The 288,358-nt window shown below is 35.4% G+C and overlaps 5 protein-coding genes across 8 annotated transcripts in view; 1 reads left to right on the forward strand and 4 right to left on the reverse strand.

Moving 5' to 3' along the window:
* Positions 1 to 363: 363 nt before the first annotated feature.
* On the reverse strand, positions 364 to 132,951 carry LOC123673938 (transcriptional activator cubitus interruptus). Of its 4 annotated transcripts, none has more exons than XM_045608708.1 (12): positions 132,884 to 132,951; positions 19,112 to 19,236; positions 7,253 to 7,351; positions 6,584 to 7,041; positions 6,362 to 6,520; positions 5,880 to 6,029; positions 5,641 to 5,805; positions 5,221 to 5,451; positions 4,967 to 5,131; positions 3,146 to 3,529; positions 2,866 to 3,069; positions 364 to 2,788 (listed from the first exon to the last, which is right to left on the reverse strand). In XM_045608708.1, exons 1-12 carry the CDS (start codon positions 132,934 to 132,936, stop codon positions 866 to 868), a joined length of 4,116 nt encoding a protein of 1,371 aa, XP_045464664.1. In that variant the 5' UTR covers positions 132,937 to 132,951; the 3' UTR covers positions 364 to 865. The 4 variants fall into 4 exon arrangements, with proteins under 4 accessions (XP_045464664.1, XP_045464663.1, XP_045464665.1 ...); XM_045608707.1 differs by lacking the exon at positions 132,884 to 132,951 and adding an exon at positions 131,016 to 131,833; XM_045608709.1 differs by lacking the exon at positions 132,884 to 132,951 and adding an exon at positions 51,588 to 52,022.
* Positions 132,952 to 196,044: 63,093 nt separating this feature from the next.
* LOC123672338 (phosphate carrier protein, mitochondrial-like) lies at positions 196,045 to 206,211 on the forward strand. The gene is made up of 5 exons (XM_045606415.1): positions 196,045 to 196,393; positions 198,399 to 198,619; positions 201,051 to 201,270; positions 202,987 to 203,342; positions 206,041 to 206,211. The coding sequence occupies exons 1-5, from the start codon at positions 196,201 to 196,203 to the stop codon at positions 206,116 to 206,118; spliced, it is 1,068 nt and encodes a 355-aa protein (XP_045462371.1). The 5' UTR covers positions 196,045 to 196,200; the 3' UTR covers positions 206,119 to 206,211.
* Positions 206,212 to 211,231: 5,020 nt separating this feature from the next.
* On the reverse strand, positions 211,232 to 215,738 carry LOC123673154 (trypsin-7-like). Its single transcript, XM_045607603.1, has 3 exons — positions 215,586 to 215,738; positions 214,887 to 215,061; positions 211,232 to 211,902 (listed from the first exon to the last, which is right to left on the reverse strand). The coding sequence occupies exons 1-3, from the start codon at positions 215,686 to 215,688 to the stop codon at positions 211,329 to 211,331; spliced, it is 852 nt and encodes a 283-aa protein (XP_045463559.1). The 5' UTR covers positions 215,689 to 215,738; the 3' UTR covers positions 211,232 to 211,328.
* Positions 215,739 to 272,510: 56,772 nt separating this feature from the next.
* On the reverse strand, positions 272,511 to 275,879 carry LOC123673015 (cathepsin B). Its single transcript, XM_045607395.1, has 5 exons — positions 275,719 to 275,879; positions 275,302 to 275,664; positions 274,430 to 274,630; positions 273,039 to 273,300; positions 272,511 to 272,903 (listed from the first exon to the last, which is right to left on the reverse strand). The coding sequence occupies exons 2-5, from the start codon at positions 275,653 to 275,655 to the stop codon at positions 272,698 to 272,700; spliced, it is 1,023 nt and encodes a 340-aa protein (XP_045463351.1). The 5' UTR covers positions 275,656 to 275,664; positions 275,719 to 275,879; the 3' UTR covers positions 272,511 to 272,697.
* Positions 275,880 to 284,262: 8,383 nt separating this feature from the next.
* Positions 284,263 to 288,358, reverse strand: part of LOC123673178 (two pore potassium channel protein sup-9) — a 21,223-nt gene continuing 17,127 nt past the window's right edge. The window contains exons 6-7 of the mRNA XM_045607636.1: positions 286,914 to 287,080; positions 284,263 to 285,251 (exon numbers count right to left, since the gene is read on the reverse strand). Of these exons, the coding sequence (XP_045463592.1) occupies positions 285,119 to 285,251; positions 286,914 to 287,080 (300 nt within the window). The 3' untranslated portion in view covers positions 284,263 to 285,118. The remainder of the gene's footprint in view (positions 285,252 to 286,913; positions 287,081 to 288,358) is intronic.

The raw sequence follows: 288,358 nt of genomic DNA on the forward strand, positions 1-288,358 counted from the left end.
GACTGAAAAAAAAGTTCTCTTGAAGTTTTGCCATAGAAATAAGTTTTCGAGATAACAAATATTACACACAAAAATAAATTATTCAAATTTCACCATAAATAGCCATAGATAATAAGATAAGACTCAATATTGACATTTCCATAATATAGTAATAAATTGAATGTCATCTGAAGGCGTTATAATTAACTACGGCAGTTTTTGTACATTCATTCATCACTAATGGAAAAATTTGAAAAATTTATTTTTGTATTTGCTCCTCCTGAATAAATATACAGGAAGTAGTATATTTATTGTGAAATAGATGAGCTCGTACATCACAGGGAATACTGAGCATGGAGTTTATTAGAGAAAAAAAAAATGAAATTACATATTTAAAGCGTATTTTATTCAGTAATTATCAAAAACGCAATTACAAAATATATTTTTAAATCTTGAAAACAATTCTTCTTAAAATATATGAGTATAAATCATTACATGGCACAGAGTAGCCAATTTTCAATCGATAATTTTTAATCTACATAATTTAACATCAATATTGAACTACTATGGACAAATTTGTGTACATTAGATAAAATAACATAATTATGTACAATTTTAAAGCCATTTCTAACATTAAATATTGCTCAATACCTATATCACAAAATTTTACAAAGAAAGTATTACTATAAGGAAAGTATGTATGGGTAAAAAGATCACAACAGAATTTCTAACAGAAATTTTCGATAAATTCAACATTTATGATATTAATAACGATTTTTTTTACAACTTGATTTTTCCATATATACTTATTTTTGACATTTAAAAATAGAATTCGACAGTAATAAAAATTACCGTCTAGATATTGTACGATACAATTCCAGACTCCTTATTGAATCATTTGTAAATATCTATTTTCCTCCAAAAGAGAACTCAGAGATGATGTCATATCGTTAACCACCATGTTGGAACAAGCTTCTTCCCCTTTGATTTTTGCCAAAGGATGAGTACTGCTAGTAACAACGTCAGAGTTGCCTACCCACGATTGGCAATTTTGAACGTACTCCAAAGTCCTCTGATAAGTATCTTGGCGCATACCAATCGCTTGAACACCATTATTTCCACCCCTATTAGAGTTCATATTAGTGTTGTGCGTTTCTTTCGCATGGTTTTGGTTGAGTATTCCAGGCGACATTTGAGACTGACTTATGTCCTTGCACTGTATTTCACTATTGCTCAACGCACCATCTAAACACTTCTGCGGATAGTTCTGCTGTCTTTGACAGTTACAGTTCGTACACATCTGGCTTTGGGGCATCATGTGTTGAGAATTCGACACACACATGTTATTATACACTGACTGTTGGTAACAATTTTGGGAATGATGGCATTTCGATCTTTCTACGAAATTTTGGTTCTGATACGAATGCTCTGTCGGAACTGGAGTTGCCATGGCGTGCGACGATAGAGGCTTGTTATTATTATTCGGCACACAATTGTGATAATTCGCACCTCTGAATTGATACATGCTGGCATTACTAGGGCAGCTCATATTATTAGAGGCCTCACTCTGGCATTTGTTCTGCATGTAATTCTGGTTGCACATATTGAAATTGTTCGAAGCGTGAATTTGGGGTTGGCACTGATTCATGTATTGGGAACACATGTTGTGGTGAGTATTTTGGTGCGAAATAGAGTTCGGATGACACATTTGAGCCGGTACGGTTTGTCCGGCTTGATTACTCCAAACATTACCCTGCCTATGTTGTATATTGTAACACATATTATGATTCATGTTGTTTGGCACGTTCTGACTGTAACAGTAATTCATATTCATTTGCTGCTCTCCGTTATTCGGCATATTTTGGGGCATCAATTGCTGCGGTCTATTCAACATTGTATTCATCTGGCTTTGATTATTAGGCGACATTATCGTCTGAGGAGGACATCTCATCGGCGAAGGAACCATTCCAGACGGCGACATCATTTGGCTCACGTTCGAAATGGGAGACATCAACGGATTCTGAATATTATTATATCCTGGAGAAGCGGGAACTTGGTTGATATTCTGCGGAGATCCAACCATCTGACTCAAATTGGACATTGGTGATGCCATTTGGTTTAAATTTGACATCGGAGATGGAATCATCTGACTCATATTCGAACCAGGCGAAGGCATCACTTGATTCATACTAGGAGAGTTCATCATGTTATTCACATTAGACGAAGGCGACGGTAACATTTGGTTCAAACTAGGGTTTCCCGGAGAAGAAATCATCTGATTCAGACCTCCTGGTGATGGCATAACTTGGCTCACTCCTTGTGGTGACATCAAATTGGTGTTTTGAGGTGACATCAACTGGTTGAGATTTGAAGATGGTATAACTTGATTCAAACTGGCTGGAGAAGGTAAAATCTGACTAGGACTCGGGAGTGGTTTGGGGACTGTTTCGCTCCAACTCATGTTTGTGTTGAACTCGGATCCGATTTGTGTGTCTGCAACTTGATTCAAGTAATGCACCATTTCATCTGGGATGACAAGTTTATTCTCGACCATTTCACTTTCTCCCACTTCGTCCAAGTTGACTGCTTGGTTGGGATGTAAGTCTGTCAGGCTGGTAGATCCTTTTAGTGGTGATAACGTCACAGATGACGGTCTTGGCGGAGGGCTTCTTCGATCACTAATTGTATGACAGGGTTCGGACATCCTCCTGCCTTCTGTACTAACTGTTGTCTTCGAGCTGGTTAAATTTTCCAAGTTATTCAACCAGGTTTGTTGGGCAGCAGTTTGTTGGAGCGACGCACTTTGGGTCTGAAAACAATATTATTTGAAATTGCATTCATGTATTTAAATGTGCATGTATGTTCTTATTGAATGAGATTACATACCTGAAGCACTAAATTATTCGTGTGTTTATTGCAGGAATTCTGCAATCTTTGTAAGTGGCCAGCTAGTAACTGAGATGGAGGAGCAGGTGGTATACAACTACCACCATTGGTGTTGGTTGAAAGTTGGCTAGATCTTCTTGATGTTCCCGCAGATATTGGGTCGTAAAACGAGCTAGGACCAATTCCTGGTCTCAAACTAGAACCCTGCAAATTTTGTCAATTAGTAGAGTGCACTGCTAGTAGAAAAAATATAAAAGTTTCCATATGAATAGCAACTTACTTGAGAGGCCAAACTACTTTTTCTGCTCATATCCGCGCTTCTCATACTGCCGTAATAAGAACTGACAGTTGAATTGCTGTCCCTTCTTATCTGCACTTGAGTGTTATTCAGCTGCATCCTGTGTTGTAAATCTGTAATTGGAGATTTGGGTTGAATCTGTGTGTTCACTCCATTTTCCATCTTCAAGTCTGTTATTCTCTTATTCAAATCAGTGATACCGATATTTTTTCTTTGGGGAGGTAACATTGGAGATAAAGGAGGTTTTATCTGGATTCTCGGTTTCAACCTTGTCCTTGGCCTTTCACTCACTGCTACTCCTCCACCTCCTCCTCTTTCGGATCCTATTCCTACCATTGCACGTAGAATAACAGGAAGGTCATCAATCTGAAAAATAATGAATTTTCTTGTGAACAAATTTGTAAATTGTGTAGCACAGTATCAGGTGTGTGAATGAGTCTTTCCCGTTTTTTGTAAGAGATGGCGCCACCAATACTGTGCGAGTATTTAATGGTTACATATGTCATAATCAAAGCTTATTCATCTGTCAACAATTCCACACTTACACATTAGTTGAAATTTTTTCGCATCATAAATTTTTGAAATCGTGAAAATGTCGAAATTTGAGCCGAGTCGACGTCATTTGCGGGAAGTTTCACTTTATTGGTTCAATTTGAAGAAATCTACTGCCGAGGCGCATCGGTTGCTTCAGGAAGCTTATGGAGAAGGTTGTGTCGATGATTCAAGTGTTCGCGGATGGTTTCGACGCTTCAAAAGTGGCGATTTCGACGTGGAAGACAAGGAGCGTTCCGGGCGGCCGCAAATCTTTGAAGAACAAGAATTGGCGACTTTGCTTGATGAAGATTCGTGTCAAACACAAGAAGAACTTGCTGAAGCATTGGGAGTTGACCGAACAACCATTTCCAAGCGTTTGAAAGCCATGGGAATGATCCAAAAGCAAGGAAATTGGGTGCCGTACGAACTGAAGCTGAGAGACGTCGAACGGCGTTTTTTCACTTGCGAACAGCTGCTTCAGCGACATAAAAGAAAGGGTTTTCTGCATCGTATCGTGACTGGCGATGAAAAGTGGATCCGTTACGATAATCCGAAGCGAAGAAAATCATGGGGACTACCCGGCCATGCATCATCATCGACGGCCAAGCCAAATATTCATGGCGCCAAGCTCATGCTCTGTATATGGTGGGACCAGCTAGGTGTGGTTTACTATGAGCTTCTGAAACCGAATGAAAGGATCACAGGCGAGGTCTATCGACGACAATTGATGCGTTTGAGCCGCGCACTGCGAGGAAAACGGCCACAATACTCCGACAGGCACGACAAAGTTATTTTGCAACATGACAATGCTCGCCCACATGTTGCACAGCCGGTGAATACATACTTAGAAACGCTCAAATGGGAAGTCCTACCCCACCCGCCGTATAGTCCAGACATTGCTCCGTCTGATTACCATCTCTTCAGATCGATGACGCATGGCCTGGCTGACCAGCACTTCCATTCCTACGAGGAAGCCAAAAAATGGGTGGATGACTGGATAGAGGCCAAACCGGTCGAATTTTTTCGCAACGGGATTCGTATGTTGCCAGAAAGATGGGGAAAAGTTGTAGCTAGCGATGGCCAATACTTTCAATAATTCATTTGTAAGCATTTTTTCACAATAAAGGCTCAAAATTTGAAAAAAAAACGGGAAAGACTTATTCACACACCTGATAATAAACTGTTTTTAAATAATTTCTAAAAACTTTTAATTTGAAATTATAAAATCGAACACCATTCATTTATGAAAATTTGCTCAAAGGAACCTACCTCTAGATCTTCCGCCTCATAAGGCCATGATGGATCATCCATTGCACCTGAGGATCTCTGCATTCCAGGTGATAGATCATTAGAGAAATCATCATTACAGTTTCCAGCTAGTTGGGTTATTCCAAGTGGACTTCCTTGTTGTTGGCCAGGTGAATTGACATCAGACTGTAATATAAAATAATTTATACAGAAATTTGTTACATAATAAAGACCGTGATTCTAATATTATAAGGTGCTGTTTTTTTAGTACTAACCTCAGATTTGATGCTTGGACTACTGAGACTAGCTGTTTTGTGACTTTGCATATCTTCACTTCGAGGGCTAGAGTCCAGCCCAGCAGGACCATCATCTGAACCGCCATCTATTCCCTTATGCTTCTTGTTAGCATAGAACTCAGCTCCATGAACCGTTTTAACATGTTTCCTTAGGGAACTAGGATCTGTATACCGTTTTGTACAACCAGGTGCCTTACAAACATATGGTTTCTGAAAAAAAAATTAATAGTTTTCATTGGGCTTCGTCAATTTACCTTGGATGAAGAATAGAATTACTTACGATGTCCTAGATTTAGGTTAGCTTTCATTGAGAAATTCAAAATGAGTAACTTTTTCAGGAAGCATCTTTAGATTTTTTAGTTGAAAATAAGATGGAATCATAATAAGTGGATATCTTACCTCGTTGCTATGGGTGCGGTTTTGATGTTTTGCACGATCAGATGCATTACTGAACGCCTTTGAACAACCAGGATATTCACAAGTATATGGTTTTTCCCCAGTATGAGATCGGAGATGAGTTTTCAGATTTTCTAACCTAGAGTAAGCTTTTACACAGCCTTCAAACTGTAAAAAAAACATGACATTAATACTCATTAAAAAATGGACAACATGTTATCTTAGGAAATGAATTTACTTACTGTACATTTATGTGGTTTTTCTCCAGTGTGTCTTCGCATATGAACAACTAACATGTATTGAGCCTTGAAAGGTTTTTCTGCCCTGGAACAACCGTCCCATCGGCAAACAAAAGACTTTTTGTTGGCGTGTATATGTCCATTGTTTATGTGCTGAAATGAAAATATATATAATGCTTGCAACTAATTAATTAATTACTTCATTATCTCAAATCCTTGAAAATTTCACATTAGATGAGAAACCTCAAAATTATATGAAAATTTGAACAGTTTGTTCAATTAAAATTGAAACAAAGATCTCTAATTAATATAGGAGACCAAATTTTGGAATGTTTAGATGAGAAAGTTTGATGATTTTTGATATATAAATATCAAATACAATATGGTTAGTGTTTTTTTCTTGAACATTTAAAAAAAGTTGAAAGAATAAAGTTTAAATCGAACTGAGTTAGAAATATTTTAAGTAAATTTATTTCAATTTATACCTTAACTAGCTCATCCTGAGTTGCGAATTCAATACCACAGTCTTTCCAATAGCAGTTAGTTTCAATGAAATCGCCTGGTTCATCTTTAAGATCCATTTGATCATTGTTTGCATCTGCCGACGATCCACATTGCATACCATTGGCAGGTTCTTTCTTAACCTGAAAATTTAAAATTATTATTATTTGAATCGCTGAACTCATTTTTTTAAATATCAAACCAACCTTCACTTTTCTGACGGATAATAGAGATTCCACATCAACATGCGTCAATGTACTTGTGTCGGACTTCTTTCGGTGGTCTGTGAGATCATTTTTCGAGTTGTTATGGGAGGAGGTTATGTGCAAGGGGTGATGTCCCAAAGAATACATTGGGTGTGGTGGTGGAGCTGTAGGAGCAAGAGGTAACAAAGAACCTCCGCTCCTCATCAAGTGTGCTTGTATCTGCTGAAGATGCATGCCATGATGCATGCTGAGCGCTGGACTGAGCGCTCCTGCTGACAGATGGCCATACGAGCCACTAGCGCTGGAAGATCTGGAGCCATTTACGATAGACGCCAAGGAGTTCGGGGAGAATCTTATCATAGAATTTATGTCGAAGGAGTCGGAGTAAGGCGATGAGGATAACGCTCTTTTTCTGGACTGCCTTATACTTCCTGGACGAGGGCTGTTCAGTCTTGATCCTGAAAATTAATAAGTAGGTTCAAATCTTTTCTACTGCGCTCCATTTTTCATGCAAAAACTTGATGAAATCCAAATAAACCTAATTAGATATTTACACTGTTGATAAATGTTACAGCTTTGAGCCATTGCCAGTTCTTGTTTATAATTTCGATAACAAAATATTGAAATTGAAGAATGAAGAATAAGTGGAGCTAGACTTTCAATACTTACCATCTATACTAAAAGGAAATTCTGCACTGGTCAGAGTGGAAGATGGGTGGATTTCGGTAAGGCCCCGTGTACTGAGGTATTCGGATGACAAACCTAAGCCTGCAAAAAAAAAATAAATAAATAAAAGAAGAAAACAATTGATTCGAAAAAAAGTATGTACTACAGGGAATATGATTTTTTTTACATGTATTTTTAAGTTAATTCAATTATATATATTTTCTATATGGGTAATTTCAACTTCATCCTCTGTATTTATGGACGTTAAAATACATAATGAATAACAATTAATGAATAGAGACAGTAGATTGGATGATAGTATAGCCAAGTTAATACGAAAATTCTTCAACATTGAAATAGTGCACTTATTCATCTCATTTCAAATATGGAACATGAAAGTTGAACATGCGTTGAAAATTGGCCTATTTTATGTATTTATATTCAGGCGCCATAGCTATATGAGAGCAGATATTCAACATCAGGTAGATGTATTTATATTTTCGTTTCGACCAATTTGAAGACTGAAACTGAGAAATGAGCAACAAGAAGGAAGGATATTCTTCACTCCGAATGAAGATAAATATTACGTAGTGAAAGTCACAAGACGTTGAAAATGAAATATTACTATTTTTGAAGTTGAATTATTATACACGAGTATCAAGAACTTCACCCAAACATAATGATTTATGGAGGAAATTCTAAGTTGATAATAATTCAGTTTGAACACATGCTGAATCTAAGCACACTTTCAATCGATCATCAAAACTTCCTAACCACCAAAATATCATGGAACATTATAACGGGTGTTTTTTTTCGAGGTATATAACTTTAAGTTGGCATTACTGTTCAAGATGGCGACCGATTTAACAGCTGTCAAGTGATTTATTCTCAATTTGGTTTGGCAATTCATCATGAATAGAATCACGCCTGAACAACGCTTGCAAATAGTGCAATTTTATTTCGAAAATAATGGTTGTGTGTAATGGTTCAAAGTAAATGAAAAACAACAAATTGATAGCATGTAGAAATGTACTTGTAAAATATACCTTTTTGTTCTTAAATAGTTTCGATATTAGCGAGTTTGAACCATTCGAAATATCAAATGAAAAATATTAATATTACGTACGCCTAGAAGAATCAGGATAGAAAATAAATATTGAAAATCATAAACATAACAAAATGGTGAATGCGCCACCACAATTTTATGGAATAACTCTTCAAGGAGGAGCATATTATTAAATAACTAATAGAAGTTTACAAGTAATTAAACAGATGATTTAGAATTTTTCAGTAAAGCGATAAAAATACTCTAAGAAAAGAGAAGTATAGGGGTTTCTAATAAGAGGCTTCATTTTAAAGAGCACGCTATCTGGGAACCTGTCACTTTCGAAGCTGCCTTCTTCAGATATTTCACAAGTAAAACTATGATATGACTGAAAATGGAGGGATACTCGCTTCAACCACGCATTGGAACTGTTAAAATTTACCACAAAAATAGTGAAAAACACACAAAACTGAAGCACTTTTGAGTTGTCGTGAAGCAAATTCTCGACCGTCACTAGTGAAAAAATTTGTGTAGTTGGGACAAGTTAGTGATATAAAAAATCGAAACCGTGTGCGTCGCTCAAGCAAAACTGAAAATATTGCTAGGCCATAGTGTTGGCATTCACCGTTTAGAAGTTAAGCGGAGAATTTTTCTAATTTTATCAACTTTGGAAGGATTTATCTCCTTTAATATGCATTTTAGGCCATAAGTTTATTCATAAAACTATACTTATGTTTCAATGTACTATCACCCCCAGAAAGCTCGGTAGGTACACATTTTTGACTCACCCTGTATACTGTGAGAAATATTGTTTCTGTGGTAAATATTACATCAAATTCGTTTTGTCCAGGTATTTCTTGTCCAGAATTAATTTTGAGAAATTAACACAAAAAAAGACTTCTGAATTAAGGGAACAAATTATTTACAACATCTTACGTAAATGCTGGGACCGATTGTATCAAAAGCAATATCAATTCCAATTGCATATCGATTTTTCCAAGAGGTTTGATTGTGCTCAGATAATACTTAATGCAGAAGGTTTCAATAACTCATTAACATATGTTAATGAAGCCACCTGCAACTTTAACAGATGACAACTTAAAATTTGCTCGGGTAGGTATAAAAAGAAGCTATAAAAAGAATTCCGACGATACCTCAGAAGTGGACTTTTTATAAATGATCAATTCTCGGTATGTACTTTTTTGACAGAATGTATACAGGGGCGGCACGAGTAATTTTGGCGCCTGAAACAAATAATTTTCGGCCCCTTGCTGAAAAGCATAACAACATTACCTCCATCATAACCACCCAAAAAAAAACAGCACCTGCTCCGATGATAATACAGAACTTTCTACTTCCGATGAAAAATCTTGCAATCGTGTGTAAAAAAATTGAATTCTAGTGAATGAAAAATATTGCTTCAAATACTAATTGAGATTACAAACATATGTTTCGCTAAAAACAGTTATTAGTTTAGAATACAACATCGTAGGAATTTTCCATATGTTGAATGTGTAAATATCGGTTTCCAAATAATTCTAAAGCGAAAATAGTGGTGTTTTTGGTCAGTGTGAAATAACGGGTGTTCTATTTCGAGGTATACAACATTAAGTTGGCATTACTGTTCAAGATGGCGACCGATTTAACAGCTGTCAAGTGATTTATTCTCAGTTTGGTTTGGCAATTCACCATGAATAGATTCACGCCTGAACAACGCTTGCAAATAGTGCAATTTTAATTCGAAAATAATGGTTCTGTGCGGAAAACGTATCGCGCACTACGTCCATTTTATTTTGTTTAGCGATGAAGCACACTTCTGGTTGAATGGAAACGTCAACAAACAAAACTGCCGCATTTGGAGTGAAGCTAATCCTCAAGTGTATGTCGAAACACCGTTACATCCAGAAAAACTGACTCTTTGGTGCGCTTTTTGGGCTGGTGGAATCATTGGTCCGTACTTCTTCAAAAACGATGATGGCCAGAACGCTACAGTCAATGATGATCGGCATAGAGCCATGATTACTAACTTTTTTATTCCTGAATTGAACAACCATGATGTCCAGGAGCTGTGGTTCCAACAAGACGGCGCAACATGTCACAGAGCTCGTGCCACAATCGATTTATTGAAAGACACGTTTGGTGACCGCCATTTCACGTTTTGGACCTCTGAATTGGCCTCCAAGATCTTGGATTTAACACCGCTAGACTACTTTCTGTGGGGCTATGTAAAGTCATTGCTCTATGCGGATAAGCCACGAACCCTTGACCATTTGGAAGACAACATTCGCCGTGTTATTGCCGATATACGGCCACAAATGCTGGAAAAAGTCATCGACAATTGGACGTACAGATTGGACTACATCCGAGCCAGCCGTGGTGGTCATATGCCAGAAATCATATTTAAAATGTAATGCCACAAGATTATCTTGCGGATAAATAAAATTCATGTCAATCGAATAATCCATCGTTGTCTTATTGCAATTTAAAGTTCTATAGCTTTGAAAAAACACCGTTTACATAATGATATTATCCCTCTTTAACTTAGGGTAATGGGGAATTTGGTTTATATTGCTTGGGCTGCCATGTGTTATTTATTATGCAGGCGGGTTGGAGATTTTTATTGCAGGAACTGATGACAAACGCAGCAGAGCGGAAAAACCTTATGCTGTTTTGAAATGGGGACCAGCAAACTGAGCCGAATTACCGCCCCTCAAATAGAGACGCCTGAAACGGTTGTTTCAGTGTTTCACCCCTAACGCCGGCCCTGAATGCAAACTACATCCATCTACTGTGCCCATACGCCGACCGTGATCAGTTTTTCAACGAGCTCGTAACTCTCGCTCTGCTTTCGGCGGCCGAGTGTTGAGCAGTGATCTTTCTCCTATATGTGAATCGGTAATGGATTCGATAAATGTTTAAAATTAGATCGGGTTCGAGCAACTCGCCTTCTAACAATGTTGTTCTGTTGGTCATCATAACCATATGCTTGCGACAGTTGAAACGATGAGAGCGCGTGCACATCCGCCGCCGCCTGCTTATAATAAACTTTCAGTTTCATCGTCTTCTAGTTTAACGGCCGATTGTAAAAGTTCTTATTTTAGAGGAGGCAGAGGCAGTGTGGCTGCCTTCATTTTCTGTTTTGGAATTTCGTACCTACCTTTGATTTCAAAAGTTTAGTGTATACATTCTGAATCAGATAACTTTTAAAAATTTAGCTCAGAGAAAGGATATCTAATTTTGAGATAAGGTGACAGATGGCGTTGATAGCACGCCGAAGCTACAGTGACCTATCAAGTCACTGTAGCCGAAGCTATAGTGACTTAATAAAAACATGGTGGCGACGATTCGTTCAAATTGCGCCTAATAATGGCGAATAGGGACATAGAACCATAGAACTTAGGAATTCAATTGTCCGAACTGAACTGATACACGTCGAAATCAAAATTATTGGGCCTGATAGTATTTGATTGTATATAGAACAAATTTATTTAACCGACTTCTACAGTGACTAAATAAAATAGGCCTTACATTTTGAATAAAGCCCAAAAATCAGGTAAATGGAGAATGTAAACAAAAAACCGCCATATTTAGGCTCAGCCAATCAAAAACGAGACCACGCTTGTCGGAACTGTTGTTTATTAAGTCACTGTAGCAGAAACTACAGTGACTTATTATATTGTGTAGAGCGCGATGTGAACTCATCGAAAAATTTGGTGGATGAGCCTGCACAAATCTCAACGTCCTTAGCTGCACTGTTAATGAAATAGAGTGATGCGATTAATGCTGTACGATATGAAAGAAAATGTAGACAACACTGTTATTTATACTACTACCAATAACTAACTGAAAATACTAAAACACTACTGGACTAGATAAAGGCATTGTTCTACGAGTGAAAAATAATTGGGAACAAAAAATCGAAAGAAATTTATTTTGCACTAAAGTGCAATTGTACCCTTAGAATACGGAACAACTTAAACAAACAGAATGGGTTCCTATTCCAACACGAATGCGCATGAGTTGGAATTGCCTTCTGCAACAAGTATTAGACGATATTTTCTCTATTTCAGTCAAGTTTTGAGAAACATTGTCGAAATTCAATGAAAAATTCAGATTATACATCCTAGTGACTTTTGTATTGTATCTTGGCAGTTGGTATGTCTGTTACGAAAATTGACAGATTACGGAATTTGAATTTAAATCGTACGTTTCTAATTTTGAAATAATTTGTAATCTCGCATTAAATTCGTGAATTATATCTTACGAAATCGATTTAACACCACCAGAATTAGGAGAAATTGCGAATAATGTTGCAAATCAATTCACTATATACAAATTATATTATATTGACAATTGACGTGTGTTGAAGTTTGATAGGATCGGAAGTCAGTGTAGACAACCACAAAACGAAAAATATAACTGAAAACAATGCTGTAATGAGTTCATTACAGCACTATTTTTAGTACTGTAATGAACTCATTACGATACTGAAATAGAGAAACCAAATTTATTTTATAGCCATATAATGTTATGTGGTCTCTATGAAAGAGTTGTACAAGCTCATCCACCAAATTTTTCGATAAGTTCACATCGCGTTCCACATAATATCCTTTTTCAGGATTCTGACAGTCCAAAAATGAAAATGTATTGATATGAGTTCGTTTCCTAATAATGATTAACATCACATCACTAAGTTTATATGCTTGATTGTTTGAAATTAATATTTTGTATTTGCTCTTTCTCAAAAGAATATATATATATATATATTGATGATTCTCTAAAGATTCTATAGATCTCAAAATCACGCTGTAAAAAACTATACGATCTTTTCATCCATTATATTCCGTTCCATGCATTTCACATACTTGAGAAATGAAAATATCAATAACCTACATCAGGTATCAAAATCCTCGGTATAAATAAAACGGGCAGTCCAAGTTCAACCAGAATTCAGTCGTCAAACAAAATCAATATTATTTCTATTCCCCCAGCGACAAAGTTATTTCCTTTCTCATAAAAGAGATACATAATAAAGAGGCAAAGCTCGAAAAAACTTGTTCGGAGTTAGATAAAACCGTATCAAAATAAATTATGATAATAATTTTAATAGATCTGTATTCCGGGCTGCTTCATATCGATAAAATATTTATTTAACGACGTCCAACCTTGTACGGGATCAAGCTGCGGGAGAATGTTGTCATTTTATTGGATATTAAAATATCGAACCAAATTGACTATAAAAAAATATAGTCGACGTTTATAACCGAGCTTTTTCCTCGTAAAATCGAACTCAACTATAAGCAAATGCAGGTTTCGAACCAATGGCGGAACAAACTTTGCTTCACGCTTACGTAACAACTTTATTATTATGAAGAGCTACCTCATTATTTTCGGTATTCAATGAACTGACAAAAAAAATTTCATCTTCACGAATAAAATTAAGAAAAAAACCTTCAGGATGCCTTAACAAGTTTAAAAGGTTGGACGAAATATTTGAATTTTTGAGTAGACATAGTCTTTCTTCTCTTTTTGAAATATTGGAGTTTTAAAATAGGCATTTTTAAATTATTAAAATATGTAATAACAACACTGCATGATTCAAAGGTTGAATTATAGAGTGATAAACATAGATAGAGGGAGTATACGCAATTTTCACATGTCCCCCTCATGGTTAGATTACGTTGTCGGATTGTGATATATTTTCAAATCCACAATTTTACTATATCGTTATGGATGTATATTATATTGAATAGAATATATTTATTTGAGTGATTCCCGATTTAATTTTCAAATTTGAATATTTGGAATCCGATATTTTTCCTAATTGTCGAATTTATAATAAGCAGAATATTTATTATTTTCTGTATCTACATGCTGAAATACAAGGTTTGGCAACTATTGCTCTCCTAGTGTCATCCGTTGTTTCACGTCGAATTCATCGAGTTTTTTCTTTTCTTTTTGAGATATTTGAGTTTTAAAATAGGCATTTGGAAATTATTAAAATGGCCTCTACGACTTTGCTGGATAAATATCAAAAGTGTAGGGACTGATGCTTGTCAATAAATTTGGAGATGGAAACTGGAGAGAACAAGAAAACACTCGTACAAAATCATCAATGTTCTGCAAACAGTATGATAGGTGGCGCCGTCCTATAGAAAACACTTGGTGATCCATCAAGTGAGTATAAAGTTTATAACTCATGATTACTGCCTCAAATGACTCGTTGAGAAAAAAAGTACTGAAATTTCCATCATTAGTAGGTGCGTACCCCTTTCCTTACGAACATCGTACCCGCTACTGAGTCAGGAGTGAGACAGTAAATGAATATTCACTGTTCGGAAACACATATAACGGACTGGTCAAGAATTTATTTCGCCAATCATCGAAGAAGAACACAATTCACTTTCCGATAATACGATCGTATTTGGAATGTTAAATGTTTCGATGAACCCTAATTTTTGTTAATTTTTGGCGCTTAATATTCCAATCCGAAAGCCGATGATCAGAAATCTCTTCACCTACCATTTAGAGATCCGGTTAGATAAAGTCGCCATACACGTTAGGATTAATAGAGCAGGAATTCTATAGTGATTCAGAACCTCTACTTTGAAAAATTATACTTATATGATGAATGAAATATATAATGAAGACAATTTTTGTTCCCAATTTGTAAATTGAATCTTGAAATGTATGGGATGTTATGTTTTCTTTGTTTTTTTTTTCAATTTTAATTTGATATTGTACAATAAAATTAAGTTTGTTATAAAATTCTCTCCTGAAATAAATTCAAGATTCCCTTTTTTATCACAAGAAAAAGAATTAGATTCTCGAATAGATTTTTGAACATTTCTGATTCTAAATTTGCTTTTCTCCAAGAAAACGACAGATATGTCTTGAAGTATATGGCATCCTTTAATCGAAATATCCAATTGACTTGGAAATAATATAGGTATGGATGGTTATATGGTATCTGAACCTTGTAAGAGCTTTTATTTATATGACTGCAATCAAGATCTCATTTGAATTTTCAAGCGGTAAAATATATGGTACGAAGAAATCGGGAATTAGATCGAGATATAGATTGCCATCATTACGATTGACAATCATTAATTTTTCATAATTAGTAGAGATTTATTATTGATTGAGTCGATCTTTATTTTGAATTAACGAAGTCCGAGTTTAACATAATGGAAAATATATTTGGCTAAGTGAAAATGAAAAGCTGAAAAATTTGAAAAACGATTTATAGATGGAGTCAAGAATTTGTGCTACTTTTTTCTTATTTTCCCCGACAATGTTATATCTATTGGATTATTCCTGAAAAGCGAGCATCCATCAGAGATTTCTTCACTTCTTTCTACTGGTCTTGTGGTTTACATAAATATTTTATGATGGCGATTTTCTAAGAAAACATTTTTCGGACACCTTAAGATGTTGTGATTTTGAGCCTAGGGTGTTCTTGAATGAATTGGTCTGAATAACTGATGACGACGAAAATCGTCGAATTATCACTCAGAAAAAAAAAATCCCTTATCTGAGGATTCGAACTCGCGATCTCTTGAACACGAATGTAGTGTCCAAACACTGCAGCCTTGTATAACAAGTCTAATTACACCATTTATTCCTCTGATTTCGAAAATATTGAATAGAAAGCTCTGTTAAGAGAGCATTAAGTACTCATTCCACCGAGTCATAAGAAACATCCATTTCAATTGGCGCAAATTAGATTTGTCTAATCCTCCATTGCCTTCGGTGCACGCTCAGAAGCGGTAAACGACAACACTCGAGCATTTATTCAAATAAAGGAGGATATCCGGAATGCATGCCCATTAGGATACGAGTTAGACTCCACGTTTCGCTGATCAATTAGGTACAGTATATATATGCGGGTCCAGAATATAATGAGAAGATTGTTCGATAATGAATAATGACGAGGGGAGTGAGTCTCTGGAATGAAAAACGACACTGAAGAACGGGCGGGGTTGAACACCCTTCCATCCGGTGACAGGGTTATAAACAAATCAGAGAGGAACGCGTGATGCTTTGTGTAACTGGAGAATTTCGATGTCAGGCCTTCAAGACGCTCGGTGGTTTGATAATGAATTGTTTATGCGGATATGATTTTTTATGTCGTCGATGTCTTTTTTTGAAGCTCTTACGGATAGCTATCTGACAGGTTTTTGATAGAGAAGACATCATGGAGGAATCGCAGCTTTTAAACTCAGACCCTAAGAAAGCAACTCCTCTGTGACTTGCTGTTCTCTTGAGGTATCGTCTGCATCATCATTTCAATTTCTTCTAAATTTGCCTTTTTTTATTCCTACCTTCCACATTTCACGATCTAACTACATTATGTATCTTTTTCTTCATTTAAAACTCAAATTTTTTACGATCTACAAACTAAAGGGTGTTTTTTTCTAGAGCTATAGAACTTTAAATTGCAATAAAACAATGATGGATTACTCGATTGACATGAATTTTATTTATCCGCAAGATAATCTTGTGGCATTACATTTTAAATATGATTTCTGGCATATGACCGCCACGGCTGGCTCGGATGTAGTCCAATCTGGACGTAAAATTTTAGATGACTTTTTCCAACATTTGTGGCCGTATATCGGCAATAACACGGCGAATGTTGTCTTCCAAATGGTCAAGGGTTTGTGGCTTATCCGCATAGACCAATGACTTTAGATAGCCCCACAGAAAGTAGTCTAGCGGTGTTAAATCACAAGATCTTGGAGGCCAATTCACAGGTCCAAAACGTGAAATTAGGCGGTCACCAAACGTGTCTTTCAATAAATCGATTGTGGCACGAGCTGTGTGACATGTTGCGCCGTCTTGTTGGAACCACAGCTCCTGGACATCATGGTTGTTCAATTCAGGAATGAAAAAGTTAGTAATCATGGCTCTATACCGATCACCATGTTTTGAAATCTGAATAAAACATCTTATTGGAAAACCCTTTATAGTTTTTATTATTGTATATCTGACAAAACTATCGATCATGGGGTTCACGAAAGTAATCTAAAAGCTTCCAATAATCATGAAATATTCATAACTCGAGCTGATATCAATTCGTTAACGAATCGTATACAACACAATTTGAGAAGTAGACACGTTATTGTAGATTGTAATCAGTAATGTGTCCGCATTACCTTCTACTTACTATCATTTATTGACCGTGGCAACATGCTCGATGAAGTACCAGTCTTCACAACACAATGTTGTCAACATGTTCTCGTACATAGCCAGCTGATTGTACAGACACAATACCTCATACGTTATGAGGCTTGTGCTTAAAAATGCGGAATTCTTGAACCGATAACGAAGTCATGGACATGAAAGATTGATCGCTGTATTGTTGCCGTCGATGATGTTATTAAATTCTGATCGCAGATAGCCACTTGGTTGTTGTTGTTTGATACTTATACGGGAATCGCTGCTCTTGGATTAGATACAGTTTTTCGCCTTATAAGAAGTTTCGATGGAATATTCAGAAGTTTCAAATGGAGGGAAAGAAACTGATGACAAGTTTTGTCGACCTAGTTCATATTATCATGAGAATCTGTTTGAGGAAAAGTACACCGAAGTTTTGATTAGTTCATGTTTGATGGATGAACCTAAGACTTTCTACCATGGACGCTCTATTATGGTTAAGTGTTGGAATTTTCGATTTTTTTTCGGTAAAAAGCCACTAACTAGGCTTTATTAGAATGAATGAACCATAGAGTAATAAACATAGATAGAGGAAGTATACGCAATTTTTACATGTCCCCAACAAGGTTAGATTACGTTGTCGGATTGTGATATATTTTCAAATCCACTATAACTATATCGTTATGAATGTACATTATATTGAATGAAATAATTTTATTTGAGTGATTCTCAATTGAATATGCAAATTTGAACATTTGGAATCCGATATTTTTCCTAATTGTCGAATTTATAATGAGCACAATATATATTTATATCTACCTGCTGAAAACCAAGGTTTGGCAACTTTTGCTCTCCTAGTGTCATTGGTTGTTTCACGTCGTTTGGCGCGCTTGACGTTTGTTTTCTGAATTTCTGATATATTTAGGTATTTATTTCAATAAATTGTGAGTTAATATGAAACGTTGATTCACTATGGGACATAAGAAGTGATTCTTTGTGGAGACAATCGTGAATTGAGTAGAATATCGTATCACTAATATGTTTTCATTTCCACGTTTCATGTCAAATTGGATAGTTCATGTTGGGGACAAAATTTGAGTACTGAAAATGACATATGCTCGCTCTATCTATGTTCATTATTCTGAGGAATGAACTCAAGCTTGTTCGATGTTCATCTGTTTGAAACTTCCCGTATGGAGATATTTCGATTTTGCATCAATTGAAGAGGCTTTGTAAAAACCTAATAACTTCGAAATGAATGAATTTCATTTGAATAATATTTTGAAGGTGATAACTAGAAGCATGGAGGTAGAAACTGACTCTTTGATAAACATTGAGACCTCTTCTGGGTGTTCAAAATGAGACAATTCATTGATAACTCATTCAAACGTATTGGACTCATTCCAAATGGCATACCCTGTATTTTATTTTTGTAAGGTAGCAAATATTATATTACTTTATATATTCAAAGGTGGAATTACACCACAGGCATTCTTGCCTAGGTAACTCTGCTCTTGAACCGGTTGTTATGGGATTTATATAGATACAATTATGTGAAAAAAGTGTACATTATCTTTTCATCCTGAACAAATTGAAATTGAAAAATTTTTACAGATGATCTGTAAGGGGATAATAAGTTTGTTTATAGTTCCACTTACCATGAATAGAATTGGCGGTAGAATGCTGGAGTGAATAAAGATACTCCATATGGGGCGGCAGGCGGTAGGCAGGGTGGAATTCCCGTCCAAGAAGTTGAAATCCACCTCCTGGACCTCCGCTTACTCTGCAAGAAAAAAAAATCATCATAATCATTTCTTCATACTGTCTGCAATTTTCGAATTTTGAGCCAGGGATAGTCACAAAGTATAATCCGACTAACGGTTTCGTAAATTTCGAGTAAAGTCTCCTGCACAATTTCAGGTCGATTGGGCAATAAAATAAATGAAAAATATCTGAAACTGCTCCTTTCGGTAGAATCGTGTCCAGTTGCAAGCAATCCCAGACTCTCTACCTTGGTGTCTCTATATCCCCATTTGGGCGTTAAACTTCCTACGCCGAAGGTGCGAACGATGAACCAAAGCCGTATTTCAGTCTCGAATGGCACCATTTCAAGTTCGAGACACCTGCTGACGACGTTATCTAAAGGACTGCATTTCAATTTATTCAGTCATAAAAACTACCTAAACTTTTATACCGCGATTACTCATTGCTTTTTACACATCTTCTCGCTATTAGCATCCTTAGCACTTCGAGAGGAGACGCTGAAACCAAATTACAGCCGGAATTTGTGACTTGACATTCCGTACTCGATCGAAATTTAATTTTTTTTTTTTTTTAGATGATTCGGTTTCCCATAAATGCGAAACTTACCGCGTTGAGTGTTCTTGAATGTATATTTTGCGAATTGGTTATCCGCGAACATTTTAAGCCTGAATGAAGGAATTGAATCTTGAAACTTTGAAGTTAAAGGTACTATTTCAAGTATGATCATTTGCTTATAGGTTTCAATATATATAACATTATTATTCAATTCAGAAAAAAAACAGAATATATCAAAAACGGTTTTTTTTAAGCATATGAAACTTTGAACTATCAATCTTGTACAGGGTGGGCAAATAAGCGAGGTAAGCGGCTACATTTCAGGATCCACTCATCGTAGAGACTTGCGGTGAAAATTTTTACCACTAAAGTATACAAGAAAACACACTGGAAATTGTTTTGAAATACCTCTAACGCTAGGGGGCATAATAGCTATCGTCGAGTAGAAAAATGAATTTTACTCGAAAATGTTTCATATGAAGTTGAAGAAAAAATATCATCACTGTAATCCTTGTGAAATTCTCTATCTTTTTGAATTGTCACTTTCGATTTTAAGTGCATCAAAAAAGGGTAGAGAAAAGGGAGAAATCTGACTGACTGAAATGCCGGTAACTTCAGTTTGGCTCAACATTTTTGAGCAAATTAGATCTCGTCTAAGAGATAATATCTTGTTGATTGAGGACAAAATATACTCATGATAAATTTGTATTTGCTGCTTTCGATAGGGGACGCTAAGTCAGAAGTTCATTGTCTTGTTCATTTTACTCCGAAATTTCAAATGTAATGATAGGATTTTCTTAACAGAAACAGAAGTTCCTTCAAATTTACATGGAGTTCTGGAGTTATGGCCGAAAGAAGATATTCTTCAACTGATGCACTGCGAAAAACCAAATTGTGTCTTTAGGTTTTGACAAAAACAGAAATCCCATCAAATTTGTTTGAAAAAAACCAGAAGGTCGCAAAGCGATAGCGCCAGGAGTTCTGGAGTTATGGCGAAAGAAGACACAATTTAGTTTTTCAGTGCATCAGTTGAAGAATATCTTTTTTCGGCCATAACTCCAGAACGCCTGAAGCTATCGCTTTGCGACCTGCAGGTCACATCATTACATTTGAAATTTCGTAGTAAAATGAACAAAACAATGAACTTCTGACTTAGCGTCCCCTATCGAAAGCAGCAAAAACAAATTTATCATGAGTATATTTTGTCCTCAATCAACAAGACATTATCTTTCAGACGAGATCTAATTTGCTCAAAAATGTTAAGCCAAACTGAAATTACAGGCACTTCAATCAGTCAGATTTCTCCCTTTCACCTACACTTATTTGATGTCGTAAAATCGAAAGTGACAATTCAAAAAGATAGAGAATTTTCCAAGGATTACAGTGATGATATTTTTTCTTCAACTTCATATGAAACATTTTCGAGTAAAATTCATTTTTCTACTCGACGATATCTATTACGCCCCCTAGCGGTACAGGTATAAACTTCAAAACAATTTCCAGTGTGGTTTCTTGTACACTTCAGTGGTAAAATTTTTTACCGTAAGTCTCTACGATGAGAGGATCCTGAGATATAGCCGCTTACCTCGCTTATTTGCCGACCCTGTACATATCTGGAAAAGATGAGGAAATATTTGCAAAGATCCTTAATTTTATTTACGTTTCTTTCGAAGAAACTCACGCCCAAGGCATTAAATTTAAATGATAATTGAGGAGGATCAATCAAGCAAAAAATTCATTTCTTCATAATGAAATAGATTAATGGACGACAGACAGATTAGTGAAAATATTAGAGCGGATGATTTTTTTCTTGTATGATCTAAAATAGTTTCCATCGAAAATAATAAACTGAAAGCGATACACTATAAATAATAGTGTATCGACTTCGCCTACAAGAATTGAACGACCACATAAATTTCGAATTAACTCTATATCTCAACTAAACAGGTTAATTGCTTATTAAAGCATTCGTGTTCAGAAGACGTTTGAAATTAATTGATTATGACATAAAGCAATCTTTCCTGGTTTCATATACCTCACTAGGATCATTCCACTAATTATTCGAAAACTGGTTTTCTGTTAGCTCACATTGTAAATCTATTAGCTAGTGGGCATCGATCGAAGATATGTATTTTGATTTATTATGCATTTTGAGTAGATGCAATGATATTACTTCATGATGCCTCCGTTTGATTGAGTTGTTGAGAATGCGGTTTTACATATTCATGGAGTTCGATATCAGATGAGATCAGGGAACGAATATCTCTTCCTATAAATATTCATCTACACGTCCTCAGGTTTTTCGAAATAGAGTCGTAGATATGATGAATATATTGCTAGGAAAAATCCACACTTGTTTTATCAGCATGTATGCAAATATCTTTGGAAGTGTCAAATTCCTGTTTACACCAAAGGCTGAACGATTTGCCTAGGACTTTTTCGTGTTGTTTAGAAGAAGCCTTGGATTTGGTCAGAATTTTTGAAAGGTCATCGAAGCACTGTGTAGTATAGAATATGATTTCAGAGAGGTTTATTATTCGATATGCAAATGCATTTCAGTCAATTCTCACCAGATATTGCATATTTTACCAGAAATTGAGGAATGATGCATATTTTTGCTGTATTTACAACGGATTTCCGTTAGGTTGACCTTTAGAAAAGTACCAAAATGCTAAATAATCATTATCTAATTCATCCATATGTTATTCAACTGATTATATTATGATTTTGAAATATTTTTAACTCTCTGGACATATTTGGGAAAGTGCTTCATTATTATATAGGGTGTTTTTTTTCGAGGTATATAACTTTAATTTGGCATTACTGTTCAAGATAACGACCGATTTAATAACTGTCAAGTGATTTATTCTCAATTTGGTTTGGCAATTTATCATGAATAGACTCACGCATTTGGAGTGAAACTCAACTCAAGTGTATGTCGAAACACCGTTACATCCAGAAAAACTGACTGTTTGGTGCGCTTTATGGGCTGGTGGAATCATTGGTCCGTACTTCTTCAAAAACGATGATGGCCAGAACGTTACAGTCAATGGTGATCGGTATAGAGTCATTTCATTCCTTGAACATTGAACAACCATGATGTCCAGGAGCTGTGGTTCCAACAAGACGGCGCAACATGTCAAACAGCTCATGCCACCATCGATTTATTGAAAGACACGTTTGGTGACCGCCTAATTTCACGTTTTGGACCTGTGAATTGGCCTCCAATATCTTGTGAGTTAACACCGCTAGACTTCTTTCTGTGGGGTTATGTAAAGTCATTGGTCTAAGCAGATAAGTTACAAACCCTTGACCATTTGGAAGACAACATTCGCCGTGTTATTGCCGATATACGGCCACAAATGTTGCGAAAACTAATCGAAAATTGGACGTCCAGATTGGACTACCTCCGAGCCAGCCGTGACGGTCATATGCCAGAAATCATATTTAAAATGTAATGCCACAAGATTATCTTGCGGATAAATAAAATGCATGTCAATTGAATAATCCGTCGTTGTTTTATTGCAATTTAAAGTTCTATAGCTCTAAAAAAAACACCCTTTATTATATGTTACTGTTAACTGAAAAAAAAACTATATTTACGGTTTTTTTTAAATGCTTATTTCGACCCTTTTCTTGTAAATTTTAAGCATTTTTCTCATATTATTCGGCCATCTGAAACAATTGAAACTTTTCTAAAAACATTTTCAACGACCTTCTAGTTACTTTTCGTTCCACTGAAATCCAACCAGTGCCGTCCATTCCCTAGTCGCTCAGAATGGCGAATTCACCGCACACCGGCCATTATCTTACCAGACATCTCATTTTAAATATTCATGAATGAACTTTGAACAGAACACCACCAACACTTCAGACTCCGTGCCAGACTTGCTGTTGTTGTTGCTCGACATTTTCGTTTCGCTATCATTTAAATAAACACAAACGTCGCATCGACTTTAATGACTGTAAGACTTGTACTTAGTCTTGGAATAGGCAGAGACCTGAGCTATTCTTCTATCGAAAAAATAACGAACATGACCCAATGTGACAATGGATAATGCATACGGGGTCAATTCAATGGATATAATAGGTATTTTGCTCATGCCAAAAGGCTATAAGAAGTTAGATAGAGGTGTGTCAGATGATGTAGACCATAGATCGATTAGCAACAATATTACCAACATATTAATATTCTTTTTGTATAAGGACTGGACTCCATTCCCTACGCCTCTACTATAATTTCTCTAATTTTCTTCTAGTGTTGACTAATTGGGAAACATTTCTTCCTTCTCCATGTCACTTTTTTATTCTATTTGGTTCTTTGAAAGAGGTAATTCTTCTTATCTGTCTTTTTTATAAGGATTTGTATTATCTTTCTTAATTCCCTATTCTCATGCTCTTTCAGCGTCTTTTTCTTTGTTTGTTAACCATTTTCTCAATTTCAATTCTTTTCTTATTTGTGCTTATATACCATGAGATGCTAACCTCTGTTTTGATTACTGTATTTAGTGTACTTTGCAACTGATGTTTCTTATTGTCTTTCGTATTATACCAGGTTACTCCTGCATACGTAATGTTTTGTATAGGTACTTTTTTTATTATCTTAAGTTTATTTTATAAGGAAAGTTAACATTTTGGGTTGAGAAGCGGGTAGTCTCCCGTGCAATTGACTTGCCCTTTTTCTGTTTTCTTCTATCTGTTTGCAAAAGTTCATTCTTTCATCTTGAATTACTCCCAGATATTTTGCTTCTTTTTTCCATTAGTCTGATTTTCTATTTTGACGTTTCCTGCTTTCTCTTCCTCCGTTGCAACTGTTTCCATTTCTTGAAGTATTTTTTCTAGGTCTATCTGTAACTACCTAGGAATTGTTTTCGGCATTCTACTGTTACAGTGAATAGCTGTGTCATCTGCAAACAGGTCTATCTTGCATCTATTCATTTTTGGTATGTCTGCCTTGTATAAGTTGAACAACAGCGGTCCTATTACCGATCCTTGGGGAACTCCGGCTTCAATTTCTCTTATCTTATCAGTTCTCCAGGTACGATTTTATTAACTTAATTTTTGAGTTTGATTGGAAATTTCATCAACTTCATTTTGTATATCAGATCTTGATGCCACATTTTATCAAATGCCTTTTCTATGTCCAAGAATATTGAACCACTGTCTGGATGGATGTTCATTTTCTCCTTGATATTTTTGGTTGTACCAGTTGGTGGATCGTTGAACAATCCTCACGAAACCCAAACTGGTGATCTGGAATTGTTTTTCTTCTACAAAATCTGATAGTCTTCTGTGAATTAATTCCTCTTTCACTTCACTAAATAATATAGATAAAAGGCTTATGTTCGTTGGGTCTTTTTGTCTTTTCCTTCCAAATTAAAATTGTATCCGCGTTTTTCCATTTGTTGGTATAATATCCTGTTAGTAAGACTCTAAATTAAATTTTTGATTGCTTGATTCCGTCTATTCTGGGTGCTTTCCTATTTTCCAATGTTCTGATGATTTCTTCAATTTCTTCTTTTGGGTTCCATTCGACTATGATTTGTGATTTTATTTATATTTCCATGTATTTCAACATATGAATGAAGGATATTCCGCAATTGGCTTGTTGAATATGCAGATTCTTCCTAAAAGTTGAATATTATTTTTTTCAAACGTTTTTCCTCGTTTTAGGTTCTAAAATTTGCAAATTTACTATAGAGAATGCGAAAATCATGCTAGGGTCGTTCGGTAGATATTTATTTCGAGTTTAAATGTCAATGTTAAGTGGCAATAATGGAACCTTGGTAACTTATTGACAAATCTGATGTCGAAGACGACCAAAATTTAAAAATAATTTTCCCACAAGAAGCTTCGGTGAGGAATCTATATCGCACCACTTTTTCGGTCATCCTTCGTTTTATTGCCGACCGCGACAACCTGTTTTTTTAAATAATAAACTGCTTATCGGCAACCGAACAAGCCGAATGAAGGATTTCGGCCGGATTAAAACCACAACTGTAACTTGAGTCCTGTCCGCAAGATTTGGTTACAAAGTGGAGGCAATGCAACCGTTTTTGCTTCACTTTTTCGCTACATTGACGCGTGTTTTTGGCCGACTATCGCATCCTTTGTCCTTCGCAACGGCTTAGGTAACATTCCGTTTTAGAAAACAAGGTCATTTTTAAGCTTTTGTGCATTCAAACGTTCTTTTAAGTAGGTATATCGAAGTGAAATCTTCTGAGCTCGAGGTGTTTTATGAAGGTATGCCGAAATCTTTAGGGATATGCCCAAAATTCCCTTAGTTTGTTCTCTTTAAACATTTTCGAAAATACTGCCCCAAGAATACGATTCTCATAAATGAGTTTTTGGAGTTCGTTTTTTTTTAATATTCCATATATTCCATTATACAGAGTGTTCCACCATCATTAGATTCAATTAGAGCTACATTCTCAAATTTGTTGGAAATATACAATAAATGAGAGTAAATGACCAAACATAAACATTTTTTTTACATTCTCAGATTGCATAGAATAAATGCTCGAAATATGCTTAAAACTTACCAATTTTAATAAGTTGAGGGGCAGCATTTGCGAAATAAAGCGTAAGATCAAGATTACCAGATGAAAATAACGATGATTCAACGATAAGCAAGATGAAGTGCATTCCATCAGCCAAAACAAATAAACAACTGTTGTCTTCTTCGGACGCTTTCACATGTTTATCTAATTGCAATTCTCGTGACATAAAAAAAGCAACGAGTGCGGTGTTGAATTACTGAATCTCATTGAATTTAAAAAACAAGTAGTGGGTTCATTCTAGCGTAAATTATTTGAATTAATTATTCTACAATGAGCAATCGAGCTTGGTGGACAGGACCGGCTCCATTGGAAGCCCGAACTATATTTTTGATTGGGGAACATCTCAGAGTAATGAACATAGATAGTGGGATAAATATCGGATTCCAAATATTCAAATTTGCATGAAATAATCGGGAATCACTCAAATAAATATACACTGCGCAATAAATTAACGCACATTATGGAAATCTCAAATTTATTCTACAACTGAAGGTGTCCTCAATGATAATTATTTTTATCAGAATTATGCATGCATATGTTATCCACTTTCAATGTTTTTCTTCAATACAGATGTTTTTTCCCAGCAGGAATAAAAATAGATGAGATTATCAGATTTTTAATGTATTGGTTCCATTCTGAAATCAGTTGTTCTCGATCAATTCTAGTGATCAATAGTTTTTCTTTCGTTTGATTTTCTACACTCTATGGCTATGCAACGCGAAACACGCAATTTGACCCAAGAGGAATGTGCCCAAGCGGTAGTTTTGCGAGAAGAAGGGTGAACAAACACAAGAATTGCAGAAAGGTTTGGAGTTTCCCATACAAGTGTGTCCAGAATGTTGCAGCGATTCAGGGAGACAGGTATGAATGTCCGAAGACCAGGACAGGGTAGACCACGGGTAACAACTACCATTCAAGAACGTTACTTGAGAGTTTCTTCGTTGAGACAACGGTTTGCAACCGCTCGCCTCCTTCAAAATCAGCTTGAGCAAACTCATGGGGTGGAAATTAGCACTCAGACAATAAGAAATCGCCTCAGAGAATATGATTTAAGGCCTCGTGTCGCGGCAAGAGGCCCAGCTCTTACCCCAGCCCATCGAAGGGCGCATTTGGATTTTGCGAGAGAGCATATCCATTGGGAAGAGGCTGATTGGGAAAGAGTTCTCTTCACAGATGAGTCTAGATTCTGCCTCTACCATTGTGATCGACCTTTCCTTGTATACAGACGTCCACATGAAAGATATGCTCAGTGCAATTTCCTGAATACTACTGGTTTCGGTGGAGGATCGATTATGCTATGGGGTGGATTATCTTTGACTGCTCGCAAGACCTAGTGGTCTTTGATAATGGAGCTATGAAAGCTGATAGGTATATAAGGAACATTCTTGAAGAGCATGCAGTGCCTCAGCATTCCAGTATTTTGAAAATTGTTTATTTCTCTTCTTTCACATAAGATTCGGTGAAATCCTGAATTTTCTTCCTTTATACGTGTCTTGTTTCGTTCAAAACCTTCAAAAAATTAGTTATAAAGTCAATGTAGAGTTAACTTTCATTAAAATTGAGATTTTCAGAATGTGTGTTAATTTTTTGCGCAGTGTATTTCTTTCAATATAATATACATTCATAATAATATAGTAAAATTGTGGATTTGAAAATATATCACAATCCGACAACGTATAATCTAACCATGTTGGGGACATGTAAGAATTGCGTGTACCCCCTCTATCTATGTTTATTACTCTATGGGGAACATTAATAAAATTTCAAAATTACTCAAGTAGTTTTTGATCGTAAGGTCCTTTCGTTAACTATAGTTTCAAGAATTTAAATGATAATGAACTGATACGCTGAATATCCAAAATAATAAAAAAATTCTATATCCTAACGAAAGTGTACTTTACAGTTTAGATCCTAAACAGCATCCCAAATGTTCTGATCGATGCAATTACTGGTAGATAAGTCGAAAGGTAGCATTACCTCCAATTTGCATATCCATAATTGCAGACAGCGCACATCAGAGCCGGTTTATTGTGTTAATCAATTCGCAACATATATATTCGATACGTCCCTGGCAATCCCCTTTAATTATTCCACAATGGGCAATCGTGCATGCCACTCGCATTATATACATATTCAAACTCACGTTAGATGGCGATTTGCATAAAACAGACGGTTTTTCTGTTCCTTTTGCTAGGTGTGTAGCGAACACGGACATATATCCAAGAGTCATTCATGAAATTAAATCGGAAAAATCGAAATTGAATGGAGGCGGTCTTGTCAATTAAGACCGATATTCATTCCGGCTTGACAGTTGCAAATTGACAGAACCTACGAACTTAGCACGTGAACGTTTTTCGAGACACTTCTATGTGTACTTATTGGGTAATCGTACAATCGTGGTTTAAAGCATTGATTTTCTTTGAAATGTACCCCCTAAATGATTAATATAGGAATTTTCATTTTGATATTAAAAAAGGCCACGGTTGCAGCACTATATCCTTTTCATGATCAATTCACACATTTGCGTCTATATGTTCTTGATAACTTCACGAATTGCATTTTTAAGGTCTTGAATGTGCTAACACTTCACTAAATTGTCCCAACAGCTCGAATTTTTCCATCAATTTCATTATTACATGTCGAGAAGGTGCTTCAAGTTGACCCAAAATGGCTTAAGTTTTGCAAACTGTGACTAGAAAATGTTCACTATTTTTGTAGCGAATTTGAACAATTTCAATCCGTTGTTGAAGCTTGTATAGTTTCATTTTTAGTAATGACGTAATTTTCAATTGTCAAATGTCAAAACATGACAACTCCAAAAAAATGACAGCTGCTCAGATAGCGGCCTATTCAAATATGAAACCTCTTATTGGAAAACCCTTCACTATTGATCAATATTCTGTTTTATTATGTATTAATGAATAGGACACACAGAAACAGAGACTGGAAAAACCACAAGAACTAAGACAAGAGCGGTGACGAAGACCGGACACCAGACAACTTAATCCTTCTGGTATTTTGAATATATACGAAACAAAAGAATATTTTACGCAGATAAGCTGATAACAATCAAAGATTCCTAAGATTATTTGTCTTTGGCTTTGGTTCACGTTGTCGAAGGAATATGTAGCGATTACAATTCCTTTTTTGGGCGATTCTTCCCCGAACAATTCGTGTCAATATATGTAATTTTCAAATTTTGAGCCAAGGATGGCCCCAAATAATAAGGTTGATAGCTCTCCAAGGCAAACCTAGATACTTTAAATTTTCAGGGTAGGTTCGGATCTCAAATGACATAGTTGAGATTGTTAATGGGCAAAATCCGAATAGTGGTTTCGTAAATATATTCCCCTAATAAAAGATCAGACTATGTTGAAATTTCGTTTGTATAATGTGAAATAATCAATCAAATCTCGTGAATTTTAGGAGGATCGTTTGAATCAGAACTTCTCATCTAAATTAACTAACCGACTACAACGATATTAAAATAAATCATATCTCATAGAATATACAATATTTCTATGGTCTCTTATATTCGCATTATAGAACGAACTTTCAAAAGCTGCTGACATCCGCCAGAATTTTTTATTTTAAATATCTGTAAACTTATACAGTCAAACAGTCTTGCAGCTAATATCGGATTCATTCTCAATCAAAATAATTCGTCCATTACGTCCTTCGATTCGACACAAATTGAGATTTAGAAAGAGCTTCCGAATTTTCGAAACCATCCAAATTTAACCGAAAAAACTTTCCACGGTCGCATCTCAAGACCGTATAACCGAAGGAACGACACTAAAATATCAATTACTTTCGCAAATTAAATTTCTCCGAATATGGCCCATATTATTACAGTTCCAGATCCGAAGTTATGTATTGCGACGTGGTAGTTTGCATAACGAGTTTTAATAAATATTATTGCGCGAGTCTTGTTCATTGTTGGCCAATAAACATAACCGAAACGGAATCAGAACACCTACGACATCTAATAAATGACAAAATGTCATGTAACGGTCATGAATTGTTGGCACCTTTAACCTGTCTCTTCGTACACTTTGTACGTGGCTGTGGATGATCTGAAAGTTGGAACCTCACTCTAGTTTTCAATGAAAACCTAAGCATTTTGATTTGAAACGTCTGAATAAAGACTCCTCTAGGATAGTCAGAACAAGATGGATTCTCAGGAAAAACCAAGAAAAGAATAATAGAGAAGAAAGGAGTTCAATTGCTGTATTATCGTGTTTGTGCCTGAATGTCTGTGATTCTCGTATTTTGACCAGAAAAGCGCCAAAATTAAGAGATCAGATGCAGAATTCAGAATCAATTTTTCTCAGATGCATTGAAACATATTGAAGAAATATTAGAGCAGTTTAGCCCCAAGTTTGGTCCAGTTACATGGCTCCGAGGTTGCTAGATCTCAATCCACTTGTGGAAAAAATAATGATGAAGCATCACTATGGACAACCAGGGCACGCTGGGGTTCCTGGAATAACATAGCCAGGGATCTCTGCTGACGTGGGAGTGTCGTAATGCCATAAAGCAACTGACCAGAGGCAATAAGATAACCAATGAAATATCACTTGTTGGCCCTGAGTCTTTCGATGGGCTTGGAGAAGACCAATATAAGACAGCGGTCCAAAATGGGAGTTGGACAATAGAAAACCCATCTGGTCTTGCTCAGTCAAAGAAACTTGTGGAGATTTCACCAACCTATATCAGAAACCTCTTGAAGCTGACACGAGCTGTGCTTGTCATGCTTGACATGACACTGTCGGTTCAAGTACATTTTGTACCGTATGGGTAAGTCAACAGATTAGATTTGTAGGCTATGTAGAACTGAGGTAAAAACAGCTGAAGACATGGTGTGCAAATATCCAGGGTTGACTGGCCTAAGAACTACTCAAATGGGAAAGTCAGTTCTGGATACTGACGAGGTAACAGCCAAGGCTCTTAATATATATATCGACAGCCTCCTATGGTTTGTATGCATGGATAGGGTTAACAAAATATCCATGTGGTCGTAGTTACCGGGGGGCTAACCGACCCGCAAGGACCCCTATTCAAATAATAATAATATGATACAGCATATCCTACTGTAGTAATTTCGATAATTTGAAATGAAATTCAAGGGCAGCATAAATAATCTACCCAAAATTGAATCTTCTTCTTCTCGGTCTTGCTACCCTCTAGAGGGTGTAGTGATACCATTTCAGTTCAGGTCTTTTCTTGAATTTGTTTTCTCCATGCACTTCAATCTTGGGCCAAATGTATTGAGGTCTGGTTGTTTTCTTTACTCTGTTGTCGGTCCATTTCATTGGAGATCTCTTTCTTGGTCTCTCAACTACAAGGTTTTCCATTACCCTTTTTCTTCTGGCTATGTGTCCGAAGCATCCGAGATATGCTTTGTTGATTTGGTCCAACAAGCGCTTTTTGATTTGTTATTCTTGTAGAACAGAACGATCTATTTTTTTAAGCGTCCATGTTTAACAGGAATAAACCGCAATTGGAAAAATCAAGGAGTTGGAGAGCATCACATTCACAGTTTTTGTAATTGTTTGCTCCATTAGTTTAGTTGTTGCAGCCAATCTTCTCTTTATTCCCTCTAAATAGCCTCCGTCATTAGTTATTAACGATCCAAGATACAAACTTATCGTCCACATCATATTTCCCTACATGTCTTGTATAAGATGTGTTATTAAATCAATTGATGATTATTACTTTGGTCTTGGTTTGATTTTCAATCAAATTCTCTATTGGAGTTCTGTAATTACTTATAAATTTGAATCACTCCTTGAAATTAAGACACTTAGGAAGCATCCTGTATAGCGAGAAGGAAGCCAAACGATGTAAATTAAAAATTAAATGCTCCCAATCAGCCACCTCATCTTGAAGTTTCAATTAGAACCGTTGATGGTGCATCGTTAACTTCAAACACGAATTAAATAATGTAGCAAGATCGTTAGCAGATAGCCGACCTAGTGAAAGACTGGAAACCGCAATATTTTCCAAGATGAAAACTGTTGACCCCATCGAGGCGGCCTTATCGTGATCCAGATAGACCATTCGATGAAGTTCGTGTGTTTTTGAGTGGCGTTCACATTCGTGCGATACCGGCCGTTCACATTCGAACGGAGAGATAAGTCCTATTAACACCTACGGTCACATGAAAGCTTGGCCACAATCTAACACGAGGGTGGGTCACTTTGCGTTAATTGGCATAGCCAAGTAGGCTTTTTGATCTGATAGCGTGATTTCTGGCCTGCTGCTGTTGTTGCGAATGCGCTGGCTGCCCGCTGGAACATTTCTAGATCCCGGCTACTGCGAGATGTTCTCACAATTCACTGAATTCAGTTATTAGTATCATGTTTTCTTCGTTCCGTTCAGTTGACTTTGTCATTGGTGCTTTTTGAAGTGTTACGAGTTTTATTTTTTCAGTTTTCGCAGATGAGTTCTTAATTAGAGGCAAACCCTCATTTAGTACCAACAACATAACAAATATACGTACTTGAAAATCCTATTACTTCTGAATTTGATTCGAATTTTTTCAGTGAGGCAGCAACAAATATCAAATATCAATTACACATAAAAATAATGGTGATTTCAAGAGTGGTAAGTAAAATCTACAATCGATTCAAGACCTTTAAGACGAAATTCGTGAAGTTATCGAGGACATACATATAAAGGGTGTTTTTTTTTTAGAGCTATAGAACTTTAAATTGCAATAAAACAACGATGGATTATTCGATTGACATGAATTTTATTTATCCGCAAGATAATCTTGTGGCATTACATTTTAAATATGATTTCTGGCATATGACCGCCACGGCTGGCTCGGATGTAATCCAATCTGGACGTCCAATTTTCGATTAATTTTTCCAACATTTGTGGCCGTATATCGGCAATAACACGACGAATGTTGTCTTCCAAATGGTCAAGGGTTTGTGGCTTATCCGCATAGACCAATGACTTTACATAGCCCCACAGAAAGTAGTCTAGCGGTGTTAAATCACAAGGTCTTGGAGGCCAATTCACAGGTCCAAAACGTGAAATTAGGCGGTCACCAAACGTGTCTTTCAATAAATCGATTGTGGCACGAGCTGTGTGACATATTGCGCCTTCTTGATGGAACCACAGCTCCTGGACATCATGGTTGTTCAATTCAGGAATGAAAAAATGTAGTAATCATGGCTCTATACCGACCACCATTGACTGTAACGTTCTGGCCATCATCGTTTTTGAAGAAGTACGGACCAATGATTCCACCAGCCCATAAAGCGCACCAAACAGTCAGTTTTTCTGAATGTAACGGAGTTTCGACATACACTTGAGGATTAGCTTCACTCCAAATGCCGCAGTTTTGTTTGTTGACGTAGCCATTCAACCAGAAGTGCGCTTCATCGCTAAACAAAATAAAATGGACGTAGTGCGCGATACGTATTCCGCACAGAACCATTATTTTCGAAATAAAATTGCACTATTTGCAAGCGTTGTTCAGGCGTGAGTCTATTCATGATGAATTGCCAAACCAAATTGAGAATAAAACACTTGACAGCTGTTAAATCGGTCGCCATCTTGAACAGTAATGCCAACTTAAAGTTATATACCTCGAAAAAAATACCCGTTATAATTATGTGATTTGGTCATGGAAATTTTCATGAGAAGGATGATATGAAGCTGCAACCGTAACCAAGACGACCATTTGGATGATATCGTTTTTCAAACTTTGGCACACCTTCCTCCTTAAAATGAAATGAACATCCATTGATTTCTCTTAAAATATCCTCTTTTTCTTTGTATCAAAATTCAAAACGAAACATCTCCTCCGAAAACCCTGTATAACAACTATAATCGATTCATTTATAAAAACAAGATGAACCTCCTCTGCTTTCACTGCTCAATAGACTCGAAACGAGACTGGAAGCGGAACCAAATTCGAACTTGACCTTTTCCTTTGTCGACTATTTTCGTCGTAAGAACCGTTCGAGAAAACACAATCGGTCACCACATGGAGCTTGAAATAAAAGAAGCATGTGGGTGTATTGAACTAAGCAATCACAAAAAATATAAAAGGGATGCACGAGATTTATTCTCTACCTTCTAACTATTATGTAAGAAAAATATAATTATAGACGTCGAAACAATACCTTGTGTGCTCTATGTTCAAATGATGAATGTGCTAAGGAATGTAGAATAGGAACAGCCTATAAATTGAGGAGAGAGAACAATCATTTATCTCTTTTCTGTTCTTGCGATTCAATAAGATTACTATAGGACAAAAAAATCTATTCTTTAAAACTGTGTGCGATCAACAACGAAGAGATAGATGGGCCTGAATTTAAAATGATATGAATATAAATAAATTTATATGGAAATTGATATAATATCGTATCGACTATTATCATTTACTTTTTCACCCCAAAAATAATCTTCGAATAGTTTCAGTACACTGAAAAAATTTGTACATTGTAAAGGGTGTTTTTTTAGAGCTATAGAACTTTAAATTGCAATAAAACAACGATGGATTATTCGATTGATATGAATTTTATTTATCCGCAAGATTATCTTGTGGCATTACATTTTGAATATTATGATTTCTGCCATATGACCGCCACGGCTGGCTCGGATGTAGTTCAATCTGGACCATTTTTCGATGACTTTTTCCAACATTTGTGGCCGTATATCGGCAATAACACGGCGAATGTTGTCTTCCAAATGGTCAAGGGTTTGTGGCTTATCCGCATAGACCAATGACTTTACATAGCCCCACAGAAAGTAGTCTAGCGGTGTTAAATCACAAGATCTTGGAGGCCAATTCCCAGGCCCAAAACGTGAAATTAGGCGGACACCAAACGTGTCTTTAAAAGAAGTGGCACGAGCTGTATGACATGTTGTGCTGTCTTGTTGGAACCACAGCTCCTGGACATCATGGTTGTTCAATTCAGGAATGAAAAAGTTAGTCATCATGGCTCTATACCGATCACCATTGGCTGTAACGTTCTGGCCATCACCGTTTTTGAAGAAGTACGGACCAATGATTCCACCAACCCATAAAGCGCACCAAACAGTCAGTTTTTCTGGATGTAACGGTGTTTCGACATACACTTGAGGATTAGCTTCACTCCAAATGCGGCAGTTTTGTTTGTTGACGTAGCCATTCAACCAGAAGTGCGCTTCATCGCTAAACAAAATAAAATGGACGTAGTCCGCACAGAATCATTATTTTCGAAATAAAATTGCACTATTTGCCAGCGTTGTTCAGGCGTGAGTCTATTCATGATGAATTGCTAAACCAAACTGAGAATAAATCACTTGACAGCTGTTGAATCGGTCGCCATCTTGAACAGTAATGGCAACTTAAAGTTATATACCTAGAAAAAAAACACCCGTTATTAAAGAATCATCAATTTGATTTTATTGATACAATGTATTTTTTTTTATCAATATCACGAAATTTTATTCTATCCATTGATATAACGAATCTCTGTTCATCGATATCATGATTCTGAAATTGTTGAATGTTCATTGTTTCGATGAAATATTCATTGAATAAAAGAACTCTGTTCATTAGAAGTAGAACTTTGTTCATTTGAAGTTGTACGAATAATGAACGGAACATAGTAATAATGAACATTTCATTGGTTTAATGGAAGTTGTTCCTTGATTCAATGAAAACAATTCATCAACATGATGAACGTCTTTTCATTGTATTACATTTTTTGCTTATCGGTTGAAAAAAAAAGTAAATGAAGTTCAAGTGAAAATAATAATATAATATAAATAATAATAATACTTAGTTGAGATTTTGTCTGTTGCCATAATTTTTCTGGTGTGCATTTTTTCAATATTGATTTTCATGTTTTCATTGCTGAGTTGAGATATTCTATGATGAAGATTAAATTATAAACCTAAGTGTAAAATTCACATCTAGTGTTTATATCATATGAGATAAAAGAAAATGATAATCCATTATTCCATTGAATTAGATTTGCAGTGTATTGTTCTGGCTTTTCATTATTTATTAGCATGGCCTCATCCTTTCCAATTAGTCTTCGGATAACATTTTTTCTCTTCGTCATTCCAACATAATCGAGGACGTCCAAAAGTGGCATTTCTAGGAAAAAGGGTCCTCCGACCGTCAATTTATTGGGTGACTTGACATTCGTTCCCGAGCCGGTAAGAACACGTGGTACGGCATGGGAAAAAAATACGAGGATCGCCGAAGGCAGACCGCTCAATTGTTGGCCAGTTTGTTTATACCCCCCGATAAAAAAAAAAAATTCGAATCGGCCCGGAGATGTGGAAGTATCAAGATTAGAATAAAATAATTATAAATTTGAGTAAAATTGTACAAGGTAGATGGTTTATCGGAAGGGGCAGGTTCAAGCATGATTAACGACTTTATTATACTCTCGGTAGAGAACCGGCTTCGAGAGGCCCCCTTGGTAACTTCATTTCATTTCGGTTCTCGTGCTCGCTCTCGCACTCAATTTTACACTTTTCTCTCTCCGCTCTTTTTGTGTTGTTTTCGATCGTGAATTTCAGGTAAATGTGCCTCCCCGAGGCGGAGAAAAATCTACGTAATCGATCAATGACTGAAATAATTACTTAATATTCATGAAGGCTCTCGTAGGAGAACGTTCACTTGTATATAGAGAGTACGGTTATTGGCATTTGGTCCTGTTGGATTATGCTCAAATTATACCCTGTAGATACTGTATGAGGCCCATAAATACAAGGAAGATTCTTCCTGGCTCTCGTTCCGTCACACGATCTTCTTCATTTGATCGATGCCGTCGAAGAGAAATTGGTCTGAGAATTTTGTGATCGCTTCAGATTTCACACGGAAGTAATATAAAATTGGTCATATATTTAATGGATTCAGTCTTTACTTGATGAAAATTCATGAAAATAATATATACAGGGCGTTTCATCATAAACTGGACAAACAGATGACACCGGAAGAATCATAATAAAAAAAAACTAAAATAGGACAGGATATGCCATTTGAAAAAAGCCTAATGTTAATTTTTGAATGAGTCATCAATGAATTGTCTCATGTTGAACAGTAGAGTTTTCAATGATAATCAAAAAATCAATATTTATCTTCATTCTTTTTTTCAGTTTCAAAATCTTCAATTAAATAAATTGATTCATTTCGGAGTTATTAGGTTTTTACCTCAAAGTAATTAACATAGATAGAGGGAGAATATGTTATTTTCAGTAAACATATTTTGTCCAAAACTTGAACTATCAAATTTGACATGAAGCGCGCGGAAGTGAAAACATATCAGTGATACGATATTTCACTCAATTCGCGAGTTTCTCCACAAAGAACGCACTTCTAATGCCCCATAGTGAATCAATGTTCATATTAACTCAAGATATATTGAAATGAATACCTAAATATATCAGTAATTCAGTAAACAAACTTCAGGCCGCCAAACGACGTGAAACAACCGATGACACTAGGAGAGCAACTGTTGCCAAACCTTGGATTTCAGCAGGTAGATAGAGAAAATAATAAATATTCTGCTTATTATAAATTCGACAATTAGGAAAAATATCGGATTCCAAATATTCAAATTTGCATATTTAATCGGGAATCACTAAAATAAATATATTTCATTCAATATAATATAAATTCATAATGATATAGTAAAATTGTGGGTTTGAAAATATATCATAATCCGACAACGTAATCTAAACATGTAAAAATTGCGTGTACTCCCTCTATCTATGTTTATTACTCCATGGTTTTTTACAAAGCCTCTTCAATTAAGTAAGCAAAGTAAGGTTTCCCTTTAATTTATGAAAAATCGTTTTGAGAAAAAGGAACTACGAACAAACTCGGGTTCATTTATTCCAAATAACACAAAATGTGGGAGGCTTTCGAATATTTCCATCTCCAATCTTCGGAGGAGACAAAAAATTCTGAAATTTTCCATATGGAATTAGAACTAACTCACTTCATGAATTAACTGTTGATTCAATGTGAAAAAATTGACGAAACTTTTTTCAACTAAGAAGCAATTTTTTCATACACAATTATGACTCAATTTGAATTTTTTAAATACGAATCATTGTACCTTGAATGTTTCATTATGTAGATTTAATTGGAGGGAATTACTATAATCGCTGTTGTGTGAGAAGACTACCGCATTGTACACTTAAAAATTCAGTAGTTAATCTTTCGAAGCAATAGAAAAAATTGGATATAAGAGTATTGCCTCAAGCTATTACTAAGAATCTATTAGTTCACAGATTACGCCAGAAACCAAAACAAAAACTACAGTCAATTTACACCATTTAGAAATCATGTACAAAATAATTTTGGGTCATGTTTAGAAGTGCAGATGTTATTTATTAAGTTGATCTGCAATAACGAATAAAGTATTCACAACGAAATAAAGTCAATGTTCATTGAAGAATTAACTGCATCAGACAAAACTGACATACAGGATGTAAAAAATGTTTTTTTTAATATTCGAATTCACCTAGAACACAACTATTTTCATTTTAAAGAAAGTTACCTTCTCGTCAACAATTCCTTCTGTTTTGAATATTGAAAATATTGAAAAATATCTAAACAGTGATTTTGAGTTTTGGTTAATCTACTGGGACTATATCAGGGGAATTCAGTGGTTTTCAGATTGAATTTGTTGAGTTCTGGGCCTCTGATTATTTATCATAATTGATTTTTTTTTGAGAATGAAACTATGATGGAAAAATTCATTCTATGGATGGCTCAAGGTGAGACAATCAAACTTCCAGTCGATCTCTTTTCATTCAAGCACCGACAACTCATTCAAAACGGATTGAGCTCTCAAAACACCATGCTCTATATAAATTCCTGTCCTCGGCTGGCCACTCGACCGATAATATAAATTAAAATTAATCGTCCTTTTAATGAAACAGTTCATTTGCCTCTTACATTATCCAATTAAATTAGTCCCTGAATACATAGTAAGAATGGGAAAGCCGGCAGATCGGAGGAATGCCGAGCGTTTCGAAGTCCCAATTAATTCGAGAGGAAACGAAGATATTTTCCGATCGAATAACACCTGTCAAACTCGCTTTAGTTATTCTGGCGAAAAAAATTTTTCCGGTCGCTTGAAGAATAACGCCTGTCCGCGTTTGGGTATGAGGAGGCTTGGTTTCCTGTGAAAATATGTTAATATTTACCTAAATTGCTTTCGAAATAGGCTCTTTCTAAAATAATACACTTATACCAAAGAATAGTCAAATAATCAAACCTTTATTTTTTCAAACACACTTCTTTCTGTACATACCATGAATTCCCTATAATGCCTTCTTTACTCTCTATTTGTATTACATCACTCTTCCATTTTTAGTTGTCCTAGGTCATGGTTCAGTATCCAAACAAATAAAATTTCATTCAGTTCAAAAAAGTGACCTTGAAGAAGTTGCCCCTTTTTTGAGAATTTATAGAACGATTGCAATAGTTTGACGAAACGAGATTTTATATCAGTAAGTTTGAAACCTATATCATTCACCAGTTTTTGTGAAAAGCCGTTTTGATTAGTTCGAACATAACCTCAAATATAGTTATATCTTCATTTACGACTTCAAATCGGTTGAAAATACTAGTATAAGGGCCTTAAGTATTTTACCAAATTCAATTCTCTCGCAACTAAATATAATTTCAATCACTCTTGACTAAAAAAAAAATATAATTAACTACTATAGTCAAGCTAACATGAAATCATAAAGGAACAGTATTGCCACATTTCACTGACTAGATGTGTATCAACTTTGTACACTGCGCAAAAGAATTAACGCACATTATGGAAATCTCAAATTTATTCTACAACTGAAGGTGTTCTCAATGATAATTATTTTTATCACAATTATGCATGCATATGTTATCAACTTTCAACGTTTTTCTTCAATACAGATGTTTTTTCCCAGCAGGAATAAAAAAAGATGAGATTATCAGATTTTGAATGTATTGGCTCCATTCTGAAATCATCAGTTGTTCTCGATCAATTCTAGTCTTCAATAGTTTTTCTTTCGTTTGATTTTCTACACTCGATCGCTATGCAACGCGAAACACGCAATTTGACCCAAGAGGAATGTGCCCAAGCGGTAGTTTTGCGAGAAGAAGGGTGGACATACACAAGAATTGCAGGAAGGTTTGAAGTTTCCCATACAAGTGTGTCCAGAATGTTGCAGCGATTCAGGGAGACAGGTATGAATGTCCGAAGACCAGGACAGGGTAGACCACGGGTAACAACTGCCATTCAAGAACGTTACTTGAGAGTTTCTTCGTTGAGAAGAAAGCTTGAGCAAACTCATGGGGTGCAAATTAGGACTCAGACAATAAGAAATCGCCTCAGAGAATATGATTTAAGGCCTCGTGTCGCGGCAATAGGCCCAGCTCTCACCCCAGCCCATCGAAGGGCGCGTTTGGATTTTGCGAGAGAGCATATCCATTGAGAAGAGGCTGATTGGGAGAGAGTGCACTGAGCATATCTTTCATGTGGACGTCTGTATACAAGGGAACGTCGATCACAATGGTAGAAGCAGAATCTAGACTCATCTGTGAAGAGAACTCTTTCCCAATCAGCCTCTTCCCAATTGATATGCTCTCTCGCAAAAACGCCAAACGCGACCTTCGATGTTCCGCTGTGGAGATGGAAGGTGTATAAGGCAGGGATTACCGAGTGCCAAACTGATTATTCTATCTGTGATCCCTCGAGAGAAGGCGCATCTTCGAAATTGGCTGAGAAAGCCTCACCAAAATAAATATGATTTCGGAATAAACTTTTTTGAATTCCATATATCTGAAAAATTGGGTCCAAGGTAAAAGGGACATATAACCCCCAATTGCAAATGATGGACAACTTTTCAGTTCATATGTCTTCGTGGTAATCAAGCAACCGATTAAATTCTGGTTTGTCGAGACTATGACGGTAGACCTTATAAAGGAGAGTTGATTCTAAAACCCAACGAACCTTTATCGCCTTCACCATCGCAACTGTAAAAAAATCCATTATCTGACCAGATTAATACGTTTGGCTAATATGAAGGCATTTGATTCATGACGATAATTACCGCAGCCGACTCCGTCGTAATAAAGATAAGTCCGCAGAGCGCATAAATCAGAATGTACAGAGATGAAAAGAGATTCGACTGATTTATTCGAGCGATTCGTCTGAAAGCATGTTGCAACTAGGAATAATAAGGAGAGGTGTCTTGTCTATATAGCGATAAACGCGCCTTTACTCGGCGCAATTTCAATAATACCAATTCAAAGGATCTATATGGGATGCTGTAAATTCCGTCTTTTCGAGTAGGCGAACGTTGATAATGACGCCAGGGGTGGATCAGGCGATCTGGGAAACAATAGAATATTTTCATTAAATTGTGAAGTGAAATTTTCATTAAATTCATTCGAAAAACTGTCGAACTTATTTATAATCAAACCATTATTAGATTATTAAACATAAATAGAGTAATGAACATAGATAAAGGAAGAATACGCAATTTTTACATGTCCCCAACATGGTTATATTACGTTGTCGGATATATTTTCAAATACACAATTTTACTATATCGTTATGAATGTATATTATATTGAATGAAATAACGGGTGTTTTTTTTCGAGGTATATAACTTTAAGTTGGCATTACTGTTCAAGATGGCGAACGATTTAACAACTGTCAAGTGATTTATTCTCAATTTGGTTTGGCAATTCATCATGAATAGACCCACGCCTGAACAACGCTTGCAAATAGTGCAATTTTATTTCGAAAATAATGGTTCTGTGCGGAATACGTATCGCGCACTACGTCCATTTTATTATGTTTAGCGATGAAGCGCACTTCTGGTTGAATGGCTACGTCAACAAACAAAACTGCCGCATTTGGAGTGAAGCTAATCCTCAATTGTATGTCGAAACACCGTTACATCCAGAAAAACTGACTGTTTGGTGCGCTTTATGGGCTGGTGGAATCATTGGTCCGTACTTCTTCAAAAACGATGATGGCCAGAACGTTACAGTCAATGGTGATCGGTATTGAGCCATGATTACTAACTTTTCATTCCTGAATTGAACAACCATGATGTCCAGGAGCTGTGGTTCCAACAAGACGGCGCAACATATCACACAGCTCGTGCCACAATCGATTTATTGAAAGACACGTTTGGTGACCGCCTAATTTCACGTTTTGGACCTGAGAATTGGCCTCCAAGATCTTGTGATTTAACACCGCTAGACTACTTCCTGTGGGGCTATGTAAAGTCATTGGTCTATGCGGATATGCCACAAACCCTTGACCATTTGGAAGACAACATTCGCCGTGTTATTGCCAATATACGACCACAAATGTTGGAAAAAGTAATCGAAAATTGGACGTCCAGATTCGACTACATCCGAGCCAGCCGTGGCGTGGCGGTCATATGCCAGAAATCATATTTAAAATGTAATGCCACAAGATTATCTTGCAGATAAATCAAATTCATGTCAATCGAATAATCCATCGTTGTTTTATTGCAATTTAAAGTTCTATAGCTCTAAAAAAACACCCTTTACCTATATTTATTTGAGAGATTCCCGATTAAATATGCGAATTTTAATATTTGGAATCCGATATTTTTCCTAATTGTCGAATTTATAATGAGTAGAATATTTATTAATTTCTGTATTTACCTGCTGAAATCCAAGGTTTGGCAACTTTTGCTCTCCTAGTGTCATCGGTTGTTTCACGTCGTTTGGCGCGCTTGAAGTTGGTTTTCTAAATTTCTGATAATTAGGTATTCATCTCAATATATTTTGAGTTGGTATGAAACGTTGATTCACTATGGGACATAAGAAGTGCGTTATTTGTCGAGAAACCCGCGAATTGAGTGAAATATCGTACCACTCATATGTTTTCATTTCCGCGCGCTTCATGTCAAATTTGATGGTTCATGTTGAGGACAAAATTGGCTTACTGAAAATGACATATGCTGTCTCGATCTATGTTTTTTACTTTGAGTTATAGCCCATAAAAGAGATATTTTGTAATGAAATTACGCTCGATTTTTTTTTGTTACGTCTCCAAGCAATGCATTTAAGAGAAATCTTCTGGGTAATCCAAGTCTTCCCACGAACGTTTCGAATTGAATGAAAAATCTCCGGAAAAATTTCAAATTATTTATAATTTTTTCATTCATATTGAGAAAAGTTGTCATCATGTGATATCCTAATTTTAAATGCGAATCTTTTTTCTAGAACAGTGCATGCTGCCTTCCTCCAGAACTGTTTTTGGCGGACCACTGGTAGTTTAGAAAAATGTGAAAAGAAACTTTGGTCCAGTACTACACTTTTTGGTTTCTCGTAGTTTTGTCGTATCTGCTACCGATTTCTAGAAATTTTTTTTAATAATTCTCTAGTAATCCCCAGGACAATCCAAATTATTAAATAGGTCCAGTTAGTAAGATGTGATGAATAAATGAATCAGAATTTTGGGTACTTATTCACCCAATCTGTAGCGAAAAATTAATAAAGATTAAAAGAACTGCTAATATCACAAAAAAAGACTACACGAAACATCTTGTATCTCGAAAACAAAGGGATTATAGATTTTTTTTTCTCTAATTCTGTGGTTATTCCGTTCATTCTTCCACATCTTGTAAAACAAAATCGTGCGAGAATATATAAGAAAAGCAAAGTTTTCATGGTTATATATTATTATTATATGTTGGTACTCCGAACTTTCCGCCACGGCTTTATCTGTCAATTCATCAATTTGCCTTAAAGAAATCAGTTCTGCCAACCAATATTTTTCAATGCAAAAATCACTGAATGATATTTATGGAAATATCTCATTGATTTCAATAAAAATGCAATGAATTAGAGAAAATAATGTATAATACTCGTACAGAAGGCTCATTCTACCACTCGTTCATTCAAAAACTAGCCACTTCGTGGCTCGTTTTTGAATTTTGAACTCGTGGAATGCCTTCTGTACTTGTATTATAAATAACTATTCTTAAAATTATTCAGGAATTCAGTAGAATTTATATTTAGTACGATATAATTTCAATTCAAAGATAGTATCAAAATTTCGGGAAATGCAATCAAACAATACATTAAAATATTGGAATCGAAAGAAATTCATTCTGCTTCTTCTCTACCTCCTTCATTAAGAGATAATTGAGTTACAACAAAAAATCGATAGGCGTATAATGCAAGAACATAAAATGTAGCTTCATTAGACAATACAATAATCGAATTGCTGAGAGGTGACAATTACAGCTATCAAAACAGGAATGACCAAGACGCTATTAAACAAGGGAGTAATCAAATGAGTATGATTGCTTTTATAGTGGGTAATTCAACTCACAATTAAGTTTCTTGTCCTTCTGACTACCTGTTCGTTTTATTGTCGGTTCTTATTATATAATATGAGCTAAATTGTTACTCCATTACACTTATTTTAACAACAAATATGCAAACAGAAAAGTAATGGAATTTGTATATGAATTTATTTATCGGTTCAATTATAATGTGATCAAACCAATTTAATTTTTGTAAATTGAAAAAACAATGAAAGTATAAAAATATAGGGTACCTTATTGTTTTTCGATATTCTTCTCGAATTTTCTATATGTATGATTCTGGTTAGACAAGCGAGTTGAAATTTTAAATCATCATTCTACATCTAGAAAACCGAAAAAAAAATTGAAAGCAATTGTGCTTTCATTGGAGAGTTCGCTGTTGATGAACATTGTATGTGTACGGCCCTGAAGAATTTTCATCCAACAAGAGAAACATGCGGGAAGCTCGCTAAAATTCTCACTTCGATAAAATCTTGGCCTCTCCGTTTCGTTTATTTCATATAAATGGGCAATGTTAATCTTGTGTCAGCTCGAAGTATATATATAAGAGAGATCGGTACCAGATGCATTATTCAAATTTGAAGAGAGAATGCCTGACAAATTCATAATGCCCTTTTCTCATCTAAGCATAAATCAAGATATAAGATGTGAGTTATGTGACATAAGTTCTCAGTTATTATGTTAAGTTGGTTTCGATTTCATCCCTGTTCTATCAAGATAGCTCTATTATATGAATCTGAGTTTTACTACTTCAATATTTATTTAATATCTCTAGATGATTCCGTATTCATAGAAAAAAAATTAACGTGATACATCACAGCAAATAAATTTCACTGGTTTTTCTTATTTACAATAAATGGATGGTTTATGTTTTACTGGTGAAACGTTTGTCATTGTATACAAACTCAATTATAACGGGTGTTTTTTTAGCTGTATGACAAGTTTCGATTGTTGTTGTGTATGGTTTGAAAGTTAAGAATGTCAAACTGTGTGAAATTTCTTTTAAGTAAGGCAATAAATCATGACTCGTTTGAAGCCAGAAAGACGCTTCCAAATTGTGGAAATTCGCTTTGAAAAAAATTAATCTTTTCATCGACCGAAATGTTGATACGCCGCCATTCACAACTTACTTGTTGGCCTTAGTCCTTCGATTACGTGGAAAATTTTACGTAAGGCTGTTTGCTTATGTGCCCATAAAATACAGCTCGTGCAAGAATTAAAGCTTGCCAAAGGTGAGGATTTTTACCGAAGAATTGTGTTTAGTGTTTCTGGTTAAATTTCTTCGTCAATAAGCAACATTGCCCTATATGGAGCAATATAGGGCAATTTTGCATAATTATAGATTGCCCTATATGGAACATATAGGGCAATTTTGCACCTATATGGATCATATGGAGAAAAGACTCCAACGAATCCATAAAAAGCATTAAAATTACAATTATGAAAAATCCATTCCAACAATATTTCTGTCTAGTATTTTATTATTTGTAGTTCTCAAGCTCTTAAAGAATTCTCATTATAACTGAAATGGAAAGCGTAAATTATTAAAACAAGTAGGTATTCGTACAAATTGGAATGAAAAAAAAATGGAGGACTGGCTTTATGTTTTCTTCCGGAAAAATCGAGTAGGGTGATGGCTCGGGTGATGGTGTCAAATAATTGATACCTCCCTAAGTTTGTAGGGGTTAACCTTAAACTCAAAAAGTTGTTAGTTGAAATAATAAAATGAGATACACATAGAAAGTGATAATTCAAACTCTCAAGCTATAATTTCGTAAACCTTGTCTATTTAGACAACGACAACAAACTTCAGTCGTTTCATCACTTAACTCTTTATTGTGTACAACGATCGATTAAACCGAAGATCTATATCATTAATTCTTTTTGTATTCGTTACACTGGTCAAAAGGTCGTAACATCGAAAATCAACAATTCCTGAAACGCTTGTACCGGTTTGATTCATTGGGACCAAACTATTTCGTTACAGCTATAACATCCTATTGAGTCTTCGATGTAATCGATTTATTATAGTCAACTGGATGACTAATGCATCATCCCAAATATTTTTTTAGTTCGTTACCTTCAACATTCGTTATTGATTGATGTGATCTTTATGCTCAACTCCGATCAGAACAAGATGGACACAGACTACGAGGAATCGGTAGAAACAATAGCGTGACGTGTCTTCATTGAAGATTTCTCTTCGAAACGATTAGTTCAAAAGATGATTAAATGATGTATCTATAATATAAATCAATGCGTGAATGTTCACAATATTCCTCGAACTTCACAATATTCCTCGAAATGGGGGAAAATACTCCAGTGTAGTACAGAAGTTACTTCTCGATATTCGACATCGATATTTCCAAGATTTTCATGATGAACTTTATTCTTCTAAGAATTCTTTCTGATGTTTATATTTTTTGCATGAAAAGTTTCTACATGTTAGTGTCCTCATACTCCCGAAAGAATTTTCCAATATAAAAAAAGTGTTCTTTGCAGATTTAAATTTTGGTTATTATATTATACAGGGTGTTTCATTGGGAAACGGAAATACTTCACAGGTGCATAGGTGGCACCAAGGCAGTTCTGGAGATACCCCATTTATTGGGTCTTACTGTCTTCGTAGCCGAGATACAGGGTGTTTTATGATTTTGCCCGTTTCTTTCTGAGGCCATATCACCCGGTATATTTTCTTCATATTTGGCAAATGTGTTCCTAATTGAGAGCCCAAACGTATCATGCAATAACCGCCTTGAAAATCCAGGTCCGGGTTAACAAAAAAATTATGATTCGTTTGAATCCTCGTAACAACACCCTGTACATCGGAAATTTGAAAATCTCTTTTAATATTCGGAAACACCACTAAAAACTAAACTGAAACGTGTACTTCAAATTTTCGCGCAGACAGTTTTACTGCACAAATTTTCAACGTAAAAGTGAAGTTATCAAGAACTTGGATACCTGAAAGTTGTTTGAAGTCACTTTTAACGATGAATTATCAAGAATATTGAATCCATAATTATTTGAACATTACTTTGTAATTCAGTTTTACATTGGTTTTCCTTATTATAGGTGTATACTATTTCAGTTTCTATTTATTGAGAATTGAGTTGCATTAGGTTGATATCGTATATTTTGAAACAATTATGAACAAAAAAATATAATAACAAAATAATTAATTAATCTGAATTATTCTAAACAATAATGGTATTCTGTCAACGTGATGGTTGTCAACCTACTTGATTGAATACGAAATTTTATGATTATTCGCAGTAGTGAAAAGCTCTGCTGAAAGAAACAATAGACTTCACACACAAAAGAGGACTATGATCTCAATAACTCACTAAATCACTAAAAGTTACTTTGAATCACTTCCAGCAAACCAAATTCTTAAAAAATTCACGTTTTCGTTGAAAATTTTTGCAGTAATGAAAAACGAGAGACTGAGAGAGTAACTCAAAAATAAAAACTGAAATGGTATACAGCTATAAAAAGGAAAACCAATGTAAAAATGAATTACAAAGTAATCTTGAAATAATTATGGATTCAATATTTTTGATAATTCATTGTTAAAAGTCACTTCAAACCACTTTCAGGTATTCAAGTTCTCAAAAACTTCACTTTTACGTTGAAAATTTGTGCAGTAAAACTGTCTGCGCGGAAATTTGAAGTACACGTCTCAGTTTAGTTTTTAGTGGTGTTTCCGAATATTAAAGAGATTTACAAAATTCCGATGTACAGGGTGTTGTTACGAGAATTCAAACGATTCATAATTTTTTGTTAACCCGGACCTGGCTTTTCAAGGTGGTTATTGCATGATACGTTTGGGCTCTCAATTAGGAACACATTTGCCAAATATGAAGAAAATATACTGGGTGGTTCGTTTGATATGGCCTCAGGAAGAAACGGGCAAAATTCATAAAACACCCTGTATCTCGGCTACGAAGACAGTAAGACCCAATAAATGGGGTATCTCCAGAACCGCCTTGGTGCCACCACTGCCACCTATGCACCCGTGAAGTATTTCCGTTTCCCGATGAAACACCCTGTGTCCAAATTATATTATATTGACAATTGAAGTGCGTTGAAATTTGATAGGATCGAAGTCATTGTAGACAACCACAAAACGAAAAATATAACTAAAAACAATGCTGTAATGTGTTCACTACAGCACTGTTTTTAGTACTGTAATGAACTCATTACGAAACAGAAATAAGGAAAATATTTCAACTTGGTGCTCTTATTTCAACGCGACTTAGTGAATTTATTTACTACAACGTACAAGTTGGCGAGAATTTACATATCGCTGCCTTCTATTTCACCATTCGTTATCATCTAATCCATTTATCTGTTAACCTAGAAAGTCGTACAGACCGGCTTTTGTGGCACGACACAATTCCACGTATAGGGCGAGTGGGTTTCTCGCCTAGTCGGACGTCTCGGTCTCCGCCTGGGCAATCGGACACCTTTGCCTCGGGCAACGAAGGATTCAACCCGACGCGTCTGACGGGGTGAATTGGAAACGGCTACACAGCCGCCTTTATTGCCCGTAAAGTCGATACGCGCACCGGATGACACAATGAACTATTAAAATTGTAAAATTGCACCGGAACATCGGACGCACGAGCTTCGTTACAGTTTTATAACAATTGTCGGCGGGGGACAGATTGGAACACGATCAAAATATACGTCGGGGCGTATTTGAGGCAATCGTAAACGAGCGTACCATTGTTTCGATATTTTTTTTGCGAAACGGAGTCTGCGAGGCGATTTTATTTTCAATTTGGATGATTGGTCTTTCATTTTATGGTTCGAAACTGATCCGAGTGTGTATTATTTATACAATGGCAAAAAAAACAATATTTTGTTGTTCTTTCAAGAATCATACCAATACCTGTTCAGTATTATTACGTACAAATAATGGGGCAACAAACTTTGATCAAATTCAATTAAATAAGGTTCACCTTCTACAATTGAAATCTGTAAATACCGACGAAAATAGTTATTTATAATACAAGTGTAGAAGGCATTGATATTCTTCCACCAGTTCAAAATTCAAAAATGAGCCACGAAGTGGCGAGTTTTGGAATGAACGAGTGGTAGAATGAGCCTTCTGTACGAGTATTATACATTATTTTCTCTAATTCATTGCATTTTCATTGAAATTAATGAAATATTTCCATAAATATATTTTAGTGATTTTTGCATTGAAAAATGTTGGTTGGCAGAACTGATTTCTTTAAGGCCAATTGATGAATTGACAGATAAAGCCGTGGCGGAAAGTCCGGAGTACCAACATAGAATAATAAAATATAACCATGAAAACTGTGCGTTTCTGATATATTCTCGCAAGATTTTGTTCTACAAGATGTGGAAGAATGAACGGAATTACCACAGAATTAGAGAAAAATTATTTTCTCTTTCAGTATCGTAATGAGTTCATTACAGTACTAAAACAGTGCTGTAATGAACTCATCCCAGTTATATTTTTCGTCTTGTGGTTGTCTACACTGACCGATCCTATCAAATTTCAACACACGTCAATTGTCAATAGGATATAATTTGGATATAGTGAAATGATTTTCAACATTATTCGCAATTTCTCTTAATTCTGGTGTTGTTGAATCGATTTCGCCAGACATAATTCACGAATTCAATGCGTAATTATAAATTATTTCAAGACGTACGATTTAATTTCAAATTCCGTAATCAGTCAATTTTCGTAACACTCACACCAACTGCCAAGATACAATACAAAAGTAACTAGGATGTATAATCTGAATTTTTCATTGAATTTCGACAATATTTCATAAAACTTGACTGAAATATAGAAAATATCGTCTAATACTCGTTGCAGAAGGCGATTCCAACACTCATCCGTTCGAAAACTCGCTCCTTTGACGCTCGTTTTGGAATTTCGCATTCGTGTTGGAATAGGAGCCTATTCTGCAACTTGTTTTAAAATATACTATTAAATGTATCCATATACGTATCAGATGAATCCCGTCATTAACCGCTATTGAAAATACTGTAAAATTAAAAAAAAATTCGGTTTTTTTCTTGAGAAAAAAAATAAAACTGTCAACTTAATAGGACTTAAAAATGTTGGTAAGCACTTAACATAGTCACATTTGGCAATTGGTACCATGGTCTATATTCGAATTGGAATTAAATCAATATTTCATCAATTTCAATAAAGTTAAGTGAATTGAAGAAAACAATGTATAATACTCGTTAAGATGGCTCATTCTAACACTCGTTAATTCGAACTTGTGTTATAAATAACTATTTTGGTATGGAAATGGAAGGAAAGACATAGGTACCTACAATCATAAAAATTAGTACGAATATTGTTCGATCATATTAAACATGTCAACAAAGTCAAGTACTTAATAAATAAATACTTGACTTCATATTGAAAAACTACTACTTGAGTTGTTTTTAAATGAAGCTCAAGTCAAGTAGCTTGAATATCAAGCCCCATTTAAAGACAATGTTATTACCTTGTGTCCCTTTGAGTTAAGAATATTTGGAATTTCAATATCAATTTGGATTTGCGAGAGATTCCTAGATCCGACAGAAAATAATAAACTAGTTTATAGAGTCAAATTGACAGGCCAGGAGTTTTATTTCTGTTAAGTAGCATACATTTATATGTGAGCATGACTTTTGTAAATGTATGCCCTTCAGAAAAGATCGATATAAAATTCCTAACCATAATTCATTTCAATGTAAACAGTCTGAAATCAAAACGAACTGAATTCACCTAATCGTACAACTTTCGAAGTTTTCCTTCGATTTTAATAAATAATTTGAATGAAAAACAACGAATATGGCAACTGTACAGAAACTGTAAAAACAACATGTAAACAATTGGTTTTTTTTGTAAATACGGGCGCGAACTCACCATAATATAGTATAGTTCTGATAGGTCAACAATGCACGTATTCTAAACGGGCAAACAAGGGGTTAGATCCATAGAATCAAGCGATCACTCATTCACTGACAACCCAGATGTCACTCGCACATGATAATAGTCGGCGCTCAACCTCAAAACTAAATGTTAAAAGAGCAATCTACCAATCTGCACTTGTCAACAGAACACAATGAGGCGAAATTATCGGATCACACGAGAAGAAACATAATTTAACACCGCGTTAGGCTCAATTAAAAACGTCCATACCGCGCACAGAACACTAATCACTCGGGAATCAAGCAACGGACCATAGAATCTGCGTAGATTTCACGCGAACGTCGTAAAATGAATTGATCGTTGCGTATACGAGTTAATGGTCGAGGAGAGGCAGCAAGATGCTGAAAGGCCGACGAGATCGGACTGAAGTTGCATCCGCCGAAGAGAGGGCCATCGACAAAGTCCGAGTGAAACAATCAGGAGAGGAGAGAAGAGCGACCACCCATGCCGCTAGACCAATCTCTGGCCAGAATGTCTTATTCCAGGTCCGACAATATAATAAAACACAATCACGACGAAATAAGACCGCGAGGATGATTGAGCCGTGGATTGCGAATAGCCGCAAGGGCCCAAGATGGCAGAGAGAGGATCGTGCTACGTGCGAGTCGGATGACAGAACTAATGATGTTCTTCTTCAATTTAGGGTCTTCGCAGCCAGATACGGCCGGCGTTTTCTGTGGTCTGGGGCCGGTGCAACGCGGCGGTACGTTATTAGCATAAGGTAAGTCCGATTTCGCTGCAGAGGTCGACAGTATTGACCGTGTAATTAGGGCCATTAGCGAGGCTTGGATGCACTGATAACTCAATATAGATGGGAAGATGCAGATACTAATACGAATCCATCACGCGACGAGAAGATGTTTCGATGAGAACTTCGACCACGTGGGGACTGAAAGAATTATTTTCATCTTTGTTTCTTCTTAAGAAATTCGATAGGAGCGTTGTCCTTGAACTCAAAGATATTTTGTGTATAACTTCATCCATACATACAGGGAGTTCCAACATTGTCGCGACGCTGTAATTTTAGATTTTTTTGAAACAGTATCATCTATCAGAGCTGCATTCTGAAAATGTTTGAAAATACAAAAAAAATTCAAGTGACCAAAAATATGTTTTTTCTTATTAAATATATGTCTTCTTTTTGTATAACGACTGAAATTGTATTCCCTAAGCCTCTACTATAATTTCTCCAATTTCATATTGTTGTCTAATCGGGAGTCTTTTCTCCTTTCTGCATGTCACTTTTTCTTCTATTTGGTTCTTTTAAAGAGGTATTTCCTCTCATCTGTCATTCTTCTTTTGATATTTTTCTTAGTTCCTTATTCTCATGCTCTTTCAGCGGTTCAATTGTCTTCTTCATTTGTTTGTTAACTATTTCTTCAATAAGTTCGATATTTAATTCTTCTCTTAATTTTTTATTGTTTATATAACATGCGGCGCCAACCCCTGTTCTGAGTACTGTATTTAGAGTACTTTGCAAATGATCTTTATTATTGTCTTTAGTATTATACCAGGTTACTTCTGCATATGTAATGCTTAGTATTAGCACTATTTTTATTATCTTCAGCCTATTTTCTGAGGAAAGTTTACATTTTGGATTGAGCAGCGGGTACAGTCTCCCGTGCAATTGCCTTGCCTTTTTTCTGTTAGCTAAAGTTCATTGTTCCATCTAGAATTACCCACGGATATTTTGCTTCCTTTTTCCATTCTATCGTCTGATTTTCTATTTTGTAGTTACCTGCTTTCTCTTTCTTAATTGTTGTTCCTCCGAAGAATATTGTAACTGCTTTCGTCGTATTCACTTTGAATCTCAAGTTCTTGACGTATTCCATCAGTTCATCTAGGTCTATCTGTAACTGCCTAGTTACATTCTATTGTGATAGAAAATAGCGGTGTAATCAGCAAACTGTGCTATCTTGCATCTATTCATTTTCGGAATGTCCGCCATATATAAGTTGAACAACAGCGGTCCTATCACCGATCCTTGGGGAACTCCGGCTTCAATTCCTCTAATCGTCGACCTGGTACTCTCGATATGCACTCTAAGTTTTTTATTTTCTAGTTATGATTTTATTAACCTTATTATTTTAATTTTATTAACCTAAAGTTTGATTTGAAATTTCATCAACTTCATCAGACCTTGAAGCCACATTTTATCTCATCTAGTGGTTCACAACGATTATCAAAGTTTCACCTTCTTTCTTCTAGTATTCACTTTCAAAATCTCAGTCAAATAAATTTATCCATTTCGAAGTTGTTAGATTATTGCAAAGATCCTACAATTTATGAAGAATTGAAAAATTTCAAAAACGGGTTTTAAATATACAAAACTTTGGACAAACTTGGGTTCATTTATTTCAGATAATCTGGAAAATCACTGAAAAATTCCACAAGAGAAAACATAAATTTGGTCATTTACTCTTTTTTGGTTCAGCCTGTGTATTTCCAAACAATTTGAGAAAGTAGCTCTGATGGAGCCTAATGACTGTTTACTGCGTCGAAAAAATTCGAAAATTTTTTTAATAGAGCATCGCATCTATAGTGGAACACCCCGTATGTCTAAATTCATGATTGTTGTTTTCGAAAAACAACTTTATCGTTTCTTTGAATGTCAAGACATGAGACTAGATGAAACTTTCAAGTGTTTCATTTTATTTATCTCGTAAGCATGAACAATTGAAAACAATCAAAAACCTAAATTTAAAGAATTACAAATATTTCACCCACCAAATTTCAAGGTGTTAATTAGGTTATATTTTGGGTACACTGTGTCGAATATTTCAAATACGTATTGAAAGAATTCAATTCATTCTGAACACTAAGTATTACGAAAATATGTTTCGTTATAGTATAAAGAATTCTAAGCACAATCCATGCTGAATAAAATATTCATAAATAACTTTATGACCGTTGGGCAAAATCAAAGCCCTCTTCGGCGTAAAATATCTTCATTTACCGGAACTTAACAACAAGAAAAATCCAGTGGATATAGAGAGAAGTCTCATCTACCAATTTTTAACTATGCTTGATTTATTACAATCTCTCTGCATAGAACCAAACTGGTTGGTTAGAGATGTGTTTGCTATCAAATTGCAGATTATACATGATTCCTCCTTGTAGCGTACTACAGGACATCGATTAAAATTCAAATTACCCCTTTCTCACCTGCTTATTGTGCGGTAATAATTTTTAATTGCTTAATTAAAGCGATTTCTCAGAACTGACCGCTGAAATTGATATTTGAAGGCGTCGTAGGAATAATTTATGTGGAGTATAAAAAGATAAAATGGACATTTTAACAGCATATTGTTCGTCCAGATTTTCTGTGGATATTAGGATCCTTCCGATAACGATTTCTTTTTATGGTGAGACACTTGAAACTATTCTCTTTCGATTGATTGAGTAATGTGAAAAACACTACAAATTTGACTCTTTGGTTGATCGGAACTTGTAATTTAGATTACAAACCAAATACGTGGCAACAAAAAAAAATTTTTGTTGGTGCTTGGGATTTTTGAGCTGACGGATTATTCGATTGACATGTATTTTATTTATCCGCAATATGATCTTGTGGCATTACATTTTAAATATGATTTCTAGCATATGACCGCCACGGCTGGCTCGGATATACATAGTCTAATCTGGACGTCCAATTTTCGATGACTTTTTCCAACATTTGTGGCCGTATATCGGCAATAACACGGCGAATGTTGTCTTCCAAATGGTCAAGGGTTTGTGGCTTATCCGCATAGACCAATGACTTAACATAGCCCCACAGAAAGTAGTCTAGCGGTGTTAAATCACAAGATCTTGGAGGACAATTCACAGATCCAAAACGTGGAATTAGGTGGTCACCAAACGTGTCTTTCAATAAATCGATTGTGGCACGAGCTGTGTGACATGTTGCGCCGTCTTGTTGAAACCACAGTTCCTGGACATCATGGTTGTTCAATTCAGGAATGAAAAAGTTAGTAATCATGGCTCTATACCAACACCATTGACTGTAACGTTCTGACCATCATCGTTTTTGAAGAAGTACGGACTAATGATTCCACCAGCCCATAAAGCGCACCAAACAGTCAGTTTTTCTGGATGTAACGGTATTTCGACATACACTTAGGGATTAGCTTCACTCCAAATGCGACAGTTTTGTTTGTTGACGTAGCCATTCAACCAGAAGTGCGCTTCATCGCTAAAGAAAATAAAATGGCCGTAGTGCGCGATACGTATTCCGCAACGAACCATTATTTTCGAAATAAATTTGCATTATTTACAAGCGTTTTTCAGGCTTGAGTCTATTCATGATGAATTGCCAAACCAAACTGAGAATAAATCACTTGACAGCTGCTAAATCGGTCGTCATCTTGAACAGTAATGCCAACTTAAAATTATATACCTCGAAAAAAAAAACATCCGATAGTTATTTGAAATAGTTTCGCTAAACAGAAGTTTAGCGAAAAAATTGTTATTTAAATATAAAAAATAAAAAAAAATAACTGTCATAAACCAGAATAGACCACTGCGTTCTACTCTAGGAATTATTTTGAGATTAAATGAAAACCTCAACGTAATCTGCAGGATCCCAAAAATCTCATAAAAGAATATTAATAAGAAAAGTTCTCCCGAATCATTAAAATACTGACGACGTTAATTAAGTAACGAAAAGCACACTCACTACTCGAGCAATAGAGCCGAGCATTTTAAATAATTAGCGTACATGTCAATATCGAAGATAACGAACGACCAATGATCTGCCTGAAACTGAACCTGAACTGGTCGTGGTACTAAAACGGAAAGTTACCGTGATGCATGGACTTCTAGGATCTCCAGGATCCAGCCAGACTTGTTACTTCAATTTAATAAACGTCATTAACGAGACAGTTAGAGGTGTGCTAGTTCTGGTCGCGGAAATTTTAAGGGACCGCATAGTTGCATCCGAGGGGCATGTAATCGCCGCTTATGGTGATTGCAGATGTTAATCAAGTCGACCGGATCACGAGGACACGGTCATTCACCATATCGATGCAATTTCCACTTCCTCGATGCGACTCCGATACTGTCATTCCGACGAAATTATCGAGAATTCTAATTGGTCTGTTATTGGTCGGATATTTCCTTTACTCACTGCGTGGACGTTGCTGGGAGCTGGTTTTCAGGAATTCTTAACTCACCTGCAAAAAAAAAAGAAAGATTAGTTACATGTCGATGATATAAAAAATTCAAAAGTTTTGTATTTTATTCAACGCAAATTGGAGATCAGGGTTGGGCTTTAACCATAAGCTTTTCGTGATACCTATTATTGGATTGGTCTCATGGAAATGATAATCACTTTATGATCAGTTCATTTTTAAGGGCGGGTAAAATTAGCGCAAAGTGAAAGCACTAATTTTAAAAAACAAGGTCTAGTATTTAGTGCCTAATTAGTGCATATTAGAACATTGTAAAACCTATCAAGCACAGTGTGAAACCTATCGAGCACAATTGCATTTTTTTGACAAAATTTTGAGTGAACTAAAGGGTGTTTTTTTCAGAGCTACAGAACTTTAAATTGCAATAAAACAACGATGGATTATTCGATTGACATGAATTTTATTTATCCGCAAGATAATCTTGTGGCATTACGTTTTAAATATGATTTCTGGCATATGACCGCCACGGCTGGTTAGGATGTAGTCCAATCTGGACGTCCAATTTTCTATGACTTTTTCCAACATTTGTGGCCGTATATCGGCAATAACACGGCGAATGTTGTCTTCCGAATGGTCAAGGGTTTGTGGCTTATCCGCATAGACCAATGACTTTACATAGCCCCACAGAAAGTAGTATCGCGGTGTTAAATCACAAGATCTTGGAGGCCAATTCACAGGTCCAAAACGTGAAATTAGGCGGTCACCAAACGTGTCTTTCAATAAATCGATTGTGGCACGAGCTGTGTGACATGTTGCGCCGTCTTGTTGGAACCACAGCTCCTGGACATCATGGTTGTTCAATTCAGGAATGAAAAAGTAAGTAATCATGGCTCTATACCGATCACCATTGACTGTAACGTTCTGGCCATCATCGTTTTTGAAGAAGTACGGACCAATGATTCCACCAGCCCATAAAGCGCACCAAACAGTCAGTTATTCTGGATGTAACGGTGTTTTGTTCCACATTTGAATTTTCAAAGAAAATTTTCAGGATAATCATCGTTTAGCTTTTTTAGTTCATTATTTGAAAATGTTCCAAACAACTTTTTCTAATTCCTCTGACATTTTTACAATGCACTGGAGTCACTGAAAATATAATGAAAAAAATTTGTCAGAAAACATGAATTATCAATATTTTGGTATTCGAACCACTTGGTATTCCATTTTCGAATATTTTCAATGAGACGTAATATTTCATTAAATAATATAGATACATGAGTAAAATTTTCAGCATTAATCAACTTCATTTTAGGATAAAGGAGCTCCTTTTTTTTTGTGTTTATTCCATGCTAATTTTTCACATCGAGCTCTCCATCCTTGTGCTCCGTCGAAGAAGCAATTTCGATACTCATGTTACCAAATTCACGTCCCCGAGAAATATCGATTTTCATTCCTCTGATTATAGGCCCCCAGAAACTGAACCAAAAATAATAAACCGAATAACTAATTTACGATCACTAATTTGGAAACACGGAGCTGGCCGAGCACCGGAGATATCGGGCGTCATTGTTTGAACACTCACGATCGACAAAACGAGTATATCAAGTCGACCTGGGCATAAGAAAATCAAATTGCCGCAATTATAGGTTTCGGCATCGTGAATCAAACCCGCCCATGTAACCACAACCTCACGAACTTATGAAAAAGGCCGGCATTATTCCATCTCTTCATATCTCAATTACGAGGAAGAGTCACTTGGTATAAGATCCCGCTCTCGTGCGACTTCGGGGGTGATCGGAACTGACGATCTTAAGAGATCGATCGTGAATTTCGGAATTTTATGATTTCCTTTGACTTGAATTACGATAAATCGTACAACTTGAATACTAAATTTAATAACTACAGAAGTATTAGGCAATTAGCGTTATTTTCACTATGAACAAATGTTTTTGTTTTTGATTTCAGAACATCCTGTAAGTTTTCCAATAAGAAATTTTCATATTTCAAATTTCTTGGTTCCAAGTTTTCGAAATTCTTCTTATTCTCAAGTTGAAAAGGTTAATGAATAGCATCCAATTTCTATCAAAATTCTTGCTACTAGAGTACTACTAACTAAAGGATATTTTTTTAAAGCTATAGAACTTTAAATTGCAATAAAACAACGATGGATTGTTCGATTGACATGAATTTTATTTATCCGCAAGATAATCTTGTGGCATTACATTTTAAATATGAGTTCTGGCATATGACCGCCACGGCTGGCTCGGATGTAGTCCAATCTGGACGTCCAATTTTCGCTGACTTTTTCCAACATTTGTGGCCCTTTATCGGCAATAACACGGCGAATGTTGTCTTCCAAATGGTCACGGGTTTGTGGCTTATCTGCATAGACCAATGACTTTACATAGCCCCACAGAAAGTAGTCTAGCGGTGTTAAATCACAAGATCTTGGAGGCCAATTCACAGGTCCCAAACGTGAAATTAGGCGGTCACCAAACGTGTCTTTCAATAAATCGATTGTGGCACGAGCTGTTTGACATGTTGCGCCGTCTTGTTGGAACCACAGCTCCTTGACATCATGGTTGTTCAATTCAGGAATAAAAAAGTTAGTAATCATGGCTCTATACCGATCACTAATGACTGTAACGTTCTGGCCATCATCGTTTTTGAAGAAGTAGACGGACCAATGATTCCACCAGCCCATAAAGCGCACCAAACAGTCAGTTTTTCTGGATGTAACGGTGTTTCAACATACACTTGAGGATTAGCTTCACTCCAAATGCGGCAGTTTTGTTTGTTGACGTAGCCATCCAATCAGAAGTGCGCTCCATCGCTAATGGACGTAGTGCGCGATACGTATTCCGCACAGAACCATTATTTTCGAAATAAAATTGCACTTTTTGCAAGCGTTGTTCAGGCGTGAGTCTATTTATGATGAATTGGCAAACCAAACTGAGAATAAATCACTTGATAGCTGTTAAATCGGTCGCCATCTTGAACAGTAATGCCAACTTAAAGTTATATACTTCGAAAAAAAAACACATGTTTTTACAGTTCAAAAGAAAAATTATGTAAGGTGACGGATGCGTTTAACATTTTTTATGATGCATAGCTCGCACGACCTTCGGGCCGTCTCAAAATTCTGAAGTGTTGAATACATTTCAATTGAAGTAGCTGTAAGTGTTTGTTGTTTAGATTTCAACTCGATACGATTATCATCTTGAAGAGGTTAATTTGAAATTACATTTGATGGAACATCAGCCAGTTCTATACAATAAAAAGTAAAATAAAGGTGGAGTAGAGATTTCAAAACGATTAGTCGAAATTAAAAGACCGAAAATGTAAATATGTAATTCTATGACATGGTAAACATTAAAAAGACTTTCGTCAGTTTATCGCAGGTGAAAGAGCTCACCCTATACCATTTTGGTTATGTTTTCATCATGTTAATGTTGGGAAAATCAGATTATTTATTCGATTCTTTGTTATAATCTTTCAGGTGTATATGTACTGAAGGATTTTCCAATAAGAGGAATAAATAAATGAAGGTTCATTACATTGTGAAGACGCAGTTATACCATTTACATTAGAAGTTATTAAATACAATATTTTGGTGGCAAATTCTGATCAACTCTTATAATGGAATAGAAATAAGGCTGCCAGGGAACTTTTCTTGCAAAATGTTGATTGTTTCGTTGCTTGTGTGGAACATAGTGGCGTCTTGTTAAGAACAAACGTCGTCCTCATCAATATTTTCCAATTCCGGCCATAAGAAATCATTAATCATAACTCGGTAGCGCAAACAATCCACCATAATTCATTTTCCAATAAGTAAAGTTCAATCAAACCACCAACCCAAAAACCTCACAAACAGTGAGACGCTGAGAATGGAAAGGCTTTTCAACAATCATTCTTGGATTTTCTGAGCCTCCAATTTCTATTTATTAACGTAGCCTCCGAGAATAAAACGAGCCTTATCTCTGAAGATGATTTTTCGATGACTATCGAAATCATTGATGCATTTCAAAAACCTAATTATCGAAGATAAGACGCTGCCGGTGATCGAACAGCTCGAGTTCTTGTGTTAACTGAACTTCAGAAGTCTTTAGACCTGAACCTTTATGCAAAATACGGTGTAGATAATGTCGTTTGGGGAATGCCTAAATCCCAAGATCGATTAGGAATCGACAAATCTTAGTTTGTCGACGCACACGATTTCGATTATTCACATCACTAAATTGCCCTAACAACTCACATTTTTCCACCAGTTTCTCTATTACCGAGAAGGTGCTTCACGACGAACCAAAAGTGTATTAGTTTTGCAAACTGTGCAACATTTTCAGTATTTTCACCATGTTTGAAGGAATTTCAACAATTTTAATGCGCTGTTGAAGCGTGTATCGTTCCATTCATGTTAATGGCGTAGTTTTTATTCATCAACTGTCCAAAGATGGCAGCTTCAATAATGACAGCTACCCAGATAGCGAGCTATTCAAGTTCCATCCCAATGAAGAACATTTTCATGATGACACTGAAGTTTTTTTCGAAATAAAGATATTTAACCCATAATTATACTTCCATTTCTACTGAAAAGCCTAGTGTTAGAGACGTTGCGTTGAAAACATAATAATTCGGCCTTAAAACAACATAAGTAGGAGAGCATAAAACGAAATCTGATGAATAAATAGCTGTTGGTCCCAGTCGACTGGATCTAGTTAGTGTTGTTTGATAGGCAGTACACGCAACCACGACACAAGCAAGCGTTGTAGATGGAAATCTTATCACTATGCGTATCAGGTGATCTTTTGTTTCTCGGCCTTTAACCACTACTGACAATTAGACGACTGCCTAGCATGGAGCTGCTTCTGTATGGATGCCACGTTGCTATAGAGGACACAGGAACTGTCAGCTGTCACGCACAAGCTTCTCTATGATTATTATTTATAATTTTCTGGGGAAGCGCGCGACATGGCGTGAATAATGCTCTATGGAGCTTCCGAGACTCTTTTCTATGAAATTCAAATCTTAGGAATATTTGCAACAAAATATTAAGTTGATATATTGTTCAATTTTAACAAATTATCAAGGTTTGAGAATTGTATAGGTTGGTTTAGTTATAGTTTCTGTTGTTGCTTCGTGATAATTGATTCATTTCGATAATTACTTGTTGAAGTTCTTAGTTCGTCAGAAAAATTATTGCAATTATTATTAAATTGTATTCTTCGTTTTTTGCATATAATAATACTCTGGTCCACTGCTTTCTCCTGATTTATGTTGAAAAGTTTCATTGTAAATTATATCTGTTAACTTCGTTCGAGTAGGAATGTAATTCAAAATAAAATACATAAAGTTAAGATAAGCAGCATCTTTTAATAAATTTGGTGAAACAACAGGATCTAGAAACCTGTTGCCAACAATACACATACAAATATTCGCTGAAAGACGTGTCTGAGGTCCAGATTCCATTGGTTAAAAGGTCCAAATATGCATATTTCGCAAATTAATATTTCCATTCTTATGAACCGACCACATCAGTAAAAAAAAGCAAGAAAATATAAGTATTCAGCGGAATGATCTAGAAGCCGATTATAAAACCCAAATATGAGTGTTTATCACAGATTTAAAGCTTCTGCACTTTTACAATGTACTGGCTAGAAGGATCCTTAGATTATGTACTAATCCTGCTAGAATTTCTTATAGTGCTTTAGGTATGGTGCTCCATGAACTCTCATTGAATAATGTTTTGTGAATTCTATACGATGTAGAGCAATTTGGCACTTAGTATTTACACTATGACTATGACATTCGGTCATAACACTTATATCCAACGAAAACTTGCACATTAAAGGACTTTATGTTAAGTTGGAATTGGTGAATTCATTTCTCTCATTTCACTTTCGGAGATATATCCCAAATTTCTATGCCATAAATCTCCTGTTGCTTCATTACATTTTTCTTCCTATAAATACTATTCTCAAATGTACACCATTTCTTTCTCATTTTTTTTTGTGCTAATGTTTACTTGTCTATTGTTTATTATCATTTACTTCAAATCTACCACCTGTTCTTCCCTCTCTGCCTTTACTTGATCTGTCATTTTGATTTGCTCCATAACCATAACGTTTGTACACTTTTAGTTTCTTCTTTGCTGAAAACACCGTGTTTTGATTACCTCCAGAAGATTCCTGCAGTTCATCTGATGTGCATTTCATCTTCAAGAGTCTTTTCATGATAATATACAACTTTGCTACTGGACTGTTTCAATCAAATATGTTTTTCGAAGACTGTAACGTGTCAATAGGTGTTGACGTGCTTGATGTAGTCCAAGTGTTGATCATACATAAATACATTGAACTATTGTGCCTTTGGCCTTTCGAATCTGCTCGATCGGATGTTGCTTTTTCTTTAGAGCTGAGCTGACCATATAATTCTTGGGTCATTTGTGAGCAAGTTTTTTTGTCTGGAAGAATTTCTACGTGAAATCTCCCATTTGAATTTGTGAGTTGAGGAAAGTCCAGCGTAATCGACGACATTTATCTTGCTTCCTTCAGCGTCTAACTGGGTTTTGGACTTTCTTGTTTCGACACAAATCTGAAAGAGATGATCGGGGCCCATAACCTATTGAATTATCTTTGGATTTGGGAATATCATAGAACATTATTGTTGAACATAGTTTCAACAATCAAAACTCTTCAAACTAATAGACAAACCCTGTATATTGCCTTGAAAAGAAATTCCGCCCGCAAGACGAGAAAACAACCTTCCATGTCCGTCGGATCAGAACGCTCAGCGTTGTCCGTCCGCCTGTGATGTTAACAAAACGCCGCGCCGTTTGCTCTTCGAATTGAGACATTTCATTATTTATTTCTCGTGGCCGAGCACGGCTTTGGCCGGATCAAAACACTCATTATATCTTATGATCGGATCTCGGTTCGGCTCGACCGTAAAGATGCATATCATTCGACAACCGCGAGCATCGAAAACAAGTTATACTTAATGGTAATAATAGCGTGGCGAGTCGGACGGCGATTCAGCGCGAGTATCGCTTTACCGTGTATACTTAAACGGTTTGAACTGCTAGGTTGGCCGCGATTGCTTTATATTCCACGTTCGTTTGTTCGCGTAAGGGGCTCGTCCGAGACGCTGAGGAGGTGCGTGTGCGCCGAGCTTGCCGGCAGATGCACAAATAATCGGTGGAGATCTTTGCACATCTCGACGACTTTCGTGGTTTTGAATGTTTTGATAGTTAATTCATTCGGAGTACTTTACCTACACTACAACGAAAAAGGAACGAGAAGATCGGAATTTATATTCGAATGGTGCTTTGCTTTGGAGCTATATATATTCGATATAGACTACAGAAACCTTTAACACCAACGTCATCAGCCATTAACATAAATAGAAGAGCGCCAAAATAAAATATACCAACTGACAAAGAAACTGCAACACCCAGAAGGAGCTGTTCAAATTTTAATTTTTTTTTTGGTAAAACATAGAGTGTATAGCAAGGAGTAAATGATTGACATTTGGAGAAAAAAAATAAGGGTTCGCAATTTTTCAATGAATTTGTTAATAAAGAGTTCGTCCACCGCGATTATCTATACACTCCCCAACACATCTAGGCATTGATGCAATTAGATGGTCTATTTCTTCTTGAGGGATACTATCCCAAGCAACCTGTACTTCATGTCTCAGAGCCGCCAAAGTCCGTGGGGGCTGGGGTAAATTTCCAAGCCTTCTACCCATGATGTTCCAAACAGGCTCTATGAGCTAAAGATTCGGAGATCTGGGCGGCCATGACAAAAGATTCACATGGGACGCTTCGAAAAAGTTTAAACTAACTCTGGCAACATGAGGTCGGGCATTATCTTGCTGAAATATTGGATTCTCGAGCCGGTTGAGGTAAGGGAGAACATATGGCTGCACTATTTCTTGAAGGTAACGCAGCGCTGTCAAGTTACCTCGAATAAAGACTAAAGGTGACCTACTTGCATATGCAATAGCACCTCATACCATAACGCCTACTGTCCGGTGTACATGACGCTTAACATCAAACTGGGGTTTACTTCTTTCTCCCCGACGTCGTCTAAACCTTCTTCGGCATCATGTGCACCCAAAAAGAATCGCGATTCATCAGAAAATACGACCTGATGCCATTCCACATTCCAATGTTGACGTTCTCTGCACCACTAAAATCGTTGTCGGCGATGCTCAATCGCCAGAGGTAACACAAGATGGGGACGATGATGCTGCAGTCCAAAAGACTTTATCCGGCGGTAAACAGTTACAGGATGGCCTTGTTATCCTAACTACTCATCAGCCAAAGATCGAGTTGTCGCAAATCAGTCTCTAATGGCCATAAGTCTTAGTCGTCGATCTTGAACTTCAATTGTGCCCCTTCGACGTCTGCTGTCTAGTCTTCTTTGATTTTGGGCATTATCAAACCATGCTTGACGACATCTCATAACAGTAGTTGGATTTCTGCTGGTACGGTCAGCGATTCCTCGAAATGACAACCCCGCCTCCCGTAGACCAATAATTCGACCTCTTTTAAATTCACTTAGCTGGCGATAAATTCCGCAGACACGTGCTCTAGGCATTTTAACAACTACTAAACATCGACTTTGGATCTTCTCGAACAGCTGGTTTGTTGTAAAATTTAAAAAACTTGCTGAAGACGACTACAATATTTAAGTAACAAAAATTGTTTACATTAAAAAACCTTCACAATTTTTTCTATAAATTCAATCATTTACTCCTTACTTGATAGTTCATGTTGGGGACAAAAATTGCTTACTGAAAACGACATATGATCCCTCTGTCTATGTTTATTACTCTAAGGTCAGAACTATAGAAAAATACAAGCAGATTATCTTCTGAGCGTTTTATAACTAAATCACCTTTGTCTTCGAGTAACGCGATATCGCATCGATTAGGAAAATGTTATTGAAGAGAGGACGTCGACGAAAATATGTAAATGCTTTTCTAGCCTAACGGTCCGGACCAATTACATTCGTTTCCTGTTGGCATGGAATGCGTACTCGAAATTTAAGGTCGAGCCCGAATCGAAATTGCGCCATCGACCGGAGGAATCCATTATTTTCCGTAATAACATCAATTACGACATAATAACTTCATATTATGTACGAAATTATCGGTACGTAGCAAGACATTGCGCGATACTATCCGGGCACTGAGCAAACTAGGCGTAACGAGCATTTAATTCAGGCCGAGAGCGAAAATGAAAATGTGTGTAGAGGGTAACCTTTTTGATACAACGTAAGTTTAATTGGACGTAAACCCAGAGAGAAAGAGCCGGGTTCACGGATTGCGGTGCGTGTTTTTAAACTAGTTTTCTTGACCGGTGTGAATTTGGCAGACCGTTTCCAGCAGACTGTTTGACGGAAACACCCGAAGGCGGTGACCAGTGGCGTGCGGCAAAAAGACGATTTATTATGGAACTATTCACTAGATCGGATAGAAATTCAGGAAGTGGGTTTCGTATAGTATTCAGAGTATCCGTTGGAGGAAATATTGATTTTCTACAGATCTCGGGATATTTTAGCATCGTTTTTATTCAAAATTTCATCAGTCTAACTTGAAAAATTCATATCTACGGAAGTACGCGTCGGAGCACAACCATATTTGGAATGTAGATAACTATTAGCGATGTGAACAAACTGTGAAAAGATGATTGACTTCCCTTGGGATCCAGGGGTAGTTTTTCCAACCCTTATATTTCTAAAATTCGTAACTCTGAAAGTACGCTTCGGAGCATAACCATATTTGGAATGTAGATTACTATTGGCGATGTGAATAAACTGTGAAAAGATGATTGACTTCCCTAGGGATCCAGGGGTAGTTTTTCCAACCCTTATATTTCGAAAATTCGTAACTCCGAAAGTACGCTTTGGAGCATGACCATATTTGGAATGTAGATTACTATTGGCGATGTGAATAAACTGTGAAAAAATGATTGACTTCCCTAGGGATCCAGGGGTAGTTTTTCCAACCCTTATATTCCGAAAATTCGTAACTTCGGAAATACGCGTCGGAGCACAACCATATTTGGAATGTAGATTACTATTAACGATGTAAATAAACTGTGAAAAAATGATTGACTTCCCTAGGGATCCAGGGGTAGTTTTTCCAACCCTTATATTTCGAAAATTCGTAACTTCGTAAATACGCGTCGGAGCATAACCATATTTGGAATGTAGATTACTATTGGCGATGTGAATAAACAGTGAAAAAATGATTGACTTCCCTAGGGATCCAGGGGTAGTTTTTCCAACCCTTATATTCCGAAAATTCGTAACTTCGGAAATACGCGTCGGAGCACAACCATATTTGCAATGTAGATTACTATTAACGATGTAAATAAACTGTGAAAAAATGATTGACTTCCCTAGGGATCCAGGGGTAGTTTTTCCAACCCTTATATTTCGAAAATTCGTAACTTCGTAAATACGCGTCGGAGCATAACCATATTTGGAATGTAGATTACTATTAACGATGTGAATAAACTGTGAAAAAATGATTGACTTCCCTAGGGATCCAGGGGTAGTTTTTCCAACCCTTATATTTCGAAAATTCGTATCTCTGGAAGTACACGTCGGAGCATAACCATATTTTGAATGTAGATTACTATTAACGATGTAAATAAACTGTGAAAAAATGATTGACTTCCCTAGGGATCCAGGGGTAGTTTTTCCAACCCTTATATTTCGAAAATTCGTATCTCTGGAAGTACGCGTCGGAGCATAACCATATTTTGAATGTAGATTACTATTAACGATGTAAATAAACTGTGAAAAAATGATTGACTTCCCTAGGGATCCAGGGGTAGTTTTTCCAACCCTTATATTTCGAAAATTCGTAACTTCGTAAATACGCGTCGGAGCATAACCATATTTGGAATGTAGATTACTATTGGCGATGTGAATAAACTGTGAAAAAATGATTGACTTCCCTAGGGATCCAGGGGTAGTTTTTCCAACCCTTATATTCCGAAAATCCGTAACTTCGGAAATACGCGTCGGAGCACAACCATATTTGGAATGTAGATTACTATTAACGATGTAAATAAACTGTGAAAAAATGATTGACTTCCCTAGGGATCCAGGGGTAGTTTTTCCAACCCTTATATTTCGAAAATTCGTATCTCTGGAAGTACGCGTCGGAGCATAACCATATTTTGAACGTTGATTACTATTAACGATGTGAATAAACTGTGAAAAAATTATTGACTTCCCTTGGGATCCAGGGGTAGTTTTTCCAACCCTTATATTTCGAAAATTCGTAACTTCGGAAATACGCGTCGGAGCAGAACCATATTTGGAACGTAGATTACTATTAACGATGTGAATAAACTGTAAAAAAATTATTGACTTCCCTTGGGATCCAGGGGTAGTTTTTCCAACCCTTATATTTCGAAAATTCGTAACTTCGGAAATACGCGTCGGAGCACAACCATATTTGGAATGTAGATTACCATTAACGATGTGAATGAACTGTGAAAAGATGATTGACTTCCCTTGGGATCCAGGGGTAGTTTTTCCAACCCTTATATTCCGAAAATTCGTAACTTCGGAAATACGCGTCGGAGCACAACCATATTTGGAATGTAGATTACTATTAACGATGTAAATAAACTGTGAAAAAATGATTGACTTCCCTAGGGATCCAGGGGTAGTTTTTCCAACCCTTATATTTCGAAAATTCGTATCTCTGGAAGTACACGTCGGAGCATAACCATATTTTGAATGTAGATTACTATTAACGATGTAAATAAACTGTGAAAAAATGATTGACTTCCCTAGGGATCCAGGGGTAGTTTTTCCAACCCTTATATTTCGAAAATTCGTATCTCTGGAAGTACGCGTCGGAGCATAACCATATTTTGAATGTAGATTACTATTAACGATGTAAATAAACTGTGAAAAAATGATTGACTTCCCTAGGGATCCAGGGGTAGTTTTTCCAACCCTTATATTTCGAAAATTCGTAACTTCGTAAATACGCGTCGGAGCATAACCATATTTGGAATGTAGTTTACTATTAACGATGTGAATAAACTGTGAAAAGATGAATGACTTCCCTTGGGATCCAGGGGTAGTTTTTCCAACCCTTATATTTCGAAAAATCGTAACTTCGGAAATACGCGTCGGATACGCGTACGAATTTTCGAAATATAAGGGTTGGAAAAACTACCCCTGGATCCCTAGGGAAGTCAATCATTTTTTCACAGTTTATTCACATCGTTAATAGTAATCTACATTCCAAATATGGTTATGCTCCGACGCGTATTTACGAAGTTACGAATTTTCGAAATATAAGGGTTGGAAAAACTACCCCTGGATCCCTAGGAAAGTCAATCATTTTTTCACAGTTTATTTACATCGTTAATAGTAATCTACATTCCAAATATGGTTGTGCCACGCGTATTTCCGAAGTTACGAATTTTCGGAATATAAGGGTTGGAAAAACTACCCCTGGATCCCAAGGGAAGTCAATCATCTTTTCACAGTTCATTCACATCGTTAATGGTAATCTACATTCCAAATATGGTTATGCTCCGACGCGTATTTACGAAGTTACGAATTTTCGAAATATAAGGGTTGGAAAAACTACCCCTGGATCCCTAGGAAAGTCAATCATTTTTTCACAGTTTATTTACATCGTTAATAGTAATCTACATTCCAAATATGGTTGTGCCACGCGTATTTCCGAAGTTACGAATTTTCGGAATATAAGGGTTGGAAAAACTACCCCTGGATCCCAAGGGAAGTCAATCATCTTTTCACAGTTCATTCACATCGTTAATGGTAATCTACATTCCAAATATGGTTGTGCTCCGACGCGTATTTCCGAAGTTACGAATTTTCGAAATATAAGGGTTGGAAAAACTACCCCTGGATCCCAAGGGAAGTCAATAATTTTTTCACAGTTTATTCACATCGTTAATAGTAATCTACGTTCCAAATATGGTTCTGCTCCGACGCGTATTTCCGAAGTTACGAATTTTCGAAATATAAGGGTTGGAAAAACTACCCCTGGATCCCAAGGGAAGTCAATCATTTTTTCACAGTTTATTTACATCGTTAATAGTAATCTACATTCCAAATATGGTTGTGCTCCGACGCGTATTTCCGAAGTTACGAATTTTCGGAATATAAGGGTTGGAAAAACTACCCCTGGATCCCTAGGGAAGTCAATCATTTTTTCACAGTTTATTCACATCGCCAATAGTAATCTACATTCCAAATATGGTTATGCTCCGACGCGTATTTACGAAGTTACGAATTTTCGAAATATAAGGGTTGGAAAAACTACCCCTGGATCCCTAGGGAAGTCAATCATTTTTTCACAGTTTATTTACATCGTTAATAGTAATCTACATTCCAAATATGGTTGTGCCCCGACGCGTATTTCCGAAGTTACGAATTTTCGGAATATAAGGGTTGGAAAAACTACCCCTGGATCCCTAGGGAAGTCAATCATTTTTTCACAGTTTATTCACATCGCCAATAGTAATCTACATTCCAAATATGGTTATGCTCCGACGCGTATTTACGAAGTTACGAATTTTCGAAATATAAGGGTTGGAAAAACTACCCCTGGATCCCTAGGGAAGTCAATCATTTTTTCACAGTTTATTTACATCGTTAATAGTAATCTACATTCCAAATATGGTTGTGCTCCGACGCGTATTTCCGAAGTTACGAATTTTCGGAATATAAGGGTTGGAAAAACTACCCCTGGATCCCTAGGGAAGTCAATCATTTTTTCACAGTTTATTCACATCGCCAATAGTAATCTACATTCCAAATATGGTTATGCTCCAAAGCGTACTTTCGGAGTTACGAATTTTCGAAATATAAGGGTTGGAAAAACTACCCCTGGATCCCTAGGGAAGTCAATCATTTTTTCACAGTTTATTAACATCGTTAATAGTAATCTACATTCAAAATATGGTTATGCTCCGACGCGTACTTTCAGAGTTACGAATTTTAGAAATATAAGGGTTGGAAAAACTACCCCTGGATCCCAAGGGAAGTCAATCATCTTTTCACAGTTTGTTCACATCGCTAATAGTTATCTACATTCCAAATATGGTTGTGCTCCGACGCGTACTTCCGTAGATATGAATTTTTCAAGTTAGACTGATGAAATTTTGAATAAAAACGATGCTAAAATATCCCGAGATCTGTAGAAAATCAATATTCCCTCCAACGGATACTCTGAATACTATACGAAACCCACTTCCTGAATTTCTATCCGATCTAGTGAATAGTTCCATAATAAATCGTCTTTTTGCCGCACGCCACTGGTCACCGCCTTCGGGTGTTTCCGTCAAACAGTCTGCTGGAAACGGTCTGCCAAATTCACACCGGTTTTTCTTGGGGCGGCCTCTCATCTTTGATCGTCTTCTTCGTCCTACGTTCAAATAAATAGAGTTGCTTCAGTTTGTTGGTTCGATTCACAGCGGGCTCGGAATTTTATTCTACAATGGGAAAATTTAAGCCGCCAACCGAACGACTTCCTCCGATTCATAACTGGGAGAAAGTGGATGCTTGGAAGCAGCTTTGAAGTCGAATGAATCAGACCGAACTCATCCTGTCTTCAAGACAAGTCAATCTTATTAAGGGCTTTCCAATGAGAGGTTTTATTTTGGAATTTGACAAAACTACACTTGAAAGAAAATTTAAAAATAGACGCTTCAACAACCCATCGAAATTGATGGAAAATTTGCAGTCACAGTTCGTCAAATTGAAGCACCTTCTCGGCAACAGCGGAACTGGTAAAAAAATTTAAGTTGTTGAGACAAGTTCTTCTTCAAGTACCTATCCGATTCGAATGTTGGCAATCATAATTTTGTAGGTGGCAGCTCGAAACAGTTCTGCTGAGCTTGTCCCAAACCAGGTTCCGTAACCATGATTTTCTTCTTCTCCCGGGTTCCCTCTTACCTACTACTTTTTCTTGAATCATATTCTTCAGTAGGGGGTATCTCTCTTTATTTATCATCATATGACCCAGGTATTCGAGCTCTCTTCCCTTAAATGTAAATACGATTTCCAGATCTTTTTTATTTCTCTCTAGCTCTAGCACCTCTTTTTTGAGGGCTATCCAAGGTATTCTGAGCATTCCTATATATAGCCACATTTAGAAAGCTTCCAGTCTTTTCGTGGTGACTTCTGTCAATGTCCAAGATTCTACGCCATACAGTCATACGGAAAAAAGCATGCATCTTAGTTTTCTTATCTATGTTTCCAGAGATAAGTTATGGTTCTTGAAGATGGCCCTCATTTGGTTGAAAACGAATACATTATAAAGGGTGTTTTTTTTAGAGCTATAAAACTTTAAATTGTAATAAAACAACGATGGATTATTCGATTGACATGAATTTTATTTATCCGCAAGCTAATCTTGTGGCATTACATGTTAAATATGATTTCTGGCAAATGACCGCCACGGCTGGCTCGGATGAGGTCCAATCTGGACGTCCAATTTTCGAAGACTTTTTCCAACATTTGTGGCCGTATATCGGCAATAACACGGCAAATGTTGTCTTCCAAATGGTCAAGGGTTTGTGGCTTATCCGCATAGACCAATGACTTTACATAGCCCCTCAGAAAGTAGTCTAGCGGTGTTAAATCACAAGATCTTGGAGGCCAATTCACAGGTCCAAAACGTGAAATTAGGCGGTCACCAAACGTGTCTTTCAATAAATCGATTGTGACACGAGCTGTGTGACATGTTGCGCCGTCTTGTTGGAACCACAGCTCCTGGACATCATGGTTGTTCAATTCAGGAATGAATAAGTTAGTAATCATGGCTCTATACCGATCACCATTGGCCATCATCGTTTTTGAAGAAGTACGGACCAATGATTCCACCAGCCCATAAAGCGCACCAAACAGTCAGTTTTTCTGGATGTAACGGTGTTTCGACATACACTTGAGGATTAGCTTCACTCCAAATGCGGCAGTTTTGTTTGTTGACGTAGCCATTCAACCAGAAGTGCGCTTCATCGCTAATGGACGTAGTGCGCGATACGTATTCCGCACAGAACCAATATTTTCGAAATAAAATTGCACTATTTGCAAGCGTTGTTCAGGCGTGAGTCTATTCATGATGAATTGCCAAACCAAACTGAGAATAAATCACTTGACAGCTGTTGAATCGGTCGCCATCTTGAACAGTAATGCCAACTTAAAGTTATATACCTCGAAAAAAACACCCTATACTTTTGGAAATTTGAAGAATATTCTTCAGAAAGTTTTATCTGTAGCTGAGAACGTGAAAACAAAGATCGAGTGGACCATTCCTGGAGCGAGCGGCTTCGAAGGCAGTCAGTTCCTCACCCTGACAGCTCCACAAGACAATCTGGTTTGAGGTTAACGCTCCGTATAATCCCAACCCCGCTGTGCTCCTTCATGAGCCGCACTCAGTTAATATTCCGCAGAGCATTCCGTGGCTCAGCGGCCGAAATAAAAAATTAATAAAGTTCGCATCTTAATCGTTCATTACCCGAACAAAAAGGGTAACGTTTGCCGATATAATGTAAATTTATACGGAATTTATTGCTCGCATGTTTACAAGTTGTACAAGAAGAGGAGTAACATGTTATTGATACATAGCCGGGACATTCGATTTTCTTCTTTTTTGTCGGAATGCTCAATCCCCAGCGGCAATTAACGTTATTTTAACCGGCGCTGCTGGAGACCGCGTTGATTAAATTGTAAATATATCGGAAAAATCCCGATCGGAGACAAAAAAAAGTAATCGTCACTTTTAGAATTTGTAATTTATTGCCGGTGCCGGGAACCGGAGTAATGGCTGGAATTCGTTTTGGGCCTCAGATCTTGGCGACAAGTCGTTTATTTGTGCAACTCCAAGGGAGAATATCACATCCGCTCTCCTGAATATCATCATCATTACTCTAACTCTTATTACTTCTTGTTTTCTTTCGGTTAGGTGCGTATTCGATTCGTTTTCGGTAGCGCCTAAAACGAATGAAAACTCTTCACACACCCTCGGTTAGTATAAAGTTTGATTTCACGACTGGACTGATTGGACTGATGTAATCAGCCGCTCAATATCAATGTCAAGTGAATCAGACATTGCCAAATGTAAATTACAAAATTTAAAATGAGAAAATGAAAATAAAATAATATTTTCCTTTGCCGAAAACGTGACCGAACCGAAACTAAACCGTATGTGTGTAAACGACCAATTGCTTTTGTGAACTCTGGACCTGAATGGAAACCGAACGAAACCGATTCGTGTCGAGGGGGCTTTCGGTTCTATCAGGTACCGTACACACACCGTTTCACACTTCTCCGGTGGCTACCGAAAACGAATCGAATACGCACCGAACCGAATCGAACAGTATAAGTGTGAAACGTGTCTAAGACATCACGCAGAAGACATTCAAACGATGTTGTATTCCACCTAAGATCAATTGAAATAAAAATTTGATGGATATTCTGAGTGAAATTGTTCATTTCAGAATGAGAGAATGGATAACCATATTGCTGATTGGCGTCAGCCCAGGTAACGCATGACAAATAAATAAGTAAATTGAAATACAATAATTATACTTTCGATTTTCTTCTTTTTTGTCGGAATGCTCAATCCCCAGCGGCAATTAACGTTATTTTAACGGGCGCTGCTGGAGACCGCGTTGATTAAATTGTAAATATATCGGAAAAATCCCGATCGGAGACAAAAAAAGTAATCGTCACTTTTAGAATTTGTAATTTATTGCCGGTGCCGGGAATCGGAGTAAAGGCTGGAATTCGTTTTGGGCCTCAGATCTTGGCGACAAGTCGTTTGTTTGTGCAACTCCAAGGGGGAATATCACATCCGCTCTCCTGAATATCATCATCATTACTCTAAGTCTTATTACTTCTTGTTTTCTTCCGCTGACCAGATGTAATGCTCGAGATGGTAAGAATGTTGAAACCACGATTTAATGGAATTTTAATGGAATAACGTTAGAACCACTGAACTCCTTGTCTTAACCCCGGCTCCTTATATACGTTTTCACTGCATGGGATAATCAAATGGAAGCCTTCTCTAACCGCTGAAGACTGTTATTATTATTTTCACATCACCGTGTTTTCTCCACCTATTATTTAACGAAATGTTCTTCTTTCGCAAAAAAAATATTGGTAATTTTAGCTAGGTACAAGAAATGATAAATGCGAAGAGCGCTTTCTCATAATGTTCCTCGCTGCAGAAAAAATAAGCACCGGCTGAAGTTTATTCATGAATAGGAATAACTTCCAAAAGGCAGAAGGCAATGTTTTGTTCACAGATTTTGTTCAGGAAAGGAAAAGTACTGACTAAAACCTGCTAACTTAGCATGTCAAGTAAATCGGTTTTGTCCGAATTCCAACAAGCCTTATTTCTAGTCCAACTCAAACTCCAACTTTCGCTGTAAACTCTCATGTAAGTCTCTCAATTTACAGGCTTAAGGTAGACCTATAATATATTCATACAGTGTGGTGTAAAAGAAACCTTGAACACTTGGGGAATACTTGCCCAATTTATAACTTTCATGATGGGTTTCCAAGCTATCCATTCAGTTTCAGATTCTTTTTCAGAATGGGTCGCTAACTTCCAATCAATATAATGGAAACTAAAATTTATTACTCTTTTCTCGTTTTTTTTCTTTTTTGTTTTCAGATTTAATTATTGACTGTTGGGAAGAGAAGAACGGAGGAGATTTTGTTTGGATGAAGAGGAAGCCCTTCAATATAAATATGTCAACTTATTCTGTAAACAAATACACAAACCAGTCACTGCACTTATACGGGGAGACAGACAGTTTTTGCTGAGGTTTTTATCTGATCTCTTGTATCATACGTTGAAATTATGATGTCCCGTTTACATTTCTTCTGCTAATAATGAAATTACACCTTCACATGCTTTGTTATTTGAAGTTGATATTTCTCATTCGCTGGCTATGTAAACGAGCAAAATCCCCAAATACTGAGAGACCATTACATCCACAAAAATCATGGTGTGCAATTTGGTTTGGTGGAGTGATTGGCCAGTAGTTCTCTGAAAAGGAAGAAGTTGTCACACAAACCGTTAATTTTAATCGCTATAGCCAAATGATTACCGATTTTTTTTTGGCCTGAAATCAATTATATTGAATTAAAAGATATGAGGTTCGAGCAAGATTGTGCAACAAGCCACACAACACTAGCTGATGTGGCTTTAGCACATCTCGTTTAGACGATGTAAAACGGCCACCAAGATCTTTTTCGCCTCTGAATTTTTTTCACAAGAATCGAGTCGTGTAAGACTCGTTTCACACTTATACGGTTCGATTCGGTTAGGTGCGTATTCGATTCGTTTTCGGTAGCGCCTAAAACGAATGAAAACTCTTCACACACACTCGGTTAGTATAAAGTTTGATTTCACGACTGGACTGATTGGACTGATGTAATCAGCCGCTCAATATCAATGTCAAGTGAATCAGACATTGCCAAATGTAAATTACAAAATCTAAAATGAGAAAATGAAAATAGAATAATATTTTCCCTTGCCGAAAACGTGACCGAACCGAAACTAAACCGTATGTGTGTAAACGACCAATTGCTTTTGTGAACTCTGGACCTGAATGGAAACCGATTCGTGTCGAGGGGGCTTTCGGTTCTATCAGTTATCTCTTAGGTACCGAACACACACCGTTTCACACTTTTCCGGCGGCTACCGAAAACGAATCGAATACGCACCGAACCGAATAAGTGTGAAACGAGTCTTGGACATCACGCAGAAGACATTCAAACGATGTTGTATTCCACCTAAGGTCGATTGAAATAAAAATTTGATGGATATTCTGAGTGCAATTGTTCATTTCAGAATGAGAGAATGGATAACCATATTGCTGATTGGCGTCAGTCCATCTAACGCACGACAAATAAATAACTAAATTGAAATACAATAATTATACATCACGCAATAACGAAGCTGCCGTCTTCGACTAATCAAGCTGAAAATCAAAGAGGTAGCTAGGGACGTCGTATCCCGTATAAGTAATCTACGAATGCGGTTCTAATCAGCATTATTAACACGCAATGCTCGGCTTGTCTCCGCCGAGATCTTTGTTTCTTCTTCATATCGTCCGCATTAAATAACCTATGCGAGCGACGCTTGACTAGCCAGCCACAAAGCGATGCCGACAATGCTCTAAAAACGTCACGCTGGTTTCTCCGCGATGTGCTGTCGACATGTTCGAGAACACTTGTTCCGATCTCTGGCCACGGCAGCTTTTTGCACGGGCCCCGTTCTTCGGCCGTTGTCGATATTGCGACGTTCAATTAGTAGGCTGCGGCCAGAAGAAACTGCCATTGTTATTGCTGGAAATTGGCAGTGATTAGTGCCGTTTTAGAGGATTAGCTGGAATTGCCGTTGAGCGCATAAAATGTCGAGATTTGAATTCCAAACGATGTTTTTTTCACGAAGATCTTTACGTTAAAAATATTCATTGAAAGAAATATCATTACCATTTGAGACATGATTAGCAAAAACTTATTTTCTCTCTTTCAGTATCGTAATGAGATCATTAGAGTTCTAAAAACAGTGCTGTAATGAACTCATTACAGCAACGTTATCAAGTTATATTTTTCGTTTTGTGGTTGTCTCTACTGCCTTCCAATCCTATCAAATTTCAACAGACGTCAATAATTGTCAACATAATGTATAATTCGGATATAGTGAAATGATTTGCAGCATTATTCGCAATTTCTCATTATTGGTTTTTCCGAGCTCTTACTAACGAACCTCTGAGGTGAAAATAGGACTCCTCATCATTGAATATGATTTTTCGTTAATACTCAGAACATTTTCGAGCATTTTAAGGACTTAATGGTGATCGACCAACTTGAGTTTTTCAACTGTACCTTGAAAGTCTTAAGAACTAATTATGCGTAATACATTTTGTGGAATGACGAGAAATCGCCAAACCTGGGATTTCGTGAACACTACGGGCTCAGCAGTAATATCCTCATGAGTTGATCTTGAGCGTCGCACACGGTTTCTATTTTTCACATACTAAACTTGTCCCAACAGCTCGAATGTTCACAATTCCCGGCTGAGAAGGTGCTTCACGAAGGCCCAAAAGTGCTTTAGTAGCTCGAAACATTTTTTTGGTGAATTTTTAACAATTTCAAAGCGTTGTGCCATTACTACCTTAATTTCTTGGAGCAGGGTATATTCGCCCTTTTATATTCTGAAAAAGTTTATACTTACAGCATATAGTTGCAAGAATCGTTTCAATGAGGTAGTGGTTGGAAAATAACTCACCTGAAAAAAAAAATTCATAAATTATTTGATGCATTGAATGAGTTCGAGGTAAATACAAACAATGAGTTGAAATTCTAGAGGACCTGTAACTACCCAATCCAAATATCCATACCAATTTTTATTTACATCGAACTAAGACTAATTAGGATATAGAAATACCGGGAATTTTAGGTTTTCGCATGCTTTATGCGAATTTTTTTCATCAGAAAAAAGTGAGTTCTTTAAGGAGGCCATCTACGGCCAAAATAGGATAAGAATAGATGAGGAAAAAAATATAAATTATAGTTGCTACAAGGATACAAAAGGACAAAAGTGAGAAATAGAATTGATTGAAATGTCAAACGTCATCTAGATGGAAGATTAAATTAATTGAACATGCAATAAACTTGATGTTTTGCTAATTGGAACGACCAGTTGTACTAATGAATCTGTTTTTCAATTGTGAACGAAGCTTGAGTTTTAATTGAATTGAAAGACCCTTAGCAATTGGCAGATTGAAGACCCCGTAGCAGTTTTCTCATGAATTAATTTCTCATCAATGATCTTCAAGCTAAAATTCAATTTATAATAATAAGCTTAACTTAAATTTTATACAATATTGAATAGATTAATTAGTGGACTCATCTAGATCAAGAATTGTGCCATAATTTCTTTTCGATAAAGAAATAACAGAATTAATTAAATGTGTTTTCTTCATCAAAATTTCTTTAATTTTCAATGTGCAATTTAGGATAATTTGGAATGGCACAGTAAGTTTTTGGCAAAACAGGTCATATTCACCTCATCAATCTTTAAAATTTACGAGGGATCCCTTACGAAAAAACCATTATTCCGATTCAAATTTGAGAGCTCAAGACAGCTTAATACTTTTTTGAGGATTTGAGGTGGGTTTTTTCAAAGCTGTGATGGACCGAGCAGCTGATTTTTATGATTGAACAAAAAATGTTGTTTCATGAAAATCACCCCAGCATAAGTTTACAAAATTTTCCTGTTCGAAAGCCCTAGAACCATATCAAATCAATCACTACTTTTCACTCGGCAGTCAACACCGACATGCTCTACCAGAAGAATTAATTTTGGTTCAGTTATAAATCTCCCGATGGTGCATCATGTTTTTGTCTGTTGCACCATGTAATTAAATACCAGTTTCATAATTGCCTTTGTAATTCTGAAACACATACACGAAAGAACGGAGCAAGTGGGAACCAATCTCAGCAACCTACGAACTGGCAACCAAGGCTTGCTTGATGGTCCGTCCGTTCCCGATTTATGACGTCTTCTTTTTATTTCCAGTTGCTCCTCATTGTTTCAGCAAATATAACTTTATTCAGCTGACCGAAAGAAGAATTTCGGTTTTTATTGTCGAAGAACAACAATGGGGTTTATTGTAAATGTTTTTGCTGTTATGTATTATTCATAACGGCAATTCTATAAGTCCCTATTTGGCTTTTCTTTTTTGTTCGTTTATCTGGTCTACTCGATCGAAGCAGGAAACCGGACATCAATTTGATCGAATTTAGTTTTGCACCATTTTCGACTTTTCCTTGCATCTAGTAGTAATGGCACAACGCTTTGAAATTGTTAAAAATTCACTAAAAAAATGTTTCGAGCTACTTGCATCTGTTCCTGAATTGGAGGTAGGTCCAAAAAAAAAAACGACAGATTCGTCGAATCATTTTGAGAGGAAAACCTTCTCGATCTCCAGATCTAAACCAACTTCATTATTTCATTGAAGGATATGACTACTGATGGACACATCCAGTCAAGAATCCAGTTGAATAAAATTTTTAATTGTTGCGATATAAAGGGTGTTTTTTTTCGAGGTATATAACTTTAAGTTGGCATTACTGTTCACGATATAAATCGAAATAAATCGAATAATCCAGCGTCGTTTTATTGCAATTTAAAGTTCTAATACTCTAAAAAAAACACCTTTATAATCAGGATCAACTCCCAAATACTAACGGCTGAAATAGTTCAATATTTTACCTCTACTTATCACATTTATTTTTATTTTACTCCATTCAAAATTCAAATTATTGTTCATTTTGAACGTTGCAATCTTTGACTTACTAGGATCGATACCTGACAAGCTACTGAGTAACCTTTCGGTGAGAAAATGTTTTTTTTCTCACACTATTAGAAATAGTGAAGCAAGACACAATAATAGTATGAATCAGTTTCACTGTACGATGAAGATTGTCTTCTCAGATTTTTTCCCGTGCATAATGGAGACTTCGCCAAGCCAAGAATACCATCTGTTCCCGTTGAAACAAAGCGACACCGAGATCTCTCCAACTGCAAAAGGAACACGAAACAAGACGCAAAACAACGAAAACAACGCACACCAGATTAAATTCGCACATGCAGCACGAAGCTCATATTTTGAAGTTTAATCATGGCCCGAACGTATATTCGAACGCATTCTGAAGGCGAACATTTCACATCGGCCTTTGTCTGCCGGTATTTTAGTGCCAAAATATTATGTCTTCAGCATCCATAACGGAATTATGTTGCAACACGCATAGGAAATTGTTTGTTATTTCGGGCAGGTCAAACCTTCGGCTAAATGACTTCATTTGTTCTGTATTAACCCAAACAAAAATTATCGTTGTGGGAAACTCAAGGTGCCTCACGGAAACGAAAGAACCAACACTAAAGCAGAAAATATCCATTTCAGCGAAACCAAGGAACATGCATTGTTTTTGAAAACAACTCCAGTGTTCACTATTTCCTCCTTCATTAAAGCATAGTTCTTTTGAAATTATCTCTTAATTTAGAAAGTCAGGAGCTTCAATAAACTCATTTAATAATGAAACAACAACATGAAAAACAACGAATTTCAGTAATAAGTCATAAAAGTAAAAAAGAAAACGAATGAATTCTCTATATTATGTATTTTGGTAGGTAAAAAATATTTGCAGAGTTGTTCGAATTGGAAACCATTTGTTTATTTTTTAATAAAGGGTGTTTTTTTTAGAGCTATAGAACTTTATTGCAATAAAACAACGATGGATTATTCAACTGACATGAATTTTATTTATCCGCAAGATAATCTTGTGGCATTACATTTTGAATATGATTTCTGGCATATGACCGCCACGGCTGGCTCGGATGTAGTCCAATCTGGACATCCAATTTTCGATGACTTTTCCCAACATTTGTGGCCGTATATCGGCAATAACACGGCGAATGTTGTCTTCCAAACGGTCAAGGGTTTGTGGCTTATCCGCATAGACCAATGACTTTACATAGCCCCACAGAAAGTAGTCTAGCGGTGTTAAATCATAAGATCTTGGAGGCCAATTCACAGGTCCAAAACGTGAAATTAGGCGGTCACCAAACGTGTCTTTCAATAAATCGATTATGGCACGAGCTGTATGACATGTTGCGCTGTCTTGTTGGAACCACAGCTCCTGGATATCATGGTTGTTCAATTCAGGAATGAAAAAGTTAGTAATCATGGCTCTATACCGATCATCATTGACTGTACATTCTGGCCATCATCGTTTTTGGAGAAGTACGGACCAATGATTCCACCAGCTCATAAAGTGCACCAAACAGTCAGTTTTTCTGGATGTAACGGTGTTTCGACATACACTTGAGGATTAGCTTGACTCCAAATGCGGCAGTTTTGTTTGTTGACGTAGCCATTCAACCAGAAGTGCGCTTCATCGCTAAACAAAATAAAATGGACGTAGTGCGCGATACGTATTCCGCACAGAACCATTATTTTCGAAATAAAATTGCACTATTTGCAAGCATTGTTCAGGCGTGAGGCTATTCATGATAAATTGCCAAACCAAACTGAGAATAAATCACTTGGCCGCTGTTGAATCGGTCTCCATCTTGAACAGTGATGCCAACTTGAAGTTATATACCTCGAAAAAAACACCCGTTATTTCAACAAATTTTATTTTATACAGTGAAGCTACAGGTTAAAGTTAGAAGGATTAAAAAAGCGGAAAAGTTTTTTCCCTTCGAACCAAAAATTGACTGGTCCGAGAGATTTTCCAAATTTTCATTTTGAAGTCGGAAAATCGAGGTACTTGGAAGTTTTCGTTGGACCACCTCATATATTGATGTCGTTAGTGGCTTTGCTGCAAATTCGCTACTGGTATCAAAGGGTAAGAAGATTCAAATCGCTGTAACAAAGTTCATCGCGTAAGATGCAACAAATTCCGATGAAAAAGAGCAATTCGCTCGAATCCTGAAAGCCAATTTGCTCGGTGGCCATAAGCCATTAAAATAAATTACGAGGCAACATGAGTTACGAGTTAATTACGGGAATTATAGTGCATAATTCATTAAATTCAAATTAGTCAAACATGATCATCAACACTGCTGTTCCCCGATTTCATCAATTATTGTTGCAATAACGCTTTCTGCCTGTATGCTAACGCTGGTCGTCTTCTAAATTACGATGAAGTATCCAGCGAAGTTTATGATGGAGCTGTGTTTTACTGGAAGTATAAGCGTTCAGTTTATTTCTTCGGAATAAAGAAGAAGAAATTTTTTATTGCGAATCAACTGACTATCAGGTATAGTAAAACACGCCACCTGAATTATAAATTATTATATTCAGCCGATAGTGAAACTTTGAGACTCAACTTCATCGGTTCACTGTAATAACAGACGAAACATTGAACACAATACATTTTTATGAACATTGCAGAATACATATTGGGGGAAAACTTCAGTTATTTAAGAGAGACCACCATCACTTATCTGCTCAGTTCAAAACGAAATTAAAGATATTTATTCGTAAACATAATCGATTTATAATAATTTCAATTTAGGAGAAAAAATAATAATTTTGATAACTTTTAATTTTTCAGAACAAATTGATGATATGGTACCCCTGCGAAGCGATATATTTTAAAAATATATATGTAAAAAATCCTTCAGAAAGTCATCACAAAAGAGGCCAAACTCTAATTTGGTGATTATTTTCAAAAAGACTCGTAAAGTTCTTCCCTTCGACGAAAGTTGTATTGTAATATTCTTGACTTCTACCGATTATTCAATAGTTCTGGCAACACCGCACATTATTTTTCTCACTCTGCTCTGGGTAAATATCGACAGATAACGAGAATGTCACGTGGTGGTGTTCCCTTTTATTGGGCGAAGCCATAAGCTTTCACGGGCATGTTGAATAGAGGTTATTATTATTATTATTATGTCATTTTCAGTAAGCAAATTTTGTCCCCAACATGACCTATCAAATTTGACATGAAGCGCCCGGAAATGAAAACATATCAGTGATACGATATTTCACTCAATACGCGAGTTTCTCCAGGACGAACGCACTTCTTATGTCCCATAGTGAAGCAACGTTTTATATTAACTCAAAATATATTGAGATGAATACCTAAATATATCAGAAATTCAGAAAACAAACTTTAAGCGCGCCAAACGACGTGAAACAACCGATGACACTAGGAGAGCAAAAGTTGCCAAACCTTGGATTTCAGCAGGTAGATACAGAAAATAATAAATATTCTGCATATTATAAATTCGACAATTAGGAAAAATATCGGATTCCAAATATTAAAATTTGCATATTTGATCAGGATTCACTCAAATAAATATATTTCATTCAATATAATATAAATTCATAACGATATAGTAAAATAATTGTGGTTTTGAAAATATCTCACAATCTGACAACATAATCTGATCATGTTGGGGACTGCGTATACTCCCTCTATCTATGTTTATTACTCTATGGAATATATACTTGGAAATGTTGAAATGGGAAGTCCTGCCTCACCCGCCATATTCTCCAGACCTTGCTCCCTAGAACTATCACTTGTTTCGATCAATGACACACGGCCTGGCTGACCAGCACTTTCCACTTTATGAAGAAGTTAGTAATTGTATCGATTGGTGGATCGCTTCAAAAGATGACCAGTTTTTCCAACGCGGGATTCGTACGCTGCCCGAAAGATGGAAGGAAGTAGTCGCCAGCGGTTGAACAATACTTTGTATCATAAATGTATAACCAGTTTTCTAGAATAAAGCCTCGAAAATTCGTAAAAAAACGGCGGAAGAAAAGTTGTTCGCCTATGTATTTCAAATTAAGTATTTAGTTGTGCAAATATTAATACTGCTCAATTTTATTGAGTAGGTACTTTGGTATGTAGATTCTATTTAATTTGTTCAATAAATCTACCTTGAATAGAAGAGGCAACACCAGAGATGTTAATTTTCATGCCACATTCTCAATCTTCTGATCTAGTCCACCACGCGTTAGACTCAACAAGAACAACTAATAGTCAATTACAATATTCATTCCAAGTTTCGTTATTCTCGACAGATATGAATGGGGCCATTGAAAACGGGGTTTCAATTACTTATCTGTTCAAGTGGGTACAGAAGCCAGACTGCTGGGGATACGTCCAAGGCGAGGAGGAACCCATTGTCGATGCGAGCGAAGACACCATGCATCATGCATACGTTCGTGAGATTATGATGGAAGATTCGGAGATTAGAGACGAATCCTGACAGTTTGAGGAATGGGAATGATTTAATATTTATAACATTTATTCTATCGCCTATCTTTTGTATGTATATGCATCTGTTGAGCTTTATAAATATCAATTCGAGGTAACGGTGGCAAGGTTCGGTCTTGAAGCAATTATATGCATTTCGAATAAAAATGTCAAAACGCTGACTTTTATCTTGATTTGGTAGTTAGATCGCCAAGTCCAAAAAAATATCAGATTCGATTCACTACAAATATCAGGTATCTACGTGCATAGACAAAGCTGTCAATTAAGTTCGCTCTATTCCAAGTATGGTTAAATTTAACTTCATGAATGTGTTCAGATTCGAAAATAAAACAAGATTTTATTTCAAAATTTGAACGACAGAAAAAAAGGAAAAAAAAACCGAACAAAAACAAATAGGATCAAAATAACAAATATAAACAAACAAATTTATATATTTAAATAAACAAAAGGATATAAATAGAAATAAAAACTTAAATCTTTCGGATAAAAATAACATTAAATAAAGAAATGAAATACTACAGTTGAACATAAAAAAAATAATTGAAAAATAAGTATCAATCTGCAGTCAAATCATCGTCTTTAACATCCATACATAAATTTTCACTATCCATCGAATCGAGCATATTTTTTGTAGGTTGAAAACGACAACAATCACCTATCTCTTCAAGTCCTTCTTTAGCATGTTATAATAATGCTATATTTTTATTTAGAAATCTGTTTCTATTTTTTGTTTTGAAGCGGTTAATAGCTGAAAATATTCTCTTGCATTTGGCGAAATCTGAAATATGCAGCCACCCAAATTTGTCGATGAAATTCCAGTTAGCCATATTTTTTTCCACTGAATAGAATACCAAATGTGAGATAATGGTATATTTTCAACGGAAGTTTACACACCATCTGTTTTCAATGAGGCACCCTTCGGATATTCCATCATTCTTCGTATTTATTCTCAGCCGACAGAAGTTTTATGATTTTATTATGTTTAAGTAAGTACGTTCTTCTAGAAACACGTAGACCGTAGAACCTCAATGAGAATGAACAATGAATTGATTCATAGAAACAGTCTAGACATCCGAATTTCCATATTCTCAATCGTCTCGGTTATATTTTTTAAAACTACCAAAATCTACTGAAATCTAACAAAGGATTTCTTTCTACTAAAAACTCCATGAAAATTCGAAAAATCTACTAAAAAAGTAGATTTCTACTAAATCTGGTCACACTGCTGTGAACTAAATCATAATCATTGATTCTACTGGGAATTGCTCGAGTTGAATTTTTGGATACACATTTTGTTGATGCCATATACACACCTGGAAAATTGTATTGTCATTTCGAATAACTGTCGCAGTTGTTCACACTAAGACCTTTCCTATGAGATTTTCCTATTCGTTAGTTGAACAACAAATTGAAATCACTCGCGAACAAATCTTCTAACCTCTTATATGGAGACATGACTCAGAAGACGCTTGTTATTGTCTGCAAATCACTTAATCATACTTAAAATATACCCTGATAGTTTTCTCCTACGTGTCTATCCTAGAAATTGCTAAATTAAAGACCAAGGTCGCGTTTATCCGTAATTTATACTGCGTTTTTCTTGTAACATCCAGGGCCTCTCAGCTCCTGGATTTTTATCGTTGCCTATGCTCGTTATGTATTAATGATACCCCCAATTAATATTTTATTCGGACGATGTAGATGGCTCATTATGGCAGGAATTTACATTGGCATCAACACTCACTCGAGACACAAGGCCCCCATTATTGCTTAATGATTTAATACCATCATATGTATTCGCATAAACACCAACAGAAGTGTGTTTGTCATATGATTCATTTGACACTAATGAAAGCTCCATTTTCGAAAGATTTCATCAATTTGACGAATGGATTTTGTGATATGTTCGCAGGAATCCTTTTTGTTCTTGTGCAATTAGGAGATACGCTTTGATGTTTTGAATTGGACCATACAGGGTGATTCCGGAGGAAACCGTCAGATTTAAATACAAGACAGTTTCGATGTTTGGTTTATATTTTGGACCTCACATAAGACTTCTACTTTGATTAATAACTTTGATATGGTTCATTCAATTTTCATTAAATTGTCAGAAGAGAACAATCCTTTTTTTCAAAATACAGGATTGTTATTGTGATAATTCCAGATAAATTGTGGAGGTTGAAAAGAGACCCTGTATCGGTGGTCTCAAGATGAGGAACTCAGAATCCCATTGCTCTGGAAAAGAATAAATGGCACATTTTCGGGCTCGATTTTTGAGACGATTAATTTATTGAAAAACACTCTCATGAGTTTAACTATTTTCAAGTTATCAGACAAAGTTGGAAAATGGCGTGAGACGAAAAGTCCTCATAACTTTTTTATTACTGGTGCTATAAACATGGAACAAAAACATTCCATAGACAATTTTTCAGTAAAACATAAAAATTTCTATAACAAATACAATTGCTTTTTTTTCATTCTAAAAAATATATAACATGATATAAATTTTTTTATCAAACTAAAAAAATTATCAGAAGTTCCAGTTTCACATCAACCAAATGCCTATCTATGATAATCTTTGAATTAAATGAATATAATTAAGATATTCAGTGGCCACTAAGGTTTCCGGACTTAAAAAAGTAGATCATTCAAGCAGAATATCGAAGAAAAAACTAATATTTCTGTGTCAACAGATTCGACCTAGATCAGATTGCATGTAGGTGTATAATAAAAAACTTAAGAGGGCTTTATACCGTTTTTTTGAGATTCCACCACTTTTCAGGATAAGGGAAGCAATCTCAAACGTTCCTCTGATTTACCGTCCTTTTCTACCACATGCAAGAATTCAAGATACATTTTTACGTTTTCATTTTTAATTTCGGTGAAAACGCATTTTCAGCCTGTGAAAAGACTTTTTGTATAACATTTTTATGTGGAAATTCATAAAAAATAAAGTTATCATGCATATATTTATATTAAAAAAAAATTCATCTAATTCTGTGACAACCTCATATGAATCGATGATCACTAGCCTAAAATAAAGCGTACTAATTTTTGAGCTGATCCCCGAAACGGTATAGACTGCTCTCAAGCTTTAGGTATACAAAATTTCTCCAGAGCCATATGAAATTCATCAAAGTATCAAAAAAATATGAATAAATATCAACGTTCCTCTCGCCAAGTCAGCAATTTTTTGGAAGTATTGATTGACTTCAGTTTCAGTGTTACTTTTCAGACACATCATCAGCTGCGTGAGAACAAGTTGCTTGAGGTTTTTGTAGTCCTCCTAAGACCAATCTTGTCACCTTTTCACCCACTTCAGAAAGAAAACAATCCGACACCTCAATCTTCAAAACCGACGACCAAAGAAAAATTCGAGGCACGAAAAAAGAAAGCCACCTGCTGACCACAGAGCATAATCGAGTTGTCGAACGGTTCTATGGCGCGTCTATACCAACAGAACGAACGGTGCGACCGTAGGAACAAGTAGAGGCGAGCTCGAGCAACCCCGCGGTATCACGATGGCCATGAATTATAGAGGATGGATTTCACAACCATAAATCGTGTACATCCCCGACTTGAGAGATAGCATCTGACCTCCAGATACAAACAGAACACGCCCACGAGATTCTAGACAACTAAATCAGTTACCTTTAGATATAACTCTCGATCGGAGCTGCCGTGTTCCATGATGAGATGCACAGACACGACCCGGGCTCTTGGTTGGACGCCAAATACCACACTATGACAATCTGTGCCGGAGTCAAAGAACAACAACGCTGTAACGTTGTTAGAGATTCTCGCTATCAATTCAACACACCTCTTTAAATTCACCACGAGTCAAACACATGCGTGATTTATGGCCTTTTGGTTTGGCCAGGTAAGACGTCCATGCTGGATGATTTGATGTTCGATTTGCAAATGAACGGTTGCTTCCTACAACATGGCAACTTCTGTTCTTTGACAAGTACCAAAATTATGCCATTACTGAAAATGAAGCGATACACGCTTCAAGAACACATAAAAAATGGTTGAAATCCACAAAATTTTACAGTTACAAAACAATAGCAATTTTGAGCAGTCTCGTGAAGCAACTTTTCGATATACAATAGTAAACCTGGTGGGAAAATTTGTTGATGTTCTTTTCATGGAATACAATCATTACACAGAGCAACAACAATATATATAATAACAACTATATTTGGGAAGCTAAATCTGAACATGCAATCCGTTTTTCTCTATCAGCTCAACTTTTTCAGATACATCAACTAATCTACCAATGTAGATTTCATTCAGTATGAGAGTTCTCAAATTATTATATATTCATTAATGAAGGTACAACGGGAACAAATATGGTTCAATACTACTAGCTCACTCAACGAAACTGAAAGAAAAATATAATACCATAGCTTTGGTCTTGGAGAAGACAAAGTATCACGAACATCGATAGATGATTTGTGTAGACTTAAAAATGATAAACTTTCTTCTTGGACAGCAAATTGGTCACACGAAATATCCGTGTTTCTTGTGCCTCTGTGATGATAGGGACAAAACACACACCACTGGGTTAGAAAAGACTGGCCTCAGAGAGAAAACATGTACGTTGTGAAAAAAAATGTCATCCAACAAAATTGGTTGGAAGAGAAAAGATCATACTTCCTCCGTTACATATGAAGTTGGGCTTAATGAAGCAATTTGTAAAGACTCTTGATAAGAATGGGCCATGTTTTACATATATATGTATAGGGGTAAAAATGCACCAGTTAGGCACAGAAAAACTCAAAGCAGGGATATTTGACGGCCCACAAATAAGACAATCAATTAAGGACCCAGCCTTCATAAATTCAATGAATCAAGTTGAACGAGAAGCTTGGACATCATTTGTTGCAGTTGTAGAAAATTTTCTAGGCAAACATAAAGCTCAAAACTATGTTGAAATGGTTAACAAGATGCTTAATAGTTTCAAATCCTTAGGGTGAAATATGAGTATTAAAATATACTATTTACACAGCCACTTAGACCGTTTTCCAGAAAATTTAGGAGACATGAGTAAGGAACAAGGTGAAAGATTTCACCAAGATATGAAAGTTATGGAGGACCGCTACCAAGGAAGATGGGACATGCACATGATGATAGATGCCGTAGTTTAAAAAGAAACATTCAAGCATGTCGCGGAAGAGAAGCTTTGGAAGTGTTGAGTGAATTTTTATCAGGTTATGTATTGCTAGATTGCCTATTAAGCCCTGTTTATGGTCTGGCTTGTCATGTTGAAAAATCATTAGTTAGTAATGTGGTCCGGAAAGGTGAAGTTAGGGAGTATTTTTTATTGTTTTCGTCATTGATATATACAAACGAAAAATGATTCTTTCTTATCCTTCAATTTATTGTGGTGATTTCAATTGTCATCATTTGATGTACATCATGATGATGATCATGTGATACTGGAAACTATAACAATCGTCATTTTCTTATCTTTTGTTGGAATTTTTTTATTTCTGTGAAAACATTCTTGCAGCAATTTTTTATGTAGAATTCAGTATAGATAAAAGTTCTCTTCAAAAGTGTTCAATTTGGCCCACCGCTGTACAATGGATCCCAATTGAGTTAAGCTCAACATAATCCGAAAATAAGCACCGTTCAATAAAGTTCTTCGATAGGCGAATTATTCTTAATACACCGTGCCCAATTAATTATGGTAGAATAAAAATTATACGAAATCCTATCTATCTAATTAAACCATCAGTAATCTCGCTCTACTCTAAAATCTCAAACACTCAATTCGACCAGAAAAACTGGTTGTTAATCGATGGAATCACAGATCGCATATCGAATTCCAGTCCTAATGAACTGCGACCAACAAAGAAGATGGAAAATGAAGACGAAATAATCAGTTTTATCTATGAAGGCGCAAAGAGAACAACAACAATGGTTTCTTATTCTTTTATTATAAAGTCTGGCCGTGATTTATTCCCTTTTGTTTATCGTTTTCGACATGACTGGAAGAATAGTTTCGGTTCCTGGAGAGTAGATATAAATAAGTCGCTTCGGAAGATTAGAGGAACTCGAAAACCCAGTGGCGGCGTAGGGGCCATATATGCAACTAAAATGTTCGTGAAAAATGAGTACTATGAACGAAACTTTGATCATATGGGTATGTGTTCTGAACCTAGAAATAAGATCATTTGAATATTGAGGTTGTTACAGAATTCTATGTTTTTCATGAACTCACAAGGAATATGTTACCCAGGGCCGGATTAAACTCTTTTCCGCCCCTAGGCCAAAAACAATTTGCCGCCCCTATGAGTAAAGATAATTTTAAAAATTCAAATTTTTTAAATACGTGATTTTCGCAGAAGTTGATAAAGACAATTTTCTATCTGGAAATAAAACAATCTAATGTTTCAGAGTTATATTTCATAGTAAAAAATTACAGCTTTCATAATCAAACTAATAATGGTTTTCTTCTTGCCTTCTTTTCCGCAAATTGTTGCAACACAGCTTCGAAGTCTAATTTTTTCAACAATTCAGCTTCAATGCACAAAACGGCCAGAGAATTCAAACGCTCTTGAGACATGCTAGATCGCAAATAGGATAAAATTCGCTTCAATGCTGAAAACGACCTCTCTGCTGAACAGTTCGTTGCAAAAGTGCATAAAAACATTCTAATTGTAATATCGATGTAGGGAAACACTTGCACTAAGCTTTTATCACTTCTAATGAAGGTACTCATCTCGTGTAGAGTTTTTGGAGGTTGTTCTAACTGTCCTAAGTAGGATTTGAAGTGCAAACATTCATCGTGGAGTTTTTCATCTAAATCCTGAGGAAAACTAGAGATGAGATTAGTAACCGCTACTCCTAATTCTTCAGAACTAATCGATTGCAGTTTTAATAAAAAGGAGAATTTCGCAGCAAAACCCTTGTAGCAATTTTTACATTGATTCAATTCTCTTGTTAGAATGTTAGATAGTCAATTATAACAAGATAAACCCCTACTCTGAAGTTTTCCCTCCCACTCAAAGCAGTATGTCCCACTCGAGTTTCATCAGCAGAAACAGTTCTTGTTGTGGCTCTTCTTTCTTCACTTCGATATTTCTCAAATCCAGAACTGATCTTCGCTTTTTCTCAAATCGATCAAATTGATCTCTTAATCCTAAGATATAATCAACCAATGACTCATAATTCAAAACTACTTCATCTATACCAATGCCAACTTTCTGTATTGCTTCGCTCACTTTATCAAATCTTTCCAAAATTGGACTCCATACAGCGAACATTATTGCGGTTTCCAGAGATGTTAGCTTGATTTTCAATCCTTTTGCTCCACTCCCAGTCTTAGACCTGTCCCGCTCATCAATTTCACTCAAAGCTGCGACAACTTCTTTCCAGTTTTGGTTCATGCTGTTGCAAGCTTCATATCTCGCCGACCAGCGAGTTGTAGATAATCGTTTCACTGAAGGGCCAGTCAGATGTTTCATTAGTATCCCCCAGCGAGCAGTCGAGATTGAGAAGAAAACGTAAATATCCTGAAGAAGTGAGAAAAAATCCCGAGATGCCTTACACGATCCAGCAGCGTGTTCTCCGACGAGGTTCAGCGAATGAGCCGCGCATGGGATCCAATATGCCAAAGGAGAGATTTCTTTTATTTTTGCTTGCAGTCCATTATATATTCCTGACATTTGCCGCATTGTCATAGGATTGACCTCTACAATTCGCAAAATTGAAATTATGCTCCTCCATCATTTTAATAACAGCGTTATAAAGGTCTTCAGCCTTGTGTCCCGGATTTGGTATAAATCCTGTGAGTAAAATTACCTAAGTTAGTACCAAATTATTCAATGAGCTCATAAAGATAACTATTATTCACCCTAGTAAATATCAGTAATTATGTGTGAGTAGAATACTATATTTTATCCACGATTTCCTGGGTAAAATTCGAATTAATCTGCATTTTCAAAAATTAGAGTAGTTTCCAAAGCGATGACAACATTTTCTGCGTTCGCACTGAAAATTGCAAGCTCAAAATAAAGTTCAAAATTTTCACGTGACATCGATTCCATCAGTAGCCTTTTTTTTACCGCGCTGATAGCTTGGTGGTTGATCTTACTGTCAGTCAGTCTATCACGATGCTGATAAGTTATTCACTGCTATAATTCATATGCGCATATTATAGAATAGTCGTGGACAAGAACAATTACATTGCATAAATCAATTCAAATTTTCATTTCTATGTCAAAATTATTATAATATGTAATGAATTTGTTATTTCAAACGTTTCGATCATTAATCGCTCTTACTAATAAACTGGAATTGATAAAATAGCTACACTTAAAAACATTTTTTGAAAGTAACATCATTTCAGTATTGGTAAATGAGAAAACATTAAGAAAAAAATACAACTTTTCTCAATCTTACCTAAAAATCTTTCCACTGGTTTTCCGTCTTCTTTATTATAGCGAGTAATAAAAGCCAGTTGATCGGTATGCGTTATATCTGGTGTGGAGTCTACGCTTATTGAATAGTATTTGGCTTCTGTAACTTCCTGATCAATTGATTTTAGAACTTCTGTAGCCATAATTTGGATAATTTCTTCACAAATCGATGATGACAAGTAAGATACGTTCCCTCTGCCTTGATTTCCGTGCTTTTCAATGTGATCAGCAAGAAAAGGGTCAAATTCAGCTAGAAATTCTAATAGCATCATATAATTGCCATTATGTAGACTACCAAATACTTCCGTCGAACCCCTGAATGAAAGTCCTCTTGATGCCAATGCCTTGATCGCTGCAACAACTCTCTTTAAAACTTCTCTCCAGTACTGTACTTCCCGCTTGTATTCTTTAACATGAAGTACATCTACCTGGCCAGCTGCTTTTTGCCTTTGGAGTAAAATTAGGACACAATTTTTGTGATTCTGTGAATTCTCGTGCTGTTCAATAGTAATAGGATTTTTCCAATCATTAAATCCGGTAGATGCAAATGGACCTTTCCATTGAATAAACGGCATGGCAGACAGTAGAGACGTCCTGTGCTGGCAGAGTAAATCAAGAAATCGCGAGTGTGAGTCTCGGCATTTTTCAATCGGGTTTTAAACAATCCTTTCGAACAATATCGAACGCGATCATTGTAATTCCTTCTTGAAGCTTCAAAATCTAATAAATCAATATTTTGTTTAATTCCACGATTGATAAAATTCTGCCTCAACTCCTCTGTTATTTCATCCCACAGAGCTGGATCATCCCTGAAGTTATCTGAACTGCCGCTAATTTCTGGAAAAGCTTTTTTCGGATTTTCACAAGATTCCACTTGTTCCGGAATCTCCATAATGCTTTCAGCTTTGTTTGATGTGTTGTTACCACTTGTTGAAGGTTGATCGAATTCTTGTTGAATTTCACTCAGCTCTGTCGAGTCCACTTTTTGTTTTTTATCACCTTTTTGTAAAAAGGTGTCAATCTTGGGAATCTTCTTCACCAGTTCCTCATTTTTTTCTGATCTTTCCTTTGCTCGTTTTCTATATTCACAACCACTTTCATGTTTTCTTGACATTGCGAAAAAAAGAATGAACAAGTAGATCTGAAGATAAGTTCCCACAAAATTTATTTATACTAAAAATTGCACTAGCAATGTTTAAAAATGACTGGCGACAACTCTATAGTGGTTAGTTCTCGATTCTGAGTGTATTGCATGGACGGAAAAATAGGACTGACGAGCTGCCAGTGCCGATTCCGAAATTCACGCAAAAAATTTAACTAGTTACTTGCATCCATTGAAAATAATACCTACTAGGGCAACTCATCAAACGTGCCGCATTCATATTTTAAATATTATGCCAGTCCTCTGATTTCCCTGACAGTAATCCGTGTTTTATTAGTAGCAATTACAATTTACGATAGGATAGGTTTTCCACGTTCTCTTTGATGCGCTTAACCGCCGACAGTGCCGACTGCTGTTCGGTTTTAGGGCGGCTCCTTTGATTTTCAGATTACCGAGGGGTGTGAAAAATGCAACAATATTTCTATCTTCCATTCAAAAGAATTATACATCGGTAATGAAAAAATGGGCGAAATTTTCGAAGATGGCTATTTCTACATTTTCGTAGAGGAGTTAAAGAATTTTTTTTTATTCACCGAAAAATTTGCCGCCCCTAAAATTGTGCCGCCCCTAGGCCATGGCCTATGTTGGCCTAGGCGGTAATAGGGCACTGATGTTACCTTCATAAAAATTTTTGTTAGTGACCGTTTTTACTGACGTGTTTTCAAAAAGAGTTTTCGGCCGAAACATCATAATTATGGTGTTAAATTAATAATTTTTTTCACAAATCTGACCTATAGCTCTTCGGCAAGTGAAATTCTTTTTGCATTATAAAATATGTTAGACAGATTCCTAGATATGAAAACTGACAGTCCTTCATCTCAAATATACTCCAAAATATGCAAATAAAGCAGGTACCTATTCTTGTCTGTGTTCCAAAGTTGACCGTTTTCGAGTTATGTTATTTGTATATGAATCTTTTTATACAAGCAACTGAAACTCGAGCTGAAACTTATTGATCCATAGGATGCATTTTTGGAACTCATTTCATAGATTTTTTGCATAAAGTTTTCGTCATAGACATTTTGAAAAACAATAATGAAAGACCTTTGATTGTTGTTGTCAGGAAAAGATCTCAGAGACAATAATGATGATTTATAGCATCTAAAAATATTATATTTAACCTGGGCTACTTGCAATGATAATACAAAAAAATATATAGGATCCCATATGCCGGATACGCCGCTGAATGGCATCCAACTGAGAATTTCTACAGAACAGCGGCAGAAAATGTCACATTTCGAAGTTGGTGAAATACTGTTACCCCAAAAACGATGAATGTGTCAAAATCGACGAAGCCGTTCTCGGAAACGATCTCAGTTGTTGTCTTCTCTTGTGTCTCTCCGAACTATCGGCGAGCAGCATTCGAAAATAGGCCTTTCTGTACCTGCTCCACGTCCAGAGCCACCTTTATAATGACTAGTGACTGATCGTCACTTCTGAAGGTACGCTGAAACGAAAACTAGGAGAACTAATTGATGGGTTGGATACAATGGTGTGTTTCGAAGGCGTTTTGGCCTTATGTCATAATCTCTTTATGAGGCTAGATTGGGATGAGACGGCGTTCAAAAAAACGGCGATCCGATTCTCAATCGTCTTACCCTCCTGATGATGATAATAACATCATTATAAGAAACGCCACGGGCCCCATACGTACAGGAGCAGGTAACTGGATTCTTACCGAAGATGGATTTCACCATGCTAGTTTGGATTCGACGGAATTTTTTATCAATCGGATCATTCGCTTCTACAACGCAAGATGGCGTGAAACATTCAATGTTGTTCACATTGGCATCCTTGGTGTAAGTTCGTTTTTCCACATTCAATAAATCGAGAGAAAAAGTTGGCCAGATACGATCAATGTGATTACTCATAAAGGGTTATACATTTTGTGGTTTTGAAAGTGAACGTAAATCAAACACACTATCATCTAAATATAGAGGCCAATACAAGTTATCATTTAGAATATAGATCAAATTTTTAAATATACTGCTTGGACCTTGCCATTATGACATCAATAAAATGTCCTCCACGTGATCTCTTCTTACAGGACTCGATGTTTTTGAGGTAATTTTCGATGACTCACAGGCATATTTCGGGCAAAATCTCACCAATAACGCGACGAAAAAATCCACATCGCCGAAACGAATGTTTTTCGCAATAACGCCAAAAAGAGTGGTATACGCTCTATTAGTGTGACGTCACACACTGCCATTTTTGGTTCTCCTGTCAGTGTTCGGAATCCAAACAAATAAATTGTCATTCAAATTAGTACGGTGTCGTTGAAGAATTTGGCTTATTTCGATAAATGAGATTATTTAAGGAACGATTTTACTATTAATTGATAGACAGAAGGTACAAAATTAATGCCAGTAAGTTCGAACTTGAAGTTCAACTAATAAACACGGCTTTTTACGAAATCTGGGGAATGATACAGGATTCAAACTTACTGGTATTAACCTCTATCCATCAGACTAAACTGCACACCGTACAGAGACTTTTTGTGGATGCAATGGTCTCTTAGCAGTTGCATGAAGATTTTTACTGCCCCACATACGACAATTTCGCTTGTTTACATAGCTCCCAAGTGATAAATGTACTTCGTCGCTGAAGAACATTCGATGCGAAGAATCGTCATCCAAATACTGTTGTTCAAGCTTCCAATCGGCTTATGATCTACGCATTCCATCGTTAGGTAGCTTCAGTTTTTGTATCAACTGAACCTCATAAGAATGGAGATGCAAATGCAGATGCAAAATTCGGCATACCTTGCCGAAAGAGAGGCCCATTGTTGTGCGCGCCGAGGAATTAATAAATTGGATCTTCTTCAACACTTCCACCTACAGCAGCAATATTTTGGGATAAGTGTCCATTTCGATGATGTTGGGCCTTAACACATCAGTAACAGATCTTGAAACTAAAAATCGAAATTTTCTTTTTTTCTGAATAACTCATTTTTTTCTGCAGATAATTCCACGAAATTCGGTTTGTAGCCAATTTTCAATATAGGGATTCTAATGTCGTCGTCGGATATTTTCTGTTTTCCATTGTTTCAGGAACGCGATAGTCATTTTTTTTTCTTATGGACGCCATATTGGTTCTCTTTAAGGGGCGATGAAGAAAAAAAATACGAATTCAACAATGTATCACTCTACAAAAATATCAGGACTAACTACACAAATTTGAAGTTCCTTTTTATTTTTTGTTTAAGTACTCGTAGTAAGCTGGTGCCTGAATTGTCAAATTACTTGTTCAGTTGTTTTGTGAAATTATCACTTGAGTTTCGTGAAAACCAGAATCCCGTTTGACGAGTAACGTCCTATTAATTACATAATCATGTTGATACCAATTACCGACACTCTACACAGCGTACAACTGGCAATTTTGAAGAAATTGTTCTATATAATTTAAAAAATTCTGGTTTCAGCCTACTACTTAAACAAAACAAAAATAAGGAAGTTCAAATTTGAGTAGCTAGACCCGATATTTTAGTAGAGTGTGATACATTGTTGAATCCGTGAGTTTTTTCTTCATCACCCCGTAAGGAGAACCAATATGGCGTCCATAAGAAAAAAAACTGACTATCACGTCTCTGAAACAATGGGACACAGAATGACGACACCGAATTTCGTGAAGTTATCTCCAGAAAAAGATGAGTTATACAGAAAAAAAGAAAATCTCGATTTTTAGTTCTTTCGATATATCTCGGAAACTATTGGAGATATTTTGGATATGTTCACATCAACACACTCATCCCTGAATAACGCAACTTTTTTGTAATTCAAACCACCCTGTATTTCTAACGGTTTTCGATATCCCTAAATAGTTTTAACCCTGTACAATAAAAAATGTAAAAATTTCATTTCTATGCCGAAGTAATTGGGATCAATAACTCTCGAAATCTTCGTCTAATTTCCGAAAGGCCGATAACGTCAAACATGAAATTGATACATCACGGACATAGGCGAGGCGTTTTCAATTGAAGAGAGGACTCGATCGAATTCAGTTCCAGTCAAGGCAATATGATTCCACTACCGCTAAGGTCAGCCTCAGCAGCGGCCGTTCAGTGATCTAATCGAGTAATTCCATCATATTCCTCTCGGAGATAAATGAATCGAGGCAATTCGAATCAGTTCAACGATCCCAGATTCCATAAATCATCGACGGGCCCGCTTCGATTCAAATAGAAACTGCAAGTTCACATCTCAGTCAATTAATCCAAGGTCTACGGAGTCAGTCGAGTGTTGAAAGAGCCGTAATTGAGATATTATTGCCTATTCCAATACATCATCCAATCACATTCTTGTCAATAAAGTGTTATCTCCGTTTCGTTTTCACTGTTTATTATTATTCACAATAGTTGCTGCTGTTTCTGAAATCGAAATCTCGTCTTGCCAGTGTTGTTATCGGAGGGATTTTACGGAATGAATGGGAAATATATCAGTAACTCTTTTTTTTCGATTGGTTTAATATGCCTTTCAGTTTATGCAAGTTGACTCAAAAACAAGGTCAAGAAGTTCATAAGCAATGGACGAGAAGTTTCCTAGTATTCTTCTCTTGAATACATGATTTGCTTCGGGTTACTACTATAGGAGGAAGAATTTTCGGAGTTGAGAATATATAAAGGGTGTTTTTTTTTTAGACCTATAGAACCTTAAATTGCAATAGAACAACGATGGATTATTCGATTGACATGCATTTTATTTATCCGCAAGATAATCTTGTGGCATTACATGTTAAATATGATTTCTGGCATATGACCGCCACGGCTGGCTCGGATGTAGTCCAATCTGGACGTCCAATTTTCGATGACTTTTTCCAACATTTGTGGCCGTATATCGGCAATAACACGGCGAATGTTGTCTTCCAAATGGTCAAGGGTTTGTGGCTTATCCGCATAGACCAATGACTTTACATAGCCTCACAGAAAGTAGTCTAACGGTGTTAAATCACAAGATCTTGCAGGCCAATTCACAGGTCCAAAACGTGAAATTAGGCGGTCACCAAACGTGTCTTTCAATAAATCGATTGTGGCACGAGCTGTGTGACATGTTGCGCCGTCTTGTTGGAACCACAGCTCCTGGACATCATGGTTGTTCAATTCGGGAATGAAAAAGTTAGTAATCATGGCTCTATACCGATCATCATTGACTGTAACGTTCTGGCCATCATCGTTTTTGAAGAAGTACGGACCAATGATTCCACCAGCCCATAAAGCGCACCAAACTGTCGGTTTTTCTGGATGCAACGGTGTTTCGACATACACTTGAGGATTAGCTTCACTCCAAATGCGGCAGTTTTGTGTGTTGACGTAGCCATTGAACCAGAAGTGTGCTTCATCGCTAAACAAAATAAAATGGACGTAGTGCGCGATACGTATTCCGCACAGAACCATTATTTTCGAAATGAAATTGCACTATTTGCAAGCGTTGTTCAGGCGTGAGTCTATTTATGATGAATTGCCAAACCAAACTGAGAATAAATCACTTGCAGTTGTTAAATCGGTACCCATCTTGAACAGTAATGCCATCTTAAAGTTATATACCTCGAAAAAAACACCCGTTAGAATCCAAAAACTGAAAGAAAATTCTTTCTGTGTTTTACCTAGAGCAGTGTTTCCCAATGTGGTCCAGGTGGACCCCCGGTGGTCCACAGGGGTCTCGAAGGGGGTCCACGGTGTCGTGAAGCACAAATGGCGGTCCACAAGTTGTTATTGGGGGTCCACGAAAATTTTTCTGATTTCGATTGTAAAGAATAAAAATATAGGCAGGGATTCGTCACCAAACTGCGCGTAGTGCCATAATGTAATCCTCAAAAAAAAAACAATATCATGTATTGTTTTTTTTTTTGCAACTAAGGCGCTATTATTATTATTATTATTAAATTGTAATATCCAATTTTATTGTGTTATTTCAAAATATTCAAAGCTTTCAAATAAAAACCACCTGATTTTGCATGGTCAATAGTCCAAAACGTTATTCGTTTATTCCGAATTTTTCAGCCTTTTCTTGGTTTTTACTATAATTTATACCTTGATTCACATACAAATACTCTTATCTGTACCTTTTGTAAAAACTTCAGTGTTACCGAATTTAATTTTATAGCCTTTTCTTTGTTTTCCAAGCAATTCTTCAACTGAAAAAAAATTATTTATATATAAGATGGGGGTCCACCGAAACTAGTGAAGCTTTAAAAGTGGTCCACGAGAAAAAAATGTTTGGGAACCATTGTCCTAGAGCCTAATTTTGTGGAGAATTCTCAAGTTCAAGGAATCAAAATTGAAATAAAAAAAATTATCGAAATGGATCAATGAACACTACTATAGTTATTTCCTTTCTTTTTTATATTCTCAATGATGACACAGCGTTTTTCCGTTCTAGAGAAGATGTAAAGTGAAACGGCCGAGCTGTCCTAACCTAAGCATTGCTCGGCGAACGAAGAAAAATATATCCATCAGCAAGAAGGAATCAACATATCATGAGCTGACGTTGGATCGAATAACGAGATATCGGCCGAGGCATTGTCGGCGTGTAAACAAGCTGGATCTTCACCCGGAGGAGAGAGCCAGGGCTCAGACATAATTAAAGTCAAAATGCCATCAGGTAGGTATAATAGACCCATTGTTACGACATTCCCGGGTTGTTACGTCCAAATATCGATTCGCCCGGTAGAAAAACCGTTCCGTAAATATTCAGCCGGACTCGACAATAATTGGTCGACATGGCTGACGGTGGGTACAAATTGTCTGGTATTGCCATTCCGGTCTCTGATAACGAGTTCAATAGTAAATCTTTGTCTTCGCGGTATCTATATCGTTATTTTTAGTCCCGTGTATATTGCACTTTTCCATATCTGGATTATTAAGTTATCGCGAAGCATGTAAAATCGACATTTTTTCGTACGATCTAGCCGGCCGTACGTAGAAAATCTCCGGCTAATGGCTATTGCCTTGAAGGACTCAATTTATTGTCGAATGCGAGATTCGTTATACCGTGACTCGATGTTCTTTGTGAATCATCGCTGAAGTTCCTGCAGATGGAATCAGAAATATACTGTTGAATACTTTGATGTCCCACTTGGAAGATAACAGTTATTCATAATCAATAATCATAATACAAACAAAAATTGAAAGTACCTACATATTTCAATTTGGAATATTCTTCAAGAACATTATATCTAAAGGGTTTTTCAATGAGAGCGAAAACTCACATAAAATATAATGAGTGTGTGAGACCAGTGCTCACATACGCCATCGAAACGTGGTCAGAAACTTCTATAACCAAGATATGTATTGGTAAGAACAACAGAAATGAGGATTTTAAGATGCATCAAAGGAGTAACACTCAGAAATCATGTGAGGAGTGCGGACATAAGGAAGGAACTGGAGACGCAGGATGTGGTCTTGTGGTCAGATGGATCAGAGCACGTAGGAGGTTCTGGAGAGACCATGTAGAGAGGATGTCAGCAGAAAGACTGACCAAATGGCAGAAGCACAGATCCCGAATATAGGGTGTTTTTTTCGAGGTATATAACTTTAAGTTGGCATTACTGTTCAAGATGGCGACCGATTTAACAGCTGTCAAGTGATTTATTCTCAGTTTGGTTTGGCAATTCATCATGAATAGACTCACGCCTGAACAACGCTTGCAAATAGTGCAATTTTATTTCGAAAATAATGGTTCTCTGCGGAATACGTATCGCGCACTACGACCATTTTATTTTGTTTAGCAATGAAACGCACTTCTGGTTGAATGGCTACGTCAACAAACAAAACTGCCGCATTTGGAGTGAAGCTAATCCTCAAGTGTATGTCGAAACACCGTTGCATCCAGAAAAACTGACTGTTTGGTGCGCTTTATGGGCTGGTGAATCATTGGTCAGTACTTCTTCAAAAACGATGATGGCCAGAACATTACAGTCAATGGTGATCGGTATAGAGCCATGATTACTAACTTTTCCATTCCTGAATTGAACAACCATGATGTCCAGGAGCTGTGGTTCCAACAAGACGGCTCAACATGTCACACAGCTCGTGCCACAATCGATTTATTGAAAGACACGTTTGGTGACCGCCTAATTTCACGTTTTGGACCTGTGAATTGGCCTCCAAGATCTTGTGATTTAACACCGCTAGACTACTTTCTGTGGGGCTATGTAAAGTCATTGGTCTATGCGGATAAGCCACAAACCCTTGACCATTTGGAAGACAACATCCGCCGTGTTATTGCCGATATACGGCCACAAATGTTGGAAAAAGTCATCGAAAATTGGACGTCCAGATTGGACTACATCCGAGCCAGCCGTGGCGGTCATATGCTAGAAATAGTATTCAAAATGTAATGCCACAAGATTATCTTGCGGATAAATAAAATTCATGTCAATCGAATAATCCATCGTTGTTTTATTGCAATTTAAAGTTCTATAGCTCTAAAAAAACACCCTCTACAAAAAAACCCTATATTTAATATAACTCCTTGAGTTCATTTGTTTCGAAATACGAATAAAATTTTGAAAAATCCATAAAGCGTATCATTCCAATGTTCAGTACTAAAAACAATAGACCAAAATTGTGAAAATTGAAGATGCTCATTCAATTAAAAGATGACGAGCCTAAACAGATCTCCGATTTCGCTCTTGACGACTGTTTCCAGACCTCAAGATTTCCAGGAGAGTGGGTTGGTGTTGAAATATACAAAAATCGTCGGCCCACAAATCGCCCAGTTATGCCATCCATCAAACGTATTTATTGCCTTTTCGACAGCGAGAAATGTGATACATTTGAACCTCGATTCCGGAAACACTGTTTTCTTCCCGACGTGCATTAATGTCACAACTTCTTCGGATGACAGTTGAAACATATGCTCGTAAGAAACCGAATATTTTCAACTTTCGGGATAGACACCTTTCTGTTTATTTTAATGGAAAAGTTTCGGATATTTGGAATACGAGCGGCGTCGTCGGTGCACCACATTTAAAGATAGAATTCTTGTTAGAAAAACGTGCAAGATGTGGTGGTAGAAATATTTTTCTCTAATTATGTGGCAAATCCGTTGCCATACCTTGTAGAACAAAATCGTACGGGAATATCTCAGTTTCACACAGATTTCAAGGTTATATTTCATTAATTATATGTTGGTACTCTCCTGCATATTATCTGTAAAATTTATGATACAGATGACAGTTCTTCTTGGCTAGTATTTGAATTTTTGAACTCGTGATAGAATATATCAATGCCTTCTGCACTTGTACGAGTATGATAAATAACCATTCATATTACTGAAACTTTCAAACGATTCGATATTTTCAATTGAGATTTCCGAAAACAGTACATATTATAATAAAAATTATGTTACTAACAAGTTCAACCCAAGATAGCTTCAACTTTTTGGGTATCAAGTTGCTGAACAAACTTCCTCAAGGCTGGTTGGAACTGAGCAAAGTTTTTTTCAAACATAAAATGAAAATGTTTTTGACGAAAAATGTATTCCTTTCCATAAAAGAATTTTTAGATTTTGAATTTTATATTTTAGTGCACTTATTTGCCGTAAACCAGTTGCCATTGTGGTTTTTTTATTGTAGTTTTTATTGTGACTTATAATTGTGATGTATTGAATATTTATTGTATCAAATTTTTTTTAATATTTAACTTTGACGCACCTTGTAAACTATTGAAGGTTAATTTGAGTTGTTTGTGATGTTCAAGAGCAAATAAATTCTCTACTATTCTATTCAACAATAAACGAACCGGTGACGAGCACTCGAAAAATATTTTGATATTTTTCATTTCAATGATAGTAAGAAGGTGATTTTTCAATAGATTTGACTTCTTTTAATGAATTTGAGGAACTTGTCTAGTGTAACTTCTGATCGATGTGATTGTTCATAAAATCAGTGGTTTTCAAATGAATCTTACCCTTACCGATGAGTCAAAGAGAAGAGATGTTAGTACTCACCTGAAAAAAAAAAGAAATAATGAAATTAAATATTGTATTATAAAAGTATATTTCAAAACAAGTTGCAGAATGGACTCCTATTGACTTCTGCAACGATTATTAGACGATATTTTCTCTATTTCAGTCAAGTTTTGTGAAATATTGTCGAAATTCAATGAAAAATTCAGATTATACATCCTAGTAATTTTTGTATTGTATTTTGGCAGTTGGTGTGACTGTTACGAAAATTGACAGATTACGGAATTTGAATTGGCATCGTACGTTTCGAATTTTGAAATTATTTATAATTACACATTAAATTCGTGAATTATGTCCAACGAAATCGATTTAACACCACCAGAATAAAGAGAAATTGCGAATTATGTAGAAGATCATTTCACTTGTTCCAAATATTATTATATTAACAATTGACGTATGTTGAAATTCGATAGGATCGAGTTGACAACCACAAAACGAAAAATATAACTGAAAACAATGCTGTAATGAGTTCTTTACAGCACGGTTTTTTGAACTCATTACGATACTGAAAAAGAGAAAGATATATTTCATATCTCTCTTGATATTTCGAGATAAATCCCCAAAATTTTGGATCAGAAGAACCATCTTATTCGCGGTTCTGTGCAGGCTTGTCGAGATACGGCCCTGAAAACCTTCCCGCCAAGATCTCTTGTAGAAGTGAAGGCTGATTGTCTTTTGCAGAGCACAACGTGCCTGTCGTAAAATTTTATGGCACCGTCTATGACCAAAATGACTTCGGAGGCAATGGCAAAAAACCAGAGAACAACGGCTGATGTTTTGATTTTTTCTGACAAGTTTCGTCTTAATTGATGTGTTAGTTCCTGGGAACGCCGACAGTTTTGATGGCTTTTTCTCCCAACTTTATGGTCGGTCCGTTGGAAGACACGGCAATATCTTGATTTGAACGATCCGAGAATGCCCTCAAACGGAGTTTTCGATAATGGGCTGAATTTATTGGAGACGTTGCATCTTCTCCTTCGAGGTTTTCACTTAGTGATTGATCGTAGACATGGAGCACCACGAACACAAACAATTCTAACTGGTCTGAATTTATTCATTCTCTATTGAGGTTTCTATAGAGTATAAGGAAATATATATTTCTCTAATTCTGAAGCAAATCCGTTCATTCTGCCATATCTTCTTGTAGAACAAAATAGTGGAGGAATGTATCAGTTTCACACATATTACATTATTATATGTTGGTATTTGGAACTCCCCTGTCACGGATTTATGTATTATCTGTTAAATTTGTGATTCAGAAAACAGTTAACAATATTCAAGGAAATATTCCATTGATTTCCTTAAAAATTCAGTGATTTAGAGAATAATATATTCTAAAACAAGTCGCAGAATTGACTTATTCCAACACGAATGCGAAATTCGAGAGTTTTCGAACACATGAGTGTCGGAATTGTCTTCTGCAACGATTATTAGATGATATTTTCTCTATTTCAGGCAAAGTCGAAATCGTCGAAATTCAATGAAAAATTCAGATTGTACATCCTAGTGACTTTTGTATTGTTGTATTTCGGCAGTTGGTGTGACTGTTACGAAAATTGACAGATTACGGAATTTGAATCGTACTTGCGTTTCGAATTTTGAAATAATTTACAATTACGCATTAAATTCGTGAATTATGTCTGACGAAATCGATTTAACACCACCAGAATTAAGAGAAATTGCGAATAATGTTGCAAATCATTTCACTTTATCCAAATTATATTAGATTGACAATTTATGTGATTTGAAATTGGATAGGATCGGAAGTCAGTGTAGACAACCACAAAACGAAAAATATAACTGAAAACAATGCTGTAATGAGTTCATTACAGCACTCGTTTCAGTACTGTAATGAACCCATTACGATACTGAAATAGGAAAAATAATGTATAATATTCGTACAGAGAGCTCATTTTAACATTACCTCATTAAAAAACTCGCCACTTCATGTTTGGTTTTTGAATATTAAATTCGTGGAATAATATCAATACCTTCTGCACTTATATGGGAAAACAAATTTCGAGATGAGCGACTTTGATGAAATAGAAAAATGAGATTATCAGAAATCTAGGTTTAAAATTTACCAAAGAAACTTGCAGCCATCAAAGCTGAGTAGCGTTAGACCACTTTTGCTCTTTTTAGACCTCATCACATACAATACAATTGATGAGAAATTATCGAAACCAAAGACTATTTTATTGAAGTTTTCTTATCCAAAGGTAACTCAAAAAGTGGATATCTGCATATTTAGTTTGCAATAAATTTCAGTTACCTACATAGAAATAAATAGAAAATTTGTATGTAAGTTGTGTGTAATGATGTAAAAATTCGAACCGGTGTGCGTCATTCAAGAAAAACTCAGAATATTGTTACTGTAGGCCGTAGTGTTGACGAAAACCCAGGTTATTGATTCCTCTTCGATCTGGGAAATTAGACATTGAAAATTTTTTATGGCCGGAATTTGAAGATGTTGAGGACGTTTATTTCCAACAAGAAGGTGCTACGTACCCCTAAGCCACGGAAAAATTGCAATTCCTGGCAATGTCATCTCCCGAAGAGGTGATCATAATTGGCCACCGAGATCTTGTGATTTAACAACTTCAGACTTTTTTCTTTGGAGCCACGTGAAACATGAGGTCTGTGCCAATGCTCCGCAACAGTTTTGAACTTTCCAAATTCAACTATAATAACATCCTTTGTTTTTGTCTCTGTCACGATTTTCTCATATAATATTCAAATAACCTGTAATTTCACAAATGTTTCACTCCGCATTGTCTCACCACGAGTTTATGAAGATCACGAGATATTGCTCTCCACACATAATTGAATTACCGTAGACCGCCAGTGTCCAACGCAGAGTACGCCATGTATGAAATATTCATAAAGATGTACCTACATTTATTTCGCTACGGCTCAACTATAAATAAAAACAAAGTGGGTATATTAGTTGCAGGCAAGAACGGGCTCCCAACTTATCCATGTTCTCGACTTCTTTATTTTCATCTTATTTATTCCTGGAAGAATACATCAATCATTAAAAGCTTGCTGCTTCGGAAGATTGCTTTACAGCGGTGGTTTTATTAAAATTCGCGAACCAATTTATCTTCTTTTTCAATTTCTCGCTTGAACTCTTTATTCAGGGCAAATTGGTTATTGCAGCAGGCGAATGGAGGAAACAAGCCAACAATTACTCTGCTGAAAATAATTAATCAGAGAATCAAGATTGTATTCCAATCCAAAGGATGTTTCAGTTGGTGTTTCAGCACTAGAAAGTGAAATGTAGACAACATTGCAACATGTGTTTGTAGGCTAGGTTACAAATCCTCGTTCAGCACAACGGAGCTCTATAAAGACAACTTGGTGGGGATCACCCACAGGTTATGGGCCCTAGGAATAATATAAATTTTATTCGAGGAAGCATATGTCATTTTCAGTAAGCAAATTTTGAACTATCAACTTTGACATGAAGTGCGCGGAAATGAAAACATATCCGAAAAACGATATTTCACTCAATTCGCAAGTTTCTCCACAAAGAACGCACTTCTTATGTCCCATAGTGAATCAACGTTTCATATTAACTCAAAATATATTGAAATCAATACCTAAATATATCAAAAATTCAGAAAACAAACTTCAAGCGCGCCAAACGACGAAAAACAACCGATGACACTAGGAGAGCAAAAGTTGCCAAACCTTGGATTTCATCAGGTAGATACAGAAAATAATAGATATTCTGCTTAATATAAATATCGGATTCCAAATAATCAAACTTGCATATTTGATTGATGAATATATTTCATTCAATATAATATACATTCATAATGATATAGCACAATTGTGGATTTGAAAATATATCACAATCAGACAACCTAATCTAACCATGTTGGGGGCATGTAAAAATTGCGTATACTTCCTCTATCTATGTTTATTACTTTATGTTCAACACTAATCGAGACCAAATTTGCCTTTTTAGTGTAACCGATGATTAGGCAGCATAAAACGTCGTTTAAAAGTCGATTCAAGAGAAATCAGAAATCAATCAACGTTTCAATTTTTAACCCAGCCTTAGGTAAACGGTGCAAATGGCTATAAGAATTATTCATCTTCATATTCAAAATTAAAGATTTCGTGAGGTACCTGCCGTCTCAAATCAGACATTATAGTAACTGAAATTCAACATCCAATTGCAATTTTTCAATTGCAACATTTGCAATCATGCAAATGTAACATGATTATTGATATAAATTTTCCATCACCATTTCAATTCCCCCTCAGATTTTTTTCAGAATAATAAACAGCAGTCATTCATCGACTCCATCCTCATAAAAGCAGATAATCCGAGATCATAAACGCATGAAAAATAATTGATGCAAATGAGCAAATAAACGGTCTCCACCTCTCAAAACAAATAGCCTCAAGTACCTAATCTAAAGTGTGCAAGCGTATCTGCCAAAGTAAATTTAAATAAACTATGAAAATATAAATATTGAAGCAGCCTCAACAAAGTTTACATATCGGGCCATATTGTACACACTGATTTATTTATTTAGTTATTTCGGTGGCACTTGTTACAACGCCCTATCTGTATCTTCGCCGAGGAGGTGACGTACGGAGATGATATTCAACAGTTCTATTCAAATGAAGATAAGACTTGAGCATCATAACACTTCGAACGGATTGATTTGATTCCAAGACAAGGGATCGAGAATTTTGACCTGAGTAAGAGACCAACTGAATATTCCTTCTCATTATTGCTGTATTTTAGGGTCGGGACCTTGTTATCTATAAAAAGGTTTCGTCTTGATCATTTCGTCATATAGAATTCTCAGAATTCGCAATCAAGAATTGCAAGTTCAACTTCTGAACTGCAGAAGTTATCAAATGAGGACGATTTTAGCTACTCCAAAGAAAGGAGTAAAGAGAATTTTTGATTTTGGTGGGATCTTCGAATAAAGTACAATGAAAATATGAAGAACAGAACAAGATAGTTGAAGAGTATAGCTATATGAAGACAATATAGTTATCTATTGCCTAATTTCAATATTCAATCAATTATCGAAGATTATTGAGAATATTGCCCATTTCTGAGTATTGTCTATTTTGTCGAATCAACAACATGGTTTCAGATTTGGTAGATCGACCCAGATTGCATGTACAGATTTTTCAGAGGTTAGATGGAGTTACTATTTGAGCTTTAATTGTATTCGACTGCCTCCATCTCCAGCACAAATTTTTATTTATAATCTGTATAAGATAGGTTTCAGGGGTATATTTTATGGGTGGATTATGACCTACCTCTATAATCGTGCAAAATAGCGAATGTTTCCAAGAGATATTATAATAAATAGTGTGTCCCCCAGGGATCAAACCTTGGTCCTCTACATTTTTCATTGTTTGTCAATGACTTGCCAGAGTGTCTTGTTGGGTTTATTGTAATTTTGTTTGCGGATGATACTTCATTGACTTTGAAAGCAGATAGTTTGGAAGTATTGAAGGCAGAGTGTGAACTATTATATCAGGTTTTTAATGACTGGTGTTGAAAAAATTCACTAATTGCAAGTGCGAATGATCCTCAAAATTGGTGATTGATGAAAGTGTATCATGAAACAATTGTCTATGAAATGAATTTGGCTGCAGACAATGATGCATCAGCTGACCCAAAACGCAACATATAGTTGTGATTGCTTCAACATATTGAACCGATAGATTATCATCACCATTATTTGCACCAAGGCAAGTCTCTGTTGCTCACATCAACCTATCTCTCTTAAATGTTGGAGTTAACGCTCTACACAGCGTAGGCTCAAGGGTGCATCTATACATTATTAGATCCTCCGCTGCAGGCAACAAGGATGTTTATGTTACTTTTGGTGCTACATTGGATCGAAGCAAATTAAACGCTCGAAATGATGAAACGACCAATTAAGTAATAAACAATATTGAAAATATTCATCTCGACTTCTGCAGAATGGCTTGCCAATCTTTCCATTCCCTTTCTTTCGAGGTTATGGCCGGTCACCGGCGAACCTTCCCGATAATATGTTCGAATTATCGAATTTATATGTCTTCATAAAATCCGGTCTGGCAATTAAAAACAGCGGCTAATGATAACATTCAGAGGATCTGCTGCGAAATTACTTACCCGACATGGAACGCGGTGGCAAAAAGCAACCAAGGAGAGATGCTCGAAACGTTAATTGCCTGCTCTGGGCCAATTACATGGCCAACTACCGTTTCCACGGCGCATTATTGAGCTTTGGTGGCGGATAAATGCCATATAAACAGGGCCATCAACGGCGGAAAACATTTTCTCCTAATATATATGCATTTATAATGCGTTTCTATGGTCCAAAGAAGAGCATATTTTTCGCGGAAATATACTCAATCAACTTTATTTAACCCTTGAGACATGTTTATGATATGTCAACATAAGAATAAGTTTAATCAAAAGAAACAGCATATTAATAAAAAGTAGATTAAAATAATTCAAACAATATAAGGAACAAAAAAATAATTAATGAACAACTAACTCAATGAGACGAAGCAGAAGTATTTTTCAATTAACTTCAACCTGATCCTTTAGTTGAATATGTTGTCATCTGAAGATTTCAATCCGCTCGACAAAATAATGATTGAAAATTGAATACCAGCAAAAGAAGGTGATATGTTTTATATTTACTTATATTATACTGTCAGCTTTCTCAGCCAACGAAGTATCATCTCCAAAAAAAATTGTAATACACTCAACAAGACTCTCTGGCAACTCATTGACTAACAATTTCAAATGTAATGGTTCGAGCACTGATCCTTGGGGGACACCTATCATATTATCATCACTAATAAAGCGTTTTAAATCCGTGACAGGGGAGTTCCGAGTACCAACATATGATAATGAAATAATGAAATCTGTGTTAAACCGAGATCCTCCCGCACGATTTTGTTCTACAAGGTATGGCAGAATGGACGCATTTGCCACAGATTTAGAGAAATTAATTATTGTGAATATGGACCGCTTCGTTTCAACTTTTTGTTCGTATTGAAGTGAGAAATTGTGTAGGTTACATGGAAAATCTAATCGACACACACAAGACTCCAGAATTAATATACACAATATTGATTTTTTTATTTGCGATTCGGAGTAGGTCACGAATAAGTTACATGACATGTTGCAGTAGCAACATTTGATCTATGAACACTAAATATAGACACAATATAAATTTCAGCTTAGGACGGGTGAAAGCTGAACAGCGTCCTCCAACGTTTCGATTTATTTAGGTACAGCACCTTCTTTTACCTAGTTGTGGTGTCAATGGGAAGAAGCCCGAACATCGGAATGCGGCTCCATTATATGAAATCAAGTTCTCGAAACGTACGCATTAACACTCGGAGTGTTTTCAGCCACCACCTAATTTACATCTCAATATTATCCATGTCTATGTTTACTCACTTTTATTACCGATCAGGTGTTGAGACATCCTCATATTTCAGCGGACGCCATAGCTCAAGATACTAATTGAATTATTAAAATGTAGTCCTGATGCCCTCGGCCGTGGTTAGATTTCAAGGATTTGGTCCTTCAGTGAAGGCTGGATTCGTATATTATAATAAATGACATAACATACATTGAAAAGCATTCAAAAAGTGAAACTTTTTTTTTTGGATGAAAATAATTAATAATTGAAAATACGAAAAAAGTGTTCAAAGTAAATGAACAGCAGAGTAAATTATAAAAATCTGAAATAATTCTCTGAAGGGTGTTTTTTCAACTGCATATAAAGTTTCCATGGTTGTCAATGGCTTGACAATGTCAAACTTTTAAAACGTTTTTCTTGAGATTTGGCATTTCATCATTAATCGTTCAACGCCGAAACAACGCTTCCAAAATTGGAGAAATTTACTTTGAAAATAATAAATCTGTTCGCGAAGTTTATAGAGCACTTCATCAATTTTACGGTCAACATAATCGGCCTAGTGAGCAAGTAGTTCTTGCAGTTATTGTTCGTTTTCGCACTTATTTTACTCACAAAGAAATGTGCGTAACGAAGAGAATATAGCTGCTGTAGTGCGAAGTGTTGACTAAATAAATAAATGAATAAATGACCTGAAATTGTCTAGCAGATTATAATAATAAAAAATTCATTCCAACAATATTTCTGTCTTGTATCATTACTTCAAGTTCTTAAGCTCTAAAAAAAACACCCATTACATAAGAAGAATTACCCATTACATAAGAAGAATAACCCATTACATAAGAAGAATAACCCATTACATAAGAAGAATTGTCAATGAATTCTTTTTGTGATTCTCAATGTGCTTCACCAGTATTTTTCCTATAACTGGTATGAAAAGCAGCGTATTCTTAATAGCTTACTCAATTTCAAAACTATGTATTGCTCATACTGTGAGAAATATTATTTCTCACGGCACTTTCCCCACGCCTCGCTTGGTAGACCAATGAAATTGGGCTTTTGAGTCGTTTCTATGGAATCGCAATAAATTAGCACATACTGTCAACGAAGGCCATTTTTTGATTTGAATCAAGTCCATTACTTGAATTATTGATATTTGTGCAATTGTGGGAAAAGTATAGTCTGCAACATGTGGAGAATAGTATATTGTGCAACAAGTGGGGAAAGTCCAACTTTTCTCGCGAGTGTGGAAGTTTGTGACACGAGCCTGAAAGGCGAGTGCCGCAAACACACGAGCGAGAAAAGAACTTTCTCCACATGTTGCAAACTATACTTTTCCTACAACTGCACAAATTTCAATAATTCAAGTAATGGACTTGATTCAAATCAAAATGGCCCTCGTTGACAGTATGTGCTAATTTATTGCGTTTCCATAGAAACGACTCAAAAGCCCAATTTCATTGGTCTTCCAAGCGAGGTGTGGGCAAAGTGCCGTGAGAAATAATATTTCCCACAGTATGAGTAATACATAGTTTTGAAATTGAGTAAGCTATGAAGAATGCGCTACTGTTCATAGCAGTTGTAGGAAAATTCCTTTTCTCGCTCGTGTATTTGCGTTTGTATTACACAAACTTCCACACTCGCGAGAAAAGTTGATTTTTCCCCACTTGTTGCACAATATACTATTCTCCACATGTTGCACACTATACTTTTCCTAAAACTATTTGTTTCTATTATTGTTTTATTATTGATTTTATCGATGTTACTTTTTCTTTTTGACATCGATATATTTTCGACGATGGGTGAGTCTCCTGATGAAAATAATGAAAAATTGTATTCCCTAATTGTTTATAATTATAATACCCCGTTATAACTTTCAATTAGACCTTCTGAAAGGAGGACCAAAATATCGAATTTCAGGATGAGAAATTCAATCGGGCTGATTACGACCCTGCCGGTCAACATACCACTAATTCCCAGGTATCCTCTTGCGTACCCAAATTTCAAAATTCAAATAAGGTGTATATATAGAGATAATTACGTGCCATATCTCCAAATCATTATCGCTGTCCGTGGTTTTCTCTGAAACCGGACCGGTTTAGACTGTGGGAAATTTATTGATTAAGTTGTTTTACAATAATTATGGATCTTAATTGTATCCGAACGGACGGATAGATTGGTGCCGAACGTCGACGAAGTGTCTTTCGTTTCGCCAACGCTCGGGACCGGTTCTAGGAACTTATATATTTTGGAACTGAGGCCGATTGCACCTTTTTTCGGTGGCAGGTAGGCACCGAAAGTTATCAATGGGCCTTATTCTGCTCTGCAGTTATAACTGTTAAACAAACCCGAAGTGGGTAGCTGATTGGGATACTTGGAAAAAATATCACTCTGTATATATTGGCAAACGTTCTTTCGAATTTATGGAGAAAGACCATATGATGGATCAACATAATGGGAAAACTAGGACATTATAGAAAAGAAACTGTTAGCATTATACTACATCCGATTTTCTTAACGAATGCTTCTTCTACAATTTCCAAACAACTTTTCTGAGGAAATTCAACTGGAAATCATATAACTTATGTTTTTTTATTGAATCACAATAGAAAACCTGTCATTGAACAATACTGTAGCGCAGACGTATGATGGAGCTTCAGTTATGGCAGGTCATTTAAATGGACTGCAGGCAAAAATTAAAAACATCGCCCCTCAGGCACTCTTCACGCATTGCTATGCTCACGCACTGAATTTAGTTTTAAGTAAAGCTTGCTCGGGTAGTATCAAAGAATGTAAAATTTTTTTTGCAAATTTGTCTGGTTTTTCTTCATTTTTTTCCAAATCTTCTAAAAGAACAGAGGTTCTCAATGCAGTAGGGTCCAATCGATTACCATCAAATGCGGCAACAAGGTGGAATTTTACATCTAGGATTGTTTTCACAGTATTTTCGAACAGGGACAAGTTAATAGAAGTTTTTGACCATTTTATAAACCACGAAGATTTCGAACATGATCAGCAGACAATCAGAGAAGCGATTGGGTTGAAGAAATATCTTAATGATCCAGAATTCATTTTTCTTTTACATACATTCAAATTCATTTTCGAACACACGTAGTATTTTCAATTTTACAGAATAAAATGACACTAGTGGTATACCTATTTTTTTTGCTTGGCCTCCTCTGAATGAAAGCTCACGAGCCGCCACTGCTGTAGGCATTGAATGCTAAAAATGCTAAGATATAGCCATTTTAAATTTTCATAATGAGCTATTCCATCCCTAGAACCCTGCACACAGAACACATGATGACAAAAAATTCCCTTCAGAATATAAAGCTGAATCTATTCATAAATACCTCAGAAGTTAGAAGAGTTCATGTTTACTATTGATTCTGTGTGTTTATTGAGTAAAAATGTTCGAAAATTTGAGATAATTGTATACTACTTACCAAAATATTGTATGGGTATCTAAAGTAAATTACTGTGTAATGTATATTTCATACAGATCGAAAGCGATTCATTTATAAAATGAGGATTTGCTTTGTAACAACTATCCCATTCAAAAATATTGATTTGCATTACTCAGTTCAATAATCCATTCTGAAGCTTTGAAATGTGGGTATGATTTCAAGAATGTTATATGACTATGTACTCCACGGATAATAATTTAGACCCACTTGCGATCAAAGTTGTTCCATATAATGAGTACCTACACCCCAACTGTAGTTATATCCAAAATTTTGGTATAATCTCTTTACTGTAATTATGACTAAAAAATTTAATTATTACTTGAAGTTCAGGCGTTGAATAGATAGATATTTTACAGGTACTTCTCAATTACATTTTTTTCATTATAGTCAACTCAACCAAAAAGAATTCAGTTATTTGTGATCAAATCATAGAAGTTATTAACTTAATTTTCGAACTAAGTGGGCTAGTGATTCAATTCTAAAATTTGAGACTTGACAACAACGTTTTTTGACAGAGTTGCAAGAACCCAATATCTTGAATTTCTCAAATATTTTTTTTAAGACCAAATTACTCGAAAACGGCTATTTATACGAGAAAATAATATTTTTCAAAATGGTTAAATATTCATTGATGAGCATTCACCTTACTTCTGGGAGTCAATTCTTCGAATTTCTAGTATTTTTATTGAATATAACTGTCCAAATGAAAAAACTTGTAGGTGTACATGAAATTTGGTATTCGGAGAAGATTCATCACATCAATTAAAAACCATATTCTGAGCTATATTCCGAAAATCATTCTCTTCTATAAAACCATTTGCGAGAAAATACATTTTTTTATGGATTTCAAGAGCCTGGATCTGTTCAACCGAGCCGAATCGGAGACAATGGAAGGAAGGAAAGTGTATATTCTTTTGACCTCAGGAATCTTCTGTTATATACAAGTCAAAGACTCACCCTGTAGATTTAAAAAGCGCTCAACTTTTTTGAGTCAGAATTAAGTACAATCATCTGAGATACATTGGGCAAAACATTACCAGCAGCGAACTTGATACCAGTAAGACCAAATGCGAAGATCAATTATTAACACAAACAAGGATCCAAGAGTTGTGAAAATTTTTAACAATCAAAGAATATTTCCCCGAAGATAAAGAGCAGGATAGCAACCCAGAAATTCAACCTGTGATGTCAGTACCCAGCCAACCATAAATTAAACTCTCTAAATGTCATCATCATTTAAACTCGCCATAACAGTCCAGCGCGAAAGAGCCCGCGGTGGACTTATTAAGAAGTGACGACGTGAACAACAAAAGTAAGTCCTTTGAAGTTCAAAGCATCCGAATGTACCGAATTGACCATCGTTGAAAAAATGGAGAAAAAAGAGTCCTCGCTGGTGACATTTTGTTGCGGCTACATTCTTAAATGTGGTCTGGTTCCTCTCTTCTGGTTTTGTGTATAACGCCAGCCAGGATGCCGAGTGTACGATGAACTAAAGCGGATCACCCACGCCACTTTTCGAAAATGGGATAACGTACTTATCGAAAAGTTTTGGCACAAATTTTAACTGGATGAAAAAATTCAAAGAGTCGGGTCAGCTTTGAAAACAAATGTCATTCAATCAATGATTTGTCATTTTAATGACAGTTCAATTTAGGAAATCGTCAAATTGTGTCGTAATAATAAATTAGAGATAAATTTGAGAAAAAGTGTTAATAATTTATTCGGGCAGATGCCTAACGCTGAAATAATTCCACTTTTTGACAAACAAAAATGCGGAGAAAGATATATTTGTGTTATACCAGAATGTGAGGAAGGTTAACCATGCCTAAATCTTCCGAAACTTGGAAGGCCTAGACTGTAAAATAGAGCAAATCAGTTAATCGAAAGTGCCATCAATAAAATTGGAAAGTTATTGAGGAAACTATAACGGCGCTAAGGATGCAATTTTCAGATAACTGAAGAGAACATTTGTAGAAATATCCAAAATATGCACCAAATCAGTTAGCTCGAATACCGATGCCGTGCTTTAAGAAGCATTCATACATCGGCAGAAAAATGCCAAATTTGCTGAGATATTAACGTTCGAACGGCTTAATGCAAGATGTACCCAAAAGACGAAAATTTTGTTCATTATAGAACTTTTAGGCAAACCTGTTTTGAAATTTGCTGTAAAACCCCTACTTTTGAGACATACATTATTGCAACAACTGTTAAGTGAGAATGAGAAATCCTCGAAGAAATCCTTCAAATTCCTTCAGACACTTAAAAAAAGCGAAAATAATACGTAGTAAACTCAAAATTTGATGTTCACAACATATAACCATATCAGTCAAGAGGATATCGATGCAATTCTTTAAATGTATGAAGTTTGACATATTCATGAGGAATTTATCACAAGTCAACCGGAATTTCGAGTAAAACCAATGGAATCGATGCAACTTGAAAACTTGTTAAAAGTCGTACGCTCGGTCGTACGGCATTTTCATCGGAAGATTAATCACCGTGGAGACTTCACTTTAGGTTGCAAGAGAACCGTTGACGTGTACGAAAAAAAAAAGAGCACAACGTTACCGACCGAGTGCGTACACGTTTTGCAAAACCGAGTCGTATATTATCTCGGATTGACGTATAGATGTGTGCTCAACGATTATTTTTGAGAACTACATTCTTGTTGGTATGTCTTTATGCTGCCAGAGCCCATAATGACGATTTATATGTATTAAAGACATCGGCAAAAAAGCTGTTCAACTAGATTTTTACCTGTTTCATGCCCGTTTGTGAAGAACCGTCTTTTCCGTCCCTGTTTTTTTGGAGGACAGGCAATTTGGTTGCTACCATGAGGAAGGGGTGGAAATTGTTCACGATTATTCACTTTTTCTACAAATTAATTCTTATGGCATATGGCCATTTCAAGAAAAAACTATGAATGTATGTCATAAATGTGCTAACTTTGAGATACAGGGTGGTAAAGTTTTTTTATACTCACAATGGTACTATTGCCGATATTTCTATGAAATTTTGTGTAGGTACTTTTTAACTGCATCTGTTCACTGTATCAAGATATATCTTCTGATGTACATAATAATACATACAATTTCATTATTATTACAAGTGGCGTCGATATGGGTTTGAATTGAATATTTTTAGAGAAATAAAAATAGTTTTACTTCAGGGATAAATTGCTTGCGTATTGGCTAAAACTGAGCTCAAATTTTTTAAAAAAAAAAGGCAATCTGAAAATATACATTTTTTTGGGTCTTATTATAAATTGAAAAGAAGATCAAAAAATGCTGAGCTTATCAATTTTTGTTGAAAATAAGTTCAATTGACTCGACAAATCTTGAATGTAGGCGCTTTTAAGATGTTACCTGATCCTCAATAATAATTTTTGAATCGAGGCCTCAACTAGGATAAAAGTCAAATTATGATGGCAATTTTGAATATTTTCATAATGTATTTTTCTACATTTGGAATAGGTTTGGTAAAATGTTTTACACATATTTCGAAAAATGTTATTGGTATAGAAAGTTATCCAAGCATCATTTCGCAAATCGACACAATTGGATTTTATGCCTAATATTTTCTATTCAGCTACCAAATTTTTTGTGAAACTATTTAATATGTCCACTTTATTCTTGAAATCCGTTTATGTTTAAAAAAAATATTTCTTCGAAATAAGTAACATTGAACAGGCTGCCTTGAAGAGGACATGACACATGTTGGTCACGCGGAGTGTCACGTGTGGTAAGTGCCAAGGAACAAGACCTTACAGTATCGTCGCGTCTCAGGTTCTCACTCCGTTATTCATGAAAATAAGTCATAATAATTAGGAACGTTTCTGTTTCGATTGTCCTTGTTAGCGTCGCTGATGGTAACTCCATTTTTAATAAGATCCTTCTACGGCTCACGGTCCGCTGCAGCGTTATTCATGAAGACAAAGATGTACACGTATATTGTTGATCTTGGCACGTTTTTAGTGCTAACCAACCAGTCTGACCACAGAAGAGACCACGACGCGATTGGCGAAGAAGCACATATTAATTCGCGCGATTTTCTCTGTGTGCGTTCTTCAACACGCTAAATAGAGCACGCCTATCGCTTAATTCGCTCGAATTGATGTTTAGAATAATTGATGGGCAATATCTCCACCTACAACGTGAAGACATGCAAGCAGATGTGAGGAATCACTCTTTCTATTCTATGGGTTCCAACATGGAAGAACCCGATTGGTTACTATAGGGATAATGATGGGTGTTTTTTTCAAGAACTTGAGAACTTTAAATAATAATACCAGAACATACACCGGTGGATCTACCTTGTAGGTAGGTCCACATTGCTGGTAGATCCGCAATACCCGTAGATCCGCATTGCCCATGGATCCACATTGCCCATGGATCCACATTGCCCTTGGCTCCACATTGCCCATAGATCTACATAGTTCATTCAATCAGTCCAATTTTTCTATACTTTGTCTAATATATTTGGCCGTATGGCGTCAATGGTTGCTTGAATATTGGCTTCCAATATTCAAGAGTTGCTGGTTTGTCGGCATAAACCAATGACTCAGCATAGCTCCATGAAAAGTAATCAAGATGCGTTAAGTTGCATGAATGAGGAGGCCAGTTAACAGAATCACTTCTGATCTGATCCGAGAATAAAGTTGACAACTCTAAGAGCACTATATGACAGATTGCGCAGTCTTGTTGGAACCAAATGTCGTCGATGTGTAGCTGATTGATTTTTTGAAACAAAATATCAGTCAACGTAGCTTAATAGCGCTAGCTTTTAGTAGCCTCTTCCTCATTTCAGAAGAAATATAGACGGATGATGGTGTCAGCGAGTAAACCGCACCAAACAGTCAATTTTAATGAATGTAATGGTTATTCTTAAATGGTTTGAGAATGGACTAGTTTAGTGATGTTGATAATACTATATTTGACACGATAAAATTAAAATATAGAGCAAAACTGATAAATCAGTGAAAAATTTTTGAATATCCATCAATAAATGACTGAGAAATAGATTATTTGAATTTACGTATTTTAGCGCGGAACGTCTTTGGTCTCCGACTCGTCTGTGACGTCACGCCACTTGCCTGTGATCGCTACACCATAAATTACGTTTAAATACTTAGCCGCGCCAAGGCTCTCGCGCCGTTGGTAGTTGTACAGTGTAGTTTTAACTCGAGTTTTATTTTTATGTCACCATAATGGAAGAAGGCTTCGTGAAAGGACAAAGTTATTTTTACTCAATAACTTATTTCAAACCAACTTACACCTAGTGTTTTTATTATCAGAAATAGACAGCTAGTACTGATAGGTACTTACATCAAAATGATATTCACACACATATGAAGTAGTTTTAGGTCCAATTAAGTCACGCCTCATTAATTTGCACCACTTCTCCCTTAGATTCATGTCATTTGGTACATGAAAAAACAATTTATTGGGGGTTTTTAATTGTCGTGTATGCACACATAGGCACAATACAATATTTGTAGGATTTTTTTTTATTTCAGCCATCGTGTAACGAACAAAACACGACACGAACGGCACAATTGATTGTACACCAATGAATTCGTAAGCACTCTGCGAATACCAGTCGCCTCGTGTAAGTGGCGTGACGTCACACACTAGACTATGAAATTATTCTTCCAAGCGCAACTTCAAAGTCCCATAATTTTTTCATTCCTAGAGATATTTCAATGATTCTTCCACATTTTTGTTTCATTTTACTTAAATTTTTAGAATTAATCCTTAACAAAAAAATGAAAACCAGTCCATTGTCTCTCTCTCTCTTTATAAAAAAATTATGCTTATTGACGAAGCCATTCAAACCAGAAATGAGTTTCATCATCAAATAAAATTCTTCGGTAAAAATTCTCAAATTCTGCCAATTTCAAATTAGCTCAATCAACAAAAATGCGACGTAAACGATGGTAATTTGGTTTTAAATCTAGCATGAGCTATATTTTATAGGCACTTAAGCCAAGCACCTTACATAAAATCGAGCATAAAATCATCATGTAAGGAGACCATCAAGCAGAGAATGGCGACGTATCAATATTTCAACGTGTTCTTCAACACTTCTCGCTACAGCATCAATATTCTCTCTCGGTATGCACATTTCTTTGTCATGTTGAGATGGATTTTAAATGAGAAGAGTAAGATAAGTGCGAAAACGATCAATAACTGCACGAATTGCCGATAATTTTAACCGTGAACAGATAATTTTTTTAAAGCAGATTTCCACAATTTGGAAGCGTTGTTCTGGCGTTGAATGATTTATGATGAATTGCCAAACCCGAGGCCAAACCTTAATGAACCGAGAAGTCAACATAGTTTGACAATCTCCACTGTCAAACCATAGACAAAAACCATCGAAACTATCTAAAAAACAACATAAAAACACTCAAATAAAATTCTGGGCTAAGTCAGGCCGAGTTAGTTGGGTTTCAATATCATACACCCAATACACAGTGAAGATAGTGTACTTCATGTGATGTGCAGGCAACTTCGGAAGTAAACAACCACACGGTCGATTTCGAGATAGATCCGCTGCGTTCTCAACGACTCAATCCGAACCGCAACGCAACGATCTACCAAGTAGATGTAGTGAAAGATCACGGATGCGCGTCCTTATGTGGCGGTTGTTTGCCAGTCATAGTGACATCGTAAGTGTCCATTTATCAGTCAGATTGTCCTGTCAGTATGCACTCTTGTCGTCCTTGCATCGTTCATGTCCGTAACGATAAGTCTTCGTCTAGATTGGTCTTTGGTTTCGTCAAGATACAAGCCCGGCTCCGAGTGCATTGTATTGAAACCGCATTCTTCGCGGTACGTCATATATATATCACCAGCTGGAAAATGATGGCTCCGATTGTGTTAGGATGCGTTCTGAAGTTTCTAACAATAACTTGGTATTTTGTATCCGGCTATAAGAAGGAACTAAGGACATTTCGATTGAAAATAATGGACTAGTCGCAACTAGATGTAGAGTTAGGATTACAAAGGAAGTTTATAATTTTTTTTGGATCATATCTTTCGAACAGAGTACAGTGTGTGAAAGTTGGTTATCATAGATCAGAATCATTTGTTGATACTTGAGGCGTACCGCAGGGGAGCAACTTGGGTCCTTTACTTTTTTGTTTTATTAATTAGTTGCCAGATTAGTCTGTCGAAAAACTTGGGTTTTTCGATTCCTCGTCGATCTTGAGAATTAGGTATTCGACAAATGATATTAGACCGAACTTTATATAAAGACTGGAGTCTTTTAGAGATCAGTTAACACGAGAACCCATGCCAGTTCATCACCAGCAACGTCGTTTCTTCACTGATTGGGACCTTGAAATAAATCAAAATGATCTGGATTATCCCCGAAAAATCATCTTCAGTGATGAGGCCCATTTTCACCACGGAAGCTACGATAAAAAGCAGAATTTTCGCATTTGGAGTTCGGAAAATCTATAAATGATTTTTGAAGAGCCTCTTCATCCTCAAGGTTCACTGGTTGGTATGGTTTTTGAAATGGTGGTGTGATTGGAGTTAAATCATTCGAAAATGAACCTGGTGCAACTATTACGGTGATTAATAATTATTATCTAATTATGATTAATGTTTTTTTTTATGAACCAAATTGGCTGATATTGATGTTTATATCCGATAAGATCAATCGAAGGACAAAAAAAGTTCTGGTCTTGTTTTTTCTCACAGGTGGTTACAATTGGCCACCGAGATCTTGCCATTTAACACATTCAGATTTTTTTCTGGGTTCACGTGAAAGATAAGGTCTAAGCAAATTACTCTTATAAGCGAGAAAACCCATCAGGGGTGAATGAGTTAACTACATCTACATTATTGTTGTTTCTAATTCAATGGAAAAAGAACGACCTCTTTCTACGAGAAATGCAGAACCCGATGGAGAACCCTTTTCTCGATCCCACAAATATTAGGTTATATCACAGTTGGAATAAACTTGAGATAATTCGAGAAGCTCAGCAGGAGTTCTGGTATAAAAGGCAATCAAAATGTTTGAGAATTCCTTTTCCTCATTCACTTCCACATCGAACGTAAAGTCATCTTAAGGAGGGAGAAATTGAAAGAACAGGAAATATACAATCATTCCCAACCCTCGACAAGAAAAATAATAATTGACACAATAAACGTATTCACGCACTTGTTAACTCAATTTGACAGGGGACGTCCTTCTCTCAATAAAGCACTACACAAGGTACTCATTTCAACGATTTCGTCTATTGTGTGTGGAAAATAAAGCACCTTTCTTAAAGAAGATAATATAAAGAGATGAAAGTCAATGTTTCAGGTAGAAATACTTCACGAAAAATTGAAATGAAACCTGATTCGTTCCACGACGAGCCTTGAAAGTCGTGCACCTGATAAACCAATTTGGAATATAGGTATACCGAATCCATTTACGTCAATCAGAACTTTGAAAGGAACAGAAGAAAATATTAAAATATCATTGATTTGTGTACCTACTCCTGAATTAGAATTCCGTTTTATTTTTTACTATTAGGATGAACCTATAAAGTTAGCAGAGCCACTTTCCAAAAAATCAAGTAAACCATAATTCCAATTATTGTAAAACATTCATTGTAATCAAAAAAAAAATTGTTACGCATTCTGGGTGCTCTACTTACTGCTATAAAAAAAACTAGAAGTGCCAAAAATTATTTCCTTTCACGACAAATTTGGGATTATTGTTGGATTAGGGTTGATTAAATTTTGTGCAAGTGGTTCTGCTAACTTAATTCATAGAGGTTATTAGATTAATAGCACTCAAAAATCTAAAATGTTCAAACTACTCAAGATCTTCAAGATGTTGGGTTTCATTAGCTTCAGTAGTGACCACTTGACGAAACTTGGAAATGTTGTAGCCATATGGTTTATCTCATTCGAAACTATAATGATTTTAGGGTGGTATAAGCAACTTTCTGCAAATTCCACTTAAATATTATATATTTATTAATATGCTCAAACTCATACAGAACACACTAAATTCGAGAGATTAGAGGAGACAATCAAGGATATTGTATGTCACTCTTAAACCCTCCTCGAAAAATTGCTGGAAGTACTCACTTGCACATCAGCATTAAAGTAAAAAAGGAAAGCTCGAAAAGTTGTTTTGCCCAAATTTAATAAAAAAGAAAGATAATATGCAGGAAAATTAACGAAATAAAAATGAATGTGGTTGAAACAAAGACAAAACCGAGGACAAAACTGAATAAACACAAAAGATAACCGCAGATAATGAATCAGAAAAGAATACCTTGATATCGAACAAGATCTTAATATTATATATTCTTTAATATGGTCAAACTCATACAGAACACATTAAATTCGAGAGAATAGGAGACAATCAAGGATATTGTAAGTCACTTTTAAACCCTCATCGAAAAATTGCTGGAAGTACTCACTTGCACATCAGCATTAAAGTAAAAAAGGAAAGCTCGAAAAGTTGTTTTGCCCAAATTTAATAAAAAAGAAAGATAATATGCAGGAAAATTAACGAAATAAAAATGAATGTGGTTGAAACAAAGACAAAACCGAGGACAAAACTGAATAAACACAAAAGATAACCGCAGATAATGAATCAGAAAAGAATACCTTGATATCGAACAAGATCTTAATATTATATATTCTTTAATATGGTCAAACTCATACAGAACACATTAAATTCGAGAGAATAGGAGACAATCAAGGATATTGTATGTCACCTTTAAACCCTCATCGAAAAATTGCTGGAAGTACTCACTTGCACATTAGCATTAAAGTTAAAAAAGGAGAACTCGAAAAGTTGTTTTGTCTGAATTTAATAAGAAAGAAAGATAATATGCAGGAAAATTAATAAAATAAAAATGAATGCGGTTAAAACAAAGACAAAACTGAATAAACACAGAGATAACCGAAGATAATGAATCAGAAAAGGATACCTTGATATCGAACAAGATCTGTAATCTCTTTCCGTTCATTTTGGCCAAAGCAATTTACTGAATGATTCAGCCTAACCGCTATAAAAATCACCGAGAGCTGTGGTTGACCACTCTTAAGATGGCCTGCGTATTCGATGAAGCGATTGGTTAATATTGGCTATATAGTTAATCTCAGCATCCAGTTCAAACTGAAATTGCGGGAAAAATATTTCTGTTATTATCTTAAAATGGATTGTTTCTACATCGAATAAATCTACCAGATTTTTTTAACATGCTACTTACTAGGTGAAAACCGAGATGGAAACAATCACACCAATTTACCCTGGTTGACAGGAAGGAACTCATAATCAAACATACGGTCTCCGAGGTAAAAAGAATGGGATAAGTGTAACATAAAAAAAAAGTTCTCATGTAAGTACATTACTTTTTTCTGTTGTCGAATCTACTCGAGAACGCTACGAAAACACTTTAATGCTAGTCTTGAACTGTAAATAATGATGTTAGTTCTTACTTTTCACATTGTAATCGCGCTCCGATACTCCTGTGAAGACGCTATACGTGAATGTCATGGAAATGGACCTAAGCCAGCAAATTACGTTGTTTTTCAATGATGATAGACGCCATAAAGCGTTGTAGTTAAGAGTTTCAGTCTCTGTAGACAACTTCCCTGACTGAACAGTATTGGTTACGTTCAATTCGACTCGCGGAACAAAGAAAACTGTGTAATAACATTGAAGGTTTAACGATTTTCTTTGCGTGCCTCAGCCAGGCTGGCATTACATGAAGACATTTTCTATACTTCGTTAATCTCCGACATACAACTTATAATTTCGACTTTATGCAGAATGCAAGGCAAAACGTTGGAAAATTAGGTACACGATATTCTAGGAAAATCACTTGATTCTTGATTCCACTTTGAAGTCATCTCGAATTTTACTGATTCTAATTTTGAACCATATGGCGATCTAGTTGAAATTTATTCATTTTTACAGGATTTTCCAATAAGAGGTTTGATTTTGAATAGTCCGCAATCTGGACAGCTGTTATTTTTGAAGCTGTCATATTTTGACATTTGCCAAGTAAAAACTACGCCATTATTAAAAATGAAACGATACACGTTTCAACATTAAAAATGTTAAAACTGACTACAAAAATGGTGAAAATTAATTGGTCACATTTCGCAAAAATGAAGCACTTTTGCGTCATCTGGAGTACCTTCTCGGTCGGCAATAGTGAAGTTGGTGAAAAAATTTGAGCTGTTAGAAAAAGTTAGTGGTGTGAAGAATTGCAATCGTGTGCGTCGCTCAAAAATAACTGCTGTTGTAGCCCGTATTGTTGACGAAAACCCAGGTTGGTAGAATTTGGCATTTCACAAACGACATTACACCGTAGTTTGCATAAAAAATTAGGTCTGAAGGTTTTCAAAGTTCATTTAACACAAGAACTCAAGTCAGTTGATCACCAGCAACGTTGTATCGTCGCTGGTTGAGTCTTAAAATGCAGCAAAACGGATTTTCATCGAAAAATCATCTTCAGTGATGAGGCTCATTTTCACCTCGAAGGCGAGCTCGAAGGCTACGTTAATAAGCAGAATTGTCCCATTTGGGACTCGTAAATCCAAGAATGATTGTCGAAAAGCCTCTCCATCTACAACTTGTCACTGTTTGGTGCTGCTTTTGGGCTGCAGGTGGTGTCATTGTATCTCACTTATCCGAAAATGATGCTGGTGCAACCGAGGGTACAACTGTTACGGTGAATGAATTACGCTACTAAGCTATATTGATTATGGTTAAAGCCGGAATTGGACGTTTATTTTCAATAAGACGGCGCTAAAATTGTTTTCTGGTCGTGTTTTTTCTCAATGAGGTTATCACAATTGGCCTCCGCGATCTTGTGATATAACACCTTTGGACTTTTTTCTTTAGGATCACGTGAAAGATAAGGCTCTTAGATAAAGTCTATGTGAATGTTCTAACGGGTGTTTTTTTTTCGAGGTATATAACTTTAAGTTGGCATTACTGTTCAAGATGGCGACCGATTTAACAGCTGTCAAGTGATTTATTTTCAATTTGGTTTGGCATATCATCATGAATAGACTCACGCCTGAACAACGCTTGCAAATAGTGCAATTTTATTTCGAAAATAATGGTTCTGCGTATCGCGCACTACGTCCATTTTATTTTGTTTAGCGATGAAGCGCACTTCTGGTTGAATGGCTACGTCAACAAACAAAACTGCCGCATTTGGAGTGAAGCTAATCCTCAAGTGTATGTCGAAACACCGTTGTATCCAGAAAAACTGACTGTTTGGTGCGCTTTATGGGCTGGTGGAATCATTGGTCCGTATTTCTTCAAAAACGATGATAGCCAGAACGTTACAGTCAATGGTGATCGGTATAGAGCCATGATTACTAACTTTTTCATTCCTGAATTGAACAACCATGATGTCCAGGAGCTGTGGTTTCAACAAGACGGCGCAACATGTCACACAGCTCGTGCCACAATCGATTTATCGAAAGACACGTTTGGTGACCGCCTAATTTCACGTTTTGGACCTGTGAATTGGCCTCCAAGATTTTGTGATTTAACACCGCTAGACTCCTTTCTGTGGGGCTATGTAAAGTCATTGGTCTATGCGGATAAGCCACAAACTCTTGACCATTTGGAAGACAACATTCGCCGTGTTATTGCCGATATACGGCCACAAATGTTGGAAAAAGTCATCGAAAATTGGACGTCCAGATTGGACTACATCCGAGCCAGCCGTGGCGGTCATATGCCAGAAATCATATTTAAAATGTAATGCCACAAGATTATCTTGCGGATGAATAAAATTCATGCCAATCGAATAATCCGTCGTTGTTTTATTGCAATTTAAAGTTCTATAGCTCTAAAAAAGCACCCTTTACAATCGATTCAAGAATTAAAAGGTGCCAAGTTGGCAAGAAAATTCTATTGCTCAAATATTCAGACGATATCGAAAATCTGTACCTAATCCTTCATTGTGACAACACAAAATGACCTTTTTTTTGTAATCACCCAAAACTGAAGAAGATAATTTGTACCAAATTCAAGAGAAAGTCCTTGGGTTAATTACGTATAACATTATCTGGAATTCTGTCTGAGCGATAGAACCAATCGTAACGATAAAAAGTTGAAAAATTTGTTGACAATCAAACTAGTTTATTTAAGGGACTTCACGTAAGCACGGAAGAAATCATAGATTTTCTGCTCCACAACCGAAGTCCCATACGATATTGAAACCGGAACATCAAGAATAACAAACATTTTAACGACATAGTTAATCTGAGTTAAGCCACTCATCATGTTTTCTTTGATGCCATGTATAGAAACCGTAAATACATCCCCTTTCCGTTCTTGGCACAATAAAATCTTTTTCGGACAGAAACGACAGCATGCAACAGTGACGTATTACCTGAAAATCTTTCGGATTTCGAGAAACTCAGGATCCCTTCTACGTGAATGGCCGACGGCTTCCTTTTCTACGAAATAGATGAATGCTGGGAGATTTTTAAAATTCCCTAACTTGTATAGGCAATAAAATCGTGGCCTACTATTTTTTTAACATTAGGGTAGTCGGTTCATTGTGTTCCGGTGGGGTTTCAGCTTCAGTAACTCCATTTATGTAATGGAATGAGCTTTTGGTCACGGCACCTCTATTTGCATCATTTTAATCCCAATTTTGCGACATGGGATCACAATAGTTATTTATAGCACAAGTGTAGAAGGCATTGATATTCTTCCACCAATTCAAAATAAAAATTTTTGAATGAACGAGTGTTAGAATGAGCCTTCTATACTAATATTATACATTATTTTCTCTAATTCACTGAATTTTTATTGAAATAAATGAAACATTCCTGTATACCTATATCGTTTACTGATTCTTATTTTGAAAAATGTTGATTAAGAGAATAGTTTTCTGTATCACAAATTTGACAGATGATACGATAAATCCATGACAGAAGAGTTACCAGCAAATAATAACAAAATATAACCAGGAAATCTGTGCGAATCTGAGATCCTTAGAAAACAAGCTGAAGATAATAAAAATAGTGCTAATACCAAGCATAACGTATGCAGGAGTTACCTCGTACAATACGAAAGACAATAATAATGATCAGTTGCAAAGTACGCTAAATTCAGTAATAAGAAAAGCGTTTGGCGCCCCATGGTAGGTATATAACTAACCAACAAATCAGAGAAGAACTGAAAATTGAAACTATTGAAGAATAAATAATAAACAATAAACAATAATAAACAAAGAAAGAATACAATAGAGACGCTGAAAGAGCACGAGAATAAGGAATTAAAAAAGATAATACAAATCAAAATAAGGAAGACAGATAAGAGGAAATACCTCTTTCGAAGAACTAAATAAAAGAAAAAAGTGACATGAAGTGGAGAGGAAAGCCTTCCGATCAGACAACAGCAGAAAATAGGAGAAATGAAATTAGAGGCGAAGGGAATGTAAATTCCGGACCTCAAACAAAAAGAAGATCTGAAAGCGAATCTGAGATATACAGGCACAATTTTGTTCTGAAAAGGACTGTAGAATGAAGAGATGTGCCACAAAATTAGAGAAATTGCTTTATATTTGTGTATTCCAATTATAAATATATAGGTATATGCGAGGGTATATGTATGCTTAATAATTTGAATGATGAAAAATTTTATCGCTCATCCAATAAGACATATCCACAGAATTCTACAAATATAACTATATAATGAATAATAACTGATCGAACTTCCATAATAATACATCTTGTATATGGTTGAGTTCTCATCGTAAACAACTTGGGACATAGGGTCCAATGAATGTGAAACTTGAATTATCTTTGCACTATTTATAAACCAAGAAGAAGATAATTGAACAATATTTTACATAACGTCAATGCTTATCAAATTTCTGAGGAATATTGAGTTTCAATGCGATTAAAGTATGAATAAAGTTTATAGAAAATGCAATTTTTCGATAGAATATTATCATTCAACAAGTGTCTTATGTTACCAATTTCTATAAACTGTTTATCTAGCTTTTGTTTAGAGTTTTTATTTCAATTATTTAGTACGACTACGACGAAAAATATCCCCGCTAATGATCATATTTCCGGTTTCTGAATAATATTGCAACCGAATAGGTATATGATTATGCATATGTTGTACTTTTTTGTTTGGTTTTTTTAATTTGAACGGTCATTTCATGAGCAGATTGCTTTAGATTTCTTCAAAATGCCTGTAGTTCTATAATTTTGAGCAAGAAATGTAGACTCGCTGATGATGAACGTAAAGAACTACAAACTTAAAATTTTGGGGGTAGGAATGATAAGAGCTACAAACAAAATACCAAAATTTTGAGTGTAGGTTTGTACTTTGAGTGCTTCGGTTAAGTTTGTTAATGTAATTTTGTGTTTTTATCAATTTTTAAACTGCATATTCAATCGGAATGAAAACTTCCATTTGAAATTATAGTTATGTGACTTTGAATGTCTTCATTTCGAACTTCAATTCTGTTCGAATTAGAGTAAAAAAATGCTGTACAGAATTAACAACCACTCCTTAGTGTTTCATTCTTGGCTTGTTTTCGCACAAGATTAAAGATCCGTAGGTTCATTTATATCATTAGCTTTTCCAGAATTGATGTTTAGTGCCGAGGTAATGAATACCAATTATACAACAAATCGTAATAAATGATATATTTTGCATTCGAGCAATTATTCGATTATTGTTGTTTCCATTTCATGGTGTAATTAGATGTGTTTCTTGTTTTCTTCTCTGTTTATGTCGAGTCTTTACTTAAGGATACCCAAAAGACTATAGGTGATTCTTAAATTGAAGTTGTAATGAAGATTTTAACATTCTTGTTGTAATTAATGAACGCATTTGTATTTGTTGCTTTGGACGCATAAATCTTGACATGAACCAAACGATTTTCTGGCAGTTTCTGCGACCAACTTTCCCGACATAATAATTCCCTTTGATCTTACCCTGGTGGAGGAGCAGGAGGATGGAAAGTAGGCGCAGTAGGAGGCTGCATCCTCGGATCCCATATGTATCTCCCTTCATGAGTCCTTTGGTCAACCGGAAGAGGAGCGTGGAAGGCCGCAAATGCGGAAGGAAACTGTAGAGGTAAACCGGCAGACATCGCAGTCTGAAAATCCGTTTCCTTTTCGGGCATATCGCACTGAAAAATTCACATCACTTCTTAGCACCAAGGCGTCGAAATATCCTAGTTCAGCAGTTCCTCCTCAAAATCGAACTGTAACAAGGGCACGTCGAACTGGTATAATAGCACTGTGGTACTGTGTTGCGACAGTTTTGACAATCCATGATCGCGTAAAATTGTTAATTAAAATCTCCACGTGTTGGTCCGTCGGGGCAGGATATATTCCGCTCGAGGGTTCCAAAGCGCATTGACTCGCGATATTTTTATCCCAACATTCCGCGGCACTAACTTTTAAATATAAGCTCTCTGGTCATAACGCCGAACGTTCAAAACAATGCACCGAGAAGCGCCAAAACATCAATTCGTGAGTTTAGTCGCTGACTGGCGGCATCCCATTGGCTCAAAGGTGTGAATAGTGTCAGGTTATCCTGATTGAGTGAAACGTCACGGTTTGGTTACGGTTGTCACTTGCTACTACCGCGTATGAGCTCATTGCGGCAGCACATGGTATGGTTGATCGTTAATGAATACACACAGCACAGACAGTACGGTCTCGACCACGGCTTAAAATGCTTATAGAGAGACTACAGGCAACTAAACTACAGAGTAGAGGCAGGGAAGCAGTTGACAGGCCGTTCTTACAACTCAACTAACTAGTGAAGAAGAAGGGGACAGGCGGGGAGGGGCTTAAGCGAGCAGACTGCCAGGGAATGGACTCACATTCTCTCTGTTCTCTTATTACTCAGTGGCGGAGACGGTACCTACCTACCTTCTTCTTGTGAGCTGAAAATTGTGGTTGGTAACAAAGAACCGGAAAAGTGGCAGCAAGTACAACACAAACATACACTCGTGCTTTTTATAATGAGCATTCGACATGGATCAACAATAGATTTTTCTATACATTATAAGTTTTCAGTTTTGGTGTTTTGATTTTGGGAAAACATAAATTTTGAAAAAGTGTAACAGACATGCATGAACTATTATCATATAGAAAAATGAGTAAAGCACCGACTTGAAGTCAGAAATTTTTGAGCGCTTGTTCATTCATGAGATATTCTGCTTGAATTTGCCATGATTCTGGTGACAATATCGATACGAAATGTTCACGAAGTTTAAAATTATAACTTGTTTAAAGACTATAAAGAGTAATATCCGAAATAAACGTATCTAAAAAACGTGAAATTGACATCTTAATATCACCATTGGGAGGAAAACTTGCTTTTAATTAGGAAACCCTACAGTTTAGGTATCGGTATAGAAACATGTTATGTTATGCAAGTCATTCCTTTTGAAAGAAAGTACTTTTTATCATTTCAGTATGTCTCGTAGAAACCTGTGATTTTGAACAACCCTGTATGATGAGGAACGTATTTTATTACTTTCAAATGAAAAATGATACGTGATATTGAAATTATTCACCGAAATTTCAGCTTTCTAGCGATTCCAAGTATCTACCGAAGTGATTCATGTTTAATTGAAGCTTTTTTTCGCACAAAAGAAGAAATGAATCAATTTCTCGAAAAACAGGAAAGTTAATACATAAATAATTTAGAGGCTACCTCAAACCAAATAAGTAATGAATTACATTTACAAAATTTATCTGAAATATCGAAGTTATAAGTACTTTTTGATACCGCAGCGCTGAAAATATTTTAAATCGGAAAATCCAAATTTCCAAAAAAACCATACCTTCCGATCTCCGCAGAAGTCCAGTATACCATCCGGCGTCGGCCGTGGCCCATCCTGTATACACGCAGAATTTCAATTCTATCGGATCTGTAACCACGTAAATATTGAATATTTCTATCTTATGCTTCTGATGTGGTCAATCTCAACTACGTCGGTTTTGTCGTCATTGAAATATTGGTTAATTTTTGTCAACACTAAAAACACAAGAGCTTTTTTTTTGATAAATTCCTCTTTGCAACGAAACAGTTTTGCCAATCACTGATTTTACGAGAAAAACTGACATGATAAAATCGCGATTTTATCTATAGGTAATGTCAGTTTTTCGAGCAAATTTAGTGATTGGCAAAACTTTGTGTTAAGAGGAAATTTATCTGATAAAAGAAAAGCTCGAGTGTTTTTTGGCAAGATAAATTAACGATAGAATATATGGAAGAAAAACAATAATAATTATCTTTATTAATACAACAAAGTTAAATAATTACCACACCGATTCAAAATAAAAGCACTATATGTTTAAAATTAAAAAATCTGACAGACTAATTGACAGTTTTACTAGATATTGAGGAAAAGAAGTTTTTATCTCATTGACTTCGAAGTAGATCCATTTCGAATTCATACACTTGCATCAACTAATACACATCAAATATTTCTCTTGCAAATTTTCAGTAATCATTTGCTCGCCGAAAATTCTTGTTCCAGTTCTTTCAACTTTAAACGTAGTAATATGAGTTTAAGAAAACTAAAAAGTTGGAAAAGTGTGGTTGCTGGATAGGATTTATTAGGTTTGTGATAAGAAATTCTTTATCCTGGTATGTACTAAAAAAACAAAATTTATTTTTGCCTTAATCCTGTAAGTTTCAACGAATTATGTGGGAATAATTATAGAGAATTCAAAAAATGTTTAATGAGTTATATTTATGAAGAATTTAATTAAGTTAGTGGATTACATTTGTATTGTTTTCAATAGCCGAGTGCTAAATAAAGTTTATTATTATTATTATATTATTATTATTAATAACACTATATTGAAGCTTCGTAAACTGAAATTTGATTTGCATTCCAAAGTTAATACAAAACATTGATTCAATTTCATTTGCACAACTGTGAGGTATTTGTTATTCTTTCGACTAAAAATTTGTGCACTTTTCTAACAGGGACTTCGGTACCTACATGAAAATGGTTTGGTCTTTTTCGTTCACAAGACCTTATGGGAAGGGGTTTGCTGTTGGTATTTTGCTTTTGCAGCTAAACTATTGAGCACTAATTTAAAGGCTCCTATCATCAATAATTAATGGAAATTGACAATTCAGCTTGATCACTTAGTAATCAATAAACATTATATCATTATTATTTTTATGAGTTTATTTAGGGTGGTCCAACAAAAACTTAACAAAAAATGTGGAAAATCGCTCAGACCCGTCAATTTCTGATTCGAGGGGGAACAAATTTTCCGCTTTTTTCATCGCCGTTACTTCAACTCCCTAACGGGGTTGAGTACCACCCCTAGATTTTGAATGGGGATAAGGGTTGTTGCGATAACTAATTTTGAAGATTGTATCGAGTACTATCTGACCCTTAAATTTCGCTTCAAAGTATACATCGACAATGGAATAACAGCTAAAATAGTGAAAGAGGCAATGTGGAATTTATTTCGAGAATATTATTCGCATCCGACACATTTCAAAGGTGTTCCTTCCACTATTTTAACTGTCATTTCGTTATCGAAGGAAATTTTGAAAAAATATTTCAGGATCAGATAGTCCTCGATAAGATATTCAAAATTAGGTATCGTAAAACCCCTCATCCCTATTCAAAATCAAAGGGTTGTACTCACCTCCGTTAGGGAGTCGCAGTTACGGAGATGATGCGAAGAACATGGAAATATAGACGGGTCCGAGTGATTTTCCACAGTTTCATGTTAAGTTATCGTTGGATAACACTGTATTTGTCAAAATATGTATGAAATACTTGGAAAAACATTTTTACCACAACTGCTATGAAAAGTAGCGTATTCTTCATAGCTTACTCAATTTCGAAACTATGTATTGCTCATACTGTGGGAAATATTATTTCTCACGGCACTTTGACCACACTTCGCTTGGTAGACCAATAAAATTGGGCTTTTGAGTCGTTTCTATGGAAACGCAATAAATTAGCACATACTGTCAACGAAGGTCATTTTGATTTGAATCAAGTCCATTACTTGAATCATTGAAATTTGTATAGTTGTGGGAAAAGTATAGTGTGCAACATGTGAAGAAAGTCTTTTTCTCGCGCGTGTGTTTGCGGCACTAGCGACTATAGCGAGAAAAGTTGGACTTTCCCCACTTGTTGCATAATATACTATTCCACGAAAGATTCGTTGGGAATTAGATCTGTCCGGCCGTAAACACAATAACTCCCGAACAAAAAACCTGGGTACCTATAATTTTAGTGAAATTGGGCAATACAAAATATACAGAGCGTCGTTGAGTTGGGCATATACAGGGTGTTTCCTAAACATGCGGCAAAAATTCAGGGGGTTGTTCCTTGGACTATTCTAAGAATATTTTGTCCTTTGATGATTTTTGAAAAACCTATTTGTTTCGAAGATATAGGGGAAACAAAATTTCAGATAATAACATTTTATTATGAAAAATTACATGAAAATTCAACTCAACCTACAAAAACTGTTGAAAATGACCACCTCTAGCCAGCATACAAGCATCCAATCTTCTCCTCATTGACTGCCGAACCCTTTCAAAAAAAAAAAAAAAAAGAGGTTTTTCAAAAATCATCCAAGGACAAAACATGCTTAAAATAGTCCAAGGAACAACCCCCTGAATTTTTGCCGCATGTTTAGGAAACACCCTGTATTTTAACAGTAGATTCTTAGGATCAAATGGAAAAAATTTTTTCTGATCATTATTTCAGATTCGTCCTAGATGAAAAGAACTAGCCATTTCAAATTTTCATAGAGATGTAGGATTTCACATATGCCACTTATGCGTTTCGTCCCTGGCACACACACCGGACTCATCAGTGTGACTTTGGTATATTTGTGTGTGCCGTGTCACAGACGCTTGGGGAATTTATTATTATCGGGAGCCGCCGGGACTCGAACCCGGCACCTTGTCGCATCTCGGTGAGAGAGTCTACAGTCTTAGCCTCTAGGCTACCGAGTGCTGTGTTTATTGTTGCTATGTGGGCTTTACGAGAAGCCGCCACAGAGAGCTATACCACACCTGGAATTCCGCACACTGAAATCTTTCCAAGCAATAAAAATCTTCAATGATTTGAAGAAACCCAACAAATTTTGTGATAATTGAGTATGTTTTGATATCTAGAGGCCAGGAAAAAGATTGTATTCAAATCATCTTTCAATTTACATTCAGTCAGAATCCACCTCATCATAGAGTCAGGGAGAAGTATGAGTAAATTAAATTTTTAGAGCAGCAAGATGGAGCAGAATACTTGCATTTTTATTGAATAAGGCCAGTATATTTTGACGGACTATATAACTCATGTTTTGATGAAGCAATAAAATCCGTGAATTTCTCATAGTTAGGGCGTATTGATAAGAGAGTATAGGTACCCTTGACGACGTGGTATAATCGTTTTGATGCTTCGCTTCCTATCATATTGTGATCATTTCCATAGGACGTTAGCCAAAAAAATAAAATTTGAGCTCAATCAAATGCCATTGAATTATCAATTATTCGTTATATTATCATAACGTTTATTTTATTTATTCCCAAATAAACCACCAATTACATAAATAAATTAATGAATAAATGAATAAACATCCTACTTATAGAAACTGATAATTGTTGTTGGAGATGAGTTCAATATTTTAACAAAGTAAAAAATGTTAGAGGAGGTCAAAGGCCTTAGTTACAAAGCCAGTTGGTAGCACTAGTTTTTTTAATTCGGTTATGAAAATATCGAACAAAAAAATTACACATATGAATGCATTAAATTTTCAATTGTGCTACTATTCAAGTAAATAAAACTATATTATAAATAATTTATTTTGGATGAAATATGTGGTATACCTATTCTCATTCTAATATCACATATTTCTATTCGTTCAATTAACTCTTCAATTAAATAATACATGTGAATAATGTTACCACAATACATGACGTAATTTACAATGATTAAATAGTTTCATTGATTTGATGGGATAAAAAAATAAATACTTTCAACTTTTGGAGACGCCACTGTTTTCACGCTACAACTACCAACTTCATTAATGCACTCGCTAGTCTTCGAGAGATATAAGCAGAAGAAGGAGGAAGAGGATGAGAAACACAATGAACTGAGCAGCTACCAACTTCCAAAACTGCTCATATTTTGGAAAAATTGATGTGTGTGTGAAGAATTAAAATTATTCTGAACATCTGGCTCCGAAAACAGAACATCGACCATGACAGGATTCTTCGGACCACCTTTCCTCTGAATCAAGAATTTAATGTGTTAATTTAGGCCAGGATTTATGTTACCTTGGAAATTGGACAAGGTAATAACAATTATTTAATGATATTAGTTTTTAATGGAGGTTCGGAGGAAATTGACATGGATTTATTTTCACCTCTTGGATATGAAGCTGAAATCCTTTTCTTCTCTGCTATAGCGACTGTATCGAAGACTATTTCTGCTCATAGAATATACAGGGTGAGTCAATAAAGCTCGATGGGTCGATAACTTTCGGAAATTTTGTGCTAGAGAATTATTCAAATTTTGACGGAAACGGCAGTAGGTATTCAACGCATAATCTTAAATTATTTTTGACTCTATAGGCTGGTTGGAAAATGATGAACATGATACCATCCTGTATTTTTAAATGAGAATGCCCAATTTCTATATCATACTCATAATCTCTATGAAATTCTGATTTCGAAATATCCTACTTGTATTCTTTCTTTCTTCATTCTTTTTCTTTACAAATTCCATGGATACAATGATTTAATCTAAAGATAATATCTTGAAATCAGTTCGAGATAATTGTATAATATTTTTTATGTAATTCTCGAAAAGTTTTCAAGTTTTCTGCAAATTAACGGATCAATCTACAGGTGGTCACAAAAAACACTGCAATTTTTGAAAAAAGACTTTTGAGAAAATATTCAAATGGCATGCCCTAAATGTTTTTTGGCTGCCAGATACCCTAGTGAGTATTCTTTATTTTGTTTCATTTTCATTTCATGTTGTGACTGAAATGAATAGTTTTCAAAATTCTTTGCATTTCATGTTTTGTACGGGGGCTGTATAATTTCCACGCATACAGTTTTGAAGGGATAAGATCACTCGATCACTCAACTCTATACTTACTACCTATTTATAATATCAATTAAGGGTTAGCCAAATCAAAGAAATCATAAAAATATTTGGAAACATTCATCAATGCGAGACAACTCCTCTGAGCCAATTAATCATGTCAATTTGTACCTCTAATATTTCATTCATATACAGGGTGTTCTGATTTGTTTCCGATAAACTGAAATGGGTGATAGATCACATCATTTTAAGCAAAAAAGTTCCTATAAACATGGGTCCGAAAATGCTTCGTTTCCGAGATACAGGGTGTTAAAGTTGAAAAAATAATTCCCGTTTTCTTTAATATGTTTTGACTGCATCGAAATCCTTTCATGAAATTATTCCTATTCAAATATTTAATTTAAATTCATTTTGAAAATTTCTAAGGCGAAATGCATGCGGATTTTCTATTGCCCACTAATAAGTAGAAGTGGTATACTATGTAATTGTTGTTTGGATTTGGCTTTAAATGCGTTTTTCTCTGAAACGGTTGCCCCTAGCAACTTAAATGAGGTATACCTTTTTCAACTAGAAAGGTCAGGGGAATCGATTTTTTTTCAGTCCAGAATGACGTACAGGGTAGCACAGAAAAGTTGCAACGGTTTAAAGGGGACGAAATGATTGCAAGTGGCGCCCTCTAGAAAATACAACCAAATCGACCACAAATTTGAATTTCTCACCTCAAAAAACCCTATGTACCAACTTTCATGCAATTATTTATAATCAGTCGAAAGATATTAAAGAAAACGCGAATTACTTTTTCAACTTTAACACCCTGTATCTCGGAAACGAAGCATTTCCGGACCCATGTTCATAGGAACATTTTTGCTTAAAATGATGTGATCTATCACCCATTTCAGTTTGTGGGAAACAAATCAGAACACCCTGTATAATTCATTGGAGCACTGAATTTATAAGTATTATAACAAACTAAGGAATAAATGAAAATATGATGAGGGATTGAGATATCAAATTGAACTGCACCTCATTTCATTTATATTCAAATTATTAAAAGAGACATCTGAGTAGATCATGTGAGCAATAAATAATAATAATAGAGTCTTTATTTGGCAAATTCTTGGGGCGAAGTCTAGGCAAGGCTACTCCACTCAACCCCCAATATTAGTGAGACTTTTTCAGCTGAAAATATGAAGTCATTTTAAACTCCTTAAAGAAGAATTCAGACTATGTGTTTGTGTTTGTTAACGTGGTCTACATTTCATTTTGTGTATTTTGTTATTTTTTCAAAATAAATGTTTCCAAATATTTACATGATTTCTTTGATATTTAGTAGGTATTTAGTAGAGTTGAGTAATCTCATCCCTTCGAAACTGTATGCGTGGAAAGTTTACTGCCAGCCTCAGTACAAAACAGGAATCATTTAGAAATCTATTCATTCCAGGCACAACATTTTCAACAAAAATGAAGACTAATCACTAGGGTTCTGATACGAAAAAAATTTCATAGCATGTCATTTGGAAAAATGGATTTATTGAAGGTGATTTTTTAATATATGCAGTATCTTTCAGAACTCCTGTAGAGTGATTTTCAGAAGATTCCAAAAAAATTATAAAATTATCTAGAAGGGTTTTCGCAATATGATCTTCAGTTTATACCATTAGGTGGTATATTAATGAAATGTCTCGAAAAAATGCGATGAATGATGACAAGTGGGGAGATGAGTATGAATAAATATTAGGAATTCTTATTTGTAACAAATAGAGTGGTATCGTGTTCACTACTTTCGGATTAGCCTGTAGAGTCAGAAATAATTCAAGCTTATGCGCTATGGACTGCCGATTCCGTCGAAAATTGAATAATTCTTCTATCCCAAAATTTTCAAGAATTATCGACCGATCGAGCACTATTGTCTTACCATGTGTATCTTCGGCTGGCAATAGTAGAGCTGGTAGGAAAGTTTGAGCTGTTGGGACAAGTTCATGATGTGAAGAATCGAAACCGTTTACGTCGTTCAAGAACAACTGAAAATGATGCTGATTTATGCATTCTTCAAACGACATTACACTGTTTTCTGTACGAAGACTAAAGATCTAAAACGTTTATTTCCAACAAGACGGCGCTACGTACCATGCGAAACAATCGCAATTTTGCAAGAAAAGTTTTCTGACCATGTTATTTCTCGAAGATATGATCACAATTAGCTACCTAAATCTTGTGTTTTTATAATTTGAACTTTTTTTTTTAGATACAGTGAAAGATAAGGTCTACATCGATCCTCTACAATCGATTCAAGACCTTGAAGAAGGAATTCGTGCAGTTATCGAAGACATAGTGACTGAAAATATGCGAATTGGTCATTGAAAATATCATGAAAATGATATAGTGCTGTAACTGTAGCCATGGCGGCAATTTGGCTGCTATCGTTTTTCATCATTGATGGAATATCTTCCTACCATCACCATACCATTAAATAAAATCCATAGATTTCTCTTAAATTTAACTTTTTTTTTCAGTATAAAAATAAAACTTCTTATTGGAAAACAATTTACTTAATATAAGTTCAGAAAATGCATTTTTACGATATTTTCCACCTTCATGGAATATTTTACTTCTGAACTACTTAACTTGAAATGGTTTCACGTCTTCAAAAAGTCCAAAAATTCATTGATGAATTACAAGCCTTTAAATTAATTTGAATACAAAAAAAGTCGTTAACTATACTCACCAAATTTAATAAGTAGGTATACCATCATCACATGTTCATTCACCATATTAACTTGATTTTCTAACTTCCATTGACAAAAAAATTGTAATATTTGTCATAGTGCGTTAAGTAATTTTTGGATATCAAAACTACCATGGTCTGTTGTGATTTTTAAGCATTTTCCATTAGTCGTTTCGAAATTCTAGACTCTACTAACACCTTGTCCGGAAACATCTTACTCGTCCTGTAGGTAATAATATTTTCCATATATATATCCTTTGATTTCTGCGGTAGTATTACTATTGCAGATTCAATAATTTCAAATCTGATTCACTTAATTCATCCATTTTTGTTTGTTTCAAGGGTAAATATTGAATCATGTAATTCCAAACTGCATATGACGTTTTCAAAACTACAATGAATATGATGACAATCAATTCGGATCACAGATAGTTATATGTCATAGAAATAATTTCGTAATATTCATTCCATAACAAGAGATGAAATGAAATTAAGTCAAAATGCTTACGAAACCAGGCATTACAGTCTTATTATTACATATCAATTTTATGGAATACTTACATGTGATCAAATTAGAAATAGGAAGAGCTATATTCTATAGCAATCAAGGAAAAAAAGTTTTAAGGCATCGAACACAGACACAGAGAAATAATTATAATGAAATGATGACGAATGCGATATCTAACGACTGAATGTGTAGAAATTTGCACAATGCAGAAAAAATCTGCTATTTCAAAGTAAGCAATCTATATCATTTCGACGTTCAAATATGGAAGCAGAAAAATAAATGGATTTTTAATAACACGATTGGAAATTGTCCTGTCTACGGAAGAAATAAAGAACTTGTAATATACTTGTTTTTCGGAAGGATCATCATCGACTGTATGTGCTCTGTATACGCCACTTTTACTCGGAAATAACAATAATCTTATTGGTAATGATTTTATAATTGGAAATAAATCACAGGGGCGCTAGTAGTGGCAAAATTCAACTTTATGAAATGCCGCCAACTGATTGTTCGGTAAAATAGCTGGAGTAGGTAGCAGAAAACTTGATTTTAGGGATATATTTGATTAAATATTCTAGAAGGTTGGCGACTTTGTATCCGAACTATTTTGTACTTTTTAATGACATTCCACATACAGTGTGGCACAAGTAAGAAAGAAGTTATGAGAAGGGGCAACAAATTAAGGGTGAAGATATTCGATGTTTGTTCTGGAGAGTTTGAAGCAATATCTGGGTTGCCTCAGGGTTCTTCTCTGTCTCCTCTGTTGTTTTTATTGTTTGTAATGTATATAAGGTTTTTTCATGTTGTTCTTTTCTACTCTTTGTCGATGATCTGAAGCTATTTCGGGAGATTACTAGCTATTCGGATTGTGTAATACAAGCCGACTTGGATTCATTGATGAGTTGGTGTGATAAGAACGAGATGAAACTGAACATAAATAAGTGTAAAGTAATGCGTTTCTTCAGAGGTGTGTCCCCAATTGAGTTCAGTTATTATATTTCGGGGCAATTTTTGGATAGGGTAGAGGTTATAAGGGATCTGGGAGTCTACTTCGATTCCAAGCTTGATTTTGTTTACCATATCAACTTAACCATTCGGAGAGCTTTCAGAATGCTGGGTTTCGTTAAATGAAATACAAAGGATTTTAATGGCATCGATGCTATAAAAAAATATATATAACTGACGTCAGAAGCATTTTGGAGTACTGTTCTACTGTTTGGTCACCATACTATCAGGTTCACATCGGTAATATTGAGAAAGTACAGAAAAAGTTTTTGAGATGGATAGGTTATAAACGGGGCATTCCGTCTAGTGAAATTGACTATGGTTTATTGAAGTCCGACTTATCCTTGAAAACTCTTCAGGAACGAAGGAAAAATTTCGAGATAATGTTTTTTCAGAAGCTCCTTAATGAGCTCATTGATTGCCCCTATCTAGTGGCAAGATTGAATTTCAATGCAGTACATGTTAATTTGCGTCACAGAGATTTTCTTGTACCTGAGTTTCATACCAGGAACTATTCCTATAACAACCCAGTGGAGAGGGCGATGAGAGCATCTAATGAATCGCGTTTGGATTTGTTGAATGAGTCCCTATTCGCGATCAAAAGATATTTCAATAATTCTTGAATAAAACTGTTTCATGTTCATTTTTTTTTTGTATATTTTCTGGGCCTTCAGCTGAGCTGTATTATTTCCTTTGTTTTATTACTGTTTATTTGTTTTCGTTATCATGTAAAATGGATGTACCGTTGAAATAAATAAATAAAGAACTTCTCATTCTCCAATTTTCTCTTATAACTTGAAAACAGTTGAATTTATGAGGCAGCGATTTCACTCATAAATCGAGCAAGAAAATGTGTTATTCATTTCTTTTTGGCTCAAAGGGTTTCTGAGATAACAAATTTGGGAATTCGATCGAGATTTTGGTGATCCATTTTAAGAGATCTACTGAAATAAATTCTTGGAAAGAGCCTGGATCAAAATATGTTTCAAATGGAAGTTTCTTAGTCTTCAATGGACAGCAGATATTTAATGTGACTTTGGAGTTGGATTTCAAGGTAATTTCAAGGTCAAGTGGATTTTTTGGAAAAGGATATGCATTTTCCTTCGCAGAATATCAATATTTTTGAAAAACCTTATGCTTTGATGGTCATGTTAAAATACTTAGTTTTTTTTTATAAAAACTAAGTTTTTATCAACCGCCTGAATAGTTCTGAATCCAGACAATTTTCTTTCATTTTCTTCGAGGTGGTTCGGGGGGATAATACCCCCCTGGGAACCCCCTGGATTCAACACTGCCCCTGAAGCTCTTAAAAGAGTATAGAACTGTGCATTGCTAATCATGGGAAATTTTTTTAACATTTACTGAGGTGAAATATGTTATTAATTTAATTTTTTTGTTTGTATCTTTCTCGGTATCTTTTAATTGAAAAATTTATTTTTCTCTCCACTCACTCCTGCAAATATCCTCAGTACTATGTAGGGAGACTTTCAATCACAAATATTCTGAGCAAAACACTTCTTATCTACTGGACCTTGAAATCAAACTCCAAGGTCATTTTGAATATCCCCTGAAAATTTAGAAATCCTGTAAGAGATCACGCGGAGGACATTTAAATGATTTTGTATTCCACACAAGGTCCAAGCATTAAATTGAAATAAAAAATTGAATGATATTTAAATTGAAAGTGTGTTTTATTTACGTTTACTTTCGTTACGAAAAAGGCAATGCTTTATTAATCTTGATCGTTTCCATAGATTCTCATTGAAATTTCAAATATTGAGTTGTGGACAATGACGAATATACTGGGCAGGTCCGGACTAAGAAAATAATATTTTCCATGTCAAATCTAGTTAAACATCTATCATCTATAAGTATTCAACTGCAAATTGAGACTTAACAAAATTAAATTGGGAATTAAAAACCTCAAATTGAAAATAATCAAATTCAAATTGAATTGAGACTACACACATTCAAATTGGGAATGATCAATTTTAAATGAGGACAATATTTATTGCTAATTGCTATTCAATTTGATAATTTCTGATATCCACGCATCTTTGTATGTCAGAAAGGAGTAGTGAACGAATCTATACCAAAGGAAAAAATGCTCTATCAAAAATAAAGATCCAGAATATTTTCAAAATTGAATGTTTTTATAGATACAAAATAATGAATTCACATAGAAATTAATGTTGTTTCAATTTTAATTTGTGAAGTCTCAATTTGAAGTATAGTAGCTTTTTCGAGAACAAATTGCTCAATTGTAGGACGATGAAAATTATTATGTGTATTCATTTTCAGTTGTAAATAAGCATTGAAAATGAAACAAGTTTTTATTCAAATCAAGAATAATTATATTGAAAATCGATATAAAAATATGATTTCGGTTGATACTTCGAGTGTCATTATATATGAAATGAAATAATTATCATGATCTAAAAAAATTTCTTGATAGATTTTTTCAATACCGAAATTAACAGACCATCTCAATAATGCATATGGAAGATTAAAGAACGGAGTGTAATTAGCAGTATTAATCGAGAAATCTTCGTAATCCTCTAAGCCGAATCTAATTAGTAGGAACTCCAAATGGAACTAATTCCTAGACGATGTGGAGAGCCTCGTCGACTGGTCAAGAGCTCAACTTTGAATCAAATTCTTTTTTTCATTTGACAGGCTTGACTATAATTAATACATCCAGTAAATTAGATATAGCTCCCGTGATTTTGCTGAGAGATATAATAATATAATTCATGCGCAGCGAACGAGTGTGGCCACGGCCGCCTAATGTCTTAATAACTTCATTTATATATTCAAGGTCAACCCAATCTTCTACACTCTCTGCCTGCTGCATCGCATCGCCATCGGTCGATGTTCTTTTTTGATCTGCTTGGGCTGCATTCCATGTAGCATGGCCCGTCCGAAGCAATTTCTATGTCCTGCGACATTAGCTGCTGTGCTTCTGAGTTTTGGTTCATTGCTTTCTTCGAAAATGTCTATGGTTTTTCGGGATATTTTACATGTAAAAATAACAAATGATAAAATTTGTGTTTTCATTTATTTCACAAAATTTTGATTCTGTAAATGTGAGAAACATTTTATTTGCGGAATTAAAGGTTATTTGAATGAAATATGAGAAGAGCCTGGCTGGGAAGAAATCAATGGATGTGATTATACATAGGTGAACAACTTTGCTTCCGCCGTTTTTTCCGAAATTCGCTGGCTACTACTTTCTCCATCTTTTGAAGCGATCCACGAATCGATCCAATTTTTTACTTCTTCATAAGACCGGAAGTGCTGGTCAGCCAGGCCCTGTGCCATTGATCGAAACAAGTAATATCCGATGGAGCAACGTCTGGAGAATACGGCGGGTGAATCAGGACTTCTCATTTCAACTTTTCCAAGTATGTCTTGGACACATTCGCAACATGGGGTCGAGCATTGTTATACTATAAAATCACTTTTTCATGTCTCTCGTTGTATTCCGGCCGTTTGTCTTTCAATGCTAGACAAAACCCATTAATTGATTATTTCAGTCGGTTTCAACAACTTATAAATACACAACGCCGAGCTGGTCCCACCAAATACTGAGCATGACCTTTGAATATTCGGTTTGGCCGTCGATGTGGAAGCATTGCCAGAATATTTTCATGATTTTCTGCGCTTGGGATTATCATTTAGAACCCATTTTCCGTTTCCAGACACAATGCGAAGCAGAAATTCCTTGGGTCTTTGCCTTGCAAGCAGCTGTTCACAAGCAATCACACGCCGTTCAACATCTCTCTCGGCTTAAACTCGTACGGCACCCAATTTCGTTGTATAAGAATCATTTTCATAACTTTCAGGCGTTTTTAAATGGCTTGTTGCGTCACTCCGAATGGTCGTGTCAATTATTGTTGCGTTTGACACGAGTCTTAATCAAGTACCCAATGCCTCCAATTCTGCATCTTCGAAAACCCTCTCTCTTCCATCCCATGCTGGCCTTCGACGTCAAAATCACCGTTCTTAAAGCGTTGAAACACTTGAAACTACTCTCGGCATGTTCTTTCACTAATAGCGGCCTCATCATAGTTATTCGATGAGCCTCAGCCGAAGATTTCTTCCTATTCAAGGAGAAAATTAAAACCTCCTGCAAATGACAAGAATTTGGCTCGTAAGCCGACATGTTCAATCGAGAATAACTTAACGATGCAGACACAAATCGACTAATATTTCGATGGCGTTATGTTAACAAATACCAAAGCTTATTGTATGACATCTACGTTTTTTTTATTTCGACTACCGCTTATACCGTTACAGTCATCGATTGCAAAACGGCGGAAGCAAAGTTGTTCGCCTAATAGTTGAATTTTGAATGTTAAAAAAAATTGTTCTGAAATTTGATCGTTCGATGGACATTCGTAATGACAGGCAAGTGAATATGAGGCTTCTGAATACATAAACAGCTAAAGGGTTTTATGATGAGGGGTTTTTCTTTTGATATTGGAACGACGAGTACATATTCAGTGGCGGCTTGACCTATGAGGCAAATAAATTCTCAAAATTACACGTATTAATCGAATAATAATTAATAATAATATCCATTTCAATCTCACGATTCTTGTATATTCGTCTCACTTCCTCTTCAAGAAGTAAACGGTCCGCGGCATGCCTAACGCGCTTTCTTTTCTAGTGCGTTATCTATATCGGCGCGGCGGGAAATCTAGAATATTCCACGCCTTTGAAGACGTCTTTTAAAAATAGATTTGAGGCATGCCGATGCTGCAGGGCGAACTGCAATTATTCTGCACTATTCGGAAAGAGGGAAATCGGGTTAGTTTTCGCTTTGTTGTGATTTGCTGTGTCTCGACTGTCCTGTGTAAGTTTGTTTCCGTGTTAGTTTGAACATTTTTCAAAAAAATTTTTCATTTTGTTAATCGACTTAATTACTACCAGAAGGCGAAATGGATTAAGTGGGATCTTACCATACATGGTATGAAAATGAAATGAATATGAATATCCTTCTGGTAAAGTCTTTGTGGCCTGAGTTATGGCAGCTACTTGAGGATCTTTTTCTGCAGGCTGAGATTTGATTTGAGGAAAAAAAACCTAATTTTGTATAAGAATAAAAAAGGCATTGTTCTGCCTCTATGTAGATTGGCATTCGCATATGCAAAAAGTTAGCAAAAAGGTCTTCAGTCTACGCTCTAAGGGTTATCTCAAAATATGTTGACTTCATAACGCTAAGAACTGCATATTATGGAACAATTGAATCTCAACTAAGATTCGAAATAACTTCTTATGACAGTGGAAGTATTTCATCTCTATTTGTCCTACAGCAAAAGACAGTCAGAATAATGTGTAACCTGAAGTTCAGGGAATTATGTTGCGGTTTTTTCAAGAAAAAGAGTATTTTAACAATTAACAGATTATATATACGAGAGTGCCTCCTCTTTTTCCATAAAAATCAGGAAATGTTCAGCAATTACACAAACCGTAAGATATCATACCAGACAACAAGTCAAAACCAAATGCAGTACAGATGCCTGAAACTTTTCAATACTCAACCTGGAGTAATACAGAGGGAAAGCAACTTATAAACTTCTTTTGAACTTAGAGCCTTATTGTCTTGATGATTTCATGAATTCAATTTTTTTTGTTCGATACTATTTCATTTCATAAGTTATTAGTAATTCGTTATTGTTACCAATGATTTGAAATGAAGATTGTTTGTTGTTGTCGTTGTTGATGATACTCTGCTAGAAGCCTAAAGTGTAATCCATCAAGCAGTTGATAAAATGCTTTGTTTACAAGAGCAGATTACCCGGCAGTCATTAAAAGCTCAGACACGAATTCATCCTAGCATAGGTATATGAAGACATTCAATCCCACTTGTATCCCGAGACGGCATAATTCACCAGAGAAGCTTCCCCAAAAGAGCATTCTTCATACCCCGTTCTTCGACAGTAACACCACGAAAGCCGTATTAATTCTAGTGTTGATTTTTATTACATCTAGAACCAGATCCCCGAGATCGTAGGAGTATTATAAGTTCCTCTCGAGCGATAAAGTAAATAAAAATATTGTTCGAGCAGTCGGCCGAACGTGTTGCGGGCTAAGGCTGTTGGAGAGAGCGAGTACCCTCCTGAACAAAGACCGAAAGATGGGCTTGACCTCTTATTTATGCCGCGAAGAGAGAAGGATCGACCAGCAGGGCGCAAGGCGAAGAAACCTTCGTCCAAATTCCAAAGGACCATACTTCGTTCCGAGTTGCTTTTAACTTTTACCTGGTCAGGTGCACGGTGATGATTGTGTTAGTATGCACTTTTATTCTAACCGTAACAATAAAGTTTCAGAAAGAATATACCTTACTCTCGGCCTGCTCGCGAATATCATTAATACAGGGTGTTTCACGGATAAGCGCTGAAATTTTCGATTTTTTTCGATACAGTATCATTAGGCTCCCTAAGAGCTAGATTCTCAAATTGTTTGGAAATACGCAGGTTGTACCAAAGAAGGGTGAATAAGCATACAGATATTTTTCTTATAGAACACCCTGTTTTTTTATTGAATTTTCTTATTGCATGGAATAAATTAACTCAAATTTGTTCGAAGTTTCTTATGCATAAAACTTACCTTCCTTGTTGCTTAGCTGTCATTTTTTGTCAAACTTCTCGGACTATATTCTACACTTACTTCGCTGGATTTTTTATCCATTTCAATACCTCTTCTGTATGTTAATTGTTTTCTTATTATTTTTTCTATGATTTCCTTTTTTATATCGTCTTCTTAGGAGGCCACAGAAAATAATAGACTCGTATCATTGCTGCCGTCATTCTCCAGAATATTAGAAGTTGTGATGTTGAGGAGATTGTCTCACTTCTTACAAGAAGAAGAGGAAGATCTCTTAGATCTTCTTTTTGTGTAAGGACCGAAACTTATTTCCCTACGTCTCTACTTTAATTTATCCTATTTTCTAATGTTGTTTGATTGGGAGACTTTCCCATCTACTGTATGTCACTTTTTTCTTTCTTCTATTTGGTTCTTTGGGAGAGGTTATTCCTCTTATCCGTGATTCTTATTTTAATTTGTAGTAAGTATCTTTCTTAATTCCCTATTCTCATGCTCTTTCAGCGTCTCTATTGCCTTCTTTGTTAACTATTTCCTCAATGGTTTCAATTTCTAATTCTTCTCTAATTTGTTGGTTAGGTATATACCAACTGATCCTTATTATATCCTTTCGTTTTATACCAGGTTACTCCTGCCTACGTAATGCTTGGTATTAGCACTATTTTTATTATCTTCAGCTTGTTTTCTAAGGAAAGTTTACTTTTAGAGCTGAGCAGCCAGCAGCGTGTACAGTGTACAGGCAATTACCTTGCATTTTTTCTGTTTTCTTCTATCTGTATATTAAAGTTCATTCTTTCAGAGTATTACTCCCAGATATTTTGCTTCATTTTCCCATTTTATAGTCTGATTCTCTATTTTGACGTTTCCTGCTTTCTAATTCTTTACTGTTGTTCCTCCGAAGTAGGTTGCAACTGTTTTCGATGTATTCACTTTGAATCTCCGATTCTTAATGTATTCCATCACTTTATCTAGGTCTATCTGTAACTGTCTAGTTACATTCTTCTGTGATAGTAAATGACAGTGTCATCTGCAAATTAGGCTATCTTGCATCTATTCATTTTTGGTATGCCTGCCATGTAAAAGGTGTTTTTTTTTCGAGGTATATAACTTTAAGTTGGCATTACTGTTTAAGATGGCGACCGATTTAACAGCTGTCAAGTGATTTATTCTCAGTTTGGTTTGGCAATTCATCATGAATAGACTCACGCCTGAACAACGCTTGCAAATAGTGCAATTTTATTCCGAAAATAATGGTTCTGTGCGGAATACGTATCGCGCAAAATCGTCCATCAGAGCAGTTAATTCGATTAACCATGGAACGTTTGCGCATCATGTTTACTCTTATTGATAACTCGCATCCCCAGAGACGGCGTACGGTGCGTACAGAAGAAGCTATTGCTGCTGTAGAGCGTAGCATTGAGGAAGACCCGAATGAGTCTATCCGCCATCGAACACAGGAATTGGATCTGCGTCCATCCACTTTATGGAAGATTTTGCGGAAGGATCTTGGTTTGCGTGCTCACAAAACCCAACTCGTGCAAGAATTGAAGCCAAACGATCATCAAGTAAGGCGTATATTCGTCTAATGGGCCCAAAATGAGATTTCCGTTGTTCCCGATTTTTATAAGCGAATTTTGTTTAGCGATGGAGCGCACTTCGGGTTGAATGGCTACGTCAACAAACAAAACTGCTGCATTTGGAGTGGAGTGAAGCTAATCCTCAAGGGTATGTCGAAACACCGTTAAATCCAGAAAAACTGACTGTTTGGTGCGCTTTATGGGCTGGTGGAATAATTGGTCCGTACTTCTTCAAAAACGATGATGGCCAGAACGTTACAGTCAATGGTGATCGGTATAGAGCTATGATTACTAACTTTTTCATTCCTGAATTGAACAACCCTTATGTCCAGGAGCTGTGGTTCCAACAAGACGGAGCAGCATGTCACACAGCTCGTGCCACAATCGATTTATTGAACGATACGTTTGGTGACCGCCTAATTTCACGTTTTGGACCTGTGAATTGGCCTTCAAGATCTTGTGATTTAACACCGCTAGACTACTTTCTGTGAGGCTATGTAAAGTCATTGGTCTATGCGTATAAGCCACAAACCCTTGACCATTTGGAAGACAACATTCACCGTGTTATTGCCGATATATGGCCACAAATGTTGGAAAAAGTCATCGAAAATTGGACGTCCAGATTGGACTACATCCGAGCCAGCCGTGGCGGTCATATGCCAGAAATCATTTTTAAAACGTAATGCCACAAGATTATCTTGTGGATAAATAAAATTTATGTCAATCGAATAATCCATTGTTGTTTTATTGCAATTTACAGTTCTATAGCTCTGAAAAAACACCTTTAGCATGCACATATATGTTGCCCCTTCAACCATCTCATATTATTGTGCAACATCTTCACCTAGAAAATTAGACAAAGTGAGAAGAAAGTTGCTAAGTAGTTTGGTTTGTCTCATTCGTTGGACATCCATTTCAGCATCGAAAGTAGGATTGGTTCGATCGTTTATGATATTTCTGCAGTAATTCCTTCTAAAGATCACTTAATGTTGGATGGCTAAAAGAAAACCTTCCTTTTCACGAATTGCTTGCTCACTAGGGCTACTAGGGCTAACAGATTTATTTTTTCAAAGTAAATTTTCACAATTTGGAAGCGTTATTCTGGCGTTGAACAATTCATGCGGAATTGATAAACCTTACTGAACAGTAATGTCAACACAATTTGACGTTCCCAACTGTTAAACCATAGACAACATGACAACAACCATCGAAACTTCTCCTGCAGTTAAATAACACCGATTGTATCATGTTGCAGGAAATATTCGGCGTCTTGAAACTTGCAAAAGATCAATTCATTCGGTAGATATTTTATCGGCAGTACGATAAACGGTTTAATCATCTCTTTTGAAACTATTGATTTCAAAGCCCATCAAAGGTCCGACAGTCGTTTGAACCGATGAGAGATCAAAGAGCCATTCTAAATCACATTGTTCGCGGTCGCCGTCAATTCCAAGTATTCAAAGGAACAAAATTACCGTATATAAAATTCTCATAAAATCGACGCCTTTAGCTGACAAAACACCGAAAAGCTTTGCGGTTAAACTGAAGATAAAACACAATCGTTCCGATGCGAAGTGAACGCCCCCTCTGTTGCGCCATCGGAAACACGAGAAGGTTGACCAGGTTAATAACAAATCACTGAAAATATCTTCATTCTCCGTTATTTAACACGTAAAACTACGGCTGTCACAAAAAATCGTTAGCATTTCGGGGTCTTTTGAAACGCCTTGTTCGGCATAAATGACACTTGAGAGATTGTGAGCTCTACCTTATTATTATACTTCACTTTTGTTAGCCCGGTTGGACAGGTTCGGATTCCATCCGTAATATGTTATGTTCGACGATGCGATTTTGAACACCATACTCAGTATATGGTTTGATTTTTTGCGGATATTATATTTTCTAGTAGGTATCCTATAATGAGGTTTCGATTTTTTTTGGGAAAAATATTTTTATTCGTCTGAATATTTGTAGTTCTTGTTACAGGTGATCGAAAAACCGTTCGAATTTTCAATTTTCCGAAAGAAAAAGGCAGCATCCTAATGGAAAAATTGTCACCGATTAATTGTTCTGAATTTTTTGTTGTAAACTATGACCTCCTGAACAAGAAAGTCTAAGAACTTGAGGATGAAATTCGTGAAGTTAGGGGAAAATTTCATGGAAAGAGTATGTTGCTTCAATAGTAGCACTGACGGCTATCGATTATGGCTTACCTTCATATTTACAATGGAACATACTCGTTGTTTCTTCAATATCAAAATAAAACTTTCTACTTCTTTTCAATAGGACTGTGTCCTGTTTTTTCCTGCCTTCTTCCTGTCATTGTTACGTCTCTTGTGATATCGAGCTCCAACTTTCTTTCAATCTCTTTGGTGGGAATCCCAATGGTTTACATGTAAAGGGTGTTTTTTTGAGAGCTATAGAACTTTAAATTGCAATAAAACAACGATAGATTATTCGATTGACATGATTTTTATTCATCCGCAAGATAATATTGTGGCATTACATTTTAAATATGATTTCTGGCATATGACCGCCACGACTGGCTCGGATGTAGTCCAATCTGGACGTCCAATTTTCGATGACTTTTTCCAACATTTGTGGCCGTATATCGGCAATAACACGGCGAATGTTGTCTTCCAAATGGTCAAGGGTTTGTGGCTTATCCGCATAGACCAATGACTTTACATAGCCCCACAGAAAATAGTCTAGCGGTGTTAAATCACAAGATCTTAGAGGCCAATTCACAGGTCCAAAACGTGAAATTAGGTGGTCACCAAACGTATCTTTCAATAAATCGATTGTGACATGTTGCGCCGTCTTGTTGGAACCACAGTTCCTGGACATCATGGTTGTTCAATTCAGGAATGAAAAAGTTAGTAATCATGGCTGTATACCGATCACCATTGACTGTAACGTTCTGGCCATCATCGTTTTTGAAGAAGTACGGACCAATGATTCCACCAGCCCATAAAGCGCACCAAACAGTATATACAGTTTAGCTAAAGTATTAGATATAAGACAAATTTTTGCTCAAAGGATTATCTCGCATATCAAACAAAATAAAATTTCCATCATACAAAAAGAACACTAATACCCTACGAGAGCTGGAGACGATAACGAAAATTATGAGAGACCCAGAGCAGAGAAAAGAATAGGACAGAGATGTAGTGAATATATAGCTGCAAGATTATACCTGATCGTACCAAAAGAAATAAAAGAAATTAATAATAAAAATAAATTCAACAAAGAACTAAAGAGATGGCTGATTGAACAAGACCGAACTGAACATAAAATTATAAATTCCACTTAGAAAAAGAAAAAAAAATAAGGGAGAAAAGATGAAGAGAAAAAATACACGCTAAAAGCGACAGGGGGGAAAGATCCGAGAAGGAAGAGTCACCGATGAAGACGAAATAAAACTGATGAAGAGACGTACCTATACCGGCTGAGACAGGGATAGCTTAGAGTTGGAACTTATTTATCATTTATTATGTATAGTTGCTAGTTTTTTCAGTTTTTTTTTTGTTACCGTGAAATAGGGAATAAATAATAATTTGAATGCTGTACACAGTTGTTACCTCAGGGTGAATAACTCACAGCTTTATTTTCTGTAGTTTATTTTGTAATTGTACTCAATAAACTCTATTCTATTCTATTCTAAACAGTCAGTTTTTCTGGATGTAACGGGGTTTCGACATACATTCGAGGATTAGCTTCACTCCAAATGCAGCAGTTTTGTTTGTCGATGTAACCATTCAACTAGAAGTGCGCTTCATCGCTAAACAAAATAAAATGGACGTAGTGCGCGATACGTATTCTGCACAGAACAATTATTTTCGAAATAATTACAAAGCCGAATACTCAATATTTCAAGATCTCCACTTGAACAATTGCTAAACACTTCGTAACATATACTAATGAATAAGATTTCGTACGATGACATAAAAACATGTAATGCTTTTATAATTTATCTTGAACTGTAATATCAACATATATTTAAGAAAGGAAATTTATTGTATTGTTTTTAAACTGTGAATGTAATAAAAATTATTTTTTAACTGTCGCCCCGAATGTATCATTTCTGTGTAAACTTTATTCAAATTAAGTAAGTATTATACAGTTTAAAGGCATATACCTTACCTTACTTTAAAATTGGTGCATGATTTAGAAATTATCTGCTTAAAATAAGGGTTTTTTGATAATTCTTTACTGTGAAAATAATCAAGGATCTGAGACGGTACCTTAGTTCTCATAGACCATCTATGTTCTCTATTTGCGCATTAATGAAGGAGGATCAAAAAGCTTCGGATTCAATGTCAGGGTTCAATTTATTCTTAAACGTACATAAAGAGTGAAAGTTTGCGGTGAAGTTTCAGTTTTTTCTTCACCAATTGTTCAGAAATTTCATTGAAAATGATAATCCAAAATAACCTTGTTGCTTTATATCCGAACCGAAGATATTATCCAAAAAAATCAAATAGAGAGCTTATATGGTAGCAATAGCCTATGCGAATATAAACTAAAATTTGGGAGCCAAAGCTTAGCTGAACAATGTCATCCCAAAAGGTAAAGAAACCGGACTGGCCATAGCCAGGACCGGATTTTGATGAAATTTTAACGATATTATAATGGATTATGTTATTATCAGTAAGTGGTTTAATGATTAATACAGAAAGAACTTATATGAATTCAGGATTTTTTTGCATAACTGTATATAAATATACATATAGTGGTCTTAAAAGGCGCAATTGTAGTATGAATGAGCTAGCGCTCTTAACTTCATGTTACTACATTCATAGAAACTCAATTTATTCCCTGAATTATGAGAGGACCTTACACCTGAATGTATGAAATACTGGTTACCGGTTAGTTTTAAAAGTTTTTTGTAGAACTTTGCGCCATTAATAAGAAAAGCTGATTAGAAGACTCTCTAGTGAACACTGGTTTTCAGGCTATAAGGTGTTTGAAATAGACATATCCATGATAATAGTATATTAAGCATTGATAACGCTAAGGACATTTTTCCTATCGAAGACAATAGTTTTCTTTCTTCTATTTGGTTCTTTGATAGAGGTTATTCCTGTTATCCGTGATTCTTATTTTCATTTGTAGTAAGTAACTTTCTTAATTCCTTATTCTCATGCTCCTTCAGCGTCTCTATTGCCTTCTTTGTTAACTATTTCCTCAATGGTTTCAATTTCTAATTTGATTTGTTGGTTAGGTATATACCAACTGATCCTTATTATTTTCTTTCGTTTTATACCAGGTTACTCCTGCCTACGTATTGCTTGGTATTAGCACTATTTTTATTATCTTCAGCTTGTTTTCTAAGGAAAGTTTTCTTCTATCTGTTTGTCAAAGTTCATGATAATATATCCATGATAATAGTATATTAAGCATTGATAACGCTAAGGACATTTTTCCGATCGAAGACAATAGTTTGGAGTAGGAGCTCAGCGATGACAATAAAAATTATTGTCTGAGATCGATAGTCCTCGGGGGTTCACGGCTTGACTTGATATTCAAGCTTCTTGACAACCAAAATTTTTTTCTGCATAGTTAAGTCGATTATTGTCACTTTAACAATCTACAATAAGAGCTCCCATCACAAGACAACGCCTTCTATTATATTCCTACACAGCATTGACCTTAAAACCACGAATGACTTTTTAAATTTTTTTGATAATTTTATTGTAGTTTAAGTAAAAGGAACTCTATCGTGCAAAATACGCTATGCGTACCTCCAACGTTAAGGACTATTAGGGATTCACGGCTTTACTTGATATTGAAGCTTCTTGACTTGGGTTTGATTTAAAATCAACTCAAGTTCGAGTCAAATAATAATTTTTTGATATCAAGTCTAGTACTTGATGAATAAATGCTTGACTTGACATTGAAAAACTACTCCTTGACTTGAACTTGAGTTGATTTCAAGTCAAACCCAAGTCAAAAAGCTTCAATATCAAGTCAAGCCGTGAATCCCTAATAGTCCTTAACATTGGAGGTACGCATAGTGTATTATGCACGATAGTGGCACTTTTTACTTAAACTACAATAAAATTATCCAAAAAAATTGAAATAGTCCTTCGTGGTTTTAAATATCAATGAATATTTAGTCAATCTCACTTACCCTTCAGCGAACGGTAAGTAATATGAATATGTAAGTGATTTACTCACTGTTCTTTTGATCTTAGCAACCAGTAAAAATAATGTACTGAACTAGCAACAAAAGCGATAAGAAAAGTCGTGCAAAAAAGCTTCAAATGATATATTATCATAACTTTTGAACCAGGAAACATATTTCAATAAGTGGTTATTATATCAACTTAAACCTCAAAAGGATGGAGATTCATATCTAGACGCAAAATACGGCAGAGGGTGCCGTAAGAGAGGCCCAAATATTGTGCGCGCCGAAAAATGTACAGATCTTCTTAACACTTTCACTTACAGCACAAATATTTTCGGTCAAGCTTGCATTTCGCTGATGTATCTGTTCTAATGCTCGAAATGTAACTTTTATAATTTTCACACAGTAGCAGTCGAACGAACCATATTGTTGAATGGATAACCTTCAACTAAACATATGACGTTTTCGCTTTGGATGACCGTTCTGTTTGACATATGTCATCAAAACAGAGTTGTGAAATTCGGACCACGACATGAATAGTCCAGTATTTCAGAGGCAACAGATTCATCTCCTAGAACCATAGAAAATTCGGGTAGAATATCCAAAAAATTACAAAAACCTGAATATTCATGCCAAATTCAAATAAGATCGTATCTTCAGAACCCCCCTCCACCCAGATAAACTAACCGATAACTATAACACCATAATAAATCCCATATCAAATAAAATCAGTTCCCGGCGGGCGCATGAATGGGCGAGCTCTCAAAAGCTCTTGAAACCAAGTCAATGCATTGTTGATTTTTTCTTATTCATAGATAGACGCATGATTTCTTCTCTCATGATTTTTTTCCGGTTTTTTCGTTTCTTATGTAGGAGAATCGAATGAACTTTAGGTATGAACGATTTATACACCGCTATTTTAAATTTCTGCAAATATAACCATACTAGTTGAAAATTGATGATGCCATTAAACGGACACGAAGATCTTATATCCTTAATTATCCGAGCGTTAATTATGCTCCGTAACATATCAGTCTAGTTCCGGTCTGTTTCGAAGAACCAACATTCCAAGCATTGAACATTTGAACTCCTTTTCAGTAAATGAAGATGAGTTTCTGTATAGACCGAATGATCTCGACATTCTCCCACTTCACATAGTGAAATCCTCGAAGAAACGATTATAATTGGGATGAATCTCCGTGTTACGACTTGTAAAGTGAAGCATAGTTACGATTTAAGAAAGACAGGTCAGCTATTATATAACAAATCATTAATGACCGCTATCGGCCTCTTCTCTCAAACAAACAATATCCGCCGAGAGATATTTAGTGTTCTGACAGGTTTACGCAATTAGAAACAAATTCTGAGACGGCTTTGGGTGCTATCTTGCCAGTCAAATTAACAGTTCGAAAACTGTCGGGATATTCTTACCTGGAATTTTTTACCGAAAGGTCTGATAACAACTGAATTATTGCCGAGAAAGCGGAAATTGGTTTAGAAAACTGCAAGATAAAGATATCTTGGGTCGGTCTCCTTCTGAAAACGTTACTCATCATCATCAATCAACCTTACAAGGGATCATTATGCTGAATACAGCGTGAACACATTATTTTGAAATAGAAGATGGAAACGAATAAAAGGCGGTTTGTAGTGTTTTGTGTTTCGAGATGAGCCAGCCATAATTTGTATTGATTTTCGGATATTTCCTATAAGTGACCGAAATATATCTACACAACGGCAAAATTAGGGGACGAACAAAATCTTAACGAAATTTTTAATTCATTTTCTCCTGAACCCTTTCGCCGATTTTAACAAATATTTATTTTTCAATTATAACTTGATTTCTGGGGAACATAACTGTTCAGATGCCGTCCTTGTTTACTTTTGTGTTGTGAACAGGGGTAAACAAAAAAATGAAAAATAAGGTTTTATTCAGATAACCTTGTAGAATGATTCGTTGACAGACGAGATTATTTACTAATACTCAGATGTTGCCTCAATTTCTCGGCATTCTTTTTATTGGGATATCTTAATTTTGAGAGAAATTACAGCAGTTCATATGGTACCGTCAGAATACTTCCCAGAAAAGGATCACAAACTCCTTTCATTGTGGTATAGGCAAATGTAGAAGGTTGGCAAATTTCGATGTTTTAGCACTAGAACTTTTAAACCTGAGGTGATAGAAAATATCTGATACCCTATTCTCGTTCTCCTTTTCTGAGAAACTAACAAGGGAAGTATTCATTTTTGGCCACCTTCTTTTGTTTTCGAGTTGTAAGCGAAAATTGGAAAAATGGCGATATCGAAAAACTTTTATATCTCCGTTAATACTTATGCTAGAGCTCTGAAATTAAAACATTATACAGGCACTTTTTTACGTAGAATCCAGTGGCGTGCTTGTATTTTCAAAAGGGTTTTCAATTACGAAGCTTTGACCCAAAGTTATGTTTTTTCAAATGGGAACACTAGATTTCTTTACCATGTTTTGAAATCTTAATTTTTCCTGATTTCTCAAGCCCGACACCGAAGGTGGAGGGCTCTTTCTTCAAAAATGAAAATGAACGAATGCAGTTTTTCAGAGAAAACACGCTGGAATGCGAAATTATCTGGTCATTTTGATGCACGAGTGTAATTCGGGGGAATATTTCCCGAATAAACTGTCACATTACTTGTCAAACTGATGTAGAATGGAATTGCCATAGATTCGAACTGTGTAAGATGCATATGAACTATGCATCTATGAACAGAACAATTATCGCAGTGCTGTTTCGCTTCCTACAATGCAATTATCGCTGTAATTTTCGATAATTGTTCTCCAGATACATAGAATTTTTGACAGGAGGGAAATATTCGTAAGTAATATCATAAGGGCATCTAATTTTTCCGAAAAGAATCGAAAAAACACGTTGCTAAGTAATATTTTGACAAGAAGCATGAGTGCTGGTGGCAACAAAAATCCGAGTCGAAGACGAGGATTTTTGCACCTGCACGAATGCTTTTTGTCAAAAAATATTACTTTGCAATGTGTTTTTTCGATTTTTTTCACAGGAAAAATTAGATGCCCGAATGGTATTTGACAAGACTATTTCCTGAGTAACAGATTATTCTGCATGCATTACCTATGTATAGGTATTAATTTGAAAACTGAAAAACAGATACTCAATTTTATTTCATCCAAAATACTACAAATTTAATTATTTATGGTACAATTAAAATATAAATTGCAATTTTGGTACACGGTAGGGGTATTGTTTGAAACTTTTGTTGATTCATTGAAGATGTGGGGTGTAGGTACATCATTAATGTAATCTGTTGAGTGAGAAGCGGGAGGAGTGACTGCAGGATCTTCTGTTTTCTGCTTTTTAGCTGGAGGTTCTGAGGCGTCACTTCTAAGGGTGTTTATGATATTGGAGTAGTGCTCATTATCCATTTGCAGATAAGGTTTAATTGAGTTGGCTGAACTGTGGCCAGTAATTTTAATTAATTGTTGTTCACCTACCCCTGCTTTAGCTAAGTTACTGACTGCTGTCGAACGCATAGAGTGGTTTGTTATTTTTATTCCTTTTGTATTCAATCCTGCCTTCTCTGCCGCTTCTTTAGTCCATTTCGAAAGTTCATTTTTTCCCACTGGAGTGTTTTTGTACCATCCACTTGAAAGTTCTTTGTTCCATGATGGGTTAATCGTTAAGAATAATCTATCAGTTGTTATTCTAGATGAACGTTTAACCATCAGAATTTTAATAGGCGGACTGGACAAAAGGTTGGGTTCTTCTTGTTAGAGACCAGCCATTTACTTTCGGCCATTTTTTTTCTCCACCCTGTGCCGTTTTATTGAAGAGAGGATTATATTCTACTCTTCCTAAAAAGTTGGATTTTTGAAAATCAGTTATTTAAAAAAATGTGTATTCTACCTGTTTTTATCCCAGAATTATCCACTTCTTCTGTAAAATAATGAACTTTGCAGTTTACTGCTTCTCCACCTCTCCAGGCAAGTTCCACTGAAGCGATATGGTAAAATTTCCGTTGGAGTCCTTGTGGAGTGTTTTCATCCCATAATGAAACCATTGCATAATACTCATCCAATTTCAATGAAGCAGAGTTGCACTTCCTTTTATTTGCACACGTCTGCAAATTCCTTCTTTTCGCATTACGAGCTTCCCTACTAGACTTAAAGATAATGTCTTTCAATGGGTCAAAAATTATTTTCCACTTCACAAAATACATTTCTTGCATTTTTTTGCAATGATGTTCCACATTGTCTTCACAACTAGTTCTTTGTAATTTTCACCGTTTTCCTTCTTCATATTCCACACCCAATCTTTCAGAATCAGGTTTAGTTGTTCTAAAGTTGTGTTTTCCATAAGCTCATAGTTCTTTGCTTTGCAGAATGTCATGAACTGTTTCTATATTGAAGTATGAGTTCTGAGAGTATTATACGGTATACTTTTCTCAATCGCCAGATCAATATTAGACAAAGAATCGCTTCCAAAGCGACTCATTTTCACGATATAAGCTGACTAACTAGCACTTGACAATAAAATCAGAAAAAATTGTTGAGCGTCGTTTTCTGGTGTCCTTGGAGATTATAATTACGTTTGTTTTCAAAGGTATTGTAATTTTTGGTGACAACAACTGTCAAGTTTTGCCGCGGGTAAACGCGAATAAACGGCTGACAGGTCCTGCCAAACAGTTTTTCCACCTAGAAACCATTTGTAATTCAAAATTGCGCGTTTCTGATTGGTGCAAATTACGACGAGGGAAATAGTCGCTGTAATTTTCGATAATTGTTCTCCATATACATAGAATTTTTGACAGGAGGGAAATATTCATAAAAAGACGACCATACCACTGCAGCATAATATTCTGAAATACTTCTAAGGTTAGTGGTATACCTACACAGTTGTCATTGCTCGCGTGTCTCTGAAATCTTTCATATATATTATGAATCTTAACATTTTGAGTGCCTTATAGGCTACATATTGATCATGAGCTATGAAATTGAATTTTTGATCGAAGTAAATCACTAAATCCTTTACTAAGTAGACGCTTTTTATGACATCGTTTTCTATTTCGTAATCGAAAACTATTGAAACCTGTGGTCTGTGCAATCTCATTATTTGGCATTATGCTACATTTTCATTAAGTGATATTTCACTCTCAATACACCTGTGTAGGTCTTGTTGTAGTTATTCATAAATTTCTAATTATTCGGAATATTTTCGAATCGCAAACAATAGAAATGCACAAGATCGGATAAAACCTTTAATGACGTTAATGAAGCCCAGAAACAATAGGGAAGATAAGGGAGAAACCTGTGGTACCCCTGGCTCTACCAATATTTCGTCAGATAATATGATAAAAATCTTTACTCTCAATTTGCCCTGTTGTACTCGATCTGCTAATAAACCTAAAATTTCTAGATGTTGTTTCGAAGGAATGATCGAAATTTGATTCCGACGTCAATACGGCAATGACATAAGTCCACACAAAAGCAACCGGTTCAATTATAATGGAGAGGACCGATTGCCGAATGTCAAAAAGTGGCAGTTTCGCTGAATGCGACAAAAAACTCGAAGTACAACATTATCCGCCTGAAATCGTTTAGTTCTGGCGGACAAAGGAACACGACGGACACGATGTTGCGACTACCACGGTCAATTCAGTCACTCTGACTCCGAAGTGGCCATTTTGATGATGCGATACGTGAGGTAATTAAGAAATTTTCGGGCTTGAACCGTTGTGTTTTTCCATCCTCGTATAAATAATATTGATAGGAGGTAAATCTTCTGAAGAATCTGAAGCAAGGAAAAAATATTCAATGTGAATATCTAAATACTACTAGTTATTGAATTTCTGAATGACAGAGAAGGAATATAAATACTTTTTTTTGTATATGTACCCAATAAATATATGACCTTTCCTAGTAGAAAACTAGAACTCCCTTTTATCTTGGTAAAAACAACGATGATGATGATGGATCATAAAAAAAGTTTACAGTTGTACAGGGTTGAGCATTCATGCGAAGAGAAAATCAAATGGACGAAATATTTGACTGATTACATAGGCGTACAACTTTGCTTTCACCGTTTTGTCCAAAATTTGAGGCTTTATTGTGAAAAACTTGTTATACATTTATGATACCTATCTTTCGGGAAGCGTACGAATCCCGCTTTGAAGAAACTGGCCATCTTTTGAAGCGATCCATGAATCGATCCAATTTTTACTTGTGCTGGTCAGACAGGCCGTGTGCCATTGATCGAAACAAGTGATAGTTTGAAGGAGCAACGTCTGGAGAATATTTCAACGTTTCCAAGTATGTCTTGACCACTTTCGCAACATGGGGCCGAACATTGTAATGCTGTAAAATCACTTTATCATGTCTCTCGTTGTTTTGCAGCCGCTTTTCTTCAATGGTCGGTTCAAACGCATTCATATCGTTAGATTACGATTTTTTGTGATTGTTTCAGTTGGTTTTAACTGCTCATAATACACTACGCTGAACTGGTCTCACCAAATACTGAGCATGACCTTGGAAGCGTGAATATTCGGTAATGAACCCAATTTTCGTCTCCAGTCACAATGCGATGCAGAAATCCCTTCCGTCTTTGCCTTTTAAGCAACTGTTCACAAGCAAACAATCGCCGTTCAACATCTCTCGGCTTCAACTCGTACTGCACTCAATTTCCTTGTTTCTGAATCATTCCCATGAGTTCCAGGCGTTTTGAAATGGCTTTTTGCGTCACTCCCAATGATTCTACTTCTTGTTGCGTTTGAAACGAATCTTTATTAAGAAGTGCCTCCAATCCTGCATCTTCGAAAACCTTCTCTGGTCTTCTACGTCAAAATCACCATTCTTGAAGCTTTTGAACCAGTCTCAGCACGTTCTTTCACGAAAAGCGGCCTCACCATGGGCATTTGAGAGCATTCGATGAGCCTCCGCCGCAGATTACTTTATATTAAAGCAGAACATTAAAACCTCCCGCAAATGACGAGAATTTGGCTCGTAAGCTAACAAGTTTAATTGAAAATGACTGTATGATGCAGACACAAAGCGACTTATATTTCGATGGTGTTATGTTTACAAATACCTTAGCTGAATGTATGACATCCTACGATCTATTTATTTCGACCACTTACCGCTACAGTCATCTATTGCAAAACGGGGAAGCAAAGTTGTACACCTGAAATTTCTATTTTCTAGGTTATTCCTTTCGAAAGTTGTTGCTTTCAGAGGGATGGCCATAATCGAATTTGAACAGTTGGAGCCTACCGTTTGGTACTATTCGTGGCGGAATATTCGAAAAAACATATGATAGGAGCCCTTCTTTCAGGGGAGGAGCGTTCAAAAAGGTTGCAAACAAATCTGCTGATCATCTCACATCGTCCTTTGTCTGCTGCTACAAGATTTCTTGTCGACAGTGAACGTCTGTAGGATTATCCATCAAAATACACTTTTGTTCACGGTTAAACAGGCCTGACCTGTAAATATATCTCCTCCGCCACTTTCGTCTTTCAGCTCTAATTTCCAAAACCGGCGTATTAGTGCAAGAGCACGTTCATATTATGTCGGCCGGTCATAACGATATCCTCCTGTGACTTTTTGGAACGGCGACGAAATTATTTATTTAAATAAGGGGGCTAGACGCTATTAAGATGTAAAATGTGTTAATGTTTCGATGTTTTCATTCTGGTTTTTATTACCGTCGGGACATAGCCGTTAATTGGCAAGAAGTCATGTGTGGATGACTTCGGGAAAGAACGGACGGTCTCTTTCGGAGGTTGGGAACAGGTATTCCCAAGCGATTAAGTGTCGACCAACTGCTCGGCAGAGTGTTGAGATGCGTATTATTCGGTCTTGATTTATAGATAAATTTGTGGGTGAGAATTATTTCTATGACTTAGGTTGTATCGGGTTGATTTCAAAGTTCACTTAACCCGTAACTGGTATGTTACAGTTTCTGGAACGTCTTTGGTAAGATGGGGTCAGCCAGACCCCAACCTTAATTCCTTAAAATATATGTGTTCACATTAACTTATTGCGTTCTTAATAGGTTCTTAATCAAGTCTGAATCATAATTGAACCGATAGTGTGAAATAAATAGATAACACTCTCATATAATTAATAATTTAATTCAAAAAACATAAATATTGCTAATAAAAAAAATTAAAAAAGGAAAATTTTAAAATGCATCTAACTAAGGAAAATCCTAATGATATGATTTCCCCAAAATTCTTAACATAAAATATACTTTCCAATATTACTAAAAAGTCAAATGGAATGACATTTTTTATATTTGTGCTAGAAAACTACAAGCGTTCTTCTGAGCAATCTTCGCAGACGGTTCGCGCATAGGTGCCACATACTGGAAGATGCCAAACACCACATGATACCTTTGTTTTTTTGTCTTGCTTGCATGGACACTTGGCACACCTCTTTTCTAATTGATGAGATATTTTTCCTTCAGCTTCCGAAACGTCCCCTCCAGAATAGAAAGAATGTTCTGTTTTAGACTCCTCGGAAGGCGCTTATTTTCCATTATTCTTTCCATGTGGGGAAGAACAAGTTGCCTGGCCAGAGATTAAATGTATTTATATCCCGAAACTTGCGGATTATTTGGAAGAGAAGAAAAAATGATGGAAGCATTCATTGAGGAAACATCCAGAATTCCATAGAATACCGTCATTGGCCATCGTCTGGAACGCCTGTTGCACCCGTAGACAGTACATTTTTTATCCAACGCATGAATTCCGCCCTTGGTGTTGTCAAAAAATTCAATAATTTTGGCTTCTTTCCTTATTTACATTGGCTTTTTCAACTTTGGGGACATACGATGCTAATGTCATTCTGTTGGTAAATATCCGAACAACGAAGTATGTACACTTCGCTTTCTCGACGGTAAAAATCATCGACGGAAATCACTTTCCAGGGCATCCAAATTTTTCAGTGGCCATCCTTCAAACTGTGGATCACCTGTTTACTTCATTTTCGTGATGCAACTTCCAAAATCAGACAACTTAATAATTACACTATTGGTAAGGTGGGGTCTCACATACCCCAAGCGAAGAAACACTGTCAACAGAATCGTGCTAACTAAAAATATGGGCAGATGTGTAGCACTGTAATGCACAAGACACATTGACTGGAAGGTACAGGGACAGATCAAAAAAGATTTGAGCTATAGAGAAAAATGAATGCGCTGGGGTCTGGTAGACCCCACCTTACCAGTTACGGGTTAAAAACAATACCTTCATAACAACATGCAGATCAACACAAACAGCTGGCTTCTTGTTTCGAGTGTATTTTTCGATATTACGAGGGCCCTTGATAGCGTAGATCCTAAGTTCATGGTGAGCAAGTTACATAATCTCGGATTTAGGAGGACATTTCTTAGTTGTATTCAAAGTTTATTTCAGACTATGTCTGTTAAATTCAGTAATTCATGTTCTCGCGTATTCATGAATGACTTGGTAGTTGCTCAGGGTTCTGTGTTTGGGCCTTTACTTTTCATTCTCCTCATTAATGGTTAGCCTGATTTCATTATTTAATGGCTTGTTATTTTTGTAGATGATACTCCGGTGGCGGCCTCAGTTCAGAGCCTTGCTGAGCTTATATGACGCTGCGAGCTCTAAATAAAGCTATCAACTTTGTTGAGTGGTGTAAAGCTCTTATTGCTATTTCTGAAATTGAGAACTATTTAAGTGAATCAATATCTATTCATTGCTTGGGTAATGAATTAAAGTCCAATAAATCAAATAAATTTTTAGGTTTATATGTTGACATAAATTTGTGATGGACTGATCATATACATCATGCATGTAGTAAACAAAGCTCGTCCTTCCATACTATTCGACAGATCAATGACTCGCTCCCCCTTGAATCCGTTATAAACACTTACTACAGCTTGTGTTATACCAATGTTGCATATAACATCATAATATGGGGTAATTCTGTGGATTTTAATACAGTAATCATATACCAGAAATGTGTCATTAGAATGATTTTCTGAGTTGGTCCTCGTGAACACTGTGAACCTCTATTTGTTACCAATAGTATTTTGACTGTGCTTTCTATATTTATGTGTATATGCTTATTACATCTGAGAGATAACAAAGTTTTAACAAAATAGTTTGAATTGCTGATGATTCCTGAGGTATATTATAGTATGAAAGAGTATCTTGATGAAAGTAATATGTTTTGATAATTTTTAATCAACATTGGGATCAATAAATTATTGATATTGTATATTGAATATTAGGGATAGAACGATACCGATATTGATATCGGTATATCGGCATATCGGCAGTTGTTGCCGATATATCGTATCGTATCGTATCGGCAAAGAATATCGGCAAAAATATCGGCAAATTTTTTTTGCCTCCTCAGTGCAAAAATGGAATACTTTATCAAACAAAATAAGATTTTTCATTCTAAGGGAAATATTTTTTATTAAAAAAGGAAAACAAATCAACATTAAACAACTATACTAACAAACATAGGTAGAAACTTCATATGGCAGGTACAAAATACAGTACATTAATATATTCATATTCCTAATAACTGAAATTTAATTTCTTGATATTGTGATGTAAAAACACCAACATTTCCGCCCTATCTTCATTAAGTCTATTTCTTTTTGGTTCATAAATATTGCCTAATTCACTGAATAGTTGCTCACTAGACACACTGGCAGCAGGTGCTGACAGGTACACCGAAGCTGCGGTGAACAAACAAGGAAATTTTTCCTTTTCTGCCTCCCACCACTCGAAAGGAGATTTATCTTTCGGTTGTGTTGAACATTCCAAATATGTTATTACTTCATTTTCCCATGCTTGCATGTTTTTTGTTTTAGTGGTTTCGGTCGAAGTAGAGGCAATACTGTCAAAGGTTCCCCAGAATGTATTTTCCTTATTTAAATCGCTTAAAGGAATATTATCATCTTCCGAAGATTCGAGATCCACTTCAGCTACAGTATTATACTTCCTTTTGATTAAATTTTTAATACAGGTTAATATTTGTCCTTTGGTATCTTTAGGGAAAAAATTCATTTTAAATCTTGGGTCTAAGAATGTGGCAACATACAGATTTTCTCGTTGAAATATTGTTTCACCAAGTCTTCTTTCTAAACTTGTTAAAAGTTCATTCTTCATTGTGCCTACACCAGCAAAGATTGGCCCCTCTTTAGATAAATATTCTTTTAATGTTACGACTAATGGAATCACTTCAGAAATGCAAGAAAAGTGTATTCATGGGTGGCCGATACGATATATCGGTATATCGGCATATCGGCACGTAAATATCGGTATCGGCCGATATATCGTATCGGCAAAAAAAAGTGATATCGTTCTATCCCTATTGAATATTTCATATTTTTTGACCTGCCTCTCTGCATACTTATGTGAAACATCTCACAGCCATGTGCACCAACCTGCTTACTTGTACCTACTTGGTTAAGAGGATCAATAAATTATTGATATTGTATATTGAATATTTCATATTTTTTGACCTGCCTCTCTGCATACTTATGTGAAACATCTCACAGCCATGTGCACCAACCTGCTTACTTGTACCTACTTGGTTAAGTAACGCCATGTTTTAATATTATTCCTTAATTTCATTCCGTGTGCATTCTATATGGAAGATTTTAACTGGCAATTGGTGAACTCTACAGGGTGGCCAGGATCAATAAATTATTGATATTGTATATTGAATATTTCATATTTTTTGACCTGCCTCTCTGCATACTTATGTGAAACATCTCACAGCCATGTGCACCAACCTGCTTACTTGTACCTACTTGGTTAAGTAACGCCATGTTTTAATATTATTCCTTAATTTCATTCCGTGTGCATTCTATATGGAAGATTTTAACTGGCAATTGGTGAACTATACAGGGTGGCCATTTGAAAACGGAACAGACGAGATTACAGACGAAATAAAGTTTTTCGATAGAAATGCTCGGACAGGTCGATTTCTGTTTCGAGGGGGACAACTTAAGATGTAGGTTACGGACGCATAGCGCTTCAACCCTTGCTGCTACAACCCCCACCCCCAATTTTTGAATAGGGAAGATGGGGTGAATGATACCTCAATTTAAAGGTATTTTTATACTGATTTCAGCACAGTAATTGTTTTTTCATTTTATGCATTAGTTCTCGAAATATTCATGCGTTAGTTAGTTAGGAAGGAAGCCACAGTCATGGTTGTTTTGAAGCTCAAAATGTCGATTTTTACAAAACACTACAAGTGCCATGAAAACACTACTTCATTTTCAAATACTTAGTTAAGAATATTTCGAGAACTAATGCATAAAATGAAAAAACAATTACTGTGCTGAAATCAGTATAAAAATACCTTTCAAATGAGGTATCACTCACCCCATCTTCCCTATTCAAAATTTGGGGGTGAGGGTTGTAGTAGCAAGGGTTGAAGCGCTATGCGTCCGTAACCTACATCTTAAGTTGTCCCCCTCGAAACAGAAATCGACCTGTCCGAGCATTTCTATCGAAAAACTTTATTTCGTTTGTAATCTCGTCTGTTTCGTTTTCAAATGGCCACCCTGTATATAGTTCTAAGGATTTTCGCGAGCTTGTGAGTATTCCTGTTGGAACTATGATCACGGTATAGAATACCTTATATTGTGACATAATTCAGGGTGCGGCAGAGCCGATTGACTAGTTTTGACAGGTCATTGCTCGGGATGTGGTGGTGGTAGGTATATGCAGAAGGGGGTCTTTATGTTCCTTAGGGTCAGTAGTTTTTAGTCAGCACCATTATTAGGACCAGACTGCATCGAGGTTTTGTTGTCACACGTTTTACGAAAATAACTTTATGTGATCATCACTGGAGCTATGAGAACGTGCCCAACTAGGGCATTGGAGATCATCACAGATCTCACACCTCTTCATCTAGTGATAGAGAGAGTGGCCTATGAGGTCACTCTAAGACTATCTAAGGAAGGAACCAGCAATAAGGGAATTAGGAATAAGAGAGCCTGGTCTGGATCACTCCAAAAGTTTCTTCGAAACTTTGACTCTACAAAATCCAAGAACTATCTGGATCTTAGTAAGAATATGCAACACTTCTTCACTGGATTCCTCACAGGGCATTGCCACCTTTTAAAACACCTCATGTGAATGGGTCTAACAGAATATGACGAGTTCAGATTCTGTTGGGAGGAGGAAGAAACTCCGAATCACCTGGTGACGGAATGCCTCGCCATCGCTAGCCAACGCAAAACCTGCCTTGGACAAGAAACTTATAGAAGTGAGGAATTAGCCTCCTTGAAGCCATCCTATGACCTACGCCAATTATGACCTACGCCGTAGAAACCCGTGCGGAAACAGAGAGAACCAAACAGAAGCTCAGAACGATAGAAATGAGGATCTTGAGAAGAATTTCAGGGGTGACATTGAGGGATAGACAGACCAACAAGTCAATAAGACAGAGAACTGGTGTACAGGATGTTGTCAAGTGGAGTAGACAGAGAAGGAGGGATTGGAGAGACCACGTTGATAGGATGGAGTCAGATAGAATAGCATACATCTGCAAGAATGAACAACCCAGAGGAAGAAGAAAGCCGGGTAGACCACCGAAAAGATGGGCTCAAAGCTGGTTTTCCTCATCTGCAGAATAGACCAAGTTTGAATGAATGAATAGAATAGACCAAGGCCAAGCAAACAGGGAACTCCCTAGCTAAAAGAAGAAGAAGAAGAAGAAGAAGAAGAAGCCATCCTAGATATTGAAGTTCATCAGAGCTCTGGAACTGGAAGGCGAGCTATAGATCACGTTATGGAGAGAATAGCTCTGATGGGGGGCACAATAGACAATTAGGTCGCAGTGAAACATTACCTCCTTAATTAAATCTAAATCTAATCTAAAGCTGTGATGAATAAAATTAATTATATAATTATACTCCAGCATTCGCTTCTCTTTTCTTTTCATTTTCATATCCTCTTCTATTTCTTTTTCCTTCATTTTCAGAAGCCCTTGTCGTGCCACTTCTGCTGGAAAAATATTCCAAATTCAAAGGTTTTTCAATAAGCATTACATTGAAAATTCCTCAATTCAGCTAGAGCCTTGCGTTTAAAACATTGCATTTATATGATTCTCCGAAATCAATTTCTGGAAATAAACCAAAATTCAAACGGTAATTTCCTCTCGACGAATATATTTGTTTTTTTGAAAGGATACCGCACACTTCATTAGAGAAAGTGGCCTACTGTCAAATTGGCTTAATTTTTGATATGTTATAGTCCAAGATATTCCAAACAGATAATTCACAAAGCAAAAGTTTTTCTGAAGAATAGTTTTTACGCTAGAGGTCCCTGAAAACTTCCATTCGTTCTCAGTTGTTAAACAATAGTAAACGGTTTCCTGGATAATTATCACTGTTCTGAGTTATCAAGATGTGAACAATCATTAATGAGATACTAGTAGAACCATTATTCTTTGGTGTTGTTAAACTTGGTCAATTAGACAGTGTGTTCAGCTACTTATAATTTTTAACGTTCAATTATTCGGAAATGGTTACAAATCGCTTTAGCGATTTACAATCGAAAAATATTTATGAATCCTATTCTACTCAGAATAGTAATGATTATCCAGGATAACGTTTTGTATTGTTCAACAATGGAGAACAAATGAGAGTTTTCAGGCCTTCTAGCGTCAAAACTAGCCTATAGAAAAACTTATGCTTATTGAACATTTTGTTGGGAATGACTTGAACTGTAACATATCAAAAATTCCGTCAATTTGATAGGAGGCCACTTTCCCTAATTAAGTGTGTGGTATCCTTTATTATTATCGTTTTCTTGGATATAGAAAAGGCATTTGATAAGAAGTGGCATCATGGTCTGATTTTTTTGAATATCGATAGTACCAGGTCAACGATTAGAGAAATAGAAGGCGGAGTTCCCCAAGGATCGGTGATAGGACCGCTGCTGTTCAACTTATACATGACAGACATATCGAAAATGAATAGATGCAAGATAGCCCAGTTTGCAGATGACACTGCCTTATACTATCACAGTAGAATGCGGAAAACAATCACTAGGCAGCTACAGATAGACCTAGATACACTGATGGAATACTTCAAGAAATGGAGATTCAAAGTGAACACATCGAAAACAGTTGCAATCTACTCCGGAGGAACAACAGTAAAGAAAGAGAGAGCAGGAAACGTCAAAATAGAAAACCAGACGAGAGAATCGAAAAAGGAAGCAAAATATCTGGGTGTAATACTGGATGAAAGGATGAATTTCAACAAACAGATATAAGAACACAGAAAAAAGACAAGGCAATTGCACGGCAGATTGTACCCATTGCTCAACCCTAGAAGTAAACTTTCCTCAGAAAACAAGCTGAAGATAATAAAAATAGTGCTAATACCAAGCATTACGTATGCAGGAGTTACCTGGTACAATACGAAGGACAATAATAATGATCAGTTGCAAAGTACACTAAATTCAGTAATAAGAACAGCGATCGGCGCCCCATGGTATATAACTAACCAACAAATCAGAGAAGAACTGAAAATTGAAACTATCGAAGAAATAGTCATTAAACAAAGAAATATGACAATAGAGACGCTGAAAGAGCACGAGAATAAGGAATTAAGAAAGATAATACAAATCAAAATAAGAAAGACAGATAAGAGGAAATACCTCTTTCAAAGAACTAAAATAGAAGAAAAAAGTGACATGAAGTAGGGAGGAAAGCCTCCTGTTCAGACAAAAGCAGAAAATAGGAGAAATGAAATTAGAGGCGAAGGGAATGTAAATTCCGGACCTTAAACAAAAAGAAGATCTGAGAGTTATTATTCTCCGGAAATTTACAGAAAAGACATCATACTGTGGGTAGCAAAAATGTTGAAAATCAACCCTGTCTTATTGTGAAATGGACTAGTTTTCATTTTTTTGTTAAGGATTAATTCTAAAAATTTAAGTAAAATGAATCAAACATGTGGAAGAATCATTGAAATATCTCTAGAAATGAAAAAGTTATGGGACTTTGAAGTTGCGCTTGGAAGAATTATTTCGCAGCGTCTAATGTGTGACGTCACGCCACTTACACGAGGCGACTGGTATTCGCAGAGTGCTTACGAATTCATTGGTGTACAACCACTTGTGCCGTTCGTGTCGTGTTTTGTTCGTTACACGATGGCTGAAATAAAAAAAAAATCCTACAAATATTGTATTGTGCCTATGTGTGCAAGCACGACAATAAAAACCCCAATAACTTGTTTTTTCATGTACCAAATGACATGAATCAAAGGAAGAAGTGGTGCGAATTAATGAGGCGTAACTTAATTGGACCTAAAACAACTTCATATGTGTGTGAAAATCATTTTGATGTAAGTACCTATCAGTACTAGCCGTCTATTTCTGATAATAAAAATACTAAGGTGTAAGTTGGTTTGAAATAAGTTATTGAGTAAAAATAACTTTGTCCTTTCACACTGTACAACTACAAACGGCTTGAGAGGCTTGGCGCGACTGAGTTTTTAAACGTAATTTATGGTGTAGCGATCACAGGCAAGTGGCGTGACGTCACAGACGAGTCGGAGACCAAAGACGTTCCGCGCTAAAATATGTAAATTTAAATAATCTGTTTCTCAGTCATTTATTGATGGATTTTCAAAATTTTTTCACTGATTTATCAGTTTTGCTCTATGTTTTCATTCTATCTTGTCAAATATAGTATTATCAACATCACTAAACAAGTCCATTATGCGTTTGTGAATGTCTGAATCATAATCTTTCGGTACTTCAGAAAGATAAATCATCAGTGTAGGTGAGCTCTTGTTGCTGCAGATCCAGTACGAAACCCTTTTCCCTCTCAAGAATTTTATGGAGTAGCCGAAGGCCAAAATGGACCGGTCGTTTGCCTCGCGTGCGCATTAAATGCAAATATTGTCTTCATTACTCCTATAAATCGCTGAACAAGGAACACTTTCTATCTGATTCCAGACGAAGACATGAACTGCAACGGGTGTTCCCTGGAACGTCACTGCTGATGGCCGTTCTCGAATTGATTAGGCCAATTTATACATTCTTCCACTTCAACCTTTGGAATAATCGACTTTGAAACATTAAGAAATGTTTGCGATACTAAAGTACAAAAGAATAGAGAGAATTTTTACTCTCGAGATATGTCCCTCTGAAGGAAGCTAAAAATGAAAGGTAAATTGCGCTTGGATGAGTAAAAACGATTCGTTATTTTCTTCAAGATGCCTACCTCATTACAAAAATAATATTCAATAAATAAACAGGGTGTTTCCGAATTGAATGTCGATATTTATGGGGGTGATTGTTGGGCACATTTTTAGAAAAAAAGCTTTAAAATTATGAACATATGTCCTAAACGTCTTACCTTTTGAGATATAAGGTGGTAAAATTTTCAAAAATAAAAAAAATTAAATCTGTATTCAGTAATGAGCAAATTTGATCTCTTCAATTTTTTCATTCCGACGCACGGGTTAAATCTACGTATGTCTCTGCATGGTGATATTGTCATATGTATGTAAAACCGATATTGTTATGATCATCATCATCAGAGAAACAGTCTTATTTTTTCAAGCGAAAACCGTGCATCAGATTGAAAGAAGTCGAGTGATTAACTTTGGTGAGAAAAGATTGGGAATTTCAAAAATAATTTTTATTTCAGGAAAAGTTTGTGGCGTACCATCAATGTCTCCCAAAATAGGCAGGTCAAATTACGTACGAACGTCACTGGTGGAAAATAAAAAAAAGTGATTCATCAAAAAATGCCTCTTGATTTATAGTAGGTACATGTATGACAAATTTCATTAAAATTTCGGAAGTGGTATTGTAGATGTTAATAACAAATTTATTTTTGAAAACTTTTCCACCCTGTATCTCGAAAGGTAAGACGTTTAGGACATATGTTCATATGAAGTTTTTTTCTTAAAATGGGCCCAAAAATCACCCCCATAAATATTGACATTCAATTACGAAACACCCTATTACAGTGAAGGTATTCAATGTCTTTAGGAAATCCATGATTTTATTCATTCATTTTTCCCTCGCCTGTACCAGGGTATCAAAACTGCAAATTCGATCGAGATGAAAATTTGCATTTGGATGTAGAATGGTAATTTAAGACCTGGTATATTCATGAAGAATATGGGAAAAAATTACCCAAAATTTCCGTGAAGACAGAACCAACGGAATTAAGATTTTGGGTTTATAGAATTACAATCAGCGAAATTCCAAGCATATCACATCATCAGAACTATAGAAAATTCAGGAAGAGCTTTGGAAAAGAAATATTAAATACTTCCATGATGACAAACCGATCAGATTGAAATTTCTCATACATATACAGGGTGTTTCTGAATAAGACGTGAATCTTGACGGAGGTATTAGTATCACTCATTTGCTGTCGGTTGAGCCATACTTATTGATAACCGAAAATCAGCAGTTTCCGAGATATTTAAGTTCTTGTGTTTTTTTTTAATTTCCTCAATTTTTTCTACGTTGATCAAGTTTGATTTAAAAAATGGATTATTTTTTATCAGAAAAGGATATGATAGGTATGAAAGAAGCTAAAATATGCCTTATTAGATAATAATAATAATAATAATAAGTTTATTCGCCAAAAAAATGTTTTACATAGATAACAAAAGAATAGTTGAGATGTAAATAAACATTGAAATCCCACTAAAACTAAAGTTGCGCGTGGGTTTTGCACAGTTAAATTTACAGTATTTCTTATATATTATGAGATGATAGATGAGATGATAGATTATATATTATGAGATGATATGATAGATGTTGAATAAGAATCAGTATGATCTGAAAGTTGGTATATGAAGAATGTCTAATGTAAATTTGACTGCAACTGTCGAACTACACGATTTCTGTATGACAAAATTGTTTTAAAAACTTGCCAAATTCCTTCTTTATTTCCTGTATAAGTTTTCATTAGAATGCAGACAATAGTTTCGTTTCAGCAGATTTTGATTTTAAAGGGGAAAGAAGCGAAGAAAGAAAAGTAATGAATTAAATATTTTCTATTGCAATTTAACTCAAAATTTCCGCACAAAATGTATTCATAAATTATGTTTAAAATGACCTCTACCATTCCTTATACAAACACGTGCCCTCTTTCTTATTTCTTCAGTTGTTACTTTCCGCCTGAAATTTACTCTTAATCTTCTCGCTGCTTTGTCTCTTCTAACGGTGTTAGATCCGACCTTTTCGCTGGCCATGAAAATAATTTAAATTTATAATCAAATTTCGTCAAGAAAAAAGTTAGGTGAGAAATCTTTTGAAAATCGCAAGAACTGAAATATCTCGTAAACTGTTGATTTTTGGTTATCACTAAATATAGCTCAAACGACATCGAATGAGTCATCCTGACACTTCCTTAAAGGTTCACGTCTAATTTGGAAAGACCACGTATGAAATATTGAAGTTCAAATAACAGGGTTAAGACCATTCAAATCAGGCTATAAATTTGGATTGAGCCAACCTTTTGTCCAATACAAGTTGATCGTCTCAAAAGTGACAGCTGCCTAGATAGCAAAATGATACCTCTTATTGGAGAACTCTTTAATTGTGTTGTTTAATTCGGTTTTTTATTGTTACATTTTTACATCCCAGGCAAGTTATTTTATATGGCTACATTGGTTATTCAGAATAAAAGGATTTTCATTAACTAATTCCGTGTACGTTTTTGATGAAAGAGTACCTAAGGTAAATCTCCCTATTATCGACAGTGTCCCAATTATCGACATTTTTTAATTATTTTCTGAATAATAAGATGAAGAGAAGTCTGATGAAAATTTTCAATCGACATATATATTCTCAATTATGTTAATAACTTCTCCCAAGCACCCCTTTCACAATAACAGTTGATGATCTGTCAAGTGTCAGTCGGCGTCGAGAGAATATCGTTTTCCTTACTGGTTCCTTACTGGTACTGGTTATTGCGCACTCTTCACTAATGTCTCTCTAAATTCACAAAATGTTTATGAAATATAATTTTTTTAACACAAACATACTTCAATATATTCGATTATCTTCAGTTTCTAACAGAAATTCTTTTTTTTTATGTTTTACAGAATAATTGTTTCGTTGGTATGTTCAATATACCCCCAAGTATCAACATACTATTTTTCGTCAAATTATCAAAAAGGAGTACAAAAAATTCTGGTTTCGATACAACGAAGAACTTTATGTCGATAAACGATTTGACCTTATGTTGATAGCTAAGACTAAATAATTATCAATTTTACGGAAAACTATTGAGTATTATTCAAATTCTGTTATTATATCCAGTTCGAAAAATATTTGAAATTTCCCCCTACATCAATCGACATTCGATTATGACTCTGTTTCATGATTTTATCGACCATTCTTTCAAGAATGTCGTAAATCGGATAATTCATGTGATGGTTATTAGCTATATTCAATTTCCAGTGTAAAAAACATTTCCAGAATGACCAGAAAGTTACAGTATATAGAAGAGAAGAAAATGTCATGTCCGCCGAAAAAAATAAATCGTCATCAAGTCAATAGAAAAAACATTGATAAAGAAAATACCTCCTTTGCTTTGTTCTGACCTTCTTCAGAAATCCAAACAACTACCAGAGATAACCGAAACCAAGAAAAAATTAAATGCATTTAGTGTTAATGCAGAAGGGTATATATCACAAAAAAATTAGAAAAAAAGGGACTGCGCTAAAAACAAACAATACAGAAATAAAAGAAGAGAAAAAATTACCAAAAAAAAACTAAAAAAGCACAGAAAACTAGAAGTAAGAAAGAGATTGATAAAGAAAATCAGTCTTTTTCGGAAACTGAACAATATGATACAGATGAGTATGGTGATCGTTTGATAGGTTTCTGTTTAGTTATAACAATCAACAATCATATACTATAAAATCTATGGCAAGGCTTGGTTAGAACTGGATATGTTTAATTGTCGATGATATTTTAGGGTATGAACAAATGGTTTAAAGAATAATTGCGGAACCAAAACAACTGAATAAATATAATATATGAAGTACCTGAAATGGAGAAAATAATTCCTAAGAATTGATTGTGTGCGTATCTATTTCTTTTTTTTGTTTTTCCAGTTTATTTAAGAATATATATTTACCTTCCTGTTTAATGTTTTTCGAAATATATTTTTCTATACTGTTTCATTCACAATTTGAATAAATATAAATATATCACGTATACCGGTGTTTTTATTTATTTAATTTGAATTACTTTTACTATTTCATGATTCTTTTTTTTTCTGTATATTGAAACTGAAGGTTCAAAGAATGGGAAAATGTATATTGCAACTACGTAAAAATTGTCTTCAAATTAGAAAACTCTTTGCCATTCTCACTAGCACGCTATTGTGTCGATAATTGGTACATTTACCTTATTGCGATTTTTCCAGTTTTTTTTACTAAAAAATCCGCTGAAAGATTTTTCCTTCACACACGAACCATCAACTTCAACCGTACCATATCGATGTCTCGAGTGCATAGCTATAAATTCCTCATCTCGTTAAAGCCATCATACTTTACATTGCCAATAGAGGCTCTGCTCGTCATCATGTCGAAGGTATTCGTGGCCGTAAAAGTGAGACATTCACAACCAAGATCCCGCTGTCACTTGGCACAAATAAATTTGCTGCTTGAAAAGAACTAATTGTAACTCTGGCTTCGAGGTAATAGACCAGCTTGCCGGGAGTTTACGATTGTTCTCCGGTTCTTTTTTGTCAGGTATACCTGGAATATTTTTGTTTTTGTGGCTTTTGTTCGCGACTTTCAACTCGGAATATTATTCGGGCTTTAAAAGGAGATGATATTCACCTGGGATCGTTCGCTTTCTAGACCTATCTGTGAAATCTTCATTGTTATTTCTGAGTGGTTCATATTGAATATTTCACCTTGTTCAAAGAGGAAGTATTAACCCCAAAGTGGTATTAGTAAAGGGTGTTTTTTTTTTAGATCTATAGAACTTTAAATTGCAATAAAACAACGATGGATTATTCGGTTGACATGAATTTCATTTATCCGCAAGATAATCTTGTGGCATTACATTTCAAATATGATTTCTGGCATATGACCGCCACGACTGGCTCGGATGTAGTCCAATCTGGACGTCCAATTTTCGATTACTTTTTCCAACATTTGTGGCCGTATATCGGCAAAAACACGGCCAATGTTGTCTTCCAAATAGTCAAGGGTTTGTGACTTATCCGCATAGAACAATGACTTTACATAGACCCACAGAAAGTAGTGTAGCGGTGTTAAATCACAAGATCTTGGAGGCCAATTCACAGGTCCAAAACGTGAAATTAGGCGGTCACCAAACGTGTCTTTCAATAAATCGATTGTAACATGTTGCGCCGTCTTGTTGGAACCACAGCTCCTGGACATCATGGTTGTTCAATTCAGGAATGAGAAAGTTAGTAATCATGGCTCTATACCTATCACCATTGACTGTAACGTTCTGGCCATCATCGTTTTTGAAGAAGTACGGACCAATGATTCCACCAGCCCATAAAGCGCACCAAACAGTCAGTTTTTCTGGATGTAACGGTGTTTCGACATACACTTGAGGATTAGCTTCACTCCAAATGCGGCAGTTTTGTTTGTTGGCATAGCCATTCAATCAAAAGTGCGATTCATCGCTAAACAAAATAAAATGGACGTAGTGCGCGATACGTATTCCGCACGGAACCATTATTTTCGAAATAAAATTGCACTAATTGCAAGCGTTGTTCAGGCGTGAGTCTATTCATGATAAATTGCCAAACCAAACTGAGAATAAATCACTTGACAGCTGTTGAATCGGTCGTCATCTTGAACATTAATGCCAACTTAAAGTTATATACCTCGAAAAAAAATACCCTATATAAAATAACAAGTATCGGTGCACTTACAGCGTCATTAGTCGAAATTGAGGTTAATAATATTATACAGAGGTCAATTATGTACACGATGAAATTGAATCATTTAAAAATCTAAGGAAAGTTTATTTCTACACAAAATTTTTTACGATTCAACTAGCGTCATTGTTCCAGATACAGAATCTGTATTCTGTTTTATTCTTGTGACAATATTTCAATTTATTCTTTCAAAAAAGTGTGCGAATTGCCTATCGACTGCAATACTTGACTATAATACCAACCTAGAATTTTTATCAATAATTTGTGAGTATAGCTTTCCATTTCTTCAATTTTGGGTTATGCTATGTATAAGTGAACCAATTCTCTAAATTATCCTGTAACAATGTAACATAAAGCCGAGCATATGATTTTCTATAAAATCAAATATCGATGAATTTTTTGATATTTTTGACCAACTGAGTATGCTAAAACTTTTCAGGAAGTATGTATAAATGGTTGCAAATGATTACAACCAATTTCAGACGACAATAATTATTACGAGATTAAGCAATTTGTTGAATGAATTTTGTGTGCACTTACCTCGTGAGTTAAAAGAGATGGTGTCTGTGAATTCGCCCCCTAATCTGGTGGCAGAAGGTGGTTAGGAGGATAGGTGAAAGGGATGATTAACCTCTTCTGCACCGGCTTCGTGGTTATCACTTAATTCGAGTATCACACAGTTCACTCGAAATTGCTTAATCAGTCTTTAACAGAAGAACAGGAATTGAAATATGTAAAGATGATAGATGAATTTTAAGTGAGCAATGAACTTAAGTTTTATAACATTTCGAATAGATAAGCACAGTTCGACACTTGAGAAAATTATTAATTAATGGCGATGTTTGTTTACCGACCGGGTTCATTCCGCGGCCGCAGGTGGCGCCAACAAACAACAAATTTTCTCCAGGAAAAATTCTACAGGGTACGTTCACGACGTAACAATGTATAATCAAAAGGGTTTCAAAAATTTTACACATTGAATTTCATCAGAATGTGATTTAAGGGAAACTTCTAGTGTTGACAGTATTGAGTTTGTCCAGAGTATGGAATATCGAATTATTCTGGAAAGCAAGGACTGTAGTGACAAGTTGTTTTAATAGTAGAAAAAGTAACATAAATAAATATGTAGCAGTTTTTGAATTTCTCAACTGAAAAAACTACCATGTTTGTACCCAACTTTAATATTTTATTTTTTACACAGCCATTAGCTCGAAATGTGTCCATTGAAAATTTAACTATAATAATATTAGAAGTAATTGATGCCATAAATAATTATTGCAAACTTCACTATTTTTCTGGAGGAATTTTTCTTTTGTCTCGGAAATATAATCAGATGTACCTAATAATGTTTTTATAATTTTGAGTCATAATTTTCAAATGTTCAATTTAGACATTAGATCGAATGTATGCGGTTTTGAAAACTCAGTACAATTTCATTGTCATTTTTCATACTTTTATAAAAGTATTTATTTTGATTCAAACTTTGTTTTTCCATAAGATATTACACAGAAAAAACTTTTGATGCCAATCGACACTACACATGACACGTCTTGCTTTTCGTCAAGTTGGATTCATCACGATGTTTACAACTCCTCCAACTTTTCAGATGGTATTTATTGACCTGCAATATAATTTAATTGCTCAGAGGGTTGAAAGAAGCCCCCAATGTGGAATGCTACCCATTTCAGGCGGTTTCTCATTCCAAAGAACTTTCAATTTTCGTTTGACAAATACAGGGTGTGCAAAGTTTGATGCTCACCCATTCACAGAGCCATATCTAGGTACTATTGCGCCTGTGGCAATATATTAGACAGCTTCCCTCATTTTCGAAGATTTTATATTTTATATTTTCTTAAAGTATTTTTTTGTTCATATTTTAAGTCATATATTTTCGTTTTACTGATCATTTTAGGCTTAGTACGCAAATTCTAGGGAAGGCGAGCAATATTTTCAATGTTTCCAGATTCCTCGGCATCGTTCGATGCGAGGCGTATACATTAGGGATTCACGGCTTGACTTGATATTCAAGCTACTTGGCTTGGCTTGACTTGAAATCAAGCCAAGTTCAAGTCAACTAATAATTTTTCAATCTCAAGTCGATTAAAGTATTTATTTATGAAGTACTTGAATTCTATCAAGCTATACTTGGTTTTTAGCATTCTGTAGTGTCACATCAAAAATAAAATGATGAAATGGGAAGGAACCTTGCAAAAAGCACTTTCATTTATTAAACTATTTTGTGTAAAAGAACCAGAAATATCAACAATTTTAAAATGGGAACCAAAATTTAATCACATAGGTTAGTGGATTATATTTGTATTGTTTTCAACAGCCGAGTGCTAAATAAAGTTTATTATTATTATTATTACTATAAATAATAACAATAACAATATAAAAAATACAGTTTCTTAATATTTAGAAACCTTCAAGCACTGTTTGATTACATGATTAGGCTTTTAGGTTTTGCTAGCTTAACGTTGAGCTAGCAGAAGCCGCGATTTCTCCGACAATAGAGAGGAAGAAGTTTCAGTAGGATAATATATTAGGCTAAAATTATGGCCAAAAATAAATCTAAAGTTCCAAAAGTGGTTCTGCTAGATTTATTGGGGCAGTGGCGACGCCAACTTTCAAAAACAGGGGTGGCCGTGAAGTGGCCGTTTTTTTTTTTGGGGGGGCAAAGTAAATCGAAACTATAGTTCTGCTAATCTTTTAGCCTAAGTATTTCAAATTTTAAGGGGGCCTGCAGAATTTTAGGGGAAGGCCGGGCCCCCCTGGCAACCCCCTAGCGTCGCTACTGTATTGGGGTAAGCAATAAATATCGCAAATCAAGTCGAGTCAAGTTCAAGTATGTATGTAATATTTCACGAGCTTGATTTTTAAGTCAAGTAGTTGGTTAAAATATCAAGCTACTTAGTTTGATGAATCACTAGAATACATGAAAACTGAGTTGTGATCTTTCGAATTATTTCGCCTGGTGCTTATTTTTTCTCTTGATATTTTTGGGCGCCCCTGCGGTCTTTGCGCCCGTGGCAAGTGCCACTTTTGCCACGTCCTAGGTACTGCACTGCCCATTCAAAAAATAACAACTTTCTTCTATATCTCTAAAACGGTAATTATGTTCTATGATTCGTTATGAGTACCATAAAAATCACTGAAAGAAACGTCATAGAGTTTTTAGAATATCTCGAACAGAAGAGTTGAAACAGTTATTCCTCAGAAATGCCCTGTAACTCGAGAACGAAGCAAGACATGATCAGGTTTCTGACACCTAATAATTTTGAAAAGAGAGTATTGAAACCTTCAATTTTCTCTAAGTTCTCGAGATGCTTTCAGTGAGCATCGAATTTGGGACACCCTGTACATAATGTCCACCTTACGGAGACTCGATTCGCTTCGGATTCTTCATAACTTAGATGAGGCAGGTACTTCCTTCAACAACGCATTGAAATTATTAAAAAACACTACAAAAATGGTGAAAATTTTGCAGTCACGGTTCACAAAACTAAAGCATTTTTAGGTCGTCGTGAAATACTTTCTCGGTAAGCAATAGTGAAACTAGTGCAAATTTTGAACTGTTGGGACAAGATAGAGATGTGACAAATCGAAACCGTGTGCGTCACTTAAGAACAATTAAGAATATTGCTCCAGTAGTTAGTAGTGTTCACTTAAACCCAGGTTTGTCGATTCTTCCTCGATCTTGGGAATTAGGCATTCTACAAACAACATTACACTGCATTTTGCATGGAGACTTAAGTCTTAAAGTTTTCAAAGTTAAGTAAAACAAGAACTCAAGCCGGTAGATCACCAACAACGTCGTATATTCACAAATTGGGACTTTAAAATGCATCAAAATTATCCGGATTTTCATTGAAAAATCGTCTTTAGTGGAAGCTAGTTTTATGAGCTATGAGAAGAATTGCATTTCGGGCTCGGAAAATCCAAGAATGAATGATTGTTGAAAAGCCTCTGCATCCTCAACGTGTCACTGTTTGGTGCTGCTTTTAGAGTGTTTCTACCTTTCTTATTTGAAATTGAGGTTGTTGCAATAGTAGGTAGCGGTGAATGGATTAAGCTACCGAGCTAAAATTAATGTTTTTTTTATGGCCGGAATTGAAATATATTGAGGTGGACGACGTTCATTCTCAAGAAGAGACAAGCAAGGAAACAATCACAATTTGGCAAGAAAAGTTTTCTGGCCGTGTTATTTCTCGAAGAGGTGATCACAATTGCCAATTTGTCATCGAGATCTTGTGATTTAACATACACTGCGCAAAAAAATTAACGCACATTATGGAAATCTCAAATTTATTCTACAACTGAAGGTGTTCTCAATGATAATTATTTTTATCAGAATTATGCATGCATATGTTATCCACTTCCAACGTTTTTCTTTAATACTGATTTTTTTTCCAAGCAGGAATTAAAAAAGATGAGATCATCAGATTTTGAATGTATTGCCTCCATTCTGAAATCAGTTGTTCTCGATCAATTCTAGTGATCAATAGTTTTTCTTCCGTTTGATTTTCTACACTCGATCGCTATGCAACGCGAAACACGCAATTTGACCCAAGAGGAATGTGCCCAAGCGGTAGTTTTGCGAGAAGAAGGGTGGACATACACAAGAATTGCAGAAAGGTTTGGAGTTTCCCATACAAGTGTGTCCAGAATGTTGCAGCGATTCAGGGAGACAGGTATGAATGTCCGAAGACCAGGATAGGGTAGACCACGGGCAACAACTGCCATTCAAGAACGTTACTTGAGAGTTTCTTCGTTGAGACAACGGTTTACAACCGCTCGCCTCCTTCAAAATCAGCTTGAGCAAATTCATGGGGTGTAAATTAGCACTCAGACAATAAGAAATCGCCTCAGAGAATATGATTTAAGGCCTCGTGTCGCGGCAAGAGGCCCAGCTCATACCCCAGCCCATCGAAGGGCGCGTTTGGATTTTGTGAGAGAGCATATCCATTGGTAATAGGCTAATTGGGAAAGAGTTCTCTTCACAGATGAGTCTTGATTCTGCCTCTACCATTGTGATCGACGTGCCCTTGTATACAGACGTCCACATGAAAGATATGCTCAGTGCAATTTCCTGAATACTACTGGTTTCGGGGGAGGATCGATTATGGTATGGGGTGGAATATCTTTGACTGCTCGCACATACCTAGTGGTCGTTGATAATGGAGCTATGAATGCTGATAGGTATATAAGGAACATTCTTGAAGAGCATGTAGTGCCATTTGCCCCATTTATTGGTGAAAATTTCATTTTTATGAACGATAATGCCAGACCCCATCGCGCGCATCGTTCAGGAGTACCTTGAAGAGGTTGAAGTCACTCAATAGAAGGCTGAGAAGTTCAGAAAATCATCCAGCTACTCTTATTGACTTAGGAATCCAACTCAGAGAAATCTGGGAAGGATTAGATCAGAACATTTTAAGATCACTCATTTTGAGTATGAACCGTCGTTGCCGAGCTGTAATTAACGCAAGGGGTGGAAATACCAAGTATTAAATCACTTATCAGCATTCCAGTATTTTGAAAATTGTTTATTTCTCTTCTTTCACATAAGGTTCGGTGAAATCCTGAATTTTTCTTCCATTTAATGTGTCTTGTTTCGTTCAAAACCTTCCCGAGAGAACATAAAAAATAAGTTATAAAGTCAATGTATAGTTAAAATTGAGATTTTCAGAATGTGCGTTAATTTTTTTTTGCGGAGTGTATTCAGACTTTTTCTCCAGGGCGCCGTGAAATACTTCATAATTGATTCAAAACCTTAAAGATGGTATCGAGGACATTCAACCGCAAATGTGCGAGTTGGTCTAGAAAAATTTCATGCAAAGGATTTAGTGTTGCAACCGAAGCCGGGTTATTTGGCTGATATCGTTCTTCATCGTTAATGGATACCTCTTTATAATATAATGTATATTCATTGATTTGTCTTCAAATATTCTTCTTTATTCATTAATATTAAAACGAAATCTCTTATTGGATAACATGTTATTATTCAAATTCAATTTTCTGAGAATAATATAATGCAAAACTTCGAATTAAATCTATATAGGTACAACAGAGTCCTTTACGAATCGAAGAGTCGTCCTGTTTATTTAATATGAATTCCTCCACACCTATTCGAGGAATTTAGAATTTACTCAACCTTATTTTGAGTGTCATCGACTTATAATAATTGAGTGATTTGTTCATTCACGATTACATATATCTCTCACAGTCATATCCTACAATTTGAGACGATATATCATCAGACTTCAAGTGATACCCAATAAATACCAATGGTAAATTGGATAGAAATAAATTGAACCAATCGATTCGAATACTACTTCTGGTGGGTATCATTAAAACATCCCGAAATTGTGACCTGTTCTCTCTGGAAGTGATATTTCTCTATTTTAGTAAGACATCGACCGTCCCATAATCACAGGGTGTCGTTGATGAAAGAGTTTCGTTGATACAGGATCGGCCTCTGGTCATGTTGGTCTATCAATTGGTTTCACCGAAGTAATGAAATAATTTTAGCATTAGCATTTTTATGTCTTTTATGGATTATTATTTGGAAGTTTAATAGCCGCAATTGGAATTCCTGTATTCGAACTGTAAATGATCCGAAATTGATGTTTATTATGTTGGTATGTGTGATAAATCGTCGAAATTATGGTTATTTTTTTCTAATATGTTCAGATTGGTGGGTATCAGTTCAAGTGTTTTTTTATGTTGGATAATGACAAAAGTTTACGGAATGTTACCTTCAATCCCTAAAGAAGAATTCAAATTTGATTTTATCTTTGTATCATCCGGAGAAACTATCGAATAATCAACAAAAATATAGAAAATTGAAAGTTACTTTCAATAATTTCGCCTTGAATCATAATTATACTCGCAAAAATCTTGGAGTTAAATTTGATTCTTCTTTGAATTTCGATTCTGTACATTACTTACTTGTCCCAACAGCTCAAATGTTTCAAACAGTTTCACTATTGCCAGCCGAGAAGGTGCTTCACAACAACTCAAAAGTGCTTCAATTAAGCGACTGTAACTGCAAAATTTTCACCATTTTTGTTAACAATTTTAAAGCGTTGTTGAAGCGGAAATCGTTTTATTTTCAGTGAAGGCATAGTTTTACTCGTCAAATGTCAAAGGATGACAGCTTTCCATATGGAGGGCTATTCAAAATGAAACTTCTTATTGGAAAACTCTTTAGAATACCGATTTGTTGATTTATGCGAAATTTCACGTTGATCACATCACCAGTAAATTAGGCAGATTTTGAAGAAAAATACCCAATACTGCGGTAACAACCGAACTGATTAGGTTGATATATAATTTGTATATGTAAAATAATTAATAACTATGTTCAATGAGTTAATGGAAAGTATTTTTAGGTATATTCCATTCAGATATATTTTAAATAAAACAATTCAATAACGTTATGCAGCACAGAAAAGATCTGCAATATTCAATAGTATAGATTGTATGAAATAACAACAAATGCCTTGAAATTGAAAATATAATTGTTTGAATGATATAGAAAAGGCTTGATTCATATAACAAAAATTTCCTGTCAAATTCTAAGGAAGAAACTATCCGAAACGAATTTTTACATTATAAAACATAACTGGAATAGTGTGTTACATAAAACAAATAGTACTGTGATATGTTTTATTCATTTTAGTGGGCGAGGTTACACTTACAGAAATTAATTTACTTAATGTACTTTGTAGGAGAATTCATTCTGGTGTTGGCAACAATTCATTTCTATTATAATAAGATCTTTCACTTCAACAGGAATTTAGATGCTATATAGTCTGTAACGTTATAATTGCCTATGAGACTCTAAGACTGATTTCTAGGGGTGGTTTGGCTTATTTGCCAAAAAAACTCTTATTCAGGTTTTACAAATTTAATGAAATTAAAATATACAAAGATCATCTCTTTCACCAGGCGCGGATCCAGGCCCCACTTTTGGGGGGGGAACTTTCAGATTCTCAAAATACTGAAAATGCTTCCGCCATTTTGGGACGTCATTTTTTTGCCGTTCATTAATATGGGTTTTCACAAAATGTATTGAAGGTAAAATTTTTTCTGATCTTGTAATTATTTGAGCCTTAGTATGTCAAATTCTAGGAGGGCCGGCAAAATTTAAGAGGTGCCCGGGCCATTTGGGGGGGGGGGAACATTCCCCCAGTTCCCCCCCCCCCTGGATCCGCGCCTGTCTTTCACTCTAAACAAATAATATTAAAATAAAAACTTAACTTAAATCAGTTTTTAACGAATTTCTGTGCTATTAGGATGGAACCTTTTCTGTAGATTATTTTCAGCTTTCTAAACAGCAGATCTTAGCAGGAAGTTATAGTACTCCAATTCCCATTCAGCGAAGTTGATGTAATAACGCCAGGTATTACGCAGGTATTCTCTCAGTTTCAGAAACTAAAGTGGTTTAACGTGCGTTCTATTCCAACTTCTATACATCAAGGAAGTACTTCTTGATATTTTTCAATCGCAACAGAGGTTTCTGTTGTTCCAATTCCCCATGAGGTGCGAGAATCCCGACACAATTCGCGCTGATAAATTGAATTCTAAATCTCAAATTGAACTAGTAATGGCCGAAAACTAAAACAAGGTACATATCTTTACTGGAGTTTCGATACTTATTGAAAAACTTTCAGAAAATTCTGTTTCCTTCTCTAGATACGCGCATCCGCATCCCGACCAATCGCATACGATGAATTGACAAATTACCGCGTCTTTGAAAATTCCAGTAGCATAACATGAATTGAAGCGTGCAAAATCGTGCAAATCTTTTGTCAAATACTTATAACAGGAAAATACTTATGTGGCTATTTTTATTAGAATTTCCTGTTCTCATTACTTTATTTTTGTAATGGTTACAAGATTATTTTTCTGAGTGCATGCTGAATTTCAGTAGGATCGTAACACTACCCCTCATTCAGATACTTACCACTGACATTATGAAAAAATTGAACTTTCATACAGTTCTATGGTCTTGAATAGGCACTCAGAAGCTCTTGACACCAAGTCAATGCTTTTCTTGGATTCTTCGAGCCCGCCTCATATGTCAAATTGTATAGTAGCATTTCATTTAACAGTGACACCACTTACTCTCTTATTATCTTGGAATGAACAGAATTTACCACTTTATATACGAAAAAAATAGCCGGCAAGTTCATCCATCAATCCGAAATAAATTCCAAGGAACCTATTTAAACAGGATTCGTACGATTTTTTCTTTGAGAAAACCGAACAAGACGTCTCGATAATTGGAGTAGCGGACACATCAATACCTCGCCATGTTTCGATGATGGATCCCCTCCATTTAACAAGATCTTACACATCCATAACCAGTAATATTTACAATCGATCCGTCACTGGGTTTCATCCATAATCACCGGGTGTTTCTCTTCAACATGTATTTTCTGTATTTCTTTTGTGCCTATTTTGATAAGAATTTTCTGTTCTCGTTATTTTATTATTGTGATGTTTACAAAATTTTTTTTTTTTGGTGCATGCTGAATTTTAGTAGGATCGTATCATCACCTCTCATTCAGTTACTAATCACTGACATCATAAAAAAATTAAACTATCATACAGTTTTATGGTCTTGAATAGGCACTCAGAACTATTGACACCTCTCTCTCTTAATCTAACCCTCGTAAGGGTGTAGTGACATCATGTCGCGACTCTTTGAACTATTGACTATTGACACCAAGTCAGTGCTAATCTTGAATTCTTCGAACCCGCCTAATATGTCAAATTGAAACGTAGCATTTTATTATTAACAGTGACACCACTTACTCTCTTATTATTATTGAATGAACAGAATTTACCACTTTATATACGAAAAAATAGCCGGCAAGTTAATCCATCAATCCAAAATGAATTCCAAGGAACCTATTTAAACTGGATTCGTACGATTTTTCCTTTGAGAAAACCGAGTAAGACGTCTCGATAATTGGAGTAGCGGACACATCAATACCTCGCCATGTTTCGATGATGGATCCCCTCCATTTAACAAGATCTTACACATCCATAACCAGTAATATTTACAATCGATCCGTCACTGGGTTTCATCCATAATCACCGGGTGTTCTCGAACAAACGCAGGTGATTTTATGGCTATAAATTCGAGGAAGAGAGACATCATCGGTCTCTCACAAATAGGCGTCCAACAGGTACAAAAGCGTCTCGAATAAGTGAAGAATTGCACACGCTCACCGTGTGATGGGGAACGTGTGATTTATTGGCCTAGAGAAAAGGCAAATAGGGTCCCGCGGTCCCGGGGACCTATTGAGAAAATGAGAAACTCCGAAGGTTATTTGTTTTGAATAATCAAAGTGAAATGATAATAAATAACGCTCGAAGGGGCGTCTTTTCGCCAACAGTTGAGGAGATTAGCTGGCCGGAAAAAATTACTGGAGCTTAAATTAGAAATTTGTGATTTTGTATGTTCTCCTATCCATCTTATTTTCTGCGTATTTCATTCATATAATGAAATACCTAACAACGAACACAATTTTACACAGGGACGTCGGTAGGGGGTAGGCAGGGTAGGCGGTCACCTAGAGCGGCAAAATTCAAGGGCGTCATTTCAAGCTTGATCAATAAAAATCACATGTGTAGAAATTCAAAGTACCCAATGAGATTAAATTCAGTCAGCAACAACAGGAAGTCATATCGACAAATTTAATTACTATCAAAAACTATCAAAGGTGCCGCATTATACATTATTCTCATAAATACCCAGATGTGGCGTGATCCCCTCATAGTGCTGTTTATGAGTTATTGACGTTAAAAAAACACATGCACTCATCAGGCTTGTCGGCCTTCGTTTTACGTTGCCGAATTTTATTGCCACTTGGGGTTCTGGATTATTTTCTATTCAATTCTCTGATTAGAATGATGATTCCTCAGAATAGAATGCAAAATATAAGGAAATAATTTCATTTCATCACATCCAACTGGTCTTTCTTAAGAAATATAAGAAGTTTTATTATTTCATACCACATTCCATTATTTTATGATATTTTTCATTTTTATATCGAATCATCTAGTGTAGGGCGTGGGCGCATTCGAATTGAATAATGGTTCATCCGCATCATCTTATTATTCTACTCGATAATCTCAAACAAAAAAAAAACAAATTTTCAAGCTTTTTCTAAAATCGAAACTGAGCTATGAACCTGAAACTGCAGGGCCCATTCTAGAGGAGAGGAAAATAATGTAGATAATTACACCTCAAATACATTTTAAATTTCCTAAAATACTTTTTAAGGAAAAATGTGGATTGCTTCGCTTATCAATCCGTAGTTGATGAGGCCTGATTTCAATAAATTGTTATGTACATCCCAGTCACATGAGCGTTCAATCTTTTTATATGGAACATCCATCCTTTGAAATGTTAAGCGAATGATAGTTTAATTTAGTTATGTTAAGAGTTAGAAAAGTGAGTTTTTTTTTTGTTTTTTTTTTCTGTTTGGAAATGTAATACTTTGGACGTATGGATTCTGTAATTTTTCAGTCAAAATGTAAATCACGTACAGGTTATACCTCCGTGTGGAACGTTTATACTGTATTTCAGAATAAACTATATTATTATTATTATTATTATTCACACTTCCACACTGAATCTTTGACAACAAAGAAACCGAGAAATCTGGATTCCCCGAAGAATTTATTGGATGTTTTTTTTTAATTTTAACGATTTTCACAGTTGATTTTACAAATCAAATTAACTTGTGTTGGGCGTCGTCGCATTCGAATTTAAAATAATTGTTTATCCGCTTCATCCGATTGTTTTACTCTATAATCTGAAAGAAAAAAAAACAATATATTCAAGCTTTTCATAAAATAAAGTTATTACTGAATTCAATCAGGAATCACTGACAAAAAGCCACCCTACAAGGAATCTCTTGAACCTTTTGGTAGTAGATTAATCGGTATGGAAATGGATTGAAGTCTTGTTTCAATATCTTGTGACATGTACCAACAGAGACACTAGTGAGTTGGCATAAAACTTTGATAGAGGTTCTTGGAGCTTCTTCGATGATATTTTCTACTGTATTAATCAAGTTTGGTGTCCCTTTCGTTTTTCGACGATTTCCACTGTTTATTTGCACCCTACCGGTTTCAGGGAAATCACTAAAGCAAATGGTGCTTTGAAAACAACAATGGGAACATCTGGGTACTCAATCCTGACTTCCGTTAGAATATTTTCATTCGCCTTCAATCTTCTGACCATTTTTGCAGATTCGATCATGAATGCTTTCTGTACGTCGGAAACACCCTTTTTTTATTATTTACTAATACTTTTCTTACAGATTCGAAAATCCAAATACTACATAATATGTCAGTTTCAAGTAAAATGGAAAAATTACCAGATAATGACAAGGTACAAGCTAAGCGTTCTGTTATCAGAGAAAAGCCACTATAATTTCTATACTGCACGAATTCAAATGAACGATATTCATATTGCTTGAATTATCTATTAGAGTCTATCGAAACGATATTATGGGAGGAGATCGCAATTATATAATTTGTCATCTACACGCAACATCTCAACCCAGTCGAATCTGCTGTCACTGAGGTAAAGAATTTTTTTTTGGATATTCTTCCAGTATTATCTATATTCCTGGTGACAAGATCAACATAAAATTTCGCATGAAGCTTCAAAAACTCTTATTATGCAACTAAATGCTGAATTTAATCTCCATTAATTGCTTAGTTTTGAAATGATGAGGGAAAACATTTTCATCGGTCATATTATCTATCGGATTTTGACTATTAACGATCACAACCTCAGCATTCGTGATCCGAACATACCCTGAAAATTTTGATTTTTAAGGTTTTTCATTTGAGCGTCATCGCTTTTAAGGCCGGGTCAGCGGTACGGACAAAATTTGATTTCAGAACGGAATTTCGACATCGTGACGAAATAATAGAGCGGGTCAGCGGTACGGACAAAATTTGATTTCAGAACGGAATTTCGACATCGTGACGAAATAATAGATGCTCGGGGAATGAACACTCAAAAATAACAATAATGATCCAAGATCGGTGGCAAAACAATTATCGATACCTTAAATTGGTGAATCTCCGATGAAAAGTTCGACTCTGTGTTCCCTTCCGAAAGAATCAAGATCAAGAAATAATTTCGTTGGGGTTTTTAAGTAAATTGTGAATAACCAAGCGAAATATATCAGTGGAAGCCGACAGTGCGAAAACTCGTTTGCTTAATTTACCTCCCGTCTCATGTTGCATGTTAAACTGCTCTGAACGGACCCAGTTTAGGTTTACCGAAAAAAAGTGAACTTTTAGAGAGGAGCTCTCGAGTTTCAATCCCTCAGATAACTTATGCCTGTCGAACCGAAAAAATAACCGCCTTTTTTAATCAGAGCAACATTGGGAGTACAGGGTGATCCACCAATATGGTAACCACAATTTTATCGAAAACTACTGAATATTTTTTAATCTGTAAACGGCGTTTTGTACAAGTAAATAGAGAGTTATTGCAACGTAGAAATAAGCGACATTTTACATAAGGATCTTTGACTTATAATACAGTGAAGGTATCACATAATGTTCATTTAATTTCATGTGGGGTGCCTTATGTGAACTCGTTAAGAAAAATTTTGAGGAAAAAGTGGAACATATGATTTTTTTAAAGACGGATTTACTATTGTTATCATTGCTGCTTCATGGTTATTGCTTCTGGTTTCAATTTTGTTTTGGTATTTTTTTTTTATTTCAATATTTGGAGGTGAGTGGAGCTTAAGCTTGACCCTCCCCTATGTAATGTTATATGTTTCTTACAAATGAAAGCACTATTAATAATCCCGACATTAGCCTTTCAGAGCAGGAGAAAAAACTCTCCTTGCAGTCGGCTTTCTCACTCCCCGCTAAGGGAAACATTCACAATATGCCGGATATTCAAAATATCAGAAACATAGAGCGTGGTTTTATCCGGTCCTTGTAGCCCCTCTGGTCTTCATTCTCGCCCCTAATATTGAGATGATAATTGGGATAGTTTTCGTCGGAATCATTTTCCACTGGCGCTTCATCTGAAACTCGAGGTCCCTTTCTTTTGACATTTTTTGGCGGATGTTGTTGTTATTTGCTATAGCTACATCGATAAGTATTGTTTTCTTCATACCCTTATCTACTAATGAAATATCAGGTATGATGTGAAGAACTGTTTTGTCAGTGAGAAGTGGGAAAGTCGTTCAATCCCAATACAGTTTGTAGCGTTAGTTCTCCAGGATGGTCTCCGGTCGGTACTTGTAGTGCGACACTTCTTCAGAATGTAAAAGTCTTAATATGGTTGCCAATTCTTTATGGAGTATCTTCCCTACTGCATCGTGTCTCTAGGTGTAATCGTTTCCTTCAACATCCACCCGAGACATGTTTCATTGTTTTGTTGGTTGGACACCCGTAAAAACATCGATTTTGTTTGGCTAGGAGAAATTCTTCTGGATACATTTCAATAGATGTGAAGCAATACTTTGACGTTGATTCGTCTGTTCTGCTTCGTTCCAAGGTATTTGAAGATATCAGCTGATTTCATTGATTCTATTTTCTGTCCATTTGTAAGAGCAATGTATTCGTCCTGAATTCTTCCTTGCACTACTCTGAGAGTTCGAATCTTGTCCAATCCGAACACCATACCTATATCCTTTGAAGAATTTTCCACTAGTGTGTCTATATTTTTTAGAAGTTTCTCATTGCCTGTTAACAGTTTTAAATCATCCATGTACAGCAAATGATTGAGGATGTTAGTATAACTGTTGAATGTTGAAACCAATTTCAGTAGCGTTCAGTTCTTTAAAGAAGGGATTCAGCACTAGGCAGAATCATATAGGACTCAAGGAATCTCCTTGGAAAATTCCGCCCTTAATAGGGATCTGTTATGGGTTATTTCTGCCCAGGACTACTCCATGTTCGTTTTCCAATTGCACATCGCAAACTTCAGAAATGTATTAACTATAGTTACATTGATCTTGTATATGTCCAAAACTTCGTCAGCCAGCCATGTGGAGTCGAGAGCCTTCTTAAAATCAAAATATTCCATAAAAAATTATATGTTCCTTGAAGGTTTGATTGTATCTGATGGAATCTATTATCAGCTGTTCCTTCGATTCTAGTGCATTCTTGAAATATTCTTTCAACCGAGCCTTCATTATAGGTAATATTTTTCTCGCAATATTTGTGGATACGAGATGTTGCACATAATATGTATTTGTTAGGCATGTAATTGGTCTGTTTTTTACGTATCCGCTATGTTACGCAATTTCTTAGATGGGGGTCATTGGTCCACATTATAAAAATTTGGCATTTCCATTGGATTATTTATTATCCTATTTATGGATTCGACTAGTCATCCATGTAGATATCAAAATTTCTTCAACCAATAGTTGTGAATTCCATCTGGACCTGGAGATTTCCAATTGTGTGTGTTTTTCAATATTTCATGGAACGAAACTGCGTTTTGTGGCATGTTTTCTATTTTATATCAATTTTTGTTGTTGTTATTATAATAAGTTGAGCTGAAACGAAATCATATAAGGAACAGTTCATGCTAATGGCCCATTTCTACTGACTTGATATGTATCAACTATATTTTCTGGAATTCTATTATAAGCTACAAGTTACAGGAAATTTTTTAAAAAGCTTAAAATATTCTAGCAAAGTTGTTTTCCATATCTATGATAGTTGTCTTTTCGATTCAATACGAAGCTACTTTTTAATAATCTATTTTCATTTTGTGGATTGACTCGTTTGAATAAGATATCTCAAAAAAATACATTTATCGTTGCAATATTCATAGCTCATGTTGGGTTCTATATTCTCAACTGTAAGGTGAGATTTGATTTCAGGGTTGATACTGAATATATTTATTGTTAATGATAGAATGGGAGAAATTTCACCTTACACTTAAATTGAACAGGGTAAATAATTAAATCAGTAAAATATATTTTCAACTAAATGACTGTCCCACTTATCGCAGTAAAAATTCAATATCAATGATTTATAATACAAAACTGATTTGATTTTAGAAAGATCTAATTTCTTCAACCAGTACAACGGTATTTGAGGTTATGTTCAAACTATTAGATACAGCTTCATACAAAAACTGGTGAATGATATTGGCTTCAAAGTTACTGGTATCAATCTCATTAATGATGAAATTGTTTTATAAATTATCTTGTTTATCAAAAAAAAAACCACTACTCCACGGACACCCGTCAATGGAATTTTATTTGTTTGGGTACAAAACACAGCCCTATGACAACTGAAATAGCAGAGTGACGTAAGCTGTAATAGAGCGTATCGAAACCAAATTTTTGTTTTGAACTCTGTGATTACTGTAAATTCAATGGTTGTGCGATCGATGTCAAATTAATGTTAAAAACTTCATTATTATGACAAAAGATTCAGATTATTGGAATAGTTATATTTCTCAGAAAAATGATAAGTGAAGTGTTTTAATGTATTCTTGTTGTACTGAGCACGAAATCTCATAAAGTTTTTGTGAAAATAATATATAGATTTTATTTCAATACATGTATGTTGAGTTTTTAACAAAATTCAAATGGTGTGAAAATAAGCATCAACAAAAACCACTCAATGATGAACATCAAAGGAGTTCCACCAAAAGTCTGGTATTTGGACGTTCAATAGCGTTTGCTTCCACTAATGAAGGTTATTGTTGTGAAATTGGTTCTTTACGCTACTACCTATTATGCGGGATAGGAGGTGAGTATACGAAATCATATTTTATTGGTCATCATCAATCATATTTCCTATGGTGAAGCATGGAATTAACTCATTTATAATTTGAAACGATTTGTAGTCAATTACTGAACTCAGGGATAGTGTTTCAGCTGATTTGTTCGACTCAGACTGAAGTTTATTACGCTTAAGGGATATAAATATATGTATAATATAAGGGACATAATTTCTAATCACGAAAAATATGGAAAGCTGAATAGAGATTGAGAAAAACATTGGGTTATTATACCTTATTGATCCGAGCACTCGAATCTGAGGATCCTAGCAGTGATCTAAACGGTTTTTCATCTAACGTTTCATCTGAAACTGCTTAGACATCTTCAGAGATTTCTCAGTCGTGCATTGTTACACGATACTAGACTTCTTCAAACTAGTTGTTCTCAGGATTCATAGATGGAGTAGGGAAAGGTGATTTTTCCTCTTCCCCTCCATTTTTGACTGCTTCGGTTCTGGTTCGATCTATTTCTGCCAACTAGGCTCTCACACCTCTTCATCTAGTGATAGAGAGAGTGGCCTATAAGGCCACTCTAAGACTATCTAGGGAAGGTACCGGTAATGAGGGAATTAAGAATAAGAGAGCCTGGTCCTCAATGACTAATTACATACCATCAGCGAACCTACCCAGTGACGTGATGTTAAAGAAAATTAGAATCGAAAAAGCCTTCATCACGATACTATGTACAAAAGAAGATTGGAAAAAGGAGTCCAAAATCCCAGTTCTCAAAAAGAATACCATCAAATGGTAAACAGATGGTTCCAAAACCACGATGGGGACTGGCGCTGGAGTATTTAGGGCTGGCAAGGCAACAAATGCTCAATATCGCTAGGTCACTGTCTAAGTGTCTTTCAGGCAGAGATACTTGCAATAGAAAGATGTGTAGAAAGGAAGCAAAAAACTATCAGTTCTGCGTAATAGCGATACATTCTGAAAGTCAGTTTTCAATCAAAGCACTGAGCTCACATATCATAGATTATAAGATGATATAAGTGCCGAAGAAAAAATGAAATTATTTGTTTCGTGACAATGTCATCAGTTGAGATTTTGAATTTTATAGCTTCCTATTTTACTTTTCTCCATTCTAATACCTAAGCACCTACTGAGTGTTGTAACACATTGTGTAAAATATTGATTATTATATTGCACGATCAAATTGTGAATTCTTTTGAAACTAGAATTGAATTTGAAACAAAATAACGTAATCCTCTCAGAAAATGTAAACTTCGAGTCTATTTGCTCTACAGCAAAAATAAGTATTGAAAAGTAAATCTTTGAGAAAATTCAAAGCCACATATTGAAATTCATGCAATGGCGACCCTGTGACATGGCCACTAAGGTTACACTCAGTAGGTGCGAGGGCTTTAGAATGAAAAGAAAGTTGAACAGAAAGCTATAAAGTTCGAAACCTCAGCTGATAACAATGAAAACATCACATATTATCATAAAAGAAATAAAAACACGACCGTTTTTGAAAAAAGTTACATAAAACATGAATTCTTTCGTTTGTTACTCTTTTAAAAAAAGTGTGTCATTCAATGTGAGAATTGAATTCATCAGACTAAATTATGTTTTTTTTTTCATGGCAATAAGAACATTCCTCTAATATGTGTAAAAAATATAGCTCTTGAAGTCTAAAGAAAAAACTCCATAAATTGAGTTCTACCCTGGAATTATGAAAATAACATGTACCGTTTCGAAGGGTTGTATTAACTGAGCAAACACAAAATTTAAACAAAATCAAACGGCTGATTTCCAAATGACTAGAAATTTAGGCCAATTTTCATGAATCACCCTGTATCGGCGAAACTAATAGCCTTAGAATACACAACAAGCTACTTTTCTGAAAGGCCTGGATGACCTGCATTCACTACTAGGTTATGACCAACCACTCATACACCCTGTATATCATATGATTGAAACAATATTAATTCATAATTTTTCTGACTGACTATTATTGATAATTAATTCTAGGAAGTCTATCTTGCGGATTGACCCATACGTTAGTTACTCCCCTGGATTTGATTAAATGTCGAATACAAGTTAACCCCGGAAAATACGTTGGAGTTTTCAATGGATTCAAAGTGACTCTTGCAGAAGATGGATCGAAAGCTCTGGTGAGAGGATGGGCGCCAACATTTATCGGCTATTCCATACAAGGATTCTGCAAATTTGGATTTTATGAGTTGTTCAAGGTGATTTTATTCAATACTTAAATATTTAGTGAAAATCTACTTAATTCGACTTATACACAGTTGCAGTAACGCTCATTAAAATTTAATGTCGCATTTAAATTTCGATCCTCCATTAAACGGTGCAGGTAGCAAATATGACGAGCCTATCAGGGGATTTAAAATTTTAATGACGGAATTAAATTTCAATGAACGTTCCTGCAAGTGGGTGTAAATGAGATAATCACATCTTCGATGAAGTCGATATCGTTCAGAAATTTTTTTTTTACTTTTGGTTTTCCCCTGTAACTATATCTAAGGAAAACATTTGAAAGTTTAAATTGAAAAATACATATATGTTATCCATTTTGTGGTCCCTAAAATAAAAGTGATCAAAATATACTTTCATTTAGAATATCCACATAGTTTTTTATTTCAATATAATGCTTGGATCTCGACATTATGTATGGATTACAATTTCATTCAAATGTCCTGCGTGTGATCTCTTACAGGGAACGACCCTTGTGAAGTAATTTTCGATGACTCGCTAGCAAATTTCGGGCAATATCTCCAATAACTTGACGGATTTTGGTTTTTAAATCATAAATAGTAGGAGGATTATCAGAATAAACACAATCCTTCTTATAATCCCACAAAGAATCCAAAGGCGATGACACACACATCTTGGTGGCCAATTCAGATCGAAACTATTTATCACGCGTCCTGGGAATTCCTCTTGCAATTGTAGTGACTCTGTCTGCTCGAGAGGTGGCGTTATGGGTGTCGTGCCACACTCTACTTTGGCCCCGGCGGATTTATAGGGGTCGCCTCGTTGCAGCAGAGTCACCTCTCTACGATGGTGTGAGAGGGTGTATTAGGCAGAGATCACTGTGTTTTTGGAAGCAAACATGCATAATCCTGAGGGAGAGGGAGCTCCTTCGTAAATTTGGCTCCAAAACATCTCGCCAAACATTAAAGCTGCAAAGGGTCGTTTTGAGTGACTTGTTGCACCATCTTGCTGGAAACACATCTCTTCCACTTCCAAACAATTTATTCAGGACAAAGAAATCTGTAATCAGTTTGCTATAGAGATGAAAATTGGTGGACTGAATGAAACCTGCTTCATTTTCAAGGAAGTACTGTTCAATCACTCCACCATACCAAATTGCACAGCACACAGTGACTTTTTGTGGATGCAATGATCTCTCAACAGCTACATGAGGATTTTCACTGTCCCATATGCGACATTTTTGTCTGTTTACATAGCCACCGAGTCAAGAATGTGTTAGGTGGCTGAAGAAGATTCGATGCGATAAATCGTCATTTAAACGTTGTTGTTCAAGCACCCAATCGACATATGTTTATGATCAGCTGGCTTTGATTCTTGTGTCAACTGAACTTTAAAAGACCCATAGACGTGCAATAATATAGTGCAAATAGATTGCACAAGAAAATTGAGGTGGCCCATAGACGTTCAATAATAATAGAATATTATAGTTTTGCAATAAAATTGAACGTGTATGTGTCACATTGCACAATAACACCCATAGGTGATGAAATATTTTTCCGCATTGCACAATAAATATCTAATTCATTTGATTTCATTCAATATTATTGCACAACTCCCAATATTGTACAATAATATTGTACGTCTATGGGCTGCTTTATATGAATGGAGATACAAATCCGGATGCGTGCCGAGAAATAGATAAATTTGGATCTTTTTCAAGACTTTCACTTACAGCAGCGATATTTTCGATGATTAATAGGCCATAAGACATGAGTAAAATATTCAGTCAAATCATTAAGATGCCTGCTATTTTGTTTGTTAGTCATCTTTGGTTGAGGTATGCGGTACTGATGATCCCTAATAAGGATGAAACCGGTATATCGCTACTCTCCCTTGATGACATGCATTCTCCTTGGTTTACTTTCGATTTTGATTCCTATGAAATATCGTGAAAATCTTCTGTTTGACAATGGTTATGTTGATGGCATTTTTTGTTGATACATTAACCAGATAAATAATTAATATAGGATGATATTACATACTTGGAAATCGTACTTCTTTTTTTTTGTATTTTCTTCAAAATATTCAGTCTTTTCGAATTTTTTTTACTGCCCTACCAAATACACGCTCAGATGACGTTCATGTCGACCACAATCTGCTTGTGTGCACAAAACGTACAGAATCATTATTTTTGTATTAAGATTTCACAATTTTGATAAGCTCAACGACTCATATGTTGAATGGCTAACTTTCAACTAAACATAAGACGCTTTGGAAGCCAGTTTTGTTTGACTTATGTCATTGAAACAATGCTGTCAAACCCGGACCACGACATGGATAACCCAGTATAATATCTGTTTAAGTAACATTCTCGTTGACTATAACTTCGGATCATTAAAAAATATGGATGTCATATATCTAAAGGATGAATTTTTTCTTCAACAGATAGTCTACAGTGATATGATTGGCGAAGAAAACACTTACATCTATCGTACCTGGCTATACCTGCTTGCCAGTGCCTCTGCAGAAGTTTTCGCAGACATCGGTTTAGCACCTATGGAAGCAGCAAAAGTCAAAATTCAAACGACGCCAGGTTATACGGATCGATTAAGAGAAGCTATTCCTAGAATTATAAAAGAAGAAGGACCAGGGGGTTTCTATAAAGGTGTGAAGCAAAAATACAACTTGCTATGTCTTATAGCATTGGAAAATTCAGGGCTTTTTAACTGTGGTCTAGTCGGTTCGGTTCGGAAGATGCGTTACGCATCTTCGTAGGTTTCTATCTTCGTAGGTTTCTAGGTCGTAGATTGTAACTTGACTCTGGAGAAATCCAGTGTCGAGTAACAATCTGCGACCTCAAACCTCTGAAGATGCTTATTGCTGACTGCAAGATGACGCAGGCAGAACGCTAGACGTTATACCTTTGGATGTTGCTGAGGCTAGAACTTTTTAGTTATCTGCCGAGATGACCACTTAGATCGCAGATCTTGACTCTTCTAGCACCGAAGTTAGTTTGAGCATCTATAGTAGGAGTATTTTCTTACTTGAGAACTCATGGCTATCAGGAATGTATCCAATGAGAATACTCGAGTGAGGCTCCGTGGTTATTATTATCAGTTTACCTCCTTCTCAGGGTTTCAGATCCAAACCAATGGTCACAAGATCACAAGCTAGGGGCAAATACAACGAGTCAGAAAACATATTTTAGCAGCTAATTTTTTTAATCTAACGATCTTATCCAGAAGCCTCTTCGATGACCCCCAGCGGGTCTATTCTTGGAGTTCATCTGGGTATTTCTGATGTTCACCCTTAGATCAGAGATAACCTGGAAGCATTTATGTTTTCAAAAGATTCTTGGGCTTTTGCAGCCTCTGTTTTCGTAGGCTTTGGCTCCTTAGATTTCAGTGTGATGCCCTTTATTTTAACTCATTCCTTGGTTTTAGGGCCGCATTCTTAAGCTCTCAACTTTTAGTGTTTCACCCTCAGATCTTTGGCAGATGGTTTTGAAGGCCACTTTCCTGTCTTCTTCAACTTTGAGACTATCTTTGATGAGAAACTTCTTTTTGACGGCAGCGCCAACGGGTCTGTCCTTTTAAGAGTCATATCTTTGAGACTCCTCATTGCCTCTTTGCAGAAGTATTTATTTAACCTCAGTTAGGGCCAGAACCTGCATCTTGTCCTATTGGTTACGGAACATTGAGGCTGTGTTCTTCCTCAGTTGGTACATTTGAGCTATTACTTTTCTCTCTCATTCAGATTCTACGGTTAGCAAGGGAAAATATAGCAACCTAGAGCAAATCCCCACATAGTTTAAGAAGTCCATCTTCAGACTGGAGTTCGCAAATTCAGATCTTCTATACCCATCTGGATATCGGCATATTATATGTTGTTCCTACTTGTGTTGGAAAACGTTTTTAACCAGTCTTTCAAGGGTCCATTGGTTACAACAAGATGGAAAAATAGCGCCGATTATATTTGAAGCACCCCATCCTTATAAGGGACATTTGGAATGGCTACCAAACTGCTCTAAATTGTCATTTTGTGGCTCTTTTCTGGAGTTATTTCGAACCGCGTAAAAGTCAAACATTCAAAACACAACAAGACTCTAAAGCAAACACCCAAATATTGTTATGAAATAAAACATTTCCTGATGCATTTATATGGACAATATTTCTTTTTGAAAAGAGGACATAAACTTGTCTACTCTGTAAAAGTTTGGCCTTCAATTTTAGATCAATTTCAATACGAAAAGTTATCGAATCTTTTGTATCAGATCTCTCGTATAAATTTCATTCGATTTCAATAGTTGAGACTATTGCCAACTGCACATGTTCATTGTAGTATTATATCATAATAAAAAATTATATATTTTCATTTCAAGGTTTGGTACCTTTATGGATGCGACAGATACCGTACACAATGATGAAATTCGCTTGCTTCGAAAGAACCGTAGAGCTTCTCTACATACACGTGGTGCCCAAACCAAGAGCAGAATGTTCGAAAGGCGAACAGCTGATCGTAACTTTCGCTGCTGGATATATAGCGGGTGTCTTATGTGCAATTGTCAGTCATCCTGCGGACTCGGTCATATCAAAATTGAACCAATCGAAGGGCAGCAGCAGCATGGAGGTGGTGAAGGCTATGGGCTTCGCAGGCCTGTGGAAAGGAATCGTTCCAAGGATAGTTATGATTGGCACTCTAACTGCTCTACAATGGTTTATTTATGATGCATTCAAGGTGAGTATAACTGAAAGTCAGAGTAATAAACATAGATAGGGGGAGCATATGTCATTATCAGTAAGCAAATTTTATCCTCAACATGAACTATCAAATTTGACAAAAGGGTTGCGAGAGTGAAAACATATCAGTCACACGATAGTTCACTCAATTCCATAGACATAGAGATGTATACTGCTCCACAAAAGTTTAGTAAGTTCAAAGGTTTTGAGACTGTTTCAAAAGTTTCCGTTTTTTCAGCAATTTTTTAAATATTGTAGATATACATGTTTACTCACTTATCTGAATTATTTTTTTGCCCATTCCTTTATGAATTTTACAGTTTCAGTTGAAAATTCATTTTAAGTATTTTAGTACAAAATTGAGAAATTACGCGTCCTGGGTATTTTTCTTGCAATGAAGCAAAAAAGGGTCGTGTTGTGTCGTTTATTGCACCATCTTGCTGGACCACATCTCTTTCAATTCCATATCATTCATTTCAGGCAAAAAACAAATCGGTAATATTTTGGCTTTGAAAATGAAAATTGACGATTTAAGTGACACCTTTTTTATTTTCAAAAAAATACTGGCCAATCAATCCACCAGACCAAATTCCACACCATACAGAGACTTTTGTGGATGTTATGATCTTTCAGTAGATACATGATCCATATGTGAAAATTTTGTTTGTTTTCATAGCCACCGAGTTAATAATGAAAAAAATTCCATGCGAAAAACGTCATCCAAACGTTGTTGTTCTTCGTATTTATTGATCAGCTGGCTGTTCCTTTTAGTTATTGTGTCCATTGAATCTTATAAGGATGCAGATGCAAATCCAGATGCCATAGCCTGCCGTAAGAATGGCCCAAGTGTTGTGCGGCCGAGAAATGGATATATTTGGATCTTCAATTCTTTCACTTACGGCAACAATATTTTTGGTCGAGGCATTTCAATGATATATTAGCCTTAAGACATCAGTTACAGATTGTGGATTATAGGATCAGTTTGACGAATTTGTCGACCTGCTGGTAGAGCACAAAACGTACTTATACCACAGAATCATGGTTTTTGTGATAAGTTTCCCCAATTATCACTTGGTCAGCAGCAGATAAACGATCCATATTGCCAAATGGCTAACGTTCAACCTCGCGTTCAACTTACCATAAATGACGTTTTGGATGACAGTTCTGTTTGACATATGTCATTGAAATAGGTCTGTTACTTCCGGACCACAACATAGATAAATTGCGGTTTTATTTGGGATGGAAAGAGAGGAGGAAGAGTAGCAGGACTAGCTACTGTGAATATCGTATCATTTCTCGGAATAGGAAGCTTACCAATATTCAATAATATTCTGAAATGAAAACATTGAAAACCCTCATCAACAACTCCAATATCAGTTCATTCGTTAAAACGAATGAACTGATAGAGCAAAAAGTTTTTCATGATTTTCCTGGCACCGTAGGTAGCGTGTAATTCTTTCTTTTTCAGTAAGTTCGATTTACCACGACTTTCACAGCTCTTTCATGGTTCTGTTGCGGTTAAATAAAATTTTATTATTCTATGGATCAAATGTAGCCTTCGGTCATTGATTACAAGACTCTTGGGTTTCATTTTCAATTGATACATTTTTTCAGACGTGTTATTTTATTCGACACTATTCATTGGACACGTACGTTCATAATAGGAAGACTTGACCTCGATCTGTGATAACACTTGACAGTTTTGAGGAATCATCTCTGGTCTCGACTAAGATGACCAAGATCAATATAACCAAGCGAGCTTTTTCTAGAATATCAAAATTGGGTCAATGAAAAAATAAAATTCTTGCGTATTATTCAATAATGTCTCGCGAATTTAAATATTCGGGACTGGCTCATAGGTTGAAATATCTTCAAATAAAAACATTGATCTTCTGATTTTTCAGGAAAGAAAGATAATATACCAACGAGACAAAGATGGTACTATGAATCAACTCCAATTGTCTATATCTTCATTCTTTTTTGCATGCTCCAGCAATTTTTTCTTTCAGTTTTACTCTTAGTCCTCCATTAAAATAGTAAAATTTCTTAAGAGGGAACAACACCACGTGGCTGTTCAGCTCAAAAAAAAAAAATTAGAGATATTCCTTCTCTTACGAATCACCGAATTTTTGGGGTCTTCACATAATTTTCTTGAACAGTAATCTACATGGAGGAAATTGAATATTTTTAATATGCCAATGAAAAAAAAACTACTCAATAACTTTTCGTTTTTCTCAAAAAAAAAAAAATGATATGTACTTTATAGAAAGCACTGATATATTTTTGAAATATTCGTGAAAAAAACCTGACAAAAATCATTACAAAAGAGGTAAAACCATAATTTTGTGAAAGTCGTCGTAGCTGCCCTCTATTTATTAGCTTCGAAAAAAGAAAGAGGATGAGGTGAATGTACAACTTCGTATACTGTACAAAGTTTGGTCATCACAGGAGCGCCAGTGGGGAAGTGAATGGGTATCAAAGTTTGACTAATAAGTTAAAATCCACGTGGTGGTAATCCCTCTTGAGTAGTTACTAAAGAATCAACGAAAGAAGAAGGAGACCCCCAAAATTATTATTAAAAACTGTGATTTAACGATATTAATCGTTTCACTATAAACAATTAATTCTTCTCATGAAATAAATACAGCAGAAATCGCATTTTTCAATACCAATTCACTCATCTTACTTTTTTCTAGGTAGCTGCTCGCTTACCCCGCCCTCCCCCTCCACATATGCCTGAATCTCTCAGAAAGAAAATGGGAGATGATCGTTGATAACAGTTTCACTTGTATTCAGTAAATAGGGAATTTTCAATTTTGTAAAATATATAGGAGAAGAAGCAATTCATTAAAGCTCTGTTTTATTAATTCTGAATATGGAATCCTTCCCAATTTCTTTGCATTGTAATTGATTTATATCAGCAATCAAACAAATGAAAATAAATAAATCGGGAGTACTTCAGTGTGATTCAGTTTTGAGTGAAAAACCAAGCGCTTTAGGTCTAATTGCAGACCATCATCAGGGTTTTCCTGGAAGGGCAAATGAGGTTATATGATAATTATTAAATAAACAAAACAATTATCCGTCCAGAAACTTATCACAATTGTCAGGGAGCAAGTACAGGCAATTCAGCAATTGACCATATTCACCGTCGCCATATTGTTGTGCGACAATACCAACTACCCAGTGTTCCCAACGAAGAAATATTGAGTTTACTAGAAAAAATCCACAATATAAAGTTTATAAGTGAAGTTTATGTGTACCTTTTCTGACTGCTACGCCAGATAGGCTTGTTTGGGACACTTTTTCGCAAAAATTTCACCTTTTTGTACTTTTCTAGTAAACTCAATATTTCTCCGTTGGGAACACTGGGTAGTTGGTATTGTCGCACAACAATATGGCGATGGTGAATATGGTTAATTAATGAGGCACATTCAAAAGGCAAAGCTCAAATTTCAAAATATGAAACTTTCCACAACAACGCAATTAGGTAGGTCATAGACAATTATAACAATGATATAAATATTATAACACCGAGAAAGACAGGGAAGAAACATCTCAACTACCAACACATTGTTAAATATGCCGACAGCAGGATGACTTGAAATGGATGTTCATAGTGGTCTAGGGGAAATCTCGAAGCTATAACTCACATAAAAATTTTTTCTTTTTTTTTTCTTCTCTCTTTTTGAGCTTTGCCTTTTGAATGTGTCTCAATAATTGCTGTATTGCCTGTACTTGCTCGCTGACAATTGTGATAAGTTCCTGGACGGGTAATTATTTCGTTTGGTTCATTTAATCATTATGATATAACCTCATTTGCCCTTCCAGGAAAACCCTGATGGTGGTCTGCAATTAGACTGAAAGCGCTTGGTTTATCACTCAAAAATTAATCACACTGAAGTACTCCCGATTTATTTATTTATCCTCGTGTGTGCACAGCCATCCCTACAAGCAAATAAAAATAATTTTGAAGAATTAATCCGATTCGCTAACTCAAAGCCTTGAAGCAGGAGTTTTCTTTCTGTTATGATGATTTAAAGGATTATAATATAATCATCATTCGAGAAACAGATTTTTACGAAAGGTTCTTAAAAAAATTATATTATTCTACTCCAAGATTCCTTGACGTCAGTTTGAAATTAAAAGAGGAAGAATACCTACTCATGGACGAACTACCCTTACCATTAGGGTCACCAGTGTGGAACTCACGTTTTAGAAAGAAGATCTATACCTACTGAACTCTACCTGATGTTTTCAAGCATCTATTTGCCTATTGTCTCTTTTTGTTGTATCTTTTTCATTTTTTCTATGTGTGACATTGACCTATACCTATATCTTCATAGTAGAGTTTTATGTTTTTGATAATTGAAATTGAGTTGTACTCAATTTCTGTTTCTTCGTAGTTTATCTCTGGGTCTTTCGTGAAATGTTGGCTACTAATAACATCTTCGACTGGGTTATATTCACTTATTTTTTTCAGCTCGTTAGCTGGATGCTGATTTGCTTTTTCAAAAAGCTTTCCAGTCGAGAAATCTGTTACAGTTTCACATTCTAATTCTCTGTGGATATTTTCGATTCTCACGAACCACGGCATATCCATCGCAGCTCTTAACAGTTTATTCCTCATCACTTGCGTCTTCTAGATATGTCTTTTGGCTGCATAGCCATATGAGCTGATCTATATGTTAAGTTGAGGTCTTGCAATTCTTCGTATTCTTTCGTATTTTGATTCATTGGGCTTTTTCTTACTATATTATGTAAAGAAGAGTGAAGTCTCGTCATTGTTGACTCTGCTGCTGGAAATGAGTATGAAGTTGTCCGAAGACGATTGACAATTCTTCGTGCAGTACATAATTCCTGTGATTGAAAACCTAAAAAAAGGGTGCATCGAAACTAAGACAAAACTGATGGTCTAACTAGTCTTCTCATCAATGTTCTTGCCTATTAAAAAGGAAGACAATAAAATAGTTCTTTATAATACAAGTGCAGAAGGCATTGATATTCTTCCACGAGTTCGAAATTCAAAAACTCGCCACTTCGTGGCTCGTTTTTGAATGAACAAGTGGTAGAATGAGCCTTCTGTACGAGTATTATACATTATTTTCTCCAATTCATTGCATTCTTATTGAAATTAATGAAATATTTCCATAAATATCATTTAGTGATTTTTGCATTGAAAAATGTTGTTTGACAGAACTGATTTCTTTAGGGCAAATTGATGAATTGACAGATAAAGCCGTGGCGGAAAGTTCGGAGTGCTAACATATGATAATAAAATATAACCATGAAAACTGTGCGTTTCTGATATATTCTCGCACGATTTTGTTCTACAAGATGTGGAAGAATAATCGGAATAACCACAGAATTAGAGAAATGAGTTTATTGGTGGAATGTGGATCTCGATAAACACGGAAAGGAGAGAAGAACCCTCCCTAGATATAAAATTACTTAGAGAATTCAAACTTTTTTCAGGAGAATATACTTCCGAGATTATGGCTAGCTCTGAAGGTCAAGTCATTTCTGTAAACTCAAAAATCATTAAATTGAAAATATGAGGACATTGAATATATATACTTCCTACTGCAAAGTCCTAGCGCATAGTTTTGTATGTGGAGAAATAAAAAAAATAAATCAATAATCCTAATATCAACATTCCAATTCACAAATCTGCTCAAATATCCCCGATATTATTAATGTTCTAACCACCCTGTGTTCTTTTGTCCTACGATGTTCAAAATTGATTTCTCGCATATCCCTTGGTGAAACATACTGCAATATTAATAAAAGAAAATAAATAAAAACACTTGACTATGTTTTTTTATTTATTTTCTTTATTAATACGATGTTCATTTCAATTGAAAATAATCAAATATATAAGTAAGTGGTCATGGTTAAACGTAATTGAAATTATTTTCTGAGATATCAAAAATTCAATCTGAATTGCTTCAATATCCGTTTTTTCGAATTTTTCACTTTTGAAATCAGTTTAGGATTAGGCATGTTAACGAGCCCTCACATCGTCCTATAGTTTTGGGATCATACAATATTCATGAGTTATAAAAACTCATGAGTTATAAAAACACATGACACTCAACCATATAGTGTTGTCTCAAACTATAGAAATTTATGTCTTTAGTAATTGAAAACGGGTTCAGTAGGCGCCAAAACTATCGTAAAAAATAATATTGTGACTGGAAGCGTAGTTTAACTCTATCCGTTATTTATTCACGCATAACTTGGTTTAAATGGACAAATCTTCCTTACCACGATAGAAAAATACTGTAAAACCAGTATAGGCCATATTTAATGGTCCTGCCAGCATGCAGTAGCAATGACGCTGAATTATAATACTTCTGTAACCGGATTCATCTTTCAGGTTTACTTTCTGAAAAAGATGAAAATGTTATACCTTCAGTAAAATGCGGAGAAGTACGCTAGAAGACGAAGTAGAAAATTGACAAATCGCAATCGATAAGGAAATTTTCAGTTAATATTAAATTAATAAAGGTGGATACATGGTATCCCAATGAAAATTTGACCCTCCCCCCCAGAACTCAAAAACGAAGAATTTTCGAAGATTTTTGTTTTAAGAGGGACGAATTTCCATCATTAGTTTGTTCTGGAAAAAACACCCCTTGAAAATTATTTAGGTTTTTCCTGATAGTTTGGCCAAATAATATCTTCGATGCTGGTTTCCTTTTTCAGTAACATATCCGGCAAGCCTCAATAGTTGAAGTTCTATGGAATAATCCGAATTTCTCGGTGTATTAGCAGATTCAGTGCTTCTGTTTCATCGCTAAGTTTTTTGTGTAAAGATTCTCTCAACTATTCCCCAATGATTGACAGTAGACTCATTGACCTGTAGTTTGTGGGAATTTTTCATCTTTTCCTGGCTCATTTTATGCAATAACTTGCAGTTTTTTTGATAGTGTTGTTTTCTTTTCAATCCATTGGGTTAGCGCTGCTGTTTCTTCTCTGAGGATTTTTTGTAACTCCAAATTTGTTATTTTGTCTTTATTTGTCTGTCTCATCGTTCTAGACTAGATACAACCTCCTCTTATGCCTTTAAAACATGAAAATCTCTTAAACCTCAAAAGAAGCATCAAATTACAGCTAAATTCGATCTTAACTCAAGTTCCTGGTATCAACACTGACGAAATCGAATATGCGTTGGACCAAATGAAGAATGTGCGAGCTCCTAGAATGTGGCGGCATTACTGTGAAGATGCTGAAGGGGGGAGGTGCTGCTGCAGTTTATTTTTGCAGGTTCTCCTGAAAAAATGCTCAAAAAATGACCAAGTTATTTGGCTTTTCAAAAAAGGAGATGAACTTGACGTAGCCAACTAAAAGACTATTCTACCAATCCTTATAAATTCTTGACAAATATAATAATGAATTAACTTTCAAATGAGTTCAATTAATGCCTGAACCTGAACACCGAAAAGATTTCAATACGATAGATCACATCCAAATAATACGTCATTGAAAAATTCACTGAATACAATGTACCACTCTACTCCTATACAGATTACAAAAAGCATTCTGTAAATAACTGGTCTATCTTCGAAGCTATAGACAATGCTAGAATCGACTCCAGACACAAACATCTAATTTACCACATTTATAATTATGCCTCATTTGACGTCAAAGTTTCTGATGACATAAAAACAAATCCAATTCGAGGCGGCAAAGGAGTTCATCAAGAAGTTACAATATCCCCAAAATTGTTCACTCTCACTCTTGAAGAAGTGTTTAAGAATATTTTGAACTGCTAGATTCCCAGAAAACATGGTTGTTATTCCTTTCACCATCTCTCTTTTGCTTTGGACACATAATATTCTTTCAATAATGAAACTACAATATCAAATAATAACAAAACAAATCTTCATATCAATTTTGCATTTTTTATTAAAAATCCATATAAAAAATTATAAAATAAATATACTTAATAATAAATTATAATTAATGAGCATGAGTTCAATTAAACACCAGTGGTTTTCGTGATGAAATCTCTTAATTCTTTCGCATACAAAGAGGCGTAAACACCAGGTTTGTTAGGTTGTGCACATCCTCTACCCCATGACACTATACCAATTTGAACGCCATTCAATGTGAGAGGACCTCCACTATCGCCCAAACATGCGTCTTTTCCTCCTTCAGTAGTTCCAGCGCAGATTTCTCTGATGTTGATCCCATCCTGAGGTAGATCACTGGCACATTGCGCATGTGATACTATAGGCAAATTTACCGTCATCAAATGCTTTGACATATCTAGGGACATATCCTTGGCCGCTCCCCATCCTGCCAAAGTGGCCACAGAACCATCCAAAACGGAGCTACCTTGAGAGTTGGGTGCTAGCACAGGAAGTTTAACTGGTTGAACTTTGTCACCGTAAGTCAAATTCGTCTTCAGTCTCAGGACAGCTACGTCGTATCCATCGAAGAATATGAAGGAAAAGTTAGGATGGGTGATGATCTCTTCGACATCTATCAAAACTCCACCTTCGAGGATTAGTGTTGATCCTGCCCTAACGAAGGTTTCGTTCGCATTCACTCTGAAAAAAAAAATTTGTGAGGAATCGTTTTTATCAGACAAGCAATTTTTAATTTTATAAATTATTACAAATATTTTTTTGGGGGAAATGTTATAAATAATAGTAGATCTAAAGGGTTTTCTAAGAAGAAGTTTCTTTATGATATTAAAAAAAATTGCTATAGGTATTTCAAGGGAACTGATTGGATGTTTATTTCATTGCAAAGACAACCATTTCATTAATTCTAAAAAACAATATCAACCAAATAGCCGTCGCAGCTACGGTTGCAGCACCATATATTTTCATGAAATTCGCACATTTATGTCTGGCAGAGAATGGTCAAGTGTTATGTTTGGCCGGTGGTTTTGTATGGTGTCAACATTGAACCGTATTGAAGCATTCGAAATGTGGATACACAGACGTATGCTCAAAATTCCCTGGACAGCACACAGAACAAATGAAGAAGTGTTAAGAAGAGCCAACAAGAATAGAGAATTGCTTAATGTCATCAAGCGTAGGAAGATATCCTATCTGGGCCATGTGATGAGCGGAAGTCGCTATCGAATTCTGCAATTGATAATCAGCAAAATAGGAAAGAGGGTTGTAGGAAGAAGGCAAGCATCCTGGCTCGGAAATATTCAAGAATGGACCGGAATAAGAAATGCAGGTCAACTTTTGCATATGGCACAGGATCGAGAAGCATTCTCAGTGGTGATCGCCAACGTCGGACAAAACTGATAGGGCACATGAAGAAGAAGATGTCTGGCGTATGTCCTCGATAACTCTCTCTCAGGTATTGAATCGGTTGTGAGCATTGGCATAGACCTTATTTTTTACGTGGCTCCAAAAATACAAGACTGAAGGTGTTAAATCACAAGCTTTCGGTAGCCAATTGTGATCAACTCTTCGAGAAATATCAATTCCAGGAAAACATTGTTGCAAAATTGCGAGTTTCATTGCTTTTGTGTCACTGAAGATGATTTTTCGATGAGAATCCAAATCATTTTGTTACATGTAAGGGACCCAATCATCGAAGATTCTGGAATGGCTAATTCCCAAAATCGACAAGGACTTGACAAACCTGAGTTTTCGGGCAACAACAGTAATATTCTCAGTTGTTCTTGAACTAAGCATACGGTTTTTATCCTTCACATCATTAACTTGTTGAATGTCATATATAAATACCCCTTATTGTAAAACCCTTCATTTATAATTAGCTTTCTGATGATCTTTTCATTTCTATTCTATTCCAAAACGGAAATGGTTTTATCCACTCAAAAAAAATATTCTCTATACTTTTATCATATCGGATTTTTTATTGCAATGTAATGATCAAATTAATATGGTGAAAATAAATGGAGAGAGAAAATAGACAAAAACTATTTCAAAGAGCAATAATGATTTTAGGCAAAAGAGTAGAGATATACCCTTTTTTATTTCAGTTTACATATTCTCCAATACAAAGATCCAATGAATTTCCTAATGAGTATACATTTTTTATCTACAGACGTAAATGCTATTGTTCTAATCATTCAATTAGATATCGTTATAAGTACCAAATTTTCATCATTTCCTCCAAGTACTCAGGTTCAAGTACAAGTCTAATCTTGAGTCGGTACTCGAAATAATGCGTCTTTATTTTTGAATTGTATATTATGATTGTGTAATGATTCTAAAAATGAGTTATTGAGAAATGAAGAGAACGACTGACAATTCAAAAAATAATAAATCCACAAAAATGAATAGTTGATTACCGATAATTGTTAAGGGGTTACTTTGCACCACTACCTTAGGCTCATTGGTGTCCCCAAAAATAATAATTACTATATTTTAGTCTTGATTACCTTAAATTTAATCTTTTAACAACTACATTCATTCATTAATTATCATCAATTGGTACATAATGAAAATTATACCATCTATGACAGTCCAACCTACACCTTATAAAAGTTTATCGAGTGTACTTGATGAAGGTAATTCAATATAAATATAAAAAAATTGAAAACTTTATGTCCATTCCCTTCACAATAACATATCTTTATGATATATTTGGTTTATTTTTGTCTTGGAATACAATTCCAATTCTAAAAATGACAGAAATAATAACCAACCAAAAGAAAATTCTAAATAACTGAAACTGTACAAATTGAGCAGACGGTTAACAAATTGAATAACTAAATTAACATAAAAGCAGACATACGTTTCGAAATTTTTGTACATATTAATTAATGCACTTTTTCAGTGCCTTATAGTTCAAAAAAATTTCTGAATTCACCAAGTCACTACTTGTATTTCTACTTTACAAAAATTTCGATTGTGGAACTTCAAACTAACTAAAAGTAACTGTTTCTCTAGTAAGTATTCACATAGAAAGCAATCACATCAGGTAGTCATAGATTTTTTTCTTGTTTTTCTCATGAACTACATATACAAATCGACATTTACAATTGAAATAACAATTTTAGAAATTTTAAATTTATCCTTTGGTTGATGATGACTCTTAATCAATAAATGATTACTTCAAATTTGGTGATCAAAATTTATTTTGTTTCAGTAGGTAATTTATATTTACTTTCAATTTATTGAATTTCCTAAATACAAGATGTCTCTAGAGAAAGTATATATTTCTTAGGTTACTGCAAGATTCGGAGGGGTGTGAGGGATATAACTATCGGTAGCCTGACTCTTGGGATTCAGTCTCTATAGTTTATAGAGCATTTGTAGAGATCGGATCGAGCGTTGTGCGTACGGGAATTTTACAAAAATGGCAATTCTGCGACTTTAGCTCGAATATATCTTTCCAATATTGAAGTTTTTTGTCACTTAAATATTTCACCATGCATTTCTCTCACTCGAAAATGAATAAAAAAGTTTGAGCGATTCGTTAATAAACACTTTTCCGATAAAAGGCCTATTTTTTAATCGCCTTTCTTTTGAGACGCCTTGTAATATGACGAGCAATCCCTAATGCTTCTTCAGATTCGAAATTTCAAGATGAAACTTACCCATCAAAGCAGTGTGCAGCTGTTAAAACATAATTTGGTGCGAGTATGCTACCCCCACAGTTGTGTTCGTCCATATATTGAATAGAAACTTCGAAAGGAAACTCTTGAATATCTGCGGGCCTTCCTCCAACTATTCTGTCATCAGGAACAACATGTCTGTGTCGTGCCGAAACACCTGTAAGGAATTTGGTGTGATTTTTCATCCTTATAGTTTTCAATTTCATATTTTTCTGAATATTAGTGAATCCGTAATAAGAAAATATGTATAATCGGCACTGTTATTCGTCTGATAAATTCATTGTCTCTATAACTCATAACAGAAGTAGGGTTTATCTAGGGGAAAGTCATATATCTTCTCTCTTACTCTTCCGTGAAATGGATATGCAATATGCAAATAACAATCATCGATAATTCAATTTTATATATAGGTTGATGTGACTGTAAATTATGATACTGAAGTAGTTAATATTATTGTCAGTAGAATTTTGTCAAAACAACACCATTTTGAATCTTGTTCGAATCGTTAATTTTATCATAATATGAATATAATAAGATATGACTGAGATTGGTAATGAAGAAGTTTTTGGAAAAGCAGTTTATTCTCTAACTTTCTTCAGGCAAATAGAACTCAACGAAAAAATAATTTAAATATTATAGTGTGAACTATAAATAGGTATATTAGAAAATCTATTCACTCACCATTCAAGACGCTTATAACAATTAAAGCAAAAACTAAACTGATCATTATAGAAATCGAGTTGATTCTACGATTAATTTTTTTCAAATGAACAATAGAAAACATTTTGTTCTTATATATGAAATTGTAATTGAGATGGTGAGCTACTACAGATTTGTTGATATTCCGTTATCTAATCAGAAATATCCTCATTCAGAGAAATCAGGAATTAGTAGCTTGAAAAATCTAGTTCAGAGGAAGTTGGATGATGAATTTAATTCCTGCTCGATATTGATGAATGGGAAATTTTTTATGAACCCTCTTATCAGATGAAAATTTAATCTCATCGTGAGTTTTTAATCACTTCTTTACCTTTGTGTATTAAATATTGAGACATCGTCAAATCTTCATATTTATATATTTATTTTTTTTGACCTTAGTTGTTGAAGAGTGCATCTGCCAATGATTGAATAAAAAAAAAATATTTTGAAAATAGAAAGCTTGAATCGAAGCTAAATGAAAGTTTTTCAATACAAATTTACGATCATCTTATATTATTTCAGTCAAGACTTTACACAATTGCAAGTGGCGGTCATATTTTTTTATTACATATGGAAAAAAATCATTCTTTAGAATCCGATGGTTGCTAAGATAAGTGATGACAGCTAATTTTCTTGTCCTCAACGTTAGCTCAGCACTGATTATATGGAAAATGCTAGTACTGACCTATCTTAATACTTAATATTTGAAGCTTCATCAATAACTGGACACTGTCGCTCGAGGTTTCGTTTTTTATTTTCCACTGTACTAGTTTCTTCAAATTTCCGTATCAGATCCAGAATGTATTGTCTATTGACGTTTCGTCAATATATTCAGACTTTATCAAGGCTAAAATTCATTTAGTCGAATTTCGAATATAGATGATTAGTTTGTGTTCTGAGAATTTTGACCAACAGTAACACTTTGTTAAATGTATAAAAACTAAGAAAGAATGAGATAAACATTAAAAAGTCTTATATAAAATTGCAATCACTGTGAGAACAAACGATTGAAATCAAGATTTTGTTTTGACAGAGATTGCAATTTACTCATAGACTTTTCACTGTTAATGTCGTTCTTTCTTAGTTTTTTTTATATTCAACCAAGTGTTACTTAATTTACAATATTCTCTGTACTCAAAATAATAATCTTCATTCGACTAAATGAACTTGCATTGTAGTCCAGTCAATTTTGGGTTCTGACCGAATCTGAGGTTTGCCACCAAAATTTCGTTATGGAACATTGAAAATATGCAAAAAAAAAACGGAAAAATTTCATTTTTGGCGTTTTTTGCATATAACTCAGAAAATATGAATTTTTTGTGTATGACCTTCCTGTGCAGAAATTTTAATTTGAGTACTCTATTGTATAAATACTCTCAACAACGGTATAATTTCCTCAATGTATTCATTGAAATAAATATGTATGTATAAACTAAATTTCGAAACTGAACTGATGATGGCTTTATAGTTTAAAGCCATCTGGATTGTATTAGAAAAAGAAATTATTGAGTAGAAGACATGCCATTAATAATAAATTAAAGTGGGTTTGTGTAGAAACTATATCATCAAATCAAATACGCCAATTTTAAACTATCGTTTGAGCCATAACGGTTTATCGGACAAAAAACCTTAATGAAAGAAATTTTCATGATATTCTATTTACTTTGTTCTTGTATGGAAATGTCATTCACGAAAAATTTATATTTTCTGAGTTATATGCAAAAAATTCCCAAAAAATTGAATCTTTTATTTTTTTGCATTTTTTTCATTTTGTTGGCAAACATCAGATTCGGATTCATCACCCCAAAAAACATATAAAATCGATAAAATCAAAAAAAAAGAAAATCCAAAGAACCACTTTCCTATGAAAAACACATTACCTAGACTATAGATAGTCCAAATATATACACGAAATTGGTTGCCTAATTTTAATGGTCCTAACCTTGTAAATTGAACTGCAACATGTGTACTCAAGGACGTGAAAACACCGAATCTTATCAATTGATTAAAATTTTGAATCTATTTCTGGACATATTGATTTTAAAATGGCTTAGTCCAAATTGTTGGTGGTTCTAACCCTGTGAATTGAACTGTAACATTAATTGATAATCAACAATGCCTTATTGAACACTTTCCTGGATTTCTCAAAATAAAGTACCTACGTATAAGAAAATATTGAGTACCTACCTATTGGGCAATTTAATGATATCTAGATGAAAATATGTATCAACAAATATTCTGGAGTTGAGTACGTTGAACTTTCATTTATGATATAAGGTAAGGTACAGTTGCCTGATAATTAGGCTATTCTTTATAATTCACATGAAAAGTGAAAATGAGCAAATATCTATTTGAAGGATTATCGAATTCAATTCTGTTATGGAATAAAGTATCACTAATTATATTATCGGATCATCAATTGTATTGTATTTTTATCGATTGGTGCGGGGTGCAAATAAGTGGGTTTTTTGCAGGCTTATTCGCAAGCAATAAATGATAATCCATTCAAGACACCTACATCTTCATTAATGATCTGTTATCTACAATGGGTATAAATAGACTTTGCATTGATGCTCCAAATTCCGCCAAACTTATCATTGAATGTTCTCGATACAATGCAAAAATCAATATAGGAAGCAATTAATTTTAGCACAATCGATTTGGAAAATACCGACAATGTGTTTTTATCTCGAATTGAATTCAAATAGACCCAAATAACGATATTTATATTTTTGAATCTCATATGTGGCTTAGTCTCAGTTGAAATTTACAACTTCGATTCAATTCTGACGCATATGACTTTTTAATGTCGACATCCTACATATCAAAAATTACAATTTTAACCATTTTCTGAATGCAAAGCCACTCTACTAATCCACATATGATTGAATGGTACTTACATAAATGCACCCTTGAGCGATCGTGCAGAGTAGAGCATGTTGACTACAACATTAAAGAGAAAAAGGTTGAGTATCCAGTCACGGGACCATGAAGAATATTATAAAGAAGTTTGAATTTCAACAAATGATAGAAAAGCATTGATTGCTTCAATATGTAGAACTAATCAAAACTATGTCAATCAACATCATGCTTATCACTTCTTTAATATTGAAGTCGATTCCTTATTACATAGTATTAGATCATCGTTCAACACAATTACATCTGTCAAACTGATTTCCTCAACACACACATCGTCAAAAGTCTTGGCTCCCCTAGGTTTCTCAAGAAATGAACAATCTATGTTCTGACGATGAGATATTTTTCCTCTATTTCTACTATATTTGATAGAAAATCTTTGTTTGTTACTCTTTGCTCCATGCAGGTAGGAAAAATCTAAATTTATCGATCATTTATTTTTGATTAATTATAATTATTCCACAACTGTATCCAAATTCAATAGTCCGTATCACCACCTCTTCTTTCAGCCAACTGCCCAATACACCTAGACATCCCACGAATCAAGTCATTAATGAAATTTTCAGGAATATTGTTCAATTCTTCCTGAAGGTCTAAAAACTCAATTACCGAAAATTTGAAGCTGGGTTTTGGCGATTGTATATTGCTCTCCCTAATTAATCCCATACGTGCTCAATTGGATTCATGTTTGGTGAATTTGCTGGCCAGTTTATTCTCTCAATATTGTTCTCTTGAAGATTGTTTTGAATCCTTCGTGTGTGGTGGGAGGTTATCATCCTGATAAATGAAATTATCCTCAAATTCGTTTCGCCGAGGAACAATGATGTTCTATAGGAAGATGACACCAGTCATTTTTCGTTCAATGATAATGAGAGGGGTACGGCGATCGAACATTATAACCCGACGAGCATACTATTGATTCTCCTTGAAAAGGCACAAGTTCCAGGGCGAAATTGAGTCGCTATAGTCTGTCTAGACCTTTCAAACCCTTTCTCGTTGACTTACACTTTGTCAACCGAACTGTAACTCGTCCGACAAAAGTACGTGCGCCATTACAGTAAAAGCCAGTCTTGGTGGTGTTTTGCCGATTGGTAATTTTATGTCCAGGTGATAGCCGAGGTACTCTCAAAGATCTTCTTGCCCTTAAATTTGTGAAATGCTCTTCCCTTGCAGTTGTTACTCTGGGTCGACCAGGTACCGGTCTCAGGGCAACGTTCTCGGTTTGCAAGAAAAGGGTCACTATGTGTCTTATTCAAGTCCGTGTAATATTCAATATATTCTCTTGAGTGACCTGGTGGTGGAAGTTACCTTCACGATGGAGTAGCATGTGGGACGGACAATGGTTTTGTACTAGATAAGCTTGATGTGAATGGACAAGTTGCTGCGATGGAAGAGTAGCGAGGACAATTTGGCGCATTCAACCACACTGCGTTTGGTGTGATGCAATCCGCGTTGGCCAGACATGGTGTTTCACCTACACTCTGTTGGTGGACGACGTCTCTGCTTGGTTATCGTAGCATCATTGCTCGACTTAGTGGCTCAACCATAGGGGGCTCACCGGGAAGGGGATATCCACAGGGCGGTGTTCTGTCGCCGCTACTGTGGAATCTTGTCCTGAATGTGCTCTTGGTTGAGCTGACGAGGGTTGGGTTTGATGTGGTGGCCTATGCGGACGACATTGTTATACTGATAAGAGGTGAGGTAATCAGTATCATTGTAAAATGCAAATGCTCTGCGACTGTTTGAACGGTGGTGCTTGAAAAACGAGCTCTCGGTAAATCCTAGTGAGTCAGAGGTGGTTCTCTTTACTAGGAAGAGAGTGTCTAGCAACATGAGACTTCCTAGTCTGTGTGGGGTTGGGCTCGCTCTATCCGGGAAGGTGCGTACGGGGTGATATTGGACAGCAAACTTTTGTGGAACAAGCACATTAAAAATCAAACGAATAAGGCCAACATCATCTTCTGGTCTACTCGAAAGGTGCTTGAGAAAGGATGGGGCTTCAAACCGCACATTATGCGCTGGCTGTATATTGTCGTGGTGATGCCTATCTTAACCTACGCCTCTATAGTGTAGTGGCCTTCTATGGAGAAGTCCAGTAACCGCAGCATTTTCACTAAATGCTAGGGGAAGGCATGTCTAGGTATTACATGCGCTCTTAGATCAACCCCTACAGCAGCGATAGAGTGCCTGCTAGGTCTTCCTTCTCCGCTTCTTGTTGTGAAGGTGGTGGCTATGAACACAACTCTCAGAATCTGAGAGCAGGTACAATGGCGTGAGGAAGGACTATTCATTGGGCACGGAGGGGCTCTCAAAATGGTGAAAGATGACTAAGCTCCCTTTTTTCCAAAGAGGTAACCGAGTGGGCACTAGGTTCTGCTTCGAGGAGCCATACAGGGTAGTTGTACCTTACAGAGACCTATGGTCTTTATCAAATAGGCTTCTTAGACTCGTAGGTCCCACGTGGCTCACTGATGGCTCTTGTACATCAACAAGGTCTGGTGCCGGAAGGAAACAACTTAGTCTAGCCACCTGTTCAATAAACATGTGAAGAGAATGGGATTGACGAGGTACTCTCTATGCCGCTGATGCAAGAGCACTGATGAAACGGTCGAACACATATTATTCAACTGTGGTGACTTAACTGGTTTAAGGTTAACACACCTAGGAAATCCAACACCTACTATTCCTATGGTGAGAGGGATCCCTCCTGCCAGGCTCGCGACATTTTTGTCTGCATGTCTGAGGATCTGAGTCTCTCCAGAACGATTCGGATGAACAACTGATGAACACTGGGCATCAGTTCGGATGGATAAGCACCGCACTAAGAAGAAGAAGAAGTCAGAACATTAGCCTTATGGTATTTACCAATGCAAATATTATCATTCACCATTAAAGTCTTTTGTACCATTTTATATTCGGACCAAAAGGAACTCTGAGAAAATGGCTATATATTTTTACTGGCTTTTTTGCCTTTTCAAGGATTTTGGCGGATTTTTCAGCAACGATAGTGCGCCTCATAGAAAATTAATATGCCTTCACTGATAAACTTTGTGCATGTTTTAGTTTACTGTTAATGGTATGACATAAAAGATGCCCTCAGGCGAGAGGCCTTCGGGTTTGCAAGTCGTCACCCTAAGGCCATAAACATCTACTTAATGCCCTTGGTACATAAATGGCTATATAAGTTCTGTAGTTCGCCAAGAACGAAACTCATAACAAACGGACGGATATAAATCATGTTTCGTTATAATAGCAGCATATTCTCATAATCGTATACTGGGTGATGCAATTATTATGTCACAAAGCCGTATTATTTTCATTGATCTAACATTTATAGTTGCTAGATTCCCTTGTGCTCCAAGAACTGCGAGATACTGTATGATACTTTTTTCTTCGCGTTTCCACGAACTGAATAACTATCATTAGGGGGAAAAGAGAACACCAAATAATACACATCAATTATGTTAGTTCTTCCACAATATCCTTCCAGAACGTGACGACGTGATTATCTTCTTTCTTTTCAAACCATTTCAATTCCCTGTATATGCCTTGGCCGTATCGAGGCTGAGATTTTCAATAGCTTCGTGCACAGCTAATATCGTCTATTAAGAGCCGAGTGGACCATCGACTATACACCATAGATAAATAATTGGATATAAATATGGAACCTACATCTGAGTAATTACTTCGAAAATTTTCGAAGGTAATTTATCTAGGTGCTATTTTGGTTCGAACTCGAGTTATAAAGCTGTCCCGAATGATTGATTTCCGTAATAACAATCCCGAGGCGGCCAATCAGCTCATAACCGACTACACGTCTTCTTTTAATAAGAAAAAAATCGATTGTTAGCCGAACTCACGATGGGAACACTTTACTATTGTTATTGTTCTATGGTTGGTAATGATCACATTGCTGTTTGTGCGGGTTCTACGGATGGTAAGTGCTAAAGGAGGATTCGTTTCATGAAAGAAGAATCATCCTTTGAATATTAGACATGCAATAATTGTCCAAGGGTCTTGGACTTTATCTTTGAACGTCAAAGAAACTAATCTTGATTCTTGATCGTGAAGTTGAATGACTCACTACAATTTCCGCTAATATTTTGGAATTCATAACATGACTTTATCAGATAAAATTTATATTTAGTTCCTACACCTACTCACGGCAACACATTTTGGCGATCAGGCAGAAAAGTACTCCGATAAAATGAATTATCAATATATCTATTTTTTCGGAACTGATGACCCTCTGAATCACAGGATTTTCCATGAAGATCGGAATTTCTTCAATTATTTGCATTGAGGTTCGAAGAAATTCCAAGATGCACGAAGAGAACAGAATTCTCATATGATTTCATTCGAAATAGATAAATTTGAATGCACATTGTGCTTCTTCCATGACTTGTATTTAAAATGTTTAGTCCGTAATAGTTATTTATATTTGGTGTAGTAAAAAGATATCCAATAGATGGCTTTAGTTATCTGTATCTCGCGTTGTATAATTCTTCTCAGGTTTCACTTGATGGCGTTAGAAAGATAAGACTTCGTACTACAAAAACTTTCCTGACAGTTTCGTGATTAGTTGACGCAGTTCAGTTTGAACACGCATCAAAAATGGACACTAACAAAGAGAAAATACGCTATATTTTACAGGAGAAAATGCAAGCCAGGTGGCTGAAAATGTAAATATTGTTTATGATCTTGATACCGCAACATTCAATCATGCACAATTTTGGTTTCGTTGATTCCGTTCCGGTAATTTCGATGACAAAGATGCAACACGCACTGGAAAGCCAATTGTCGAAAATGTCGATAAAATTATAAACATTGTCGAGTCCGACCGTCATGTAAGCACTCTTTCGATTGCCATAAAAAATCATTTGGAGCCATTTGCATAGTGCTGGTTTCAAGAAGAAACTTTATGTATGGGTACCACAAGAGTTAACGCAAAAAAACCTTCTAGACCGAATTTCCATCTGCGAATCACTGTTGAATCGCAACGAAATAGACACATTTTTGAAGCGGTTGGTGACTAGTGATAAAAAGTGAATCACTTACGGCAACGTCAAGCGAAAACGGTCGTGATCGAAACGTGGTGAGTTGGCGAAAATGGTGGCCAAGCTAGTATTGACGGCCAGGAAGGTTTTGGTGTGTGTTTGGTGAGACAGACAGGGAATTATCTACTATGAGCTGCTTCCCTATTGCACAACTGTTAACTCAGAACTGGACTGTCAATAATTAGACCGTCCGAAGGAAGAATCACCCAGAAGCAGCCAGCTTTGGCCAATAGGAAAGACATTGTGTTTCATCAGGATAACGCCAGGCCACATACATTGATAGTGACTCGCCAGAATCTCCGCGAGCTTGGTTGGAAGGTTCTTATGTATCCACCTAATCCAGCTGTAAAATTGAATGTGTTAGTTCACTTGAAATTGGGATTAATAAATCTTACCTTAAAAAGTTATGTTCACTACCACATGGTATTAACCGTGTAACTAGTGCCTTCTATGAGTGTTAGATATAAAAACTTAGTTATGGAATGTATCAGCTTCCAAAACATATCCGTATGTATAAAATTTCATCACAATGTTGCCTGTAGTTTCTGTAAAAATGTGCATATCTAATTCTTTTCTCCAATGCTGTTTATCTTGAATATGGATTGCGTTAAGAAATTTTTTTAACTAAGCAAACCCCAATAATTTTTTAGTTTTCTACCTATCATATAGACATGGCCCCTTTTTTTGAAGCACCCTATATAATATATTCTGAAATTGTGACTTGAAGTTTATGTTCATATTTTATTAGTTAAGTATAAGTTTCATGCAAAAATAAGAATACGTCTTTGGACAACCGCGCAAAAGCTTCTGACTTCATGCCAATTCTTTTAAACAGAAATTTAGTATGATTTAGTTGTACCCTACCATACAGATTGCCGAATATTAACCTCCTGGTCAAAGTTTCCTAATGCATTTTGAAATTATTTCGTTCTTTATTTTTGTTTTCTATAGAATCACCTTTATAATACATAACTGTTATCTCGGTAAAGAACTAATTATGAGAAACCGCAAGTGGTTCCACTCGAGAAACCTACGCTAAGGTTTTTCGGATGACTCTATTGTCACTAAAATATAAAAATCGGATAGTGCATGCACGTTCTGAATTAGTTATAAACCTCGTATTTATTTTAACGCCTCCAAGAAGCTTTGGTTTCATTGCCTGATAAGAAAATGGGATAACTCAATAAAGGAGGAATGAACCGATTCGTTTCAGCTTCTAAAAAAACTGACTTCTCATGAGATTTGCTCTGAACAAAAACCCATCACAATAGAAGGTTGAATCTATAATTTCACGGCTAATATAAATTTCTTGTTACCGGTTTAATGAATCGATTCTTTCCAAAGCTTCGAACGAAATTAAAAAGGATCGCTAGTTTTTTTCATTGATTCTTCTCGTCTACCATTAGGAATCGAACTTGGATTGCTCAGATTGAGTTGTGACTAGATTATGCATACCTAATTGTCGTGAATATTTTTATCGAGAGAAGTGATACTTCGAAAAAATATCACGTGATTGTTTATACAATGGCAGATCATACGATGTTTTCATGTTATCCCAAAAATAAGTAGACGGTCACTTGAATTACAGATATAAATTGTTGTATGTTACCCCATTTTCTTGAAAACGGCTGAATATTTTCTATTCTGCAACCTTGTTTTGTGCATGTATGGATTCATCAGGCCAAGTAGCTTGACATTTTAACCAACAACATGACTTGAAAATCAAGCTCGTGAAAAATTACATACTTGAGTTTGACTCGACTTGATTTTAGATATTTATTGTTTGACTTGATATCAAGCTACTTGATATTACTCGAGTTCGATAAATAAGGGGATTCTTCGAGCGCCGATAGACTGAAGCATTCACCAGTGTGACTTTATTAGCAGTTTTTTCACATTTCCATGAAATTTGTTGGTAGACTTCAGTAGCTTCAGAAATATCTTTCCAAACTTGGCCAAAATAGCCAAGGTCTTTATCAACGCCAGCATCTTAAGCTCCTCTTGAAAGATTTTTTGTTGAATTTTTCAGAGCTACTCTTACAGTTACAAAAACCCGCATTAGGTAAGACGACAAATCTATAAGATGCCTCATGTGTCTTAGATCCTAGATGGATAATTATGAGATCAAACAAAGCCTGGAGGTTTCTCAATATTGAGAAACTTAATTTTTTAATTATTTTTCATTTTGTTATGATTTATAGCGATTTAATTCATGTTTCTATTTCAAAAAAGTTGATATTTTCGGTTCTTTCATACAATGAGTTTAATAAATAGAAGTGTTTTTTGGAAGGTTTCTTCCCATTTCATCATTTTTTTAATGATGTGACAATCAAGCCAAGCCGTGAATCCTTAATGCCAATGTAACACAATCGATTCAATGCCTTGAAGATGGAATTTGTGAAGTTATCGAGGACATACATCAGCAAGTGTGCGAATTGGTCAGGGAAAAATTCATGAGAAGTGCTGCAACCGTAGCCGTAGTGTTAATATTTCATCGGTCCTCAGAAGAATTGTCGCATTTGGACTAAAAATATCCAAGATAATTGTTGAAAAGCCTATCCATTCCCAACGTGCCACTGGGTTATTCGGGAGTCCTTTTTATTCGGATTGTTTCTTCAATTTGATGTGTTTTCTTGTGTTTCCTATATATTAAGGTCATCGCTTCGCAATTGATCCCTGGGTCTTTTGCGGTATATTCCCATTCTTCTTGCATCTTCGGCAGGGTCGTAGTCAATTAATCTTCTCAATTCTTCGTTGGGATGTTCTATCAATTTTTCGAATATTCTTTCGGCTTTTTTCTTCATGTAGTCAGTTATTCTGTCCCATTTTAAGTCTCTGTGGATTTGGATTTTTCTAATAAACCAAGGGGCAGTCCCAAATACACCTTCCATTTTCCATTTAGTGGAGTATATCCCTAGCGGTACGGAATTGGAGAGTGACGCGAAGCCCATAACGCCATCTCTCAGGCATACACATAGTCACTCAAAAGTATTGTGTAACCCATCATTACTCCTTCGTACTGATCAAAGTGGCATAACGAAATACGAATGTTATACTGCATTCGATAAATTAAATAGGTAAATGAATTAAATCTACTAAACTGTCGCGGTTTAACTCTTCATTGTCACATACCGCTTCTTCTCCGTGACTCATCCTATCGCATCAAACACTTCTGAAGAACGACCGCGCGGAGATGTTAAATTGCATGGAACTATAGAAGTTCGAGCTTGTTCCTCCTCGTTAAAAAGCATTTATTTATATTAGATGTAGGATTTTTTCCGGACGGCACATCGATAATTACACACCGTCCCGTCTGCGTTTCCCTCGTCGACACGACACAATGTTCTCATTATTCCCGCGCCCAGATTACCTGGGGGGGCACCTGATTGGTCGTCTCGTCGATCCGTGGTCCGTTTCATCGACTTCTCCGGTCCGGCAAAGTGAGACATCAAGTTGATGATGCTGGTTTCGTTTCTACGGTAATGATTGGTGCGGCTCGAACGGTCAAGGCATGTTTGTATTTGAAACCCATCATCAAGATAAAGATAAGGTGACGTGGAGGATTAATATCCAGCTCACGCATTGCTGGGACATCAATTTTTTTTCTTCTTCCACCAGTTCTTGGTCGATTCAAATAACAGCGGACGTCGGGTTCTTGTGGCACCGTTCGCTTTGTTATTATTTTAATGCCGGATGGAGGTGTAGTTTTGGGTCTGTTCGTTAGGGAAAATAATTAACAGAGAATAGCGATTGAGTACCTATTTTAGAGACATTTTGCATAATGATAAAATCTAAAACCTTTTATAACGATTTTGTTATATTGATCTTGTTTGAGGTTGTAACGTTACAATTGCTCTTGAGACTCTAAAGACTAATTTCTAGGGGTGGTTTGGCTTATTTGGCAACAAAACTCCTACCCAGGTTTCTACAAATTTAATAAAATTAAAATATACAATGATCGATCTTTTTCACTCCAAACAAATAATGAAATAGAAACTTAACTTTAATCGGTTTTAAATGAGTTACTCTGCTACTAGGTGAAACCTCTTCTGTAAATTATTTTCAGCCTTCTGAACACCAGATATTATCAGGAAGCTATAGTACTCCAATCCCCATTCAACGAAGTTGATGTGATAATGCCAGGTAATACGCAGGTATTCTTTCAGATTCAGGAACTAAAGTGGTTTAACGTACGTACTATTTCAAATTCTGTATCTCAAAGAAGTACTTCTTGATATTTTTCAATCCCAAGAGAGGTTTCTGTTGTTCCAATCCCACGGGAGGTGCTTTGAGAAAATGAACAACGATATTAGAATATGTTAACTGAATTTACAACTCCTTCTCGGATTTCTAACCAAGAAATTACAAAGAAATCATTACATTTATTATCAAATAAACCTGAGAAGGAGTTTTGTTGAAGATGTTTGACACAAAAAGAATCCTACCAAACCTGAAATACGTTTCGACAAGATGGATGACGCTAAAAACAACGACTGTTTCAAATTAAATTAATTCGTTCTGGTGAGATTATTACTTGTTGAATACAAATATTCCTGTTGTCAACACTTACCGAGAATCCCGACACAATTCTCGCCGATAAATTAGATTTCAAATCTCAAATTAAATTAATAATGACTGAAATCTAAATCTTAGGTACGTATCCTTGCTGAAGTCTCGACAACTATTGAAAATCTCCCAGAAGATTCTCTCTAGATCCGCGCATCCGCGCTTCGACCGATGGTACACGATCAACTGACAAATTACCGAGTCTTCGAAAACTCCAATAGCGTAACATGGACCGAAGCGTGCAAAATCGTTGCAAGGTATATTTCAATTTATTATTTTTGGCTTCACACAGGTGGTGTTACTAATGAAAAAAACTGGACAAAATATATTATGCAATGAAATAACACCCAAATATTTAAATTATCTTTCAATGTAATGCCCTACGATGTGCAACATTTTTGGTTTTCCTTTCTGGGGAGAAAACAAATAGAGAAAATGGTTTACCAACTCTCGAGCTAGAAACTACCCATACGAAAAACAGGGCAATTCAAGGTTTATTCCACAAATTTGTAACGAATGACCTTGTGATTTATTGATATAATTTGACACTTCGAAGGAAGTATTTTGGGATGTCTGACAGAAAGTAGATGATTGAGTCGGAACGAAAATGTTTCTTATTTTATTATAAGGATTATAGATCTAACGCAAAAGTATTTATGAACAGGTAATGCTTTAAGGATATGCAATCAAAATGATAATTTCAATATTAAAAAAATCATAAAACTAAATATATCTAAGTTTTGACTTTAAGGCGAAAAGCATAACATTTCATAATATTTTTTTAAGGCATTGACATTTCACCTCGGCAAAATAAAATTTCACCGCCCTGCTTTGCCTAAATTATTTGAATTTTTCAATTTCATCAAAAAACGTCCTGAATTGTAAAAAGACGACGTAATTTTTAAAGGTGCCTTTAAGTACCTATTTGTAATTTCATATCTATAGTTGAGAGCACCTATTTGATTCGAAAAAAATTGGCTATTGGTAATTTTATTATTTTATTATAAAGAGTGATATTTTCAATAAGAAAACATTTTTTTGTCACGAAATATGTCTCGTTTCATTAACTGACAGCGCCTCTAAAATTTGGCGTCCCAGCAAAATGTCCAGTTTACCGGTCCGGACGGCAGCCCTGATTTCTGGTGAGAATGAAAAGCTTATGAACGTTTCGAACGTGAATTATATTCAAATATTGGATGGAATAATTGATTACATTGTGAGGATTCGTGTTGGATAAAAAATAGAGAACGAGGTAATGTTTTTTATTGCATTTATATTAACTTTATATAAATCATCAGAATGATACCTGCAGATTCCACTCCCAGATCCACCAAGTATCACTTATTGTTTTGGAAATATTGAGACCGCTTATACTTTCACTAATTCTGGTTATAATTTATATGATGAACTTTCGGAATTGACAAACATAAATTGTGTACGAATTATTAATTCTCACTCAAATTTCGTGACCTTTCTGGTCTCAAACCGGAGATAAAGTAAATTAAAAATTTTTCAAAGACCACTACGATATAACAATAACTCATTAAGACTCTATTCTACAGTAATTCTGGTAGCTGGCAACTGGCATCTAAATTCACGTCAACAGTGGAATTTATTATATCAACCAGAGTTGAGAAGAAAACGCTCAATATTTCTGAAATAATTGGAAATTAATTTATATCCATACCGGGTGATTCAAAAGTACTTTGACGAACTTCAGACTTTCCTCACAATATTCTAACTTTTGAATCACCCTGTATCATTGGGAGTGGCGCAATAAGTCATTTCAAACCGACTGATTCAGACACAAGGAAATTGGCTGAAGTACGAGTTTGTTTGCTTGTGAACAGCTGCTTGCAAGGCAAAGATGGTAGGGATTTCTGCATCATATTGTGACTGGAGACGAAAAATGGGTTGATTACGATAATTCCAAACGCAGAAAATCATGGGGATATCCGTCCATGCTTCCACGTCGACGGCCAAACCAAATATTCAAGGTTCCTAGGTCATGCTCAGTATTTGGTGGGACCAGCTCGGCGTAGTGTATTATGGGTTATTAAAATTGACTGAAACAATCACAGAAGATCGTAACGAGTTGAACATTGAGAGACAAACGACCGCAATATAACGAGAGACATGATAAAGTGATTCTACAGCATGACAATGCTCGACTCCATGTTGCGAAAGTGGACAAGACATTTTGGAAATGGGAAGTCCTACCCCACCCGCCGTATTCTCCAGACGTTGCTTCTAGGACTATCACTTCTTTCGATCAATGGCACATGGCCTGGATGACCAGCACTTCCGGTTTTATGAAGAAGTCAATTTTTTCAACGCGGGATTCGTACGCTGTACGAAAGCTGAAAGAAAGTAGAATTTTCCAAAGAGTTCGAAATGTAGAAATATAAGGAATGCTGACCTTGACATAGGAGAGTCGGTAACTGAATAAAACTTTTTGTCCTTATTGGTAAAATATCAATCGACGTTCCTGAACACGCTTTCAATTATTTATTATCGAATTTATTTAATTCGGCAGTTAGACACTTCTTTATTTAATTTTATTTGCTGATTATATTGATTCAATCTTAATTTTATTAAAAGTTCTTCTCATGCTTAATAGGCCCCAATGTGTGGCCACTAATAGGTATGTATAATTTTGATACACTTCCGATTAAAATTTCTTGCTCTCGAGATCAAGATGGTCAGTTTTTGCGATCTAAATATTCAGAGATCATTCTGGTTTCGCCGACTACGTTCCAAAGTAAGATCTTAATCTTTCCCCTGTATGTGAGCCATTAAAACAAAGTGACTAGTTATTCGAATTGATTCGCCATACGAATCGAAAATCCTAACAGAAAAAGTTAGTAATTTGAGCAGAGACATCGGGTAATTCCAGCCGTCCGTTTTTCCTTGTTGGTCAATCTTCAATCTCGGCCTATCTTTTTTCATTAAAATAGGACCATTTCGATTCAGACTCTCGTTTGTCAGCCTCTAAATAAAGAAGTAAAAGCATTAATTTGATTATGTAATTGACTGAGTAGGTAGAGAGGTTATCTTGTCCCGACAATATAACTCCTTTTACAGAGAAACGGAGGAAATAACTGATAGAGATTTGATCGTAAAGTGAGACAAGAGAGACTAGGTTTTAGAGACGGCTTGCTTTTACGACTGTGACTCGGAATGAACTCGTCTGAATTTCGATGTAAGTGGACAAACTTTGGGCAGGGAATATCGATCGAGTGGGAGGGAAGTTTTATGATCTCATTTGGATAGGAATCGATTCGTCGGGTTCTTCAGGGTATAATTTTAATTAATTCAATCAATAAAAAGGATGTAAAATACACATTTATTTCTGAGATGAGTCAACAAAGGCTAATGGATATTTTCAAAAATTACTCCATTACCTTGAAGACTTCACTAATGAAGAAATCCACAGGAAATAATATTTCGAATCTAAATATCAAAATAAAAATATAATTTCAAATAACGAAATTAACATGAAGCCAGGCGTAGGTTTCGTATGTCCATTTCTCCTCATCCGTCTTATAGTTTAAAAACTTACCGAATTTACAAACTTAAAACTTGTAGATTCATTTCACAAACTTGCATTTTGAGGACACTGTAGGCTAACTGAAATAAATTGTTTCTCTGGTATATGGATTTACAGAGATAGCAATCTCAACTTTCTAGTAGTAGTTTCTTCCTCTTCTGTGAAATAGGTATACAAAAAACAAAACATTTAAAATTGAAATAACCATTTTAGAGAGTTCAATTTTATCTCTTGATTGATGTTGAGTTCAATCAATAAATGATAACTTCAAATTATTAAGGTTAATTGATTTTACTTGATGAAGGCAATAAATGTAAATATCAAAATTATGACATAATTTCACCAAAACCTTCACTATTGGATATATCTTTGTGATATACCATAACTAAAATGAATTGTTTCTCTGGTACTTATATAGGTTTACAAAAAATTAAACATTTAAAATTTTAGAGAGTTCAATTTTTTTTCAATACTTTTTTTTAAAGAAATACAATTCCAAGCTAGGATGGTACAATAAATGAGATAGATCTTATAGAGTTTAACTACTACACCCAATAAAATAATTAATAAAAATAAAATATTGAAAATTTTTGATCTAGTAGACACTGATAACGAAAAATTGTATTGAAATATAAAGCAATTGCGAGATATATGTCCTCATGCATATAAAATTTATTATTATTATTATGTATACATTATGTCAGGGGCTGTAGGTACTCATTCCTTTTTTTTTATTTTTTTTTATTTAGTTATTCAATTTATTAACCATTCACACAATTTGTACAGTTTTGGATAATTTATTTTTCTCTTGGTTGGTCATATTTTGTAATATTTTGTCAATTTGGAATTGTATTTCTAAGCAAAAGGTATATACTAAAAAGATATATCATATAATGAAGGATTTCGCACTATGATATCATGATTTTGATATTTATATTGAATTCCTTTTCTCAAGTAGACTCATTCAACCTTTATAATTATTAAAATTTATAATCGTATCACAAATTTCTCTAAATTTGGTTGCATTCCAAACTAGTTAAAGTTAAATGCCAAATGTTTTCAGCGGAAGCAGGTGTCAACTTTAAGGGTTATGGAATCTGTCAATTAAATTAGCTTACACTTGACTTGAGTAGATCTTGTGATTCAGTTAAATGAAAACACAGGACAACAAAAAAAATTTTTAGAGATGATTTCAACTATATTTGGGACGCTAAAACTGTACAGTGCATCCCATTTTGGGTGAGACTGCCAGGTTTCTCGCTTGTTATTTAAGATAGAGCCTTGCGGTTTTCACGTTCCAGTCCTACTTTTTCGTGAAACTCAAGTTGGTCCAATCAGATTTTGCATAACTGTTTCCGTTCAAGAGATACAGGGTGATTTTGGAAATTGATACTTTTCGGACCCCTCCTTTATCTCCGAAGTTATTAGAGATAATGCTGAGGTAAAAACTACATCTGAATCAGAATTTTGCGTAGAATCCAGTGGCGTACTCAATTTTTTTTTTCGGGGTATGGTTTTGAAGATTCAACACAACCTATATTTTTTTCAATGGAACACCCTATATATCTTTACCTCGTTGAATTCGTTATTTTTTTCCCTTCAAAATGATGTATAATACCATATAAGTAGGATGTTCAGAAATGTTAAGAAAACACTAAAACATCAAATAATGATGATTTTTTGTTAATGGGCAATGGATTTTCCATATGAAAAAAAAAGGATTAATTGGATAATTTTCATTTGTGATTTTTATTTTTAGTAGAGTAAGCAAACAAATATAATACAGTCATCACTAATATGAAAACAAAACGTAGGTACCTACCTAATAGCAACAAATAAATAATACAAAAATTCATAAATATTGCATGATATCTTACAGATTAAACTGTTCAAATTGCTGTCCATTTTCCTCTAATACATAATTGACAAAACTTTTCAATACGCCTGAGTGCATTTAATATTATAAAAGGGCGGTTTTGTAAATCCTGGAAAACTGCCTCTGTTGATGCGCGAAGTTCTTCGAGACTGTTATGTCTTTTACTGTAGTATATTATATGTATTAGGGAAAATGGATAGCAATTTGAACAGTTTAATCTGTAAGATATCATGCAATATTTATGAATTTTTGTATTATTTATTTGTTGCTATTAGGTGGGTACCTACGTTTTGTTTTTCATATTAGTGATGACTGTATTATATTTTTTTGCTTACTCTACTATAAATAAAAATCACAAATGAAAATTATCCAATTAATCCTTTTTTTTTCATATGGAAAATCCATTGCCCATTAACAAAAAATCATCATTATTTGATGTTTTAGTGTTTTCTTAACATTTCTGAACATCCTACCTACATGGTATTATACATCATTTTGAAGGGAAAAAAATAACGAATTCAACGAGGTAAAGATATATAGGGTGTTCCATTGAAAAAAATATAGGTTGTGTTGAATCTTCAAAACCATACCCCGAAAAAAAAAATTGAGTACGCCACTGGATTCTACGCAAAATTCTGATTCAGATGTAGTTTTTACCTCAGCATTATTTCTAATAACTTCGGAGATAAAGGAGGGGTCCGAAAAGTATCAATTTCCAAAATCACCCTGTATCTCTTGAACGGAAACAGTTATGCAAAATCTGATTAGACCAACTTGAGTTTCACGAAAAAGTAGGACAGGAACGTGAAAACCGCAAGGCTCTATCTTAAATAACAAGCGAGAAACCTGGCAGTCTCACCCCTAATTGGAATGCACTGTACATGCAATCCGTTTTTCTTTATCAGCTATACTTTTTTAGATACATCAACTTATCTACCAATGTGGGTTTCATTCTGTACATTCATTTATGAGAGTACTAAAATTATTATATATTCATCAATATAGGTACAATGGTTTTATTGACAGTCTGTAATTGAGTTAATTCCAGGTAAATCCATAAATAGTGGAACCATTGCTTATCAAAACTGACCCTTTTAAGTCCCTAACTCGCTTAAGTAAGAGAAAAAATCATACTTCCTCCGTTACATATAAGGTTGGGCTTAATGAAGCAATTTGTAAAGGCACTGGATGAAAATGGGTTGTGTTTTGCATATATAGGGGTAAAAATGCATCAGTTGAATACAGAAAAACTCAAAGCAGAGATATCGGACGGCCCACAAATAAGAGATGATTAAGCATCCAGCCTTCATAAGTTCAATGAATCAAGTTGAGAGAAGCTTGGACATCATTTGTAGGAGTTGTAAAAAATTTTCTAGGCAAACATAAAGCTCAAAACTATGTTGAAATGGTTAACAAGATGCTTAATAGTTTCAAATCCTTAGGATGCAATATGAGTATTAAAATACACTATTTAAACAGCCACTTAGCCCGTTTTCCAGAAAATTTAGGAGACATGAGTGAGGAACAAGGTGGAAGATTTCACCAAGATATGAAAGTTATGGAGGACCGCTACCAAGGAAGATGGGACATACACATAATGGCAGATTACTGCTGGAGTTTAAAAAGAGACTGTTTAGAAAAACATTCAAGACAGTCACGGAAAAGAAGCTTTCGAAGTGTTGAGTGACTATTTTACTACACTTAAGGATTTGAGCCAAAATAATGTAACTTATCTTTCTATAAAATTGTATATCTCAAACATTTGAGCTCCTTGGTAAAAAATCAGCTCAAAACACATCGACACCAAAATAGCTGTTCCCCTGTGAATTCATTTCGCTGATGTTCCTTTTCTTTCCATGTCATAATGCAGGATCAATGTAGTATAGTTATCGAATGTTTCATCAAAATTAAAAAATTTCTTTGTATTCCAAAGAAATGCAAACTTCAGGAGTGTTAATTTCTTTTTCGAAACTTTATTTTTGAACATAAACCACCAATTTTTTTTCATGTGGAATCCCAAGACCTAAATCTTCGACTGATTTGGTTGCCATATGGAACGTTTCAAATGTTTGCCACATTAACGGAAACGCGGTCTGTTTGGGGCACCAATTATAAAAGTGAAGTTGTTTATATATGGTGACACATGTTTAACGTTGGAATCAGAAGACGAATCCATTTCTCATTTGGACCGTCATCAACCCACAATATTGATAGAAATTTTTACTCAACAGGACAGTTTACAATGCCAATATGTGAAGCCAAGTTGAATGATTCCTCAATCATTTATCTTGTGAACTTCAGTAATTTATCCAGACGATTCGAATCAAATAGGAAATAATACAACTCTATTACAAGTGCAAGAACTGATTTTTTTAAACTTAAAGATAAGATTTAATTCAAAGTTAGGTATATTATATAGGATTTTATATTTTTCCATCAATCGAAAAGATTTTGTAATTTAAAATTCTAGTACCAAAAGTTACTTGGTGTTATACATTAGCACAATGGTTTTTTCACTTATTTCGCGAATAACTTCAATTCCTTTGAATGAAAATCATAAATATTATCTGAGGTTTATGCAGGTTCTATTCGCTCCGAAACTACTAACGCTATTATTAAAATAATATTTCTTAATAGCATGTCAAAGATCAGTTGTTTGGGATGAATTTAATATATAATATATAAAGCATTTGATTAAGGCTCTCGGTAAGGCTAGAGGTTTCTGGAGTTTTTTCATTATTTACTAGCTTTTACCGTTCAAGTTCTTCAATGACAAAATCGGTTTTTCATTTGGATCGTTACTAGCACAACCACTTCCCCCCCCCCCCACATTAAAAAGAACTATATCCGCCATTGACAAATACCTACTTCGTTCACCAAATGTAATGGAAAAAATGAGTTTATATGCTGATGTGTTTTCTAATATAGTAGATAATTTTTAAATGATATATGGTTGACAAAAATTAAGTGTGTAGATTTTCAGGTGTGGCGTAGTTCATTATGAAAATTTAAAATGGCTATATCTTTTCAAAAATTTGTAACGGAAAATAGTGTTCCTTTTGACCTCAAGGATCTACTGTGTAAATATTTGTACAGGTCTCACCCTGTATACTTGGTTGTTCGAGATTTTATTCTCTAAAGTACTTAAATCATACAGGAAAAAATCGACGTTCCTAATTATTGACACCCTGTAGCAAAGTTTATGTACCTTGTACTTTGAGGTTTTATTCTTCATGGTAAATCACTTTGTCATACAGGAGGAAAATGGATACTCAAAATTATTGGCACCCTGTAGGGCGTAGGCCTTTAGGAATGTCTTTCACTGTGGATGGTTCAAACTATTACGGACACAGCGATGAAGAAACTGCTGTATTACTCATATATCCAGGTTAGGGTTAACTATATCCTCCAAAAATCCTGATCCAAAAATATAAATTGGGATAAGAAGTAGATGTTATTGCTAGTTGCTGTATGTATCGGATTGAATATTTTCATTAGACCGACAGTACTCCTCATCACAATTTCCAAATTCAAATACATTTAAGATGTTTCAATTTTATAACAGTATAACAATATCTACATGTTATGACTATGTATTCAACGATTAATGGATAAGTTAGACTCCACTTGCTATCAATTTTTTTTGTTTTGTAATGTGTACCTACACCTGAATTGTAGTTAAATCCAAAATTGATTAAATTCATTTGTGTACTTTTATTATGACCCAATGGCTAATTGTTACTTTTGCGAAGAATGAACTTCTAGCATTGAATATTTTATTTTATAGGTACTATCCAATTACATTCGTTGTTATTGTCAACTCTACTACTTGAGTACTTGATTCATGTTGATTTTTGCATTGAAAATAAACGAGTAGGATTCATTATGAAATATAAGTATCCACAATTAAAAAATCTGCTTCTTTCAACTCACTAAATTTTTTCAATTTGTTTTCATTAAAACAGTTATGGTCCTCTCGAAAATATGTCATTCATGAATCATATGATTATCGAATTGCCAATGAACAGAAGTATTCAATCACATAAAAAATAAAACCATGTTTTAGTATGTAGTTGTATGTTTCGATATAAGCTTTGTCATTTGTGAGATTTTCAGATCCCAATTGGTGTAACTCTATAACTTCTTCAAACATGGGTATTTGAATTATTGATTTTGGAAGTGACAACGTAGTAAATATTCATTTTTGTGGGTCTTTTCTACAGAGTTGCATTTAGCCAAAATATCCATTTTCTTAATTTTACAGATAACATAATGTTATTGTGCAGTGTTGAGATAATGAAGGGTGTTTTTTTTTCGAGGTATATAACTTTAAGTTGGCATTACTGTTCAAGATGGCGACCGATTTAACAGCTGTCAGGTGATTTATTGTCAGTTTAGTTTGGCAGTTCATCATGAATAGACTCACGCCTGAACAACGCTCGCAAATTGTGCAATTTTATTTCGAAAAAAATGGTTCTGTGCGGAATACGTATCGCGCACTAAGTCACAAAAACGACGATGGCCAGAACGTTACAGTCAATGGTGATCGGTATAGAGCCATGATTACTAACTTTTTCATTCCTGAATTGAACAACCATGATGTCCAGGAGCTGTGGTTCCAACAAGACGAATATAATTCGTATTATTAAATTAATAAATTGTATTCTTCATTTTTCCGATCTCCCTTATGCATACATACGATATTGGTGAAGTTTCTCTTCTTAAACTTGAATTAGTTAGATAATCCAAATTCTTCTTTTTCTATCAATCCAATCTATCTTAACGCACAGTCGTAATAGACTTACAACCTGGCTGCAATTAAGACGTGAGGTATCATCAAATGGAAGCATCTTCCTATGATGATCTCGTTTTTCATCCCTCAACCCATCACAAGTTGAAGGGGATAATGACGTTACGCTCCGCGCCCCTATTAGCACGTGGGAAACCGCAGTCTCCCCTTCATTATACGGGGTAACGGATGGGTTCGTCACGTCTTTAAGGCACCTCTGACTTCTGACACATCGCACGGAAGAAGGATGAGGAACATAAACAACCGATGAAAAATGGCTGCGACGTTCTGAATTGAGATTTTCATCTAGACTTGTCGAATTCAGAATGGTTGATTGGCATGATGGCTCTGACGATTACAAATAATCGAATAGTTAGACAGTGTCGGATTTAGATCTTTTTAGGCCCAGAATATCGACGGGTCTCTTTGGCGGCGTTGCCCCTGGTAGTACTCTTTGGATCGCTAATAAATCAATTTCTATAAATAAAACTAAATTTAAATATGCAATTCATAGAAAAAATGAATATCAATGTAAAAAAAGTCGTTCCATAGGAAATTACTGGGAGTAATTACTTAGGAGTAATTTGGAAGTCCTGTAGGCAGGACTTCCAAAATAAAAATTTTAGAATTCTCGCCAAGACAAAGAACGAAAATTTTCATAAAATGGGCCAATAATCATTTTACTTTTTATACTCGACTCTCTCATCCAATACTGCAGTTGCCAAAGAACTGAATTGAGTTATTTACATGGAAAAATTGTCTGTGCTGTGTTCTACAATTTAATGTGTACCATTCAAATTGCGTTTTATCTGTGAGGACATCAGTTTTTAATGGATTATATAAGGTGAGAACATTCGAATCGTGTGGTTCAAACTTATTTTTCTCGCATTACAGATATTAGCAAACCTGCAAACGTAGTCGTCCTTACACTTTGGATATGTTCATCCGAAACATAAAGAAAGCCATTAAGCCAAAGTAAATGATTTTATTTCGCTTTCACAGCAATTGTTTTTGAATCATTAGTTTATAAGTTCGTTATATTTATATTTTTTCTACAAAGGCGTACAACTTTGCTTCCGCCGTTTTTTTTTCCGAAATTGAAGAAAATGATGCCTCCCAAGAAGAATGAGCCAAAGCTGAAGAAGATAGCACCCAAAAAGAAGAAGCCGAAGCTGAAGAAGTTAGCACCCAAAAAGAAGAAGCCAAAGATCAAGAAGGTAGATGTAAGTTTTTCGAGAATCGATGAAAGAGAGCAAAAACTTTCTCTAACTGCGGTAGGCTCGCGAGCAAAACAGGTTGGATTTTAGGATATTAGTTCATGTGAAGTCCAACTTCTTGAGTGACTGCATAAATACATTTATGTCAAATATGGACAACTTGTATACTTACTATCAGAGACTGATTCAAACCGAGAAGAAAATGGCAGACATGCACTATATTCACTAATATATTGGAGTGTCTCAACGTGTGGACAAAGGCTGTTGATGTTGGTGAATCGGTTGATGTGATATACCTCGATTTTGCCCGTGCCTTCAATCGCGTTCTTCGAGGAGATTGTTGCATAAACTGCAGCATGTGGGTATTCGAGGCGATGTGGTCGCTAGGATTGAGAGCTTCCTTTCAAAGTTTCCGGTCAGAGTGGGCTCAACTAGATCTACAATGACAAATGTTTTAAGTGGCGTGCCTGAGGGTTCAGTTCTGGGTCCCATTCTGTTCCTTGTCTATATTTCGGATCTACCTGCGTCTGTGAGTTCTCAGTGATGTTCATACGCGGACGATACGAAGCTGGCGAGGTGGTGTAATGACTGGCTGCTTCCTTAAAAGGCGAAAAGTGTGAGGTGTTACATTTGAGAAAGAAGAATCCAGGACTTTCTTAATTCATTGATGAGCAGCTGATTGAAAATGTATCCGCTCACAACGATCTGGGTGTGATTATGACGGAGGATCTGTCATGGAGACAGCATATAGTACATTGCACGAGCAGAGCAAGAAAACTTCTCTATCTCTGCGGGAGGTCCTTCGCTGGTTGCGATCCTATGACTGCAGCGCAATTGTACAAGACATACATTCGTCCAGTTCTAGAGTTCGCCAGTACTGTTTGGTATCCTTGGCTCATCAGGGATGGTACTCTATTAGAATCAGTTCAGCGGAGGGCCACCGGAACACCATATGGCTTTATGCGTCCAGACTATGAAAGTAGTAGCTCTCAGGGATATCTCCATGTTCTCGTTGAGAAAGTTGAGGGGCTACATAGCCTCTTCGGTTGTGACCTCAGCCATCTTTTTGTGTTGAACTCGAATAACCTCAGAGGACATACATTGAAATTCTCACGTGAGAGATTCTTTATCACCATCAGGCAGTACTTCATTTCCAACAGAGTATTCGAGGTTTGGAACAGATTGCCGACCGAGATAGTTTGTGCCCCTAGTGTTCATAAAGGACTTTATGTATTTAGGTCTGACCTTACTTATTCGAAAAAGAGGCTGATGCAACTGTTGGGATTAATATATCTACATACTGAGCTATAATTGATGAATTTTGATGGCTGGAATCAGAAGATCCTGGAGTGGACAATCGTTATTTTGCGGGAAAGGATTTTTGGTCCTGTTATAACTCAAAAAGGTTGATCACATGTGGCCATCTAGTTTTTGTGATTTGACATCTTTAGATTTTTTTCTCTTACTTTTGAAAGATGAGGTGTAGGTAAGCCAATGCTCGACAATCGATTCAAAACCTCAAAGAAGGAATTCGTGAAGTTATCAAGGACATACAGCCCCATATGTGCGAATTGATCATGGTGCTGCAACCATACGGGGCGGACATTTGGCTGATATTATTTTCCATTGTTAATTGCATACCTTTCTCTTCACAATGAAATAAACATCCATTGATTTCTCTCAAAATATACCCGTTTCTTTTAATATCAAAATGAAACCTTTTATTGGAACACCCTTCATTAACGTCAAAACCTGTATACTTCCAAAAACGTTTACTGTTTGGAAATGATAAGAGAATGGCAAATATTGCATAACTCGAAGATATCTACCAATTATATGTTACGCCAATGATGGACGGAGATCTGACCAGTTGTTCAGAAGAGCGAAGAGATGCCAGGCGTTCGGCGTACGACAGGTAACAAATCAGTTGAAGAACAGATCGGTCTCACCTGGCCACCCGGTCGGCCAATACGACGCGGCCACCTCGATCAAACCACGCCCATACGAATCTATCAGAGATATGCGTCAAGAAACGAACGTGGAGATAAACCCATCGGAATTTCAGGCGGCGGTCCACGACTCTGATGATGCACAACGGAGCGATTCGAAGTATTGGGATCATCTTGGGATTTTCCTGTCGAAGATTCCATCTCGTTTTTGGTATATCTTTATCTCGTCAAACAATTATTCTACGTTTCTGAAATTCATTATGTTGACTATTAATTGAAAAAATATAGACCTCTCAAATAGGCAGGCGCGGATCCACGGGGGGGGAACTGGGGGAACGTTCCCCCCCCAAATGACCCAGGCACCTCTTAAATTTTGCCGTCCCTCCTAGAATTTGACATACTTAGGCTCAAATAATTACAATATCAGCAAAAATTTCACCTTCAATACATTTTGGGAAGATCCATATCTATGAACGGCAAAAAAAATGACGTCCCAAAATGGCGAAAGTGTCTGGGGTCCACATTTTCAGTATTTTGAGTATCTAAAAGTCCCCCCCCCCCCCAAAAGTGGAGCCTGGATCCGCGCCTGCAAATAGGTATTCATACTAAAGGGTTTTCCTATAAGTGATTTCATTTTGGTATTAAAAAAAGAGTATATGTTGTGAGAAATCAATGGATGTTCATTTGATTGGAAAGAGAAAGTTTATGCCATTATCGATGGAAAACGATATCAGCCAAATGGCCGCTAGGGCTACAGTTGCACCACCATATCCTTTTCATAAAATTTACCATGAGCAATTCGCACATTTGAGGCTGAATGTTGTCGATAATTTCACGAATTTGATTTTTGAGGTCTTGAAACGATTTTAGAGCATGGGCATAGACCTTATCTTTTGCGTGGCCGCAGATAAATGAGTCTAAAGGTGACACGTAACATCGTCTTGTTGTTAATAAACTTCGCCCACTTCAATTTCTTCCAATTCCGGCCAAAAATCATATAGCTCGCTAACGCAACAGTTGAACCATCCTCATTTTCGATTAAATAACGTCCAGTCACACCACCATGGTGGCTCAAAAACTGTACCAATCAGTGACAAGTGAAGGATGTAGAGGCTTTTCAACAATCATTCTTGGATTTTATGAGCACCAAATGATACAATTCTGCTCATAAACGTAGCCACCAAAATGAGAGAGAGCCTCATCAACTGAAGATGATTTTTCGATGAGAATCCGGATCGTTTTGATGCATTCAAAGCCCCAATCAATCAAGGGACGATGTTGCTGGTGAGTGGTGATTGACCGACTTGAGTTCTGTGATAACTGAACTTTTAAAAGCCTTGAGACTTAATTCTCTATTCAAAATACGTTGTAATATCGTTTGTGAAATACCTCATTCCCAAGGTAAATGAGGTATCAACTAACCTGGGTTTTCGTCAAAACTACGGTAACGCATACGGTTTAGATTCTTCACATCGTCAACTTAACCTAACAGTTTAAATTTTTCCACCTTTTTCATCATTTCCGGTCGAGAAGGTTAACCTATAGGTCAACCTGCCACTGATATAGGATGTTCTCGAATAGAAGATCAAATAGGAGATCTGCCTCATATATGAGTCAGATGAGTCAGTTCCTCATCAAATAAATTCTAGAATTTACTCGAATTAATCAAATATACTCTTAATCCGGTATTAATCCTCTATTTTACATCATACGGTACGGCATTGGCTCTATATTCCATAATATCGATATTCAATCTCACGACTCTTGTAAAGGGTGTTTTTTTAGAGCTATAGAACTTTAAATTGCAATAAAACAACGATGGATTATTCGATTGACATGAATTTAATTTATCCGCAAGATAATCTGGTGGCATTACATTTTGAATATGATTTCTGGCTTATGACCGCCACGGCTGGCTCGGATGTAGTCCAATCTGGACGTCCAATTTTCGATGACTTTTTCCAACATTTGTGGCCGTATATCGGCAATAACACGGCGAATGTTGTCTTCCAAATGGTCAAGGGTTTGTGGCTTATCCGCATAGACCAATAACTTCACATAGCCCCACAGAAAGTAGTCTAGCGGTGTTAAATCACAAGATCTTGGAGGCTAATTCACAGGTCCAAAACCAAACGTGTCTTTCAATAAATCGATTGTGGCACGAGATGTGTGACATGTTGCGCCGTCTTGTTGGAACCACAGCTCCTGGACATCATGGTTGTTCAATTCAAGAATGAAAAATTTAGTAATCATGGTTCTATACCAATCACCATTGACTGTAACGTTCTGGCCATCATCGTTTTTGAAGAAGTACGGACCAATGATTCCACCAGCCCATAAAGCGCACCAAACAGTCAGTTTTTCTGGATGTAACGGTGTTTCGACATACACTTGAGGATTAGCTTCACTCCAAATCCGGCAGTTTTGTTTGTTGACGTAGCCATTCAACCAGAAGTGCGCATCATCGCTAAACAAAATAAAATGAACGTAGTACGCCATACATATTCCGCACAGAACAATTTTTTTCGAAATAAAATTGCACTATTTGCAAGCGTTGTTCAGGCGTAAGTATATTCACGATGAATTGCCAAACCAAACTGAGAATAAATCACTTGACAGCTGTTAAATCGGTCGCCATCTTGAACAGTAATGCCAACTTAAAATTATATACCTCGAAAAAAAAACACCTGTAACTTGTGGTTTTGTAAATTTTTCAATATATCAGCAACATTTTTCGACTCATTCTAATGGGAAGTTTAGAGGCAAAAATCAAATCTATAGTCACAAGCGATCTTTACTGATTGCTATCTACACATTTTCAATTTGCGTTCAAGTAATTCGTGCAGTTCAATTCAACAGTTCAAAGTTTTTTCTCAATCTTTTCAAGATTTTCATCATAACATCATCAAATAAGTATTTGGAATAAAAATTTTTATACCTAATGGTTATTATGCAACTGACAAAGAAGACTTCACAGACAAACTTTATCCGTAAATTTAAAATATTTATGTATATTACATTGCAATAATAATAATATTTCATTTTTCAATATGCCGCACCATCTTATACTGTCACTAGCCATCATTGCTAACATTGCTTCGAATGCGATACAATTTCCAATATGTCCTGTACTTAGTAATTTGTTTCCCAGCGAAAAAACAGCAGGCAGATTTCCATCAATCTTCCCTCAAAAACTAATAGCAATGAAATATTCAAACAAGCTGGCATGAACCAGCAAATCCTCCTATTGGGGTTCGAACCATTCCACTCGGTGAGCTTCCAGCCATTATCCTCCTCGAATCCATGGTGTGGTTAGCGGATTAACTGGCGAACGCTACCCTCAGGTAATTTGCGCGAATAATAGACCATATTAAGCCCTCTATTTTTCCTATCGCAAGTTGGCAATAACAAGGCAGCTGTCATCTGAGGATTAGCGAAGACCCCATAACATATCGTATGTGATGAATAAGAGGGAACAGCCGAAGTCGATGATGAACATTTCAGATTAAGGGATTAACTAACTGCCAACATGGGAGGGAGAGCTGGAGTTTCGTGCTTGTTGGTTACTGCCGCGGTTGATCCCATTGTGATGAGTCAAACCACAGGGCTAAATTGAGATGTATTCATTATCATTTTGACCTAACAATAAGAGTGAAAGAATTACTTTTTTATTTTTCTCCTCGTGGGTCTGCTTCAGGATTTGCATGAGATGAGTAGGTATTTAATACAAACTTTTTATTATTTAAAGTAGCTATCTATTGACCTCAAGGAAGCACTGTTAGTTATGCTAAATTCTGTGTCTATAAAAGTCCTGATGCGACTTTAAAGTATCCATTAATTCAGTGGTGACGATGATCTACTCAAAAAGTTGTCATTAATCTTCATAATATTTATCCATTCCTCTCTTCCAGGGCCGTCGCTAGGGGGTAGGCAGGGGAGGCGACCGCCTAGGGCGGCAAAATTCTGGGGCGGCATTTCAATCTTGATCAACAAAAATCATATGTGTAGAAATTCAAAGTAAGAAATGAGATTTAAATCGGTTAGAAACAACACGAAAATATACAGACAATTTAATCAACATTTTAAACTATCAGAGGTGCCGCATTATACACAACAACTCATAAATATCCAGATGTCGTGTAAAACCTCTCACAGCTGTTTACTGTTTACGAGATATTGATGCTAAAAAACACATGTACTAATCAGGCGTGTCGGGCTTCTCTTTGCTACAATGCTCAATTTTATTGCTTTATTAGGGTAGCGGGTGGAGGATATTTTTCTCTACAATTCTTCAACCAGAATGCCTATTCCCAGATGAATGCAAAATATACGAGAAACGTTTCCATTTCATCATTTCCATCTCATCCTTCCTAAGAAATACATATCTGAGAAGTTTATTTTATTCTATACCACGTTCCATTATATAACAATATTTTTTTGATCGTACTGTATGTGCAAAGTGAGTGTTATATTCTGAATTTTTCGATTTGCCTTTGGATTTAAGGATTTCAAAGTAGATTACTGAAGGTAAGTTCTATAATTTTTTATTTTCATCATTTCTTTATTATTATCATTTTTCGGCACTGGGAAGTACCTACGTTCGAAGCGTCGGATGATGAGATAGACTTAATAGAAAAAATCATATTCATTTATTTCAAAATAGGTATAATGTTCCCAAAGAAATATGATCCGTGTTTCTTTCAGGTACGTTTCCGGGGTGGTAGTAGTGCGCCCTAAAACTGTCCAGGCGCCCCCTGGAGAAAAATTGGGGCGCTTAGATTCAGTTACGATATTCTACTTTATGAACAAAAATTCACATGTTCAAAATGTAAGGTGCCGAAAGAGAAAACAAAAATTTCAAGATAATATTTTTCTAAAACGTTCTCATACTTCCCTCGCCCGGAACTTTCAATTGCCCCTTGAAGAACTTTTTCTTAATTAAATGCTGAATCAAGGCCCGCTCTGGAGGCTGGCTAATTGGCATTTTGCCGGGGCGGCAAATATTGGAAGGCGGCATTTTCAATTTTTTTCAGAAATCCGAATTTCTAGAAGAAAGTGTTGAATACTTTTTTTTTAATTTCAAAGAATTTCACACATGATTTTTTTATCAAATTAATTAGTTTTGGGGGTGGGCGCATTCAAATTTGAAATAATGTAGCTTATCTATCCATTGAATCTGAAATGGCAGAATCATTAGATATCAAAGAACTTGTGAGCAAATTTGCAAAAATGAAAGCTCGAAAAGTTAATTTCTAAAGAGTTCTTTGAATTTTCTGAGTAATATTTCTAGATTTATATCACTAATCAACTTATCTCATTATATGTATATTGTACTTATATTTTTCTTCTAGTCATTTATATTATGTATTTCTATCTTTACATTTGTTCATTTATACTCGTCATGTATATTATTCGTTTTTACCAATCCTTAAATGCCAATTTTGACATTTAATTAATTAACTTTTCGATCAATTATTCAAATGATCGAAAAGTTAATTTTTGAATAATTCGTTGAATATTTTTTCCGGAAAGATATTTTTTGTTCTAGTCATTCATATTATGTATTCCTATTATTGTTCCTAAAATGATTTTCATTTTTTGTACAAGTTTGAACTTGTTGGTTTTGTTTATATTTTTTCTATGTTATTATAATTAAAATTTTACAAACTGTCGCCTTCAACTTTTTCATATTTCGGTAGAAGACCCCGATAACCCAAAATAATTTTTTTGCATTCTGCAGAGTTGACTGTTAGGGCGGCAAATTGGGTATTTGCCTAGGGCGGCAATTTGGCTAGCGACGGCCCTGCTCTCTTCTACTCGAACCCTCTTCGCTTCTTCATTTGATGAAATTCTTCTTCCCTCTGTCACATCAGCAATTCATCTTGTCTTTCTTATTTTGCCATTTTATTGTCACTTTTATTAGCAAAAATTTGTCCAATTTCGTTAAATGGTATTAGGTTAACAGACGTAAATATAATAGTACCGTATCAATTTCATGATATTCTGCATATTGCTACGGGGTGTCATCGGCCAAGTCTTTTCTCTTTCCGAAAGTTAAATTACTATTCATTATTTCGGAAAATGGTGTGGGGCTTCCCAATTTCATTTTGAAATGCCCGCTATTTGGGCAACTTTCACTTTTGAAGCTGTCAGTATTTGACATTTGACAAGTAAAAACTACGACATTGCTACAAATAACGCGATATACGCTTCAATAGCACATTTAAATTGTTAAAATTCACTACAAAAATGGTGAAATTTTTGCAATTACAGTAAGTGCGATGTGAATGAATCTAAACGGTGTGATTCGCTCAAGAACAACTGAGAATATGGATTCGGTGATCTTTAACAGGTTTCTAGGTCAGGGATTTATTCACAAAACCAACTTTCTGTAAAAAAGGCCAACTAGTTTCGACTTTATTTCAAAGTCTTCATCAGGGCTCTGAAATGGAACAACAAGAACTACAATCAAATACAGATGCACGAAATTACAACATTAAAAGTTAAAATCTTATTTTTAAAATCTTTACAAACATATAAATTCAGAAAGTGAGGAAACATGTTAGAAAAATATCGTGTTTTGACTAGAGTTGTCGACTTACATTTTCACTTTGTGTGGTTCCGTTGTCAATAATTAAAATGTTGGAAATAAATATAATGATAACAACTGCTTGCATAAAGGACTTTTTAAAATATGAGGTTAGCATATCAGTTGTTTATGGAGTGTGCGCGTTTAATCTTGGTTGGACAACAACTTCTATCAATCTTTCATTTTTCCTATTAAATAATAGTACGCGGTATTCAGATTTTCTATGTCATTTCTCTTATTGATGGAATTTTTGTACTGTTTTATGGATATCATTTCATGTAATAACCGTTTCTTTAAATTTGTCTGCCTACCTAATATTCCTACTGAGCCTGGATCGAAATTATCGGTTATTACATGAGATGATATCCATAAAACAGGACAAAAATTCCATCAATAAGAGAAATGACATAGAAAATCTGAATACCGCGTACTATTATTTAATAGGAAAAATGAAAGATTGATAGAAGTTGTTGTCCAACCAAGATTAAACGCGCACACTCCATAAACAACTGATATGCTAACCTCATATTTTAAAAAGTCCTTTATGCAAGCAGTTGTTATCATTATATTTATTTCCAACATTTTAATTATTGACAACGGAACCACACAAAGTGAAAATGTAAGTCGACAACTCTAGTCAAAACACGATATTTTTCTAACATGTTTCCTCACTTTCTGAATTTATATGTTTGTAAAGATTTTAAAAATAAGATTTTAACTTTTAATGTTGTAATTTCGTGCATCTGTATTTGATTGTAGTTCTTGTTGTTCCATTTCAGAGCCCTGATGAAGACTTTGAAATAAAGTCGAAACTAGTTGGCCTTTTTTACAGAAAGTTGGTTTTGTGAATAGATCAATGACCTAGAAACCTGCTAAAGATCACCGAATTAATATACATAGGTCTTATCATCATTCATTGAGAATATTGATGCTGTAGCCGATTATGCTATATATTTAAAATTATATTAAAATTGTCAAAAAAGAAAATAGATCGATTCTATTTGTTATGGAAACTGTTATGGTTTACTTTGAAAAAAAACACAAGTTTGTACTAACGGGTGTTTTGTTTCGAGGTATATAACTTTAAGTTGGCATTACTGTTCAAGATGGTGACCGATTCAACAGCTGTCAAGTGATTTAGTCTTAGTTTATTTTGGCAATTCATCGTGAATAGACTCATGCCTGAACAACGCTTGCAAATGGTGAAATTTTATTTCGAAAATAATGGTTCTGTGCCGAATACGTATCGTGCACTACGTCCATCTTATTTTGTTTAGCGATGAAGCGCACTTCTGGTTGAATGGCTACGTCAACAAACAAAACTGCCGCATTTGGAGTGAAGCTAATCCTCAAGTGTATGTCGAAACACCGTTACATTAAGAAAAACTGACTGTTTGGTGCGATTTATGGGCTGGTGGAATCATTGGTCTGTACTTCTTCAAAAACGATGATGGCCAGAACGTTGCAGTCAATGATGATCGGTATAGAGCCATGATTACTGACTTTTTCATTCCTGACTTGAACAACCATGATGTCCTGGAGCTGTGGTTCCAACAAGACGGCGCAACATGTCACACATCTCGTGCCACAATCGATTTATTGAAAGACACGTTTGGTGACCGCCTAATTTCACGTTTTGGACCTGTGAATTGGCCTCCAAGATCTTGTGATTTAACACCGCTAGACTACTTTCTGTGGGGCTATGTAAAGTCATTGGTCTATGCGGATAAGCCACAAACCCTTGACCATTTGGAAAACAACATTCGCCGTGTTATTGCCGATATACGGCCGCAAATGTTGGAAAAAGTCATCAAAAATTGGACGTCCAGATTGGACTACATCCGAGCCAGCCGTGGCGGTCATATGCCAGAAATCATATTGAAAATGTAATGTCACAAGATTATCTTGCGGATAAATAAAATTCATATCAATCGAATAATCCATCGTTGTTTTATTGCAATTTAAAGTTCTATAGTTCTAAAAAATCACCCTTCATAACCTCAAAACTAATGGCAAATAAAATAAATTATTTCACCAATAGATTCTACTAAAAAAAGTTCTGTAGGATATTTTTGTTTCATGTTACTACCACCAATAATGAAAAAGTTATGAAACTTTTCATTTCCCGCCATTTTCCAATTTTCTCACTTAGCTTGAAAATAGTTGAATTGATGAGGTTGCGGTTTTCACCAAATTAATTCTCTCAAAAATCGATCTCGAAAATATGACATTCATTTTTTTCCAGTTCAAAGGGATTCTAAGATCCCCTCACTAGACAACCAATTTGGAACATTCGACACATTCAAATATTTTTAAGAAACAACATTACCTAGATAATATTGATCCTCTTGGCAATGCCTACTGACTACTGTTCTCATTCCGAATACAAAAAGAGGCTTATTTTCACACTGCAAAAATTCACATGTTCAAAATGTAAGGTGCCGAAAGAGAAAACAAAAATTTCAAGATAATATTTTTCTAAAACGTTCTCATACTTCCCTCGCCCGGAACTTTCAATTGCCCCTTGAAGAACTTTTTCTTAATTAAATGCTGAATCAAGGCCCGCTCTGGAGGCTGGCTAATTGGCATTTTGCCGGGGCGGCAAATATTGGAAGGCGGCATTTTCAATTTTTTTCAGAAATCCGAATTTCTAGAAGAAAGTGTTGAATACTTTTTTTTTAATTTCAAAGAATTTCACACATGATTTTTTTATCAAATTAATTAGTTTTGGGGGTGGGCGCATTCAAATTTGAAATAATGTAGCTTATCTATCCATTGAATCTGAAATGGCAGAATCATTAGATATCAAAGAACTTGTGAGCAAATTTGCAAAAATGAAAGCTCGAAAAGTTAATTTCTAAAGAGTTCTTTGAATTTTCTGAGTAATATTTCTAGATTTATATCACTAATCAACTTATCTCATTATATGTATATTGTACTTATATTTTTCTTCTAGTCATTTATATTATGTATTTCTATCTTTACATTTGTTCATTTATACTCGTCATGTATATTATTCGTTTTTACCAATCCTTAAATGCCAATTTTGACATTTAATTAATTAACTTTTCGATCAATTATTCAAATGATCGAAAAGTTAATTTTTGAATAATTCGTTGAATATTTTTTCCGGAAAGATATTTTTTGTTCTAGTCATTCATATTATGTATTCCTATTATTGTTCCTAAAATGATTTTCATTTTTTGTACAAGTTTGAACTTGTTGGTTTTGTTTATATTTTTTCTATGTTATTATAATTAAAATTTTACAAACTGTCGCCTTCAACTTTTTCATATTTCGGTAGAAGACCCCGATAACCCAAAATAATTTTTTTGCATTCTGCAGAGTTGACTGTTAGGGCGGCAAATTGGGTATTTGCCTAGGGCGGCAATTTGGCTAGCGACGGCCCTGCTCTCTTCTACTCGAACCCTCTTCGCTTCTTCATTTGATGAAATTCTTCTTCCCTCTGTCACATCAGCAATTCATCTTGTCTTTCTTATTTTGCCATTTTATTGTCACTTTTATTAGCAAAAATTTGTCCAATTTCGTTAAATGGTATTAGGTTAACAGACGTAAATATAATAGTACCGTATCAATTTCATGATATTCTGCATATTGCTACGGGGTGTCATCGGCCAAGTCTTTTCTCTTTCCGAAAGTTAAATTACTATTCATTATTTCGGAAAATGGTGTGGGGCTTCCCAATTTCATTTTGAAATGCCCGCTATTTGGGCAACTTTCACTTTTGAAGCTGTCAGTATTTGACATTTGACAAGTAAAAACTACGACATTGCTACAAATAACGCGATATACGCTTCAATAGCACATTTAAATTGTTAAAATTCACTACAAAAATGGTGAAATTTTTGCAATTACAGTAAGTGCGATGTGAATGAATCTAAACGGTGTGATTCGCTCAAGAACAACTGAGAATATGGATTCGGTGATCTTTAACAGGTTTCTAGGTCAGGGATTTATTCACAAAACCAACTTTCTGTAAAAAAGGCCAACTAGTTTCGACTTTATTTCAAAGTCTTCATCAGGGCTCTGAAATGGAACAACAAGAACTACAATCAAATACAGATGCACGAAATTACAACATTAAAAGTTAAAATCTTATTTTTAAAATCTTTACAAACATATAAATTCAGAAAGTGAGGAAACATGTTAGAAAAATATCGTGTTTTGACTAGAGTTGTCGACTTACATTTTCACTTTGTGTGGTTCCGTTGTCAATAATTAAAATGTTGGAAATAAATATAATGATAACAACTGCTTGCATAAAGGACTTTTTAAAATATGAGGTTAGCATATCAGTTGTTTATGGAGTGTGCGCGTTTAATCTTGGTTGGACAACAACTTCTATCAATCTTTCATTTTTCCTATTAAATAATAGTACGCGGTATTCAGATTTTCTATGTCATTTCTCTTATTGATGGAATTTTTGTACTGTTTTATGGATATCATTTCATGTAATAACCGTTTCTTTAAATTTGTCTGCCTACCTAATATTCCTACTGAGCCTGGATCGAAATTATCGGTTATTACATGAGATGATATCCATAAAACAGGACAAAAATTCCATCAATAAGAGAAATGACATAGAAAATCTGAATACCGCGTACTATTATTTAATAGGAAAAATGAAAGATTGATAGAAGTTGTTGTCCAACCAAGATTAAACGCGCACACTCCATAAACAACTGATATGCTAACCTCATATTTTAAAAAGTCCTTTATGCAAGCAGTTGTTATCATTATATTTATTTCCAACATTTTAATTATTGACAACGGAACCACACAAAGTGAAAATGTAAGTCGACAACTCTAGTCAAAACACGATATTTTTCTAACATGTTTCCTCACTTTCTGAATTTATATGTTTGTAAAGATTTTAAAAATAAGATTTTAACTTTTAATGTTGTAATTTCGTGCATCTGTATTTGATTGTAGTTCTTGTTGTTCCATTTCAGAGCCCTGATGAAGACTTTGAAATAAAGTCGAAACTAGTTGGCCTTTTTTACAGAAAGTTGGTTTTGTGAATAGATCAATGACCTAGAAACCTGCTAAAGATCACCGAATTAATATACATAGGTCTTATCATCATTCATTGAGAATATTGATGCTGTAGCCGATTATGCTATATATTTAAAATTATATTAAAATTGTCAAAAAAGAAAATAGATCGATTCTATTTGTTATGGAAACTGTTATGGTTTACTTTGAAAAAAAACACAAGTTTGTACTAACGGGTGTTTTGTTTCGAGGTATATAACTTTAAGTTGGCATTACTGTTCAAGATGGTGACCGATTCAACAGCTGTCAAGTGATTTAGTCTTAGTTTATTTTGGCAATTCATCGTGAATAGACTCATGCCTGAACAACGCTTGCAAATGGTGAAATTTTATTTCGAAAATAATGGTTCTGTGCCGAATACGTATCGTGCACTACGTCCATCTTATTTTGTTTAGCGATGAAGCGCACTTCTGGTTGAATGGCTACGTCAACAAACAAAACTGCCGCATTTGGAGTGAAGCTAATCCTCAAGTGTATGTCGAAACACCGTTACATTAAGAAAAACTGACTGTTTGGTGCGATTTATGGGCTGGTGGAATCATTGGTCTGTACTTCTTCAAAAACGATGATGGCCAGAACGTTGCAGTCAATGATGATCGGTATAGAGCCATGATTACTGACTTTTTCATTCCTGACTTGAACAACCATGATGTCCTGGAGCTGTGGTTCCAACAAGACGGCGCAACATGTCACACATCTCGTGCCACAATCGATTTATTGAAAGACACGTTTGGTGACCGCCTAATTTCACGTTTTGGACCTGTGAATTGGCCTCCAAGATCTTGTGATTTAACACCGCTAGACTACTTTCTGTGGGGCTATGTAAAGTCATTGGTCTATGCGGATAAGCCACAAACCCTTGACCATTTGGAAAACAACATTCGCCGTGTTATTGCCGATATACGGCCGCAAATGTTGGAAAAAGTCATCAAAAATTGGACGTCCAGATTGGACTACATCCGAGCCAGCCGTGGCGGTCATATGCCAGAAATCATATTGAAAATGTAATGTCACAAGATTATCTTGCGGATAAATAAAATTCATATCAATCGAATAATCCATCGTTGTTTTATTGCAATTTAAAGTTCTATAGTTCTAAAAAATCACCCTTCATAACCTCAAAACTAATGGCAAATAAAATAAATTATTTCACCAATAGATTCTACTAAAAAAAGTTCTGTAGGATATTTTTGTTTCATGTTACTACCACCAATAATGAAAAAGTTATGAAACTTTTCATTTCCCGCCATTTTCCAATTTTCTCACTTAGCTTGAAAATAGTTGAATTGATGAGGTTGCGGTTTTCACCAAATTAATTCTCTCAAAAATCGATCTCGAAAATATGACATTCATTTTTTTCCAGTTCAAAGGGATTCTAAGATCCCCTCACTAGACAACCAATTTGGAACATTCGACACATTCAAATATTTTTAAGAAACAACATTACCTAGATAATATTGATCCTCTTGGCAATGCCTACTGACTACTGTTCTCATTCCGAATACAAAAAGAGGCTTATTTTCACACTGCATTAGGCAAAAATTTACTGTGTCACGAAATAAGTGTCCAACTAATGGCAGCAATGTATCAGTTTCTTGGAAGGGATTTAGGGATTTGAGGAAACATATATATGTATGAACAATTTGGATAAAATATGTTCCACCTACCAAAATTTTCAAAAAATCTAGAAGAATTTTATAGGTTTTTTTTTGTTTTTCAATATATTCTTCTTTTTAATTTTTCATTCATATTTTCTTTTTATTTTATTATTCATTGCAGATAGGTTATATGTAAGAATAGGTCTAAGCTAAATGTCACCTATTTGTATTTGTAATTGGTTTATGTATTTTTTCTGAATGAACTATTATTATTTAAGTTAATGGAAACTGCGATTGAGTATAACTTATTTTATGCTAGTTTGATTAAGGAAATTGCTTTCAAGTGGAGTATATAGGGTAGATTCAGGTTTTTGGTTTAGTTCAATAATTGGCAAAATCCGTTGTATGCGGATGAATACCTATATGAAACTTTGTTTTCTCGAACTCCTTGAGGTAATTCAGACAATGCTTGTGTTTTTTCACGTAGGCTCCTGTAGAGTGATACGTCAATTTGTAGAAAACATAAAAGCATTTGAATAGTCCAATAAAAAATATGACACAATTATGTCTATTGGTTTTCAAGATATAATTATCATAAAATTTGTCGGAAAAAGTGACCTATGTCAAAAATAAATTATGACAAATGGGGATATTTCGAAATCAGAATTCTTGGAGATTATTTATTTATTTATATTTATTTTACAATTCCATAATGTATTCTGAAGAGAAAAAAAATCAAAATAAAAATCTTCAAGAACGCGATATAAAAAGTAGAAAAATCAACACTTACATGTAAACACAATATATTCAAATTAATAAACCTGACTCCTCTTATGAGTATGATATCAAAATCGGGCATTCTCAATAAAAAAACAGGGTGGTATCGTGTTTCCCCACTTTGGGACAAGCATGAAGAGTCAAAAATAATTTAAGCTTAAGCACAAAGTACTGTCGATTCTGAAAAAATTTGAATTATTCTTCAAGCCAAAAATTCACAGGAGTTATCGACCAATCGAATGCTATGACTGACCCTGTATCTTCCAGTATACAATGAAACGTTGGGAATAGAATCACTGAAATTGTTATTCAAGCAATGATAGGACGATTTTGACAGTTTGGCAATGACATTCACTCAATTCGGGAGTTTCTCCGCAAAGAACACACTTCTTATGTCCCATAGTGAATCAACGTTTCATTTCAACTCGAAATAAATCGAAATAAATATTCACCTAAATATACATATATAAAGTTCAGAAAACAAAACTTCAAGCGCGCCAAACGTCGTGAAACAACCGATGACACTAGGAGAGCAAAAGTTGCCAAACCTCGGATTTCAGTAGGTAGAAAATAATAAATATTCTGCTTATTATAAATTCGACTATTAGGAAAAATATCGGATTCCAAATATTCAAATTTGAATATTTAATCGGGAATCGGTAAAATAAATATATTTCGTTAAATATAATATACATTCATAACGATATAGTAAAATTGTAGATTTGAAAATATCACAATCCGAGAACGTAATGTAACTATGTTGGGGACATATAAAAATTGCGTATACTCCCTCTATCTATGTTTATTATTTCATGATCATGCCATTGCTAAAATGAATAACTTGTAACAGAAACAGTTTGTTGAAAACGTTATTTCTAGAAAAGTTCCTATAAATTATCATCAAATTCTTGTGATTGTATTAGTATAAGATTAAAAAAACAATTTAAAAAATTATGTTAGTTCGATAATGGCTCAAATATATGAAATCGTCATGATAAACAGTCGTGGAGCACATTATAAATTATTATCAAAATATAATTGTAATTAGGTTTTTTGAATAAAGTTAAAGCGTCGTGTTTGCTCAATTTCAATTTGAAATCCATTAAAAAACTTTTTATGAGGTATATTCTTCCGGATATAATTCAGATTGAGTTAATTCGCCTCATTCCGATTGGGATGAGCCGAATTCCGATTTAGTCATCACGAGATATTTATAGGAGCCATCTCCGGTGGTTCAAAATTACCATACCGCTCAATATCAAAGAACCATATCTGATACATCTAAATTATAAGGCGAGTGCAAAATTCTCTCCTCTCTATCTACTTAATCACGTAATGGTGGTCTCGCCAGGTAAACAACGTGTGTGTTAAACACCAATCATTTCCATATATCTCCTCCTGATGCCATAAAAAAAAATCTGAATATATAAGTGTGCAAATTGTCGGCCACTTCGTTTTTATCGGATCGTGCGGTTACGATTCGGGAGAGAATTTCAAATGTCAGTTGGTTTTCCAAGGTGATAACCACATCATTTGTGAAAATTCGGCAGAAATATAAAGAGCCATAAAATTAGGAGCCGTCAGGATGGTATAATTTCGAAGCTGTGATGTAGGTAGCTTGTTTCGTGGAGAAACAAAGACATCATAATTAACTTCGATAACAGTGACGGCCGGCGGTGAATGATTTCCACACTGTTTGGTACGTTTCAGGTCAGTTTTTGATTGAATTGGCACAATTTTAAGCAGGGTCTCCAAAACTCGATTTTGAAAATGATGCTATTTGAATAAGCGCACCTTGACTCCTTTAGTTTCGTTCTTTCGAGTATTTGTCTGAGTCTGGTGTGCCCCAGGGCTCTAATCTTGGCCCACTTCTATTTTTGCTGTTTGTCGATGATTTGATTTGTGTGGTTGGTACTTGTGTGTTGGACTGCATTAGATTACAAAGGGCGTTAATAGAATTATTAAAATGGTGTGAGGTTAATCGTCTCAATGAATTTTTCTAAGTGCAATATCATTTACAAGAAAGACGGAACCCATTATTTTATTATTATTATTAAACAAAATTACAGAGTTGAGGTACATTAAACCTATAAACTCTAACTGAAAATTATCCATAATACAACTGTAGAGAAAGAAAAAAAACAGAGATAAGTGAAACGAGTAAAGAAATTTACAAAAAGCTACAAAGAATGATATTATCAACAACCAAAAACCTAACAATGTACACACTTCAATTACTTTTCCAGGTGTCAAATTTATTCTTGAACGCATTGACTGATACTGCTTCTACAATTTCACTGGGCAGGCCGTTCCAATGGTTAAACACCCGATTACAAAGGAAATTCTCTCGGCACCTCGTTCGAAATACTTCTCTATTCAACTTGTATCCATGTCCACGAAGTTGATTCGAATTCAACTCTTACAGGTGGGACATATCGACGCCGAATAAGCCGTGCAATGCTCGATATGTAACTATCAGGTCTCCCCTCAAACGACGATCAGCAAAGGAAGAAAGATCCATCATTATGTATTATTTTGTGGAAAATGTACAGTTGTTGAGAGTAAGTATTGTTAGGGACCTGGGAGTTCTTTTTATTGTCAGATGTCATTTGTTCCTCACATAAATGGCCTACTGAGTGCAGCCTGTAAGTTGTATGACTTTTTAATTAGTAATGCAAGACATTTCCAGAATTCCGGAACACTTGTTCTCCTATTCAATACGCTGGTGAGAACTAAGCTCGAGTATGCCTCTTTTATATGGCAGCCTATATATTCCTGTCATAGTCAACGTTTGGAGTCGGTTCAGCGTAGATTTTATAAATTTCTCTCATATAGAGAGGAAGATGTCTATCCCCCGAGAGGTACTGACCATGCTGTGCTCTTGGGTAGGTTCGATGCTGTCTCTCTGGCTGATCGGCGTGATTTGCAGGCTGTCATCTTTCTGTACGAGTTAGTTCACGGAAGTGTTGATAGTCCATACCTACTGGAGAGGCTCAACTTTCATGTTCAAAGATCCAACATGAGATATAGGCCTGTATTTTATTTGGTTCCTTGTAGGAATAATTGTATGATTCGAACGCCAATTCAGCATATGTGTAGCCTTATGAACAACTTGTGTGAGACCTGTAATATTTTCTTTGACAATTTGAACATGTGAAACAGAGAGTTCTCAGCTATAGAAGATAATGATTTATTTTTCAATTGTTAATCAGAACTTTATTTTGTAAATTTTTCTGTAATTGGGTTTTTACCTGTAGAAAAAAAAAGTTTATTATTTAGTGGCGGCTTGTCGTATGAGGCAGGTGAGGCAGTGCCTCACCAAATAAATCACCAAATCAATTATAGAAATCGCACGTATTAATCGAATCAATCGAATATTTTATCAATCCATTTCAACCTCGATTTCACATCATTCGGTACGGCACTGGGTCTCTGTTCCATAATATCCATCTCAATCTCACGATTCTTGTATATTCATCTCACTAACTCTTTAAGAAGTTAACGGCCGGTGGCATGCCTAACGTGCCTCCTTGTCTAGCGCTTTATTGGCTTTATTGTGAAAAATTGGTTAAACATTTATGATTCAAAGTATTTTCCATCGCTGGCCAGTCACTTACCATGATTTTCAAATAATGGTCTGTAGGACTAAGAACGAATATCATTCGTAGGTTGTGCTTCTGAGCTATAACTCTAATGAAATCCATAGAGGAGCCCCAGATCAAAATATTATATGATAGGTGACTATATATTCCAAGCTATAGCAAACATTCAAGACAGCAGTGAGTGGGAGAGAATCCCTTATTCGATGAATTGCATAAAAGGAAGAACTGAGCTTCTTGCTAACATATGATATAAGATCAGACCATCTCAAATACTCATCAATATAAATACCTAAGAACTTAGTAGACTCTTTAGAAATCAGGCTATAATTATAAATTAAATTATATTTCTGGACTAGAGCCTTTCCCTTCCTCAATCCAAATTTGATGACTTGTGTTTTACCTAAACTGAGGACGAGTGCATTAATCTTATACCAATCAGCAAAGGCTTTTAAAAGTGATTGGGACAATTGTATCAGTTCCTCCAAATTCTTAGCTGTTATAAGAAACGATGTATCATCCACAAATATTATAATTTTTATTCTGATACGGTGTGGAAGGTCATTTTTAAAGTGTATAAATAGGAGAGGTCCCAAGACTGATCCTTGAAAAACACCAAGATCTACCTCATACTTGTCAGACAAAACATCATCGACTTTTACTTCAATCTTCTTTCCGATATACATAATGTTTAATTCAATCCAGGAAATCTCCACGAAAACCAAGATTGTACAGCTTGCCCAGCAGAAACTCCAGTGAAATGGCATCAAAAGCACATGAAAGATCCAAAACTATTCTCTCAAAGATTTTAGAGAACACACTCGATAAAGAAAAATGCAAAACGGTGGCATTTTTCAGTAGTTTTGGAAAAATATTAGAACAGACTGAATCATTTATTACAAACTAAATTCGTTATTATTATTGAAAATTAAATAGAATATTCAATATTTATTGCCAACGGAATTGCGGTAACTCATTTATTGTTTTATAAATACTACCTACCTTCATTGCTTCATTTACTGAATATATTGGAAAAAGTAAGTTTATGCTGGTTTACCAGCTTCATTTCTATGGAAAAATGGCATATCTTATACTTGGAAATCTTTAATGTGCAGGGGTGGCATAGCTCATTATGAAAATTTAAAATGGCAATATATTTTCATCTAGGCCGAAAGAAAAAGATTGTTCCTTTTGACCACAACCTCTACTATTAAAATGATGTACAAGTCAAAGACTCGCGCTGTATACAGAGCTAAATTTACAGCTCTACTGTATTTCATCCACCATATTTTGGCATGAAATGGTGTCAATTATTTGGAGAATTTGCTAGTCGAGTATTCTCCATTATCACCCAGAAATTTTCAGTATCATGTCTCGATGTACAGAAGGAGCTCGTAAGTACCATATAGAAAAAATCATATTCGTTTCTCACTGAATACCTTTATTTCCGGCTGACGTATCACGAACAACAGCTCCCCAAGTCGCCGTCGTTAACAGGACGGCGCAACGAACGCTAAAGAGGGATCAGGTTTTAGAATATTTATGGTTATAATCCTCTTTGCACAAATTAGCTCTTAATCTCCAATAGTCGCTGCGGTTCTCGCTTCGAATAACACGTAAAATGTCGCTTTCTGTTGTTATGTGAACCGACGCACTTCGTTTATCCAGGAAGAGGAATTTCTTGGAAATATCATACACAACTTGTTCCATTTGTGGCGGTCTCCTCTTCTAGCTGTTATTGTTCGTCAAGAATTAGGTTGGGATAATGGTTATGAACTACTAATTGGTACGATCTGTTAATCCCGGTCAACTTAAGGAGTGCGGGAAAGATACCTAGTAATCGCATTGTTCTGAGTTGGTTCATTGGAATAAAGCTTTAAAATTTAAACAATATACTCTCATTCGCCACCAGGGCCAGTGCGAGCAATTTTGGCGCCTGAAGCAAAGAATTTTTTGGCGCCCCTGCTGAAAAAGTATCAATAACATGACCTCCTTCATTTCAGTAGTTTTTATTTTTGAATTTCTTTGAAATCACAATAATTGTACCTTTCTGGATTTAATTCTAGCAAAATTATATATAATATCTGCACAATCAATTTTGCTACTAATTACGTGTTCAATAAAGATTATTGCCAACCCAGAAAGTCTCGGCTGGTGCATCGCAGAGCGCAAATAAAAGAGTGCACATTCAAAGAATCAACGCTAATGTCCAATAAATAATTGAAAAAATCAATCTGGTTTCTTCGACGCCGATGAGCAATGCGTAAGTAAAATATCTGATTTTCACATTCAGAAGACGATCGATGAAAGATTACCTATCACACCACAAGATACAAAGGGCGGTAAGGCATCGAAAACTAAGCGGGATTAAAAACATGTGTTCCGCTGAAAACATTTGGCATTTTATAGAAACTAGTTCTGACTGCAAAATCGTAGGGATTTTCCATATGTTGAATGTGTAAACAACTTCCCCATAATTCGAAAGCGAAGGTAGTGTTGTTTTTCGCCTTTGTGAAATACATTTCATCCCTCTTTCAATTAGGTAGGTAATAGGTAATGCTGTTTATATTGGAAGGGTTGCCATATGTTATTTATTAAACAGACGTCTTAATTAAGACGGTTTGGAGATTTTTATTGCAGGGAATATTGATAAACGCAGCGGAGTGAACCAATCTCATGTTGTTTTTAAAAATCAAGACTATATTTTTTTCCGAAATATGAAAAGGCGGCCACAAACTGGGCTAATTTTCCGCCCTCGAATAGAGGCGCCTGAAACAGTCGCTTCACTGTTTCACCCCTAACGCCGGCCCTGTTCGCCACAATTCCTCCGCTGGTATAAAAATATTGTGATATCAAGCTGCCATTGGAATTATTTTCTAGGATTATACAGGGTGGCCATTTGAAAACCAAACAGACGAGATTACAGACGAAATAAAGTTTTTCGATAGAAATGCTCGGACAGGTCGATTTCTGTTTCGAGGGGGACAATTTAAGATGTAGGTTACGGACGCATAGCGCTTCAACCCTTGCTACTACAACCCTCACCCCCAAATTTTGAATAGGGAAGATGGGGTGAGTGATACCTCATTTGAAAGGTATTTTTATACTGATTTCAGCACAGTAATTGTTTTTTCATTTTATGCATTAGTTCTCGAAATATTCTTAACTAAGTATTTGAAAATGAAGTGGTGTTTTCATGGCACTTGTAGTGTTTTGTGAAAAATCGACATTTTGAGCTTCAAAACAACCATGACTGTGGCTTCCTTCCTAACTAACTAACGCATGAATATTTCGAGAACTAATGCATAAAATGAAAAAACAATTACTGTGCTGAAATCAGTATAAAAATACCTTTAAATTGAGGTATCACTCACCCCATCTTCCCTATTCAAAAATTGGGGGTGGGGGTTGTAGCAGCAAGGGTTGAAGCGCTATGCGTCCGTAACCTACATATAGACTACTTTGGGCTGAAACTGCAATTCCGCTAGATGGAGCTACCCGAAAATTTTTGGTAGATTTGTACCTGACACACCCATTCAACTTGAAGAACCGCCTGTTTGGTATTTATTGCCCCTAATAAAATCTCAACTCTCGATGAAGCCCAGCAAAGAGTAAATTTGTGTTTCTGTAAACTTTAGAAATTCAGTTCAGTTTAGATACAGTGGCGTATCCTAGGGGGGATAAGGGGGATATATACCCCCAGGAGGAATATCCATTATATGTAACAACCTTATATATCACAATCTTATTATGAGTAAGCAAAATTCTTTGGAAAACTTCTTCAAAAGAAGGAAAATTTGATATTTTTTCCTTTATCCCCCTCCAAGGCTTATGTCTGGGTACGCCACTGTTTAGGTATATAATACTAAATAAGAAAATCGCTGAAAATATTGTGAAGTTAGAAATGACAATGAACCACTGTCATGGACTTATTTTGAGTATGGATAATAGAAATAGCAATTTATTCGAATTGAGAAAAAATATATATCATCTCTGGTTGTATGATTTCACAGAGAAAATCAGAAAAATTTGGATATTGAGATTTCTAGAATGTAAAATTCGAAAAGCTTTTGAGTTCTCATTTTATGCGCCTTTGGAGGCCACAACACTGTGTATAGGAATATAAGATATGCGATTTATTAGGTTATTGTTGTCGGTCTCTTTATCTAGATGAGAATTTTTGATATTCTCCTGAAATTCAGAATGATTATTCAAATGATTATTTGACATTTGACACGTATTATAAGTCGTGAAAAAAAATTAGTGAGGGCAATAAGAAAAGAGTAACAGAATAGGAATGAAAAGTTGTATTTTGTTCTGTCTATCGGGTGTCACTTTGGGTTTTTACAGATATATTCAGCTCATCTAAGTTCAATATTCAAGCTTTGTTTCATCGAAATCGGATGAAAAGGGTTATTTCCAAATAAAATTCACACAATAATTTGTTTTACTAGGCGACAAAGTAGTGATTGACTACCTTAGCTGAATTCCCAGCCACGCTACGCTCAGCCATGTACAGTATAACTTCAGTAGTCCGGACAGATTTCGTTCCGGTACCTACCCGGATTATGGAGGCGTCCGGATTACTGGAGTGATTTTAATTTATGAAATGAAGCAACTTATAAATTATCAAAAAAAGGTTTATTAATCAAGTCACAAAAATAAATATTATTTTCTCATAAAATAAAACAAAACTGAACAAAACACTCAAGTACATGTAACACGTTATGTAAATATGTACATGTAAGTATTTATAATATTGTATACATAAATATTATGTATGTATGCCAAATGAAATATCTTCTACTTTCTTGAAAAATACATATCAATTTTAGTTTGGACCTTTTTGGATGCATCTATATCAATTGCGTTGTCTTTAAGCCTTTTCAAAAGCTATAAATGTTCAGGGGGAAGGTTATTCTCCTTTGTCCACCTGATAGCTAGACTTTTCTGTGAGTGTAACTGTCTTATGTGATCGTTTGACTGCAACCATTGCGTCCGGCGGATTTTTTTTGGATTAAAAGATGTCATTCGCTGATGGAGAAACGGTATATGATGATGAAAAAGAAAAAACGCACATCACTTTACATTGCATTACATAATTTTTTCATTTTTTGTTAACGAAAAAAATTATTTATAAAAAAATTTTGCAATTTCTCAAACTTTTATGACATGAAATTTTTAAGGAGGTATGTATACAAGAATGGCTTCACGAAGCGAAAAATGTTTACTATAAATTTTTTCAAGTTAATATTAATGAAGGAAGTACGAGAAAATTTTCTTAATCAAGAATTGCCTATTTTTAGGGTTGAATTAAATGACAAATATTGTAGATTGAGTTTCGGGAATAGGGAGTTTTTCAAAAGAAATTTTTTTTTTTTGAGAATTTTTTTTCAGATTTCTCAAATATTAATAATTTTCCATATTTCGGCGAAAATCCAGATACCTTTTTTTCATCTTAATTTCTTTATGACTTTTGAAATTTTCTTTATGATACTAAGCGCTCAAAATGTACTTCTCCAGACATCATTACGAATAAAATCAGCTAGCATATATATTTTAGGAACAGTATCGTTTGTAATTCTAACAATGATTTCATAACAAGTTTTCTACCTATCCCTATTCTTCAGTGCAATATTGTCATAAACTAGTAATGTACACAATTTTAGCCAATCAGAGAAACCCTACCCTTGTAAATCATAAGAGTGTCATTCATCTCGAGCCATAAAATACAGTCCAAGATTCTATTGGCGTTCATGTTGCAAAAAGGCGTAAACCTTTGGGAGGCGTTCCAAAAAGCATAATTCTATTTGAAAAACATCTACAATTAGAGCAAATCAAGCAATTTTAAAAAAATGCTTGCACCAATTCAAAACTCATAATATCACTGAACATTTGTGGATGAGTTGCTTGAAATGAGAAGTCTCTCTAAAGCTGAATAGTCATTTAAAGAAAGTGTTTAATTTCAAAGTTCAATTTTCGGAATACTATCGATTTTTTTTTGAAAATCGAGACGAGACCTTCAAGTTCACTATCACGTCATTGTTCACTCAAAAAATGAAATGAATCCGACCTGTACTTTGGAATTGGAATGCACTGAAATTAGCACTGAAATAGCAGTGGTATGAACAAGGTATTGAACACCCTTAAGTTGTCCTCCTCGAAACAGAAATCGAGCTTTCCGAGCTTTTCTATCGAAAAACTTTATTTCGTCTGTAATCTCGTCTGTTTCGTTTTCAAATGGCCACCCTGTATTTCAGGGTAGCCTAGCCTAGGATTCACTTAGAAAAGACTATAATATTATGTAATTTGGGGTCATAAGTTCCTTTCTAGAAGGACTGGTTGTTCCTCGGAACAATCAACCCCAATCGACTTTAAATCGTACCTAATAATTCTCATGACACATTTTAATTTTTTTCTAAGGATCTGAAACTACAAGCGAAAGACAGAGAGGTAAGACCTCCGAGACAATTGATACATAAAGCTGCCTCTGCTGTTATCAACGACGGAAAACCTGTTAAAACTGTCGCAAGAGAAATTGAAATTTCCGCATGACCTTCCATGAACCTCTAGTGAAAGATGATTACGAAAAACGGCTATTTTACCAAACTCTCCAGAAAAAAATTATTGACTGAAGAACAGGCAAAAAAAGACAAAACAAATGAAGACATTACATGGACTGGAACACAAAGAACCAAGATACTAGAAAAATAAAAGGCAAAGGAAGGGGGAAAGGTGAAAGAGATTATCAGTATCAGGAAAAAGCAAAAGGCAAGATAGCGAGAGGGACAGTGGTAATGATCTGGAATGGTATCTACTGCATAATTTTTATGATTCATATTCAATTTCTCGACCAAGAGAACACTGGATAGAATGTAACATACCATGTGTGAAAATTGGGATACTACCAAATATTAAGATGGAAATGATAAAGTTATTTATATGTGCCCTAATTATTGTGAATGATGAATAAGATTGCTGATGAATTAAAATGTAGATTTCCAAATTTGAAACTGAAAGACTGCTGACTATAATGATTTTAATTTCAATTAAAATTTGATTTAAATTAATTTTAATTGAAATTTACCTGTTCATCTAGAAGTAACTAATTATAATTTTTATTTTAAAAGTATATTTGATTATATTTGTAGATGCTATGGACTTCAATTTTATTTTAACTAAATAAAAAAAGTTTATATAAACCAGTAAAATAATATTTTGTTGTTGTTTTTTAGTTCAGTTCTGCATAAAATAAATTTTACACACTTAGGTTGATAGAAATGATTGTTTTATTCAATGCAATCTTCATTATTTCAATATTGTCAAAATCTCAGCAGAACAATTGGCCCCAAAGGTGGAACAACTCGCCCCAAAGCGGGGTTGAATGTTCCGCTCCGAAATTTCACAGACATTTGCTTCTGCCAAAAAAACAATTGAGATATCAGAAAAAGCGACTATAATATTTCTAGGAACGATAAATATCCAGCCCTGTTCTCCCCTATTTATTACAGTCTGAAGAATTACACATAACAATATTCATCTAATTTTTTATTAGGTAAGATGAAGAAAAACAAACATTGTTGAGGAATTACTCAGAAAATATTCAATTTTATTTAGCAGATCATTCTATTCCACCAATTTTTCCAGTTACTGATATCAGAACCGCATGGTACATTTCTACCCTTTTGTGGGCAATTCGAACTCCCCAACAAAAAGCTCTCCACAGGGATTTCCTTACGTTTGAAGATCTCCACGGATAAGCTATACAGCAGGCGTGGCACAAGCCAACCTCTTTATTTTCATAATAAACAATTTAATTCACGCTTTACAGTTGAATACAAACAATAGACCAAAAATATTGTACCCTTCGAATTGGAAATTTGCAATCAGATTTAATTTACGTGAATTTCGATTGTTAATCAGTGAAGTAGAGAAAACGGTTTATATTCAGATTATTTATCGAATGGATGTAGAGTAAAAATGAAAAGGGTTGAAGGAGGGTCTAATAAATGCCATATTGAATGCAAGTTATTCTATGAGGTTAGGTGCAGATTTATATCGGTATTCGACTTATTTATTCAACAACAGCAGGTTACCAATATACTTCCCAAAGACCTCTTGGGGTCTATTGTTCTGGATGATTTTTCTACTTCTCTCTTTTGATATCGTGTTTTATTACGAGATCCGAATATTTTGGAAGAATTAACGGAAATTACACTATTAAAATGGCTGTACAATTTAATAAGTTAGTGCAACTTCCAATATAAGTACATATTTTTTATTAAATTCAAATTCATGCAGAGAACGAACAAATCAAAAAAGAGAAGACATCAAGCATAGAAATGGGTCGATAGTTGGCTACATTATTAGTATCTTTTTTTTTTATAGATCGGAAGTAACGGGTGTTTTTTTTTTTGGAGATAAATAACTTTAAGTTGGCATTACTGTTCAAGATTTAACAGCTGTCAAGTGATTTATTCTCAGTTTGGTTTGGCAATTCATCATGAATAGACTCACGCCTGAACAACGCTTGCAAATAGTGCAATTTCATTTCGAAAATAATGGTTCTGTGCGGAATACGTATCGCGCACTACGTACATTTTATTTTGTTTAGCGAGGAAGCGCACTTCTGGTTGAATGGCTACGTCAACAAACAAAACTGCCGCATTTGGAGTGGAGCTAATCCTCAAGTGTATGTCGAAACACCGTTACATCCAGAAAAACTGACTGTTTGGTGCGCTTTATGGGCTGGTGGAATCATTGGTCCGTACTTCTTCAAAAACGATGATGGCCAGAACGTTACAGTCAATGGTGATCGGTATAGAGCCATGATTACTAACTTTTTCATTCCTGAATTGAACAATCATGATGTCAAGGAGTTATGGTTCCAACAAGACGGCGCAACATATCACACAGCTCGTGCCACAATCGATTTATTGAAAGACACGTTTGGTGACCGCCTAATTTCACGTTTTAGACCTGTGAATTGGGCTCCAACCTTGTGATTTAACACCGCTAGACTACTGTCTGTTGGCCTATGCGGATAAGCTACAAACCCTTGACCATTTGGAAGACAACATTCGCCGTGTTATTGCCGATATAAGGCCACAAATGTTGGAAAAAGTCATCGAAAATTGGACGTCCAGATTGGACTACATCCGAGCAAGCCGTGGCGGCCATATGCCAGAAATCATATTTAAAATGTAATGCCACAAGATTATCTTGCGGATAAATAAAATTCATGTCAATCGAATAATCCATCGTTGTTTTATTGCAATTTAAAGTTCTATAGCTCTAAAAAAACATCCTTTAGTAGGTTTATATGTGTGCTCTTTGTAGGAGCTTCAATATACTAGATTGAATAAAATATTCATGCGATCGCTAAAGTGACCCTCGAACATATTCATCCGACAATGATTTAAATTAGAATAAGTTATGTTGGTATATAATCTACCTTCGTACTGGATGTATGACCTATGACATTCGTAAAAATACGTTGATGCATCAAAATTTTCAAGTAGGATTTTGTTTCAAAAAAACACCTCATCGTTGAATCATTTCCCTCTCCAGATTCGGGTAGACATAAGACACAAGCACCATTATTTAATCGGCACCTTTGTCTTAGTGTGTTGAATGCAACATCCGAAACATTCCATCCTTCAATGAAGAGTCATTATAATAAATGAGCTATCAAATTTCACGTCATGTGCCTAGATGGTTAGAGATATCCAAAGACTTCATAATAACGGAACTGGATTAACCCTCTAACAAACCTCGGAGCTCAAAGCAGAGAGGATAAGAAAGGCGGACAATATTTCATTTCACCTCTTTCGGATTGAAAGCACGTACGTCAAGATACTACAAAAGTAAAGAGAGGCAGGTACCGCCCAACGGTGTAAGTGCGATAATATTGAAATATAAATGTGATGTCGTACATGTTTTGGCTTCACGGCCTACGCGTTACGGGTGCTCTTTGATGTAATTGAGATATCATCTAATATTATACGGAGAGAATTCTTCCACTGACGTAAGTACTATGCGTAATTATGTTGTCTGCTTCCTACATAATACACAAAGTGGGTGTAGGAAGAACCATATAATGCGGTTTAATCGCATTTTCAGATGTTTTCGAATACAGGAAAGTCAAACATGTTCTCCAAGTGAATGTAAGGTACCTACTGATATTTCGAAAAGAACACACCGCCTAGATCTACTGATTTCAGCACAAATTTTATCGTATTTGACCGGTTTTCAAGTAATTTGAAGTTAAATGATGACCTGTTTTTGTTCAAGCTTTAAAACACTTCGCCTAAAAAAAAATAATAATAGAGTCTTTATTTGGCAATTTTAGGGGCGAAGTCTAGCCAATGCTACTAAACTCAACCTCCGACAAAACACAAATGAAGAAAAAAACCAAAATAGAAATTAACAAAAGAAAATACAACATAAATGAGTCCAATCAATATACACGTCAATATTACCAAAACTGAACATCATTTACAAAAACTATATCTGGCTCTAAAATAATTCATTCTTCAATTCTCTTCTCAATGAGTTCAAAGAAGAACCCCTACATGCAATTAGCATCTCATTATGCAATTTCACCGCATCAAAGGTGAAAGAGCGCTGAAACATGGGTGAACCAAATCGAAGCAGCATGAGCCTCTGCTCATTTCAAAGCAACTCTGTGAAAATCTCGTCTGTAGACCAACTTGGCTTTCAAATATGGAAATACCTGTACTCAAAATTCGATATACTGCAACACTTCGGTGAAACCGAAAAATATTTTCGACCCTAAGCCACGCTAACCCATTTATTCCATCACTGACCCCCCTATCGTATTTTCTCAAACCTAAAACGTAGCGGCAGCACTTTTTGCAATCTATATCTTTCGACAAAATCTAGACAAATATAAAAAACTGTCAATCCATAGCTCAGCTTGGACAGCACAAGTGTTTCGCAGATACTCACGTGGATAGAAATCTAAAAACTGTCTCTGGCGATACAAATAATGTAGTGCTTGAAAAGTATTTCTCAATAGCATCGAGACATGCTCCCTTAATCTCAGTCGACAATAGAAAAGTCTCCAAGGTTCCTACAGCAGGAGGAGGATGGAATCTTCTCAACACCTATCATAACTTCAACCTCCTCATAAAACGTTCTCGGAAAGAAGGGTATTTAGAAACATTTTTTAACGTTTATTCTCAGATTGTTCCTTCTGCAATACTGCACAATGCTTAATAAATCTTCATTTAACCTTCCGACAGCTCTAGAAATGGCAGAGGTGAGGAAAGAAAGGAAAACCTGAGTGACATCGCAACAAAAATAGATGTCAAAAAACTCAACAACCTCATACATATCACTTAATTACCAGAGAATATCAGAAGGCCAAGAACGGAACCTTGAGGAACACCTGAAGTTATCAGGCAGTTCTTCGAAAACGCATCACGTAATTTAACGCACTGATATCTACCAAAAATATAAGACCTAAAAAATCTATAAGAAGATTCATCAAAACCGTAATAACTTAATTTAGCACAGAGCACCTCATGATCTAGGCACTCTAGGGTATCAAACGCATTTGCGAAATCTAATAGGGTCAGAAATTGAAGCATGCTCCCTATTCAAAGAGCGCAGGATGTCGTCTGCTACATTTAAAAAAAGAGTGGTAGTGCTATAACCCCTTCTGAAACCCGACTGATGAGAAGTAAGAATACCGCTCTCGAAAGCATAGTCAAAAATCTGAAAAAAGTACTTTCTCGAAAATCTTCGACATGGCTGGTAATATACTTATCGGTCTAAAATCGAACAAATCTTCAGGATCAGGAATCTTAGGCAGATATTTCACAATAGACCACTTCCAGACTCGATGTAAACATTGATTCTTCTTCTTCTTGATAGTTCTCGTCCTCTCATACGCATTCCCCCATATCAAGAGTGACGAGAGACCATGGATGTAAACATTAATTATTATATGCGTTATGATGGGCAAAATAACATTTACTGACAATTGTAGCATTCTGGCAGATATCCATCAATGACCAATGCGTTCGAACCAAAATTTGAAATAACATACCTTACCTCCTCCATAGTTGCAAGTCTGAATGAAAATTCTATATTTGGATCGAATTTACTTGAACAATAATAAATGGTAGCCTCCGAGCAAATATTTGGAGGGCTGAAAACTGAACAAAAATAATCATTTAATTGCTGAGGATAAACAAATTTTTCAAGCAGCGACATCACTGAACCTATGTGCAATGATCTAAAAGATTTCCAAAAAAATTTTGAACCTTGAGAGCGGCTTGGGACATAACGCTGACTTTTTTCCATTTCGCAGACGAGTATAATATCTGTAATCTGCTAAGTTCTCTGAACTTCATCATGCTTTACAAAGTTGGGGTTATCCAAGGAGCAAACAGCTTAGAAACTCTCGAGTCAACCGGTTGTAGGTCAAATATTTTTGTAAGACACGACAAAATATGAAGATCTTCAATTCAATATTACCAATAAAGAGAATATCATCAAAACATGTACCAGAAAGGTCCGACAAAAAGTCCCACAGTTCAAAATTACGAAAATCTCGATATCATATCAACTTTGGCGAATGGATCTTTTTTTTCAAATTGATCTTGCAAAATGCAGCCTTATGGTCAGACATCGAATGATCAATGACCCCAGAATCAATTATCAGTTCAGGCCTACTAGAACAAATCACATCAAGCAGAGTATGGGATGTGACCGTTATGCGTGTTGGTTCATCTATTAGCTGTTTCAGACCATAAGATTCAATGCAATCAGTTGATTGTCGTTTATGTCCCCGCCGATAATTACATGATGATAGTTTGAAGATATTATCCATCCAAAATAGAGGATAAAATTTGAAATACCACACGCGGCTGTTCGATGAATACATCCCAGCAGTAGAGTTTCCTTTCCCAATCTCAGCTCGACCCAAATATGTTCCACCGCATCAGGCAGGTCAAAATCGACAATACTCTCCTCTATTATAGTGAGTCCTTCACATAGAAACCAACCCCCCCCCCCCAACGCGATAAACACGGAAAACACGAAAACCAGAAATGAAAATGCTTTCATGTTCTATTTGTTGCTCATCCAATATTTTAAGGAGGCATCAAAAATTTTATGTTGTGCCGGGCACTCCTAGTATTCTTGTTATGGGATCAACATGAAATTTTGTACCTAGCTTGAAATCATTATTGTATATTGAATTGCAAAACTTTAACTTGATCGCATCTGTTGTCACTAAAATATTAGCTTTAAATATATCGACATAATCCACAGAACTTGCTATGTCAGAACAGGTTGAAAATAATGAGCTGAACACTAAAATATTTCAGAATTTATTTCAAATTCATCAAATCTAAACATCACAATTTACAGATCACAATTCTCCACTAATATAAACTCAATAATAATTCTAATAAAATATAAAAATCTCCAAAATTAATGTAAAAAATTTCTGTTCATATAGATAATAAAGAGTAAGATAGGAAATAAAGAGTAATATCAATTTAAACATTTGGTAATCCTGCCACAATGCTATCTTCAATACCACATTCATTGGAGCCTCGGAGAATTTTGAAGGTACCATTATCACCCCAATCTGAGTTCCATGAGTTTGCAATCAACCAGTAAGGAGTTCCTTTTTCAACACCCCATCCGAGAATTCTAATTGCATGGCCACCCAAAACTGATCCCTTGACGTGTTGATAGACACCTAGATAAAAAATATGTATGTACATTTATATCCACAAGAAATTGAATATACTAGTATAAAATTTTATGAAATATTTGAAAATAATTTTTTTATAATCCATGAAATTCATGACCATTACAAAAAAACAGCACTTACCACTTTTGTACATCAACAAATCTTCATATACTGTGAAAGCTCCCTCTACAGGTCCATTTGTATAAATTTCTTTACGAATATCATCTGAGTTGCTACTTAGAGAGTATGCTGTCTTTCCAAAGTGCTTATCTTTGTTGTAAACAAATGGATAGCCTTTTTCACATTTCTTTACGCATTTAGGTGTTTTACCATCACCATTACAAGGTGGTCGGGTACCATTTACATGGTGTTCACAAGGTGCTATTTCATAAGGTCTACAACCCTAGAAAAAATTGCAAATTTCATGTAAATTGTTTAATCATTAAACAGTCAATTGAGGATAATATTAGTTAAAATTACTTGAGTTTTCAATTCAAATCCATTGCCTTGTAAAAATTATATATCAACTTTTCAAATGAAGGTTTCTAATTCCCCCAGATTTCTCTTTTACTAAGTACACAAACTTTAAGGTAATCACTAATCACCCAAAAAAATCACTACGACAACTTGAAGCATGCAAAGAAGTAGTGAAATAAAAGGAAAGGACATAATCAAATAGCTATTCATCCTTTTGTCAGTTTAGAAGATATATTAATTTTATGGGAAAAAATTTCAAAATTAATCTAACGGCAGGTGTTCAAAAAGTGGTAGTGTTCAATGAATTATGATTATGTAACAAATTTTTGGGATGCCTAATTTCGTTCTTTCTGCTATTTCCAAATCCTTCAGAGTTAATTTTGAATAGTTGACAAAAATGGCATGTCAGAGATACGCCTTTTGATAGGCTGTGGTATAAATGAAGATCATTTTTGACTCAGATTTGAATGTTTTTTTTAGTTTTCAGTTAGGAATTGATTGATTGTATTATTTTCAAAGCTATTGGATTGGATTACACTGTGGTTACTAGGATATTATTTTACTTGATTTATTAAAATAAAATAACACTACATTTCAGGGGAAATTGTTGCTGTTAGTTCTGATGGAATTAGGGAAAAAGTCAATTGCCAAACAAAAAACTAATGCTGTTATGTCATTTTCAAAAAATCAATACATCATTGAAAAGAAAACAAGTGATTCAAATCAGTTGAACCAGGATTAGTTATAATTATATGACCTCATCCTATTTACACTGATAAAGTTATTGTTGTTAGTTGGTTTATCAGCAAGCATGATTCAGTATTTTCCAATACAACATGCCTATTGATCAATAAATATTATTTTTCCAAAATACATATTGAAGAATATTATCTGAATCATTTTTGCTACTTATTAGCTTTTTTTTAGTTACGTACGCTTTATATTTTATGGTTTATTCATTTAGAAATCATGTGTAGTATAATTTTTGCCTACTTAGGGATAATAATAAATTTAATTCAATACCTTAATCACAAATAAATGAAAATTTCACTTACCTGGTTAGAACCGAAAGTTCCCCCAGATACTATTCCCTTTCTAACCCAATAATGCCAAGCTGCTCCAGGAAATCCTCCATTACATCCCATTCCACATGTGAAACAGCATGAAACTAGATCATCAGCAGAAAGGTGAACATGCACTTTTCCTTTGGAGTGAATGCAGGTTCTGTCAGACATAGATTCTACTGCACCAAATGCCTGTATATTAACATTCTCTTTTGAAAATTTTCCATACATACAAGATGTATAATATTATCAGAAATTTCTTATAGCGAGCATTCATTAAAATTCGTGGTCAAGAGTGCTGTGGAAAAATTAGAGTTGATTTTCTGTGAGTGTGGGTACAAGCTAAGCGCTACTCATTGCCACAAATAATCAACTCGAATTTCTCCACAGCACTCTTGACCACGAATTCAAATGGACGCTTGTTATATTTTGATCTCTAGAACTTTTTCACAATGGAACAGTGATCTATCTCAGTGCAGAAGTTATGTACTTCAATAATGAAACTTATTGGAATAACCTTTTAAGATATTGAAATATGTTGAGGAACATTACTTCAAATAAAGCTCGTCAAGTAAAATATTCAAGAAAAATATAACAGATATACAAGGAGAGTAAATATTGAAATTTTCAAAGGTATTTTTTTCTCATGTGCCTGATTTGCTATATACTTTCCACATTTTAATTTCTAACTTCAATTGAAAACAATATACTTAACAAAATATAATGAAGAATACTTTCTGTGAGTGTATAGAGAATATGAGATAACAAATCACACATAGTCTCATCATTTAACAAGATTAAATAGATCTTAGATTATTGAACAAATTATATTAAAACAAATAGAATGGATATTATGCACTTACCCAACATGATCCACATGAGCCTTGATCCCTGATTTCCTGTATGGTTGGGCAATCAGGCCAATTAGTTCTTGCATCAAAATCAGTAGGAAGATCGATTGGTTCATCAGTGAACTCAATTTTTTCTGGTAAATATTGCTTGTGACTTGGCAACACCCCCATCAATTTCTTAATATAAGACATTTGTACATTCTCATGGAAATTTTTTCCAGCTTTCCAAGTACTTTGAGCATTGTTAATTTCATTTATAAAATCATCAGAAAATATATTGACCTTTTCTTGTGATGGATAATTAACAGTTTTACATGATGCATAAGCTATGCAACAAAATATTGTAGAAAATATCAGTTGGTTCATTTTTACAACCTAGAAATTTTAAATATAAGAAATAGCAATTATTAAGGAAATTTTATTTCTCACCAATATCTGTCTGGATAGTTACTGTAATCTTTCGTTTCAACTAATCGACTGACCTCTTATTTCTGAATACAGATTATTCAGAATTATATCTTCAAGAGCAAACTTGTTTATGACATTGTTATCATAAACAGACCAACTGGCAATTAATTGTTTACAATCCTTTGTTGACGTTGATTTTTCTATTGATTCGATGAATCACAGATTGACAGATTCACAGAAATTTGAAATTCAATTAACCAAATTTAAATTTGACGTAGAGTTGTCAGAAATGTAATGTCAATCGGGAAAACCAGTACACCAGTAGACCGGACAACAGCTATTAGGTAAAGAATATCGCCGCTAGAGGGCATCTGTAGGTTGAAAGTTGAAATAATAATAATAATAATATAGTAATCCTTTATTCATGCTAATATCTTGCGATTTACATTCGTCATCTTTACAAATTTGCTGTAACCTATATTTGCTTAGCAAAGAATTCTTCCAATTAATAAAAACTATTATCAATGAGATATTTCTTAATGGTAAAACGGAATACAGTTTATATACCCAGAAGTTCGGACCATTTTTTGTTTTTGATGATCTGAAGAATTCATTCCTGACATCCATGCGTGCTCTCGTGTTATAATTGTGAAAATCTGCATTTAGCAGTTGAGTGTGGCTTTCATGAATATAATTCAGACATTCGTAAATAAACACACATGGAACAGTCATAATTTCAATTTTTTTAAAGGAAATTCTACAATCCGCCTGATAGATGTAAATTATCCATAATACGGATAACTTTTCCCTGCAGTGAAAAAGTTTTTCCTGCATGTGTGGTGTGACCCCATACTTCATTAAAGAGTGACACAGAGCATGGTATAGGCTGTCAGCAATGTTTCAATCGAGACTTTAAGTGCTAGAGTACGGATAACAAAAATATTTTTGCTCAGTTTTTTAGAGAGTTGCTCACAATGAACATCCCAAGTGAGCTTAGGGTCCAAATGTAATACTAAAAAATTTACATTTTCTTTCAAGTTCTCATCTATAGATCTCAATGAACAAACTAAAATATTAGTTTTTTCTTGATTCTGCATCAATTGATTCGAATTGAACCAGTTTTTTGCATTCGACCGTACCTCACGCGAGTCCTCTAGCAGGTGATTGAGCACCGGTCCACTCAGAAGGAGTGAAGCGTCATCCGCGAATAAAACACTTTTTACTTTGGTTGGTAGACATGATGGAAAGTCATTTATATAAATTAAAAACAAGATCGGTCCTAGAACCGAACCTTGAAGTACTCCTAATGTGATATTCTTCAAAGCTGACTCCTCTCCACCCACTGAGACTTTTTGGCTTCTATCAGAAAGATAAGATTGGAGCAGTTTTATACTGCTCTCCATAAAACCATAATATTTAAGCTTAGTCAGAAGAATCAGCGGTGAGACACAGTAGCTGGGGTACTCCGTTATTTCTTGTTAGTTGATTTCAAAAGGGGGAAATTACTCCCCAATACAATTAAATTAAGTCGGTTATGGAAACGATGAAAGGCCAACTTCTTATTAATCTTAGGGTTAGGCATACTCCCGAGTTGTATAATATAGGTACTGTGCTGGCAAGTCGATATCTTAGAATGTATAGTCTGTATAGTGTAATATAACATTGAATAAATTGAATTAAGAAACTTCCATTTGAAGAATTTTTGGATCCCGACTCTTCCCAATGGAGTTATTTTAGTGGATCTTTTAAAATGAGTAACTCTGTATATAATCTAGTCGTATTCTTACTGAAATTATCCGGCGAATTGTTCGTCGATAATAATTTTAATGATTCATAACATTCTTGGACCTTTATCAAAAAGTAATGAATTTCTCTGTTAATATATGAGATTTGGTGATGTTCTTATTATTAAGGAAAATATCAATGACATAATTCATCCAGTTCATCCATTGATTTGATTGATATTTATAACACAGGTCAACATTAATTTTGGCACTCGCAATTTTTCAATTATTTCTGGTTAATTTTTGATTTCAAAGAATTCGAAATAGCAATCAGATATTTTCTCTCATCAGCTATATTTTTTGTAGTATGCTTCTTCTCGTATTTTTATTTTTAACTTTTGCATTTTTCACGTAACCTCTATAACTATTACAATTGACAGAGTTAAGAAATGTATGGAAAGTAAGTATTCAAAAAGAAACACATGAATTTGAGTATCTGATACAAAATTCACATAAATCAGTCACTCATCTCTTAAAATATCATCTTTTTTATATGACTTTCTAGTGAGGAGTTTAGTAGGGTATTTCAGCTGAAGGCTTCAATTGTATTAGGTCATCCTATGATGGATTTCCCATAATCCTTGATGTCCCATACTTTTAATTTTATTTCTTCATTAAAATTACACAAGTTTTCTCGAAAGCGATCTAGGTGGATGCGGAAGTAATGATTTTGTTAAGCTCATGTTACAATCGAGAATTTTAAAATATGAAATCATAGTTTCTAGTAATTCTTCATAATTCTGATACCACTTACATATGATTCTCAAGAAAATGTTGACGTTGTGCTACTTGAACAAATGGATAGCAAGCAAGGGCGGTCCTAGCCTTGAATTTTGGAGGGGTCGCCGTTATGGGCTTCGAGATTTTTGATGGGACTATTTCGTTCATTGTCTGCTTGCAACGCATATTAAGTGTTAGGTGGTTCCATTTGGGAGGTCATGACCCCCTTGAGCACCCCTCTGGGACTGCGCTTGACAGCAAGTGAAAGATTCAATCTGGTCCCAGGAAATTTACCTGACAAGTAGCCAAAATAAATTGCATGTCGATTTAAAGATGTTAAAGATTTCATGAATTGCTTTTCCAAGACCCAACATATGTCGACCATGATGGCCATGCCTCCCTCTCAGATTTTAACTGGGTAGGATATTTAAAATTCTACTGTAGATTTATAATTTAATAATGACAAGCTTCACGCATATTATCATGTTAATCATGTTACCAGAACCTGACAAAATCGCAATTTTCAGGTTTCATTCTCCGGAAATGTAAGATTGAATCTTAATTAAAACCAGTAGAATTGGTACAGTTTATATATTTAATCAAAATTTCATGTGTATACAATACACATCTTTTAAATCAACAATAAATAGAAAAAGTATATAAATATCACCTTGAAAGAAGCAACAAATCTTAAAATTTCAGAATTTCTGTTATAACCGGCCAAAAATATGAGGAATATATCAAACTTAAAACATATAACAAATGCATTTCCCTATTCGTTTTTCTTGATGATACAATGATTATAATAACACCACTTTATAAATGCTTAGAGAATTTTGCGACACCAATGGTTGGCATATCTGTATACAAAGTTTAATTATAATATTACAAAATTACAATGAGAAGAAGGTAGGTACAAAAATTCAAACCGATACTTTGACAAGGACAATATAAATTCAAATACAGAATTACAATTCAACATTCTTCACAAATGCAATTTAACAATTGATTCAATACATTTCATCAGTCCAAAACTATGTACAAGTTAAAAGAAACAATTTCACCATTTTCTTCTGAAACAAAACTATAAATGCATTTTTCAAAACGCATCTCCCAAATAGAAATAGAAATACTTAATTAGGATCGAAATATATACAATGTTTAGTAGCTACTTAATTGTGAATTATTTACATTTGAAACTTCGATAATTATTATGGAATAAAGAAATGAAGTTTTTCCAATATCTTATTTATTGATAAGAGAAATTAATAGGAATACTCACATTTTATTTCAAGATAGGTTATCTATATTAGTTTCGGATTTTGTATGAATCCAGACCATAAGCATTTGAAGAAGTAGAATTTAATAAGATATTAAAATCGCTGAGGAATATTTGCATTATTTTTAAATAGGCCTTCCAAAAGCACTGTTCAAACTATTGCAAAAACAAATTTGAAATAATTCTCGAAAATATTATACCTGAAACCAAGATAAATAATGAAAGATTCTGTTGAAATTGTGTTGATCATTGCAAATTTGATCGTATTTGAATATGTTTAGTTGGGATCGTTTTTTCTCAATAACTTTCCATGCCTTGGTTCAATAGTTTTTCCGATAACATATTTGGTTAGCCCGTGAAAAATACTATCCATGTGATGCGTTACATTTCAATATTGCTCAAAGGATAAGCCACAAAATCCAGTGACCCGCTTACGTGAAACACCCTGTTCACTACCTTTAGCACTAGGTTCTTCATTGCAGATTCATTTTGATTATGTGGGAAAATCGTTTCATCGATTCTTTTATTTCTTTATAAAAAAACATTCGTTTGGCAGTTCAAAATAAACTCGCACTGACTTTTTCCCAAAGAAATTTATAGTTTTTGTTTTATATCATTTTGAAAATTGAGATACTTTTCAATTTTATCTCAATTATTTCAATGATAAATTTCAAAATTTTCGAGTTTTTACATTCTAATGAAAAAAAATCAATATAGAGTTTTTGGAAAAAAATTATACGTTCTCGTGTATTTCAATTTGTAAATTTAGAATACTAATAAATGGAAATATTACCAAATAAGAAAGCGACAAATGAAAATTTGTCTTCAAGGATCGAGTGTTTCAGAAAAATTGGTAGTTTCTTCTAATGAAAAAATTTTTAAATCCATCATTGAAATAATTGAGATACAATTAAAAAAACTTTCAATTTTCAAAGTGATATAAAACAAAAACTAGTTCATTCTAAACAGTCATACAAAGGTTCGAAAGAATCGATCAAGTGCTTTCCTCAGAGAATCAAAATGAATCTCCACTTGAGACACTTAGTGAGGAAGGTTATATACACCCTTGGTTGAATTTACCTGCAAAATAATGCCAGGAAAAATATCCTTCGTCTTTACAATAGTTGCACATTGACATAATGTTAGCTACCTAGCTTACATCATGTTGCCCGATGAAAAAATCCTTTGAAAATATTGACGTCTTGTTCCTCCAATTCACAACACACTACATCCATAACTGCAGAATTTTCAACAATGGATTATTATATGAAATGATAAACAAATATATTCAGTTAAAGAAGTCACAGATATTGGAAATTCTTCATGCTAGACTGTTGAAGTGGTCAATTATACTTCAAATGATAATGGCGTTCCCTTAAAATAATATTTAATATAAATATAAATGTTGTCTTATTTAACAACCTCTGAATACTCTCAGTCGAATCTTATTAAATTATAATGGGGTCTAGTTCATAAAAATATACAGTGATTTCACTTCAAAGAGTCTAGTAAATGAAGCACAATAGGTACAATTAACTACATGATTTCCATAAATTGATGTTTTGAGGTAAAAACGGAACAATAAAGCTTCACAAAAATGTATTTACAGTCGCCGCATCGAATTTGGTATATTTTCATTGATAATAATCATCTTTCAATATTATTTATACCTATTTTTCGAAGATTTTCCAGACATCAACAATTTCCAATTTGAATGAGGGATGTTATGTCCTATAGCACAGTGAAATTGCAGGGAAAAGGCTGAGTATAAAGCTGGGGCGACAGCGAAATAACCGATTATGATGTAAAATTTCGGTCAATAGTATTGACTTACCAAATGGGGCAACAAGTTGAAGAACAAAGCGTCTCTAGTATAAATCATAGATCTTCACAGGACCTTGGTGAGGGATATCAGGCTTCAACTTTCTGGTGTAGAAAAAACGGTAATAAAATGCATAAGCGAAAAAGCTATGAATAACGGGAATATTACAATGAAAAAATATAGGGTGTTCCATTGAAAAAAATTTCATTTTATGAAATATTATGACAACGCGACTGTCAATTTTTTGTTTGTTTTCGACATCGAGAAGACCTCTAAAAATGATACTAGTTTGCCCATTTAACCGACATCGTCGCATCAATAACAAAGGAGTTAGCAATGGTGCCGACTTAATTTGAAACACCCTGTATATCAACGATATTCATTGCAATTTATGTCATTCTATTTGTAGAAGCAGTTTTAAGTGATAAATTAGTTAGAGTAATTTTTTTTCAGCAACATTATTTCTCAAGATGGTTCCTTCATATTTGTATCAAATAAATATCGTAGCGGTTTAGCTTTACTTGATTCGCTAATACTATTTTAATTCAATGGATTGACATAAAATATACCAAATTTGAAGGGGTCAATAAATAAGTATGTATCTATTGTCTCTATAAAAATGACTGGATGAAAGACTGCATTATTAAGGTCAATACTATTTTAAGCACTAGTTTTATACTTTGTTCCCGAAATTAGAGGGTTCCTCTCGTTGAACCCTTCAAATCGTATTATATAAAGTGATTCCAAGCATTCAACACCATATTAGTCCACAAAATAAAAAATCAACTGAACACACAGTATTTTTCAGTTCACGGTAAGGAAGACAATGCTATTACAATATCTTTGTAATACTGATATAGTAATGAGAAGTCATAATTTAAGTATCAGTTCATATGTACCCAGTTGGCAATCAATCGCAATTGCCGATATGGCTTTTTCAATCCATAAAACTAATGTTTCAATTTGTTCACACAGTTTCCTTAGTTATAACTGCTCAATACCAACAGTCGATATAACATTCTTGACAAAAGAATCATAAGAAATGAAAAATATCGTTACCTGTACTAAATCCAATAACTTCCATCGTTTTTAATTATAAGTTACATTGTTTCTTTGCAATAGATAAGAAATAAAGTTTCTAGATAGGTTTCTGAGAATTTATACAGAAAAAAGATTTGATTCGATTTACGTGGATCATTTTGAACATTCTGCGTTTGCCGCAATTTTTAAGGAGAAATCTTCGTATGTTTTTCAGAATATTGAAATATTTCATATTATCAAATTTCACCTCTAATTCATTTTGATATAGGTATTATTTTTTTTTCAGTTGAAATTTCAAGGATAACTATTATAAAATCAATATTACTGGAAACTTGGCATAATATATCGTTTTATCTGGTAATTTATATTTCAAATTTTCAACTGTAGAAATAACCGTCGCCTTCACCAATTTGTCACAAAATTATCGAAACAATTTATTTATTTTATTGTTAGATCTATGGTCATTCAGCCAGTATCATTGAAATTAAAGCTAAAAAAATTAGCACCAGGATGTGAATTTTGAGTTTTATATGGAAGATTAGCTTTAAATTTGGCACAAGATAAGAATGCACGATTGCTCAAACACATTTCTGATGTACCAGGTGTGAAAAGGGGCAAAGCATCATCATATTATAAGAAGGGGTCACTAATTACGCATTCTTCAGAATTAAGAAATAGATACCTTTTCACTACACCTTTAATGAAAATTTTTCTTAGCACATTCATCTGAGCACTGAGTAGATCACTTTGAGGTTTCATGAATCTTGAAAATGGACTATTTGAGAATTCTTACTATTTCGATTTGTCTAAGAAAATTATAATTTCTTTTATTTATGAGATCAAATCTCAATGAAGTTTGTAGTTCATTTTCTCTTTCTCTTGGTCTTTTTGACCGATTTTAGCAATGATTAGTTTGAATTGCAGCTTGATTCTTCGGAAACATAACTGTTCAGATGCCGTCCTTATTAGAGATGAGCGATATTTCACGAACCGTGATTTAATCACTGATATCAGAATGTCACAGGTAGTCACGGTTCCAAAAACGAATACAGAGCGTGACGGGATCACAGTTTGAACATTTCAAAGATCTTTTCAGGGCATATCATCGTCCTTTGCAATCGTAAATTATGAAGCCTGATGTTTTTATTGCTTTGGAACCTTTTTCGACTAACATAATTGCATATTTTCATGACAATCCCAGCATCGTAGGCAACTTCGCCTGCTTTAAGAAGTATTTTTGTAGGACTAGTTAAAAAATAAATACTTGCTACAAACAAATAATAACTACTGAATTACTGCATAATTGATGGTGACAATAAAATTCTAATTTTAAGCTTATCTTTGATAAACAACCCCAAAGAAATTCTTTCTATATTGAAGTTGCCGACCGAAGCAATAAATGGTACTGTATTATAAAAAATAAATGAAAACACGTCAGAGACATAATAATAATAGGCGAAAGATCAGCAATCTTTGGGCTTTCTTCACAGAAGTTGATGTAAATTATGCTACTTGTAATTTATGCAAGTTGAAATTATATTTCAAAACCACCTCTTCAAATTTGAGGAAACATTTGAAAAATCGATATCCTTCTGTTACGTTCCTAACTAAAGCTGAAACAAGGAAAAGAGTTGAAAATGTAAGAAAAATGGATGTGTTAATAATAATTTTTCATTAATTTTGCTTTGCTTTAAATGATAAGAGTGACCAATTCGAGTTGCAAAGATAAACGAACTAAGGTTCGGGTGATTCATACAAATATTAATAACAAGCAACATAAACAGTGATCACGTCACGCTTTAATTTCACTGATATCATAAAGTAACGTTCACGTTTCACAACGTGATCTAGAAATCACGGTATCGCTCATCTCTAGTCCTTATTTACTTTCCTTTTTATTATACACAGGGGTGAACAAAAAAATTAAAAGTGAAGTTGTATACGAACACTGAGATCTTTCCTCATCTTTTCTGAATATTTCCTCATTTTATTTATTGCAATATCAAATTTTGAAAAATTCGTATTTACAGAAATTGACTTCGCAGAATCATGAAATTTCTAACGTGTAATACTATTAGTAGAATTAGTACTAAAAAAAAACTTTTTATTACCACTCATTCATTTTAGGAGTTACGAATTTTTCCAAGCACCCCTTTGAATATATTTTTGATATTATTAGCATCACAACCAAGTTTCTCATCCCAGTCTTACCAATCTGGCGGCCACAGGCTCGAATCCTAAGAGGTTGAACGCTCTATTTTTTTTTTGTTTCACCAGTTATTGAATAATATTTGAATTTAGGAAATTTTTCGAACACAAGGAAATCGTAAATCATTTTGAAAATTACGCAGTATTTTTAATTGATGATTGAACATTTAGAACTCTAAACTCATCTAGCGTGTATATGAATATGAAGTGAACATGATAAAACACAGCCATAATAAAGACAATATAGTCTTATCTATGCAAGATTCTTTCCAATTTTAATTAATCAGTTCATTCCTTTTCAGATGTAACATTTTGATATGAATCATCGCGAAGGAAGTTACCAGAAATTCTACGGATTACCCTTATAAGTTCAAAGTCACACTTTGAATACCCTGGTATTTATTTTTCAATCGTATGTTATAAAATGAATGTTTGAGTTATATAACCGGCTGTATCGTATTGTAAAAAAATTTCGTGTTCATATTAAAATACTAATCCTGAGCCGAAGGGTCTCATCTTCTTATCACAATATCACGAATGTTCCACTAGAATGAAAGCACTTTTGAGTCAAATAGAGGCCCTATGATTCGGATATATGGCTGGTGGGGGCACCACTGTTCCTTGGGGAAGGTGCAACTCGTGCATTGGCAATACCGGAAGTAGATGTCGCACTTGCGTTGGAGATCTTTTCATCGAAAATCTGAAAAAAAAAACCTTGATAAAGTGACTAAAAACAACAACTTATCTCTAATTTCAAAGCATGAATCAAAACAGAAAGTATCTGCACAGGTTTGCTAGCAAAGGACGCATTCGAAAATGTATCTATTTGTGGTAATCGAATTTTGTTGATTTTATATAATGATTATTATTAATAATAGTAATAATAATAATGACAAAAGCAAACAAGCACCATCCGAAAAGCAGCATTGAGAGGACTACACTGTCGAGAAATAAAGCAGGCAGGGGTCTGACGGACATCATGGAACTTGCTAATGGGCAGATAGAAAGCTTATACAGGAATACTTCAGAGATCAAGCAAGTACATCAGAGGTCTACAAAATACTGTGTGAAGCAGACGAATTAACACCTTTACAACTTCACAAGGAGCAATTTTAATACAATCATCAGATAAACCAAGAAAAACTACAAAGATGGAGAGATAAGCCCCTGCATGGAAGACATTTCAACGAGGTGAACCAGGATCATGTCGATATTGAAGCGTCGAACTATTGGTTCACATCAGGTGCAATGTTTCCAGAAACGGAAGATTTTCTTTTAGCCATCCAAAATCAAGTGATGTCAATGGAGAATTACTGCAGGCATATCATAAAGGATCGAATGTGATTATGGGTGTTCAACGAATGAGACAATCCAATATATCACGAGAGGATGTCAAATGTTTGCAGGAAATTAATATAAAGAGAGACACGATGCAGTAGAAAAGATGCTACACCAAGAAATAGCAACCAAATTAAAACTAATTCATTCTGAAGAAAATGTCATACTACAAGTACCAACCGAAAACCATCCTGAAAAAAGAATGCTATAAACTTCACTGGAATCGTACAGTTTTGACTGATAAAAAAGTCCCTCACAACAGACCAGATATATTATTAGTCCATGAACATCAAAAGACAGCATTACTCATCGATGTAGCAATACCAAATAACAACAACCTGCGTCAAATGAGGTCGAAAAAATTTCAAAATATAGGGACCTCGAATTTCAGATAAAGCGTCAGTGGGGAATGACATCAACGAAAACTATTCCAATTATCATCTCAACAACTGGAATAGTACCAAAAAATCTAAAGAGGAATATCAAGCAACTAGTACTTAGTGAGTATATTTGTAATTTAATGGAATAAGCTGTTCTTTTAGGTACTGCAAGGACGGTGAGAAAATTCCTAAGAGGTGACGAACAGGTCCAAGGATCACGTGTAAGAGAACCAGAAATTCGACGAGAACCAGGGGGGCCACAAGGACCGGACACGACCGAGCTCTACCCTTCTGATATTTTAAATATCTGGGATTGAGTGAATGTTCCTCTTAGCGGGGAGTGAGAAAGCCGATGGCGAGGAGAATTTTATATCCTACGCGTATAGGCTAAAGTCGGGGATAATATTTATTGATCCTTTAGGACATTACAATTTATGTTATAACTTTTTCAATTACATAGTAGTAGTAGGGTTCGCTATCATTGTATAAAAATTTTTCATACTAAGCTGTTATCATTCGAATCTTCTTGATAACTAGCCAAGTGTACTCTTCAAACAAGTTTCCAAATTTACGAAACATACTCGGCACAACTATTTTTCCCAGAAACATATTTATGACTGGTACTTAAAACCTTCAGCACTCACCTGTTTTTCGTTCTCGGTGCGAAACATCCACAATGACAGGAACAAACGGAAGTTTCTTCTATTTCTAAGGAAGTGGTTTCTGTACAATGGTGGCCAAACTGACCGCTGAGAATTGAGCCATTGGCCGTGATGACATCGCCCTCCAAATGGACAGCACCCGCTAGAGCCTAAGCATTTGGCAATAATTAATGTGTATTCGATAACAATTATGAAGATAATAAATAACATAAAATTGGCAAACACCTGCATTTGGTAATGAATGAAGAAAATACAAAAATAAAAAGAAGTACGATTTCCAAGTGTGTAATATCATACGATATTAATTATCTATCTGGTTAATGTATCAACAAAAATGCCATCAACATAACCATTGTCAAAGAGAAGATTTCCACGCTATTTCATAGGAATCATAATCGAAAGTAAACCAAGGAGAATGCATGTCATCAAGGGAGAGTAGCGATGTACCGGTTTCAATGAAATCTTTTGGAAAACCATATACTATACGACATCAAAATACGAGCTGCCTGTTGGATATATTAATATTGTTTAACTTATACACTGCGCAAAAGAATTAACGCACATTATGGAAATCTCAAATTTATTCTACAACTGAAGGTGTTCTCAATGATAATTATTTTTATCAGAATTATGCATGCATATGTTATCCACTCTCAACGTTTTTCTTCAATACAGATGTTTTTTCCCAGCAGGAATAAAAAAAGATGAGATTATCAGATTTTGAATGTATTGGCTCCATTCTGAAATCAGTTGTTCTCGATCAATTCTAGTGATCAATAGTTTTTCTTTCGTTTGATTTTCTACACTCGATCGCTATGCAACGCGAAACACGCAATTTGACCCAAGAGGAATGTGACCAAGCGGTAGTTTTGCGAGAAGAAGGGTGGACATACACAAGAATTGCAGAAAGGTTTGGAGTTTCCCATTCAAGTGTGTCCAGAATGTTGCAGTGATTCAGGGAGACAGGTATGAATGTCCGAAGACCAGGACAGGGTAGACCACGGGAACCAACTGCCATTCAAGAACGTTACTTGAGAGTTTATTCGTTGAGACAACGGTTTGCAACCGCTCGCCTCCTTCAAAATCAGCTTGAGCAAACTCATGGGGTGCAAATTAGCACTCAGACAATAAGAAATCGCCTCAGAGAATATGATTTAAGGCCTCGTGTCGCGGCAAGAGGCCCAGCTCTTACCCCAGCCCATCGAAGGGCGCGTTTGGATTTTGCGAGAGAGCATATCCATTGGGAAGAGGCTGATTGGGAAAGAGTGCACTGAGCATATCTTTTATGTGGACGTCTGTATACAAGGGAACGTTGATCACAATGGTAGAGGCAGAATCTAGACTCATCTGTGAAGGGAACTCTTTTCCAATCAGCCTCTTTCCAATGGATATGCTCACTCGCAAAATCCAAACGCGCCCTTCGATGG

Source organism: Harmonia axyridis, chromosome 2 (assembly GCF_914767665.1).
Source record: "Harmonia axyridis chromosome 2, icHarAxyr1.1, whole genome shotgun sequence".
Lineage (NCBI taxonomy): Eukaryota > Metazoa > Arthropoda > Insecta > Coleoptera > Coccinellidae > Harmonia > Harmonia axyridis.

Bases quoted from the DNA above. Each gene is read 5' to 3' on its own strand.
- LOC123673938 (XM_045608707.1), bottom strand. From the start codon at position 131,206: ATGCCCGAAAAGGAAACGGATTTTCAGACTGCGATGTCTGCCGGTTTA. The intron at 6,030-6,361 runs GTATAAATTGAA...TTTTCATTTCAG, and splicing joins CTCAGGATGAGCTAGTTAAG to CACATAAACAATGGACATAT. The intron at 5,806-5,879 runs GTAAGTAAATTC...TTTTTTTTACAG, and splicing joins AAAAACCACATAAATGTACA to TTTGAAGGCTGTGTAAAAGC.
- LOC123672338 (XM_045606415.1), top strand. From the start codon at position 196,201: ATGTATGTTGAGTTTTTAACAAAATTCAAATGGTGTGAAAATAAGCAT. The intron at 198,620-201,050 runs GTGATTTTATTC...TTTCTTCAACAG, and splicing joins GATTTTATGAGTTGTTCAAG to ATAGTCTACAGTGATATGAT. The intron at 201,271-202,986 runs GTGTGAAGCAAA...TTTCATTTCAAG, and splicing joins ACCAGGGGGTTTCTATAAAG to GTTTGGTACCTTTATGGATG.
- LOC123673154 (XM_045607603.1), bottom strand. From the start codon at position 215,688: ATGTTTTCTATTGTTCATTTGAAAAAAATTAATCGTAGAATCAACTCG. The intron at 215,062-215,585 runs GTGAGTGAATAG...AATTCCTTACAG, and splicing joins TGTTATAAGCGTCTTGAATG to GTGTTTCGGCACGACACAGA. The intron at 211,903-214,886 runs GTAAGTTTCATC...TTTTTTTTTCAG, and splicing joins GCTGCACACTGCTTTGATGG to AGTGAATGCGAACGAAACCT.
- LOC123673015 (XM_045607395.1), bottom strand. From the start codon at position 275,655: ATGAACCAACTGATATTTTCTACAATATTTTGTTGCATAGCTTATGCA. The intron at 273,301-274,429 runs GTAAGTGAAATT...AATTTTTTCTAG, and splicing joins GAACTTTCGGTTCTAACCAG to GGTTGTAGACCTTATGAAAT. The intron at 272,904-273,038 runs GTAAGTGCTGTT...TTTTTTATCTAG, and splicing joins TTTGTTGATGTACAAAAGTG to GTGTCTATCAACACGTCAAG.